The sequence below is a fragment of the Psittacula echo genome (assembly GCF_963264785.1).
Source record: "Psittacula echo genome assembly, chromosome: 24".
NCBI classification, from domain to species: domain Eukaryota; kingdom Metazoa; phylum Chordata; class Aves; order Psittaciformes; family Psittacidae; genus Psittacula; species Psittacula echo.
In genome coordinates, this window is record NC_137759.1 from 6055160 (window position 1) to 6329240 (window position 274081).

At 53.1% G+C, this 274081-nt stretch overlaps 17 protein-coding genes and 1 long non-coding RNA gene across 36 annotated transcripts; 11 read left to right on the forward strand and 7 right to left on the reverse strand.

The window, feature by feature from the left end:
* Window positions 1-11295: 11295 nt before the first annotated feature.
* Window positions 11296-19552, forward strand: LOC308229659 (calcium/calmodulin-dependent protein kinase type IV-like; the record flags this gene model as incomplete). The annotated part of the gene is made up of 11 exons (XM_080633827.1): window positions 11296-11393; window positions 14378-14456; window positions 14719-14781; window positions 17186-17268; window positions 17440-17512; window positions 17942-18032; window positions 18120-18194; window positions 18365-18440; window positions 18587-18713; window positions 18831-18983; window positions 19325-19552. The coding sequence occupies 11 exons, from the start codon at window positions 11296-11298 to the stop codon at window positions 19550-19552; spliced, it is 1146 nt and encodes a 381-aa protein (XP_080489953.1).
* A 1028-nt stretch (window positions 19553-20580) lies between these two features.
* On the reverse strand, window positions 20581-22301 carry LOC308229759. The gene is made up of 3 exons (XR_013958459.1): window positions 22218-22301; window positions 21768-22030; window positions 20581-21452 (listed from the first exon to the last, which is right to left on the reverse strand). It is a non-coding gene; the product is annotated as an uncharacterized lncRNA (long non-coding RNA).
* A 212-nt stretch (window positions 22302-22513) lies between these two features.
* On the forward strand, window positions 22514-32850 carry PWWP3A (PWWP domain containing 3A, DNA repair factor). Its single transcript, XM_080634323.1, has 14 exons — window positions 22514-22638; window positions 23346-23441; window positions 23692-23759; window positions 24111-24181; window positions 24595-25605; window positions 26195-26314; window positions 26712-26782; window positions 27275-27351; window positions 27855-27915; window positions 28414-28489; window positions 28605-28655; window positions 29089-29519; window positions 30249-30337; window positions 30572-32850. Exons 2-14 carry the CDS (start codon window positions 23385-23387, stop codon window positions 30648-30650), a joined length of 2262 nt encoding a protein of 753 aa, XP_080490449.1. The 5' UTR covers window positions 22514-22638; window positions 23346-23384; the 3' UTR covers window positions 30651-32850.
* Window positions 32851-32887: 37 nt separating this feature from the next.
* Window positions 32888-36684, forward strand: NDUFS7 (NADH:ubiquinone oxidoreductase core subunit S7). 2 transcript variants are annotated; one of them, XM_080634324.1, is made up of 8 exons: window positions 32889-33008; window positions 33193-33229; window positions 33394-33462; window positions 33871-33988; window positions 34615-34794; window positions 34869-34915; window positions 35954-36042; window positions 36501-36684. In XM_080634324.1, the coding sequence occupies exons 1-8, from the start codon at window positions 32993-32995 to the stop codon at window positions 36596-36598; spliced, it is 654 nt and encodes a 217-aa protein (XP_080490450.1). In that variant the 5' UTR covers window positions 32889-32992; the 3' UTR covers window positions 36599-36684. The 2 variants fall into 2 exon arrangements, with proteins under 2 accessions (XP_080490451.1, XP_080490450.1); XM_080634325.1 differs by lacking the exons at window positions 35954-36042; window positions 36501-36684 and adding an exon at window positions 35721-35947 and having other exon boundaries at window positions 32888-33008.
* A 535-nt stretch (window positions 36685-37219) lies between these two features.
* On the reverse strand, window positions 37220-41311 carry GAMT (guanidinoacetate N-methyltransferase). Of its 4 annotated transcripts, XM_080633800.1 has the most exons (6): window positions 40628-41311; window positions 39904-40049; window positions 39761-39824; window positions 38827-38894; window positions 38409-38519; window positions 37220-38057 (listed from the first exon to the last, which is right to left on the reverse strand). In XM_080633800.1, the coding sequence occupies exons 1-6, from the start codon at window positions 40809-40811 to the stop codon at window positions 37917-37919; spliced, it is 714 nt and encodes a 237-aa protein (XP_080489926.1). In that variant the 5' UTR covers window positions 40812-41311; the 3' UTR covers window positions 37220-37916. The 4 variants fall into 4 exon arrangements, 3 of the variants coding, with proteins under 3 accessions (XP_080489926.1, XP_080489925.1, XP_080489924.1); XM_080633799.1 differs by lacking the exon at window positions 40628-41311 and having other exon boundaries at window positions 38827-39824; window positions 39904-39988; XR_013958443.1 differs by having other exon boundaries at window positions 37914-38519; window positions 38827-39824.
* Window positions 41312-41487: 176 nt separating this feature from the next.
* DAZAP1 (DAZ associated protein 1) lies at window positions 41488-67144 on the forward strand. 6 transcript variants are annotated; one of them, XM_080633802.1, is made up of 12 exons: window positions 41489-41660; window positions 47054-47094; window positions 47532-47698; window positions 47995-48060; window positions 48687-48794; window positions 50646-50694; window positions 55234-55316; window positions 58697-58850; window positions 60348-60377; window positions 60807-60947; window positions 61802-61984; window positions 66154-67138. In XM_080633802.1, exons 1-12 carry the CDS (start codon window positions 41629-41631, stop codon window positions 66324-66326), a joined length of 1227 nt encoding a protein of 408 aa, XP_080489928.1. In that variant the 5' UTR covers window positions 41489-41628; the 3' UTR covers window positions 66327-67138. The 6 variants fall into 6 exon arrangements, with proteins under 6 accessions (XP_080489929.1, XP_080489928.1, XP_080489927.1 ...); XM_080633801.1 differs by having other exon boundaries at window positions 41490-41660; window positions 48684-48794; window positions 66154-67136; XM_080633803.1 differs by lacking the exon at window positions 60348-60377 and having other exon boundaries at window positions 41488-41660; window positions 48684-48794; window positions 66154-67144.
* A 1357-nt stretch (window positions 67145-68501) lies between these two features.
* Window positions 68502-70150, forward strand: RPS15 (ribosomal protein S15). Its single transcript, XM_080633807.1, has 4 exons — window positions 68502-68578; window positions 68908-68993; window positions 69148-69382; window positions 69987-70150. Exons 1-4 carry the CDS (start codon window positions 68576-68578, stop codon window positions 70098-70100), a joined length of 438 nt encoding a protein of 145 aa, XP_080489933.1. The 5' UTR covers window positions 68502-68575; the 3' UTR covers window positions 70101-70150.
* Window positions 70151-75554: 5404 nt separating this feature from the next.
* On the forward strand, window positions 75555-85547 carry APC2 (APC regulator of WNT signaling pathway 2; the record flags this gene model as incomplete). Its single annotated transcript, XM_080634130.1, has 14 exons — window positions 75555-75704; window positions 75820-75910; window positions 75980-76148; window positions 76228-76336; window positions 76423-76536; window positions 76863-76940; window positions 77720-77800; window positions 77883-78267; window positions 78408-78503; window positions 78592-78731; window positions 78812-78889; window positions 79605-79721; window positions 79802-80016; window positions 80105-85547. Exons 1-14 carry the CDS (start codon window positions 75564-75566, stop codon window positions 85545-85547), a joined length of 7257 nt encoding a protein of 2418 aa, XP_080490256.1. The 5' UTR covers window positions 75555-75563.
* Window positions 85548-88366: 2819 nt separating this feature from the next.
* On the reverse strand, window positions 88367-89156 carry LOC308229661 (UPF0449 protein C19orf25 homolog; the record flags this gene model as incomplete). Its single annotated transcript, XM_080633829.1, has 3 exons — window positions 89072-89156; window positions 88624-88796; window positions 88367-88539 (listed from the first exon to the last, which is right to left on the reverse strand). Exons 2-3 carry the CDS (start codon window positions 88769-88771, stop codon window positions 88367-88369), a joined length of 321 nt encoding a protein of 106 aa, XP_080489955.1. The 5' UTR covers window positions 88772-88796; window positions 89072-89156.
* Window positions 89157-89461: 305 nt separating this feature from the next.
* REEP6 (receptor accessory protein 6) lies at window positions 89462-93270 on the reverse strand (the record flags this gene model as incomplete). The annotated part of the gene is made up of 6 exons (XM_080633830.1): window positions 89462-89619; window positions 89730-89906; window positions 90138-90306; window positions 90607-90745; window positions 90992-91085; window positions 93156-93270. 6 exons carry the CDS (start codon window positions 93268-93270, stop codon window positions 89462-89464), a joined length of 852 nt encoding a protein of 283 aa, XP_080489956.1.
* A 132-nt stretch (window positions 93271-93402) lies between these two features.
* Window positions 93403-100610, forward strand: PCSK4 (proprotein convertase subtilisin/kexin type 4; the record flags this gene model as incomplete). Its single annotated transcript, XM_080633831.1, has 16 exons — window positions 93403-93579; window positions 94033-94137; window positions 94221-94316; window positions 94455-94583; window positions 95181-95257; window positions 95371-95459; window positions 96224-96396; window positions 96475-96687; window positions 96907-97007; window positions 97367-97470; window positions 97646-97763; window positions 97980-98156; window positions 98456-98580; window positions 98902-99021; window positions 99084-99419; window positions 100468-100610. The coding sequence occupies 16 exons, from the start codon at window positions 93403-93405 to the stop codon at window positions 100608-100610; spliced, it is 2283 nt and encodes a 760-aa protein (XP_080489957.1).
* A 593-nt stretch (window positions 100611-101203) lies between these two features.
* ADAMTSL5 (ADAMTS like 5) lies at window positions 101204-105158 on the reverse strand (the record flags this gene model as incomplete). Its single annotated transcript, XM_080633832.1, has 12 exons — window positions 101204-101517; window positions 101605-101676; window positions 101899-102130; window positions 102214-102377; window positions 102902-102985; window positions 103616-103739; window positions 103812-103939; window positions 104036-104144; window positions 104225-104285; window positions 104688-104848; window positions 104932-104983; window positions 105142-105158. The coding sequence occupies 12 exons, from the start codon at window positions 105156-105158 to the stop codon at window positions 101204-101206; spliced, it is 1518 nt and encodes a 505-aa protein (XP_080489958.1).
* A 3168-nt stretch (window positions 105159-108326) lies between these two features.
* Window positions 108327-116998, reverse strand: THOP1 (thimet oligopeptidase 1). The gene is given in 14 exon segments (XM_080634205.1): window positions 108327-110677; window positions 110802-110938; window positions 111235-111363; window positions 111697-111883; window positions 111991-112192; window positions 112432-112798; window positions 112900-113035; window positions 113153-113313; window positions 113471-113573; window positions 114267-114374; window positions 114841-114989; window positions 116172-116375; window positions 116897-116939; window positions 116942-116998. Coding segments are annotated over 14 exon segments (2121 nt in total). The 5' UTR covers window positions 116978-116998; the 3' UTR covers window positions 108327-110518.
* Window positions 116999-117281: 283 nt separating this feature from the next.
* Window positions 117282-129377, forward strand: SGTA (small glutamine rich tetratricopeptide repeat co-chaperone alpha). Of its 4 annotated transcripts, XR_013958480.1 has the most exons (13): window positions 117282-117415; window positions 118638-118765; window positions 119877-119980; window positions 120191-120275; window positions 120868-120967; window positions 122081-122185; window positions 122368-122506; window positions 123236-123298; window positions 123702-123739; window positions 124532-124621; window positions 125172-125295; window positions 128437-128529; window positions 129332-129377. XR_013958480.1 is itself a non-coding variant. In XM_080634206.1 (12 exons), the coding sequence occupies exons 1-11, from the start codon at window positions 117303-117305 to the stop codon at window positions 125284-125286; spliced, it is 1080 nt and encodes a 359-aa protein (XP_080490332.1). In that variant the 5' UTR covers window positions 117282-117302; the 3' UTR covers window positions 125287-125295; window positions 125617-127118. The 4 variants fall into 4 exon arrangements, 3 of the variants coding, with proteins under 3 accessions (XP_080490332.1, XP_080490333.1, XP_080490334.1); XM_080634206.1 differs by lacking the exons at window positions 128437-128529; window positions 129332-129377 and adding an exon at window positions 125617-127118; XM_080634207.1 differs by lacking the exons at window positions 128437-128529; window positions 129332-129377 and adding an exon at window positions 125782-127118.
* Window positions 129378-130181: 804 nt separating this feature from the next.
* SLC39A3 (solute carrier family 39 member 3) lies at window positions 130182-133625 on the forward strand. 2 transcript variants are annotated; one of them, XR_013958481.1, is made up of 3 exons: window positions 130182-130402; window positions 130939-132101; window positions 132704-133625. XR_013958481.1 is itself a non-coding variant. In XM_080634209.1 (2 exons), exons 1-2 carry the CDS (start codon window positions 130196-130198, stop codon window positions 131671-131673), a joined length of 942 nt encoding a protein of 313 aa, XP_080490335.1. In that variant the 5' UTR covers window positions 130182-130195; the 3' UTR covers window positions 131674-133625. The 2 variants fall into 2 exon arrangements, 1 of the variants encoding a protein (XP_080490335.1); XM_080634209.1 differs by having other exon boundaries at window positions 130939-133625.
* Window positions 133626-137356: 3731 nt separating this feature from the next.
* Window positions 137357-137953, forward strand: DIRAS1 (DIRAS family GTPase 1; the record flags this gene model as incomplete). Its single annotated transcript, XM_080633988.1, has 1 exon — window positions 137357-137953. One exon carries the CDS (start codon window positions 137357-137359, stop codon window positions 137951-137953), a length of 597 nt encoding a protein of 198 aa, XP_080490114.1.
* A 3823-nt stretch (window positions 137954-141776) lies between these two features.
* Window positions 141777-212054, forward strand: GNG7 (G protein subunit gamma 7). 6 transcript variants are annotated; one of them, XM_080634016.1, is made up of 7 exons: window positions 141777-141895; window positions 156776-156839; window positions 159682-159762; window positions 163994-164072; window positions 203892-204010; window positions 207445-207661; window positions 211750-212054. In XM_080634016.1, the coding sequence occupies exons 5-6, from the start codon at window positions 203930-203932 to the stop codon at window positions 207568-207570; spliced, it is 207 nt and encodes a 68-aa protein (XP_080490142.1). In that variant the 5' UTR covers window positions 141777-141895; window positions 156776-156839; window positions 159682-159762; window positions 163994-164072; window positions 203892-203929; the 3' UTR covers window positions 207571-207661; window positions 211750-212054. The 6 variants fall into 6 exon arrangements, 5 of the variants coding, with proteins under 5 accessions (XP_080490142.1, XP_080490140.1, XP_080490143.1 ...); XM_080634014.1 differs by lacking the exon at window positions 159682-159762; XM_080634017.1 differs by lacking the exons at window positions 159682-159762; window positions 163994-164072.
* Window positions 212055-215117: 3063 nt separating this feature from the next.
* Window positions 215118-217099, reverse strand: GADD45B (growth arrest and DNA damage inducible beta). Its single transcript, XM_080634077.1, has 4 exons — window positions 216543-217099; window positions 216339-216440; window positions 215950-216163; window positions 215118-215817 (listed from the first exon to the last, which is right to left on the reverse strand). Exons 1-4 carry the CDS (start codon window positions 216578-216580, stop codon window positions 215704-215706), a joined length of 468 nt encoding a protein of 155 aa, XP_080490203.1. The 5' UTR covers window positions 216581-217099; the 3' UTR covers window positions 215118-215703.
* Between the last annotated feature and the right edge of the window lie 56982 nt (window positions 217100-274081).

Consider the following 274081-nt stretch of genomic DNA (forward strand, 5'->3'; position numbering starts at 1 on the left):
TTTGCCAGGGAGTGATTTCTCCCCCAGGCACGGAGTGAGCATCCATTCCCCTCGGCGAGCTGCTCTCTCGCAAGGTAACCGGCATTATATTCGGACCAATTGCTCCAGCATGATCCTCCTGAATGTTGCACAGCATGTACACGGCGTCTTATGTAAAATACATGCCCCTGGGTGAGCCTTTTAATAGCAATGGCTCCTGCCTGGGGGGTGGGGGGGCCGCTCTCTGCCACGGCGGTGCCAAGAAATGATTGAAAAGTTGGGGCTAGCCGTAGGAAACACCCCGCTGGGGGGAACAACGTGTTTTCATTCCCCTGCCAGGTAACAAATGAAAAGAATTGCAATGAATGCTAATGGGGTGCGGAGCGGATGCTGCGGAGGCTGCCAGGGCTGGAGCTGGGGCTGGGCAGGAGCTGGGGAGAGTGGGGACAACGGGGTTCAACCCTAGGGACTCAGGAGCCGCTGGGGAACCCCGGGCTTGCAGACTGGAGCTGGCCCCTGGCACAGAGCATGCCTCAAGAGCAGGGCTGGTGCGCGCTGCAGGGACGATGCTCTGGGATGCTGTACCAAAATCTTTTATTTCCACAGTAAAATGCAGCTGCAGGAACGCATCACACCACAGAATTCCCCTTGGCAGGAATTCTCATCCCTATGGAGCCTGTCCCGGCTGTTGCCCTCCCTGTGCCAGGGCTGAGCTGCTGCTGAACAGGCTCCTCGTAGGCAGCCGGTGACCGGCTGTGCCGAGCTGAGCTGCTTGTAAATGCAGCGGGTCTGGGAAGCGGGAGGGTAAACACGGATGAATAGCCTTCACCCACTCCAGTAAATATTTTATATCACACACCAAGAAAAGACACTCCTATTTAAATGATTTATAAAGGAAGATCATGTAGAGGTTTCCATAAAATATGTAGGGCTCCTAATCCCGACATCATCAAGCAAAGAGGACTGAAATCATATATTACCTTTTCAACAGCCTCGCCGGCTGCAGGGATACAACTGACAAATAAAAGTGTGTTTACAGCTTTTGGGCTCCTCTGGGGAGAGGTAAATCACGGCAGGGGTGGGAAGGGGAAAGGAAGCCGGAAATTAAGTGGCAATTTCTGTCCATCACGGCAGCGCGGGGCAGGGGGATGCCGAAATCGGGGGGCCCCGGTGTCCCCGTCAGTCACCCTCTGAGTGCAGAGATGCTCATCCCCCGGTGGGACCCCGGGGTGTGGGCACAGGGCCCAAGCCCTGCTGGTGTGCAGTGGGTCGATGCACATCGATGCTGTGCCCTGCTCTGCTCCTCAGCGGGGCTGGACTGAGAGAAGCCGTCAAAGATGGGTTTTCCATGGGCACCAGCGGTGTCAGGATCAGACACATGGACTTTTCAACCTTGGGGCTGGCATCTGTCCCCTCCACACTGCCACCTGATGCTCCCATTGCCCCGCATCCTTTTGGGTCCAACCAAAAGCCAAGAAACCACTGAGGTTTCTTGCCCCCACCCCGACCCATCTGAGGTCACCACCTCCCCACGGGGTGCTGGGAGGGGGGGCACCCACGGCCCCGGCATTCGGCACGCACCGCGGCGAGGGGCACGGCGGCCTCTGGCAGCGGCGGCGGCGATTTGGCATGCGGGAGCCACCAGCCGATGGGGCCCCGGCTGCCGCGTTATTAAGGGATTAGCAAGTTGTCTTGGCGCTCAATTGTAGATAAGTGCCGCATTTTGTATTATCTTTTCACGCTGCACCGCGAAGGATGACAAAGAGACAACATGGGTGTCATGGCCTTCAGCATATCATTAAGGGTAATTTGTCTTGCGAGGAGGGGGAGGGCGAAGGGAGAGAGGGAAGGGAGAGGGAGGAGAGGGAAAAGCAGCCCGGGAGGAGAGAGGGGATTAAAAACTAAGGAGGGGAGATTAGGAGTGAAATGTGAACTGTATTCAGAGTCAGCCAGGCAGGGAGAAGCAAACAGCCGAGGAGGGGACCGTGCCGCAGGGGCTCAGCCCCGCGTCCCACGCTGGAGCTGCCGGCAGGAGGAAGCCCAGGGCTGGGGTAAAGGAAGCAAAAGGCGGGCATCATGTGCCGGGGGCTTTGGAGACCCCCCTTTTCCTGCACAGAGGAGCCCCAGATCCATCCGCAGCCTCAATCCTTTGCATTAGTCTAGAACAATAACCAGCCATCCAGCCCGGTGTCACAGGCAAGAAGATGCACACAGGAGGACTCAAATCCATTTCCCCCCTTCATGACTGAATAACCATTGCCATCAACCTGGGGCTGAGGGTTCCCAGGGGATTGGGTGCACAGCAGCAGCTTCCTTGTGCAACCTGCTCCTCAGTGCAAGCAGCTCCTTGGTGCAAACCTGTTTCTTATAGGCTTTGCAGCATCCCCAGCCCCGCTCAGCCCCATCCTTGTGTGGCACATGGCAGCCAGCCCTGTTAGGAGCTGGCACCGCACAGCAGGGTCTGCTCCCCCCTTGCTGGGCAGCGAAGGGTAAAAGAAAGAGTAATAGCAAGAGGAAAATGTGGCAGAAATCCAGCAAAGCCCCCCAGGCCTGGGGCTGAGCCGGCGGTGGTTTGCTCTATCGGTCAATCAATCAATCAGGAATAAAGGTGCAGGTATTGATCGGGGAAGATGGCTTTTCAGGGGCTGGGTAATGGAAATATGCATCTGGAGACAGTCAAATGGAACCGCTAATGCAGCGGTCATTGCTACGAGGAGATGCTGGCCCGATTTGTAAGAGGAGAAACCCTGTGATGACAGCTCCCCTTCACCCAAACACCACTTTGGCCCCTTCCCGTAGAGCCTGGGGTGGCCGAATCCACATGGGGCAGCCAGGGGCTGATGCTGGCTGGGAGGGGGACGCAGCCACCCTAGGGCGAGGAGCATCCAGGTACCACCGTGTCGCCCAGCCCCGTCCTCCACTGCAGGGACCGGGTCTGCTGGGGACAGGGACGGGGCATCCTCCCGCACCCCCTCCCTCCCCTCCCCTTCTGATAATCCTATTTTTGAACCAGGGGATTAGGATCAATACTTCACTCCTAATGCTGTGGTAATACAGTGTTACACTGCCAGCGCCAGTTCCCTGCTGAAACACTTAAGGTAGTTTAAACCCATTTGCGCCGGGGAGTGCGGTGAATCCACAACGAGCTGGTCGTGCTGCCGCGGCGCGCTGGCACAGAGGGCACTGCCAGCCCTCGGAGCCACAGCCGGCGAGGGGACAGTGGCCCTTTGAGCCAAGGGTGCTGCTGGACCCTGGCACAAGCAAGCATCCCTCGTGCAAGCAACCGAGCCCTCGCGGTCCCTGGGTTTGGGTTCACCCTGGGTGATCCGGTGGATGGCCCCAGTGTGATGCCGGGGGAAACCCGTCCATCTTTCACCGCAAATTGGCTGAGGAGTTTGGAGGCAAACTCCCAGGGAATAGAAACACAAATATTTCCATCCAGTGCTATAATTATGAATTAGAGCAAAGCTCTGTCTTTATTAGGTGCTAATAGAGATAAAGGGGGTTTTGAAATGCAAGGCACAGCTATGTATATGCTAATTCACCCGGAGACCTTCCTCTTTCCCCAGACCGAAGGTTTCAAGGCAACTTCTCTCAAAAAAAATCCCAACCCCAAACCCCAAAAACCCCGAAATTCATCTCAGCAACTCAATTATATCTAGTTAGGGACGCAGCAGCTCTGGCACCAGCGATGCCCCAGCGAGCACCAGTTATATCCCTACAGAGTGTGAACGCTGAGGCAGGCAGAGGACCGTGTCCCCAGCACACATGGATGTTGCGACGCACACACACACATGTTGCAGCACACGTGTGTGCACGCACAGCGGTGCTGCTCGAGGCTCTGAGCTGGAGGAAGGTGAATCACTGCCCGCAGGCAGGGCCAGGCAGGCTCTCAGTGAGGGGGCACAGCCACAACCACCGGTTATTGGAGCTTTTGGATCTGCAACACCACAGGGATGGCCTCACCTCCCCTCGCCCACCTCGTTCCCCCCCCTTGAAGACACCAACCCCACTGTGAAGGAGCCAGAGCCCGGTCAGCCCCGAGATGACCGGAGAGTGACAGAGCAGAGCCCAGCTCAGGCCTTCAGCAGGGCTGTGAGTGTTCAGAGGCTTCCGAGGAAGGATATGAAGGAAATGAGTGGCACGGATCCATTTTCCAGGGATGCCGAGCTCCCCGGTTGGGCTGAAGGATGCTCATGACATGCTCTGAGGGGCCTTGCTGGGCTCTGGCATGGCCAAGCCCTGCACCAGCACCAATTTGTCTCATCCCTCCAAGGGTGCCGACTGCGCTGGGTTACACCGGTGAGGATCAGTCTTTCTGTGCTCAGAGTTTTCAATTATAACAAAAATATCCTGTAATAACCCACAGAGGGGTTTTATTCCTTCCCTTTCCCATTTATTTCTTTATTTTAAAATAAATCTATTATGAGAAGCTTAGAGATGTGTGTAAAAGCAGCAAGGGACGATTTGAGGATTAGGGATCGCTGCTGTCCTGGTGTGACGAGCAAAGACAAGAAAACTCTGCCGGGGCTGGGAAGGGGATGCTGTGTCCAGCCAGGGCGCGAGCAAGGAGAGTTACAGCGGTGCCAACGGTTCTGGAAGCAGCAGAGAGACCCCGGTGCCGGTGATCCCATGCTCCTGCCGCGTTCCCCACCCGCTCCCTGCCTGCCTGCATCCAGTTTAGCATAAAAGTCATTTTTGCTTTGGGCCCCCTGTCTGCTGCTCCCTCATTTCCAGGCAGCTGATAACTGTCCTGAGCACCAGGGAAACCCAAGGGCTGGGGACCGGGGTGAGGAGCGTTTAACCCCCTCCACCAAGGATAATTGGCTTGTTTACCATTTTCCTGACCCCAAAAAAGACAAAGAAATTGTGCACAAACCCAATAGATTGTAGCCACATGCCTGCAGAGAGAGAGGCGATAGAAATGAAATACAGATAGGGGCTTGCGTGGCAGGGATGGGTAATGGATTCAGAGCATGAGCAGGGACGTGCTGGGGATATACCCCGTGTGCACCTCACAGGGATGCTTGGGGTGGCATTTTGGGGACCAATTCTGGCTTTCCTGGAAACATGGAGCCTGGCAGGTGGTGATGAGCCTGCTTTGCAGCACTGCTTTGGGTGAAAAACGCGTGGTCTGAGCAAAACCTGATGCTGGGGGAGAACTGCAGGAGCAGGGGGCAGATATAAGGGTACCTGGAGCATCCTTGAGCTGGCCCCCTTGCAACCCCTGCTCATCCTCTTGCTTTAATGCACCACCTCTATTTATTCTGCTCCTGTAACTGTAAAATTGATTTTCTTGCAACAAGACACTTTTCTTTCACTACTGAACGCACCCAAATGCTCCAACATAAGACACTGGCAATTTTTAATTAGTTTCCTTTATACCTCTTGCCTCCCCAAGCAGGCAAGTGGAACGGAACAGGGGAGCCCGAAAAGGAGCAGGATCCAGAGGTGACAAAAAGCACTTTTTATTCTTGATATGATTATTAATGATACATGTCCTTTACCTAACGAGGCAGGAGCACAGGAGGGCGGGGGTAAGCAGCAACAGGCACCGAAAGGTGATCAGTGCATCTTTTAGCTGCAGGGATGGAGAAACATATTTAACTACTGTAATCTTTATATATTATCTCAGAGCAGCTCCTCGCCACATGGCCCTGTCCCCACAGGCACTCACCGGCACTCAAAGCAGCTCTGCTCTGCTTGGCCGTTTGCTGGTCCATGGGGGCAGGAAAGTGTTGGAAGCCCCTCAAAGGTGAGCTGCAAACGTGTAGGTGATACCGGTTATTGACAGCCCCACAGCGTGTCACACCCTTGATAGAGAGCCCGGGGTTATTAAAGGCTTAAGGCTGGTTTACCCCTATGAGCCCTCACTCTTGGAGGGCTCCTGCAGCTGCCCTGTGCCCCTGCCAGGGATGAGCCTTGATGGATGCTCCAGGGAAGCAGGTGAGGTGCTAGCACCGTGTGTCCTCCTCTACCAAAGCCCAAGGTGGGTGCTTGCTGCTGTTGCTCCTGTGGGATCGTGGTGCAAGAGCTGGGTACCCCCATCCCCTGTTCCCCCTGCGCTCTCCTTAGAGCCGTGGCCAGTCCTGTGGGTGGGAGAGGTGCCGGGGTTCCCAAGCATCCTTATTGCTGGGAAGGGCTGGGGGTGCCCAGGAGCGGGGCAAGCTCAAAGGGGTCTTTGGGGCTGCAAGGAGAGAGCAAAGCCCCTCTGGCAGCGCGGGCACGGGGAGCACACACGTGTGAGTGCAAAAGCACATGGATGCGTGAGCGCCCAAACCAGCGGCCCAGGAAAAGTTACTGGAAGGGGGATAAGGGGAGAGGGAAGAGAAAAAAGGAAGGCGGGGGGGGGGGAAAGGGAAGGAAAGTCCTGCAGTCTTTTGCCTTGTCAGTTCTGTGTCTGCTGTCACTCAGCCACCGAATTCTCCTTCAAGTTGTCATAGCGAGGCTGGCGGGGATTATGCCGAGGCTCTGTCCAGAATTGATTCATGTGGAACGCGTGCTTGACGAGCGGAACCGCTGGTGTGAGTGGGAGCCGCTGAGACCCCCTATTTTCCCACCTTCCTCACACAATCTGGTATTGTTTGGCCGCAGCCTCAGTGATCCCTGCGCCCGGGCTGTGACTGACACAGCTTTGAGGCTCTAAGGCGTATTTTGAATTTCTAAAACCTCTCAGGAAGTCCCCGGGGTGCCTTCTGCCATTGTCTTGTTTCTTCTTTCGCCTTTTTCCCTTTCCACCCCAACCTCTCCCTCCTCCCCTTTGCTTCCCCCCCCCCCTTTCCTCCCCCTAATTCCAGGCCCTACAATCCCTGTTTTCTCTGTTTCCCCATGTTCCGGCTCTGACTCTCTCGGGAGCTGCTCAGCCACTTTGCAAACATGATTTAGGAAAAAAAAAAAGAAAAAAGATAAAACCTAAAAGCTCTCCAAGTTCCCGAACCCTTGATCCACTGCAAAGGGCTTCACTTGTTTGCTTTTAATCAGCCGACACAAACCCCGAGATGTGTTGAAAAGTAATAATAGAAAGAAAGCTTTCACCTAACCCATCGCGTGCTCGCATCCGTCTCTGCCCGCTCCGGCTGTCGGTGCCATCCATCCCCACAGGATCTGCCCAAGGAGCTTGCATCTTGGTGAAGCGTTCCCATCAGGAAAACCGTGCCGAGCCCCTGGCAAAGGACCGGGCTGTCCCCGGCGCAGGGTCTGCGCTCTGCTACCTCTGCCTTGGGTTTTCATGCACTGGGACCACCGAGCCGGCGCTACCCTGTCCCCCCGCAGCCCCCAGCCTCTCCTGGGCTCGGCACTATATAACCATTTCCCATTTCCAGTCTTAATCTTATAAGAATGAATTGAGAATGACCAGTGTAAGTACACAGGTGCCACTGGGAGCAGAAAGCACTCTTTAATCTCAGATATGAAAACAATTCCCTGCTCCGCTCGCTAGCAATCAGCAAGTGCTATCAGTGCCGCGCTCTCCCCGGGAACAGGAGAGCTTATAAATATGAATTAGCGCAGAGAAAATCTACTCTCTTACCTAAAGCTAAATGTTATCTGGGTCCCTTTCGAGCAGTGGCTGACATTTCCAGAGTGCTTTTAGTCACATCTGCGGGAAGACAACTCATTTCTTGTGGCAAAAAAAAAAAAAAAAAAAACAAACCAAAAAACAGGAGAAAGGAAAGCAAGAGGAAGTGGAGGAGCAGGAGGAGGAAGGAGCAGCACAAGGAGACGCTGCCTTTGTTTAAAGAGGGAAATGCTGAATGCCTGAGCCTCCTCTGGGAGAGGGGAGATGCAGGGTGGGCTCTGCCCCCGGTCCCAGTGCTTGCCAGTGGATGGATGGGGAATGCAAAGGTCGGAGGCGTGAACGGACCAGCAAAAGCAGCAGGATCTGGCCCAAGAGCGGGAGTCGATGCTCGAGACAGAGCTGGGAGCACCCACAGGGACACCCTGATGATGGGGAGGTTCAGCACCCATGGCCTGTGCAAGGCTGGGCTGTGCTGCCCTGCCAGAGCTGGGGCGATGCTCCCACAGCCCCGGCTGACGACGGGGAAGGATGAGGCCCCGCAGCGGGTGTGCAAACCCTCTCCCTCCATCACCAGCTCTGATTCCACTCCCTGCGCTCGCCGGCCTCTCCCGTATCTGTGAGGGAAGGAAGGACAGACCAGAGAGTCTCTAATGGGACACTTAAACCGTCTTTTAGGGGTTTAATGAGCGGTTCCTGGCAGGAATGCTGAACACCACCAGGTAGCCAGGCGGGGGGATGCGTTTCTGCTTCCTTGTCTGGCTTAAGTGAGCTCTGACCTCATTTACTTCGTGCTATTCAATGAACAAGGCGAGCGGTGCTGGAGGAGTTTAACTTCTGTATTAATTTCCATTTCCTGTTCTGAACAATTGAGCATCACTCGGTGGCAAGAGGTGGCCCAGATGCTGCCGTGCCCAGGCCGTGCTTTGCCCAACGCTGGCAGCTTGTGGGGTTCAGGGAACCTCGGGGGTCCCCACTATGGCCTCATCTTCCTGCCCTCTGCCCAAGGAAGGCTCCGTGCCCCACGCAGCCCTTTTGCTGGAGTTAATGCCCCGCCATCCCGTGCTTCGTCCTGAACACTAGGGCCTGCACAGTGAGACAGAAATGACTTGGAAAAGGGCAAGAAGGGGAGAAAAATGTTTCCTGGGATGTTAAATAAAAAAAGGGGACTTCAGGCACCTAAATTTATGCTGCTCTAAAATGGATTTTATTCCAGTGTGATGAGAGAACAAAATAATTAATTCCTCTCCCGCAGACAAAAGGCTGGAGGCTTTCCTCTTCCCACTGAGCCATCAGGACGATGGGCAGGTTCCTGGGGCAGCTCATCTGGTGCCAGGGCTGAATCTGGGAGGTGCATTCCGGCCCCTTCCCACAGGCTGGAGGCCTGGGCTGCACCAGGGGGAGGTCCTGGCTCCTCTTGGTGCTGATGGGGTGTGCAGAGGAGCGGGGCTGCCCATCCACCATCACGCACCCATCCCCATCTGCCACTGCCCAGTGGATCCATGCTCCACCAGGTGCCCCCCCACGGGTGACAAAGTGGGTGTCTGGAGGCACCGCGGGTGGGATTGCAGCCCCTCTGCTAAGAGGTGAATTACTGAAGGGAAGGGGCTGCCTACGCTCTTCAGACACAGCCCCCACTGCTCTGATGGGGATGAATGGGGGGACTGTGCTTGTTCTGGGTGAAGTGATAAATATTAATTATCCGAACCAGCCTCTTCCAGCCCACCCTCGTCTCCACAACGTGTCAGAACAGGGAGAAATGGAGGCTGAGTCAATGTATTCACTTAGCAGGTCACTCCCTTTAAGAACATCCCTTTCAAAAGAGAGTTGCAACCAGACCAGCTCAAGCAGGGCTCAGTCTCCCTCCCACAGATGTGATTGAATATTCTAATAAATACTTGGGAAGCCCATTACAAAGAGAATGGTTCGTGCTGGTGAGACCTTTGCTGCTTTCCATGTGCGTCTCCCATTCATGCAGCAGCTTGGGGGAACTGTGCAGCATCCCCACAGCCTATGAGGGACATGGGTGTTGCTGCCCCACAGGATTCTCTCCCTGGTTCCAGTATTTGAGCTGCTCCTGGCTCACAGCTTTGGGGAGAAGCGTTGGGCAGGCCCCGCAGCAAGAGGAGCCCCATTCCTGGCCATGGCTGGCAAGGGGGGGGGAATGGAGCATGTCCCTGACATCCCCCCCCAGCCTCCTGGGTGTTCGCTGTCAGAGCTGACGGTGTTTCATTTCCTCCCTTTGTACCTACAGGAGGAACTTCCTGCTTGGGGAACACAAAACCCCTCGGGGCTCCCCCCAGCCATGGGGCCAACTGCACCCCAACCCCAAGTCAACCCCTATCCCCATTCCCACCCCTGGCCTCACACCCATCTCAGCCCATTCTCATCAGCAATCCTGCCTCCGTTCCCATCCTGTTCCTGGCCCTAGCAGAGCCCCAATCCCAATCCCACCTCAACCTCAACTTCAACCCCATCCCATCCCATCCCATCCCATCCCATCCCATCCCACCCCACCCCGTCTCCTGCCGTGCCCCCCTCCCATCCCCATTCCCACCCCCTCCTCTCAAACCAATCCCACCCCAATCCCAAATTGAGGCCAGCCCTTCCCCCCCCTTATCCCGCCCCCTCCCGCCCTCCCTTCTCCCCCCGTTCCCATCCGTCGGGCGACGGCGTCACCGTGCGGCCGCGTCCGGCAACGCCCGCGCCGGTCCGGGACCGGGACCCGCCGAGCTCCGGGCGCTCCCCGGGTGCCCCCGGCCTGGCTCTGGGCTGCAAGCGATGAGGAGCGCCTGCAGCGCGGGGCGGGGGACCGGGGCCGCCCTGCGCTCCCCCGGCGCCCACCACAGCCCGCGGCACCGGGGAACGGCGGAGCGCGGTGCAGTGGCGGCCTCGGGCCTCGGGGTGGCACGGCCGAGCCGAACGGGAGAGCGGTGATGCTGCTTGGGAGGGTCCCGGTGCACCCACCCCGGCCCCGCACCCCCACCTTCCTCCCTCCCTGCATCCCTGCGGTCCCGCTTCCCGGCATCCCTGCGTTCCTCCATAATCCCTGCACCCTCTCATCTTTGCATCCCTCCATCCTCGCGCTCCAGCGCTGCTCAGCGCCCTACGGAGCGCGGCCGAGGAGCTGAGCCCTAACACGGCCGCGGTGGAGAGCAGCGCGGGGCCCTGCCCGCCGCTTGGCAGCAACGGGCGCGGGGGGCTGCGGCCAGGCCCAGCGCCAGCACCGAGGTGCGCGAGGCTGAGCGGGCCCCGCACCCAGCACCCACCCCCCGCACAACCGCCCCGTGCCGGGGATGAAGCAGCGCTGGGGGGGACACGGCTCCGCTGCGCAGCGACCCCACAGCTAACGGTAAGTGCTGGGCCCCCAACCGGGGCTGCAAAGAGGTCTACGGCAGGGGGATGCTCGATGTTAGCGTGGGTTTGGGGGGGACTGCAGGAATTGGGGGGCAGCAAATACCCCACATGCCGGTCCCTGAGGCACAGCCTGGGCTCTGAGCACGGGGTCTGGCCCCCTGAAAAGGCGAGGTCGTCCCACAAAGGTGGGGATAGGGTGGGAAAGGGGGGAGGCTGGTGTGAAAAGCTGGAGGTGGCATGAAATAGATGGGGGGTATTAGCTCAGAAAAGGCAGCGTACGTGCCTGGGGGGAAGGAGATGTGTGGCTGCAGCTCTATCATACTCGATAATCCCAAGTGCTGGTTTTTGCTGGGCCATCTGGGCGCTCACATGGGGGGGGGGAACATGATGATGTCTGGGTCTCTTATTCCAAGTAGCTGGCAGGAGATTGCTGCCCCCAGCCCAACATGCCCTCCTCCGAGAGCAGCAGCGAGTACTGGATCGATGGCTCCCACCGCAAGACAGCCCTGGAAGATTTCTACGTCGTGGGCCCCGAGCTGGGAAGGTACCAGCCTGGGGAGGGGCGGGCAGGGAATGTCAGGGGCAGGAGCCCTCCTGGCATGGGAGTGTGTCCTGATCAGGGCAGGGACCGGCCTGGAGGGAGGAGGGATGTGGTGGGGATGGAAGGATGGATAAGAGGGGATGGAAGGCAGAAGACCCTGCACTCACGTTTAAGCTGGAGCTGGGTTGTGTCATGATGATGCAGCGATGGTTTCAGAAGCGCGCCCTGAGGGTTTGCAGGATGGGGCCCACTTTCCTGTGTCCGTGGTTCTCACCCCTGTGGGTGGGAAGTGGGCTCCTGGTGTGACTCGTCTGGCCTCTGGGCAGCCCAAGGCTTTGGGGAGGTGAGCAATGAGGCTGGCACAGTGTGGGGCCATGGTGGGTCCCTCCTGCAGCAGCCCCTGCAAATGGACATGGCCTCGTGGGGGATTTATTCCCAGATCTGGATTTATCCCACCTGGTCAGGAAGACCACCAATGTCCTCATCCCTGTGTGATGGCTCAGAGCAGAGCCACCTCAGCAGCCACCAACTGCTTGATGGAGGCTCTCGTGACTTATTTATTAGATGCCCTACCATAAATCCTTGTGGGCAGGGAACATCAGGGCTGACACGCGAGGTCCTGCGGGTGATGTGTGCCATTTGTACTGCGGTGGCCAGGAGAGGAGATGTGTTTTAAACCTGCCCACCTCTCCTTGCCTGCCGGGTTTGTCCTGCTCTTGGCACGCGTGGCTGCTTGGCCGCTTCCCAGCCCTTGCAGGGCCCCTCAGGATGCAGAGCCCAGGGCCGGTGCCAAGTGCCTGGGCCTGGAGGCTGCTGATGCCTCATGGCAAGGATGCATCCCCGGAGATGCCCAGGCCCAGCTCCTGCGCCCCTTTGAGGAGAGCAGTGGTGCCGGCAGCTCCCAACCATAGGACAGGTTTGTCACTGGTGTCCCAGCATGCCCAGGACAATGGGGATCCAAGGGGGTGCAGGGAACCCTTGTGTGGAAGGTCTGACAGTCCCATTTGTGGGGCAGCAGAGGCAGCGCCGCTGCCAAGCCCTTGCTCTGAAGCAGATGTTTGCAGTGGTGGTGGTTTAGGCTGGGTCAGCCCCAGCCCTCTGCAAGGAAGCCTTTGAGCCTTAAAACTGTCAGCTCTGGCAAAACCAGGCATTTAGGGCTTCTTACTGAGGTGTGGCCAGTGTCAGCTCAGGGCTCTGCACCACGCAGCCCTGCACAGATGGGGGTAGGACAGAGAGGCTCTGAGCAGTGCAGTTCCCACCGTCCTCTCCATGGGCTGGCCCTGGTTCTCCACAGGCTGCCCAAGCCCCCTGTCCATCCATCAGGCTCTTGAGGCAAATCCCATTGTTCAACATTTTCCAGTTCATCTGTAAAGCAAATGCAATTATCTCCTGTCGCAGTCAAGGTTGATTGCAGATATTTATTCAAGGCTTTAAGCAGCAGCGAGAGCAGCGGCTGCCGGGGCCAGCGGGGCAAGGGGCTGGGGTGTAGCGAATGCCGGCACGGATCCAGCCACTGCTGTAATTGGGAACGCATGAGGGGCAGCTGGTGCATCGCCATGGGCACAGCGGGTTGTGCCGCGTCTGAGGAGCAGCCCCAGCACCTCCTAAATGCAGAGCCGAGGGTTTCGAAATGATCCTGTCGGCAGCAGGAATCAGGCTGCAAATAGTCTGGGTGGAAAATATCTTGTGGGAAGGCGACAGGCGCCGGGTCTGGGCTGGGATTCAGCTGAGATGAGAGGGATGAGGAGCGCAGGCGGCTGCTGGGGTACTGCAAAACCCTGCTGCGTTTGGAAATGGTGCCTGAGGAGCTGAGCCGCTACAGGAGAGCTCTGGGTGGCTCCTTCTCCCACTGGGAATGAGTTAATGGGTGCTGCAGCAGCAATGCCATTTTGGGTTCAAATTGAAGGCTTCTCCTCACTTTCCTGAGCTGCAGAAGGCGGTGGCAGCTGCCTCTCCCCTTCCAAACCTGAGCGGTTTGTTTCCAAATTGCTTTTTATTTGCAAGATAAGATTTCATAGAAAATGTTGAGCAAAGGGAGAAAAATGTTTTGCAAATGGCCTAGAAGTGCCGGGTTTTGTTCATCCCACAGCATCCCTGTGGTACCCGATACCCAGCTCTGCCGTTGCCATGGGAACGTGATTCCCAAGTTCAGCCAGATGAGTTGCAAAATCCGCTCTTGTTTCTAAAGCAAATCTCTCTGTCATGAGAGCAGCCTGGGGACCGCATCCAGCACATGGGGCTGCAGCAAATGGGTCACTTCCAGCCACGCTCTGGGTTGGTCTTGGTCTCATGGGAAGTTTTGGTGTGAAAGGTGGTGTCTGGCTTTTCAGCGTGGGTGCTCGGGGATGCCACGCACCTTGAGCAGGGCCTGAACTTGGGTCCCAGAAGATGGTGAAGCCAAAGAGCAATAAAATGTGGCTGATTTTTGGGGGTGAGACTTAATCTGCTCCTAGGAGCCAGGCAGCAAAGATGAAATTGCAAATCAGCCCTGTAATGACCTGAGGCAATGGGTTGATTTCATTGTCCAGTGGCTAAAAAACTGTTATTCACTAGATCTAAAGATCACTGGCAGCTGGGTCACTGCTGGGGGTTCAACAGGAACAATCCCTCTTGTCACCTGGTGCAGTTTAACCTGGTGGGGAGGTTTTGCAGTGACACGGGATTGTCCTGTGTGCTGTGATCTTATCAGGGACACGGCTGGCACAGGGACCCTCACAGCATCCCCGTGGTCCCCATGGCCACAAGTGGGAAGAGGGAGGCTCTGTCCTGTCGGGAAAGCAGCCTAAGGATTTATATCCCATCTGGGACTTGGTTTAATTAAAATGGCTTTACCCAGAAAGCTGGAAACGATGCAGGGAGAGGGGTGCACAAGAAAGTGGATGTGCGCTGCACTCCCAGGGTGCTAGCAAAGGTCAGGGGGGCACACGGGGTGAGCAGAACCCCCCCCTCCATCCATACCACCTCATGCACCCCCAAACTTTCTGCAGGGGAGCTACCTCGGTGGTCTACAGCTGCCAGGAGAAGGGCACGGGCACCCCATACGCTGCCAAGATCCTGAAGAAGACGGTGAGTGTTGGCAGGGCAGGGGGCTGCGGGGTTGGAGGTGACTTTTGCTGCCAAAGCACATTGGTACTGGGACGGGGCTGTCATTCAGGCTACGGGTGCAGACGGGAGGTGGAATGGGTGCGTTCTGCCGCTGAAAACAGGCCCTGGGACAAACATGGGAACCTGCAGGGAGCAAAGGGGAGGGGGTGTCTGCATGGCAGGGGGCTGGAGCCAGCCCTGGCAGCGCAGGTAATGCCTCTTCTGCGTGGGCTCTGATTTCTAGATCGACAAGAAGATTGTGAGGACAGAGATTGGGGTCCTGCTGCGGCTCTCACACCCCAATATCGTGAGTACGGCCCTTGTGGCACAGCTCGCAGCTCCCTTTGGGTCGGGTCCCCTTAACGCTTCCCATGGGCAGCCCAGGAGCACAGTGGTGCTGATTTATGTCCTTGTCCTCATCCCATCCTGGTGCAGGATGAACCCACCACCCCTGCCTGCATCCTATGTCTGCTCCCTGCCTTGCAGATGGGCTCCTCATCATGGCATGAAAATCATGGTCCTTGCAGTGCCTTTGAGCTTCCCAGCTCTGACACCAAGGGCCAGGCTCCCCCCTCCACTTCCCCCCATCTCCTGGCCTGAGATTTCCATTTGGTAAGCAATTTCCATCGAGGAGATCAAATGAACACCACTGAAAATTGCCCATCTGTAATGAATCCTGCAAGGGGAGATAAAAGGGCTGTGGGTTCCATGTCCCAGCGCAGCCAGTGCTGTTTCTCTTGCTCAGCGCTCGGGGGATAACAGCAGCTTGGCTGGAATGATTTGCAACGCCCAGAGCGGATCTAATCACCACCGGTGTCAGCAGAGCCGGGGCCACTGTGTCGGCCCCTCTGCAATGGCAGGGACCTGGGGGCTCTGCTCCCTCCTCATCCTTCCACCAGCCAAAAAGGCTTATTCCCTGCTGCTTAGTTCCACTGGCAAATTGCAAAACCATCTTGGAGTTAAGAAAATAACACAAAACCCACCTGGCAGCTGAGTGCTGGTGCTGCAGGGGTGCAGCAGACCCCACTCCAACTGATTCTGTGGCCAGGACATCACTTTCCTGCTGGTGCTGCTGCCCAGGCTGCCATTTCTTTTGCGGTGTTGCTCAAAACACCCTCCATGGCAGGGGGTTGGAACTGGATGATCTAAAGGTCCTTTCCAACCCAAACCATTCTGTGATTCTATGATTCTAAAACCCTGGGCACGGCTGTTTCCAGCCCAGCTCATGTCAACCCTCCTTGGAGCAATGAAGCTTTGCCCCTGTGGGGATGTCCTGACCATCCCCAACAGTCCAAATCCTTGATGCAAAGGGGTGAAGCCAAGAGAAGTCCAAACCATCCTAAAAACAGCACCAATGGAGGCAAAAACGCTGAAACAAGGGCATCCCTGAGCCCCTTGGCCAGCTCGGCACAGGCCTGCCTTAGGGTGTTCCAGTGTTTTGGAGCTATCAGGCACTTCAGCCTTTTCCTCGGAGGCACTTTCCCACTCCCAGGACATTTGGGCAGACACAGGGATGGGGAGCACCACTCAGAGCAGGCGCTGGTGCGGGATCAGCCACGGATGGGGAGAGGCCTCTCTGATGCGTTATCAGAAACGCAACAGAAGATTCCATTTCTGCCTCCCCTCCTCCTTTCCTCCCCAGGCAGCAGCTCCACAGAGACGTGAGGAGGAACCAGCCGGGCAGTTTTCATATTTAAATCACTGCGTTTTCTGTAGGGTTCTGCTCACTCCCAGGTTCAAGTGGGTTTTTGAAGCAGAGCTGCTCTGTTTCATTATTTACGTCAGTGCTGCCTGTGCGCTCACTATCGTTCAGCACCAACCTCAAGAGCGGATGATAATAGGATTGTAAACTTTTGAAGTTAATAGGAAAATTATAGTGCTTCCGTGTATTATTATAATGCAATAAGCTGCCACATAGTGTCTCTCACCCTGCAGGGTATCACGGCTTGTCACCCAGCCTATGAAGGTAATGATTAAAGCCCCATGAAATTCGCAGTGTCACAAAAGTCTTAAGAAGCGTGACATTCTCAGTTTTCCATTAAAAAATAATAATAATAAAAAAAATTGCATTTTGACATAGTTTTAAGAGAGACCTGGGAATCCCAGATTTGCTGCAGTGGCACAAAGGTCTCATGCAGACAAGCTCACCTCGTGTGGGAGCTAAAACCTCCCAAAATCATGTGAAAACCAGTTCCTTTCATGCCTCTTCTGCTGAAAAATGGTCCAAGGGACATTTCCAAAAATGCCCATAGGGTCCCAGAGGTGGCTTTGGGCTCTTGGGGTTCCATGCATCAATCCCGCACCCTTGCAAGTGTAGCTGTGCAGAATGGGTCCCAGGAGGGATGAGGGCAGGGCTTTGCTACAGGGCTCGACAAGGTGCCAGCATGGCCAAGGAAGCTGTGAAATTAAAAAGCTTTTTGTGAGCTCCTCTTCTAACTAATGAGCTTGGAGACAGGAGGAGGATAAAGGCGCCACATGCCTGTATTCCCATTCCCAGCATCGCCTTTAATGCATGATTAAGTGAGCAGGACTGTTACAAGCGTTAGAACAAATCACGTTCAAACAAACACAAAGGCAAGGAGGGAAACATGCTGGTTGTCCCGATAAATCCCTCACACTCCAGTGGTCGAATGCTCCTCCTGGCACAGCCTCTGCATCCTGCATCCGCATCCCGCATCTGCATCCCACATCCCTGCTCTTGCCCCTTTCAGATCAAGCTGAAGGAGATTTTTGAGACGCTATCTGAGATCGTGCTCATCCTGGAGCTGGTCACTGGAGGAGAGCTTTTTGACAGGTACACCCGGCCCCACCATCCCCATCCTGGCTCCTAACGTTGAGGGGATGAATCCCACCCTGATAGCAGGAGGAAGATGAGGATGGAAGGGGCTGAGGCACACCATGGTTGTGGGACAGAGGGGGCTCCATGTGGGCAGGGTGCTGCTGTGCTGACCCAATGTGCCTGCAGGATCGTGGAGAGGGGCTTCTACAGCGAGCGGGATGCAGCCCACGTGGTCAAACAGATCCTGGAAGCCGTTTCGGTGAGGTGACCCTCGGTGGGTCAGGGTTGTCACTGTGGGGGCTGCATCCTCCCAAATACCCCCGGGGGGAGGTGTTTTGCCCTCTCACCCTTGGCCCTCCAAAGGTGTCGCTGGTGGAGGGGCCTCTTCCAATCCACATTTGGGGGGATGAAGGAGGAGGGAGGAAGGTCAGCGCTGCTCTGCATCACAGGGCTGCTGGAGATGGGGTTTCTATAGCAACAGGAGGGTTTAAAAATGGAAACTCACAATGGGAAATGTCCTTCCCATGCCCAGCAGCTGCTCTGACACCACAGGCACTGAGCGTTTCCAAAGGACAAGCTGGGCAAGTTGGTGCCATGTTTGTGCCGGGTCCCCCCTAGTCACTGTCTGAAGCAGATGGGGATTCCCTGCCCCTTCCCTCCCTTACCACGTCCGTTTTCCTCTCTATAGTACTTGCATGAGAACGGGGTCGTCCACCGTGACCTGAAGCCGGAGAACCTGCTCTACGCAGACCTGTCCCCTGATGCTCCCCTTAAAATCGGTGGGTTTGCCGGGGGGGGTTGTGGCACAAAGAGGACTTAACAGTGCCTCCCCTGACGGCAGCACTGCACTCTCTGTGTCCCTCAAGGTGACTTCGGGCTCTCCAAGATTGTGGATGAACAGGACACCATGAAAACCGTCTGCGGGACGCCGGGATACTGCGGTGAGCAGAAGGGAGGAGGGAGGGAGACCTGGGGGGCTGCTCCCTGCTGCTCAGTACAGAGCTGGCTGATGGCTGCGCCAGCATCAAGAGGTGCTAAGGTACCCAGGAGGTGTTTTCTCTGCGGGGAGCTCCCCACACCTGTGCATCTGAATCCTCAACTCTGCTTCCAGCCCCTGAAATCCTCCATGGGTGCCCGTATGGCCCTGAAGTGGATATGTGGTCTGTGGGTGTCATCACCTACATCCTGTGAGTAACCCAAGGGTGGTGAAACCGTGGCAGTGGAACCACCGGTTGCTCCACCTCAGCCCACTGCGAGCCGCTGGCAAACGCTGGCCTGGCTGTGCCATGGGGCCTGGGCAGCAGCGTGTAGCTCATCTCTCACGTGCTCACAGGCTTTGTGGCTTCGAGCCCTTCTTCGACCCAAGAGGGGACCAGTACATGTACAGCCGCATCCTCACCTGCGACTACGAGTTTGTGTCCCCATGGTGGGATGAGGTTTCCCTCAACGCCAAGGATTTGGTGAGTGAGGCAGTGCCGGGACTCAGGGCTGATGAATGTGAAGGCTTCAGATCAATGCTTGTGGAATAAAAAAACCAGGGGCTTTTGAGGCAAACGAGGCCTTTTTGTTGGTTACAGGTCAGAAAATTGATCGTCTTGGACCCCCGGAAGAGACTGACCGTCCACCAGGCTCTGGAGCATCCCTGGGTCACAGGGAAAGCAGCTAAATTCGCTCACATGGACAGCACGCAGAAGAAACTGCAGGAATTTAATGCCAGGAGAAAACTGAAGGTAAAGGTGAAAAAGCCCCATTAAACCCCTGGGGGTGGCTCATGTTCACATTCCCCTTGTGCAAACAACTGGGGCTATCAGAGCTGCTGCCTCTGAGTTTTAAAGATCCCCTGCCTTGGGCAGATAAATGCTCAGTGACACGTGGCAGCTCAGGGGATGAAGGATGACAGAGCAAAAAGGAAAAGCCTTGCCTGAAGTGAAGGGCAGGGTTGGAGAAGCGGGCGCCATTGCTCTCTCTGCATGCTCCTGTGGGGCTCGAGCATCTCGGGAAAGGCATGGAAGGGGAAAAGTCTACCTAAGACATGCTGCTAACTGCTCACACCACTGTGCCTTTGCAACAGGCTGCAATGAAAGCCGTGGTGGCTTCCAGCCGCTTGGGCAACCACGGTCACCATGACTGCTCCCGCAGCGGGCGCAGCCAGAAGGGTCCCCGGGGTGCCTGCCTACCCCAGGGCACAGGGATCACTGGCCACGAAGCCACTGCCACCACTGAGGACCTCGAAGCTTTCCAGAGCGACTGCCCCGCCGTGCCCAAGGTTCCTGTGAGCAGCGGCAGCTGCCAGAGCTAATGCACCCAGCCCTGGTGCTGGCTCACCATGGCCTCCACAAGCAGCACCCCACTGACCCTTGGAAGCTGGCACAGGGAAAGGTGGGGGAAGCCGTTGGGACAGGAGTGCCCTGAGTGTCAGTGTGTGTCGGGAGCCCATGGTCTGTGGTGTGGAGCGTCCTTATTTAGTGTCCTGTTGCCAGTGCAGTTGTAGCTGGTCGCTGTGAATGTGTGTCTGTACGGACCCGACTGAGGAAAACAAGGCTGGTGACTCTGTCTTCCAACAAATTAACAGTTTTGGCCACTGTGGCTTGAAAAGATCCCAAGTGGCTTAAAAACCAAGGAGCAAAACAGCAGAAAAAGGATTTCTTTCACCTTACCTACAAAGGCAGGAAGTTGTCTTTACAACAGAGTTTTGTAAGTTCCTGTAAATAGTCCTTAAGGGTTTCTTTAGGGAATGGGTGCATCTGGGTTATCACTGACCATCCATGTTCCATCTACAATCCCTGTTACCAGACGCAGCTGTAGGTTTACTGCTGTTATTAGACATGGTTTGTAGGAGCCTTTGGACCCAGCTGTTTGATCCTATCTGAAGAAAAAGTGTTTGTGAGTGGTTCCTTTATTATCTCTAGATGGTAGACAAAATGACTCGTGCTTTTGTTCCGCTCCAGCTCCATTTGTTCCCACCTTCAGCCTTGCTGTGGGTACATGATGGTGGTAGGATTGTCCCAGACTGGGAACGCGGCTTGTCTGGCCTCTTCCTTGGTGTTCCAGGTTACCATTCACATGAGTTTTAACCAAGAACAATGCAGCTCTTTCTACAGCACATCAAAAGACTTTGTAACCCATAACAGTGCTGTAGTTTCCTGAGGGAGGACAATGAGTTTATATGTATTGGGTTGTTTCTTTTTAAGTCTAATGAAATCAGTTGACAAACTTATTGAAAAGACTTTTTTCAGGCCATTATTGACCAAGCCACAGGATGAGCACTTGCAGATTTTAATACAGAACAAGTAATCAGACAGGAAAAGCCATATTGCACGTGGGAGAAGCCAAAAAGCCAACACGGGCTTTGCTGACCTGAGGTGCTGCCTCCACCCACACCCCCGGCCGTTTGGGCCACGCACTTAGAGCACATTCAAGCAAAAAAATCTCAGAGAACAAAATTTGTGCACAAAGTTCATTTTTCCAGCGTGGGGACATAGTAGGTGATGAAGGAGAGGGGGCAAACACAACCTGAGGCTTTGGTGATGCAGAACCCGGCCATCGGGACAGAGCTGCCAATGGCAGCAAAGGCAAATGTAACACAAAGACCTTCGTGTTGATGCAGAGCACAAGCAGAAACCATAAGGATTACGTGTAAGGGCTGATGATACCACATGACATTTCTGTTTAGGGTGCTTGTAAAGCCGAATACAGAGATTGGATGCTCAAAAGGGTTTTTAATTGGAGAAATATCAGGTCTCAACCAGAAATGTGCTTTCATTTTTATGAACTCCCAGTCATACCTTCAGTGGGGAAGCAGATGAACAGCAAGAGAGACAGTGATCACTGACAGCATGGGAGAGGGCTTCGGCAGGGCAAACATCCCATTTTTTTCTGTGTGTTTGGAGGGGGGCAGTGTTTTCTCTCTTTCATTTAATATAGAGGGCTGAACCTTGCAGCGCACTCAACTCCTCTCTTTATCCCATCCTTTGGGTGACACTGTCCTCTGAACTCCATCATGTGACCCCATTTACCTCAGTGGGGCCAGAACTCCACTTTTACCGTTTTGTTCACTAATGTGGGTCTTAAAATTTGACTGTTTGCTATCCTCTGACATGAAATCCACATTTAAACGCCTTGCAGGACCAGGCCAGAGAGCTCAGTGTGCCCACAGGGAGTGATGCTGGGAAACAAAGTAGTGTTGAGCACTCCTGATCCTGCAAAGTAATGGATGAAGGTATCAATTAGGTAACAGCAAGTAACAAGTGTCTTCAGTGATGGAAGCCACTGGAGGGAAAACTGTAAGCAAAGGAGTTTGCCTCTTCTGTTACACAGTAGTATTCCACAAGTATCAGTACTCAAAGGTATTAAGAAAATAAGAAGTACTCCAGGGAATAAAGCCAATTTTGGTCTGTAGCTGTTTTCAGGATGTGTTTTACTAACTGACTACTTCAGTGTAGTGGTGGTATTGCTGATACTGCAGGTATTTATAAAGAAGTAGAGAAAGCCAATAAAGTATCCAACATCATCACCTGGGCTCTGTGTTCACTGTTGTTCTCAGAAGGGCTCAGAGCTGACCGGGCCAAGCACCGACTCCCTGAAAGCCATTTGGGGTTTACTTTTTCCTGCCTTTTTTAACCCATTTCCATGTGACAATTGATTCTCCAGCTCCGGACACCTGAACTCCATGGCTCCAGCTGTGGATCTCCTCAGGGGGACTGTGGTCACTCGCACATCACTACGGGGCTGACACGACACTCTCAGTGTAGACACGCACCAGCCGCTGGGGCAGTGCCTGCAAAGTAACCGAAAACATCACAAAATAAGGCAAATCCTGATAATGTTCAATTAGAAAAGGCGGCTCACGCGTAGCCCCGAGGAAAGGGTCGGGCTAAGCGCCGTGGTCCCGGCGGCGGCTCCAGCCAAAAACCGGGCCGCACCGGAGCAGCTCCCACAGGCCTGACGAGCTGCGAAGCGCTCACCTGCCGCACCCTAACGTGATTACGTCACCATCACGTCCACAGACGCCCCGCGGCCTGACGTCACCGCCTCACCGGGGAGGGGGAGTAACGCCAGGGCAAGGAGGCTCCGCAGTAGGGCGGGGTGTGCCCCGAACCGTCCAATAGAAGGAGAGGGAGTGGGCGGAGCTAAGGGAGGAACGGAAGCTGTGATTGGCTGGAGGCTGTGTGTTTTGGCGGCGGGAGGGTGGTGACCTACGTGCTAGGAGGATTTGCTGATTGGCTGCCGCCTTCCCTCTGCGGGGCGGTGCATGCGCAGAGCCGGGCGGGCGAGGCCTGATATGGACGGAGGCGGTGCGCGGCCGGTGGCTGCGTTCCTATCGCGCACGGTAACGGCTTTCCTGCGCCGGTTTTCGCACCAGGCCGACCGTCTGCTTACGACGGGGTGAGGAGCAGCGGGAGCCCCTCTGGCCGGGCGCACCGGCCCCTTCTCCCTTACCTCACAGCGGGTCCTGGTGGGGCGGCGGGAAGCGGCGGTGGTGGAAGCCGGGGGGGAAGGGGGGGCAGGAGGTGGCGACTGAGGTGGGGCCGTTGGAGCCTCGTATGTGCCCCGAGTAGCGCAGCTCCAACGGGCCGGGCCCGTGGCGTTCGGTGCTGTGGTAACGGCTGCTTCCCGGCGGCAGAGCCGAGGTCTCGGCTTTGTATGCTTAGGACGCTGTCTCTTGTTCATAATGGGTCTTTCTTAAAGCTTTTCAAGGCGGAGAACCTCGGAAGGGCTCTGTAGTTGTTTCACTCAGGTTATAATCGTTAACTACATAAAAACCGGCACCGCGGACGTAGCTTGGGGATGGGAAAAGCGGCAGCTGTTGTTTGGCCCCGAGAAGCTGCAGAGTGTGCAGGCCCGCAGCAGTGTTTGTGAATCGATTTGTGGCACTATTTGTCCGTTTACACAGTAAAGCTATCTTATGTTGCATGGCTACAAAAAGACACACTGTTAGACCCTAACCTTAGAGGATGCATACAAAGTAATGATAGTAGGCAGACACGCATAACTGTAACAATGTGTTCTATGTAGGTCCTGTATCTCTTAAAAAAAGGGAAGAGAAAAATGGACCAAGTGATGGGTAACTCTTTTATTCCCTTTATCTTCAGAGCACACTGGAATTTTCCTTTACTACATGAAACGCAGTCATGACAGACCAAGAGTATATTCTTTGCACCTGGAAGAAGCGTTTATGGCCAGCAAAGGTAAAGCAGGTGTCTAAATGAGGAAAGGTTGGTGGATATAACTTAGAAATGGTTAAAACACAGTAGTTAGTGAGAGCTCCAAGTAAACACAGAATCACAGAATGGTTTGGGTTGGAAGGATGTTAAGATCATATAGCTCCAATCCCCTGCACTGCACCAGCTACTAGGAAGGAGAAAAATGACTGCTACAGCTGAACCCAGGACACTTGGTCAAGGACTTTTTAAATGCAGGTTTTTCTCTTTATTGTAGGTTTTATGCAAAACTGGAGTTGCGAAGGAGATTTCTTTGGAAGTTGAAATACTTGGTTTGAAAGAACAGTTAAGTATCGGTTTAACTGTTATATGGTTGTATGCTAACATTAAAAGCAAGTAATTCCTTTATCTAAAGATACCTGGGAACAGAGATTGTTGATTTACAGAGGCTAACCTCAAGCCCTATTGCCTTTGTAGAGCTGTCCATAGCGTCTCATGGAATGTCAGTGAACAACATACTGACTGTTAGCTCAGACATGCTTCATGTGTTTGTCTTTTTTGCCTTACTTCCCCTAGCAAGTGGGGGTTTTTTAGTGGGGGAAGATATTGTAAGTTTATTGCCAGGTGAAAGTAGTGTTGTGCTTTTAGTAGTGTTTAGTGCTGTGACATTTTTGGTCAGCTTTGTTGTGCTTTCAGGATCAGTGTGAGCTGTGCAGATGCTGAACCTCTGAAGGAAGAACATATCGTGAACATTGCCTCTAACTTAGGTGAGGAAATGTCACAATATTTGCTGCCTTGTATATACTCTGAATAGAATCATACACAGTAGGTCTGTATTACACTTATGTATTTATTGAGTGGGTTTGGGGGTTTTTTTTTTGCTTTTTTTTTTTCTCCTTTCCATTCCATCTGTAATGTCTGAAAACAGACAAAGCAGAATCACAGCTGCTTTTGCTCTTCCCTTGGGTAGCATGTTGGAAGGAACATTGAAGAAACTTGTATGTACTTCCCCTGAAGTAATGCACTGGAGGCTTGCTTGTTGTGTGTCTCTGCATACTTTGCCTTAAGAATCACAGGTGATTTGAGTGTCAAGTTGCATCTTAAACAAGAGATAGACTATAAATGAGACTTCTTGATTCTTAGATCTGAATTAAGGTTATTGCATGTTGTCCTTCATCAGATCAAAGGAATAATTTGAATGAGGCTGTGGAAGAACTGCAGTATCGCCGGTCTCTTAAAATTGCCCTGGATATTTTGAATCCAAATGGCTCACCCAAAGAAGTACCACCTTCAGAAAACAGGCCAAGTACTCAGTTCTTGCAGGAGAACCATTCAGGATCTCTCTCACTGACCCCTTTATGCAGCTTCTTTAAAGAAAAGTTGGGGCCTCAGGCTTCCAAGAGGAAAAGAGAAGAAAAAAAGAATCCCAGCCTGAAGACTGATTTAGAAAAAACAAACTGGAAAGGTCCTTTTGTTTTGGAGGAGAGTGCTGAAGCACATGGAAGTGGAACAAACCCTTCCAGATGTGGTACTGAGGACTTGTGTAATACACTGAACTCAGAGAGTCAGAACTGCAAAGTACCAGAATCGGAATCACTACCAAGACAGAAAAGCATCGAGCCCAGATTGTTGACAAAATCAAAAGCAGGAAATAAAGTCTCCCCTAAACCAAAGGAGGAAAAAAGTAAGCAAGGAAGAAAACGACCAAGCAGTGAGGGATTTCCTGTGTTGTGTAGGAATGATTTCCCCAAGGATCAAGTACAGCCCTTTGCTGAGGAGGAGTCTGCTCAGTCCATCCCCTGCACATCTGGCACAGTGGTACCTGTCAGAAGCGCAAAGACCAGAAGTCAGCTTAGAAGGACACTACTGGATTCCTCTTGTAAAAGTTCCTCGGATGACTTGGAAAAAAGCATCAGCAGTGAAAGAGAAAGTCTGGCAAGGCAATTAGATGGAAGAAAAAAGCCAAGGAGTTTGAAAAGGGTTAATGGAGACCGAAAGATCGGTGCAACTGCATCTTCGTATGGGAAAAGGAAATGCAGGAATTGCCCTGAATCTTCATCTGGGCCTTCTAATGAAGAGACACTTTATGATAGCATCCCCTCGCAGTGTGAAGAAGAGGAAAGTAAGAATACTACACATGTCATGAATAAAGTAAAGCCGTTTCAGCTGCCTGACTTTGAAGAAGATGAAGGTGGGTATGTCCCTTGTGGAAGGGAAAACTTCATCCTGCTTGATGCTTTGATCACTGTAACTCATCTTGGAGGGTGGCGTTGCTTTTGTGAATGCAGTTCTTGAATTGCTGGTTTTGGTTCCTTTTGGTGTAAGTTTTGGAGATGCAGAGAAAACACAGTCACTTTATCACTGGCCAAATACTGGTGTGGCATTGACGCTGTGTGGGGCTGTTTAAGGTTTGGCATTGGACACCTGTGTTTAGCAGTAATTCTCACCCTTCACTAGAGGACTTGCTGGTTTTGTGCTTAGTTTTTTCTTTGCTGCTGGCCATTTAGAGATAAAATGATGCTACATAAAGGAACAGGCTGGTGTAATGTCCTGAAACCAGCCTCTTCTTGTTCCTTCCCCTTTTTCGTCTTTTATTCAGATTATTAGGCCTTTATCTAGGCAGAGAATTGAGAATGGGAGTGGTGGGACAGGCCCTGGTGTGACAGTGACTCTCCTGGAGGCAGGGGCACTTACAGGGTTGTGTTTCACCTGGGCTGAAGCTGATACTTTTTAATCACTGTTCCATGCTTCTGAACACTGGTGCTTGCTGCTCTTGGCAGGACTGGAATCGTCTGACCTGTCTTCAAAGATACTTTCCTCAGAGAGTCTCTCTCACCTCTCACCTCTGGTAGATGAAGAGGAGGAGGATGAAGAACTTCCTAGTGTTTTATCACATCAAGGTGAGATGTCAGAGTACCTCTGTGAGACTTCTTCACCCGAGATTGGTGTGCTCTTTTTAGCATACATGTGCTTGTAGTTTGCTGATGAAAGCTAACCTTCCCAGAAATTCACTCCAGCTTTGTTCAAGCTTGGAATAAAATGCATTTATTTGATGCCCCAGAGAGGCTTTTTGAAACAGAATGAAATGCAAATTGTTGCGCTAACTGGGCAAGGGCTTAGGAGTGAAGTCTCCTACTTGCTGTATTCAGAACTACTTGGGCTGCATTTTTGGGGGTGATGGGGTTGAAACCTGTTAAAGCACTGCAGCCAAACTCCCTAAAGGAGGCTGATGAGAGTGGACAAGCTAACTGTCTTCTCTCATGTTTTAAAGAACTCTTTCTTTATTTTTCATTATAGAACCACAATCAATTGAAGAAGGGATTTTGGTCTGGTGCAGATTGCGAAGGTATCCGTATTGGCCAGCAGTGGTAAGAACAGCTCGCTGCCTCCTTGGAGGGATATTGCAGAGGGGCTAATACGGAGCTGCTTGCCAAGTTCTTGAGTGTCTTCTGCCCTTCTTGGCTTGTGTAGGGCTGGAAATGTTAAAGATCTTCCAGTAGAAGTGTTCAAAGAGAACAGAAGTAAATTTATGTATGACAAAAGCATGTAAAAAATAAATGTGGTTGATTCCCATCTGGGGCTATTAGAGCAGAGCAGTACTACTGAGCCTTTATATCTTGTGTCATTAGGTAGGGTGGTTGTACCCAGCTAAGGAAAGAAAGAGAACGGGTCCTTGTGCACTAATGAAAAATGCTTCACTAGGGTAACTTGCTATTCTTGCCACTTTAAAACTTCGTTTTTCAAGTTTGTGTCACTTCCTTTAAGTATGGGGTGTAGTGTAGAATGTGGATGGAAGATGTTCCTGCTTTGGAAGGGTTATAGGATTTTAGGATGCTAATGAGACTTCATCCTTTCAACAGGTAAAAACTGTGAAGCGGAAACACCGAAAGGCCTGTGTGCTGTTAATAGAAGGGAATACAAATGACAAGAAAAAAGGGTAAATGTTGTGGATTCTGAGCACATTCCAAACTTCCAGCTTCTTTTAGTGCCCTGTACTTTGTTTCCTGGCACAGGGCAATTGCACTGTTAGTTAAAACAAGGGTTGATCTTGGAGGGAGGGACCGAGTAAGGTGAGGATTTGCAGGTGTGGACTATGTCCTTTGCAGGCTGCTGGTTGAGAGATAAGCTGGCATCATGTGAGCAGCTGATGCTCATGTGAGGAGTAAAAGAAGGGCTGGGGACCCAGATAGTGTTTTTTACTTGTGATTCCCAAACTTTCTGGAGACACCAGCCTGCCTTTAGTTTTGTCTTAAAACCAGGTACTTCTCAGTTGTTAAAGATTCCATAGTTGTAGCTTATTATGAAAACCCTAACTAATAAAACCTGCATTTCTGAATTCCTCATGAGATCTAATTTTCAGGGAGGTATAGAATTGCAGTAAATACAGAGGTGCAACTCAATTGCCTCTTCTCCCTAACTGTGTTTCTTTGTTTCATCCAGTTTCTCAGTATCTCTTAGGAGTCTGAAGCACTTTGATTGTGAAGAAAAGCAGGACCTCATAGTAAGTACTACCAGTAACATGGAACTGCAAGTCTGTGCATGCTTTGGAAAATATAAAGTGGTATCACAGTGTGTAACTGACCCTGTGAGAGGAGTTTGGTGCAGCTGGCTGGTCTGTGGCTGTTCACGCTTCTGTCTTCTCTCTCGCTGTATTCAGTGATGTAATGAAATGTAATTAATGCTCCACAAGATGGAGACTAACACAGAAAGGGGATCCCCTGACACCCTTTTCCATCTCAGTGGGGCTGCTGTGCAGAATACCTGTGGAAGGCAGGCAGTTGCTTGGGACTCTTTTCACTTGCGGGTTTCCCGCTTACCACAAAGCCACTCACACTGGGTGACAAAGCACTGGCAGAAGTTGAATTTGAGGAGAATGCAGAAACTGCAAGTAAACTTTGATTCATTATCATTAGCCATTTCTGTTACCTGGTTAGTGTTCTAGACTGAAAGCTTCAGTAGGCTACTCCTTTTAGGGCTGTAAAGAGCTCTTGTTTTACAGGAACGAGCCAAAGAAGATTATCGCCAGGAAATTGAGTGGTGTATTCGACTGATTTCTGACTATCGAATTAGAGTAGGTAAGGAGATGTCATTCATTCTGATATACATCAGAAAAAAGGTAACACCAAAACCGTCAGCTTTGTTCCACAGGCTTAACTGAACTGATAAATAACTCTGGTTTGGGCTTTTTAGGTTGTCATTCTTTTACGGGATCCTTCTTGGAATATTTTGCTGATGATATCAGTAAGTGAACCTGTTATCTTTTGTAGTATTCTCTTGGGAGGCAAGTTTAGCTCTAGTGTCTACACATGTGTTGAGTTGAGGCTTCAGACCCAGTGAGGGAGTACTGGTAAAATACTTATGCCATTGTTGCACTTTAAGGGTTATCAGAGCCACAACAGAAGTTAAATATTAAGACAATTGGGGAAACCCCTTATTTCACCTTGTAGAGAGTTACTTTTAGAGCTCCTGTCAGAGCTTCAACTCCTTCATTTTTCTTAAGGCAAAATCTTAATTTTCTTTTTTTTGTGGTGTTTTTTTACTCTCTTTGGTAAGGGAGGGGAAAAAAAAACTTTTATCAAGCAAGTCCCTTATCTTAAATTTGTGTATGTAAGCATGTATGCATACACAAATGCTTTGTGTATTTAAGTATGAATGATTGTGGCTTTCCTTTCAGGCTACCCAGTTAGAAAGCAAAGTTATCAAGGTTTGGTCCAAATCACCTTTCCAAATGTGGCAGAGGAAGATACTGAAGAGTCTTTATCAGAAACATCACTTCAGAAGCCCTCCAGGAAACTTCTTCCTGACAGGACAAGAGCTGCTAGAGATAAAGCGAATAAGAAGATAGTGGAGTTTATAGTGAAGACTAAGGGGGCTGAAGAGCATCTTTTGGCTATTTTGAAAAGCAGAAAACAATCCCGGTGGCTGAAGGGATTCCTGAATTCGAGACAGTACGTGACCTGTGTTGAAACCTATTTGGAGGATGAAGAGCAACTGGACCTTGTAGTGAACTACTTGAAGGAAGTATATAATGAAATAGAGGCTAAACATCTGCATCACATAAATGGAGATGGAATCAAATTTATTTCAGATGTCCTTTTGCCTGAAGTAAGTAAACAAGAAACATGGAGAAACCACACCTTAAAGGAAGGAAATGACATTAGTGTTTCGTGATTTGAGTTCAGTGACTTGCAGAATGTTCCTTGTGAGCTGAGTGGTGATTGAGCTGAGCAGGTATGTTCACACCTGCATGGTCCCTGCAGCTCGAGGGGCATGAAACTACTTAGTTTTTCTCTATCTTGGGCAAAGACCATTCAACTCCGCACAATCCAAAGTTACATTTGTGGGCTGTTAAGCTGTCAGCACCAAATGGAGAAGCTTTAGGTGGTACAGTGTTTTTTAAAGGCAGAATTGTTGCTTTCAGGTCCATTTGATTCTTTCTGAAACTCTTCAAATCTTTGGGGTTGAGGTGGTTTTTATTAATTTGGCAAGTTATCCCTGGGGTTTCTTGGGTTCTTTGTGCTGGGAGGTGCTGGGTTGGTTTTTACAGTTACACTTTTAGATATTTAGTGTCCTTCCTAGGAATTTTCCCAGCACAACATTAGTAACCTCTGTAGAAACAAAATTACTAGGAAGAGTATCATCTTCTGCTTTTAAAATACTCTCCTGGGAATGATAAAGGACAAGTTTGTATTATTTAAGAGCTTCAGGTTTTATCCAACTTTCCTAAGTGATTGATTTTAGAATAAGGTTCCTCACTGACTGAGACAGTTCATTTATACTCATGAAATAAAAGCTAAGTTACAAACAGTGATTTGGAACCAATTATTTTTCTAGGCCATAATTTACGCCATTTCTGTTGTGGATGATATAGATTACAAGAAGGCAGAAGAGAAGTACATCAAAGGACCATCTGTGAGCAAGAGGTATCTTTTATTTTTAGTATGCTCTGACTTTTTCTTACTACTTTACTGTTTATATGGAAAACAGTATAAGGGCAGGAGAGTCCAGAATCCTCCCTCCTGTATGGCAATTTTTCATTGTCTTAAGTAACCAAATGATTATACGTGGGACATGTCTTGCTGTGTTACAGTACACCCTGCAAACAGTTTCATATGGTGAGGTTATTTTTACTACAGAAAGGTTGTGTTTCTTTTCAGGGAGAGAGAAATCTTTGACGAAGAAATCCTAGAAAGAAAGAAGTGGAAGACCAAACCAGCACTTGCAGATGGTGTCTGAACAGCAGCACAACCTTTCCACAGCTCCCCTGGCACTAAGTGTATGTCATGAAGCGCTTTTTTGTATAAAATGTGTAATTCTTACTTCTCAAAGCCTTTTTGTGTATCTCTGAAAGAGGTAGCCATTGCACTGCTCTCGGATGCAGTCCTGTCTTCAGCCCTTGCTCCCCATTCTGTGCCCTGGAGCTGTTCTTGTGGTGTTGACCTGGCTGTGAAAGACGATGCAATGGGCGTTGGGAGCACTGTGGGTGTGTGGCTGCCTCAATCCTCATCCATTCAGCATCCTTAACACGGAACTGCAGGTGTTTTGCAGAGCTTCTTGATAGAATGCTGAGTTTTGTAGGAATTATTTTGGCCAAATAGCTGACAACGGGAGGGCTGTTGTCTTTGATGAACACAGACTGGTGGAGGATATAGCCATGTGTTGCCGGGTGACTTTACATTACTGAATGTCTGTGGGTTTCCTGTATAAAAACATTCCCACCGGATTGACTGTTCCTGCTTTACATGTCTCAAAGTGTGGGGAAATAAAATTGGTAGCTAGTGATGCAAGCAGAATAACAAAGGCTTTGTTTTTATTGATGGGATAGCTGTAAAATCCAGTGGGAAAGGAATCCAGTGTTTGCTTAAAAGAACAAACCCCACTCCCTTTTCCATGTGGAAGTGAAGCTATTTTGAATGCTGGTTCATTGCTTTTTGAGGCCATAATTTTATGAGCAGTTATTTGTCTTTATCTGCTTTAAATACCAAATTCCATTGTATAGTTCCAGCTTTTTGCAGGTTGGGCACATTGCAAATTGCCTTTGACTTGCAGTGTTATTGACAACTACTTAATGATAAAACCCCAGTGACTCGTTTTTTATCTTAGGATGAAAACATGATCTGCTTCTTCAAAAGAAACCAAGACAGTTTGAAATTCAGAAGTTTAAATGTAAATTGAGATACAGATGTGTATTCTGGCTACAGTTACTGTCTTTAACATATGTTTTAATTATACTTTTAATTACTTTATAATGAGTTTTAATATGCATTTGGAATCCTTATGTTATCAAAGTGTACCTAAACTATAGGTGACTTGGCTCTCAGTTTATCCTCAGGTTCCCTCTCCTTCAAAACATGATCCTGTGTGTACTTCCCAATTGAAATTCCTAAAGTACTGCTAAGCTCCATGCATGGCAGCAGAGCTCCCCATCCACCTTGCCTTCACCTCACCCCTTTTCATACCTTTCACTATCCCAGTTTGATTCAGTGTGGACAAAAGTCAAACTGTGCTGTGCCAAAGGCTGATGAAGAGTGTAAATGTGAGTTGTTTATATCTTTAAAACCCACCTTCAAACCAGGCATTACAGGTTCCTTACAGGGCTGTTTGCACCTCAGGACCAAACCCAGTCCTGAGACTGTGTTGTCAATCAATTAAAGGTTGATGAAGTGAATTGCTAAAGGCTTGTTACTCTTTGTGTGCTTCGGTTCTGCCAAGCAGGCTGCTGGGGCTGTGCTTGTCTGGCCAGATGCTTCCACCTCTATTTCACACTGCGTGGAGGTTATTTTTGTGTGTCAGATAAAGCTGCACTATTGTGCTGCAAGTGCCAGTTTCATGTTAAATACGTTGGGGTGAGTACAAGAAAGCAAATGTGCTCTTGTCTGATCCTGTGCGTTATTTGAAGTCCTCCTCTTTTGCTGAGACCAAGCTGCTTGTTGAACAGGACAAGCTCAACTAAAGCAGCTTCCTTTGCTCCTTACCTGGCCGTGATTGTTGCTAGGAGATTAAAATGACTCGGAGCCGGGTTTTGATGCCTTCTCCGGCTCTGGCTTTAGGGGCGTTTTAGCAACCCGAGGCCCGGCAGGAAAAGACGCGGTTGCCGAAACCCGGGATCGAACCAGGGACCTTTAGATCTTCAGTCTAACGCTCTCCCAACTGAGCTATTTCGGCTGCGCGGGAGCATTCCCCCCGCCCCTCCCGTCACCGCCGGCTGGGACTCGGGAGCGGCCAGGCCGTTCTGCCACAGCGGCGCGCGCGGCGGCGGCGGCGGCAGTGGGGTCTCTGTGGCGCAATCGGTTAGCGCGTTCGGCTGTTAACCGAAAGGTTGGTGGTTCGAGCCCACCCAGGGACGGCCGCTGCTTTTTTCTGCGCGGCCGCTCCTCCGCGGCCCAGCGGTACCGGTTGCGCCCGACTCCTCCCGCTTCGTTTTACCGAGGACGGCGACAGGGCCGGGACGCTGCCCGCGGAACTCCACGCGCAGCCCCGCGTTTCCCGCCGGCGCGCTGAGGCGGCGCACCGGGTCCGCGCCGGGCCGCTTAGCGGGTGCACCGCGCCCAGAGGTTGCCTGAAGGGCTGCTGGCGAGATGGCGGCGCTGCGCTGTGAGCGGGGCCTCTGCGGAGGGACGGGGCCGGGAGCGGGGCTCAGGGGGGACCCGGGGAGCGGGTGGGGGCCGTGGGGGGACCCTGTCCCCTCCGAGGCCGGCCCGGGCCGGGTTCGGGCCGTTCCCTTCTCGTCGGTGGCGGTGTCCGGCCGGCGCTGAGCTCTCCCGTCCTCTCGTTGCAGGTCTTCGCCTCCCTCGGCTCGGCGCCTTGGCCTGGCGGTGAGGGCCGGGGCTGGCGGGGGGAGCAGCCGCGGCCGCGTTGGGTGCTCGGTGGTTTCTGTTCCCCGAGCGCTTGGTTTCTCCCTGCCTGGGGCCGTTGTGCTCCCCGCAGGGGCCGGCCCCGGTGACCGTGGTCACGCAGCGAGGGTTCTTCTTCTTTCCAGGCCCGGTGCCGTGGCGCCTGTTCACACCCGGCTGCTCCATCAGACGCCGGTGGCTGAGCAGGCTGACAGGTACCGCTGGGTCCATCCTCCCTGGGGCGAGGGATCCCCAGTGGGACAGGGCAGGAAACCTCCTGTTCGCATCAGCTCTGCCTGTGCCTGACAGTCCCCTCCTCGCTTCACGTCTTCAGAGGCAGGATTAACAGCCAGGCTGCTGTCAGCCTGGAGATGAGCCCACCGGGCCCCTCTGTAATGTGGGTACAGCGAACACAGGGGCTCTGAGCAATAACCACAGCGCTCCCCACAGTGAGGGGAGGATCCCTCGCCCTGCTCTAACCCAGTCTGCAGTGGGTGTGAGATTGTCCATAAGCGATGTGCCATGGGTTCTTCATGGGACCAAAGCTCCTCGGGGCTGATGGTTGTACTCTGCAGTTACATTAAATAACTGGAGCCTGACACTCCTGTGCTCTTTGTCTTCAGCTCTGTCCAAATCCAGCAAAAGAGCTCAGCCATTGTGCAGAAGAAGTCCTACGTCCCCAGTAGCAGGGGTGAATACATTGTCACCAAACTCGATGACTTGGTCAACTGGGCAAGAAGGGTGAGTGTCTGAAACTGCCCTGCTCACTAGGGAGCAATGGTATCGAATGCTTGGAGGTGCTGGTGTGAAATGGGGTTGAGCCATCTCAGGATAAAAATAGGTTCAGAATTCTCCAGTTTCTTGGCCCAGAGGTTGGTGTTTGGGTGCTGTGTCAGAGCAGGAGGGTGGTGCAGAGCAGTGCCTGTCTGAGCAGAGCTGACCTTCAGACACGAGCAGAAGGTGCCTTCTGGTTTCCCATAATCCTCGTAACGAGTGGCTGCTCCGTGCCATGGAGAAGGCTGAAAACAGGGTGCTCTGGCTTAGCTGAATGTTGCCTTCTCCAGTCACCGCTGCCCTTGTGCAGGGCTTCTGAGGTGGCTGCTTTAGCAGTGTGACATACTAAGGGGAGCGTCTTCACCTCTGAGCACGTTCAGCATCTCTGAGGCTCCAAACACTCAGATCCCTACGCATCTGTTCCCCTGGAGCGGTGGGTTTTAGTCTCCTACATAATGGCAAACACTGTTTTCACTGAACAGACCTTGAACCTTCTCTTGTCCTGTTTCCTTCTCTATCTGATCACCTCTTGCCCTTTGAGTCAACCCTTGCAGGGGCTCGGCTCTCTCCACAACCTGCCTCTTCTGCTACAGAGCTCCCTGTGGCCGATGACGTTTGGCCTGGCGTGCTGCGCCGTGGAGATGATGCACATGGCGGCTCCTCGCTACGACATGGACCGCTTCGGGGTGGTGTTCCGAGCCAGTCCCCGGCAAGCTGATGTCATGATCGTGGCTGGCACCCTCACAAACAAGATGGCCCCGGCTCTCCGGAAGGTACTGGGGCTGCGGTGGGCACCTTGTGTGCTGGGAGGCAACGGGGACTGAGCTGAGCTGTCTCTGTCCTGCAGGTCTATGACCAGATGCCAGAACCTCGCTATGTGGTCTCCATGGGGAGGTAAGTGCCAGAACGTGCTTGGTGCCTCCTACTTGGTGGGAGAAACCTGCTCTTGCCTGCTTGAGCCAGGGAGATGAAGGGAGAGGAACCCATTTCTCATTTTGCTTCCAACCCCTGAAATTATATAAGGAGCCTTGTTACAAAGGAAACATAAAGGCTCCCTTTCATTAGGGTGAGGAGAATGATGTCTGTTAAATCACTGTGAACTGCAGAGTTTTCCCTGGGGGTTTGCAGCTCTCAGAGTCTGGCGACTTGCACGTGTCCAGAATATCACAATTTGTGTTTAGATGAAACCTTTCAAACAGCTTCTGCAGCCCAAGACAGAACCTCAGCTCCGTGCAGCCCTGGCACGATGGAGCTGACAACTTGTGTGTCTCCTGGGGCTGAGGGCAGTCGTTTCACCAGGGCCTGGAGCAGAGAGAGCAGCTCCAGAAATGCTCTGTACAGATGTGGTGAAATCAAAAAGAGTTTGCAGGATGGAGGAAGGACTGTTTAAAGATATGCTTCGTAGGAGTAATGAAAATGGTTTGGTTTGATTCATAGAATCATAGAATGGTTTGGGTTGGAAAGGACCTTAAGGTCATCCAGTTCTAAACGCCTGCCATGGGCAGGGACACCTCACACTAAACCATGCCAGCCAAGGCTCTGTCCAACCTGGCCTTCAACACTGCCAGGGATGGAGCATTCACCCCTTATCTGGGCACCCTGTGCCAGCGCCTCCTCACCCTCTCTTCTTCCTTACATCTATCCTTATATTTATCTTTATATCTATCCTTATATCTAACCTGAGCTTCCCCTATTTAAGTTTAAAATTCAGCTTGAAATGTAACAGCCTCTGCCAGCCGGGGCTTCTGAGGAGGCTGAATGGCCACGGTGTGAACCTTGGCATCATGCTGTAAAACCTGTGAGGGATACTCCTTGCCTGCGGCACTCGGATGAGGTGCTGGCCTCGTGTTATCCTCTGCCTCCTGCTCCCCTTTGCCTCCTGTCTCCACTAAGCCGTGTTTAACCAAGCTGAAACCTGCCCGTCTCTCGCAGCTGTGCCAATGGAGGAGGTTACTATCACTACTCCTACTCCGTGGTGAGGGGCTGCGACCGCATCGTGCCGGTGGACATCTATGTGCCAGGTAGGAAGGGTGGCTCCATGTGCCATGGCACCAGCTCGGAGCAGCATGGCAGGGAAGTGAATTTTGCCCCTTTGGACAGTGCTCAGTGTAGTTTCTCAAGATCTTTCTGTTTCAAACTGGGGTGTTGAAGTTGCAGATGCTTCACTAAGATCCAGTAAGCGAGTGGGGTGGTTCTGGTGATGCTACTCACCAGTAACCATTGTGTAAAGTATGGGCTATAGTTTAGTTGACCACATACTGTTGTGAGGTATCACTTTATTGAAAAGTGAAGCGTTTCTATGGTTTAAAAAGACCTTTCCAGAAAAACACTTCAGTTTCTTTAAACTACAGAAAGCCAGTGGCAAAGGCAGGAGGTGGAAGCTGCTTCCAGGCAAAGCCTGGGGTTTGCCACTTCTCCATCTGCTGGCTACATTTCAGTGCAGCAAGCAGCCCTGTGGCTTCCTTTTTGTCTCTCTCAGGTTGCCCACCTACAGCTGAAGCTTTGCTGTATGGAATCCTGCAGCTTCAGAAGAAAATCAAACGGGAGAAGAAGATCCAGATCTGGTACAGGAAATAGCCTCTTATTTATGACCTCCCCTCTTGCTTGCCTTCATACGCACAATCAACCCGTGTCCTCACACGCCTTCTAATAAAAGTCTACCTGGTTAAGACAGTCTTCTGTCATTAATGCATCCTTCCTATCTGAAGTGTTCTAACTCATTTAAAACACAGATTAAAAAGCAGGAGTTGGATCTGGTAACATTCACTGTGGTGGTTTCTGATCTGAATGGCTCTGAAGGAGGATGTTTGAAGTTACCTATCGTGACATAAAGGCTTTGCCTGAAATCTGGGACTTGCTCTTTGGCTTTGTTGGGAAGTTTTGAGACCAGTGCAGGTCCAGGCCAACCCTGAGGTGTCCCCGAGCTCATCTCTTACTACCTGCTGTTTGCTTATAATTCCTACAAAGGATCTTATATCTGTGTGCACAGCAGCCAGAAAGCAATTCTATTTCTGTAACGTTAAGCAAAATATTAATGCTAAAAATGTGACTGCAGCACTCCTTGGCACAGGAGGAATGGAGGTAAAACCTGGCAGGTTTTGGTGCTGGATGTGGCCTGGGACAAGGAGCAGTCACAGCAGAATTACACACACGCTTTTGAAAGACAAATAATTCGCTCTGAATCAGCAGTGGTGGATTTCAGTTGGGTTCTTTAATGGATTTTATCCCTTCTGGGTAGAGAGAGGAGACGTCATTCACGCACTGTTGAACTGCAAGGAGGTTGTGGGGATCAGAACTCGCTGCAGTGGGCTTCAGCCAGAAGTACTGGGAAAACCAGCAGGGAGCTGCTGCAGGAGCAGCCAAAGCACCCCTGGCCACCCCAGATTCCTGCTTCTGCCTGGTTCAGGTCGTTTGGCCACCAGGGATTTCTAAAAATGATCCAGGTTTCAGAGGATGAACGTCTTGTCCTTGAAGCCCTTTGGCCAAAGGCTCTGCACCACGCTCTGGGATTACAGCTTCATTGAGGTATTCATCAAGGAGGTCTGAGTCTTGAGTGGCAAACCCCAGCCCTTGGGATGGATGCCTGGATACTGGGTGGGACTTCGCTCTGCAGAGCCCAGAGGCCCCTCCAGGGCAAGGGCTTCACGCTGGGTGACATCCACGGTGGGGCAGGGAGCCTTTTTTTCCAGAAGGTTCCCTAGAGACCCAGGACTTCCATCCTAAGCCTCCAGCCACCTCCTGCCTCCACATAAATCAGCTTCAATCTTCTCAGCATCAAAGGAGGTAAGAGCTTCTTTCCTCCTCGGAAGTGTGCATCATCAGTCTCCTTTCCTCAGTGTTTGCTTCCTGTGGCTTCAGGGCAGCCCCAAGGGATGGTGCCACGCTGGCAGCACCCTCAGTGCTTAACAATGGTGGGGGTGATCATCTTGTGGAAGGAGTAGTACCTGCAGTCCTTGGGGGAGACCAGGTCCATCACTGTTGTGCTGATGTTCTCCTTCTTGAACCCGGCCTCCAACAGGTGCCCTAATTGGGTCTCCTGTGAGAGAGGAGGGTGGGAAGGAGCAGGCAATGGTTTGAGCTGCCCAGATGCACGTGGAGATGCTACTGAGCCCCAGCCTGTGCGGACACAGGACAGTACAAGCAGTCAGTGCAGGGAGCCCCATCTTGGGCTGCTGTGGGCAAAAAACTGCTGACCTTCCCTCAATGTTCCCTGCTAAGCCCTGGCTGGAGGAGCTAAGCGGCTGGAGGGCTCTTGTGCTGCTCCATGTCCACAGTGTCAGCCATGTGCTCGGGGATGCAGGAGGTGCACAGCCTGATAGGGCAGCTTTGGGACCCTGGGTTGGGCTGGGGGTGCCAGGCCCTCCCCAGCCCAAGGAACAACACTCACCTCAAACATCATCTCAATGTTGGTGTACTTGGTCTTCAGCAGCTCCCCCCAGGAGGTCAGGTTGCAGTAGGTGAGGACCCCTCCAGGCTGCAGCAAGCGGAAGGCATGGTCCTGCAGTGGGGATGGAGAGGTGCTGGCTCAGCACTCAGCTCCCACCTTACACCCCTCCAAGCTCTCTTCTCCCTGCAGAGCCAGACACTGCCCCAGCCCTCTGCACCCTCCTGCTGCTCCCCCACAAAAGTGCTGCCAATGCCACCATCGTGTTGGGGCCTTTGAGGTTTTCCCAGAGGGTAGGGAGGGGGCTGCGGACCAAAACCCGGCTCTGACTTTGGCTCCTGAGCTCACAAATCTCCCTCAGACCCAGCCATGCCGGGAACTCTGGCCCCTTGCACAGGGCAGCTGCACCCCACCGCGTTACCTTGATGAAGGTGAACTGATGCGTGTGCCAGGTCTCCTCCGACAGTGGGTAGGTGTCATACAGGATCCCTGCCCGGAAACACCGGAGACCGTCCATTAGCCAGGAGAGGCCAGCAAGGCGCCGGTGAGGCTCATGCCGGGGAGAAGATTCCCCCTTCCTGGCCTGTTCTTTTTTCTTATTTAAATTTGCACCCCTACCTCTGGCCCCCCCAAGGCAGTGACAAGGGACACCCATGCAGCCCATGGTGGGAGCGAGCCGGGATGGGTGCTCACCCTGCCTCCCCCTGCCCATGGTGCAGCAATGTGCAGGGACCCTTCTGCCTTGGGGCCCTGTCTCACTGCTCCCAGGCTCTGCTGCGGGGTCCAAGGAGGGGATCCTGCCCCTCTGCTCTGCTCTTGTGAGACCCCCCTGCAGCCTGTATGCAGTGCTGGTGTCTTCAACATAAGGACATGGAGCTGTTGGAGCAAGTCCAGAGGAGGCCATGAGGATGGTCAGGGATTGGAGCATCTCCTGTATGGAGCCAGGCTGAGAACATTGGGGCTGTTCAGCCTCGAGAAGAGAAGCTGCATGGAGAGCTCAGAGCAGCTTCCAGTGTCTGAAGGGCGCTACAAGGATGCTGGAGAGGAACTCTTCATTAGGGATTGTAGTGATAGGACAAGGGGTGATGGGTTCGAACTGGAACAGGGGAAGTTCAGGTTAGATTTTAGGCAGAAGTTCTTTACTGTGAGGGTACTGAGGCGCTGGCACAGGCTGCCCCATCCCTGGCAGTGTTCAGGTTGGACAGAGCCTTGGGTGCCATGGTTTAGTGTGAGGCATCCTTGCCCATGGCAGGGAGAGTTGGACCTGGATGATCTTAAGGTCCTTTCCAACCCAAACCATTCTATGTTTCTATGACCTCCCTCCAGTCCCACAGGCCCGGCTTCGGGTGTCTCACCACTGAAGTGCCCATCTGGCAGTGTTGGTGCCACGTCCTCCCACAGCCCCTTCATGGGTACAACCTGCAGGTGGGAGGGCAGCGCAGTGAGGCCCAGCGCCTGGCACCCACCAGCACCGTGCACTGGCACAGCCCCCCCAGACCTTGTGGGGCTGCATCCGGGCCCATTCCTCCAGCCGTCGGAAAACCCCCTCATTGCACTCGATGATCCAGTGCTCCTCGATGTTGAACTCCTGCACCTTGGTGGCAGCGATGGCCATGCCGAAGCCCACTTCCAGCACGCGGCCGCCTGGGGATAAGATCGTTGGACTTTGGGATCTTGAAGGTCTTTTTCAACCCAGTTGGTTCTGTGATTCTATGGTTCTAAGAGGGCTGTGCCTGCACAGGGACACTGGGCGGTCAGCACAGGCCCAGTGAACACAGTGCTGCCTGCACCGGGGTGAGAAGCCAGGAGCAGCCCCATGCCCACATCACCCACTGCCTCTCCAGCTACACCCTGCAGCAACCCTTTGCCCCCACTGAACCCCCCCGAGTGGCTGCAGTGGGGACAAGCAACCCCTTGTCAAAGCCTTCCCTAGACCAGCAGAAGAGCAGCCCAAAAAGCAGCAGGACAGAGCAGGGCTGTGCTGCGCCCGCACCCCCAGACCCATCCCCGTTCGGGAATGTGTCATCCTGACACGAGAGCACAAGTGCCACCGTGGCCCGGCTCCTGCTGTCACTGCATGGGGAGCACCGGCGGCAAGCGGGGTGCACGCAGTGGGGTCCTCCGGCAGCAACACACCCCCCCCATTGTTCACTCACGGGGAGGCTGCCCCATTCCCCACGCCCGAGCTCCACCCCATGGCATGACCCTGAGCCCCCCATTACCCCTCGACGCAGCCACGGCCGCCAGCGAGTGCATGTAGGGGGTCTCCCAGCGCTCCATCACCGGCTTCCCCAGGATCTCTAGGTGAGCATCGGGCGCATCGTAGCCGGCCACCGCGTCCCGCCAGGCTGCCCGGCAGTCCTCGCCCTCCGTGAAGATCGGTCCCGCCGCTGCCCGGGCGCTCATGGCCGTGCCGTTACCGCTGCGGGGACGAAAAGCCGCTCGCTGGACTCAGCGGTGCTGGGGGAGGGAAAGGGGCCGCTGGCTCCCGGCCGGCTTTAAATAGCCAGGGCTGGAGAAGTGCTGAGTGTGCACAGCGGGCTGGGGCCCTCCCGGGGGAAACGGTTCCCTTATCGAGAGCTGGGGGCCAGGCGGCCGGTGGGGCGGGCAGGGGCACGGCCCCGCTCCTGGTGGCACCGCACTGTGCATGGCCGGAGCGGAACGGCCCAGCACCGCTACGTGACAGGGCTGGGCTGGACCCGTGCAGCCGGGGGACACGGAGGAACGGCTTTTCCCTGCGGGAGGTGCAGGGGGCCGCGCTCCACGCTCCTCCATGCCCCACGCGGGGTGACCCCGAGCCCCGCCTGCACCGCATGGGGAGGAAGGGCCGGTCCCGGAGGGCTGGAGGCGGGCGCCAGGACCCTGCGGAGCGCCGCGGCCCGCACGTCCTGCGGGGCGGACTGCCCTTCCCGTCGGTCCCCGCGCGTCCCGCTCAGCCCCGCCCTTCCCTGGGCGCGGCCCCGGAGACCCCGTAGCGAGGGGGCAGGTGCGCGCGCAGCGGCGGTTGGCGGCGCTGAGGGAGCGCGAGCGCGCAGTGGGGGGGGGCCCGGCCGGGGGCGGCCGTTGCGCAGCTCGGGAGCGCGCGCGGGGGGGGGGGGGGGGAAACGGGGGTAAACGGCGAGGAGCGAGTGCCCGGAGCCCGCGAGCTGCTGCTGGTGCCGCCGCCACCGCCGCCGGAGGGAAGAGCCGGGCGCGGCCCCGGATACCGCGAGGAGCCGCCGCCATGAACAGCGTGGGAGGCGCCGACGAGATCGGGTGAGGGGGGGGAGGGGGGGCGGCCGCCTGAGGAGGCGGCGGGGCGGGGTGGGGAGCGAGGGGGCCCGTGCTCCTTCCCGTGTCCCTTCCCGTGCGCCCCGAGGCCAGGGCCGCACCGGGACTTCCGCTGCCGGTGAGGCACCCGCCGCTACTGGGCCCGTCCGCCATGCTGGGCCCTGCGGGCGGGAGCGCGCCCCCCACGTGACCGGCCCGCGCCGGGCTGCGGCGGCAGGTGCGCGCGGCCCAAGGTCACCGTGGCGCTTCCCGCGCCGGTACCGGGAGCAGCGGGGGAGGGAGCCGCCGGGCGGTGCTCCGGTGGCTCCCCGGGGCTCCTCGGTTGCGCCCGCAGGGGCCGAGCGGGCCTTGGGTCAGGGACCTGGGCTCTGCGCTGCTGGAGGTGGGGGGGGCACACACGGCAGGACAAAGGCGGCCTTCGGCAGCTTCCCCTCGCTCCGTGCTGCAGAGGAGCCCCGGCGCTGCGCGTAGGTGCCCTTCCAAACTTCCCCTCTGCTGGCAGAGGCTTCCCGCTACCTGTCCTGTGCCAGGTGGTGCGGACACAAAACCGCCGCTTTTTCTTCAAAGGCTTCCTAGAGATTCTGTGGCTTCTGCAGGCCGATAGCTTGACATACCTGGTTCTTGTGCGATGTATCTAGCGTTATTGTACTTCAGTGATGTGTATTCTAAAGCCTGGTGACATTTGAATTATGAGACTGTAGATTTGGCACATTAGAACTAAAAAATAGACAAAATAATAATAAAGATTGGTTGCTGAGCTTCCACAAGTTTTGGCTCAGAATATGCACGTCTTAACTGGTCACTTTCGGAACTAGAGTGGACACTTCCTGTCTTATCTTCAGTGCTTAGTGAGCTGCTTATTTACTTTGCATGTTCTTAATTGGTATAGTTTTAGGTATACAAGCGGTAGGGTAACTGTTGAATACAGCACGTTGCTGTGAACCAGGCATACTGCACGAAGCATGTTTAGATATGTAGGGTTTGCTCTGAAAGTATTTGGTCCTGGGCCTTAATCTCTGCCTGCTGCATTATGAGAGACCTGATGAGCAAACTCCTGTGCGCTGCTGCTGTTCTGGACCCGTAGGTGAGCACTGCCTGCACATTCTCAGTGAAATACTGTCAGTTGTCACTGTGATCAGGCCCAGCTGTCACAGAGCTCATTCCCGGTTGCAGGCTACTTAGGTTTGATCCTTTTGAGTTGTAATCAGATTGGAAAGGGTTGGATTTTAATCGGAAAGGATAATTTGGGGTGTTTTTTCTTGTTCACCCCCCCCAACAGTGCTCAAATACAAAGATGAAAGCATAGAACAAACTGCAGTTGTAGTTAGCTGCCTGCAGTTGGGTAAAGGAAGTTGTATTTTGAAAAAGCTGTTGTGAGATGCAACTTTTATTAGGAAGTTAAGAATTTACCTGCTTTTCTAGATAGAGATTTTAAGAAAAAATACTTAGCAAGGCTGTAGGCCTTGTGTGGATGTATTTTTTTGAGTTTAGTACTTGGAGCTATTTTGGATGAAAGAAAGCACCGATCTTGAGATTCTTCTGTTCCAGGATGTAGCTGTGATAGATGTTAACCGAACTGCAGGGTTGTTTTACGTAGGCAAAGAGTTCGTGCTTTTGTTGAGTTTTAGGCACTTTTTCAATGCATGCTTTGCTTTCTTACTAGTTCTGGGATTATCTCCCTCAGTGACAGAAAAGAATAAATTAGCAAGTAAAAATCAGTCAGAAAATAATTGAAAGAGAACACATGAAACTGGATTAAAACCTCTTGTACATTCTGTAACTTCTGAAGAGTTTCCAAACTGAGCCCTGTGCAGGATGCTGCTGCTTCAAGTGTGCCGAGTCCATTGGTGTCTTGCTGGTGCACGGTGCACACTGTTGTACATTCACAGTGGGGAGACAAACCTGCTCCAGGAAGCAGAGAGCGTTTTGTGTTTTTATCAGGCTGGTGCTGCTTTCCATCCCATTGGGAATCGGCTATAGCATCCTTCTGGCACTACAGTCTGTATTTGAAGGTGATGTAGGTAGGTGTGAGGACAGCGATGTCAGCAGCCTCAAACTGATAGCATAATCCTAATAACTACCAGTCTAGAAACTGTTTGAACAAGGAGTCTTGCAGGAGGCCCTGTATGTAAGACCTTAGGAGCAGGCTGAGCTTGGGGAACCTGATATTACTTCACACAACTGTCCTGTATAGTACCGGGTCTAGATTTTTGTGTTAGGCAGGGATTAGTTAACTCTTGCATTTGCTCAGCATATTCAAAGCAATCCACTGAGGAGTTGAAGAGTGGGTAGTCCTGGCTTTTGGCATTCTATGGGTGCATATAAATAGAAGCCCTGTATTTACATACAGCTGCTGTATTTGACCTTAGGCAACCCAGCTTGTTTCGGTTGTTTAAATGTATGTAGGGTGATTACAGATAATTCATAATGGAGTTGGAAGGTTTCAGTGACTGTTACCTGCAGGGAGCCCTCTGTCCCTGGAGACAGCTTGATGCTCTGTCAGAATGCACCTGGTATTTTTCAATTGATTTTGCATAGACTGATCTTATATACCAAACTATAAAATTTAGTTAAGGGGGGGGGGACACCAAAAAGCCTAAACAAACAAACCCCAAACCAACAACCAATCCCAAAATGTGGTTGGTTGAGAAAATGTCACATAGTCATGGGCTACATCAAAACTTTACTCTGGTATATGATACAGCATTATATCAGTTACCCTTTTTGTTGCTATTAGGAAGTAAAGTTATTTCTTTGTAGAACTTACTTTTCCTAAAAATGACACAAAAAAGAGCCCAGAGATGTGTGTGTGTGTGTGTGACATGGAGAGGAAATGCAGTCAAGGGGCAGTTGTGGAAGGTACTGGGAGGTCTGAGCGTGGTGACCGCTGGTTGGTCAAGTTCAGCTTGTGTGGAACAAGCTCTTTGAACTGATGCCAGGAGGGAGCATGCTGCCAGTGGAGGGAGGTGGGGGAAGAAGCTTTCCATCCTTGAGGAAAACTTCAGCATCCTGAAATGTGCAAGTAGGAACCAGGCAGCTTTCAGGGAGGGTAATGGGTGAAATGTCCTTCTTGTGACATTACCGAGTGCATTATAGTCTGTCTGTGGCAACACTGTGAAGACTCTGCTTTCCTTGCGTATTAGCCGTTCAGTTATTTTCTGGCCTGCTTAAGAAGATGCTTTGATCTGTGCCTAGCAGGCATTTTTTTGAAGGACAAGACTTCTGTCACCTCTCACTACTTGTAAGTACTGTGTAACTCTGAATGCACTCACCCCTTGTTCTCATGTGCACTCTTGAGACATTGGTTTTGTCACTATTGGCTGCTGCGTAGTGGTCACAAAATGATGCCATGTCACAGAGAAATGAATCAAAGCAAAAAGGAACTGCTGTTTGGTCTGCAAGCCACCCTGCTACACAGGACCTTCTGGCTCTTGACTGGGGGTGGATCTTTTCTTACTGCAGTTGGTTGCTCCTGAAGAAAGCAGGTGAGGGGAAGTTTAACGTTTGTTAGAAGAAGTTCAGCTTTCCCCATGTAAGTGAAGGTGCTCTGGTTCCCAGCCTCAACACAGATATGGGTGTACTTGGATGTATCTGAGGGTGAGTAGCAGGCAAAGCAGAATATGGCTCCTCTTTTTGAGGACTCATAAGAGAAATAGAGGGCATCCTTTGAAAAAAACCAACCCCTGAACCCAAACTATGCCAGCACTTGTCTGTGCAGACCCATAAAACTATTAACAGAAGAGATTCTGAGTTGGTGCCTCTTACTAAAAAGGGCCTTCTTACTGAGTTGTGAGGTGCCTTTGAACTAACCTTTAATTATGGAGTAAATTACTTTGCATGGAAGTTCTGTCACACCCTACAGTTGATAAAGAGTTGCAAAGCAGGCAGTCTGGCTTCTTGCTGCTCTGCTTGTGCATTCACCCAAGTACCTTGGCGTGCTCTGACATGAAATTGCACAGATTTGATGCTCTTTTCAGAAGATGAGTAGATTTGGATTGGCCTTAAATTTTAAGCATGGAGCTTATTTTGGGTGTTGGCCATGACTTTCTCATATATTTGGTGATATCTCTGAATTAGATTGTAAAATGGTTTCACAACTAATTGCTGAATTAGTGCTACCCTGTTCAGTACTTGCCTCACAAGTTTGCCCTCTGTCTTAGACTTGAACTTGGTAGTTCTACTTTTGCTTTCATTTAACAGGAAGATAATAGTAGGCAAAAGTGATTTTGACTGGTCTTTCAGGGTGAGCAGGGAGTAGAACATTAAAGGGATGGATGAAAGCCTTTTGTTTGTTTTAATATAGGCAGTTTCAGGACTTTTCTCTACCAAAAGAGTACCTGGAGAACACAGGGGCAGGAAGCCTGAGGGCTGACTTAAGCTTTTTCTGATCTGATGGTGGAAAACACTCATATGCTTTGTGGTTTACCCAATCACACAGCCAGAGAGCAAGTTTAGGAGATGGTAACATCAAGTGTGTAAACTTCAGAGTCTGGTGTTATTTTTGCTACAGTGCTCATTACTAGTGAGTTTTTGTAGAATCTTTTTTTTGTTGTTTTACCCTATTTTGGTTGTCATTTATCTTTCTGGTAATGTTCTGTGTTAGGCAGCAAATGGATGTGGAGAGCCCATTCTTCACACAGTTGGAGGCCTAATGTAAGCTGCACACCTCTTGATCCTGAGCCTGGGACTAAAGCTGTTAATGAAATGGACTTGGGTATTTAAAGTAGGATGCCTGGGTTTTGGTCAGTTTGCTTTAGCTCAGAAGTTCTGGATTTTGTTTTCATCCTTAAATTTGAACTGCATGGACCCTTGGCTGTGCTAAGAGAAGTTCTGTAAGTAGCTCAGAGCCTATGATCCAGGAATCCAAACATCCTATTTGCATTAGGGGGTGAGGATTAACCAGGTTTTATAACAGTGTTCTTGGACCACTTCCCAAGTTTCAGTGAAGCTTTATATGAAGTGTTCCATGCTGGAACTCGTTTCTGCCCCAGAAGAGCAGGTAAAGGTTTTTTCCTTCTGGGTAATGATTTCTCAAAGTACCACTGCCTTCTCCAGCACCTGCAAATAAGAGGTTTGGAGCAACTGATACTTGTTGTATTCTCTTTGTGTAAAAGAATAAAATATATTCCTGTAATAAGCTTACCATCTCCGTTCATGTTTTTGGCACACAAACCAGATGCTTCAATTTTATGTGGGTCTTCATGAAACACAAGGTAGTTGTCCCAAAGAACAGTGAATTGTAGTGAGGAACAAGATTTGTAGTGTGTTTTGAAGGCCTCGGTACCACCAGACCTCATCAGGATAGCTGACTTCTGCACTGAATAATGTGAAGCATTTGTCATGTAGCACCCTAAAACTGCTCTGTGCTTCATTTGCAGAAAACTGTTTGTGGGTGGCTTGGACTGGAGTACAACACAAGGTAAGTGATGGATATTCTACACTGGTTCAGCAAGGAAAACAATGTACAGAGATGTAGCTTTTTAAAGACAAGACTGTGGTAGGAAGATTTTGATGAGATTCTACTGCTCTCATCTGTTAATAGAATTTTCTGCAGAGAGTTCAGATGAGTGTTAATCACTTTGGGGTTTATATTTTCTACCACTGTTTGGAACTGAAGTTTTTGTTAGCTCAGATGATGACAATTTTTTATCATTGCTTTACGACGACACTACTCTCCTTTTGTATGAGTGGAAATCATTACATACCATTTGCTTAGAGGAAGTAAAATCTAATCCTTCTCAGAAGATGAGTTTGAATTTGTTTAGTGATTTGTTTATCTCTTGTCTCATAACTACAAACACAGCCTGGTTAAAGTTAATATCTGGTTCTGTTTAATATATGCTTTTGTTTTAACAGAAACTCTTCGTAGCTACTTCTCCCAGTATGGAGAAGTTGTAGACTGTGTCATAATGAAAGACAAAACAACAAACCAGTCTAGAGGATTTGGATTTGTCAAATTCAAAGATCCCAACTGTGTGGGAACAGTACTGGCCAGTAGACCTCACACGTTAGATGGCCGAAATGTAAGTTACTTCTGTGTTCTGGGTTTGTTTCTGCTCCACACTGCTTCAAAGATCTGGTTTCGGTTCTGGTGGCTTGTTTGTAGATAGTGTAAAAGTTACCTGATTGCTGGGGTCGGTTATTTATTGTAAGACAGCTTTAACTCAATGATTTGTGTCACATTGTAGAAGCGATGTATTGATGAGAGCTGTGATCTGAGGAGCTGGATTTCAGCAGTGCTGTGTTCAGCTGCCCTAAATGTAACTTTTAGAACAGTATTCTGCACGCTGAGATCTGACCAAACTGGAACTTCTTCCAGATTGATCCAAAGCCATGTACACCTAGGGGGATGCAACCAGAAAGGACACGACCGAAGGAAGGATGGGTAAGGAAAGATACTTGGTGTATGCTGCCTCTTTTCCAAGCTTTGGCTTACCTTGTAGCAGTTAAATTGAGTTCACTTAGATTATATCCATGTTTTAAAATCAGGAGTCAGTATGCAGGCCTCAAGAATAAATCTGATTGCTGAAAAATGTCTTTTACTTAGATTTTCTTGGTAGGGCTCCAAGTACAACAGTGCGTTAATGAACATCATGTGTTTGCATCAGACTCGGTTTGGGTGTGGTATATTCTTAAGCTCTTAGCAGTGCTTTTAGATGAGTTCTTCAGATCTTGAAACAAGTGTCTGGAAGTGCACTCACAGGACTGATGCTCCTTTTCCAGCCTACTTCACACCCTGCAGGTTTATATGATTCATTAGAAAATGGGTAAATGGCCTCAGAACACAGTCCCTGGTTTTCTGATCTTCCGAAGAACAGAGACTGGGTTATAGCTGCAAACACTAAATGGCTTGAGCTCTGAACATGCAGTTCCTTTCCCTGGGAGACTTTGAGCCTGGAGATGGCTTCTCCTCAACCTGCAAGTTCATGTTTCACTATAAAATGCTAGAAGCAGCCAACTTTATTGTCCTTCTGACTGATTTTTTTTTTTTTTTTCTCCTTGATTTAGCAGAAAGGATCCAGGAGCGATAACAATAAATCAAATAAAATTTTTGTTGGTGGGATTCCTCATAACTGTGGCGAGACAGAGCTCAGGGAATACTTCAAGAAATTCGGAGTGGTGAGTCATTCAGCATGATGGTGGTTCTCAGTCGGTTGCAAGATCCTCCCCACTGCTTTTTCTCAGTTTTCATCAAGCTGTCGAATTTTGGGTTAATTTATACAAACTGCTGTGGGGACATACTGAACCATTTGTAAATGTTCATCATCTTGAAATGTATCTTGCTGTTTGCCAAAATCTATTGCTCCAACATGTACTTCCTCTGCTGCTTCTGTCTCCTCTTGTTTAATCCTACCTGATGCTTTATTTCATTCCCTTGCAAAAACTGAGTTGAGTTGGTTTTAGATACTTTTTTTTCTCTTTTCAATTGATAACTTGAGGCCTAATGATTAAACTGGGGAGGGGGGGAGGGAAGGGGCACAGCAAATACTTCATTGAGTTTGTCTGAGATCCTTCTCTTTGACTACGTGTACGGGTAGGTTTGCAGTCTCCTGACAGTGTTTTGGTAACAGCAGTTGCTTTTAAATCATCATCTGGAAACATCTGAGTTCTGTTGCCAGCACCTCCATTCTAGAGACAAACTACTACTTATGTTATGCACTTGGTTTTAATTCTGTCGCTAACCTCAGATTGAAATGACTTATATTCTTAATCTTTTATTTTCCTGTTTAATTGCGATGTATCCCGACTCTCACTGCCCCTTTAAGATGGTAAACTGTTGAACTAAATTACTAAGTTCTGCTGTAAATAAGCTTTAGAAACTTAATGATTGCCTGAGTTAAATTCAAGACTCTACTGGTGAACATGAACTTGCCATTTTTGAGTGGCATTTAATGTGTTCTCTTGATACTTCTTTTTAATCACCTTTCTCCAAGATCTCTTCTTCGTGGCAGCAAAGGATCTATTGGTTCTTTCTCAAGTGGCTTAGTTTATCAACAGTACTGTATTGAAAATTTGATTTAAGATCATTTGAAAAAGAAAAACCCAGGGCAATCGCTAACAACTGTTTCTTTAGTTTGAAAGGCTGCAGTAAACTCAATAATTCAAAATGGGGGAGCATGCTCCACAGCTGTGGAGTGTAATTTCTAAAGGCTCTTCCTCACAGACTTTTGGCTTTCCAGTTCTGACCTCTGGATGGCTTGGGAGATACAGGGTTATGTTCCACCAAATGTAGAAGGCAACAGCCATTAAGTGTAAGTGCCTTTGAAAGTAAGTAGTAGAACTTTTAACAGTAGTGTAGAAACTGGAGAGTCTGTGTAGTGTTCTTAAGAGTTAGCTTTGGAGAATTAGAGGCTCTTACGCATTTTGTGGCCACAGAGTTGTTTGGGCATTTTTCCTAAGTTAAAATCACACTGATCCTGATCATCCATAATTTAGGGGGGGGTGGGTGTGTAACGCTATTTAAAGCATCAGTTTATACTGTTACTCTGTGCCACATTGATATTCAAGTAAGTAAATCAGAGAAGCTGTGCAGATTCTTCAATGTGGCTGGAGTTAAAGCTGCTTTTCATGGTGAGAGTGAAAATGTTTAAAAATGGACAAAGTAATCTTTTAAGAAGCTACACTGATGAATAAAACCAGAAACCTTGGGGGAGTGTTTATGGGCTGTAGTGTGGGTATAGACAGTGTGAAGACCTTAATGCCAGATTAAAATCTTAAGTGTGATGAGACCGTATAAAGCCACAGTGTATCAGCAGCTTTCTGGAATAAATAAACTCATGCTTTTCTTAAAATCACATCAAGAGCAGCATTCCCCATTTGTCTGCACTGTGCTGGGACAGCCTGGTATGGATGGCTACATCAAGCATTTAATTGTGCTTTGTGGATAGAGGGCGGGAAAGAAGCCTGTGGTAACTGTTTATAACACTCCCCTGGTAGCACAGTTAGTAGAATTTCCCTTCTCTCTTCCAGGTCACTGAAGTTGTAATGATCTATGACGCAGAGAAACAGAGGCCCCGAGGTAAAGGCTGATCTAGTTTGTCCTTGAAATTTCTTCATGCTCTCCTATAGTCAGATGGCAAACTATTTCACACCATCAGAAAAGGTAGCCTTTTTTTTTTTCCCTATGTTGCCTCAGGAAAAAGAATAATTCACTGGGCAAATATCACTTCAAGTCTAAACTCTTCATCTACAGCTTAGTTGGTATCTGTGCATTTAAAGTCAGATGTTTCATGTTCATTTCTGAGGTTTTGGGTAGTTTTTTTAGTTGAATGAAATTTGGTTCTTGAGCCTCTCCTGTGGCTTAAGGTACTATTGGGGGGTGGGATGAGGGGAAGTGCAGGTTTTCCTCCTTTTCCACATGAAAGGTATGTTGATGTCTGTAATTGCATGGGGGGGATACTCCAGTTCAGAGTATTTCTGAACACCAGATTAGAACAGAATGCATCCATTATATGCTTTTTGTTTTGGTTAAATGGCTTCACTTCAAACTAAAGAAAACCACTCCCTAAACTACACCAAATAATTCTGAAATCTGTGTCAATATTTTGATTGGGGTGTACAATCTTGTATTCTAGACTGCTTTTTTAAAGGGGGGGGGGGAAGAGACAAAACCAACACCACAACCAAAACAAACCCAAACCTAACAAAACCAACCAACAACAAAAAAACAAAAAAACAAAAAAACCCAAAACCAACAAAACCTGAGAATTTAATCAACTTGGTAACCTTTGGTCAAAATATGAAGCAAGATTCATATCATTCACCTTCCATTGCATCTGTCATCGGTTGGACAATGAAGAGGCAATATTTTAAATCTGTGAAGCTTAGTTGCACTGACCACCTTGTAGCATGTTCTACATGCTAGAGAATAGTTTGCCATCTGAACTTGCATTTCTCTTCTGACTCATTAATAAGAAATATATTCTTCACTTCATATTTATTAAGCTGTTAAGTCTTAGTTTTATTTTTAATTTAGACATCCTTAGTGACATATTTAAGTGTTTCATAGTAAAGTATGGTAATGTTAAGTAAGTTATTTTGTTTTCTTTTCTCTCTGTGAATTGTTTGACTGTGATTAACGATTTCTCTTTAGATTTCCTCTCTCTAGGTGATAATTTATCACAGAGGTACAGGCCAGTTCCACAGTCAGAGGAGGGACGGGCTTTGTCTTTTATTGGAGTGTAAACGAAGTTTCAATATATTTGTTTTTTTGTTTTCTTGCTTTAGCTATCTTAATCTTCTTTGAACAGATACTTTTCATTTACACAGAACATACATTCATCTATTCAAGTGCTCTAAAACATCTGGTTTTAGAGGAGGCAGTGGAGACAAAGATGCGGGCATCTGAATATAAGCTGTGGCTGCAGTTCTGCGATATTTAAGTAACTATTGTATCAGCTCAGTCTTTGTCATATTTAATCCCAGCTTTTCAGCATCTGAGCAAAAGGTACTAAAACATCACACCTCATCTGGATTAATCCTCATCTGAATGGCTTTTCTGCTTAAAGCTATACTAAACCAAACCAAAAGAAGGTTTTGGGTCCAGTTAGTAGGTGGTAGCTTAAAGCAGAAGTGACAGATGAGTGCAGGTTTGGAAGCCTGCCTGTCTCCATCCTGCGTGCTGTCGGGTACATTCTTCCTTAATTCAGCTGATTTCTGAAACACTGTTCTTGAATGCTGTTGCTCTGGCTTTCATTTTTGTGCTTTTGCATTCTTTTATGTAGTGTGGCAACTGTCATCTCCAGAAATGGCCTTGTTAGTCCCTGGGGGTGTGTTGGGAACAGCTCATTGTTTGTATTCAGTACTCCTGGTTGTGCATCCCAGAACACTTTTTCTCTTGCCTCCTCTTTCTGATCCGTGTTCTGTTGCAGAAAGTACTACTCAGTAATAAAAAAGTACACTTTTTCTTTTAACACGATACCTGAGTAAGTATATATTTATAAAATTTAAAAAGCTGATTCCCTGCCATCTTCTACTCGCACCACTCTGCACTTTGCCTTCTTCCTTTACCTATCCTTGCACTTTGAACTGCGTTTGGTGGTAGGAAGAGGGGAACATCATCCGTGTTACTGATCCCTGTAGCATTCATCTACCTTCAGCTTCTCACAAGAGCACTGGGAACCAGATTCTTGATTAGTGTCAGAGCTATGGCTTTGCCCTTGAGAAGCCAGGTGTGTCTCAAGTCTTTGCTTACTCGCTACTTCCGTTAGCACTCCTGCAAGCAGTGCTTTCATGAGAACTCTCAATCCCAAGTATAAGCACAGCAGCCTTATTGCATCTTAAAAGAAACTGTGGCTTTGTTGCAGTCTCTACTCCTCAGGCTTTCGATTCTTGGCTAAACCAACAGCTGTGAAGCAAGTTACGGGTTCTTGCTGTGTTTCTTCTTCCCCTTGGCTGCAAACCAGTGGCATTGCTCTGGTCTGTAGTCCACTCAGATTCCTGCTATTAGTTCCTCTAGTCTTCAATCAAGTCCTGTCCTTCCAAAAATAAAGCTACTGGATGTTAGACTTCCTCACTTTGATAGTATTTAAAATTGCATTGTTGGAATTTTGCTGTGTATTGTACTGATTTCTTCACTGTTCCTTATCTTGTGGGGTTTGACCCTTTTAAATGTTTTGTTTTTCTTTACTGACTTCCTCAATGACCCCTTATTCTCTTTTATTCTTTTTCCCTTCCTTCTGCCCTTTCATACCCTGTCTCCATCCCACAAGCGATTTTCCTCCTTCAGTCTTACGGAATCAAGTTAAATGAGCAACCTTCCTATGTAGATGCTATCCATCATTTTCCTTTCCATGTCTTTTGAGATAAAGGCTGTAATATTAAACATGTGATTTAAATACAAATACTTTTCTTTTGGCTCTAATACCTTAGGTTTCTAGTTAACCTCAGACAAATATATTGTGATGAAATGCTGCTCTCAGTTTTGAGGCTGCTTTCATCACAGATCAGCAAAACTTCGTTTATACTGCCAGTCTCTTGTGTGTGGGAAATGCTAAGTTTTTTTCTTTTTATTTTATTTTAGTGATGTCTTTTGCTCTTGTTGCTGACAGCAGAATTTGACCTGCTGGAATCTATTTTGGCCTGTATCTTTGTGTATTTTTTTATATATATATATAAACTTTTCTCTACAATAGGCCTCTTTGGGCTTACCCAACCCAGTTGGATAAGCTCAGAGAGACACTAACTGTTATAGATACTGTATTTCTGTTTAACGCTTTAGAGCAATATATGGCTGCTGTCAGCACTAGCTGCAAAGCAAAATGCAAACCAAGGGGGAAATCTTGGGTTTCAGAAAAGCAGAAATGCATCCATGTTCCATATGCTTTTGATGCTGCACCTCGTTTTTCTTTCTAATTTTTATTGCTCTACCCTTAGCTAATCTAAAGACTGGCACAATTTATGTACTGCATGTTTCTTCCCTTTCCTGGGGTTGGTTGTTACACCAGCAGCAAGTGGTTGATGGCATGAACCAGCCTCTTGTGTTCTGTGAAATTAACCACTATTTTGCCACTCTCTCGGCAGTAGCAGCAGCTACAACCTAAGTGCAGTGGTTCTCAAAGTGTGCCTTCAAAAACAGATGTAGTCCTGGGGCTTTGCCTCTTTCCCAGCATCTTCTGCAGGCATCAGACATTCCCCTGGGACCTTTTAAAAAGCTGCTGGATTTGGCTGAGGTGCCACCATCAGGGGCTATGGTCCAATGAAAGGGTATGAGCCCCCCTTGGGGATCTGGAGCAGTTGGTAGCAATGCTTTGGGCAAAAAGAGGGACTGAAAAGGGTTGCTTTTTATTTATTTATGTATTTTTCCAAGAGAAAAGCAGCAGGAAATAGAAGAAATAAATTAGATTAAAGGATGTGATGGCAAGTACCATGTTCTTTATAAGCAGCACTTCTTCAGTTGGCAGGGGGGTGTGTTTGGAAGGTGTGATGTCTATTACGTGCTTTTTCTAAGGTGTGGAAAACTTGAGAACCTCTGCTCTAGGCTGTTAGCTTCTGAAGCTTCTCATTCATCCATGGAGTGGTAAAATTTTTCATGCTTTAACAGCTACATTTCAAAAACAACTTTATTATTTTTAACAGAAAATGTTCCCTAAGCAGAAGATGGGATGAGGGATGGGAGGAAGTTGCTTTGCGGAACAGGGACAGAATAGGTTTTCCTTGGGAACCTAGTCTGAATCAAAGATAGGAGCAGCGAAGTTGCTTGACTTGAATCTGCTGTCACACAAGTTTGGTTTTAATCATGTGGCACAGTTATATTTGTGACTATATTCACACTTTTTCCCCCTCCTGGTAGGCAGGCTTAGGAGTAAAATCAAACTCAAAGATAGTGACCAAGTTCAGTTTAAGTTGCATGTGTGAAACCAGGCTGAGGCATTAAAAATTGCCTGATTACAGGAAGTATCCATTGCAATTTTCTCAGGTTGACTTTTTTTGACAATTTAACACAAGTCTGTTATCTGAAACCCCTGCTTGAACCCTTGGTCCGCCCCTAATACTGTTCATCATCCTGTTTTGTGTCACAACACCCTGCTACCTTGATTCACTCTTCGTCGTTGGCTAGGTTTTGGATTTATTACTTTCGAGGACGAACAATCAGTGGACCAGGCTGTCAACATGCATTTTCACGACATCATGGGCAAAAAAGTGTGTAGTTGTAGTTTTATTTTACCTTAAGAAAGAACCAAGTCTTGGGCAACTAGCAATTTCACTGGTGAATAAAACTTAGTCGTGGATTCAGTTAGGCGGGAGAGCACCTAAGTCCAAATACGAGGCTTTGCCCATGAAGGTGGGGGAAGATTGTCCCCTAGAAGAGACAGATCTTGAGAGCCAAAGAACTTAGGTTGTGGGCTGTTGTGGCTGGGGTAAGGCCTTGTGCGTACAGACCTGGGGGGTTGCTCTGGCTGAGCATAGCTCACATTGGAATGAGTTGATGGTAACTACCTCTGGTTTGAGCATTGCTTAGATGCAAGGAGAGAAGGTAGTTGTTTCCACCTGTTTGAAAATCAGAATCCCAATGAAATCTGAGTTGTTCAAGGCTTGGTTTAAGATACCACTCCTTCAGATGTGTATTTGATGCTCAAATTTTGAGGTGGTGTGAGGCAATGTACTTTATACAATCTTAAACTTAAAAGAAAAGAGGAAGAAAAACATCATGAAGGATTGGTTTTTTACAAAAAATTGGGTCACTTACTGTGAAACTTTGATACAAACCCACGTACTCTATGTAGTATTTAACCACAATGCAGTTAAGTGACCTCTGGTTGTTTCATCTTCATACTGTGTTGTCAGGATGTTGGCTAGAGAGGAATTTTTTAGGCTTGCTTTGATGTTACTCAACAAGGAACATGCTTGGACCTGTGGAAAAAAAAAGAAAAGCAGAGTAAATTGGTGCAGGACACCCAGGTTTTCTAGAGAAAAAACTAACTTCTTAAACTAAAAGTAACCACAGGAAATTCTGGTGAACTTAAAAGTCCTTTACAGCATATCCACAGTTTTTAAAGCCAGTGTTAAAACTGCTGGCTGCAGAGTGAATAGATTTCAAGGGGACACATGAAAACTGTTGTTTTCCTTAAATTATTGCACTGTGTAATTTTGCATTGTCTTTTGAAGTCTTTCTGTGTGCTGATAGTCCATAAGTATTTATGTAGCCAACAAGGGGTATATTCTTGCCCATCAGTGAAATTATGGTTCCTCAGTAGTTAGTTATGCAGTATATAATGCTTTTTATTCCTATGAACTTGTTTTGGGGTTAAGGGGTGGGCTGATTTCCTAGTAATAGAAATGAAAAAAATATGCTTGTGCAATTACTAGTGTTCTCCTCTTGTTGAGCCACTCCCATTTGTGAGCAGATGCACTGACAGCACTAGAGTTACATTGGTTTGTGTAAGAATTACCTGTATCCTTACTTGCACATTCAGATCTTCCCTTGGAATTGCCTTAAACTTATATAAACCACTTAAATGAGAGGTCCTATCACAAAGCTGCACGATGGAGATGTAGAGAGGAACAAAGGAGAGTACCTCTGCTGGAATGGTTCTGGGAATGTATGGAGAACCCTGTGTGAGCCTTCAGAGTGTCAGCTCTTACGCTGTGGCTTTCAGCATTTCAGTGCTAATTCAGAGTTCCCCATTGTTTCCCAAACAATCTCAGAACCAGAAGGAAAGAACCCCTTTCCTGTCCTCTTTTTTTCCTTTCAGTGACATATAGAACAGAGCCCTGCAGTGTTACACAGTGGTTTCTCAGCCAGGAGCAATGGAGATGCCTCATTTGTGGGTGCAAACTGGACTTTAGGTAGAATTTTAACCTCGGTTTGAAGAATATTGCACAGGGATTATTTTCAGTCCTCGGTTTGGCAGTTCAGCACTTCCACATGTGCACGGAAAAATGAATGGACTGCTTCTACATAGGTTAATGAACTCCAAATATTCTGCTCTCCTTCGCTGGCGAATAATGCCTGCTTTAAAAATGGTATCTTTTTGGTAATTATAAAGGTATTGCTGAAATGAATCCATATGTTGTTGAAAGGGAAAAAAAAAAAGGAAATTAAAATTGCAAGGAGAACTTGCTTTTGTAAGCAATAACTGAATTCCCTCGAGGCAACTGTGTTAAGACTCATTAATTTGAGTCCTTTGAAAAATTCCCTTGGATCCTCTCTGGAAGGGCCTTCAGCTGACTGAGATTTGGTTAATGTCATGTCTAATGTCCTTGGGGCATCTGCAGTGGGGTGGGGGCAGGGGGCTTTGTCCTTGCCTCGTGCCTGTTTCCTGTTTGTTCTCTGACATGAATGGGTTTTAAGACATGGCAGGAAGAATTCTGAATACTTTCTTTTCCATACAACTCAGGCCCATTGATGATTGAGATTTATTTTCTTTGTACTCTGGCACCCATTAAAATTAATCATAAAATAAAAAAGCCTTGAATTCAGCATGCAGGAATGCTGAGAGTGTTTCATTAAATCAGAAACTGGGATTTTTTTTTGAGAGAGAGAGGTTTATATTGAGTGTGCAGCTTATTTTAAGTAGGTCAAATGCACTTATTCCATGGCTTGGAACACTAGGACATTTTATCTTTGACTAAAATAAGTTAAGCATTGTGGCTTACTCATTTGGAAAACAGGAGGGCTTTTGTCACTGACTTAACACAGTATGAAGATTTGCTTCTTATTGACTCAACTGTCCATTTTTATTACTTGCATGTTTGTTTACTTTTTTGTTAGATGTAATGTAAGATTCTCTTATCACATCCATTCCCTCTGACATTGTTTGAGTTAATTGAGATTCTTTAAGCGTTAGCCTGGGGAAGGTAAGTCTTTATCTTCCATTAGACATTTAAATAAAATCTTTTAAGTTTTTAAAACAAAACAAACCAAAACCACAACAACAACCACCAAAAAAAAAAAAAAAAAAAAAAAAAAAAAGAAAACCACCAAAACCCAACAAAACTGAACCCAAACCAACCAATCAAATGTGTGTTTCTCAGGTATGAGCAGAGCTGAAATTGTAGTTAGGTGGGGTGGGTTTAAACTGTAACTTCCAAATGAACCCCAAACATGTTGGAATGATTAAAGCATTAGTACCCTTTTTCAGAGCGTCCTCTTTGCTCAAAGTTGGTTTGGGTTTTTTTTGGCTGAAAATGTCATCTTTGTAACTCCTGCTGAAGTGCTAAATTAGTCCATAAATAATGTAAAAGATCATGCTTTTTTTGAAGTGAAGAGCCGTTGTAAGAGGGTACTGCTGTTTTAAGATTAAAGCAAATGAATACTGTACTATGATGAAACAGAAGTGATTTGTAGGATGTGTTTTTCTCAAGACCTCAATGGTAGAACTTGTAATGTCTTACCATCATATATATTGTACCTGAGAAACATTTTAAATTACTGGCCTTAAGTTTAATAATTAAGTATTTAGACATAAGTCATAAGATGCTAAGTGTAGTCTTAAGTGTAACTAAGGGTGTGTGTGAAGGGAAGGGGGGTATACATTAACCTGTGCCATCTCTTCTAAGTGGTGACTCTGTTTGTTTAGGTGGAGGTGAAACGTGCAGAACCTCGTGATAGCAAAAGCCAAACTCCAGGTCCCCCCGGCACCAGTCAGTGGGGAAGCAGGATCATGCCAAGTGCTGCCAATGGCTGGGCAGGGCAGCCTCCTCCAACCTGGCAACAGGGTTATGGCCCTCAAGGTACCACTTTACTCATCTTGGCATCACTGTTGCAGGAGTCTTTCCTTTACAGCTTACTGACTGTTTGGGTTTCTGGCAAATGATGGTATTCCCAGGCTTATCAATGCGATGGTTCTGCTGGGTTCGCATCAGCACAACTAAAATTCCACACATCAGTCCTTCACAAGTCTGCTGAGATTGTTCCTTCATTCCTTTTCCCAAAACCCTTGGTTTTGTAGGGCAGAAGTCAGTGAGTAGTGCCGTGCCTAGCATGTGTCTTAGGCAGTGTTTCACCTCTGCTGTTTGGTTCTGCCTCTCCCTGAGTGGAATGGGCATGGTTTTGGGTAATGTGGAGAAGGTATTGAGAAAGCTCAGCAGCTCACCTTGTGACTCCAGCTCGGGGCCTGCCTCAGACCCCTACAAAAAATCCTGTTGAAAATCCAGGTTTCCAAGGTTGAGGCAGTTTCAGAGGAAGTGATAAGTAAAATTTGAAAGGGAAAAGAGAAAAAACAGATGGTCTTGTCTTTTGGATTTTACTGCTTAATGTATCTTGGAACAATAACAAGCAGCCGTGGGGCTGGCAGTGGTGCAGGGGAGCACTTACTGCCTGGAATCTTCGTGAGTTAGCTTGAACCCTTTGGGGCTAAAAGGAGCAGCTGTGTGGTTTGGGCTTGATGGCTTTAACCCCCCCCAAGATTTTGAAGACAGGATAAATATGCTGAGTTCATCCAGAGACAGTTTTGATAGCTTATGCAGAAATCCAGTGGTATAATTGAGTTGCATTTGACAGAACAGAATTTGCTTGCTCTGATATATGAGAAACTTTCACCTGGGGGGCTAAAGGGAGTGTCACTGCTTCATCTATTGCTAGAATAGATGGTACCTCAGTGGAGGGATTGCTAGTTTCCCCATGGTGCTTATTAACTTGAAAGCTGCAGCTGAGGCTTTCACATTCACACGGATGTGCTAATCTGCAACTGTGCAAATTGAGAAACTAGATTATTTTCAATGTGGTTATTGTAGAGAAAATGATACCTTATCTACTGGAAAGATTACGGTGAAACAAATGCTTTATCTTTCAGTCTTAATGTGGGGACAGATGCAGAAGGTGATGTTTTTATGGTTCAATACCTTCAGAAATAACTAGAATAAACCTGGGAGTGTACTAGAACCACTTTGGATGAGTAGTCTGCTGTGATTCTCAGTGGTATTGTTCTTTATACTAGTACAGTTACCTGCACTTGGTGTGCTTGCACCTCTTGAATGCTTCATCTGATTGGAGTCTGGGGATTGCTGTCTCCTCTGTGCATTATCTGCTGAATGATTCACAGTCTTTTCAGAATTGCATATGCAGAAATAGTCCTGGACTGTTTCTCGGACCATAAAACTAGAACTGTAAGGGACTCTCGAGGATCCCCCCAGTCTATTCCAGGGCCGTGCGCAAGATCAGCTTTCTTTTAAATCATTCCTCTTTCATAGTACACAGCTTCAGTGCACACTGTTTTTGTTCTGTTTTAGGGATGTGGGTGCCAGCTGGACAGGCAATTGGTGAGTACATTACATGGGACCGATTGTAAAAGAGATTCTACTGAGTGAGGGTGCAGTTTCTTTAAGAATTCACAGTGATTTGTGGATTTCTGTAGTATTTAACCTACATTTAAAAGCTTGATTGAATTTGTCCTGAAAGAACGAAGAAGATACTGTGTTCTTAAAAAACGAGTAATGGGAGCTGACATACATCCTGCTCTTGCCAGCCACACTAATTTGTTACAAAGGAATTACATTCTAAATGGCAAATATTTACAGTAGGGATACTTGGAGGACAAATATTTCCCAAAGTAAGAATTCATGGAAGGGCTGAGACCTGAAATGTCTGAAATCTGTCAAACAGCTTTACCCCATCTAGAGAACGCTGACTTAAGCGGAAGCTCTGCATTATTCAGCTGCTTTAGTTATTGGTTTCTCTTAATTTTCTAGGTGGATATGGACCACCTCCTCCAGGAAGAGGAGCTCCTCCACCACCACCACCATTTACCTCATACATAGTCTCTACACCTCCTGGAGGATTCCCACCTCCACAAGGATTTCCACAGGGCTATGGCACCCCTCCACCGTTTAGTAAGTGACCTGCAGGAGTTACTCCTCTTTCTCTGGACTTAGATTTTTTCACCCCACATTTCATTAATCCTCACATGTTTTGTCCATATCATGTATTTCTGAGCTATAATTAAATACTGAATATTTTTGTCAGTGAGTTGGGTTACTTTTTTATGTGGATGCAGTGATCGTCTATGTTCTCAAGCTTAAAACTGTGTTGCTAAATGAATTTAGATTGATTCTGTACTCTTATTACTACATCCAAGAGGGAAGTTAGAAATTACTGCATGGTGACCTGGGATAGACACAGGCTGGATGTTTTGGAGGAGCTTAGGGAATTAAGGTCACAAGTGGCATTGGAAATACAAATAGGATTTTAGCACCTACCCCCTCAGGCCACCTCTTGAAAAGTGTATTCACAAGCCCGGCTTAAAATAAGGTGATGGCAAATAGCACCCAGTTATCCAGAGTTATTTGTTCTGCTACCAACCATTTGCTTGGCATAGCTTAGTTTTCCTCCTATGATCTGGAATAATATGCCTTCTCCTCATGTTTCTTGCATGTGTGTGTGAGTGTACAGACTTTGGGCCCTAGTTCTCCTTGGTTGCTTTCTCTTGCTGATTGCTGCTGTGGCCGCAGTCTTCCTTTGGGGTGAGATTTTTCATGTCAGAAGGTGTCTTGTTGGGTCTTTCAGCCACATTGTTTGCCAGAGTGTAGGAGTGAATTGCTGTATGGCCCACAGTAGGTAGCAGACACTTTGGGTTTAAGACTTGTGTTTTTAAAGAAGAATGTATCATACTCCAAAGGCAGCCAAGAAGCCCGGGTGCTGTTCACCTATGTCTTTTCACATGCATTGTGCTTTCCTTGCCTTTCAGGTTTTGGTTATGGTGCTCCACCTCCTCCACCTGACCAGTTTGCCCCACCTGGAGTACCCCCTCCACCTGCCACTCCAGGAGCAGCACCACTAGCTTTTCCACCACCACCACCACCATCTCAGGCAACTCAGGACATGAGCAAACCCCCAACTGCTCCACCAGAATTCCCTTATAGTCAGTTTGGTAAGTAACTGCATGTAAAATAAACTCTGCTTCATCTTCCTCTCCTTCCTGTTTTTTTTTACTACTTGGGCAGAAAACCAGTGTTCAGAAACAGTTTGCTACCAGGCACTTCAGGACACAAATGCCAGCCACCGGCTCTCAAGAGATCTTTAAATCATGCAGTATTCTAGCCAGAGGGTATTTTCTTAATCCACTCTAAAATATTGCTTGTGTGCTGTGAAATAGTCTTCAGAGACTAGTGCGCTGCTAGGCTAAGTTACTGCTTTGCACTCTCCCTGAACATGTAGTTAAAACTTTTTGTCTCCAAAAGCTTCCCAGAGCTTGCAGTCAGGTTTTTTTGTGTAACTGACTTTGATCAGATTGGAGAATAGTCTTCAAGAGTAAGAACAGCAGCAAGAGGCAAACAGTGCAGGGTATCAGAATCCAAGCTGCAGGCCTTATTTCTTCCCCCATTCCTTTCCTGTCTAGCTCAAGTTACAGTTCCATCAGAAGTGTGTAAAGCTTCGCTGTTCTACGTGCAGAACTGTTTCAGAGAGCCACTGGAAGACACTGATGTAACAGTACTACCAAAACCAAACTAAAATTGCTAGAGAAATACTTGTGCTCCTGAGTACAATATCTGCTCCTCCCTGTGGATGCTCAGAGGGAGCTCTTGCTCTTCCTTCAGCCCTGGTTTTGAGGAGAGTTCTCCAAAGAGCTGTTTGTGCCATACTGCATTTTAATACTGTTTTTTGAAGGGGTTGTAATTTGTCATTTTTTACTTCAGGTGAACTTTTTGCATGCAGTATGCCTTGCATCAAGACTATTCTCTACGTGAACATGTTCTTCATGGGTGTTAGTTTGCCTGCTTCCTTTGAAGTGCCTGCAGAAACTGTTAGGAAATGAACACTTCAGAGAGTTATTTAAAAGTACAGTATTCGAAGTTCCAAAAGTGTGAAACAGACTGAAGGAAGATGAGCCTCTCATGTGTTTGTAAAGCAAGCAATATGTTCCTGTCCGTGAACTTGAAATGGTTTTCAATTTGTTTGTTACACACATGGTTGCTTTCATAGATAGCTTTGCCCTTGTGACTCAAGAGGAAGTTTTTCTTGTCTTGCCAGAACTTGTCTCTTTGCAGACTCTTTTTTTGAAGGAGGGTGGGTCCTTCTAAATAAAGTATAAATCCATGCACAAAATCGGGAGCGGGGAGCCAATATTTGTGATGTATTAGGAGTTTAGGAAGAATCTGGTTTACAACCTTGTGAAAAACTGGGAGGGGGAATTCTGGTATTTGGTGTGTATGGTACCACTTGCCTCTTGTGTGTTTCAGGAAGCCTCTTTGCCAGGGAAATACTTCAGGTGTTCTTTAGCCTCCTAAGAGGGCTGGATATGGAGGGAGGAGGGAGGAAGAGGTGTGTAGTACTGCATTCTGAGGAGGAGGGCTGAGAATGTCAGTTGTTTAAACCACAACTGCAGTGAGTGTTTTTACCTCGAGTGCTTTTCTAGGCTGAAAGCTGTGCTGAGTATAAGGGATAGATGTATTTCATGTGCTGCAGTACCCAAAGAGTCATCCACCTGTTCATAAAGCTATGTATAAAACCTGTTAAACTTTTTAAAGAGCTTCAGCACTTCCTGTGATTGCAGATTTGTTAGCAGCATTGGCAGGGTAGTTGACCTTCATGTATGTACATAAATGCATAGAGCTTACGGGCTTTAAAGGGGCACTGAGTTATCTGATCATTGTGGCATTAAGTTTTGTCCTGGCTTGACAGCATCTTAAATGCTGCTATGTTTACAGCTAGGACGAATGTAAGCACTAGTACATGAAACACTAACATGGGGGTGTCTCCCTCACCCTGAACAATTATCTCTGTACAGGGCTCTCTTGGGGTTCGTCACCCTGGTCTCCTCATTTCTTACTAGGGCTGGGTACCTATTCTCAAGACCCTTCAGGCTACGCGCCAATACTTTGTTTACACTCTTATGGTCAGGCTGAGCAGTGAGGAGCATAGGTAGGTGGTGCCTATTTACAACCAATGCTCTTGATATATCTGCCTTCGGGAAATTAACTTGTGTTTCTTACAGGGTCTCTTTTAAGAGGGTGGGGGGGAACGAAGTGGCTCAAATGTTTCCTCTTGGGAGTAAGGGCAATACAGTTCTTGCTGTTCATGAGCTGGCTGAAATGAAAGCTCCTGACGGAAGCATGACTGAGGCTGCTGTTGGCTCCCCAGGCTGCTGCATTGGAGAGGCTTTATGCTATGTAATGGAACTGAGCTTGGGTTCTTGAGCAAAACCGTACTGGTGAGCACAGCTTACTTGAAGAGTGGAGGTGCTGGTGCAAGCTGAGATTCCTGGTGCACCAGGAATGAAGAAAGCAGGGGGAAGATGAGATGTACTGAAATGTCTGGCTGTTCAGGTTTATGCTGGAGGTTTTCTTTGTGATAAAAAATTGAGAACTGAGGTTTCCAACACTTAATGCTGAAACACTGCAGTGTACAGTGAGAACAACTTGATTTCTTTTTTTTTCCTCTTCCTACCCTGAGCCTCACACCCTTTGGCAAACAATTAAACTGTATTTTTGGTTGCCTGCTTATCTCTGTCTGAAAAAATGACTGGATTAGCATTTTGAGCTAATAGGGGCTTGTGATAGATGTGCTTTTAATGCTCATTAGTGGCAGTAAGTTCTGAGAGACAGGCAGAGCTTGAAATTGAAACAGTGAAGACATGCAAAGAGATTTGATTTTAAATTAAGAGAGTTAAACCTGCTTTTAGGCCTGCATAGAGAGAAACAGAACTGCAGAAATGTACTTGGCGATTAGGATTCTTAATGTCATCTTCCATAGCAGAGGCTTGCACTGATGCCACTGTTACGATTAAGAGTCATATTTAATTACGGGAACACTTATTAAATTTCTCAGTGTTCTTAATTTGCATCAAGTTGTCTTTCTTACTGGCAGCAAGAACTGCAGCAAGCCTTTTGTCTTCACCCATTCTCTCTGTCCCCAGATCCTGCTTACTCTAAGCTTGGTTGGAATCAGGTCTTTGCACGGATTATGTTGCAGAGCAGTGGTTGCAGCCTCACTCAGTGGCAGAAGGACAATGTGGCCCTAGAAGTGTTTAGTTCCCCAGACTGAGGAAGAACAAGATAAATGTTAACTTGTGGCATACATTAACCTAAACTTTAGTTGAGATGCTGTACCTGTTCAGGCTTAAAACTAACTGAACTCGGATGCAGTGTTGGGGACGTGGGAAAAGGGCTGTGTAATGGGTGACTGCTGCTTCTCTTAGCTGGGTTGGGAGTATTTGCCACCATCTGCAGTAGCTGTAAGGTGTCAGGTTTTGAAATGGAGCTTTGTTTTTTGAATGTGCAGCACACACCCTCCAGCCCACCCATCCACTGGCTTTTGAGGGAAGGATGTTAGTTATTCCTGCAGGCAGCTTTTGACCAAGGGCTCCATTATCAAGTGTATAATGGGGGCAGTAGTTGCAACCTTCTGGATTCCACTTTTTCAACTTTGATACCTCACATTTCAATTTACATTTTCTGAATTTAGTATTTCTTGAATGAGAGGGTGGTTAGTGGTTAGTTAATGAAAATAAATACTCGTGCAGCAGGACTCTGTGTTTTTGAAAGGGACTTTAAGATTGTCTTCTCCAATGTGTCTTCAGCAATAAAGCTTACTGCCTGTCCAGGGAAGATGGTGAAGCTGAGTGTACAAAGCCAGAATCTAACTGAGGTGCTGCAGGCCCAATAGGTTTCAGGAAGAACTTCCTTGCTATACCTTCATCTGTGCTGAACCTGACAGTACTAGTTTTTAGGCAATTAAAAACCCAACCCAAAACAAAATACAAGTATTGAGAATGAGCTGACAGCAAACTTGCAAGCCGCTTCAAGCTTTTGAACAGCCAAAACACGATACTTGAGCTGCCAGCCTGGGCAGGATTACCCCAGAAGTGAAAAACGACCATTTCTGCATACCTGTTGAGCTCTGCTTTTTGCCTGTTTTCTTCTGTATAGAAGATAAATAATTGCAAGAACTGAAAGCAGCTGCTTACTGTAATGTTAGAGGCGTGTGAGGCCATGCGTGGGGATTGGGTGGGATCAGGTCCTGGATTTGCACCTCTGCTGTTGTATGTGTGTATGGATGAGGCTGGAAGCTGACTCTGCTGCCTCTTTCCCTTCTCCCCAGGGTATGGACAAGACTTGAGTGGTTTTGGACAAGGCTTCTCTGATCCCAGCCAGCAACCCCCTCCCTATGGAGGCCCCTCAGTTCAACCATCAAGTGGCCCACCTGCAGGAGGAAGTGGTTTTGGACGAGGACAGAACCATAACGTGCAAGGATTTCACCCCTACAGGCGCTAGCATGGGCTGGCAATCAGGGAATTCTGTCCGCACTGGGATGTCTGGTACCAGCTGAACCCGGGAATCCCAGACTTACGAACTTGTGACAATCACATACTTGATGGAAGAAAAACCTAACAACATTTTTTTTGGGGGGGTGGGGGAAGGTGGCTTCTGAAGGCAGAGCTGTGGGTGTTTGGACTGCAGTTTTTAAACATTTTCCTTTCTCTAACCCATCAGCACAAATAAAGAAAACGTCACTGGTTCAAACTACAGGGTTTTAAAAATGTCTTCAGCTTTAATTCAAAACTTCAGGTTTCTTTTTGTTTCTTTTTTATTTCTTTTTATTTCTTTTTTTTTTTTTTTTTGAAATTATTTTTCCTGAGCCTTTGTTTTACCGTATATTGTAAACTTTTATGTTTAAGAGAAAAAAAAAATATATGCATTTACAGATTGTGAAATTTTTAAGAGAAATTTTCTACTATGTATGCTGGCTTATTTTTTAATTTAAAACAGGGTTTCCGTTAGCACTGTTGGAAGTGAGGGTAAGCTGCAACCCCCTTACTCCTAATGTGAGCAGTGGGGCGGATGGTTCCAAAACTCTGGGAGTTAAAAGAAATCTACTGAGTGTATTTTGCTGTTGTTACCTGATGGTATAGAGCTGGTAACAAGGCAGGTGCAGACTTGCTGGCGCACAGAGTCACTTAGGAAGCGCAGTGTTAGATCTGCGCTTCAAACGCTTTCCAATCCTCTGTGGATTTCATTAGGGGTTAACGGAGGCCTTGTTAAGATGTAGATTTCCCTCAGGCAAAAGGTTTAGGTGCATTTTGCACTAACCAGTGATTACCCCTGGTTTGAATAAAGAGAAGTACATTTGGATTAGAAACACAAGCCTGTCTCCATTTTATTTTTATTTTTTTTCCTCCTCTTTTGACAAAAAAGTTTCACGTGAGTTTGTGGTTTTGTGAGGAAATCAATTGACAGCCTTGAAAACTCACCTCTTGACAGCAGCGTGAAGGCTTAGGCTGTGCCTCAGTGGGCTGTGAACTGCTGGCATTGAAGCTCAGGCAGCAGTTCTCCTCCTGCCCTTGTCAAGAAAGCCCCCACTGGATTTGCTTCTAGAGGCTGAAGCTGCTGCTGGCTCTGACCTGGAGCGGACCTGAGGTGCTGAAGGGCTCTCGCACCGCATCTCAGCCCATCGCTGTGCTTGTCCTGTTGCGTGCTGGGCCACTCGTGCTGCTCTTCCTCTGACCTTGGCACTTCAAGGCACTGTGGGTAAAACATGGAGTTGTGTTTTCTGGGTCTTCTAGAATACTGCTCCAGTGCTTGTCTTGTGTAAACGCAGGGTCAAGCCCAGGGAACACAAACTGTCCCAGTGTGATAAAGGAGCTGCTGACTCAACAGCAGCGCTCTGTTGCAGGTTGTCTGTCCTGTAGCTGCAAGAATGTGTTGAAACATATCCATGGCATTGGAAGTCAATCACTCTCAGAAGGACTTTGATCAATCCAAAGAGGGTTCTGTTTGTCTGGCCCTTTTTGGCTTGTTTGTCTGGATCATGCCAGCTGCACTTGCTCCAAGTCCTCTTGTCTCTGCTCCTTGCTTACTCACTGCCATGAGCACAAAGAGCACGGTGCTGGAACAGGAGCTGCTCCTGTCCTACTCTGTGTAACTTCCATGTGCTGTACCCAGCTTCACTTCCTCATTGAGGTTTGGTTTGTAGTTCATTGCTCCCCGAAATACACCATGGAAGATGGCATCATGCACTTCAGACGTGTGGAATGAAAGGAGACCTCGAGGCTTTGCTGCTGTTCAGCCTCATCTTGGATAGAAGGTTTTGGGGATGGATCCCTTCTGCACAGAACCAGCTCCTGGCGGTTACTGTTACACCCACCGAGGCTCATCTCTGCCCAGGGACAAACACAACCAACTGGAGCTGGAAACGCTGCCTGGCTCTGCGGGAAGCAGGAAGGCAGCAGCAGAGCAAAGTCCACTGCTGACAGATGAAGGCTGCTGCTCTGCGGGTGTTGCCTGAGCAGGGCTGGGAGGAGATGCTCGGCTCCAGCCTGGTGCGGTCCGGACGGGGATGGTGCGAAGCACCCCAACCGCCCACCCTCGCTCTGAGGGCTGCGGGCCCTTTAAGGGAATGAGGGCGGAAGCGTTGCTGGAGCCTGCTGGGGGCGGGGCCTCTCGCCCCTTCCGCCCCGTCGCTGCTCTCGCGAGATCTGCCGCTTCCGGCCGCAGCGCGGCCTTTCCGTGGATACGCGGCCAAGATGGTGAGCTCGGGGGGGGTAGCGGCGGTTGTCATCGGGCTCCATCCTCCGCGGTGGCGGCCACCCCGGGCCCGGCAGCGCCGCCGCTGCTGCTGCGAGCGGCCCGGCCTCTTTCCTGTGGGGCGGGGGATTGGCCTCTCCTGGGCTCTGCCGGGGCCGTGGCTGCCCCGGCCGCGCTAGGCCTCAGCGGGGCGGGAGCCCGGTTCCCCAGCGCTGTGCCTGACATTGAGGCGCTGGCAGTGGGGGGGTCGGGGCGCCCTGCGGAGCTCGGTGTGTGCGGGGGGTGAGCAGGGGGCTGCGCGGCCCTGACTCCCGCTCCCTGCCGGCTGCAGGCGGAGGTGGAGCAGAAGAAGAAGCGAACCTTCCGTAAATTCACCTACAGAGGGGTGGACCTGGACCAGCTCCTCGACATGTCTTAGTAAGCTCTCTCGGTGAGGGGCTGGCGCGGAGCCTGGCACCCGTGCTCAGGCTGCGGGATTGGCGCGGTTCTGTTGGGAGCGCCCGAGTGGGTGACGCTGCTAGCGCCGCGTCCCCCGCGGAGCTCCCGGGCTCAGCGTGTCCATCCCTTGCAGCGAGCAGCTGATGCAGTTGTACAGTGCCCGCCAGCGCCGGCGCCTCAACCGAGGGCTGCGCCGCAAGCAGCATTCCCTGCTGAAGCGCCTGCGTAAGGCCAAGAAGGAGGCACCACCCATGGAGAAGCCAGAGGTGGTGAAGACCCACTTGAGGGACATGATCATCCTTCCTGAGATGGTGGGCAGCATGGTTGGCGTGTACAATGGCAAGACCTTCAACCAGGTGGAGATTAAGGTGAGGTGTTGCTGCAGGCCCCTTGCGGCTGGGTCACAGTCCAAGCTCAGCATTCCCGGTGTTAAATTTTTCACCCTGTGTACTCCTGCCCTGTGCCAAAGGATGGAGGCTCCTGCATGGGGCAAAACTGGCATGGAAGGATACTGAAAAGTGTCTGCCCTGTGCGGGCTGCTCACAGAAGGGTCTCAAGGCCTCGTAAGGCTTCAGTGCAGCTTTGGAGTAAGGGGGTGAGGTTAAAGCACGCATCTGCTGGTGGGGCAGGGCCATGCGCTGCCTGCTTCCTCCCTTCCCATCGGCGCTGAGTGAAACAGATCCTGGAGGTTTCCTGGGAGTGGAATAACCTGTGGGGTGCTGTGACCTGACACTGCCAGCAGGGTTAAGTGACATTAAATCCAGCCTGAAAGCACACCAGAAAGCCTCTGAATGTTGTGTGGTCCGCTCTTGGGGGAACACAGGGACTCCCTCGTCCCGCTGAACCCCTCTGGCTGCACATCAGGCTGGCAGTGGCTGATGCCCTGCCTGCTGCAGGGAGGGCTTTGGGGCGACTGTGGTGTGTGCCCCAGCCCAGGTCGCTGTCAACACCAATCTCTCTCTTCTCTTCCAGCCCGAAATGATCGGTCACTACCTGGGGGAGTTCTCCATCACATATAAGCCGGTGAAGCACGGGCGCCCGGGCATTGGAGCCACTCATTCCTCCAGGTTCATTCCTCTGAAGTAACAAAGTGGGAGCCTTTTCCATGTGTAAATAAAAGATGTTTCTCCCAAGTATTTATCTCCTGGACTCAGAGTTCCTGGGGCTGTAGGGGAGCAAAACTCCCTCATCTCAGCCATGGTTTGATGTTTTCCCCAAAATTTACCTGGTTTCGGTCAGTGTGTGCAGCAAACACAAGTGGGTTTAGTAGATGAGTTAAATCCCTTGTTCTTTGCTGGGAAGTGATGGATGCCACTTCTGTCTACTTTGTGGCATTTCCATTTATCTGACGTTACTTGTGGCGTTCCAAGTGATGCTCTGGTCACACTGGGAATGCTGGAAGTCCTGCTCCACGCCTGAAGCATGAGCTTGACCATGGAAGTAAAGCAGATTGAGGGGTAGTTGGTTGCCTGTGGCTTTAGAACCAGCCGATCTGCAGGGAAGGTGCCAAGGACACATTGTGGGGCACTGAAATCCTAAGCTACTCTTTTCTCATCTTAAATGTCGGATTCCAAAGGGTTTTGGTGTCTGCTCAGAGCAGGGGGGTGAACTGCTGGTTCCCTGCTCAGGCTGAGGTGGGGGGGAAATGGTTTTCCTTCATGGCTCCAGGGGCGATGTGGATGATCTGATCTGGCCCTGGAGCCACCCCAAGGTGAGGGGGGCTGTGACAGCTGCTGGAGGTGTGGTGGTGGCCCCAGCTCTGAGGAGCCTTTCCAGGGGGTTCTCTGCAGAAGGCGCTGGTGTGAAGGGTCTGCTTTGTCACTGTCCCCACTGCTCCCGGCACGCTTGTCCTCCAGTGTGCCACCCAAGTCAGCACCGACACTGTCGCCCTGCCCTGGCACATCTCGGGTGTCGTGGTGGTGGGTGTTGGGTTGGCACAAGTTGGGCTGGGAAAACCTCTCGGAGCCGCACATGGCTGTGGCCAGAGATAGTGACAAACACACTGATGGTCTCATCCAGCGTTACCAGGATCCAATGGCCAGGCCTTTGCCCCACAAGGGCTCAGTGCTGGTTTGAGGGGTGATCCCATCTGCCCAGGCTGCTCAGGGGTCCGGCGGGGGTCACACTGGGGACTTTGGTTCGTGCCATGCTGGGGTGGTCCCTGCTGCGGGCACTGAGGGGTCTCTTGGGACCCTTTGGTTCTTTTAAACACCCACCAGACCTTTCCTCCTCTCTGGTGATGCTGAGGCCATTTGTCCTTCAGGGAAGATCTCCTGTCACCAGGCTCCAGGTCTCTTTTGTTCAGGTGATGGGGACGAGGCCGTGTTTGGCCCCTCAGCCCAGCTCCCCTGCCCACAGCCAGCCTCAGCCCAGGACACCCCGGGCAGGAGGTGGATGACGGTGTCCTTGGCGTGAGTGGAGCATCCATGTGAGGCCCTGCTGCGAGGCGCAGGTCACGGCCACAGGCAGGGGGGTGCGAAAGGCCCCAGTTGGGTCCGGCGGGGCCCTGCTCCGTGCTTCTACCTGAGGGGATCTGCCGCGGGGGGCTGGTGGCTGCGGGTCCTGCTTGCACCGGGCAGGGGAGGCTGATCCCCAGCGCACGGTGACAGCGCTTGGGGGGGGGCAGATTCAGCCCCAAGGTAGGGGCAAATCCCGCAAACCCCAGCGGTTGGGGGGGGCTGGAGCCCCGCAAGGTCCCGGTTCCCCCCGCACGGTCCCGGCTTCCCCCGCACGGGCACAGCCGCGGCGGCGCGGGGAGGGGGCGGGGGGGGCCCGGCTGCCGCCCTCTAACGGCGGAAAATCCCGACCGGGAGCGGCGGGGGGGGGCGGGGGCGGGATGCGGCTGCTCGGGGCCGCGCCGGAGCCTCGCCCAGCTCCGCATCGCCGCCGCCGCCGCCGGGAATGAGGTAACGGCCGCACCTGCCCCGCACCACCCGCACCCTCCGAGGGTCCCGGCGGCTCCGGCCCCTGCAGCCGCCGGCGAGGGGGGGATCGGGGAGCGCTGCGCGGGGAGATCCCGGGTTGGGGGGGATCGGGGTGCGGGGTGCGCCCGGGGGGGCTCTGATCTGCATCACCCCCTCCATGTGCAGGGTGCCCCCGGCCCTGGCTGCTCCGGTCTCCCGTTGCGGCGGGCGCGGCTCCATCCTGGGCACATCGGGGAGGTCCGGGGGGGGGCTGTCGGCAGCTTTAGCCCCCGCGTCCCGCATCCCCGGCTGCGGGGACAAAGGCTGGACAATGCCGGGGCCCCCGGGCGCGGGGGGCAGCAGAGACCGTCCCCATTTTCATCCCCATCCCCAGCCTGCGGGCAGGGCAAGGGGGGCAGCAGGGTCCGCGTCTGGGGGGGTGCCCGCTGGAGCAGCAGCGACTCGCCCCGGCCCGATGCGGGCTCGGATCCCCGCGGAGCGCCCCCCACCCCCGCGATGCTCCTTGCTTCCCCCATGGCGGGGCCGGGCCAGGAGCTCGGGGCTGAGCCCCGGACCTGAAGCCCCAAACCTGCCCCTCAAAAATCTCGGCCTCTAAAGTAGCACCTAAATCCCACCCAGGGGAGGGGGATCCCGCGGGTCCCAGTGCCGTGCCCCCGGGGAAGGAGGTGTCCCCAGCCAGCCCTGGATGCCGCTGTGAGGTAGGTGCTGCCCTGGGCACGGGCTGGCAACGTCCCTGCCCTCCGGCTCCCGTGCCCATGGGCTGGGGTGTGGGGCTGGCCCCAGGAGTCCCTGCATGGGGACGTCTCCGCTTTGGGGGTGCAGGGACCCAGCACTCGCCCCACATTTGCCCAAAGGCTGTGAAGTGCGTGTGCATGCGTGTGCATGTAGCAGACGTGTGCGTGCGCATGTGTGTGGGAGCAGCCGCTGTGTGCGGGTGTGGGTGCTGCAGGGGGTCGGATGCTGCATGTGGGGAGGGAGCAGGTCCCATGTGCCAGCATCCCTGTGTGTGCCCCAGCGTGTGCATGTGCTGCCCGGGAGCCGTGCATGGGGCTGTCTGTGCAGGGCTGGCCTGGGGCTCCCTGGGGGCAGTTTGCTGTGGTCGGGCGTCCCCGGGGCCGCCGCATGTGGCCGGGTCGATCAGCGGGAGCTGGTGACAACACAAGTGTTTGTTTAACGTCCCTGGGGGGGCTCTGGGAGCCGCAGCCGGATGGGGGCTCAGATGTGGCTTCTGTCGGAGGCGGCTGCGCTCAGCTGATGCTGCACTGCTGGGGCCGTCCCTGTCCCCATCCCCAGTCCTGCTGCTGGGCTGGTACGGAGAGCACGGGGTACAGGGGGTGGGGGGCTCCCCCAGCCCTGCCCTGGGGCAGCGCGCTGCAGGAGGCTGCTGCAGTGGGTTGGACAGTGCAGGGGAGGCCAGGGCAGCACAGGGGGTGGAGGCAGCTGTGGGCAGCTCGGTGCAGTGGGCAGCGCATTGTGCCGGGTACCGCAGATGCTGCCTTGCACCCACTGGTCTGCTGCAGCATCCGCCCTGCAGGGACCTTGCCGGATGAATCCCGGCCCTGCTGGTGGCCTTGGCCGGTCCAGGGGTGCCTTGAGCAGAGAGGGGCACTGCTGGGTGTTGGAGGAGCTGGGTCCCAGTGTCCTGAGCAGTCACATCTCCCCGTGGTGCGCCCATGGCCCCGCACCACCGAGCCCCCGGCAGCCTGTGCGGATGCGCTGGGTCCTATGGCACAGGGACGGTCACGGTGCCTGAGCTTGTGCTGCGGGAGCAGCGCGGCAGCCCCGGCCCCTGCCCTCCCCGCTGTGCCTAAGGCGCTTCGCAAATGCCGGTGCCGCGCCAGCCCCTCCCCGCAGGCTGCAGATCCCGGCGTGGCTGCGGCTGAGGCGGATCCGGGCCCAGGGCTCAGACGCTGCTCATCCCCCCCACCAGACCCCCGGGCAAGGCAGGGAAGGGGCAGGAGCTGGGGCAAGGCCGGTGGTGGGGGTGCCCCATCCCTGCAGCAGCACTGGCAGCACCCCCCGGAGCTGGGGGGACCTCACAGACCGGCCACCGCCCCACTGAGGGTCTGCAGTGGCCCCCAGGCTCCTCCAGCAGCATCCCATCCCCTGCAAACAAAGCTGTCACCACAGAGCTGAGAGGTTTGTGGTGCCGGGGGGGAGGAGAGGGGGGACCTGTTCCCCTGCATCATCCCAATGCTGTGTCCTCAGTGCTGACCCCCCCCGCCCTATATCTGGTGGGTGCTCTGGAAGGGCCATGGACCCTCCTGTTCTGCCCTATCACTGTCGCCATAGCAATGGGAGGCTCTGCTCAGCCTGCATCCCGCATCCCTAATCCTGCATCCCTGCATCATCCTGCATCCCTCACCCATCCTCCCGCAGCAGGTATCCTCCTTCCTGCATCCCTCATTGTTCATCCTCCATCCCTGATCTGCAGCCTGTGTCTTGATTGCCTTGATCCCACATCCCTCATCCCATCCCCCCCTGTCCTTCTGCCACCTCCCACAGCCTTGTTCCCCCAACCCTTCCCTCTACACCCAACCCCCCCGGGGGTTGTTTCATTCGGGGGGGGGGGCAGCGATTTGGGGAGGGGAATCTGCCCCGTGGGGTCTTTGTTTACCTCAGGAAGCGTGGCTGGCCCTGGCGCAGCGTGGTCAGAGCCAGGCAGCGGGGAGGGGGGGTACACCCAATCTGGAGCAGGATGGAGGCCCCCATGTGGTGTGGGGCGCAGGGATGAGGAGCAGTGTGGGGCGGGGGCCGGGATGGCTCCTGCGGTGGGAAGGACACAGGTGGGGGCTTGGGATGGTGCTGATCCCACCTCTGCCTGGTGCTGGAGCCCCCGCAAAGGGATCCCAGGGCATCCGCGGCAGACACCAGCGGTCCCAGGGATCGATCTGTGCCGCTGCCTCGGGCAGCTGCGGGGTGGGGGGGACGGACGGGGGAAGGGCCCGATCCTGCCCCAGCGGTGGGGGGGCGACACGGGGAGAGATGAGCTGGGTGTGCAATGCGGGACCCGCTGTGCATCCCCCCACCTTCCCGCACCGCTTGCACACACACACCCGTGTGGCACGGACGAAGGCAGCTCGGGGCTGTCGAGCCGGACCCGCCGGTGTGGTGATGAGGGGTCCCCATCCCTGAGCCCACCATGCCCCTTGTGTGTTCCCCCCGTCCGGTGCGGGGGACAGCCGTGGGCACTGCGCAAGGAGGAGGTTTGGGGGGGAGCCGGGGTTGGCTGCAGTGGGACAAGGGGGGGGGGCATGGTGGGGGCAGAGAGGGCTGGGGGTGCTGCGGAGGGGCCGGGGCTGGTTCCGCTGCGGGAGGGCGCGGAGCGGGAGATGGTTCAGGAAAGACAAAAGCGAGACAAAGGGGGACGGGAGCGGGGAGCTGCGGAGCTGGAAATCGGGCAGGGACTGGCAGGGGGCTGCCTGCGGGCGGAGTGAGGGGCTGGGCACCCCCCACACCCCCCCCGTGCTGGGGCTGTCCCTTTGGGAGGCTTGGGCCGGGGGGGGCCGCACCAGCTCTTGCCAGGGCAGCTTTGTGCGAGCGGCAGGGCTCCCCTCTCGGGGTCTGTGAGGTGCCGGGGGGTGCTGCCATGTTGTCCCCCCCGCAGGAGCTGGAGGCGCTGAAGATGTCCGGCTCCATCGCCTCGTACGACCAATTGGTGCGGCAAGTGGAGGCGCTGAAGAAGGAGAACAGCCACCTCCGGCGGGAGCTGGAGGACAACTCCAACCACCTCTCCAAGCTGGAGAATGAGACCTCGGACATGAAGGTGAGGGCAAGCCCAGGGAGGGCAGACACGGACCCCGTGCAGGGAAGGACACACGGAACGGGGGGATGCTCCCTCCACGGTACCCACCTCCCTAATGGCTCTGTCCCTGTTTCAGGAGGTCCTGAAGCACCTCCAGGGCAAGCTGGAGCAGGAGGCGCGGGTCATGGTGTCCTCGGGACAAACGGAGGTCCTGGACCAGCTGAAAGGTGCGTGCCCAGGCTGGGGTGGGGGTGTCTCAGCCAGGCCCCCCCTTACGCTGCTGCCCCTGTCCCCAGCCCTGCAGATGGACATCACCAGCCTCTACAACCTCAAGTTCCCTCCGGAGGTGTCTGGAAGCGGGCGCAGCGCCGAGGACAACCCATTGCCACCCGCACCGCAGCGGGACAGCAGCGGGGACCTGGGCAGAGCCACCTTCCGGATGCTGGAGGAGCTTGACCGGGAGAGGTGAGGGCCGGGATGGGAGGAGATGCAGGGGGCCGGGATGGGGCTGAGGGCTGACAGGGCTCCCCCCTCCCTTCCTCAGGTGCTTCCTGCTGGGTGAGATTGAGAAGGAGGAGAAGGAGAAGGTTTGGTACTACACCCAGCTGCAGAGCCTGGCCACGCGCCTGGAGGAGCTGCCCCATGTGGAGACGGTGAGCAGGGGGTCCCGGCACCCCGGAGGCACAGGCAGGACCCTGCATCCCCCTCACGCCATCCCCTATCTTTGCCCACCCCCCAGTTCTCCATGCAGATGGATCTCATCCGGCAGCAGCTGGAGTTCGAGGCCCAGCACATCCGGTCGCTGATGGAGGAGCGCTTTGGGACGGCAGACGAGATGGTGCAGCGGGCACAGGTCAGGGTGGGCAGGATCTGTCCCCCCTCCTCCTCCTCACACCTCCTGTGCTGTGCCTGGGGCGCTCCAGCTGCCCCATCCCAACAGCCTCAGAGCCCTGGGCACCCTCACGCTCAGCATCAAGGTCTGTGCAACCTCGCACCCAGCTCTTTGCATCCGCACCCAGCTCTTTGCATCCACACCCAGCTCCTTGCAGCCTTGCACCAGCTCCGTGCACACTGACACAAGCTCCGTGCACCCCAGCACCCACCCTTGTGCACCCATTGCACCCTCATGCCTGGCTGTGGGGGGGTCCCAGCCCTCGCTGACCCCCGCTCTTCCTCCAGATCCGGGCATCGCGGCTGGAACAGATAGACAAAGAGCTCATGGAGGCACAGGACAAGGTGCAGCAGCCGGAGCCGCAGGTAATGGGACGGGGCTGAGCCCAGCCGGGGTCTGTCCCAGTGCCCATGGGATGCTGGAGCCGGGGCCGGGCTCCGCGTTCAACTCCATTATCCCAACCGTCCCCGCCGGCGCCAGGGCTTTGTGTGGCTGCCGGCACCGTGGGACGGGCAGTTGCCATGGAGACGAGAAGTAGGCCATGGCGCAGCGGGCGGCGCGGAGGCTCCCGCAGCATCTGCCGGATGGTGCCCACCATCGCCACAGCCACCATTGCTTGCTCCTCCGTGATCCCACAGCCACTCTGTTACCCTCAGCCCCTCCACCACCCCATGGCCCCCCCATGACCCCCAGCCCCTCCATCACCCCCAGCCCCTCCATCACCCCATGGCCCCTCCATCACCCCCAGCCCCTCCATCACCCCCACCCCCTCCATCACCCCATGGCCCCTCCATCTCCCATGGCCCCCCATCACCCGCAGCCCTGCACACCCCAGCTAGTCCCACTTCTCTTGCAGCCCTTCCATTGCCATGCAAGCAGCTCTGTGGGCTTGTCCCCAGCAGCCCTCACTGCCCCCCCCACTCGCTTCACCCACACTTTTCCTTTTGTGAGCCTGCTGCTGTGGCAGCCCCCTCCCAGTCAGCCCCGATTCCAGCTTAAAATACAGCCTTGGCACTGATGAAAGCAGCTGGGAAACGCTGCTATTTAATGGCACCCGTGGGTTGCTGAAAAGCGAGGAGAGGCTGGGCACGGGGAGCAAGGGCACCGCATTGCAACCCACCCCCATCCGCCCCCTTCTCTGCAGCTCTGTGGGAAGGTGCCGGGCATGGAGGGCGATGGCAGCCTGGACCCCCCAACCCACCCCGAGGAGGGGGGCAACAGCAAGGTGAGGGGCACCAGCACCAGAGCCTGGCTGGGGTGGGCTGGAGGGAGGGGGCAGCCATGTGTAACCCTGACCTCCCCCGCAGGTGGAGGTGGTGTTCTGGCTCCTGTCCATGCTGGCCACGCGGGACAAGGACGACATGTCCCGCACGCTGCTGGCCATGTCCAGCTCGCAGGAGAGCTGCCTGGCCATGCGCAAGTCGGGCTGCCTGCCCCTGCTCATCCAGATCCTGCACGACTCAGACGGCGAGCCGGGCCCCCCCGAGAGCCCCACCGGCACCAAGGATGCCCGCATGCGTGCCAATGCCGCCCTCCACAACATCGTCTTCTCCCAGCCTGACGAAGGCCAGGCCAAGAAGGAGATGCGGGTGCTGCATGTGCTGGAGCAGATCCGCTCCTACTCAGAGACCTGCTGGGACTGGCTGCAGATGCAGAGCAGGGATGGGGGCAGAGGCCTTGAGAATGGCACAGGTATGGGGCAAGGAGCGGTGCCAGCGTGTGCATGGGCACACAAGCATGGTGGTGCACGTGGCTGTGAGCATCTGAGTGTGACGGAGGTGGCAGTGATGGGAGGAGACCCCCAAGGCTGACCCCCCTTTTTCTCCCTGCAGCACCAGTGCCCATCGAGCCCCAGATCTGCCAGGCCACCTGCGCCATCATGAAGCTCTCCTTTGACGAGGAGTACCGGCGGGCCATGAATGAGCTGGGTGAGATGGGGTGGGCGCTGGGAGCAGGCTCCATCCCTTTTGCACCCTCCTCCCTGGTGCCTTGAGTCACCCCCATCTTGTCCTGCAGGAGGGCTGCAGGCGGTGGCTGAGCTGCTGCAAGTGGACTATGAGATGCACAAGATGACAAACGACCCCCTCAACCTGGCGCTGCGGCGCTACGCGGGGATGGCCCTCACCAACCTCACCTTTGGCGACGTGGTCAACAAGGTTGGGGGGTCTGGGAGAGTGGGGGTTTGCAGGGCTGGGGGAGCCACAGCATCACCTCTGCACCCTCATCCTCCCTGCAGGCAACGCTGTGCTCCCGTCGGGGCTGCATGGAAGCCATCGTGGCTCAGCTGGGCTCTGACAGCGAGGAGCTGCATCAGGTGAGTGCTGGCTTTCTGTGCGCTCACAGCCCAGAAATGAACCTTGTGCTGGGCTGCATTGAAAGGAGCATGAGCGACAGGTTAAAGAAGGGGATCCTGCCCCTCTGCTCTGCTCTCGTGAGACCCCCCTGCAGCACTGTGTGCAGTGCTGGTGTCCTCAACATAAGGACATGGAGCTGCTGGAGCAAGTCCAGAGGAGGCCACGAGGATGCTCAGGGGCTGGAGCATCTCTTGTATGGAGCCAGGCTGAGAACATTGGGGCTGTTCAGCCTGGAGAAGAGAAGCTGCGTGGAGACCTCAGAGCAGCTTCCAGTGTCTGAAGGGGCCTACAAGAATGCTGGAGAGGGGCTCTTCATCAGGGACTGTAGTGATAGGACAAGGGGTGATGGGTTCAAACTGAAACAGGGGAAGCTCAGGTTAGCTCTTAAGCAGAAGTTCTTTACTGTGAGGGTGCTGAGGTGCTGGCACAGGGTGCCCAGAGAAGTGGTGAATGCTCCATCCCTGGCAGTGTTCAAGGCCAGGTTGGACAGAGCCTTGGGTGACAAGGTCTAGTGTGAGGCATCCCTGCCCATGGCAGGGGGTTGGACCTGGACGATCTTAAGGTCCTTTCCAACCCAAACCATTCTATGGTTCTATGGCAGTGTGGGGGCTCCCCTGGGTGGTGGGACAGGCAGGGGCACTCCCTTTGCCCACCTCCCTCGCTCTGCCCTCCCAGGTGGTCTCCAGCATCCTGAGGAACCTCTCCTGGCGGGCTGACATCAACAGCAAGAAGGTGCTGCGGGAGGTGGGCAGCGTGACCGGGCTGATGCGGTGTGCACTGCACGCGGGCAAGGTGAGCACCGGAGCGGGCAGGAGCGGGCACCGGGGTGGCCGGACTTGGGGCTGATGGATCCCTCTCCCCTCCTGCATCAGGAGTCTACTCTGAAGAGCGTCCTGAGCGCGCTGTGGAACCTGTCGGCACACAGCACAGAGAACAAAGCTGCCATCTGCGGGGTGGAGGGGGCCCTGGGCTTCCTGGTGAGCACCCTCACGTACAAGTGCCAGAGCAATTCGCTGGCCATTATCGAGAGCGGCGGCGGCATCCTCAGGAACGTCTCCAGCCTCATCGCCACGCGGGAGGACTACAGGTGAGGGTCACCGCAGGCTGGGCTGGTGGCAGAGGGGGGGTGTCGGGGACCTGATGTCCTGATGGCCGGGAGTCCCCCTGTCTCGCAGGCAAGTGCTCCGGGACCACAACTGCCTGCAGACGCTGCTGCAGCACCTGCGCTCGCACAGCCTCACCATCGTCAGCAACGCCTGTGGCACGCTCTGGAACCTGTCTGCTCGCAGCCCCCGCGACCAGGAGCTGCTCTGGGACCTGGGGGCAGTCAGCATGCTGCGCAACCTCATCCACTCCAAGCACAAGATGATCGCCATGGGCAGTGCAGCCGCTCTGCGCAACCTCCTCACCAACCGGCCCCCCAAATACAAGGACACGGCTGTGGTGTCGCCGGGCTCCTGCATGCCCTCGCTCTACATGCGCAAGCAGAAGGCACTGGAGGCTGAGCTGGATGCCAAACACTTGGCTGAGACCTTTGACACCATGGAGAAGCAGAGCCTGAAAAGCCAGAGTGTGAAGAAGCCGGCGCGGCACGTGGAGAGCTTGGTGAAGGACTACGCGTCCGACTCCGGCTGCTTCGACGATGACGAGGTGCCCAACATCTCCACTGGTGTGGAGAGTGCCAGCGCTTCAGTCCTTTCCATGTTCCTCAATTCCTCCTTCCTGCAGGGGCAGGCGCTGCCCCGGACGCTGGCACAGAGGCGATGCCCGGAGCTGGAGAAGGACAGCAGCAGCAAACCAGCCGAGCCCAAGAAGCTGCCGCTGCCGGAGGACGATGTCTCGCTGGCTGCTGAGAAGTTGGCCAACAAGATCTCCAGCACGGTGGCCAAGATCGACAAGCTGGTGGAGGACATCTCTACCATGCACACGTCCTCAGACGACAGCTTCAGCCTCAGCTCGGAGGACCACTGCCTGGAATGGCAGTATGGCCCCGAGGAGGTGCACGAGGCGCGTGCCCAGTCCTGCTCACCGTGCCGCCTCTTGGATGCCGGCGGCTTCACCAAGCGGGAGAGCCTGAGCCGGGCGCACACGCTGCTGCGGCTGAAGACTGCCTACACCAGCCTGTCCAACGACAGCCTCAACAGTGGCAGCACCAGCGATGGCTACTGCACCAAGGAGCACATGAAGCCTTGCACCAGGGCCTCCTTCCTCGACTACCGGGAGGAGCTGCAGCGGTACCAGAAGCGGCCAAGCCGGCTTGACCTCAAGAGCATCCTGAGCAGCAAGCCGGAGCGGGTTGAACCCCCCACGCTCAAGGGCAGAGACCCGGCTGAGCCAGACAAGCCAGAGCAGCGAGACCTTCCTGAACGGGCCAAGAAGATGGTGACTTTCCCCAGCCCAAAGGCACTGGAGAAAGAGGCTGAGTGGAAGAAGGAGGCAGGCAGCAAGCTATCCCCTGACTCCCAGGTCCGCACCATCAAACTCTCCCCATCCTACCAGCACATCCCCCTGCTTGAGAGCCTGGCGAAGAGTGGCATGGCCACTGGCACCGGCCACCACTCCTCTCTCCTGGGCAGAAAGCAAGCCTGGCTTCCCCCCATGCTGCTGCAGACAGCCGAGACCTTGAGCAAGATTCCGGAGAAGCTGCCTGCCCACCCGCCGGCCACAGTGGAGCAGGAATCAGTGCAGAAGTACTCAGTGGAGGACACCCCGATCTGCTTCTCAAGGTGCAGCTCCCTTTCCTCCCTCTCCTCGGCAGATAATGTGCTTGATGGGCAAAGCCACAGTGAGAATGAATTGGACAGTGACTCCTCCCTGGAGATCCTGGAGATGGAGGAAGAGGATGCAGAAGGAGAGGATGGGGGGCAGGAGAAGGAGAAGGCAGTAGATACGGGTCTAGCCATGCCGGTGGGAATTTCCCAGCCCATCAGCATCCCCTTCCCAAAGAGTGACAGGGTCTTCCTGCGCGAGTCATCCCCATCGCACCAGGAGGACCTCACGCCCTCGAGCTCCTCAGAGAACTACATCCAGGAGACACCCCTGGTGATGAGCCGCTGCAGCTCCGTCAGCTCCCTGGGCAGCTTCGAGAGCCCCTCCATCGCCAGCTCCATCCAGAGCGACCCTTGCAGTGAGATGATCAGCGGCACCATCAGCCCCAGCGAGCTGCCCGACAGCCCCGGGCAGACCATGCCACCCAGCCGCAGCAAGACCCCCCTCTTCGAGCTGGGCTGCCAGCCGGAGAAGGAGACCAGCCAGTTCAACATCCAGTGGGAAAACAACGTCAAGAAGTTCATGGAGATCACTGATTTCAAGGAACGCTTCCAGCTGCCCCAGGACCTGGACTCCATGGTCTATTTCACAGTGGAGAAGCCCAATGAGAACTTCTCCTGCGCCTCCAGCCTAAGCGCGCTGCCCCTGCACGAGCACTATGTGCAGAAGGATGTGGAGCTCAAGCTGATGCCCACCTTCCCGGAGAAGAACAGCCTGAATTTTGTGGCTCATGAGAAGAGGGAGGAGCGGCGGGAGGAGCGGTACCTGGACAGCTGGCGACGAGCTGACCGAGCTGAGCCCCCCGACGACGACGACATCGAGATCCTGAAGGAGTGCATCAGCTCCGCCATGCCCTCCCGCTTCCGCAAAGTGAAGACCTCCCTGCTGTCCGGCCAGGTCCTGCACCCCCAGACAAAGAAGCCGGTGCACGTCCCTGTCTACATGCTGGTGCCAGCCCACACGCACCCTGGCATCCCCAAGCACCTGCGTGCCACTCCCCGCGACCTCTTCAAGGACGATGACTCCTTCACTGACTCGGCTGATGGGACCCCTGTCAACTTCTCCAGTGCTGCCTCGCTGAGCGATGAGACCCTGCGCTACCCGGCCACCGAGGAGGCTGAGCCCCCCCGTGGCCCAGGCACAGGGCACCCGGTTCTGCCCGATGGGCACCGCGAGGCTGGCACCATCCCAGCCAGGAGAGCCGCCTCTGGCAGCTCGGCGCCCACCCGGCTGAGCTCAGCCCGCAAAGGGAAAGCAGGGTCAAGCTGCGGCCAAGGTGCGGACGGGAAGTGGGGCCAGCCCCCTGCAAAGGGTGGACCCAACCTGGACCTGGAGGTGGGGAGGACCAATGGTCCCCCTGGGAGGAAGGATGCTCCCCAGGAGGACGGGATGGCCTTCCAGTCACTGTGCCACACCACACCAACCGAAGAAGCTGTCTACTGCTTCTATGAGCAGGACTCGGACGAGCCGCCCGAGGCAGGCAAGGGGGTGTCCAGCAGCAGAGCCCAATCCAGCCAAGCACCCAGGAAGGAGAACTGGGGCAGCTCTGGCCCCCGGAGGGAGCCTGAGCCTCGTCCCAGTCCCCGGCCAGTGAAGATGAAACCACAGAACAACCTCATTGCTGATGAGACACCACCGTGCTATTCCCTCAGCTCCTCCATGAGCTCACTGAGTGATGCCAACCTCTCCGACAGTGAGGAGCGGGGCCAGCCCTGTGGCAAAGCCCCTTGGTTGCGGTCAGCTGCAGCAGCAGGGCAGGCTCAGGGGGGCTCCCCCAGCTCCCCCAGCCTCAACTCAGAGGATGATTTGCTGCAGAAGTGCATCGGCTCAGCCATGCCCAAGCACCGGCGGCCCTCAGCTCGCCGCAGGATGGCAGAGCGCAAGCAAAAGCCAGTGGGTGCCAGTGGGAGGGAGCGGAAAGCAGAGGGGAGGCATTGCCCCACCGAGGATGCCAGCTCCGACCGGGGCTCAGACCTGGACAGTGTGGAGTGGCAAGCCATCCAGGAGGGTGCCAACTCCATAGTCACCTGGCTGCACCAGGCTGCTGCTTCCCTGTCGCGGGAGCCTTCCTCTGAGTCTGACTCCATCCTCTCCTTCATGTCGGGGCTCTCGGTTGGGTCCACCCTGCAGCTCTCCTTGGGCAGGCAGGAGAAGAAGCGGGCTGGCAGCGTGGCCAGCCGGGATGCAGCGAGGAGGGAACACAGCAAGAGCCGCCCAGAGAGAAAGGATGTGCCCGGTGCCCGTTCTGCCGGACGTGGAAGTGCCAGGGCAGAGCGGAGCCCAGCTCCCACCAAGCCGGTACCGAACCTGCCCGTGGTCTTCCGTGGCAGGACCGTCATCTACATGCCCAGCCTGGCCAAGGACACCGCCAGCCCGAGGGCCACACCAAAGAAAAGCCCTGCAGCGAAGCCCGAGGCACCGCCAGCCAAGAACCTCTCCCTGAGCCAGCAGCGCTCTCGGAGCCTGCACCGGCTGGGTAAGCCCCCCGAAACCGGGGACCTGGCGCTGCCCAAGAGGAGCACAACGCCACCCGCCCGCATTGGCAAGGGCCCCCCTTCCTCGGGCTCCTCTCGCACCTCCACCCCGTCCCAGCATGCCCCCAAGAAGCTGCCGTCTCCCTCCCAGCACACCAAGCAGGGTCCTGCAGCCACGGGCAAGGTGGGCAGCTCCTCCTCCCCACCCGGCCCGCCGGCTAAAGCCCCGGCGCCCAGGCCCTCGGCTCCCAAGCCGTCCAAAACACAGAAGTCACCCGTCCGCATCCCCTTCATGCAGAAGCCCAGCAGGAAGGTGCTGCCGGGCCGCGGGGCCATGCCGGTGCTGGAGGAGCAGGCTGACGGTGGAAAGGCGCGGGGCAGCAGACCGGCGGGGCCGGCGGGGGGCCGGCTCAACCTGGTGCGGATGTCGTCCACCCGTTCCAGCGGCAGCGACTCAGACCGCTCCGGCTTCCTGCGCCAGCTCACCTTCATCAAGGAATCCTCCAGCCTGCTGCTGCGGCACCGCGCCGAGCTCTCTCCGGCGCAGCCCCGCGGTGCCTCCCCGCAGCGCAGCCGGGACACGCTCCCGGCCGTCTTCCTCTGCTCCTCCCGCTGTGACGAGCTCAAGGCAGCCAAGCCGGCGGCCTCCAGCCCGCGGTCCCCTGTCCCCAGAGCCCAGCTCGGCAGCAAAGTCTCCACCGGGGTAAAGCCACCGCGGAGGACCAGCTCCGAGAGCCCATCCCGGCTGCCGGTGAAAACCAGCATCCCTGCGCCCGAGCCCTTCAAGAGGTACTCGTCCTCGCCCAACATCAGCGTGGCGCGGAGGACGGGCAGCCCTTCCTCCGTCCTCTCCGCCCGCTCCGAGGCTTCAGCGCGGCAGCGGCGGCAGCCTGAGGCAGCCCCCGGTGAGCAGCCCGCGAAGCCGCCGGTGGTGGTGATGAAGGGCACGTGGCGGAGAATTCGGGATGAGGACATCCCGCACATTCTCAAGAGCACGCTGCCCTCCTCGGCCCTGCCATTGGCGAGTGCTGGAGAGGAGGGGTGCCCCAGCAGCCCCAGCCCCAGGAAGACCAGTGATGCCGTGGTGCAAACTGAGGACTTCTCCACCACCAAAACCAACTCCAGCACCTCTCCCACCCTGGAGACCCGTGAGGGGGCCCCGCACACCCGTGCCACCTGTGATGGCAAAGCTCTGGTCCCAGCCAAGGCCATGCTGCCCATCTCCTTCAGCCACGAGGCACCCGCAGGTACCTTCCCCACCAGCCGACACGGCTCCCCAAGCAAAGCTGCCCGTGTCACCCCCTTCAACTACGTCCCCAGCCCCATGGCAGTGACAGCAGTGGCTGACAAGGGGGTGGAGAAAATCCAGGCTTGAGCAGCCCCGGCGAGGGTCCCATGACACCCTGTGCCATGGGAGCCAGCCAGAACTGTGCTGGGGTGGGGATACAGCAGTGTGGGATGCTTGGGAACCAGAAGCCACCCCAATCTGCTGCCCGCCCCAGCTGGGGTCTTGCTGTACCAGAGCATCGCAGTTCTCGGTGCTGAGGACCAAGCAGAGCCAGGGGGACCTGCTGGGTGCTGGAATGGGGCTGATGCCTCAACCCAGGGTGAGTCTCAGTGGCCACCTCCTCCCACTGTTGGACACCCTGGAACAAGCTGAGGGAGAAGCCGTGCCCTCATCCTGCTAACCTGCCTTGGGCAGAGGCTGACCCAGGACCTGAGCCCACACACCAGGAGGGTGGCACACCATGCTGCTGCTTGTATTGCCACCACCACCCTGCTCTGCCAGCAATCAGCTCATTTATTACCCAGTGGGGAGGGAACACGTGGCTGGATCAATGCAGGGAGAGGCTTCACAGGGGAAGAGCTCATGGCTGTGGGGAGATGGGGGCCAAAGCCCCCCAGTTTGTGCTCCTGGAGGGTCCTAAATAAGAGCCATGGCTGATTGGTAATGGGTAACCTGCAGCCATGGTGCTTGCACTTGTTCACAGCAGTGCTGGATGGAAGAGGCACAGGAGGAGCCAGGAAGGGGCTTACTGGTGGATAACGCGGTCTTGATGGGCTCGTCCCTGGAGGCTGCTTGCAGGGTTGCTTGTAGGCTGGGAGCTGCCCTGGAAGGGGAAGTGGTGCTGAACTGGTGCCAGGGTGCCCAACCCCTAGGGAAGGGTCCAGGGCCCCTCACCCCCATCCACAGCCCCCCAGTCTCATCGCAGCCCTCATCCAGGGTGTCCCCATGTGCCGTGGACACGAGTCCATCTGGGAGTGGATCATGCCCATGAGCATCGGGGCTCCCAGCCCCAAAGCAGCGGGGAACCCCCCGGCTCCTGCTGTCAGCCTCATGTGCCGAGACTGGGATATGGAGGAAGCACCTTGACCCCAGGGAGTGGATGGGATGGGGCTGAGCTGCTGGTGAACACACCACCCACCCTGGGTGCTCCCTGTAGCTTGATGCCTGCTGCGGATGACTGATGGCATCCCCACATAGCAGTGCCAGAGAGGGCAGACACAGGACTATGGGGACATGTGCAGAGGACACAGGAATCACCCCAAGGGTCGTGGGGGACATAGTGAGGGGCTCTCGGGACTTGCACAGGGGTTGTGGGGACATAGGGATATGCACTGAGCCCAGGGAGACACCAGGGCTGTGGGGACAAGCAAGGGCTCCCCAGGGATGCGCACCAGGCTCACGGGGATGTGCACACCTTGGTGCTGGCTGGAGACCTCTGTTCCAGCACTCACTGGGAGGCTGCAGCCACTGGGACCCACGGCTGGCACTAAAGAAAAGGAGACAAAGTCCCCTGGGCACACCTGAGTGCCATAACCGAGCATCGGATGTGCTGGGAGGACCAACATCGCCTCATGTACTTGACAGCAGCCCTAGATTCAAGCCCCACCACCCAGCCCCACTCTTGCCCATCTCTGCTCCACATGTGCGCATTGACTTCAGCCCTCTGTGGACAATCCCACCAGGTTCTGCGGTGCCCTGCTCCCTCCTTTGCTGTATGTATGTACTAAGGATGTTATCTTACTGGGACTCTGGACAGTATTAAGAATTAAAAGCCAACCTGTGTAAATAGGAAGGGCTGGTTTGTCTGTTCCACACACTTGGGCTGGGGAGAAGCGCAGCCTCCCCACAGCGTTTTCTGGATCCATTTCTTGTGCAGGGTGGTAGCAGGACACAGACTCCTGCTAAGGCAGACAGCCACGCTGTGGGGTGTTGCGGTGACTTTACCCCCCAGCCACCAAGTAAAACAAGGCAGGCAGAAAGTCAGTCCTTGGAGAAGGGTTTTTAATGAGATCTGTGACAATCCCTGTTGCCACCACCTTTACTATCAGTACAGGATAACCCTGCTTCTACCACCGTCGCTGCACGGCCATCAGCTCCCAAACAGGCTGCAAAACCAGCCCTCAGCCACCCATGGTCCTTCACCTCTTGTCTTTGGAGGACAGGGCTCGCCGGGCTCTTTGTGCTGCCAAGCGGGATGTTCTCAGGCTGCTCACAAGCCTGTCAAAGAAGAACTCGTTCTGGTACTCGAGCTCAGTGAGGTGCTGCAGGAAGAGGGGCATCTCGGCTTTCTTCACACCCACACACACGGGGATCACTTTGGTCCCGTGGCAGTGAATGATGTGACACAGGTTCCACTGGGAAACCCGCTGGCACCACGGGTCACCCAGGGACTTGGCAGAGAGGAGGAGGATGGCCACCCGGCTGGCCTCGATGACTTGCGTGGCAGTCAGGATGACAGGCTTCCCGGCCACGTGGTCCTGGTGCTCTGCATAGCCCCGAAACCCCTCTTTCTTCAAGCGCTCAGAGATGCGGGAGGCGATGTGGTCATCTTCAGGGCAGTACCAGAGGGAAAAGTCATAGGTGAAGCCACAGCAGGAGGGCGCAGAGGATATGCCACCCTCTGGGGACAAAGGCATTGAGCTCATGGGCAGCAGGGACAACACAAGGTCTGAGCCTTTCCTCCTGCGCCAGGAACTGGCAGGTGCAGCAGGTCCCACTGCTCCCTGGGGAAAGGGTCAGGCTGCCAAGGGGGCAAAGCTCCTGCCCTTTGTGCACAGTGATGCCAGATCCCGTAAACCAAACACAATCCCCTTCTCCCCTATTAGGCAGACAGAAACTGCAAGGATGCGATGTGCCGAGGCTCAGGGCGATGCTCCAGCACTGGCAGCGCCTGGAGCAGCAGCCCCTCAGCACGCTTTCTGCCTCATGTCGCCAATGCCGCGCTCCAGCGCCGCGCCCGCCCGCTGCAGCTCCTGGCGCTGCTCCTGCAGCCGCTCCCGGGACTCCTGCAGCCACTGGTTCATCTCCACGTAGGAGCGGCTCTGCCGGTACAGCCGCTCCCTCTCCTCCGCAGCGGGGCCTGACGGGGCGCAGAGCAGGGACGCTCAGCAGCGGTTGGCGAGTCCCGTCCCCCCCTCCCCTCGCTGTCTCTCTCCGGGCTCACCTGGGCACAGGCCCTGCTCCCGCTGAGGCTCCGCGGGGAGCAGGAAGACGGGGTCGGCCGGGTGGGTGCCCCGCACGTCGGCCAGGATCTGCTCCACGGGGGGGGGCTCAGGCCGGGTGGGTAGCACGCGCTTGGCCTTAGCGCTCATCACGAGGCCGCTTCATGCGCGGGGACTGGTGTTGAGGGAGGGGAGGCGGGATGAGGGGACAGACAGACCCCCCCCCCGCGCTGCGCTATGGACGGACACACAGACCGCCCCCCACGACAGGCGGAGCACCCGCACTGCCTCCTCCGGGCAGACACCCAGACCCCTCCGGACAGACCGACTTCCCCTCCAGGCACACAGACCTGCTCGGTGCCCGCTTGTTAGACAGACAGACCGGCCTCCCCGCTCCCTGCCCCGGGACAGACAGACCTCGCCTTGCCCCCGGAACGGAGAGACACGGACATGGACACGGACACACCGACCCCTCCGCCGCTCGTTCCCGCCGCGGATCGACCCCGTCACCCTCCTCCCGGCCACCGTAGCGCCACCGCCCGCTCCCTCATCCCGCGACGCCCCCGGAGTGACGTCACACTCCCGCGCAGTCCCCGCGTTGGCTCTTAAAGAGGCCGCGCCGCCGCCCGCGGGGAGCACAGGGCAGAGGCGGTTTGGGGAGCACCGGGGACCCCCGGCGGTTTATTGGGGAGGCGGCAACAGCCGTGGGGCCTGGGGCTCGGTCGGGGTCGTGGTGCCTCTCATTGTCTCTTCTCCGCCTCCCGCGCCAGGGTCAGGGCTGCTCCGGAGGCTGCCGGGGACACAGGCACCGTGTCAGGGCCACCAACCGGTGCCCCGGGACTAGCCCACCCGGGACACGCGGTGCCACCCCATTCCCTCCCGCTCCTGCTGCAGCTCCTGCCCTCGCCGGGGTTGGTCGGGGGGAGGTTTGAATGGGAGCCTCAGGTTGTCACCAGCACGGTGGGGCCAAGCAGGGTACACGCGGCTTGGGGGGCTGGCTACGGAGAAGCAGGAGGGAAAGCGCCTGCTCTACACAAGCTGAGGAAGAAGGGGACGGTTGTGTCAGCCACACCACAGCCGGGCAGCGCTGGAGCTGCGTTTGGCCAACACCACCGTGGCTGCAGCAGTCCACAGGATGCGGCCGAGCGGCCAGGAGGGCTGCACAGAACGGCCCCTTCTCCCTGCAGCGGCAGCGGGAGCTGCGGCTCTTTACATACAGACAAACTGAGCTGTGGAGCCACCTCGGCCGCCAGCCGGGCTCTGCTGCTGATCAGAGTCTGCAGGACTGGATCATGAGGCACGGAGAGAAGAGAGAGAATTACAGCGAGAGGAGAGCTCAACCCCTGCTTGGCTCCTGACGCCACGGGAGGACAGGGCTGTGAGCCCAGCATCACGGAGAGAGGGCTGCTTGCCAGTCATGCAGACAAGAGCTGCTCACATCCCAGAGGAGCTGGGCCGTGCTCTGGGGGGAAATCGCCTGCCTCAGACACGGAGCAGGGAAACAAACCCCTGTTACCTTCTCTGGTGACACTGGAGGCTGCGTCCAGGGCTTTGGTGCTGAGGTTGCCTAGCACACTGTCCACGGTCCGGTGATGCCTGAGGAACCAGGGCCGGATGATGTTCTGGTAGAGCACCTGCGACCCGTTCCAGGGCACGGGAGCCATGCACCACAGCAGGAACAGGCACTGTGGGGAGGAGAGATGCTCTAGAGCTGGATGATGGCTGAGCAAGGCAGCCCCCAAGGATGGCAGCAGGGGCAGGCCAGCAGCTGAGCTGCTCCAGTTTCCCCCAGGCAGGCCAAAGGGCTCAATGGAGGTGCCAGGACCTCAGCTGGCTGCAGAGAGCTCTGTGCTGGACTGCAGCCCTGCTGTGGCCCCACCGTGGCCACCAGCACTGTCCTGCCAACAGGACAGAGCTCACCACGCTTGGTTCCTCCACGTTTAGCCATTGGGTGAGAGAACTCTGGCCCCAGCAGCACCCTGTACCTTTCCAGCATAGTAGAAGGGGAACCAGTAGAGGAAGATGTCAGAGAAGAACTCGGCTACGCTGAAGACGCCATACACCACCCAGTACGTCAGCCACGTGGTGTCATCCTCCTTGCTGGAGCTCTCGATGGCTTTGATGCTGTGGCAGGAGATGGGAAGGGCACTGCTGCTGCAGTCCTGCTGCCGGGGTAGGTGCTTCCTTCCCAAATCCTCTGAACTCTGGAGCAAACCTGCCTATGGGATGCTGCTGCCCCAAGCTGGGCTCATGCCAGTTCCTAGCACGTTCAGGAAGGTCTCAAGAGCTTCCCAGCTGTAAACACCTGCTCATTGATCAGGGAGACCCTCAGCTAAGGGCAGGGAAAGCTCTCCAGACTCTGGGACTTACGAGACGTATGCAGGGTAGGCGAAGCCAATGAGGTTGCAGAGCAGTGAAGCGCCGTAGCCAAACATGAGGTACAGCCCCAGGAACGCCGCAGAGCCTGCCAGGGCACAGAGAGGGTGGTCATGTACCTGCCAGCACCAGGATGGTGAGAGGAGACCCCAGCTCTGTCTGCAGAGCAGGTTTCTCATCCCAGGAGTGAGAAGAGGTGCATGCGGGACCCTCCAGCTGGGAATAACGACCACTCCCAGTTAATTCCAGTATGATGCTCTCCCTCAAGGGAGCCACAACCCGGAACCTGTCACTGCCTGTCCCCTCCCTGGCCTGGAAGGGACTTTGCTACATCAAACTCACAGCACCTTCAACCCATCACCAGCATGGACCTGAGCCAAGGCTGCAGAGATGTCAGGAGCAGAGACTTTAACACACAACTGCAGTCCAAAGTCAAAGCATGGAGCTGCTCCACCATGTGCCAGGGCTCAAACCACTCGGCATTTTGTAGGAACTGTTCAACTGGTCAGGGACAAGCCTTGCTGATGGGAGCCAAGTGCCCAGCAGCAGCCTTGCTGCCAGAGCCTGCGTCTCCTGCTCCCTGTGCGCATCTCCTGCACGTGTTTGTGCTGAGCAGCCCGTTTGTTGAGGATTCAGCCCCTGAGAAGCACCAATCCCATCCCACTTCCCTGTGATTAAATTCAGTTATCAAAGTTAAATGTAAGCCGAGGCTTTGGTCATTTGGAGCCTGCCCAGCACTCAGACCCTTGCCGAAGGCAGCTGGTGGATGGGGAGAGCTGGGGCAAGGAGCCCTTGCTGCTGAAATCATGGTGCTGTGAAGAGCCCCTTCTCACTTAGAAACACAGACCCTGAAAGGGCAGAGAGCAGGAAAGCAGCCTGGGGACACCGAGCCAGAGTCGAAGGCATTGACTGTCACAGCCCAGCAGTGTCTCCCCTGCCCTATGTACAGATTCCTCCACCAAAGTAAGCACCTTGCCCCAAAGCAGGCAGGAAAGCCTGGACTTAACCTGTCTGTGCTGTGACTTAGAGGAAAGCCCTTGCTCAGGCTTGCAGGATGGGTTATCCTCACTCTGCTCGCTGCAGCATTTCTGTGCCTTGCTCTGGCCCCTGCTGTGGAGTGGCTCCGGCTCTGGGCATGAATGGTGCTTTGGGTCTTTCCCAGGAGACAGGTAGGAGCAATGTGGCTTTTGGAAGGACTCACAAACCTCCCTTCAAATGAAAACCAACAGGAAGGTTCAGGCAGCACTGGGTTTCAATCCCTCAAGAGCCTTAGAAGGGGTTTCACGGGCTAAATTAGCCCCCAGATACATTTATATGAAAGCAAAAAACCAAGTGAAAGGCTTTGCTTACAAAGAAGAGCTGCTGAGTGGGGCGGCTGGAGTTGTCCCATGGTTCCTGTCCCAGCAAGGAGGGTGAGGGAAGGGAACACTGTCCTCCTCCGGGATCATTTTACCCAGCACTCTGGCTGTGCTGCTCAGAGATCATTCAAGATGGGCTCCAGACTGCAGTCCATGGGTGCTACAGGATTCCAAACACTACCATGGGTTCAAACACAAATCAGGCATTGCTGCGGAGTGGGGAAGGAGAAATCCGGTAGTTTGAGCTTAGCAGCAGCTTCTCCTTTCCAGGACAGGGACCGAGAACAAGGGACCATGTGGTGGAAGTGGTGCCTCTGCTCTTCCCCTACCCCTAAAAGCCCCTTGCACCCAAGCACAACCGAAGCCCTGGCACTGTTTGGCTCAGAAGATGCCTGTCCGCCACGCACTGCACCCAAGCACAGTCTGCCCACCGCAGCACATGGTCCATGGACCTCTTTCCCCCTCGGAGCAGGAACACAAGCGACGCGGCAGGTAAAGGGCCAGGAAACCGCACCAGGAGGCAGAAGGGCAAAGGAAGCACCCGGCGGGACGCAGGGGGGTTCCGGGGTGCGGGTTTGCACCCGCCGAAGGCAATGACGGACACGGGCACCCCCGGCCCCCTCCCAACGCGGCCCCGCAGCCCTTGTCCTTGCCCCCCGGAGTCCAGAGGCGCGGTGAGGGGCGCCCCAGGAAGGAGGAGGGACCCTCGGAGACCCCGCTACACGGGAGCGGCAGGAACAGAGCGGGCAGCCCCGGAGCGGAGCCGGGGAGAGGAGGGGGACGGGGATCCCCGGTCGCACCTGTGGCCAGGTAGAGCCGCCGGACGCCGGTGCGGGCCTCCAGGCGGCCCAGGAGGTCACCGAGGGGCCCGGGGCGATCGAGGAAGCGCTGCAGGCGCTGCGGCACCGTGCCCATGGTGGCTGCGGCGGCTCCGGTCAGACCGGACACCCCCCCCCCCCGCGCTGTCCCGAGGCCGCGGCGACGGCGGCAGGCGGGGCGGGGCGGCGCTGTCGCCATGACAACGCCCGCTTAACCCCTGCGGCCTCCATGGCGGCGGGGACGAGGCTGCTCCTGGCGCTGGTGGTGGCCGCGGTTGTGGCCGTCGCCCCGCTGGGCTCCGCCGAGCCCCACATCTACCTGAGCAGCTGGGCCGTGCGGGTGGCAGCGGGGCCGCGGGAGGCCCAGGGCCTGGCCCGCCGGCACGGGCTGCTTTGCCTGGGCCAGGTGGGGCCGCCGCGATGGGGCCGCGATGGGGCCGCGATGGCGCAGGCGGGGACCAGGGCAAGCCCGGCACCTCATGTGCACAGTGCCCCTTCTGCTTGTTCCCACCGCTTGTCCCCTCGGCTCATCCCCACCGTGTGTCCCAGGCGGGACGCTGGTTTAGTGTTAGAACACGGCATTTGATTGTGCCCTCGGGTGGTTTTAAGCCACTGGACACAGATTAAAGGATGAGTGCGGTAGGGGTGAACATTGCCCATGGCTTCTGTGTGTGCATCAGTGAGAGGGGAGACCCAAAGGGCACCCACAAACCTGCCTTGGTTCCAAGGGGTGCTCTCTGCTGGTCCTGCCACACACAACTCATTAAACGTCTCTTTACAGTCCTCACCGCCCATATAGAGCAAGCACACAGGTCCATATGTTGTCATGATCTCTTACCACAGCTCTTTTTGCCTGCAGGTGATGGAGGGAGAGCCTTATTATCATTTCAAACACCGAGGCACAAGGAAGAAAGCCTTAAGCAGGCACTGGGGCTGGAATATGCGCCTGGCAAAAGAGCCACAGGTAGGGAGGAGGCTGCGGCAGGAGCCCAGGCTCTGGTGCTGGGCAGGCTCTGGCTGACACCAGCGATGCCGCTTCCTGCCCAGGTCCTCTGGTTTGAGCAGCAAACCGTGAAGAAGCGCACAAAGAGAAGCATCAGTGTGGTGCCAACAGATCCCTGGTTCCATAAGCAGTGGTACATGGTGAGATTTCGCTGCTTTGCAAGCAAATCACCTCCCCGGCACATAAACAGGACTAATGCTGGCAGTGATGAGGCAGCAGAATTGTCCTTGAAGGTCACCCACAGCCCAGGGGCTGATCAGGTTTAATCCGTTTTCCAGAATAATGACGTTAATCCCGACCTAAACATCCTCACTGCTTGGAGCAAAGGGTACACAGGGCTGGGGGTCGTGCTGACCATCCTGGACGATGGCATTGAGAAGGATCATCCAGACCTGTCTGCCAACTATGTAACTATGTGGGGCTGAGCAGCGCAGGCTCCTTCGGGGCATGTGTTTCCAGGGGAGGGTGGGTGCTGGTGCCTTCATCCCTCCCATGGGACTCTGCAGTGGGAACTCAGCCTCTCCGTGGCTGGATCAAAAGGTTTGGCATCTCCCGCAGTGACTTTGCACATCAGGGAAACGCTAGAACTTGTACCTGTTGCCCCCAGTGCAAAGGCAGTAAAGCTGGTAAACCTTCACGTGCTCCGAGAGAGGACAGGTAAATCTTATCTGTCATTTATAACAACACCATTTCAGTGCCTTGTAGGTCCTCTCCTAACTGCATGGGCAGTAAGGCTCGCCCTCAGGTGAGTGGCCATGCCAGGCTTCCTCACCAAAGGTGAGCTTGGACATGATGAAGCAGTACAGCAATGTGCAAAGTTATGTTCCTTTAACAAAACCCTGTTTCCAACATCTCCAGGTTAACCCAGTGCAGTTGCTGGGTGCAAAGGGCCCAGGGTGATCCACACTGCCAGGCACTGGGCACAGCACCAGGCAGCTGTGTCAAGCTGTCACAGCCCATACAGAGAGGCAGTTTGCTCATGCCAGTCCCTCTTTCTGCAACAGGACCCTCTGGCAAGTTATGACTTCAACAGCAATGACCCTGATCCCCAGCCCAGGTACACCACCGGGGAAGAGAACTGGTGAGTTCTGCCCAGCACCCTGTGCTGGGTGCTTTATCTCTCCATGGCCAGGGCTGCCCCAGGTCCCTTTGCTCCTCACTGAGGAGGGCTCAGAGGCTAACTCTGCCCCTCAGGCATGGCACACGCTGTGCAGGAGAAGTGGCAGCTGCAGCCAACAACCAGATCTGTGGAGCAGGCGTTGCGTACAACGCCAACGTTGGAGGTGAGCCATTGATGCACAAAGGTTGCTCTGGCACTCGGGGAAAGGACACATGGCCCCAGGCAGAGCTGCTCTGTGGGGAGCCAGGTTCTCACTGGGAAGCAGAAGGTGCTGGGGTCTCTTCATCAGGGACTGTAGCAATAGGACAAGGGGTGATGGGTTTAGACTGAAACAAGAGGAGTTCAGATTAGATCTTAGGCAGAAGTTCTTTACTGTGAGGATGCTGAGGCGATGGCACAGGATGCCCAAAGAAGTGGTAAACGCTCCATCCCTGGCAGTGTTCAAGGCCAGGTTGGACAGAGTCTTAGGCAACATGGTGTAGGCTGAGGTGTCCCTGCCCATGGCAGAGGGGTTGGAACTGGATGGTCCTAAGGTCTTTTCCAACCCAAACCATTCTATGATTCTATGGTGCACTGCACACCCAGTCACAGCACAGGGCTCAGCTCCCAGGGGGTTTAACACCCACCACAAGCTCCCCTGTGGAAGCAAGTAGGGCAAATGGGATTATGAGCTGGGAGAACTCACAGAGCTTAATTCCAAAGGGCTTAACAAGGAGTTCTGGGAAACAGCTTCTGGGAACCTGATCTCCTTAGGGCAGCATCACAATAAAGGTGTTCAAGGCAACAGGGAGGTGGAGGAATGAAGTGGGGTTGGTGAGATGCCCCTCAACCCTTACATTGCTGTGGCATGTGCAAGCCTTCTGTCCACCCAGCCTCCCAACTGCTGCTGCCTCTTTGACACTGCTGCTCCTCACCCTGGCCCTGCAGGCGTGCGGATGCTGGATGGTCCCATCACAGACATGGTGGAGGCTCAGTCCCTCAGCCTGCGTCCCCAGCACATCCACATCTACAGTGCCAGCTGGGGCCCCAAGGATGACGGGAAGACTGTGGACGGGCCAGGCGTGCTGGCTGCAGCAGCCTTCCACAGAGGGGTCAGCAAAGTAAGCTTGGTGCTGGCCTTGGGAGCCTCACTCGTGTGAGGGCTCCCTGCTGATCCCCCTCTGTCTCCCCCCTGCCAGGGACGGGGTGGTCTCGGCTCCATCTTCATTTGGGCCTCTGGCAATGGTGGGATCAACTATGACAACTGCAACTGCGATGGGTACACCAACAGCATCTACACCCTGTCAGTGGGCAGCGTTCTGGCAGATGGACAGAGGCCCTGGTACAGTGAGGGCTGCTCTGCCATCCTCACCACCACCTACAGCAGTAGGACCACGAGCAAGGTGCAGATTGTGAGTGCCAGAGCAGTGACACTTGGCCAGACACCAGTTCCCAGCACAGAGAGGGCTCATCTGAGCCCTCCAGGGAGGGAGAGGGAGGAGCTTTATTAGGATGTCTGCATTAGACCCCAAATCCATGAAAGGACCCAGAGGGAGCATTTACTGAAGTTAACTCCATCCAGTCCTGTGCTCTGCTCCAGCAGCAGTGCTGAAACCCCTCTCTCTCCTCAGGTAACCACTGACCTGCACCACCGCTGCACCGACAAGCACACGGGCACCTCTGCCTCAGCCCCACTGGCTGCAGGAATCATTGCCCTCGCGCTGCAGGCCAAGTAGGTGAGGTCGTGGCAGTGGGACAGTTCCCAGGGAGAGCCTGGTGCCTCACCAGGACCCTGCAGGAACGAGGAAGGAGGGCTTCACTAGAGGGGAGGTTTGCGGGTGCAGAGCTGAGGTCTCCCCTGGCTCTGCTGGGACATCTTCCCATGGTGGGACACTGCTGGAGAGCAGGCAGAGGCAGGAGAAGAAGAGTCCTCTGGACTTTTGCTCCTATTTTGGCAGTGAAGGATTTTTGTGCAGGGGGGACCAGCTTGGACTCAGACAGCTAACTTATCCATGTCTGAAGAGCCAAATCTCACCCCTGAAAGCTAACCCAAAGCAGAGCCTTTGGTTCCTAAGTCTTCCTTGCTTCCAGCCCAGCACTGACCTGGCGTGACCTGCAGCATCTTGTCATCAGGACCTCCAATCCTGCTCACCTGCAGGCAGAAGACTGGGCTATGAACGGCGCCAGACGCAAGGGTGATTTGAGGGCTCAGCTGCTGCCTGCCCTACCTGCTCCTGCTTCCTTTGCCTGGCTGTGGCGAGGCACCCTGCCCCTCAAACCCCCACCAGTGGGCCTGGGGCAAGAGCCCCCAGGGCTCTCTCAGTGCAGAGGGGCTCATACATCCTCTCTTGGGTGGTATCTGCTCTTCAGTGAGCCACCACTATGGCTACGGGCTCCTGGATGCTGGTCTGCTGGTGGAGATGGCCAAGACATGGACAGGAACTCAGCCTCAGCAGAGGTGCTCTGTCAGGGCTCTTCACAGACCCTGGTAAGGGATGATATTCCCTGGGTCCAGCCTCATACAAACTCATACAGGGACATTCTTGTAGCAAAGTTGTGCCATGCCCGTTGCAGGAACAGGCATTGCTTCCCAGAAAGCAGTAGCTACAGCACTGCTTCTGCTGTAACCACGGGGCTGTGCTTAGAGGGCAGGATGGCCATGGAGGCAGAAGAGATGCCCTTACCTCCACCTTGTACTTGATAGGAACATTGGCTCCAAGCTCACCGTCTCTACAGATGTTTTCTGCTCTGGGAGAACCAAGCGCATCCGCTCCCTGGAGCACGTCCAGGTCCAGCTCTCTCTGAGCTACAGCCGCAGGGGGGACCTGGTGATCACCCTGACCAGCCCAATGGGGACCACGTCCACACTGGTGACCGTGCGGTAAGAGCACTCTGCAAGCTCACAGGGAGCATGCTGCACTAAGACTTGCCAGCTGCTGTGGGGCAGAGGGGGCTCCTCCTCTCACAGCCTCTCCTGGGGCCAGGAGATTCCCCTACACTGAAGTGGCCACTCCTGGCCCCCACAGGGAGCAGGCCTCTATGCTCAAAACCCTTCTGTGGTCCCCATGAAGTCTTGGCAATGCCCTTAATACCAAGAAGAGGGTGACTGCAGGGTCCCCTTGGGCTGCATTCCTCCCCTGCAGCCCCTGGGCTGTTACTCCTGGGTCTCCTCTCCTCCAGCCCATATGACACCAGCCAGCAGGGCTACAAGGACTGGACCTTCATGTCCACACATTTCTGGGATGAGAACCCAAACGGGACCTGGACACTTCAGCTCGAGAACAAGGGCGATGCCTATAACACAGGTGGGTGCCCAGCAAGAGTGAACCCCGCTTTCCAGGGTCCTGCAGTGCTTGGTCATTGTTTCTTCTTCCTTCTTCCTCTTCAGCAACTTGTTGACTCATCTTCTTCCTGCTCTTCCTGGGCACCTGAGCCCTCTTTTTCTGCAGGACTATGTTTGTTTTGAGAGCCACTGGCCACCACACAGCCAGGAAGGGAGCATAGCTTGCTCTCCCTCACATAGCTCCAAAGCTTCCAGTCCCACATCCACCAGCTTGCAGATCCCAAAGGCTAGAGGGTGGCGACAGGCCACCGGCAGCACAGAGTCCTGTCCCTCCTGCCCACAGGTCTGCTGACCAGCTTCATCCTGCACCTCTATGGCACAAATGAGGACATGTCAGCCCGGCGCTTTGCAGCATCCACCATGGACAAGTGCATCAGGCGGGATGCACAGGGAGCATGCAAAGGTGAGCATGGAGGGGATGGGGCTCTTGCCCCACAGCCCGGTTCACCCACCTTCCCTCCACAGATTGTGGCAGCTCCTTGTTCGCCCACCAGCACTCCTGCCTCTCCTACTGTCCCCCACGCTACTACAGCCAGAGCACAGCCACCACAAACACAGCCCGTGTGTGTGCCAGCTGCCACCCCTCCTGCTACACATGCCAGGGGGCATCTGCCAACAACTGCACGGCCTGTCCCTCTGCCAGCACGTTCAATGAGCTCGCACGTTCCTGCTCCTCTCCTCCAGGCCTGCCCTCCGAGCAGGGGCTGCAGAGCGACCTGCTCCCTGTCCTCATCTGCAGCAGCCTGGTCCTCTCAGCCATCCTCTATGGCACGTACCGTGTGGCCTTTTGCATTGTGAAAGGTAGCTCCTGCTGTCCCTGGGTTGGAAGGACAGCATGACACCAGCCTGGGCTGCGTGGACACAAGCAGCCAGATCCCAGCCTGAGACAGAGCTGCCCTCGCCTGGCTTCTGAAATACACTGGTTGTTGCCTTTCTGAACAACTCTGTCCCCACAGTGACCTTCCTGTGCTTGGGCTGATCCCTTCCCGTGTCTAGCTCCATCCATCGGCACACACAGAGGTGGCAGGTTCCCTCCCTGCCTGGCTCATCCGCCCCAGGGACCAGACCCATCCGGAGGGCCCTGGCCTGGCACGCTGCTGCTCGGGAGCTATTTCCAGTGAGGCTGGGAGCCCTGTGCCCTTTCCCAGGCACAGAGGGCCATGGGGAGGAGGAGATGTGACTGCTCTCCAAGCAGCTGCACCCGAGTGACTGCAGCCAGCTCCTCCAGCACAAAGCCAGCCATGAGCTCATGCAGCTTCTGTCAGATCGGAGGCAGCCAGAGGCCAAACCCTTGCTTGCGGAGGACAGCCTGGACCTACAATGCAGAGCACGGTACACCCCGGTTCTTGGTTACCAAGAGCCTCTAGTACTTAAACAGGGTCTCAGGAGCCTGGCGCTCATCCACAGGGAGCCCTGAGAAGCAGGCACCCTTGTAGCAGGACTGCAAGAGAAGGCTTGCAGGCTCTGTGGGACACAGGGATTCTGTCAGCACAACCCAGGGCAGCTCCCCCCTTCCCTAGATGGGGACACACACTCACCCCTTTCCCCAAGACAGGGGGGAGCAGACACTGGCCCCTCAATGACCCCCTCAAGATGCAGCTTCCCAGGGGTCACAGACACCAAGGGGGCACATGAGACACTCCTGGTCCTCTTGTCTGTGCCACACTTTGGCCCAACAGAGGCCAAGATTCTAGATCCCTGCAGATGCTCGTTGCACATGGAGCAACAGTCCCCAAACCCATCACAGCTGGAACAACCAAAGAGAACCCAAACCAACCATAGAGCTTTTATAGCGTGAAGGCACCTTTCTGGCCTTAACCACCCCGAGACGCTTCCACCTGAATTCCAGAGCACTTACATCACTCAGGCTTTACTGGGACTAGCTGGGGAGCCCAGTACAGAGCCTTGGCTGATCACAGGCAGTCTCTGTCTCTTGATGGTCAATTACCCGATGTGCCAAGCACCCTCCTGGCCTGGCAGCTGCCACTTTAGGGCACCGCAGAGCACCCACCCTGGGATACCCCCGAGGCCCATGCCCAGCACAACCATTCCCACAGCATCCCCAGCGCTTCCCATCCCTGCGTGGGCCCCATGGGAGCACCCGCCAGGCTGTGGGTTGGGTTACGGGCGAGGGGGCTCTGGCACAGGGAGGGACCCGCTCGCCTCCTCCGGAAGAGAGATAAGCAGCAGGGCCCGACCTCGGGGAGGCAGAGCCTGGCTGGTGTCCATCGCGGCACCAGGGACATGGTGCTGAGCGGGTGCACGGGAACACGGGACGGGGGTGGCACAGGACACCCTGGGCCAGCTTCCAGGAAGGGGCAAGCAGCGAACGAGGAGACTCAGACGTTTATTTTCTGCATAAAAAATAAATTACCACCCTCCTCCATCCCCCCCCCGCCAAATCCACCCCAAGGACAGCGGCGCGCCCGGCACAGGGCAGCGAGCAGGAGCCGGGGGGGGGATGTCCCTGCAGACCCCTCCGCAGCCATGGGAAGGGTTTGGTGCACGGCAGCAGCATCCCCAGCCCCCGGGGTCCTGCCGGCTGCCCCTTCCCCAAGGCGCTGGGGCCGGGCGCGGGGGGATGCTCAGGGCGGCCGGGGCTGGGGGCAGTGCCGGGCTGCCTCCCGCACCAGGCGGTCCTCGCGGGGTGTCCATGGCCGGGCGTAGCCGCCGTCCTGCAGCAGGATGCGGTTGAGGGTGCGCTCGTAGTTGACGTGCCGCCTCGCCATCAGCACGTACTCGGCCCCTTCCCGCAGCGGGGGGCAGCCGCAGGTGTTGGGCACCCACAGGTACTCCCGGCGCAGCAGCGGGGAGCGGTGCCGGTACGGAGCCATCACCTCCACCTCATAGCGCGTCTCCTGCCCCACCAAGCGCCGAGCCAGGATCCGGCCCTGGAACACTGCGGGGCGAGGTGCGGAGCACCCTGAGCCGGGCATGGCCCTCACCGGTGTCCTGTCCCCAGGCCCTCCACATCCCTGGCGCTCACCAAAGTCGCTCTGGCAGAAGTGGTGGATGCGTTGGGAGCGGCCCTTTGGGGTTCGGCACCTCCCGCATCGCCCTGCAGGGGCAAAGCTGCAGCGGTTTAGAGGGGAAAGGGGACGCAGAGGCCACAAAACCCCCTCCTGCGGTGTTGGGAGGGAGCATTGAGGGCTCCATAAGGCAAGAGGGGTCTGAGAGGGGGGAGAGTTAAGCCGGGGGCCCCCATCTCATTTCTATCCTTGGGGCTCCCCGGGATGCTCTGCACATCAGAGAGCCCCGGAGCATGGGGGGCTGCAGGCACCTGCGGGGACCCCGGCCCAGCCAGGGGGGCTCCTCGGTGGCAGCTCCGTGGCAGAGCTCTGGGGCTGGGGCGGCGGAGCTGGGGGTCCCGGGGGTTCCTGGGGTGGGGGGGTGCCAGCCCCTCGGGGCTGGGGCTGCCGCAGGGGGCTGGAGTTGCCATGGCCAGGATGCGGGTGCCCACGGAGCAGCCAGAACTCGTACTCGATGACAGGGTTGGGCTCCTGCAGTAGGACCTGCATAGGCAGGGGCAGAGCTAAGCGGAGCAACGGGGAACCGGGGATGGCTGCCCCTGTCCCTGCACCAGCCCTGCCCTCACCATCACTTGCAGATCCTCATCCGTGGGGCCTTGGGCCTCCAGGCTCTCAGTGCCATCGGGGGTCCGGGTGTAGCGTAGCCAGGTGCCGGCTGCTTCATACTGCCCCGGCCAGGCGATGGACCAGTCCCCATTGAGTACATAGCGCCCATCACTCGTCATCAGGGCTGCGGGAGGGGACATGTCTGAGGCCCAAGCACTGCATGGGCCCTGGGACCCCTGCACTGGGCAATGGCTGGGTCCTCACCGAAGGCCTCTCCCCACGCGGGGAGGGCAGCGTGGGCTGGGAGAGCTGCAGTCAGGGCTGACGAGAAATCTGCTTTCTTGTGAGATCTTGGCTTTCATCCCAAGCCAAACCCTGGTGTGCAAACTGCCCCCAAGTCCCGGGTCCTGGTCCCAGGGGTGGACAAGGACCCAACTGCACTGAGAGGGGGACCGGGGGGTCTGGGGATCCCAGTGCTGGCCCTGCTCCAGCTCAGCCCTTCCCAAAAACCACAGCTGCAGCCCCTGGAAAGTTGCCCCAAGTGTTCATTGGAATGTTCCTTGAACCTGCATCTGAGCGGGGGAACCGCAGGGAACAGCACGGAACGGCCACCCGCTGCCCTGCCATCACTGCACCCATGGGTAGCACCAACCAGGGCTGACTGGGACGAACTGGGACTGACTGGGACAGAGACAGGACATGTCCTACCGAGGTAGTTGCGGCTCTTGTCCGTCACCTTGATGTGGCTGGCCCCAGCTGGGATCCTGGTCACATTCATGTAGCCAAAATAACCTGGGCAGATGGGGCAGAGTCAGGGCAGAGCTGGGACATGGCCTGAGGGGACAGCCCAGGGATGGGGCAGGAGGGGACTGGGCACAGAGCAGCTCTGGGACTGGGGCAGCCCCAGCCCTGTTCCAGGCACCAGAGCATTAACCCAGTGGGGCCTCACATGCTGGGACATTTGGAGCACCCAGCAATGGCCCTGGGGAAGCCTAAGTGCCATACAGGGCTGTCTGCCCTCATGGGCATCATCATCCCTGCAGCCTGGCCAGGCACCCCATGGACCCTGGAGATGGACACATGGATCCTGGGTGCCCCCTGGGACCCCCAAATATCCCTGGGGGACCCCATGGACCACAGAGGTGCCCCAAAGATCTGCCCTCAGAGGAGCAATACCCCCTGCAATGAGGCAAAATCACCCCAGTAAGGAGTCTCCTTCAAGCCAACTGCCCCTGTGCCCACATGTTGGGGACAGGAAGGGATTGGGGACAATGCCCCCATGGTGACTGCGGAGATGGAGAGGGGATGGGGGTGATGGGACCCAGGCAATGCCTTGGGGACACAGGCAGGGGACAGGAGGACAGGAGAGCCAAGAATGAAAGCATTCACCCATGAAGGGGGCCGGGGCAATGGTTCATTCACCGGAGGAAGCGTCCTCGCCCTGGAAGAGCCGGTGCACGAAGAGACACGCGTCGTGGCCTCCGCTGCACGGCCCGCAGGAATCCGGCCGCACGCCCGAACCCAGGATCCCGTCACAGCCCACACTCTGCAAGGAGCCAAGATACGTCCTCAAGGAGGGGACTCTGGGTCCCCAGGGGTCCTGGCCCCATGAACCCACCAGGCAGCGCCCGCTGACACAGAGGTCCGGAGAGCCAGGGCCACAGCGGGTGCCATCCAGCACCCGGCCGAAGGTGTAGTAGAAGTTGTGCCCCACAGCCAAGCAGTTCAGGTCACAGACGTTGGGGGCTGATGGAGGAGGGTGGGAAGAGAAGAGGGTGATGCTGGTGGCAGCCGTGGCCCCTGGTCAACCTGGTGATGCTGCCCCCCGGCCTCGGGACTCACCTCCATGGAAGGGCACCCACTGGTACCGGGCTGATGTGCCCAGGACGGGCTTGTTGTCGTAGAGAGAGCACTGCATGGCACGGAAGGGCACCGAGCCGCTGGGGCAGCCCTATGGGAGCAACAGGATGGAGCCCCACCGGCCCAGAACTGGGGCTGGCCATGCCGGTGCGCAGCCCTCACAAGGCTCACCTGGAGCTGGCAGAGCCGGTACTGCCGCGGGTCGCCCGTGCACGGCTCCTCCTCGGTGGACCTGTGGCCACAGCATCAGCAAGGCAGGGCCCGGGCACGGGCTCCCTGAGCCCCGCCGCACCCCGCGTCCCCCTCAGGGCCTCCCCCTTTCTCCGGGATCCAGGATGCCACTGAGCCACAGCAGGACCGGGAGGGATGCGTCCCCATGGGGGAGCGGGAACAGGGACCACCACATCCCGCATGGAGCCCGCATCCTGCCGGAGCTGCACCAGGAAGGAGGCACCAGGGTCTGGCTCCGCCCGGCTCCTCCAGAATCAGGCTCAGATTTGGCCGGGGTGCAGCGTGGTGCCGGGGACCTGCAGGGACGTGTGCGGAGCAGTGGCGGAGGTTTTGGGTGCCGTGCGGGGTTTGGCTGCTGCGCGGGATGCCCCGGAGGGACCCTGCTGCCCCGTTCCCCACTCACCGCAGGCACCTCCGAGTACGGAGGGCGACGCCGTCCCCGCAGGAGCTGGAGCAGGAGCTCCAGGGTCCCCAGGGCCCCCAGGCACGGGGGTCCAGCTGCCAATGGGACCAAGCAGGTGCTGGGGGCTTGGAGACCTGCGCCGGCATCCCCAGGGCTGGGCGCTGGGGGGAGGAAGGTGACGATGAGCGCCGGGGCCGCGATCGAGCGGCCTGGGGGCTGCTGCCGCGCACCCCTCGCCCCTCACCTGCGCGGTGCCGACGCCGCTGAGCCAGGCCAGGAGCAGCAGCCACCAGCATCTGCGGGAGCATCAGGGAGACCCTGAGCCCACCGTGCCCCGGGACCAGCGCAGCGGGGCCGCGTTTGTGCTGCGGAGAGGGGCACCCCCAGGCTTATCCTCCCCCCCCCCAAGGGGGACCCCAGCGAGGGGAAAGGATGCGGCGAAACAAGACCAGACACAGCGGGAGGGCCCATGCGGGACCGTGAGGGACATGCGGGGCCCGGGGCCAGGCGGGTGAGCAGCGCCGCGTCCCGCACACGTGCCCTGCGTGACGACTGGAACGGCGGAGTCGGGACAGGACCAGACCTGCGCGGCGGGGCCGGGGCTCCGTCGCTCCCTGATCCGGATCCGGCCCCGCCATGGGGAGAGCACCGTGGGAGGTCAGCGCTGGGCCCCCTCCGCGCCCCAAAGCGCCTTGCCCTGGAGCACCCCCAACCCGCCCAGCCCCGGGGTGCGGGGGGTGCCGGCTGCGCCCGTTTCCTCCCTCCCTCAGGAATCCCGCACGCTGGGTCCCCCCCGGCAGGGCAAGGGTCGGGGAATCGCGGTGCCGCCGCCCCGAGGCGATGTCCGGGTGATGTCCAGACCCCGGCAGTGGTCGGGAGGCTCCGAGTGCCTCAGTTTCCCCACCGGAGCGGAGCTGACCCAGGGCGGGGCGGGGAAGGGGGTGCGGGGGGTCCCTTGGGGGTCCAAGGAGGGGTTAAGCAGGAATCGGGACCTTACCCGGCACCGTGGCGGCCCCGCCAGCCCCGCCCGGCCATGCCGCCCCTCGTCCGGGGCGTCCCGGCGCTCGGTCCCATCCCGGAGGCGGGGAGGGGGGACCCGGGACGATCGGGCATCTCCTGCACAGCTCGGGGGAACGGAGGGTGGCGGGCGAAGCTTCCCCCCCGCCCCGTTCGCCTCCCGTCCCTCCCTGCTGCGTTATTAATATCCAGCCCCAAAAGGTGCGCCGAGCCCTCCCCGGCTGCCCGTTAACCCTTCGGGGCCCGGAGCTCCGGCGGTCGAGGGGGGCTGGTGGGGTCTCGAGGGGTGCAGATTCTCCTCTGTACCGTCTGCTCCCCCAAGGAACGCCACCACCCACAGCTGCAGAGGGGAAGGGGCAGACGGGAGCTTCCAACGGGCCTCATCCTGATCCAGGACCCTCCGAGTATCCCCTGATACTGAGCATCCCGGGGAGGGGTTTGGAACCCACCGGAGGTCCCTGCTTAGTGCTGGGTAGATGCAGCTGGGCTGTGCAGGGGCCTGGCAGAGCTCGGGTTGCTGAATGCCCCCCCCCCCATCACCCTTTGGGCCCAAAGGGCAGCCCCAGGCAACCGCAGCTCAGAGCCGAAGGGGTTACGGTGCTGGGGTGCAGAAGTCCCTTGGGGTTTCCCTACTGCAGAGCAGAGCAAAGAGAGCTGGATGATGGCTTCGGGGTGTGCAGGGAATGAGCTCCCTGGATGGTGCATTCAGGATGCCAGCAGCGGGATGCTCTACAAGAGGGGACGGCTCCTGGGAGAGGTAAATTCCTTATGACCCCTGCTCCAGCCCTGACCCTGCACCCCCAGACAGCCCCTTACCCTGGCCAGAACCCCTACATCATGTGGTCAGGGACATCTCCAGGATGTCCTGCTCCGAGGGGGACCCATCACTTCCCCTCTGGGGAAGGGGGAACTGAGGCAGCAGGGAGAGGCTGGGACCAAGCTATTGCCAGTCAAGTGCCTGGGGTCCGCATTGCTTCTGCCTTGGCTCACCCCGGGGTGCTGAGCTGCTCACTCCTGTGGGACTGTCCTTGCAGGGCGCCTTTGGGCGCTGCTATGAGCTGACGGAGGTGGCCAGTGGCAGGGTCTATGCAGCGAAGGTCATCCCGCGAGCCCATTTCACTGCAGTGGGCATCAGAGAGAGGGTGAGTCCATGGAGAGGGGAGAGAAATGTCCCAAAGGAGGGAGGGCAGTGCCCAGAGGGACCCTGCAGAGCCCCATGGCCCTGTCCTTGCTCCTTCTCCCTTGGTCCCGGTTGCTGGGTGGGTCCCCATCCCCATTTCCCAAGGATGCTTGCTGGGGATCCGGGATCCAGAGGCTCCCCGGGGGGCTGCTGGGCTCCTGCTAATGCAGGTGGAGCGGGAGCAGGAACTGCATGGCCGCCTGCACCACCGGCACATTGTCTGCCTCCATGGGCACTTCGCTGACCACCGCCATGTCTACCTGCTGCTGGAGTACTGCAGCCGGAGGGTGAGCAAGCACCAGCATCCCAAAACAGAGCATCCCCATGCCAGGGCTTTACCAGGCCCCACACTGGCACCTTGGTCTGTCCCCAGTCCCTCGCCGACATCCTGTGGGCCCGAGGGAGGCTGACGGAGCCGGAGGTGCGATACTACCTGCTGCAGGTCATCTCAGGGCTGCGCTACCTCCACGGACAGGGCATCGTCCACCGGGACCTCAAGCTAAGTGCGTGAGGCAGCGCTGCGGTGGTGGTGGGGGACCCACACCAGTGCTGCCCGGGCTCACCTCCCTCTGCAGGCAACTTCTTGGTGACCAAGAAGATGCAGGTGAAGATCGGGGACCTGGGGCTGGCGCGGCTGAAGGCTCCGGCTGGTCAGCGCTGGGGGTGAGTGGGGCTATGGTGCTGCTGTGGGGGGGTCACTGCCAGGCTGGGGTTTACCTTGCTTGCTCCCCAGGGCGCTCTGTGGGACACCCAGCTTCCTGGCCCCAGAGGTGTTGGACCGCAAGGGACATGGGGTGCCCTCAGATGTGTGGGCCCTGGGCTGTGCCATGTAAGCAGGGACCTGGAGGGTGGGTGATGGGTGCTCCCAGCCGCACTGAGCAGCCTGACCCCCCCCCAGGTACATGGCACTGACAGGCAGCCCCCCCTTTGAGGCAGCTCAGCGGCAGGAGCTGTACTGGCACATCCGGGTGGCCTGGTACCCGCAGCCGCGCCAGCTCTCAGTCCATGCCCAGGCCCTCATCGCCCGTCTGCTGGCCCCCGAGCCCACAGCACGGCCCAGTCTGCAGGATGTGCTGGATCACAGCTTCTTCACCCAGGTGCGGGGCCGGTGCAGGGCACGGCCACGGTGGGGATGGGCCAGGGGGTCACTGCCTCTCGCTCCCCAGGGCTTCACACCACACAGGCTGCCACCCCGCGCCTGCCACTCGGTGCCCATCTTCCTGGCACAGGCCCTGCTGTGCAGACTGCGGCGGCGGCTGTGCCAGGAGCACCTGGGAGCACCGGGATCACCCTGCTGCCACCGTGGAACATCGCCGCCTCCACACCACGAAGGAGCAGGACCTGAGCCATGCAAACATCCGCTGAGGAAAACCTTTATTAGTGCTAGGAACTGTCTAAAATCCAGTCATTGACACAAGCAGGGTGGGACGTGACCCTTACGGACGGCGCACACACACACACACCAGTCTGCCCTTAGAACAGGTTAACAAAAAGAAAGAAATGAAAGAATCAAACCTGAACGAGACCTCTCTTCCCCGGGATGGGATAAAGAGCTGGGGAGGGAGAAGGAGCAGCTCCAAGGAGCCTGGTGCCTGGGGATCACCCATGCAGGGGGAATGCTTGGAGCAGCATCTCATCCCCCTGCTCTGCCTGGCTGCAGGCTCCTGCAGCACCTCTAACCGCACCGCACACAGCAGGGCTTACTGGAAGGAGGAACTGAGTTATTTGTGGCCTAGGAAGGAGGGAGGGAAGTGCATGGCTTCCCTGTCCATCTTCAGTTCTGTCCTTCAAGAGAAGAGGTCTGAAAGAAAACACTGAAAGCTTGGTAAAACGTGACATTAAAACACCCACAGCATTAACTCGAGTGGCCCCGGCACCGGTGACAGACACTCGCCTATGCCTAGAACAGAGGGTGGGGACAAAGACAAGATGCTCAGCGTGGCCCCAGCAAGCACCAAGGAACTGCTTTGCTGCTTACAGACCTGTCCACATCAGCGCAAGAGGGGACTGGTGAGGGAGGGCGTCACCAGGGGGTGTGGGGCCGGGAGGGGAGGTGACAGCAACAACTTTGTCTGCACTTGGGATGAGTTTCTTCCTACGCTGTCAGTCACTGCGGGGAACAAGCCAGAGCTGCTCAGTGACAGCCCAGACAAGAGGAGAAGCAAAGGAACACCCTGGTTGGGGAGGGAGATGCAGCACAAGTCCCTGGGTGGGGGGACCCATGTGCAGCCCTGGCTGGGATGCTGGGTGCAAGCGCAGCACTCGGCACTCTCCATGTGCCAGACCAATCCCGCAGCCCTCATACGGCATCAGCCGAGGCTGGAGGTGGGTCAGGACACCAGAGACTGAGATCTGCTCTCCAGGACCATCACCATGCATCCCTCATGCCGGCAGGAGCTCACAGCTCCCCTCTGCTCCCTTCTACCTACCCTGCACACTCACTGCTAAAAACCTTTCCCGGTCCATGCGTGATTCCTACAGGAGCAAACCCAGAAATCAGGTTCTGACCTTGAGGGCAGCGCTCCTCTCCACCAGCTCTGACCCATAGCCAGAGCAGAGCTGCCCTCCTGCCTGCTTGGGCTAGGAGAACAGCATGGCAGAGGGGGGCACACGATGCTATGCAACCCCACACCCCATGGGCACCAGCTTCAGGGTTCCTGGGGACAGGGGAAGAGCTGGGGGAAGCAGAGTGTGGCTGCTCCCAAGGCCGGGCAAAGGGCTGCTGCTGTCCCCCAGCTCGGCGCCTGGCACAAAGCCACACGGTATTTTTATCCTAGCATCTGTGTTGTTTGAAGCTGTCAGCTTCTCTTGCTTTAAACACAGCCCTGCCCTGTCCCACCCTGGCTCATAGGACAGCAACACACCCTGAAGCTGGCCCCTGGCACAGGGTCCCAGCACCTCCAATATAGCCTAGGGGAAGCCTGGCAGTGTGCGAGGCCCAGGCCACACTCCCCAGATCCACTATTGCTCTGGGAATAGCTGCACTGGCCCCCTTTGCCCCACTCCCAGGCCTGCTGCCCAAGCAGGGGTGTCTGAGGGATTCAGGGCAGGACATTCCAGTAATTGCAATGGGATCTGGGATCTGCCCATCTTTATTCCACAGCTGCCCTAAGACAGGGAGAACGTGGCTCCCAACAAGCTCCTCAGCCCACTTGCTTGGTGCTCGGAACAGTTAAGTCTGCCCCAAGGCACAAAACAAGCCACGCCTGGTGGGAAGTCTCATTCCTTAAAAAGAAGGGATTAGAACAATGACCCAAGCTTGGTAACTGCTCTCACCTTCTCTGGCTACAAACGAGGCCAAAACTCACCCTCGTGCAGAAATCAGGTTTGAAGTTCAGCCAATTTGTGTGGCTAATGACAGCCCCAACCCCTTTGTGCAGAGGTGTGTGCAACAAAGGCAGCTCAGCTCCCTTGGCAGAGCTGTCACTGCAGAGCCCTGTGACAGCTCTGCAGGGCTGAACCTGGCTCCTGAAGGCCAGGGTGAGCTTGGAGCAGGATCCTGGAGGAACAGCTCCAGGTAGGGGCTGCCCCAGGATGCATTTGGTGACAGAAGTAGGGGGCATTGCTTGGCCTGAGAGGACTGGAGTGTAGACAAAAGGAGCTGGCTTGACTCAGAACAGGCTGGAGCAGCTTCTCAGCAGGCTGAAGGCAGTGAGTTGCTCTCTACCTTCAGTCCTTTGCTGGCCAGGAAGGCATCCTGCTTAGGCTCACGGCCCAGGAACTTCTTCAACATGTCAGAAGCATCCAGGGAACCGCCAGGATGCAGGATGCAATTCCTGTAATCCATGCCCACCTGCAAGCAGAGAGAAACAGGAGGATGCGTTAAGCCACCCGCTGATGCTGCCACTTCCCTCCACCTCTGGCAGGGGAGGCATCCCCTGCCACTCACTGGGAGCCTGTGTGGGATATACTCCTACCTTACAGTTCATGATCCCCTCCTGCTTGAAGCGTGTGTGGAACATATCCATGGAGTACACTTCACTCCAGAGGTAGCCGTAGTACTGGGCGTCGTAGCCTCCGGCCAGGTGGCCAAACGTAGCAGGCATGTTTGTACCTTTGTGCAAAGGATGGGAAAGGGAGTTAACAGAAAAGGCTACTGGAATTGCTCACAGCATGGAAAAGTCCTTCCATAGTGTAAATATGTCAGAGCAGACACTGGGTCAGCTTGTTGACAATCCCAGGGGAAACAGAGAAGAACTTTGCAGCTATTTTTGTACTGTTTCAGCCCTGCTTTTCCTGGAGCCAGCAGCAGCTGTCTCTACTGAGCCAGCCTGAAGCCCAAGCCTTGAACACCTGATGAGCCAAGCTTGCAGGTGGGCATGGATTACAGGACCCCAAGCCCTTGCGTACCTGGGGTAGCAGGGACGCCCAGCACCTCTTCACATAGCCCAGCAAACACCTCCACGGGGTCAGCCTTCGTCTGGGTGTGCAGTGCCTGGTCCACCTTGGCCAGCACGATCTGACGCAAGTTGAAGAGCCCTGTTTCCAGAAGGAGGAGGCAAAATGAGCTGCTTCCTGCAGGCAGGAGCATTTCCAAGGCTGGGTCTCAGCCGTGCAGGCTGGGGGCCTCCCATAGTTCTCCTCACACCCAACTTCTGACCCCTTTCCCCCATCCTGGTTCAGCAGCACCTGATCCTCATCCCCTCGGTCCCCAGGGCACCATGGAGAGCAAAGCAAAGCCTTTCCTCCACCTGGCCAGCTCACTAAGGGTCTCCTCCTCCCCACACTCAAGGGAACACCACAGCAAGGCTCTGCCCTTGCTGGGAGCAGCACAGGGCCCTTGTTCCCTCCAGCCTCTCTGCAGGGACCAACCTGTGTTTGCCTGCCGGGATTTAATGAGCTTCTCCAGCAACTCATCAGGGATGGGGCTTCCAGTTTTGTAGTGCCTGGACATACGCAGCAGTGGCTCCTTCTCCCACACCCAGTTCTCCAGCATCTGTGACGGTGCCTCAACAAAGTCCCGCTCCACGTGTGTCCCACTGAACATGGCAAACTCCGCCTAGGAGACGCAGCAAGCTGAATAGGATGTCATTTAACCCCCCCAGGAGAGCATGACAGGAGGAAAGGTAACAAACCAGTCCCTCTGCCAGCCCAGCCAGGCCTCACCTGAGAGCACAGCTGGTGCATGACATGCCCGAATTCATGGAAGTATGTCTCCACTTCATCGTGCTGCAGCAGGGAAGGTGCATCCGGTGTGGGCTTGGTGAAATTAGCCACCATGGCAGCCACTGAGATCTGCCGGCTGGAGTCTGGCAGGAGGCAGCCTGGCTGCAGGCCGAAGCAGGCTGCGTGCCCATACTTGCCTTCCCTAGGCCAGGAAGAGGAGCCTGTTACACAGATCACCCCTAAGGCCACCCACGAACCACCACCACCCAGCTCAGAGCAAAAGCCCCCTGGTAACCCCATGTTCTGCCCTGCCTGAGCAGACACCGCTCCCACCGCACAGCCCCACATCTGGCAGTGGGACAGCCTCTTCCCCAGGTGCATGGCAGGCCCTCTTCCCCATGCCCTATCCCTCCTCTTGCTTCACCTTGCCCAAGGCCCCACCTTGGGTACAGGTCCAGGTAGAATTTGCCAATCATCTCCCCAGAGGAGGCATCTTTCACCGTGTAGAGCTGGACATCTTCATGCCAGACCTGAGCTTTCTCTTCCAGATGGAAGCTGAGGCCCAGCAGCTCCTGGTAAATGGCCAGCAGGCCTGTGGTGACCACCTGCATGGGGAAGTACTCCTTCAGCAGATTCTGGTCCACACTGTACTTGGTCTCCTCCACCTGGTTCATGTAATAGCGCATGTCCCAGGCATTGATGCGGTTGTCAAACTCCAGGCCGCGCTTCTCGCACTCTTTCTTTTTCAGGTCCAAGATCACAGCCCTCTCCTTCTCCCCAAGGGGTTTCAGCTTCTGAGCCAGCTCATCTAGGAAAACCAAGGCAGGCAGGGTTAGTGCCCAGGGCCGAGAGCAGCAGACCTGGCTCAACACATGCCCCAGCTCTTGGCTCCACAGCCAAGTGCCATACCCAGGAACGAAGCCACTATCTTGCTGCTTTTAGCCATGTTCATCTCCAGCACAAAGTCTGCGTGCGTGTTGAAGCCCAGCAGACTGGCTTTCTGAGCCCGCAAATCCACCAGCTCCTTGAGGATCAAGCAATTCTCCTGCATGGTAGAGTCAGAGTAAAGTGAAGCACGAGCCCCAGTGTTGAAAGAAGCACGAATGTCACACAAGACCCCTTTAGTGTCTGGCCCTGCTGGCAAGCAGCAAGGTCCACCTACCTCCTTGCACCTGGAGTTGAACATCTCCTCCACCTTCCTCCTTGTCTCCGGCACGTAGCACTTCTTAAGGAGAGGGAAATAGTGTGGGTATTTCAAGGTGACTTTCAGCTTGCCATCCTCTGTTTTCTCCAGGGAGTTCAGGAAGTCCTCAGGGAGCCCTCCTGAGAAAAGAGCAGACAAGACTGACGGAGAGCGCAGGCCTCTCCAGAAACACCAGCTCTGGAACCAAGGACAGGAACAGGCTCTTGGCTCCTTAGCCAGAGGAATTCAGGCACTCAGGGCCACAGTAGCAGAGAAATAAGCCCGAGTACTCCATACCTAGCTCTTCCTTTGAGAAGGGTAAGTAGGTGGTGTCTTCATTGAGGTTCTTGTTGAAGTCTATGCAAAGGACACTCAGCTTTTTCTTAATAGCTTTGATTTTCTTTAAAATACAGATGAACAGAGAAAAGCTAGTCAAAAGGGGGAAGTCAAACAGCACCATTCACTGTCTGCAGGCAGCAGCTTGCTGAGCTGCCCAGTGGTGAGTCTGTACTTGGCTTGAATTCAAAGACAACACAGCAGAATTAATTGGATGAAGGTGCTGAGCATTCAGGCTAGTACAGGCTCCCTTGGATCACACCTGGTAGGAAAGCAGCCACCTCAGCAAGGTCCCGACTGTCTCTCCTGTCAGTTCAGGAGGTGCAGGTGTTTAAGCAACAGCCTCCTCTACCTTCATTTCACTTCACCTTCTCTTCTATTTTTAATCCTGCTTCAATCTCCTTCACTGAGCCACCGGTGCATGGTAAAAGAAGGAGATGCCGAGCAGCTCAGCCCCCCTCGCCCGGTCACCCCTTTGCATGCAAGTGCTGCTTCCAATTGACTTGCACAGCACCATCTGCAATTTCAGCTCCCCAGGAGCCCCTCAACAATCAGTGTTGACCCCACTTTGTAAATGTCATCCCCTTCAATGGAAAGGAAAAAGAGGGGCATAGAGGCATCACCAGTGTGCCCAAAATCATGTGAATCAAGGGCAAAACTTGAGTCTAAGCCTCAGTCCTCTACTCTAGTGCTACAGTGTCCTCTTAGCCTTGCAAGGCTCCCATGCGTGTGCTTACTTTAAGCTCTGTGATCTCACCTCCTGCGTTTCCTCAGGGAGATGGAGACCGTTTCTTTTACCCAGTTTGATCAGCCTCTCTAGATATCTCTTTGCTTCAGGCTTCAGTGCAGCACTCTCTGCTTTCTCCTGTAAAACAAAACCCAGAGGCACAGGGATCAGGTGTCACAGAAAGCCAGTTCCTGGTGGGAGTTGGGGGTTATTGTAACACCAGTGACTCAGAAGCAGATGGAAACACCCCACAAGAGGGCTTTGGTTTGGTGCGTCAGCTACTACCAGACTGCTTTAAGCACATCACCTTTATGCCATATTACAGCACGCTCCAGGCCATTACCCTGCCCTGTCACCATAGAAGGCAGGCTGGGTTTACTAACACCACCTTATCAAAGGGGTAACTGAGGCCCTGAGGGAAGGAAAAGCCCTCAAAGCCCAAGTTTCTAGTTCCCCAAAACAGCTGGACCATTCTGCCATGATCACACAGCGATTCAGCTCCAGACCTGACTCATCATCATTCACTTCTAAGTTCTGGGGCGAGGAAAAAGGGTTTGTTGTAATTCCAGGAGGTTTCAGTGCCCTGCTCGGGCACATCACTGACCTGGAGCCAAACAATCCTCTGGTACACGTCCTGCCTCATGCTCATCTCCACGTCGAACTCTGAGAGCTTCTTGTCAGCCTCAGTGCTCGCTGCACGGATGTCTTTGCAAGGAGAGACGTGCTGGGGAAAGTCCAGCATGTTCCGATGGACTGCATGAGAGAAGAGGGACTGTGGTAAAGGCAATGGCTTCATGTCCCAGAACTGCTCGTGAGTGGGAGTATACACAGAGAGCCTGTGTTAACTGGGAGCCAGTTTGACAGCCCCGGCGCCCGACCTGCCTGCCCACACAAGGGAAGAGTGAGGCAAGTGGCTGCCATCAGACAAACCCAGCGCTGTCCTCTGCAAGCAGCACACTGTCACTCACAGCACCCGGTCACCCTTCCCCACTGCCATCCACCGATTTCCCTCCACAATCCCTCTTTCTCACAAACCCCTCACAGATTTCATGCCTGTGAGTTCCCAAAGCCTTTTCCTCATTTACAGCTGGTATCAGAAAGAATCACAGGATTTCTATGCTGGCAGACACAGGGCAGCATCATTTTATGGCTCCTCTCCTTATAGGACCAGGCTAAAAGTGACACGCCTTTACTGCAGACACTCCTCAAAAGCCACCACACCCCAGGCGTGCTCTGGCCTAAAGTGTTTCCATTTTAGAAGTGAAAACAAGCTGACACCATCTCTGAAATAACACAGCTCCAGCAGGAAGGCGCTGCCCTCCATGCACAAGGACTCTCCACCCAGCAGAAAGGGAGCAGAAAGCTACTCTCTGTTGGCCAGGGAAAGTGCTGACAGTTCTGCTGAAGTTAACATTACCCCTCCTTAGTAAGGGCTTTTCCTCTTATTTTAGGAAGAAGAAATCAGAGGGAAGAAAGAAAAGGCCTGCAAGCTGGCTTCTGCTCCGCACAGAAGCCCTACAATGATAGCACTGTTTGAACAAGGCACACAGAGAGACATTTATCTGCTGCCTTAAGGAAAAAGTTAGCAAAGAGCTGAAGGTTTTTTAGATGATCTGAACCATTTCTGCCAACACACAATTTGTTCCCACTAATGCACCTTAAAAGCAGGAGACAACCTGGCTACTCCTGCCACAGACCATGCTGCTGCCAAAGCACTGTCCTCGTTTTAGACCCGCTCTTCTATTCCAAATCTCTACTCTTTGTACTCATATCTAAGCTGTATAAACATTAACTGAGAAAAAAACCCAACAGACTGCTGAGGGAGCCAAGGGAAGGAAAAAGGAGGTAAAAGTCCAGAGGGAAAAAGCAAACACCAAAAAACCTTCATAAGATGTGGATGTCCAGACCTCCAGGCCTCCTTCTCCATGTACATACCTGTATATTCAACTTCCACATCTGCCAGCGCCTTGAGAGTGTTTTCATAGGACACCTCACCCTGCTCCTGGGAGCCCACCCGGTCGTACACAAGCTTGGTCCTCTCTGTCAGATCTGCAGCCATGGTTTCGATCTGTTCGGCCGTCAGGTCCCATCTTAGCTGGTTTGCCAGCAGCCTGGGGGACTGGCTATCCACAACGTTACCTGGAGACATGAGGGAGGAAACGCTCTGCGAGCCTTACGCAGGCTGGGAGGAAAACCGCAGCCGCATAGCTAAGGATCGATAAAAAGCACTTAAAACTTAAAGGAGAGGCCCAGCAAACAAACCACGCCGATGGACAACCAGGCTCCGAAGGAACCCGGGCGCTAGCGGCAGCCGGGTTACGTCCCGGGCGCTGTTTGCCCTCTCAGTCACCACCAGCCCTCCCCAGAAACCCGACTCCCCGCCGTGCCCCCGGCAGGTGCCTCTGCCGCGGGAGGGGGGTGACTCTCGCAGCCCTGGACCGGAGCTGTAGGGCACAGCGGTGACAGCGGGGGGGCAGGAGACCAGGGGCTCCCTACGGCAACCCTTGAAGGGGAGGGGGCAGCCCCGGCTCCTTCCTCCTACCCCATCCCTCTCTCCTCCGCCTCGCCCCTTCACGGCCTTCACCTCCTTCCCCCTATCGCCCCCAGCGCCCGTCCCAGCGCCCTCGCTGCCGCCAGCCCCGTCCCGCCGCCGCCCGTACCTGCGGGGGGCGCCATGCCGGGAGGCACCGCTCTGCGGACGAGGCCCGGAGGAGACCGTGCCGGCCCCGCGCACGCAGCATGTGCCCCAACCATAGAGGCAGACAGAGAGAGCGGCCGCGCAGAGGGATTCTGGGAGCGTGGAGGACTCAGCGCCGCTCTCCCCTTCCTCTCACCGCATCCGGGCCGGGGAGCAGCGACCCATACTCCCCCGGACGTAGAGCCCCGTCCCTGCCGCGATCCTCACCCTCGGCGGCGGCGGGGCAGAACCACAGGCCCGGGAGCTGGAGCGGAGGCCGCCGGGAGCAGCACCGCGGCCCGGTGCTCCAGCCCGCCGGTTTCCATAGTAACGGCCCCTCTCGATGGTAAAAATCTAGGAGGAGCGACGAGAGACCTCCAGCCCCGCGCATGCGCTGTCGCCTCCTGCAGGAGAGTGCGAGCACGGGGGGTGACGGGAGCACTGCACACGCGCAGCGGGAGGGGCGCAGCGCGTGCGCAGTGCTGAGCCCGCCCCGGCTGAGGCGAGTGTTGGGGCGTTGGGTGAGCGGGACGGGGGGGGCCGGGCCAGGCCGCGCTTCCCGCTGAGGCGCCGGTTGCATCCGGCCCCCATGCGGCAGTGACCGGACCGGGGTCCGCTTGCGGCGGGGCCCGGCGTTTCTGTCCACCGGGGTCCCGTGTGGGCCGGGCCGGGGGCTGTGGCGCGGTGTCCCCTCGCGGTGCTGGTGCGTTCCGTTATGGGAGCCATGAGCCGTGCTGCGCTCACGTCTCCTCCCCGAGCGGGGCGGGAGTGGGGCTCGGGCCTGCCGCGCCCCTCAGGCCTGCCCAGGGCGGCGGTGGGTGCTGCGGGCAGGGCCTCGGGGTACGGGGCAGGAGAGGGGTCTAACCCCTCTTGCCTCCGGGTTCCGGAAGGGTCTGTGAGGCTCCAGCCTCGTTCGTCACTGGGGCCATGAGCCCAGCACAGGCAGCGGTACCTGTGGCTGTGACTGTGTGTATCTCTGGTGTCTGTCAGTTGGTTGGGGCCAGCTGAACTCTGTTGGTGTCTCTTTCACAGAGTTTGCGTTTAAACAGTGTAATTTCTATAATAAATCCCCTTGAAGGGGTTTTGGGTCTATAAACCCAGTGCAGTGTTCTGGAGAGGCAGTGCTTCAGCTCAGCAGCAGTGCTGTTCAAGGAGCTGGGGCTGTTGAACTTCCAGGACCTGCCTTGGGATCTCTGGATCTGCTTATGGGGGTTGTTTTGCTTTAGCTCCTCTACTATCTATGTGCTGGTATGGCAGGCTGGGGAACAGTGCAGAGGACTGGCACTCTGAGCCCCAGCTCTGCCAACAGTGGCAAACTGCTTCAGCCCTTGGTTTGGTTTCAGAACCAGATCATGATCTGGAAGCAGAAGACTCTGGTTTCTTAGGTGTGAACTGCTCAGTTTGTCTAGTCCTAGTCAGTCAGAGCTGTTTTGGTGGCCTGAATGCCTGCAACACCTTTGGTGTATTCTTCTTGGCAGGAGCCTTGCATGGCACTATTGTGCTGTGCAGCTTATGCGGAATAGGGTGGATTGAGGCCTGGAGAATTCATGGAAATGGGGTTGTTTTTACAGCAGAGAGTTCAGTGAAGGTTCTGGAAGCTTCAGCCAGTCCTGAACAACTCCTTTATGCTTACATTCATACTTGGGGAGAGTGGCAGTAAAATTATGTGCTTTCTTGTCCATCAAGTCCTCTAACTTTTCTTTCTGGGGCTATTTTTGTTAAAGTTCCAAGAAGTTGGAGCGAGCTGCAGGAATGGCAGACCAGAAGCGCCTTGCCTACTCCATCATCCAGTTCCTACATGACCAACTACAGAATGGGGGTCTGTCACCAGATGCTCAGGAGAGTTTGGAAGGTAGGTGGCTTTGTGTGCTTCCCTGTTGATGCATCCAGATCTGTCAGCCCAACACTTAAGACACTGTTAGTCTCTTCTGCCCCTTCTTTGCTGTTCCTAACATCAAACCTTGGTCAAGATTGGAAATGAATTTGTCTTCTTGGGGAGGTATGAGAAATGCAGATTGCTCATCTGATTTTCTGTTATCTCTTTCAAAAACAGATTAGTTGGAGGGAGGGATATACCTGAGATTAAAAACCTCTCTGACCCTGGCTTTGAGACTTACAAGTTTTATCTTGAATGAGGTAGAGTCAGGAGGGTTGTAGTGTAGTGTAAAATCACAACTCTGTTGTTCACAGGTGTTTCATGCTTGCAGAGGGCTTTTCCCCTTTGCTGTCACAATGCTTTTCCACAGCACACCCTGGAGTATTACAGGGTTTTTTTTACAGAAGGCTTTACTGGTAACAAGAGTGCACTGACCTTAAAAGAGCTGCTTAAGGAGCTTATGCTTTGGTCTTTAGCTTTGTACATTTGTCCCACTAAAGGAGAGCACAGGCATGTCTGCAGAGTGCTGGGTGCATTCCTGGGTGAGGCAGGAACAAAGGAGGGTGTTGGCTGGAAAGAAGGGGTTTAGTCCTGGTGCTTTTGGACTATAAAACATGGCATGAGAGTTCTGTTGTGTCACTGGAGTGCTCCTCTGTACTGGAAACAGCTTCCCCACCGAGCTCCAGATGAGGGAGGAGGTGGTGGTTCAGTGTCTTTTGCACGGCCACAGTGACAGCCACCCTCTAGCAAGTGAAACGTACAACTCCCTCCTTGCTTTTTGTTACCCACAGCTATGGGAATGCCGGTAAAACCCCAGCTTGGTTAACTTGTACCCCCAGCACCTGCTGTGCAATCACCTGAGGCGAATAGGAGTTGAGTGACTCCATTCAGGAGCTTGAGCTCCAGAGCCCAGTTTGCCCAGCGCTGAGGATTTGGTAAAATTTGAGGCTATGTCCCAAATATCCTGGTGTGTGATTTGTTTTCTTGGTTCTGGTATGTTCTACAGTAAGAAATTCAGCTGTTGTGGAAAAGGGTTAAAGACTTACATGGAGTAGGGAAAGCTAATTACATGACTCTTCTTGTCTAGTTGCCATCCAGTGCCTGGAGACAGCATTTGGGGTCTCGATGGAAGACCAAGGCCTAGCTGTGTCTCAGACTCTTCCTGAAATATTTGAAGCTGCTGCAGGAAAGGTTAGCAAGTGCCCTAAAATATGTGCTGGGTTTTCCATTTAAGCAGCCAAAGCAATGAGCTCTACTTGATTCCTCTGAGGAGAAATGCTGCCCCCTCAGTGGTGTGTGGGAGGGAAATGTTTTGGGCTTTATGAACCAGTGCTTGGGAAGGGGGAGGTGTAATTTCTTCTCAGTGGGAGTCTAGCAAAGCCTTCTCCCTCTGCTTGTAAGGAGCCTGAACACATCAGAACAAACTCGGAGCCCATCACTCCCTCTGAAGATGACATAGCTGAGGCTGAAAGACTCAAGACTGAAGGTAATCTCCTCTGGAGCTGGTGTATAATGAGGTTTAGATGGTATTGAGGCACCTGGGGAATGCTTGGAAAAGGTGTGTGGGGGGGAAGACAAACGGGATCAACCCTTCTATTTCTTGTCTCTTTGCTGGTGCTGCAGTAGGTTGACATAATTTGGATGTATGGGACAGGCGTCTTTCCTTTAGAGCTCTCCTCTGTGTGTTGCCTTTTTGCTGCTGTGCAAGAGAGCACAGTTAGTTCTGCAATTTGATGGAGATGGTCCTCTGAGCCAACACACTGTGGTGCTCCTCAGGATGTGGTGCTGCTCTGGGGAGGCCTCAGGTGGGCCTGAAGTGGGGGGAACAGCTGAAGGTGCTAAGGGGGGCTTGCAGGATCAGGCAACCTGGAATTGCCAAGACACAGCTCCCCACCTCGTTGCTGAATGTGCCTTGCACTGCCAAAGCAGTTTGACCAGCAGCAGTTGCAAGTGGTTTGTTTCTCTCTTGTCCTATTTTCTTAAGTAGAACATAGATCCAGGCCTGTTGCTTCTGTTTGACCCTGTTTCCCCTCACACCCCCCTCCCTTTGTTAATGAGCCTTTCCGCTATCTTTTTAGGAAATGAACAAATGAAAGCAGAAAACTTTGAAGCTGCAGTGTCTTTCTATGGGAAAGCAATTGAATTAAATCCATCCAATGCTGTGTATTTCTGCAACAGGTACTGGTTATTTTTCTCTATCCTTGTACACCTGTGGTTTTGTTATGTAGATTTAAAAGTTTTGAATGGTTAAAATCTCGTTTTTGGGGTTTTTGTATGATTCTGTAGACTGCTTGTTCTGTTCCTTGCTCTTTGTGTAGTTTTTTGGGTTGGGTTTTTTTATAAGCTCGTAGCGACATATACTTTCTTGTGCCCTGGCATCTTTAGGTAGGATGTGGGTGTGGAAACAAACTCTTAGGCATTTGAGGAGATGTAAGGATGCTAAGAAACACTGTCTGCTTTCATGCAGTTAACTCTTAAGTGGGATAGAGGGCCCAGGTTTCAGAGGCTGTGTTGATAATAAAAGCAAAGGAGTGAAATGAGACAAGCTGAAGGCTTGTTACTGAGAATAAGTTGATGTGTGTGTAAAATAGGGTATGCAAGCAAATTCCCTGCCTTTCAGTTCTAAGCAAAAGTGTTTGGAAGTTGGTGGGAAGGCAGTTGGTGAATAAAGCAGGCTTTGAATGGGGATTTGGTTTAGCTGCCTGCTTATTGTGAGTACGTACCCACAGCTGGCTACAATGAAGAATGTGTCTGCACATATGTTGATGATGTGGTGAGGTGTTTCTTGGAGCAAGGAGTGCACCTGGTGCCTTTAGCTGTATGTGGATCAGTCCCATGGGGTTTTGGGTAAATGCCCCTCAGTGAGAGTTGTGAGATTGAGGATTAAATGAGCACATTATGGCTTTATATCAGAGGGGAATACTCTTTTTGGAGTGTGTGGGGGGAAGTGGGTAAAACAGTTGTTATGACTAAGAAATCGAGGCATAAGAGAAGCTGGGAGAGATGATCTGAGCTTGCAAGTGTGATAGTACATGCCTCTCTGGAGGCCAGGCTCTTCTTGGAAAGTCCGTAAGGAGAAGCAAGCTTAGATCTATTTGCCATAGGAGTAGAACGTGGAGCTGGGTGTTTGGATAGCAGCCTGCTTGCTTAGATATGACCTGGATTTATGTCAAGTTCACACTTGACTTTGCCTTGTACAATAGGAGACTACAGAGATTAAACAGGGGTGACCTTGATCAGCATATTGAAGCTGTTAAGTGTTTTCTGTACATCTTTCTCTGTTCCCTCCAGAGCTGCTGCATACAGTAAACTAGGAAACTATGCTGGAGCAGTGAGAGACTGTGAAAGAGCTATAGGCATTGATCCAAACTACAGCAAAGCTTATGGCAGAATGGGGTAAGAGCATTATGGTGTTTTGTAGCAAAATTTTAAGCTCAATGCCTTGTGGCAGTGATGCTATTTGGGGTGTTCTGTCCTCGAATGCCATGCAAAAATACATGGTGTTTCTCCTTTGCTGGGGCTGGAGGAAGATTGCAAGTGCTTATCTGTGACCTTTCATTTTATTTCTGCTTTCATAGCTTGGCCCTCTCCAGCTTAAACAAACACACAGAAGCTGTAGTTTACTACAAAAAAGCCCTGGAGCTGGATCCAGACAATGACACGTACAAATCCAACCTTAAAATAGCTGAACAGAAAATGAAGGAGACTCCAAGTCCAGTAAGTTCTGAAACTAATGTTTGTTATCTGTGGATAACATTAAAAGGAGGCTGCTTCATTGTAAATGAAGCCGCTTTCTGCTGAGCCTTGATGGCCTTGGTTGTGTTTAGAATACAAGTCTTGTGTGCAGACAGAGAGGGGAGGCAAGTATTGTGACCATTCTGGAGCACAGTCACCTCAGGCTTACTTGAAAGAGCTGGAAAATGAGATTATTTAGAAAGGAGTGTTTTGAAACAGACAAGTCGCTGCTCCTAAAATCCAGCTTTTTTTTTTCCCTAGTGACCTGTTGGCAATACCAAAAGGGCATTTTTTAGGTGGCTTTTTTTCCTTACAAAGATTATTTCCTTAAGAAAAGAAACCTAGAGGTTTCCTAGCCAGAAAGCTGCACTGCAGCCCTGTTCCATGCAGGAAGATGTTCATAATTGTGAAGGGTTTCTAGTTTTCTAAAGACTTCTCCAGTGCAAAGGTGGCCAAGTGGATGTGTTTCGTTTGGCAGTTGTAATGGTTTCTAGCTGTACATTGTAATGTGGCTGTGAGGGGGGTGAAGCTGCCCTTTGACTCCTTTAGTGAGCCTAATCTCCCAGGCTGGCTGTGACCTGGAGCTTTACAGCAAGGGTATGGACAGAGCCTCTTCTCTTTGTTTTGTAACACTGGGAGTAAAGTATTAATGTTCATTGTCAGGAAGTGAGAAGGTGTCATCATCTGCATGTGGTTTCTTTATGCTTACAGACTGGAGGTCCAGGAGGATTCGATTTAGCTGGCTTGCTGAACAACCCTGGCTTCATGAGTATGGTAAATGTGGACACAGATCAGGGTGTATGGTCTGGATGTTGGTCTGTTCAGGATGAAATGTAGCAGTACGTGGCCTGGGAAGCTCCTGTGTCTCTTTAGCAGATTTGTTTTCATTTCATCCAGTGTGGAAACTGGGCTTGTATTTCGTGAAGTCACTGCTCTTCATTTGACCTCATTCTCCAGCTTCTCCTTGCAACATGCTGGCTGTAGGAAGGGTGCCTGTTTTGCATTACCAGCCTTGTCTTGTGTGTTGTACTGTGGCTCCTCTTATCTATTTTTGTCCTACTGATCTGTTTCAAAGTATTTCTGCTTTTCCTTTGTAGCTGAATGGCACAACGTCTGCATATCCACCCAGTAATTTCTGACTAAATAGGGTGTCATTTTTTCTCCCTTCTTTAAATAGGCATCTAACCTAATGAACAATCCACAAGTACAACAGCTGTAAGTTTGATCCCATCTTGTATTTCCTTTTCGAATCGTTCATTTGAGGCTGTGTATGTGTTTGGCATTTGCAGTAGGTCTGAGCTGGTGGGAGCAGGAGGGTGCTTGGACCAAAACTAGGAAGGGCAGCTTTAAACCCATCCAGTTGCCTTGGCTTGTGTATTTTGAGTACTCCAGACTGTGCTGAAGAGGTATCTTGGTATAAACATTTGCAGAAGGCAAGCAGGGTAGATTATGGCACTGGAATTGGGTTTGGGAAGCTTGGGCTCAGTCTGGCTCTGCTGCTTAGTGTTTATGTGACCTGGAGATGGTTTCACAGCTCCGTCTTGGTTAGAATGAGAATATTTCCATTCTTTGTGCTACAGGATTATGAGGATCAACTTAAAATGTTTGTGAGATGCTTAGAATTCATCAAAATAATAAGGCATGCATGCCACTAGTGAATATATTTAGGCAGACCTGTCAGTAGGTCTCTTTTGATGCAGAGCAAGCTAACAGCTTGCGTAAGGAAGGGCAGTGTTTTAATTAAACCAAACACACAACTTGCACACAAAAGGGGGTATCTCTGGGAATACAGGAACTGACATTCTTATAAGTATTGTGCAGTTTAATGTTACAGTTCCTCTTCTGCAGTTGAAGAAAGAAAAGTTGTTGCAGAAGATTCCCTTGCAGATAACTTCATACTCTGTGTGCGAAGGTGCTCCCATTATGCCGACACTCCCCTTCCACTGTAAGCTAAATCATTTCTGTGGGGATTTTTCCTGCTCTGAGCAATGACTCTTATTTCCTCAGCATGTCCGGGATGATTTCTGGTGGCCACAATCCCATGGGAGCAGCAGGTACCAGCCCATCCACAAATGATCTTGCCAGCCTCATACAAGCGTGAGTAGAGAGCTGGGAGTTTCCGTTGCCTTGGTCAATAAATTGATTTGGAATTTTTTTAACCAGAAGCAGAATCTTAATTCAACAGTTCAGAAAGGCTTAAATACTGGGTGAAGCATCATGGAATGGTCTGAGTTGGAAGGGATCTTAAAGCTCATCCAGTGCCAGCCCCCTGCTGCAGGCAGGGACACCTTCCACTCGAGCAGCTTGCTCCAAGCCCCTGTGTCCAACCTGGCCTTGAACACTGCCAGGGATGGGGCAGCCACAGCTTCTCTGGGCATCCTGTGCCAGCGCCTCAGCACCCTCACAGGGAAGAGCTTCTGCCTAAGAGCTCATCTCAGTCTCCCCTCTGGCAGGTGAAAGCCATTCCCCTTGTCCTGTCCCTGCAGGCCCTTGTCCAAAGCCCCTCTTCAGGTTTCCTGTAGCCCTTTTAGGCACTGGGATCTGCTCTAAGGTTTCCCTGGAGCCTTCTCTTCTCCAGGCTGAACAAGCACCAGACTCTGTAGAGTGTGTGAGAACATAAAGAGGACTCTTGCTTTTTCTCCTTCAGGGGACAGCAGTTTGCTCAGCAGATGCAGCAGCAGAATCCTGAACTAATAGAGCAGCTACGAAGCCAGATCAGGAGTCGAACTCCAAGTGCCAGTAATGAAGATCAGCAGGAATGAGCCCTCCAGGTGAGGCTGTAGCCAGGAGTGCTGCTGGACTGTGACCAGCTGAATGGGAATTTTATGTATTTGGCTGCAATATCAGTTTTGTGCCTTAATTTAGCAGTTTGATGTGCTTCCCCTCCACAGAGACTGGGTTATCTGCATCAGTACTGCTAGTACTGTGCCTCATGCAAGGCTCAGCCCAGAGGAGCAGTGAATAAGAACTTCCCTCACATATTGTGTGACTGACAAAGAGAGTTTCATTATATAGTGCTCACAGTGGTTAAAGGGACACTTTATTTGCTCAAAGATTGAATTTGCAAATGTCTTGTCTTCCTGTCTCTGCAGCGCAGTCCGTGGGAACTATGTTCTTTGCTTTAAAAACTGGAAGCCATGTGTGTGTTGCCATTTCTTGAGTTGGAAGTGTCCAAGAGGGGGAAAAAAAATAATGGAAAACCAAAATACTTTCTATGATCTGCATGTTAAAGACAGATTCATGCTTTCTTTCCCTAGTCTTCATCCCTGCTCCTCTCCCTCAGCCTTTCCATTAGTCTCTTTGTTTTCTTCTGGAAGATCCAGCAAGCTGACCACAAACAAGCAGCAGCAGCAGTCTTTCTAAAGACACTCGGAACAATTAACTACACTGTTGCATTTCTGTTATTTGCTACATGGGAATTTTTTAACCCATTTTGGAAGATTGATGCACTCTTCACTACAGGATGTCTTCACTTTCCTGCCCATGTGCCACTTCAAAGAAGTGTTCAAGTCCTACCTTAGCCCAGTTTAATCCTCCTGCCAGTTATGAGATGGTGGTGTTTGAACACTGCAGACTGCAGGATCTACAGGGTTGCTGTTGATTAGATTGACTGCATTTCTCATTCAGGTCTGCAGCAACATGGCCATGGTGTTAATGCATGGGAGTTTGGTGCTCACCTCTCAAAGGATGGTGTAAATGTGGGGGATTTGTGACTGGACAGGAAGAACCTGCCTACATGCAACAGTGTTTCCTGGTGCACTGCTTGGGGTTCTTCCCAAGTCCTGACAAAATTTGTCTAGTGTTTAGTAATTATGGCTCTGTTGTTGGAATGATCCAATCTGTGAACTAGTCAGGTGGACAGTAAGGATGTTTTTGGTGTTTAAAAGGGTTTTTTTCCTGCTTTTTTAAATCTTATATGCATGTAAGTAATCAACCTGTTTGACCGTGCTAATGGTAGGAGTAGCGGGTGCCTGAGTGGAGACCAGATGGAGTAACAGTGCTGCTTGAATTCTAGGTGATGAAGTGGCTGCAGGTTTGGTGTTGGGGATTGGCAGTTACACCTCAGTGTTTGGTGTGTGAGAAAAGGGAAAAGCTCTTGTAGCCACCTCGAGCCACCCGCAGCCTTCCACCCCTTTAGTTACCTGTGTCACTCCTTGGGCTGATGGAAAGCTCTGGCCCCATCCGCTAAAGTCACCAGTTGAGGCCAGAGGCTTACATCGGCCACAGAATGGGTTTTAAAGTACTTATTTGCCTGTGGTGGGATAGGTGTGTTCACAGCCTAACTGCTGGGCAAAAGGCACCCCCTCTGAAGGTGGGTAGGTGTGAGATGGAAAACACCATTTCGGGAGGCCTGGTGCTGTGAGTGAGTAGGTATATTTGCAGATTAATATCAAGGGAAAACAAAACAAAAACCGACCTGTAAATGCTCCATAAAGTAATATGTGGTCAATGTAACTTGTGAAGAATAAACTATTTGGACACTTTCTTTGTTATCCCTCTTGCCCAGGTGACTGAAGCAAGATGTGGTGCTGTGGGATCAGGGCTGTGCTCCTTTGAGGTCAAACCTACACATGGGGTTTATCTGCCTTTTCCCATTTTTCATTATTCCCTGCTGGAATGCTGCTCCTTCCCATTTCTGCTTCCCCTATGCTCTTTAAGTTCTCTCCAGCTGGTTTTTGGTGGAGGATGCGACGCTCTTCGTCGGCTCCTCCAACGGTTGGGCCGGTCCCAAACCCTGTGCTTTGGCCCGGTCAGCACTGCCCTCCGCGGACAGCTCCGCGGCCTTGTGCTGCCCCGGAACCCTTCTCCGCGCTCCGCGTTTCCCCTCCGGAGCGGCTTGAACCGTGCCCTAGGGCGGGCAACTGGCAGGGCGGGGGCGGGCTGACGGATGGCCCTCTCAGCCAATGGGCGATGGGATCTTCCCGCCGGTGGCCAATGGGAGGGCGCCGTGGGCGGGGCGCCGTGCGGGGGCCGCTCGGACGGTGCGGGAGCCGGGCGCGTGAGTGGGGGTCGGGGGGGGGGGGGGCCGTTGCCGGGGTAACCGGGGGTGGCGGTTGGGGGGGGCTTCGTGAGGTAACGGCGGGCGCGGGGGTGCGGGAGGGCTGAGGTTGGGCCCCGCCGCAGCGAGTCCCAGCCGAGCCGCTGAGCCTCTCTCCCGGTGACCCTCGGGGTGTCCCCCCCGCATCTCTGCGCCCTTGCGGGATGCCCCAGGCGCTGGTGGCCTGGGAGGAGCCCCGGCAACGCCGTTCTTCAGGGTGACCGGGGCGGTTTTAAGCGGTTTCGAGGCGCTGGGCCAAGAGTAGCTCTGGGGGAATCCCGCCTGGTTTCAGCTTCGCGGTTTCGCTGTGCTTTTTGACGGGAAAACCGGGCTTTAAAGGATCGTACGGATGGCCTGGAGCCCAAGTGTGATGGGGAACGGCTGAGGGACTGGGGGGGGGTCAGTCTGGAGAAGAGAAGGCTCGGGAGGGACCTGATCGCTCCCTACAAGTGCCTGACAGGAGGATGGAGCCAGGAGGGGCTGGGCTCTGCTCCCAGGGAACAAGGGATGGGACTAGAGGAAACGGCCTCAAGCTGCACCAGGGCAGGTTTAGATGGAGCTGAGGAACAATTCCTGCCCCAGAGGCTGCTCAGGCATTGGAACAGGCTGCCCAGGGCAGGGCTGCAGTCACCGTCCCTGCAAGTGCTCACCCTCAGTGCCATGGGTTAGTGGTGGCCTTGGCAGTGCTGGGATTGGTTGGATTGGATGAGCTTAAAGGTCTTTTCCAGCCCAGTTGATTCTATGAATATACATACATATATTTTTTCCTCTATATAGGTTCCTCTGCTTTATATCGTATCTCTCTTTGCTGGCATGGTTCATTATGGGCAGCTAAGCCAAGCAGTACGTGTCCTAAGTTAATTCTTTATTATAGAAAGCTTTCAGGCTGGTGAAGCAGTCCAGACGTTGGCAGTGCTGGGTCCTGAACACTGGGCTGCTGGCAAGAGCAGGCAAGGAGAAACACAAGGTATTTCTTGTACTTACTGCTCCCTTCTTCACTAAGCTGCTTTGGCCTCAGATCAGGGGGAGAACGGCTGCTCTCAGCTGCTGCGGGGACCTGGAGGCTTTATGCTTTGTTGGGGGCTGTTGCTGGCTTAGAAAAAGAAAGATGAAAGCCTTGTGAGCTGTGTCAGCGCAGCACTGAGGAGCGTTGGCAGTCCTGGGGTCAGTGTCCCTGGAGAAGGGAGCCGGCTCTCAGCTGCATCGATGGGCTGCCGGCTGCGGAAGCCCTGTCCATGCACACTGAGCTTTCAGGCTCTGGAGTGACTTGTTCAGACCTGGCTTGGCTGCTGGGTTCTCCCCAGCGCAAGTCAATCAGTGGCATCTGAGCAGGGTTTTCTTGGGATGAGCATCACTTCCCGTGGGTGCTGAGAACCCATGGCCTGACCACCGTGACCTCCCTCTGTTTGCTTCTGCTTAAGCTGCAAACTTGGAGAAGATAGAAAAAAGCTTTAACCCCCCCCCCCCCCAAGTACAGAATCATTCAGGCTCCCACTTTCCTTTTAATAAAAGCCACCATTTCTGCCCTGTGCATCACGGGTGACAGCGTTAACATGGCTGGGAGTGTTCAGTGTTAGTGTTACCCCAATGCACTCTGGCTGGCAGCCTTTACCTGGTGACCTGCAAGAGAACCTTCACAAGGTGCCGTTGCTTTAACTTTACAAGGCAATTCTGTGTAAGTGGTGAGAGCAGCAGTGGAGGGACCTGTTCACATTTATGTATTTAAAAAAAATAGATTTAACAATGTTATTTTGTGAAATGATTTTTAGGAAAACAAGTTTCACTGCATGGAAGTGGCAACTCAAATCTTCAGTCTTTCTCGTGTATGAAGCAACCTCTGCCTCTTCTTTTGTCGCGCCCTATGGACAATAGAGAACCTTGCAGGTAATTTCTCTGTAGGGTTTCCGTTTAGAGATATGGGTATTGATCAGCAATCAACACTCCTACTGCCTCCTGCTAGAGCACGTACAGCCGGTAGAGGCTCTGACCTACTCCAGCAAGCTGGTGATGGTGGCTCAGGAAACTGAGCAGGAATTAATCCAACAGTCTAGTTTCAATTATATTAGTACCCAAAAATCCCCTGTGTGAATGTGGAAGGAAGATCTTCATTTCTGTGTGACAGATCCCACCAGCCCAAGTCCATATTCTTTTCTCATTGTTAAAAAACAAAGACTTGATCCTCTGGTTGGACTGTACTGCAGGATCAGGTGGTTTGTGTCTGTCCTGGTGTAGGGGTTTGAAGTGAAACCTCTACAACCTGAGGCTGTGCCAGTTTGCTGTGGCTGCTGCAGTTCTCACAAGGTTGTTAAGTTACTGTTCGCTGCAGTTACGTTTTTCTCTTCTGGTTTCTCTACTTGCTGTGTGCAGAGCTCTGCTGCTGTCAACTCCTCCCGCTGCCTCTGGGGAGTTACAGGGGTTGCTATGCAGAGGCTGGCTGTGTTTTGGGATGCTTCTATAGGAAAATCTCTCATGTTTTACTCCTGTCCACAGGGGCTGAGTCCAGGAGCACTTTCCCCTTGAGGTCTGCCTGTGCCATTGCCTGCTGATGTGCCTGCTCTAAGGGCAGCTGGAGGGACCCCCACTAACTGCTGTCCACAGGGCCATTGACCGGGGAGTGTTCACCAGGAAGCACAATGAAGATTGTGGTGGCCAAAGTGCTGTGTCTCCTAGGCATCTGTGTCCTCATGCTGGTGGGATCCCTCCTTCCTGTCAAGATAATCGAGGCTGATTATGAGAAAGCTCATCGCTCCAAGAAGGTTCTTGCCCTGTGCAATTCTTTTGGAGGAGGAGTCTTCCTGGCCACGTGCTTCAATGCTTTGCTGCCTGCTGTGAGAGAAAAGGTAACTGCTTCTGAGCCTCTCTCCTATGAGCATTTTCAGTCAACTGGTGCCACTGTGTTCAGGACCCCTGTGCAGGGGAAGCAGCCTCCCTGCTCCTGCCCTGCAGGCCACCAGACCTCTGAGCTGGTGGGAATAGGAGTAAAGGGTCTCTGTCCAGCCAGAGCGGCTCATAAAGCCTCCTCAGAAATGGCTGTGCCTGGTGCCCAAGAGCTGTGCCCATCTCCCATTCAGCTAATGCTCCTGTCCAGATGGAGCTCTATTTAGTTTTTAATGCAGAAGGAGGCTGAGCATCATCTGGGTGTGAGGCTCAGAACTCCTCCTGTTTAGCGTGTGTTGAAAGCATTGACAGCCGCAAACCTTGCCCTGGAAGGCAAATAGGTTCCTTATCTCCCGTGCTGAGGCCTGTATACAAGGGTACAGGAAACATCATGGATTAATTTTATTTCCATTTAGAGTTGTGTGAGCACACCAGGAATGTTTCACTTTTTGAGGGACAAAGGTGATTGATTCACTGTGGATTGTTTGCTTCCTTCCAGCTCAATGAAGTTCTTAGGCAGGGGAATGTGACCACTGACTACCCAGTGGCTGAGACCATCATGATGGTTGGCTTCTTTGTGACGGTCTTTGTGGAGCAGCTCATCTTGACTTTCCAGAAGGAAAAACCTTCCTTCATTGACTTGGAGACCTTCAATGCTGGTTCAGATGTCGGGAGTGACTCTGAATACGAGAGTCCTTTCATCGCGTCTTCCCACGGGCGCCCGTTGTACAGTGAACACAGTCACCACTCGCATGGCCTGAACATCCGGGAGCTTTCCCGCTCCAGCCCCATACGGCTCATTGGGCTGGGCTTTGCTTTGTGTACACACTCCATCTTCGAAGGACTGGCCCTGGGCTTGCAGGAGGAGGGTGGCAAACTCATGAGCTTGTTCATAGGAGTTGCCATTCATGAGACGCTGGTGGCAGTGGCATTGGGCATCAGCATGGCTAAGACCTCGTTGCCACTGAAGGATGCTGTGAAGATGGCTGTGACAGTGAGCCTGATGATTCCTCTGGGCATTAGTATTGGGATGGGGATTGAGAGCACCCAAAATGCGGCCAGCAACATTACTTCCCTGCTCCTGCAAGGCATCTCAGGGGGCACTTTCTTGTTCATCACCTTCTTTGAGATCCTTGCAAAGGAGTTGGAAGAGAAGAACAACCGTATCTTGAAGGTTCTGTTCCTTGTGCTGGGCTATGCAGCTCTGGCTGGGCTGGTCTTCTTCAAGTGGTGAACACAGGAGCAATGGGAAGCAAACCTCACCTCCTTCCCTTGCAAAGAGCACCAGAAATGAGCTTCTCTGTAGCCAAGGGGGATGCTGAAGCTCAGTGGCTCAGTGAAACATCACAGTCCAGGTGGTATTACCATATTGACCTAAAGAAGGAGAATTTCTTACTGTGTGCTCAGAGGGAGATGAAGATAAGGAGTGTCCCAGTGTAGGTGCCACAGGTATTGTCCCTCCTCCCCAGCTCTGCAGGCACAGCAGCTTGTGAAGAGATTAGTTGAGACAAACATTAAGAATCTAAGGCTGCCTTCAAGGAGCTCATCAAGCATGTGGTTTCCTGTTAATCTGCACAGCCAGCCCCCTCCCTCCTTCCCCTCATACACATTACACGATCTGGGGCTGAGACTCTGCTCCCTTCACTCTTGGGCTCTGAGAAGGTGAGAAACAATAACAGAAATACAGTCAAAAGCAAGTGTGGTCATGGATTGCACAGCTGCACTAAGCTGCTTTTGCTAGCTCAGTTTTGAGCAATGCCTGGTTGTGAGAGCTGCCAAAAATCATCCCTTTGGGCCCGTGGTGTGCCTGGTGCCACAGCTCCCCCCAGCAGAGCTTCCATCCTAATCCATGACGACTCAGGAGCTTTTGTTTTGAACTCTTTAATGGACAAAATGAGCCCAAGTCCCTGTCCCGTGTTTCATTGTCCACATCTTACCCATATGTTGAGCATTCCATAAGGAAAATCTCCAGCAGAGTGCTAATGTACCATTTGGAAATCTTCATACCCCTGTCCGAAGGCCTTTCTACAGCATTCGTCCAGCCTGGAATCCACTAGTTTGTAAGGAATGAGCAACAGCAATTTCCAGCAATAATATTTTAAGGGCAAGTGCTTGTGGTGAAATGGGTTTAGCAGCTGCCCTCAGATGTGGGTTTGTGCTCCCTGCTCTCGCTGCTGGCAGGCTCACATGGCTGCTGCATTACAGAGGCTTTGCAGGGCAGCTTGTTGGAGTATTCAAAAGAAATCTCTTCCCTTGGGCTTTAGGAGGTTGTGGAAGGGCTGACCAGAGGCGCTGCGCAGGAGCCGCTCTCCCATGGCTCCAGAGCACGGCTCCAGGGAAGCTCAGCATGCTGCGCATCCTGTCGTGATCATTGGATTTACACTCCTGGCTGAAGAGCTCAGATCAGAGCCTGGAGCTGGGAACCTGGCCTCCCCGCTGCCTCCTGCTGCTGTGACGTGAATGAGCCTTTGCTTCTGCAGCAGCTTCCGCAGGCAGAGCAAAGCCTGTTGGAAGTGCTGATGGGATTATAACGGGCTTAGCTGTGAAGCAGTCCCTGTTAGTGTGATCCAAAGTGGGAAGAAGGATGGGTGAGACTGTGAAACAGCATCTTGGAGGCAGTGGTTGGCACAGCTGCAGCATATGGAGGCTGATGAGACTCATCTGACACTTCCTGGTGCTAGCTATTTTAATTGCTACAACATACCAAAGTCAATTAATCTTGCTTTGAAAAACCTGGAGTACCAGGGGGAAGGGAGAGTTATTTTAGGCCTCAGATGGCATAAATGAGCAGGGCCTGAGGAGAATGTAATAGGCCTGGATGTGATAAAGCTCTATGTTATTTCACTTCTGTAGCCACCTCATGTGGGCAGCCTGGCTCCTTTTGGAGGTCTCTCAGTGCTGGTGGCTGTCCTGGGACACTTGCTGTGGGAGCACAATGCTGACTGTCCCTGCCTGGGCACAGCCCCTGTGGCTCTTAGTTGCTTGTAGGTGCTTTTCCCTATACCTGAGTAAATGGATGAAGGCTAGAAGGCAGGTGTACCCCAGCCCCCCATTTCCCCTCCTCATCTTCCTCATCCTTCCTTCGGCCCGGCCCCATCTGCATTCGAGGGCTGAGGTACTAAAGCCAAGCCAAGCTGTTGACGAGAGATTTCTTAACCTGTGCCCAAGAGATCAGTAGAGATCCACTACTTGGAGCGTGAATCCCCCCAGCCCTCTCTGGGTCTGGGGTCGGTGTGACAGAGGTGCCAGGCTGGAACCTCTGGTTCACACCCTTCTTCAGGTAGAGCTGGCAGGGGGGCTGAGCTGTCCCCCCTCTTCCTGCTACCCTGGAGGGGTTTATTCACCTGTGAGTAGCAGAGTCCAGCGTTCCTGGGTTGGTTTAGGGGCAGAGGAGGACGAGCCCTATCTGCTGCTCCCAATAAAGCCTCTGGCCTCCATCCCTTTGTTATCACTTGTTCATTTGAAGTCACCATTGTTCCACTGCGTCTGCTGGTCATGCAACAGGGGCATGTGCAGATCCTCTGGCAGGCAAACCCCAGCCTGAGCTCAGAGGGGGAGCGCAGGGTTAGAACGCTCCTGTTCCCCCCCTTCTCCCATCCCGCTCTGCATCGCAGTGATTCAGCCCTGCGTGTGCAGCCAGCAGCAGCGCCATTGCGTAAGGCTTGGTGGGGAGCTGGGGACTGAATGAAGCAGAGGAGGAGCCGCAGCTAAAATGATCAAGGAAACTCATTCATTGCCTCTAACGAGTAGTATCAGTCCAGCTCCTAACACTGCGGGGGACTGCGGGCGGGGAGGGCACGGTGGGGTGCCTTTTCATTGTGGGGTGCCAGGCAGGGGCCTGTCCTCATTCCCAAGAGGGGAGGCTGGTGGTGTGTGTGTCTCCCCCCCCCCCCCCCCCGGCCTCTTGCTTCCTGCTGTGCCCATCAGTGCTCCTCAAGGGACACGTGCTGGTGGCTGCTATTAATAGGAGCTGCGGATTTTAATTGCTGCCGTGGGGGAGCGAGCACAAGTGAGGTGGCTCCGGTGCTGGTAACTCCCCACCTCCGCAGTGACCTCCCAACCCTTGGGGCCTGTGGTCACCTCAAGCTCCAGCCCCACTGTCCCCATGGTGGGGCAGAGCACCCCGCAGCTCCTGGAGCTGTGCCCTGGCTGCAGGCCCCTTGCTCTGAGCAGTTCAGGCCCCAGTCCTGCTTGGCTGCACTGGGGAGGTGGTGGTGGGGGTCCCACAGCCCCAGCAGATGCCACCCGAGAACCCCAATGTGTCATTTGATGGGGGCTGTGGCCAGGGAGCAGCTCTGCCCCTGGCTGGGGCCTCTCCAGGGTTTTGGGGCTCCTGATCCTGCTCTGCCATGGCACCTGCAGAGGGGACACGGCCACTGGTGACAGAGCCCCTGTGCTGGGTCCCTGCAGCCCAGTGTCACTGCCTAAGCCGCCACAGCGGCCATGGGGGCTCACAGCACCCTGCCAGCCCGGGGTGTCAGCACCTCTCCATCCTGCTGTGTGTCCCTGTATCCCTGCCACCACCAGCAGGGCCCGTCCCCACGCTGGGCTGTGCATCCCTGTCTCTGCATCCCTATTCCTCCTCATGTGTGTCTGTGTCCGCATGTTCATGGGTGGCCCCATCCACGTGTCTCCCCATCCGCCTCCGTCTGTCCTCGGCCGGGAGCCGCTCGGGGCTGGGCCCGGGGGTCCGGCGGCCCCGGGCGGGGCGGGCGCGGCGGGCGGGGCCGGCGGCGGGGCGGGATCGGCTCTGCAGCGGCCGCACCGCACCGAGCCGTGCCGCGCCGCACCACGCCGAGCCCCCGCCGGGCCGGGCCGAGCCCCGCCGCACCGAGCCGAGCCCCGCCGCGCTGGGCGGACCGGAGCCACCGCTCCGGGGCCGCCCCGGGCCGGGCCATGCGCTGAGGCCGCCTCGCAGCTCGCAGCCAAGGGCGGATCCCGGGCAGGACACGGTGAGGCGCGGGCACCGCAATGCGACCGGCGCGGCGGGGAGGCGGGGGGGGGAGGCGGGGGGTGCCCTGGCCGATGACACGGAGGGGGAGCGGAGCCGAGACCCCGGCCCGGTGCAGCGGGACCCGGGTCCTTGCCCGCCATCCTGCCCCTGCCATCTGCATCCTGCCCCTTCTCCTGCCCGCCATCTCCATCCTGCCCTCCATCCATCCATCCCTCCTGCCTCTGCCCTCCATCACGATCACCAGACACCCCCCCCCCAGCTGTTTGTCTCCTCCAGCGCTGGTGTCCAAGTGGGAGGATGCTGAGGGGTGCTGGTGGGGTGAAGAGCCCCCCGGCAGGACCATGCCTGGGCTGCACCCCGAGGCTGGCTGGCGACCCCATCCCCGGCAGCCGTGGGGAGGCCGTGGCCTGGGTGGGCAGACGCTGAGGGCAGTGTGGGGTTGTGGCAGTGCCCATGAAGGCCCCTCCAGCCCAGCCCCCTGGTCCCAGTGCCCCGCGCTGTGGCCCCGAGGCCGGGGGCACTTTGGTCTGCGGGACCCTCACCATCCCCGGCCAGGATCTGATGTTCCCCTGCTCCAGCCCTGGCCCCATGAGCCAGTGATGTTTGTTACATGGTAGAATCCAAGGGGTGTTTTTCTGCCCTGTGTGCAGGGAGCCCTCGATGGGGCAAGCTTCTTGGGTGCCCAAGGCCACAGTGATGGGCTCCCTCTCTATACCTCAACTGCTCGCTCCCCGGATTTTCCAGGCACCAGACCCTGCCTGGGTGTTTGGGAACGAGCTGGGGTTTTGGAGCTGCTCGTGGGATCTGGTGCTGTAGGGTGGGGATGCCACGGCCATGGGAAGGAGCTGGTTCCCCTGGAGGTGCCTGGGGATGGAGGAGCCGTGGTGCCCAGCGCAGGGCTGCCCGAGGGGCTTTGCTGTGCCCCTCTTCCAGGTCCCTGGATTGAGGTGGAGGTGGTGGGAGTGGGGCTGGCTGGGGACAGACTTGACTCCCTTCAGCATCTGCCCGAAGCGGTGTCACTGCCCTCCCACCCCGCTTGTTGCTGTCGGTGGGGGGCACCTCCAGACCCCCTGCCCCATGGCCAAGGCTCTGTGGTGCCCTGTGTGTGCTGGGGACATCACACAGGGCAGACCTGACGCTACCCTTCCTGTGCTGCAGCAGGGAAACTGAGGCAGGGTCTGGCTGAGGCAAGGCTCAGCCTGGGGCTTGGCATCAGCACCTCGTTGTGCCTCCTTGTTCCACATCCTGCGACTGCATCACTTGGGGGGGGGGGTAGCAGTGGGGACCCCGTCAGCCCCATGTGAGGGGTTTGGCAGCCACAGGGGTCTCGGAGCCTGCAGGCCACAAGCCCACAGCCGTGCCCGTGTCTCATTGCCCCTGCCGCATCACTAGGGTGTGAGTGGAGCGGAGGGATGGCAGAGCACAGGACATGGCACGGGGCGCAGCGCGCGGTGGCACTGGGTGCAATGGCACCTCTGCACTCGGCAGCCACAGCAGCCGTGCGAGGCAGAGCTGGAGGGGCTTTGGGGGGCCACCGAGTCCTCCCTGGGCCGGCAGCTGCCCCATGGGGTTGTTCCTGCTGCCGGGGGGCTCTGGGGGGTCCCGGGGCTCTCAGTGTTTGTGTGCCCCCCTCGCAGTGCCATGGCTGTGGCTCTGCCATATGGCTGCAGCGGGCGGCTGGTAAAAATAACCAAAGCTGCTGCACCCCAGGCGGTCTGGGAGCACCCCGCAAGGGCACCTCAAGGGCATGGGGGGGGGCCGGGACCCCCCAGTGCATTGGCCTGGTTGAGCAGGGGGGCTGCATCTCTAAGGGGTCTTCTACTGGGGTTGGAGGGGGGAGGCTGCCCTATTCTCCCCCCCCCAAAGTGGTGCCTGGGGGGGTTCCATCCCGAAGCCCCTGCTGCCGCTGTGACACCTCCCTGTGCCCTCTCCCTCGCAGCAGCGGCAGCATCTGCAGGGCAAGATGCCGGAGCAGAGCAATGATTACCGGGTGGTGGTGTTCGGCGCTGGCGGCGTGGGCAAGAGCTCACTGGTGCTGCGCTTCGTGAAGGGGACCTTCCGGGACACGTATATCCCCACCATCGAGGACACCTACCGCCAGGTCATCAGCTGCGACAAGAGCGTCTGCACCCTTCAGATCACCGACACCACGGGCAGCCACCAGTTCCCAGCCATGCAGCGCCTCTCCATCTCCAAGGGCCATGCCTTCATCCTGGTCTTCTCTGTCACCAGCAAGCAGTCCCTGGAGGAGCTGAAGCCCATCTACCAGCAGATCGTGCAGATCAAGGGCAGCGTGGAGAGCATCCCCATCATGCTGGTGGGCAACAAGTGCGACGAGACCCAGCGGGAGGTGGAAAGCAGGGAGGGGGAGGCCATGGCCAAGGAGTGGAAATGCGCCTTCATGGAGACCTCGGCCAAGATGAACTACAATGTCAAGGAGCTCTTCCAGGAGCTGCTGAACCTGGAGAAGAGGAGGAACGTGAGCCTCACCATTGACGGGAAGCGCTCCAGCAAGCAGAAGAGGACAGACAAAATCAAGGGGAAGTGCAGCATCATGTAGAGCCCCAGACTGGCCTGCACCCCCCCTCCGGTTCACCTCCTTCTCCCCCATGGCTGGACATGGCATCGCAGTGGGGCCATCCCCTCGTCCTCTGTGCCATCACTGTGACTGTGTGGGGACGCTGTGGCGCGCTGGCGGCATGGGCTGCGCTCGCCTCAGGTCTTGGGGTGAAGATGGGGCATCCCAATGAGCTGAGGGATGCTCGACTGCCCCGCGCTCGGCACAACGGGACCAGGGACACGCAGCCAGGCACCACTGGGGAGCACATGGATGCACACACCCCCCCGTTCCACGTTCTCTGCAGCACAACCGGCAGCACCGGCTGGTCCCGTTCCTGTCCCCTCCCTGGTGGGAGTCCCCACACTGGTCCTCGTGGTGGGAAGGACGGTGCAGGATGAGGGTGTCGGTGTCACCCCTGGGGACAGTCGCTCACATCCTTGTTGCTCCGCACACCCCGTCCGCATGCAGGCAGAGACCGGGGGTAGGAGCAGCCCCTGCTCGGTGCCCACTTACCCCTTGCCCCCAGCCCTCTCCCGGCACCGTGGCTCCTCCTGGCCCCTCCGCAGCCCCTTGCCCCCTGCCCAGTTCTGGTGCCGCAGCCGGGAGCCACCAGTCCAAGCACAAAGCATCGGGTCCGAAGGAGGTCCTGACCCAGCACAATCCTGGTGAGCTCCGGTGGGAGACCCCCGGCCCCCCTCTGCCGCTGCTCCGTGAGCCCCACAGCCTGGCTCGGCCGCGATGCCGCGGTGATGGGCGCTGCTGCTCCCTGCGCAGTGCCCTGTGGTGGGCAGCGTGTCCCCCCTCCCTGCAGTCCCCGCTGCAGGCCGGCCTCTGGCCCCACACCCCGAGGACCCCCAACACCCCCCCCCCCAGGTCTGGTGCAGCCCTGCTTGTTTCCCCGTGGCCGGAGTGGGGTCCCCGCTCTGTCACCAGCCCCTCATCCCAGCGAGGTTTGTCCCCTTGCTCCGGCCCTGCTCACCCTGCACCAGGGCCTCTGGGGCTGTCCCCAAGTGGGTGTCCCTGGACAGGCTGGGTCCCCCCCACCCCGCACCGCTGTGCCCAGCTCTCCGCACCCTTGGCTTTTTACAACAGGACCCGAGCACCAGGGGACGAGGTGACGTGATGATGTAGCCTTTATTCTAGAAATAGTCTTCCTTCAATAAAGAGATGAGAAATGCTCCTGCGTCACCGCGGAGCAGCACCCGGCCAGGACCACGCTGGGGAAGGAGGCGGGGGGGTGGCACGGCTTGGCACAAAGCGGGTGCGAGGAGGGCTAGGGGTGCATGTGTGTGCATGCGTGTGCATCTCTCTGCATGCTTGACTATGCATGCTGCGGGCGCGTGCACGCGCGTGCAAGCACGCACACGCATGTAGGAGCATCCGTGCTGGTGCATGTGGGCATAGCGGGTGCACACGCGTGTGCGCACCCTACACACCCCCCCCCCCCACCGGTCCGTGCCCCCCGCCCCTCGCTGCCGGTGCAGGCTGATGTGGGAGCTCGGTGCGTGCGTCATCATGCCTGTTGCCATGGAAACCATCTGCTCCCCGGGCACGGGAGCCGTGTGGGCATGTGTGCGCGGGCGGGGGGCGGCGGGGGAGCGGGGCTGCCGCGGGCTGCGGGGCCTTGGCATGGGAATGGCCCCACCGCGGTGTCGCGGCTCCGTGGGCACGGACACGGCTCCGCGGGCATGGTCACGGCTCCATGGGGATGCTCAGAGCTCCATGGGGACAGCCACAGCTCTGCAAGGATGTCACGGCTTCCTGGCGCTGGCCATGGGAACCACTCCTGGCTCCTTGTCCCTCCTTCCTGAGGGCTGCAAGGGGCCAGGACCTTCAGGCAGGAGAACAGGATGGGCACAGACAGGCACTGGGGACATTTGGTGCTGGTCCCCATCTGCTGGGACCCCAGGATCCCCAGGCAAGGCTCAGGGGCTCGCAGGTTTCTTTTGGGGGGAAGAGGGGGCAAAAGAAACCTGTGTGGGGACTCCTGTGCTGAGAACCCCCAGTGCCCACAGCGGCTCTGCAGCGCTTTCAGCTGGCGAACGGAACATCTCCGCCTCCGCGTTCCTGGGTCTCTCATCCCACATCTTTGCTCCCCTCCTCCTGTCTCCCACTGTCCCCCCACCCCGGCTGGTGCAGATGGAGACCTGGGTCAGTCGAGTCACCACGGAGCAGGAGCTCGATCCTGCTGCCTCTTGGGATGCTCCAAGGGATGTCCCTCAGGATGTTATCACTCAGCGAAAGCCACTTTCTCCAAGGAGGGTCTGGGTAGCTCTGGCCACTGCAACCCCCCATGCCCAAGCCTGGCACTCAGCATCCATTGAACCACCCAGGCCAGGGGCACCTTGGGCCCGAAAACTGCACTCAGGAGCTTGGCTGGGCAGAGCACAAGATTGGGATGGGCAATCCTTGCAGGGCACCCAGTGCCTCCCCTAGAACAGGGTTTAAACAAGATGTGCCTGAGCGTTAATTAGTGGAATGAGCCATGCTCCAGCCCTTTCTCATTGCTCCCCCCGATGATGAGGAGCTGTTGCTGCAGCCTGCAGCCATAAAATGCACAAATCCAGCAGCTGGGACCCAAATCAGCTTCTGGCACCATGAATCATGGCAGGCCCTGGTGACTGCACAGGACATAGTCCCTCATGTCCCCCAAAGGGAGGGGTGGCAGGGAAGACTCCTGGAAGTGCTCATGGTCCTTGTGGTGCTGGCCTGAAGCCGAAGAGTTCCCCCTGTGCTCCGGCCTATGCCTGGTGCACCCCTGTCTGCAGCCAAAGCGGCTTAAAACACTGCGGGTGAGGACATATGGGAGGAAACTGGATTAAGGGTAAAAATCAGCCTTCTTCCCACTAACAGGATTATTGGGTTTTCAGCCCAATCTCAGTGAGCACTGGCATGTGCCCGGCAGCAGGGCCAGGGGGAGCCAGTGGGAGCAGCTCAGACCCAGCCTTTCTCCATCTCAGCTCATGCTGGGGTTGGAGCTGCAGCTGGTACATTGTGGTGTGGCCTGGCCACAGGAGTGATGTTTGCAGTCCCTCCTGCTCCGGGGTCGTGGCTCTGTCCCCCCACTGGCACTGCAGCCAGGAGCCAGGCACCAGTGGGACCCGGCCGGCTGCACTCACCCTGTGCCAGTGGCAGCTGGGGGAATCAAAGCCTTGATTCATGGTGAGGGTGATTTCCTGCTCTCTCGGTGCTGCCGGCATGACTACTGCCCGCTGCTGATTCATCCCCCTGGATTTTCCCCTCACTGAACAGGGAGAGCAGCTCTGCCAGCATTCCGGCAGTGGGAGGCTGAGGCCACGGCCCCCTGGCACGCGAGGACCACTGCCAGTCAGCCAGATGGATGGGGCCAGAGCACTGGGGGACCTGGACGGGGCACAGTGGAGTGGGGGGCTCTGCTCAGGGGCATGGGGCCATCCTCTCACTGCACCCTACGGGTGCCAGGCACCCAGGAAAGGCTCTGCCCTGGGCACTGGGGCGGTTTGGGGTGCGCTGGGTCCCGTGTGAGACCCCTGCACACCGAGGGGTCCCGGTGCCTCGCATCCCGAGCACCACGTGCTGCCGCGCCATGGCCCGCCCCTCCGTGCCTCTCATTAATATTAATGAGATATTTACCTACGGCCGCCCCGCCCCCGCAGCTGATTGGCTGTTCGTCCCGCCGCTCCGCAGCCGGCCCCGCCCCTTCACCGCCCTCCCTCCGCACCGCAGTCGCAACCGAACCTGGCGGACTCTCCCGGACCCACCTCCTCGCCGGGCTGCGATTGGCTCTCCCCGCGACACGAGCTCCTATTGGTTGGATGAGCCGCCAGTCAGGCGGCGGGGTGGGGCCAACTCTGCCCGCGCCCGGCCGGGGCTGGGCAGCAGGGTGCGTTGCGCGGCGGCGCTGGTGTCTGAGGCGGTGGCTTCGCTCTTCCGCCCCTCCGCGCCCCGGCCCCGCCGATACCGGTGAGGAGCCGCCCGCGCCGCGGGGACCGGGGAGGGGGTCGGCGTCTGGCGAGCGGGGCGGGGACGGCCGGCACAGGCCGCGGCCTGGCGGAGGTTCTGGCCCGGCCTGGTCCGGCCCGGCCCTGCCCTGCCCTGCCCGGGGCCCCTCGCGGCCCGCTGCGGCCCGGACGGCGGGACATGGAAGGGGTTGGTGGGACTGGGTGAGGGGAGCTCGTGCGGGGCCTTGAGGGGACGCTGGGCAGAGCGAGAGGGATGGTGGGACCAAGGCGGGGGGCTGAAGATGGGGGTGAGGGAGCGGAGGGCCTGGGGGTGCTCTGGGGCTCCAAGTGAAGGAGGTGGAGGCTGAGAGTGCCCGGGGCAGGGGCCTAAAGCGGGGCTGGTGTTGGAGATGCTGGGGTCTGGGGGGTTGCTGGGGTCTTGAGGGTTTTGGGCTGTCTGTGAGGGGTGCCAGGGTGGATGGAGGGGAGTGCTGGGAGCTGTGGGGGGTGCTGGCCCCCGAGGTGGAGGCGTTGGGGGGCCCTGGGGTGTTGGTTGCCCCCTGGGTTGCAAGGGGTGAGTTGGGCTGGAGTGATGGGGTTAGGAGGGTGCTGGGGTCCTGGGGTACAGGACTGGGTGGAGGGGGCTCCCTGGGCAGGTCAGAGGCTGGGGGCAGTGGGGTGGGCTGGTCTGGGGTTAAGGGGCCCTGGGGGTGCTGGAGCTTGGGATAGACGGGTGAAGGGTAGGGATGAGCAGCTGAGAGGGTGTCTGATGGGGATCTCGGGGTGCTGGTGAGCTGGGAGGGGGTAATTTCTGCATGAGGATCACTGCTAGGAGACACTATGGGGCTGTGTTTGGGGTGCGTGTAGAGAGGGGCTGTGCTGTATTGTGTGGGGACCCCCGAGGTCCTTGGGTGAGCTGCAGCAGGAGGGTGTTGGAAAGGGGCTGTTGTGATGGAGGTGGTGGGAGCAGGGTGTGTGACTGGAGCTGGAATGGCGAAGAGCATCTCCAGCTTTTGGGTGGATGAGGCAATGAAGGGGCAGTTGGAGCTGATGAAAGACACAGTTCAGCGCCAGCTCTCTTTGGAAGTTGCGTGACTTAATGGGGAATGGGTCCAGGCTATCTTTCGGGGTATGAAGGGAGGTTGGGAATCTTGTCAGAAGGTCTAATATCATGTAATCTACTTGGGGGTTTTTGTGTGTGAGTTAACGGTGGCTTGGCATAGAGAAGTTATGGAGACAAGGGGAAAATAGCTGGAGGAGTTGATGGCTGGTAAAGGATAGTAATGGTAGGCTTCCTGTGCTGGGCAGTGCTTTGGAAGCATTAGTGAATTGTAGTGCACGGGTTATATAAAGGAGGGGTAGCTGCAGTATCTGGATTTTCTGTGTTACTGAGGTAGAGCAGAACAGAGGAGGTAAGTGGGTGCCACAGACACAGAGAAAAACCTGTTCCCTCTTCATTTCCAAACAGAGGTGTGCAATGAGAGGGCAGATGCTGATGGGTGTCCTTTAGGAGGGGAAGCGTGTGCTGTGTAAATGAACAGGGACGGGAACCACGGTGTGTGGTTTGGGAGCTGGGTCCCTGACCTCGGCAGCTCGTTGTCTTCAACAGTGCTGGAGCAGGTGAATGGGATTTACCTCTGTACTGAGCCATTGCCATCAGGTGTGGCCTTAAATGAAAGCCAAATGGACTGTGCTAGAGCTGCATTCTGCTCTAAGGCATATTCTCTGGTACTTGTAAATGAGACACGAAGTTATTGTGGCTTTTAAGTTGCTGAGCTATGTTTAATGTGTGGGGTGGGTTCTGTTTTGAGGGAGGGAACTGACAACCTTCAGCTTTGTTTATAGCTGGGGGCTTCTTGTAAAACTGACCTGGGCAAGTACAACTGTGGGGATTACTACCAGGAGAAACGCTGGCTTGTGGCAGACCACAGAAATTGGTAGCGTGCTATTTAGTCTGAGTAAGTAAACTTGAAGCTTTTTAGGTAGTTGCTTGGTTTTCTCAACATACCGCTTTTCAGACACTACTTGCTTCTCAAGCATGTGTTACTGAAGTCAGACCTTCATCCTTTGGTGGCTTTCTTTATGCTCTATGGAACATCTTGTGTGTGCAGGCAGATGATCACTGCTGGTTTGGGTTCGAAGTCAGCTGTGTGATTGTAAAACAAAGGCGCAGGAGCTCTGTGACAATGTAGCACCATTTATCGTATTCTGGTTATAGCCAGTATGGAGAAGGATGCACCAAAAACCCTGGATCAATATGTTTAAATAGAGCTTATTGTTTGAGAGGTTTTCTTCTGCCATCCATAGCTGTGAAACGAATGGAAATGGCTCTCACATGTGGCTGAAGTGTTGTTGTGGATTTTGATCACAGGAGGCACGTTTCAATATACCTACCAGTTTTATTTCTGCATCCATCTTATCCCTGGCTATGGTGTATAACTGGTATTTCGTAAGATAATTTGTGCTTTTTGACATCATGAGCTACCTTAGGAAGGCGTTATCCCCCTTTGAAGGTAGTGGAATGGCAGCCTACCAGGAGGCTGACTTCTGTTGGTTCAAACAGGCAAGAATAATAACTCAGTGGCTGGGAGAGGAGCGTGTGACTCGGGAGACGTAGATTTGTCCTCTGCTCATCACACTTCCCCTGTGGCTGGCCCAGCTTCTGCCTTCCTGCCTCATTTCCTTATCTGCAAACCAGAGATAACTGATCTGCCCTGCCTCATGTGCTGGGAGGTTGTCACGCTCTGAAGTTCGTTAATGGAACAAGGTGAGTGCCTGGCTCCTTGTCCCTGAACTTGGCTCCAGAGGAGCTAGACACTGCCCTTCAGAAACCCCTGATTCTCATTGCTGGTAACTGCTATTCACTTCCTGGCATGCAAGTGAGGCAGTGGAAGTTGTTGCCGTCAGTGGCAGGGAATCATGGTTCTCCCTGCCAGAAACTGTCCTGTTAGTGCAGGGGTGAGTCTGTGGAGCCATGGGGCTGGCTGAGCACCAGCACCTACCTTATTGCCCTTAGATCTGTTTTCTGTAGGGCTTGAAGTAGCTGCTTGTCCACTTGCCAGTGGCAGGGAGAAGTTTTCTTTGACATCTTTGGGGGGTGAATGGCAGAACTCACTTAAAAACCCCTCCACCTTCTTGCCTTTTTGGCTGTGAAGATGAGCTCAGGAGGGAAAGATCATCTAGTTCAGTTGTCTTGGCTTTGTAGACCCCAGCACAGCCCTGAATTCATGAGAGTTCCAAATGCTGTGAGTAACAGCAAAGCCGGTGAGAGGGATGTCAGTGCTGTTGTGCTGTAGAAAGGCTGTGGGTGGATGACCCAAAAATGATGGCTGCATAAAAAGCAGGGTAAAAGTTTGTAATTGTTTGGGGAGGGTAGAGCAAGAGGAAAAAGGGGTTTATAAAATACCACGTCTCTACCAGTGTAATGGTGGGTATGGCTTGAGGTAAGGTACCTGCTGTGACTGCAATCCTGGCTTGCTCCTGTTTCTGGTAGACCCAGTATTGGTTTCCCCTTATGTATAAGAAATCAAAGGAATTGAGATGCAGAGGTCCAGTAGTTGAAAGCTCTCTAATTGCTCAAATATCACTCATTTAATGGTTTAGCCCCAGACCAGAAGCCTTCCAGTGGGATTCTGTGTATACAGCGAGTTTCAGAATTGCCCAATTCAGCATCTCTGACTTCTTTGGACAGTGTGTGTCTCCTCTTCTCACCTGTTGCCAGATAAAGGGATAGATTTTCTTTCTCTCTTATGGGTTTTCTAGCTTGACGTGCGGAATGGCAGAAGAAATGAACTGGGGAAGGGACCAAAACTAAAAGAAAATGTAAACCCAGTTTCCTCCTGCTGTGTGGTCCGACTGTCGTCGCAATAAGGACAAACCAGCAAAACTGGATTAGTTTGGTTTGGGTTTTGTGGGTTTTTTTCAATTCATTTGTCTTCTATTTATCCACTTACTTTGCATTTAAAAATAAGCTGCTGGAACTTAAGAGCAGGAGAGCTGGAAGAGTCGGACCTTGCTTCTGGGTACCAGCTGGAAGCACCTGGTTTTGATGGCCATGTACGCGGGCAGTTTGCTTCAGCTCCCTCTGCTCCATCCCTTGGCGTTAGTTCCAGCCATACAGATTTTACTGCTGTCACGTATAAGAGTCCCCTGTTATCAGCTGCTTCAGCTTTGTTCTGCTAAAAGGCCCTTTATTAAAATACCAGAACAAATGGGCCATTGTGCAGTACAACCACGTTTTTATGTTAAATGCTGCTTCTGAAAGTTGCTCCCAACAGTCGCAAGTTTCTTGTACATAAATTTTCTCTCCAGCGAACCCATCAATTGGATAAAAATGTTCCTTGTATTGCACAATTTTACTGCTTTTGTCCTTCCTTCTGCTCCTCCAAAATACCTGAAAAGCCACAAACTAACTTAAAAAAACCCCAACTGAAAGTGGTTGAGACAACAAAGCTGTTTGTAAAGGCTGAGTAGAGCAATGCACAGTTAATTCTTAATGCTGGTGGTGTTTAGCTGGTGTGTGAGAGGAGCAGTTCTTCAGCTTAAGTGGGTTTAATCTTTGTTTTAAGGGGTGTAGGAGAGGGATTTTCTTCCTTGAGAGTGAATTATGAATTCAGCTGATGTTTCAAACTCAAACATGCTTGAAACTTCCCATAGTTTTGGATCAGTTTTGTGTTAAATGGGTGGGGAGGGATTGACTGTGATGTTAAAAAGAGGGAGGGAAAAAAAAAAAGGGAGGAAATTCAGGCACACCGTTAATGCTAAGACAGAAAACAGGAAATTTAGTTAAGGATTATGCTTTTCCATAATTTATTGTGTGTTTTTCCCCCTTCCTTCTAACAGACAAGAAAAAGCTTTAACTACTCCAGCCTATGTTGGTTCTTATAACTGAAAATGTTTCCAAATGTACAGTTAAAGCTATATATGTTTATTTAATGGACTTTTAAGAAGCTGTAAAAGCTGAGAAACTTCAGTAACTTCTGCTTTGATTTATCTTAATTCTACAGAAAGAGGGGGGGGAAAAGGCTACAGAATGGACTGCGTAAGAGTCTCACATTATCATGCTCTCCAAAAGCTTTATTTTTTATTTTATCAACTTATCCCTTTCAGAAAAGAATAAACCTATTTTTAATTCTATAGTTTGGGGTTTTTTGAACCCTGAAGGCTTTTTGTCCATTTCTGCCTCATCTGCTGTTAGAAAAATGCACAAGGTCTGAATGTTTCTCTTGTATTTTAAACCTTTGCAGCTCGTCCTCAGATTTTTCTGCTTCAGTTATGAAACTACAGAAGCATTTCTCTGTAGGCTTACTGCAGAAACTGCTTTTAGGAGGGATTCCTGCTGTAGTCTTCCAGCCTAAGGGTAACTTCTTTCTTTCTGGGAAAGAATCAGTGTTTATGCTCAATAAATCATGATATATCATGCCTGCCCTTTCCAGTTCCTTGCTAGGGATTATAGTATGATTCCCTAACACAAATGTGAATGTAATGTTACCGTGCAACTTTTCTACTGGGGGTAATAAAAAGGCCTGAGATGCTCTTTAACTTCTTAAAAGAAAGATCTTTAGTTAAGAATATGAAATGAATAAGAATATAAGAAATATGACCTTTCTGCTTGTAACTTCAGAATGGTGTCCATAAACATAATCTTAGATGTGGATGGGCTTTTGGCCCCTGTGGGAATGAAGCGTGTGCACATAGAGGTGCTGAGAATCCGAGTGGATGGCTCCGGGTAATGCATTTCCAATGATCAAAAGGATCTGGTGAGCATTATACATTGTGTCTTGGGCAGAGTGCTGGGAAACCACAAGTGGAGCGAGCATCCAATGGAAAGCTTGTGTTAGGCTCCTGCCAGGCAGGTTTCATTGCAGCTAATTGCCATTAAATGTTGCTGTCACTTGTATTGTGAGTTGCATGTGGAGTTATGCTGTTGATCTTGACCCATTGGCTTCCATCCTTGTAAGATCCTGCCTGGTAAATCTTGAGACAAAAGTGGTGCTGATCATCTGGATGGATATAAAGTGAGTTTTTGCAAAGAATATGTCAAAGTTAGCAAATGGAATATCCCTGCTGGTACCAGCATGTTTTCTGCTTAGGTACTGGCACTGTAGCTTTGAGATGGGGAAATAAATACTCATAAATCATATGCTTTAGATGAGATTTTTGAAGGTATCAGCTTTGAAAAGCAGGGAAGGTTGAGGTGAATGTACTAAAATAAGAAATATCATCTAGCAGTTGAGAGTGGGTTGGTGTCCTGTAAGACATGCATTGAAATGAAGTTTGGAGACAAAAGTCTGCAAGAATAGAAATTCAGGTGCTGACAGTCTTCAAACTATATTTTCTTTCACATGGTCAGGGAATCACTAAGTTTAATTTCCTTGGTTTGGCTTGTTGGTTTCTTGAGTGTTTGCTGGTAAAGAAGGGTCACAGGAAGTCTATAAAGGATGAGGACAATTCACCTTGTGCTTCAGTCAGGTGAAGACAGCTGCAGGTACGATGGGATTAGGTGCTGGTTAGTACAGAGATTTAGTATTGTGGTTGCTTGGTTTGTGGTTTGCTTTTCTTTCCCCTCACAAACAGGACCTGGAGATGTTTTCAGGTGAATGTGTAAGAAAAGCTCTCAAAAAGGAATGCAAACCTAACCTCTCATCATGTCTTTCAATTGGAAACCTCATGCTGCCTTGCCTACAGGTGGTTTCCAGAACATGGGACCTGTAAGTGCTGTCAGTTTGGGTCAGGTGTGTTTTATTTGAGGTGGGACTGTGCAGCATGCCCAACCAACCAGTCAGCAGTGTGAATACACATAGCTTTTTCTCTCTGAAGTTTCTCCTTGCAGCCTTACTGAGTGAAGTTTGGCTCCTAGCACTCCAGCATCCATCTAAAGAGCTGCTTCAGGCTGCACTGTGCGTTTCCTGCTCATTTGAATGCATTCTTGTTTCCTGGTGCTCTGGTGCTGGCTGTGTTGGGAACCAAGCTATAGAAAGTGTATCCCCAGGAAGAGATGTGAGAACAACGGGTGTGTTCCTCTTAATTCCATTTTGGTGAGTCAGCAGACTAGACAAAGCATAAATCCCACCCTGTGCTCTGAAGGGGCTTCCTGGGAAAGGTAACAAAAGCCCATCTTTCCTGCTGGTTTCCACTGCAGAGGTACAATGCCAAATTCATTTGTCAGTTGCTCAAGTATATGGTGCTATGGTCCCTGGTAGAAAACCATCAGGTTTAGAGCAATTGTTTTAAAGACTGATACAGTAGTGCCTGTGAGATGTAGCAGATACACTTTGTAAAGATACCATCAGAAATATATGCAGCCTTTTTAACACTGGGCGCTGGGGTGAAAGAAAGGGCTTCACTTTTGTTAGTATAGCTATAAGAGGAGCTGTAGCAAGTGACAGCAGTAGCTCTGTGCTCCCAGCATACCAATGCAGATGGAACTGGTTGCTTGCCAGGTATTAGTCATGGGGCACACCTACTTTGGAAGAGTAGCCTGTGGGTTTAGAGGAGTAATTATTTTCTAGCAGCCCTGTGGGGCACAAGCAATTGAGCTTATGGAGGACAAGGAAGGGCTTGCTCCAGGATGTTACTTAAAAAACTGTGTGCGTATGAACAGCAGCTGGTGACGACTTGACTGGAATTTAATTTGTCCAGGCATTGTTCATTACAGGCATCGTGGAAGACACAAGCTTCTGAAGGCTGAAACAATTGCTGGACTGATACATCTTTTGTGGCTAATTGCAGTGGAAGCTGGATCACCAGAGCTGCAGTGGGCAGCCTTTCAACTTGGGCAGGGAAGAAGCTGAGCTGCTCTCATTTCAGGCCTTCTGGTAGACTGGCCAGCTTAGCCCTTCATGTTGCAGAGCTCTTGTAGCAATTAGAGGCTCTCTGTGTCAGGGACCTTGGGGTGAGCGACCAAGAACCTCTCCAGCTGAACTGCAGTGCTCTTGTGGGTCAATATTAAGCTTAAAGAAGTCAGTGCTTCTGACTGATCACAGAATTCTTCTTCTCTGATTGCTAATTAGATGGGTAACATTCTTCGCCTTATTATCCCACCCTCAGCTCTTCTTTCCGGGGATTTAGGTTGACGGTTTCTAGAATGCAGTTAACTCTTCAATTTCTGGAGTGGTTTAAGAACAGCCTGCTCTTTTGGTGTGTGCTTGTGAAAAGTGTTTGCGGTACATATGTGTGAAAGCCAAAACTATATGCTCTAGATCTAACGTTTCTGTTAGAAGTACATATGATATTGACTCAATGTTACATCTCATTTTCCTGTTTCTTTTGGTTTATGGATATTTCTGGAGGCAAGTCCAGCACAGAGTGCCTGTAGCTGTGACTTCTGGAGGACTGTATTGTCAATCTGTTTGTCAGAAGGCAGGGTTCTTGTCAGAGTAGAGGGAACAGCAGCTTTCCTACTTGCTGGTGAAGAATATCTTTGTGATAGCCCAGGTAAGACTATTTTACCCAGTCCAGCAGGGCAGTGACTTTAATAGTCTCAGCAGCTGCATGGGTTATGTATAAGAAAGCCTGTTAATGCAGGTCAGCCCTGTCTTTGGTGGAGAAGGTTCTTCACTCTCTTGCAAAACTTCTTAAACAGCCATGATTATTTTTTTTTAATAGTTTTTTAAGTGTGGAAAATACTGTTCTTGTGTTATCTGGAAATAGTTCTCACCTTTGGAATAATCTTGTGCAGCAGCACTGGAGAGGCATAGTGCTCAAAATAGCAGCAGCTGCCATAAGCCAGGATGGAGCAGAGTCGAGTGAGTTGTGTTGTCAGTCGTGGGAACATAAATCCCATTCCACCTGCAGATGAGCATCCCCAAAATAGAAGAGGGTTGTCAACTACCAGAGGAGATGTATTGTGTGCATCTCTTTGGTGCACTGTTACTGCGCTCCCTTTGTGCTGCATGAAGACGAGGAGAATTAAAGAGTTGCTGTGGTTTAGCTGTAGCTCGAGAGAGTAACCACTTCCTACTCTCTTCAGTAAATAACAGCTGGGAGAGGTTGTTTGGCTAGTAACTGTGCACACTGTTATGTTGTAAGGGAAATACAGTCTGTCTGCAAGCAAACCACCCTGCTTAAAAAGTGTGCTGCTCCCTCATTTTTCCTGTAGTTTGAGAAGCCAGAGAGTCTCTGCTGCAGCTGTTTTAAGAGCTTCCTGAATCTGCTGGCTTTCTGCATTGAACCATTTCTCCTTGATTTAATCATGTAATCCCTGAAACTCCTGTCCCCTGCATAAATAAAGCCTTTCTCCTTTATATTCCCATGTGCACACTGCTGTGCTATGCTGTAATTATGGGTTCAAATTCCTGCAGGGACTCATTGTATCAAGCTAACCCAAGTGCTAGCCTCTGGATCGGGTTTGGGCTGTCAAGAGTTGTGTGGCTGGCTTCTTTTAAGCAGTTGTCCAAATGCTGTTTGAATTTTTAATGCATACAAGGTAAAAATTAATCAAATGCAGGATTTTTAAATTACTGCCAAAGGGCTCTGTGTTGGCTCTGGGTTTCTCTCCACCTTTCTCTTGTTGGCTTGTAAATTCCCATTCCTTCAATCTCAATGAGGGACCTGCTGGCTTAACCTGTAGCTTTTATGCTGATTGAAAATGAAATGTAATGGCTGGGTGGGAAGATGAATGGTTTTGGACTCTTTTCACTTAATCCTGTAAGAGTATTTGAGAGGCTTTTGTCCACATCTTCTGTATTGCTTTGCTTAATGTTCTTCCACTTGCTAGCAGGCTGCAGCTGACCTGGAGTAGTTCCTCTTGCAGGTGTTGGAAGCACTGGGCATTAGTAAATTGTAGAATTCTGAAAACTCTTTAATTTCACACAGTAAACACTTTATCCTGGGGCCTTTAGGTGGAATTTGAGTGAAATTGTCGAAGTAAAAGGCCATTTTCACTTGCAGTGTTTAATTTTGTCTAAGAAAAAGAAAAGATGATGCAAGTTGACAGTGCTCTTGCTTCCTGTACCTTCCTTCCAGGATAATGTTGTTGTTAATTCTAATTTAAAAGGTTGTTGTGGAAGTAGTTGTTGGAGTAGAACGTTAAGGAGCAGGTGAGCCCATTACATGATGTAATACTTGTCCCTCATGCCTGCATGCGTTTCTGCTCATTTCCTACAGGCTAACAGAGTTTGCTGGCAGGCTTGTTGCCAAGTGCTCTTTGCAAGGTTTTGCAAGCTGTACAAATGTGCTGGAAAAGAACAGATTTGTAAGTGAGAGCTCATCAATCTGTGACCTCTTCCACCCTTGCACCCAGAGCTGGCAAGTACCTCTCCGTGAATTTGCTTGCATGACCAGGTTTACATAAGATTCAGCTCTACTCCATTTCTATAAATATTATTACTCTGCTTTCCTGGTTTATGTGACACCAAAACAGATTTTATTAGGGGTGGGCTTTCTGTAGCATTTGAAGGCTGCTTCAGTTTTCTCCCAGTAGTGGTTGCTGCTAAGACCTTACAGGGTTTGTTCATAGAATCATAAAATAGTTAGTGTTGGAAAGGACCTTCCTATTCATGCATGAACTATTTGTTCATGCAGTTCAGACTTCATTAGCTGGTCTGAGTGAGGATAACTGTGTTACTGCACACCGATGCTAAGAGGAGGGTTGAAATGGCATTGCCCCAAGTCAGCCTGGCTCTGGGATGCTGTAGATTCCTGCTGTCATCTTCAGTATGACATGAACCACACTTGATGTTTTGGCAATGGAAGGAGCTTTGGTGTTGGTCTGTTGTGCAGGATGCAGGTTCATCAGATGGTCTTCGTTTATCCCAGTGGCTGAGTAACCATTTGCTTTGTGACACACTCAGCAGGCTCATAGGGACACTATAGATCTGTATGGTTTTGGCTTTGTGTTGTGACTGTTGGTGAAGGGGGTGATGTTCCTTGTGGGTGCAAAGGGAGAGCAGTAGTGATGCTCTGTCTTGGGGACAACAGGCTTCAAGAGCTTCTCAGGTCTCTGCAGATTTTGAGGACCATCGACATGATTATAATGAAGCAGTTGAGCTTTTTCTTTCCAACACCACATTAGTAGGGAAACAAACTATAGTTGCTTAAGAAGCCTTTGAGAGCTTTTGATACAAGATACTGAAGAAGTGTGGTTTGGATACCCCTATTTAAATACATTGTTTGAAAAAAGGCCTATTTCTGTGATGCTTTCAAGCACAGCTCTGCCTTGCATTATGTGAGTAGTTTATACATAAATACAGGGGTCAGTGATGAAGAACAAATGGTAACAGGCTCTGTTAGAACCCAGTGAATGTACTTTTGGGTTGGTGCTGCTGTCTGGTAACCCTAAGTAATTCAGTATTTCAGTGTGCAGCTGCGTGTTGAAAGCGTTGGGGTTTGTTGTTCTCTGCTTCGCTCAGCTGGGCAGGGGTAGTGCTGTGCTGTGTCACAGGGGCTTTGTCCTTGTGTTCATGGAATGACAACGAGCCCTGCGTGGCCAGCAGGAGATGGAGGATGTTCCTGCTGGAGGCATCTTCTGGCAGAGAGCAGCACAGGGCCCGGGGTTATTGTGGGATGGGCAGAGCAAGGTTTTGTCTTCGGGAAGTGAAGACAAATAGGTTTGCTGATGTGCTGCTGCCTTTTTCATAGAGCTTTGGACTCTTTTTTTGCACTTGTTTAGAGCCCATCTTTGAACATCAGCTCTGTTTTAACAGGTTTTGGGTTTGTTTGTTAAGTGATAAAGGTACTCAATGGGAAGGGTTTAGCGAGGATGATGCAGATGGCACTTCTGATGCGGGCTTTCTCCTTGCTCATCCATGGAGTTTTACATACCTCTGGTAGTGAAGAAAACAATTCATATCAATTTCAAAGGGCCTTGCTTAGTTCTCTTTCCCATGTTACCAGTCTCCAGCTGCAGCAACCTCCCCTGTGCTTGCTTACAGCCACAGCTTTGGAGATTTTGTGGGGACAGGGCTTAGGTGGACATCCCTCCTGGACAGAGGTGCATGGAGGAGAGGGCCTGGGAGCCTTGTGCCTGCTTTGCAGCTGAGGGGTTTTGCTCTCAGCAGTCGTCTCCAGGTTTTAGTCAAGGGAGTGGGGTTGATTCAGAAGGGAATAAATGCCTCTCTGTTCCAGTTTGTGGTAGATACTGATGCTTCATGGGCTGGGCTGGAGTGAGTCTGAGTGGGTGTTTTGATCCAGCAAATTTCATGGAAGGGTGACAGGACTTGATGTTGTACATGTTGTCTGATAGAATCATAGAATGGTTTGGGTTGGAAAGAACCTTAAGATCATCCAGTTCCAGCCCCCTGCCATGGACAGGATTACCTCACACTAGACCGTGTCTCCCAAGGCTCTGTCCAGCCTGGCCTTGAACACTACCAGGGATGGAGCATTCACTACTTCCTGGGCACCCTGTGCCAGTGCCTCAGCACCCTCGCAGTAAAGAACTTCTTCCTTAGATCCAACCTGATAGCAGCCCCCATGTTCGTGTGGCAGCCACATCAGAGCTATCACAGCTGATGATGCTCTCAGGCTGCAGGTAGGAGATAGGTGCTGCTGTATGTGCTGTCATTGTGCTTAGTGCCTGCCTGTCCCCATCCTGGTGTGTGTAACATGGGACATGTAGCTTCTCTTCTATGGGGTCAATGTGCTGCAGAGGCAGTGGATGGTTAATGCACCTCCATTTCCATCTCGGGCTCTTAAGGTACTTCCACGCCTGCTGCTTTATCAGGGAATAGGGTCCTACAGGTGCAAGTTGGGCTTGGTTTGCCCTCACGGCCTTACCAGGCAAGTAATGGGTTGACACATTTGAGGTTTGCACTTTTCAGACCACGTAACTCTGCAGTATTTCTGGCAAGCAACCTCCCAACACTGCTGCTGCTTCTCATCTTTAATGGCAGCAGCAGCTTAAAATGCCCTCATGCATATGAGCATATCTGATCTTCTGCCTTCAGCACACTGCAGCAGATGCTCTTGCTGTTTGGCTGAGAGAGGTTTAAAGAACGAATAGATTATTACTTCTAATTTCTGTTGTTTCCTGCAAAGCTGTCCCTTCTGCAGGGAAACAGAGTAGAGCCATAACATGAACAAGCAGACATCCTGCGCTTCCTGGTGACTGTAATGACTCCACTGACATGAAATGCATCATTGCATTAGTCTCTCTGTAGCTGACTTTTATCTAGGGTGGTTTTTACTGTTAATGATTAGATATTAAACAGTTCCCTCTAGGAACAAGCTAGGCAGCTACTTGTCCTCGTAGAGCTTGCAGCATCTGTTTTGGTGCTGTTGCTATGAAAACAGGCTGGGCACCAGCAGCAGCCCTTTTACTGCCCTGTGGCCCTCGCAGCACCAGCTGTAGTTACCTGATTGCTTTTATCATGACTTTAAGGAAACCCAAGCTTTACCTAAAATAATAATGTTCATATTCTCTACTCCCTGTGTGCTTTCTTCTAATTCACACCAGCACATTTAATGGGTGTTTCTCTTCTAATAGCTAGAGAGGGTCAAGTCTTAGAGGGCTGTCTGTAGCTCTCTGTTTGCTGGGGGTTGGTTGGCTGTTGGAAATGCTGAGGTTGACTGCCTGTCACCATGAATTAAATACTAAAGTCAGTTTGGAGCTTCAGACATCATGCAGTGAAACAGAAATGCAACTAGGATATTTATCCTTAAGTCAGTGACAAATCTTGCCTGGTGTTGGTGGAGCCAGGGTTTTATCTGAGGTGTTTTCAAAGGTATAAATCAAACATGAAGGTTCCTGAAGAAAGGTTTATTATTAAATCACAGCTCTGTAGCTGGGTCCTGGGCACATGCCTATGCCAAGTTCTGGTTTTTATATTGTCTTATGTTGATGTCTTATACTTGTTGGCCTGAGTGTGTGAGGGTAGCATTATGGATGTAGCTGCAATGAGGACATGGGAGAAAGCACTGGGATCTTTGCACAGTTACTTGTGTGTCCTTTCATCATCCCTTATGCCCTGCTGGGTGGTATCTGCGGGGCCAGAGCTCCTTAGGTCCAGATCGGTAAACCCATACCTAAGATATCCTTGGTTTCCTTCTGGTTTTTGCATGATGGGTCCAAATTCTTCATTTTCTTTTGCTGATTTCATTATCTGCCGCTTGACAAAGGAAGATAATGCAGCAGTTTTCTGAAGCTAAACAGTGGTTCTGAATGACTGTATTTCTATCTCCCCTGTAACTTTCCTTACTTTAGGTGTGTGGGCTTTTTAATTTGATCATTGTGAGGAGGAATAGAAAAATGAAATGCTGCAGATCTGCCTTCCTCTTGCCTTTCTTTAGTTAAATCCTTGTCATTCTTTTTCTCTTTGACTCCCATGAGTTGCTCAGGCTATTTTTCTCTGGTTTCTTTTGTTGTAGGTTCTATATCGCAGTCTTACATCTTTAGAAATATATAATGCACATATGAGACTGCTTCCATGCCTTCTCAGCAGCATTGTTGTCAGCCTATGACAAATACCATGTGATTGATGGCTGACTAAGCATTCTGATTATTTCTTCATTCTCTGTGTGCCTAATGATACTTTTCTCTTGTTCTAGGGAGGCATAAGTGGATGGCATATCTTGTGCTGATGGAGCCATCTTCAGACTCAGATCTGAAATGCACAGAGTGCACATAGGTGCTCTGCCTCTGCGGCCAGAGTCAGCCTTAAAGCTTGGCTGACCATCAGCTGCTGATCACTGAATCCATGGGACATGTCCTTCATACTTGGTGACTTGAAATAGTTCTGTAACAGCCAAGTCCAGCCTGATTTCAAGCAGGGCAAAAATAACACCAGTGTCTGGCAGGATAAAAAGGATCTTTGTAGCCATATGGCTACTGTGTCTGCCTTCATAAACCCCAAAAGATGTGAAGTGCTTCAGCTGGTTGGATGAAGGGCTGATGTCCAGAGTAGTGGGCATTCCCTGCAGGAATGTTTTAATTGCTGAAAACTTTCTCCATTTCCTTTTTTAGGAGAGCTGTCCTCTTTTCATCTGCCTTTGTGCTGAAGAAGGTGGTGTGAACACTCTCTGACCAGGTATGTTTATGCAGCAGTACACCATCAAGGCATCCAAGTCATTGCTCCTCCCTCACAGTTAATTTTCCCTATCATTGTATCCTTGACTCCCCAAACCAGGGATATCTTATGAGGTGAGCAGTGTGGATATGGTAGCAGCATGCTCAGAGTCCACTTAGAGGCAGTTTGACCAAGATAGGGTGTTAAATGTCTAAAATTGCCCCAAGGTCACACAGAAAGCTCACGTGTAGCTGTTGCCTGTAAGCTGAAATGATTTTCCTGAATTATGTTCTTTTTTGTAATGACTGTTACCATATCACATTTTTACTGCTCTTTAGATGTTACAGTAGTCTCCAGGCTAGACACAGTTGTGCTGTGCATTATCTGCTATACAGTTCCAGGTGAAAAGACTAAAGTTTTGATAGGGTGATATAAAGGTACCTACAAAGTTATTAGTCAAAACTGACCTACCTTAAGAGTAGCTCTTCCAAAAGGCATTTACACATCCTTCCTCAAAGCGCTGTATCAGGCAGGGGAGTGTTACCAGAGTTGCTTGTTGCCTCTGACTTGCCTCTTGGGCAGAAAGGTGTTTTAGAGATGCCAGGAGCACAGTGATCTTCAGTGCCCTTCCATGAGGTTGGCTTTGGAGTCTCCAAGAGAGGGCAGTGTGTCCTTGGAGCTGGACCCCACATCATCAGCTGCCAGGCATGTGCTGCTTCCACTGTCATCTGAGCAACAGCCTGAGTCTCAAGAATGCTGAGAGAACACAAGTCCTTAAACCCATATGAAATGAGTAATTGACTGGCAGACTTGTTAGCAAATGCATTAGGAGCTGTACATCACCATGTGACTGTTGGCCCTTTCCCTAAAACTGTGGCAGGGATACGGCAGTGCTTCCTCCTGCCTCACTTTCTGAACAGAAGTGTCCCCTGTCTGTCCCAGTTGCGTCATTCTGCTCTACTTTTTGCACTTGGTGTCTCCTCCAAGAGGGGGAAGGATGTTCGTGGGATCAGCGCAGAGCTTTGCTGTGAGTCACAGTCAACTGAAGGCATAATTTAAAACATAAGGAATTGGGGAGGAAAAAAAACCCAGCAACAAAAGGAAAACTAACATGTTACATGGTAATATTTTGCCTCAGGGCATCAAACAGGAAATGCTTATGCCAGTCTCCATCTCCAAAGCAAATCTTTGTTCACTAAAGAGGCAGATATTTATTGAAGTATGGAAGCATGCATCTCTCCACAGCCCGGTGCGTTTTTTTTCCTTTCTAAGCTGTTCCTGCAGCAGGGCCTATGAATGAGTTGTCACTGCTGTTTGCCTTCAGTTTTCAGGACCTGTTTGTGAACCCTTTCATTTCATTCAGTTCTGCGTGGTGAATAACTCAGTTCTCTGCTGCCGGTCAGGACTCTCACAGCACCTATCTGTTAGTTAGGAAGTGGTTTTTAATACTGGCAATTGTTGCCCAGTTCACAAAGTTAGGGGAAGGCACCTTTATTGGTGACTTATATCTTGCAGAAATGATGCTGCCCTGGCCTAGTAATCAGTGATACATCAAGAACATCCCATTTCCCAGGGTTTATTAAGGAGTTCAGGTTTATAACTAATTGACAGTACAAAGGTGCTTGATAGTCCTTGGAAGACAGGGTGCTTTGTATAAGAGGAAAGCACATTGAAATAACCTCAAAAGTTGCTTTGAGAGAAAAAGGTATCCCAAGAGGAGCAACCACGTTAAAAATTATTAACCTTGCTTCTAAATCCTTCCTTGACACAGTTTTCTCTTCTTCTCACTTTCTGTAATGGCAGAATGAGGTGAAATTTGCCCATCTGGTAGGAAAAGGGTCGGATCCCCTCCCTGGGGGGTGCTGTATTGCTAGCTTGGATTTGAAGTTAGCAGCCTGTAGATGTTTAGTATTTGTTTTGCTGGAACAGTTCCTGAATTGTCAATGAACGCAGCTATAGTTTATGCCATTCGGCTGCTTGTCATAATATTTAAAAGCAAATGCCTGTGCACTTTTATAATGGCACTTGAAGAATGATAAACCACAGCATCCCATCTGTGTTTCGCTTTGGTATTTACAGGGTAATGAATTCTCCCTTGCTGCTTCAGCTGGATACGCTTTCACCTCCTCTTCCTGTTTCAAGCAGTTGTTCAGTTGGTGTACATTTTAAAATGCCTCCAATTTTTAGGAGGTTCTCAGTGACAGAAAAGAACTCTTACTGCTTTTTTTGCCTGGCAGAGGCATTGAGCTAATCTACTCATGTTAAATGTAAGCATCTCTAGAGGAAAGAAGTGTGTTGTCACTGATTTGATCTGGTAGAAGAGCTGGTGACATTTGCTAAAACTGGAAGATTTCTTTTTTTACAGAAATAAACTTTCCCTATAAACACGTTTTTTTTCTGCAGACATACAGAATTTTTTTGTTACTATTCTTAATCTGTCCTCTAAAAGGAGGAAAAGGTGATCTTTTTTCAGATAAAACTAAGTTCTGGAGTCCAGAAACCTATCTAATGGATCTCCTAGCAAAAGAAGGCTGTTGCTACAGCATGTTCTTGTTCCATTACTGTTTGTGCATTTTAGAACTGAATTTTCCAAACAGTTTCAGGAAACTGGCATCCCATAAGTAAAGTGTTTAAATATAGCTCAGTTACTGCTGAAATAAGTCAGTTATTTCCATGGACTGCTGCCCTGAGTGTAGTGCTCTAAAACCTTGGAAGTGTTTAGTGATATAGTGCAAAGCGGAGTCATAACCCCAGCTGTTTACTGAGGAATTGAGCATGTCCTGGTTCTTTAAAGAATGAACTCTTGCAAATGGAATGCTCCTGTCTGCCAGGTTTATTTTCAACTTTTTCCTCTTTTGCTTAGGGGAAAGCCAAAGCCTGAGTAGGAATGCAAGACTGTAGTAGCTGACCTTCTCAATACCCCATCTTGCTGCAGAGTGGCAGGGTAGGTAAATCCAGTGCTTGAGCACCACACTGTGCTGCTCTGTGCTCCTTTTCCTTAGATCACTGAGCCTTTAAGGCATTTTCGTATTCATTTCAGTTATGAATTACTTGTTTGTACAGGGCTGTGTGGTCTTGAGTTGCACCTTCCCACGTGGGAACCCACTCGTGCATAGATTCCTGTGCATGAAGCTGGGTGGGGTGCTGAGCTGCTTGGGATGTTTGCAAGCATCCTAGCAATGCTCTGCTCTGAGACCCCAAAGGAGCTGAGCTTCACAGGAGCAGCTGCTGGTCAAGCTTTGCTTTTGGAGGGACTTTAAAGTGACAAGTGTACTCTCATAGGTCCTGTCAAATCACTTCTGCAGCTTTTGAGCTTGAAGCATAGATCCCTTGAGGTGTGAAGCACTGCAGGACATAGGGAAGGCTGTTTCTGCTTGCCTCTCCTCTAACTCTTCCCTTTTTAGGACTTAAAAACTATTCCAGAGCAAGGTGCCACAACTTCCTAGCAACTTCACAACTAGTGATTTGCCTCCAAAAGCAAATGTGCACTGGCTGTGGTAGCTGTTCCTTAGCAAAAACTCCCTGCTGTGTGCTGGAAAACAGCAGGAGCTCTGTAGGCAAGGAAAGAACCTGCTCATCCCTTGGAGGGAATAATGCGAGAAAGTTAAACTTCACAAGCTCTCCCTTTACCAGGGATGTTTTGTATTGGTTGTCCAGATACAATTGTTTGATACTGATTTACTATTTATGGGTACATATTTTTAGAGACATGACAAAGTCTACTTCTGGGCCAAGATCTTTTGCCTATTATTGGAGTACTAAGCAGCAGAATTAAACTCAGCAGCGGAGTTGGTTATGCCATTAAGGTTACTTAATTTTGAGTATGATCTGAGCAACTTCACCTTTAGTAATGCATTTCTCAGCCTTTAACTTCACTACATGTCAGCACTGGGGGAACCTGAATTCCTGGTGCGGATCTGCACCTACTTGCCTGCAGTGAGATGTGCCATGCTGTCCAGCAGGTCATTATCTCAGAATTGCAGCACTGCTCTGAATCACAGTCTCGTGCTGATAAATCTCAGTGGTAGTTTGTTATCTGTCAGCCAGTAATGCTTTCATTTGGGCCTGTGGTACAACATGGAACAGTTCCTTGATTAGGGATCCATCAGGCATCTTAAAAGGAGTCTTTTGCTGGTTTACAGGTTGTTTCCATGAGCTGTTCTGCATTCCCTAATGGTGCTGAGTTCAGAGCATCCCCTGGGTTAGGGTGGCTAGAGCTCCAGATCAGCCCCATTGCTGAGTTGTCCGCAGCAGGCTTTTAGCAGAGCAGGGCTCCTTTCTGGAATAGGAATCTTGAGGCTCTTCTGCACAGATAGCATGCTGACAGGCTCTGTTTTTAAAACCCCAAGTGAGTTTGTCAGGAACATTGCATGTCAGCCTTCATTTGCAAAGGTGGTAGGGTTTGATGGCTTGTTCACCATATGAATGCAGCACCTTTGAGTTTACACTTTTTCATGTATTGAAGCATTCATTAAAAATCATAAAGACTAGTAGCACAATAGGATCATAGAATGGTTTGGTTTGGAAGGGACCTTAAAGCTCATCCAGTTCCAACCCCCTGCCACAGACAGGGACACCTTCCACTAGAGCAGCTGGCTCTAAGCCCTGTCCAACCTGGCCTGGAACACTGCCAGGGATCATCAGTCATTCGCTGCAGAAGGATAAGTCTTTGCATCTTGTATTTCTAAACTCTCTCCAACCTTTTCATTAATCACAGTTGGAATAGTTGATAGCTCCGTGATCTGCCAGATCTTGGAGTGTCCAAGGGAAGTATAGCAAGCTTTTCCTGCTGGTGAGCTGGAAGATCCTGGTGGAAAGAATTCCATAGACACTGCCTCCCATATTGTTCCTGGCACCGCAGGTTTTCTGGTGGGCTGGAATGGATGATCTGGTTTCCTTCGAGCCTTGCCCTGACTTTGAGGGAATGTTGGCAGCTGCAGGCTCCAGCCCTGGGAGATGCTTTGCATAACCAACTGTTGCTGCTTCCAGTTAGTTTGGAAAGGAATTTCCCTCCTTGCTGCCCACTCCCTCTTCAAGGTATCTCTTGAAATGCTGGTACTTGCGTTGCCAGCCATGTGCATGTTAGCAGAGCAGGCTTGAGAAGGGGGTTCTGGCCCACACTGTCAATAGGGCACAGGTCATGAACATCCAACTGTGACGAAGTTGGGTTGCTTTTTCCCCCAAAACCTGCTGTTGTGACAGATTTCCATGATGATTTCCATGTTTCTGATGAGAATGGTAGAGCCACTCCATTCAAGCCACTCCATTCAAGCCAGGTCTTGAATGACGACTCAGGTTCTCTGTTCAGGCTCTGTTGCCAGCAAGTGCTGGTGTGCAATATCCTCCTGGAGGAAACTGCAGCCTGCTTATCAACTGTGTAGGAAATGGTTCAAGTGGGAGATAGGGGAGTGTCTGCTGTGAGCATGGCTGTCCATGCAGGGAGAGGTTTGTGCTAGGTAAGTGAATGCTGTAATTAACATAGACCTCATAGACCTCCTAGCAGCCTTCCAGTATCTGAAGGGGGGCTATAAGGATGCTGGGGAGGGACTCTTCATTAGGGACTGTAGTGATAGGACAAGGGGTAATGAGTTCAAACTTAAACAGGGGAAGTTTAGATTGGATATAAGGAGGAAGTTCTTTACTGTGAGGGTGGTGAGGCACTGGAATGGGTTGCCCAAGGGAGGTTGTGAATGCTCCACCCCTGGCGGTGTGCAAGGCCAGGTTGGACAGAGCCTTGGGTGACATGGTTTAGTGTGAGGTGTCCCTGCCCGTGACAGGGGGGTTGGAACTGGATGATCTTAAGGTCCTTTCCAACCGTAACTACTCTATGATTCTATGATTCTAACATACAGGGGAGCAAGCTGACTTACTGAGGACCTTTTGCCAGCTGGGAAGTGCCTGATGAATGGCAGCAGGAGCATGTCCAGTCAGGTTACTTCCTTGGCTCTAACAGGCTTGGTTTTGATGTCAGTAAACGGGAGGCTGTGTGGTCACGCTCTGCTCGGTCACACTGCTGAATATCGTGTTCTTTACCTCTGTGCTGGGAGAATTGTAGAAGGAAAGAGGGGGCAGAGTTTATCCCAGCACACTGAGGTCAAGCTTGTTTTCCCTCTTTGAGCAAGACCAGACCAGCCCCCGGAGTCAGATTCTGCAAGCCTATAAACAAAAGGCTTGTTTCTGCCGAAAGCCAAAGATGGGATTGTGATCATCCAGAAAGTTGTTGGGGGGGGGTTGGAATTAAATGATCTTAAGGTCCTTTCCAACCCTCCCTATTCTGTGATTCTCTTGCTCTGGCCTTCATGTTTATGTGGATAGCTGGCATTTGACACTCTCGTTTGGAATGTTGTGTTTGTGGGAATTGCTATTAAAAAAAAAGGAAAAGGAATATTTTAAAATTCTTGGTTTTGGCTGATTTTACTGAAATCTGCAGGAGATGGAGGTGAAAGGGGCAAGGGCAGCCATGGCCTAAACCCCAGTGGAGAGTGAATGACGTGGGTTTTGCTCCTTTAAAAAAACCCCAACTGGATTGTTTGTGTTCAGGCAGCGAGTGGAGAAAACAAAGCAGGCTTGGATTTCAGCTCACATGGATTCTTGGAATTAAACCCTAGCTCTTGCTTACAACAGCTTTGACTTCAGTGTGGTAAATTGGGCTGACCTGAGGAGGGTTGAGCAATGGCTTACTGGTAAGCAGGAAGGAGGATGTCCCACGGAGCTGGGTAACGTGGTATAGCAGAGCAGCATCTTGACATGGGGGAAAGCCAACACGAGTTGGTTTCTCTCAGGCTGTTTTTAATGCTTTCCAAAGGCCACTTTATTTGTATCTCTTGTGTTGTCTCCAAACCAGAACTTGCTGGTTGGTGTTTAGTCAGAGGACTCTACTTCTTTCTTTGCTAAAACACTGCTCTACAGCATTCCCCTGCCCCAAAATGTGCAAACAACTCTCCCTGTCCCCCATGGGGGACTTAAGCTCAACATCTCGGGTCCCACACATAAGAAGGATGTGGACCTGTTGGAGTGGGTCCAGAAAAGGCCACAAAGATGCTCTGAGGGCTGGAGCAGCTCTGCTCTGGAGAAAGGCTGAGAGATGTGTTATTCCAAATTATAACTTCATTAATAGTGAACTGTCTGTTTAGTGTATCAGTGATGGATCTCCTGAATTCCTCTTTTCTTGCCAGGAGGAATCATAACCAGGATCCCCAGCAGCAAGCACGCCCTGCGAGGCAGTAGCTGGAACTGCTTCACTGCAGTCAGGAGGTGAGCAAGAACTTTAACCTTTTGCAACCTGTGGTATCATTTCATTATTCATTTGCCTTCCTCTGATGATGAAGTTTTACCTGCTGCAGTGGAAGATGGTACAGCAGATGGTACTGCTGTGGTGGTTGTGATTTGGAGGTGCTCTTCTGATTTGACTCTTCATGCTCCTGCTGGTCTGAGACAAAGGGTGGTGATTCCTCACTACCCATATGGAGCAGTGTCATGTAACAGTAATCCACCTCGTTAACTAGGGAAGAAGATCTGTAGATTCCAAAGACGACATGTCCCTCTGAGTCAGAAGGCATGAGGTGTTCGTGGGAGCCTTTGTTCTTGCTGGGTGACAAGGGAAGCTGTGGGCTTCAACTGCTGTAGCTGGATGATGAAGTTCAGGTTCCTTTTTTATCTAGCCTTTGCTGGTAAGCATTTACCTGTAGCACACGAACAGAAGATGCTACAAGTGATGGCTTCTTCATTCCATATAGTAGTGGTTTTGCTCTGTGCTGGAATATTAAATGCTTCAAATGACTTGTCTTCTCCTTGCCCTCTAAGCAGAATGGTCAAGGGTAGAGGCAGGAGATGCAACACATGATTTAAGGTGTGTACCTCACTTGTCCTGTGCTTTGTGACCTGTCATCTTTGGCTTCATGTTCATCCCACTGAAGCTGTTGCTTTTCTGAACTGCCAGAATGATTTTTGTCCATTCTGCTGAGGACAGCTCTTGCAAATAAACTTGTATTCCATTAAAATGAAATGATTTGTTCCAATCTTCCCTATACAAATGATCAACAGTAAAGCATTGTCTGGTAGTGCTGACTAACAAAGCCTGTAATTAGTAATCTCCAGTTAATGAAGCAGCGGGGTGATTAAAGCCTCATGACTTTTCTATAGAAGAAATAAGTTAAATATTAGTTGTGTTGCTTTAAATTGTCCATGAGCTTTGTATGATCTCTGAGCGCAGGAAAAATCAGTAGCACCTTTCTGAAAGTTTTAGACTTATTTTTGTCCATTTTGTTGATATTTTCCCTGTGTGTCCCCAATATAATATTGAAGTTTGATTTAAACTGCAGTGATGGCTATAGGTGGAGTTCACCTTATGGTAGGCTTCATTGGCCTCACTGCGTAAAGGAGATGGGCCACAGTGGATGGGTAGACTTTGGTGTCCTTGAAGGGAAGTGACGGTGAGGTTAAGCGTGGCATTTGATCTGCACCAGGTTCCTTCCCTTTCACCATTTCACCAACATGTTTCCACTGCTTCCTTTTCCAAACCTTGCAGTTTTACTCCCAACCTTGTCTTCACATATGGTTTTCCTTCAGAGGTCTTGAATCTCATGTTGCCATGCAAGATGGTGTTCTGTGGCACCACGCATGACATGATGCAGTTGGGTCTAACCACATCCCATTTGTCCATCATTGTCCTGCTGGTCACCAGATGCTGACTTTTAAGTGCAGCTGCTTCTATAAAATACGTAGAAATTGTTTTAGTAGTCTTTAAAGAAATTGTTGCTGCTTGGAACAATCAATAGCTGAAGATTTCGCAGTAAAAGATGGACTGCGGTATGTGAATATTGGTATCCCCTTCCTCTGGTTGCCTCCATCTTCATTGTGTAGTACTTGACATGAGTGCTTTCCATGGAGCTTCAGAAGTGCCTTTGTGCAGCAGTAGTCCTTTTGTGAAATCCTGTCTTTTCTGTCCCATGTGTGAAATACCAGCAAGGTAAAGGAACTTACGACAAGCCCATAGCTGAGAATAGAGTAACTTGCTCCCATAGTTCTGTTGTCCTAGAGATGGATTATCTTTAGATCAAGGGTGCTGTATTTCAAAGAGGAGAAGGAGTGTTGCTTGCTTCTATTAGTGTACCCATTGGAATTGATGGGGCAGGAGGCTGAGTGCATGTTTCAGTCCTCCTCATTTTCAGGAAGTGTTTGATATCCACACTGAGCATCTGAGGGGAGGATCTGATCTGGGTCAGGCTGGTGCTGCTTTGGGCAGGAAGACAGATGACAAACGGTTGCTGTTCTGCAGCAGAAGTTGCTGCAGCAACTCCAAAGAGCTAAGATCTGTGTGACTCCAAAGCCAGTGGGTTCTGTGTGTCACAGGATGGCTTTTGGAGGTAGAAATGGTGGCTAAATATGCCTTTTGGGTATCAATTCATCTATAAGCCCAGTTCAGTTGAGTGGGGAAAAACTGCATCTGGATTAACTGCCTGCATTGAACTGATCTGAACTGCAGAGGTCTCTGTTAAGCCACTTAAGCCGGTGGAGTATTTTAAACTGGAAAGCTCTTTGTTATGCTGTGGCCCTTAATATTAAATAACGCCTATACATTTGAATAAAGGAGACTGTCATGCAACCATCGCTTTAATCGCAGCTCCAGCTAACAGTGCAGTCCAGCCAGCACAGTGGAGCGAGGCACTGGAGCACTTGGAAGAGGCAGCTTAGCCTTTGCAAGGAGGAAGATGGTTTTTCTTGCTGCTCTGAGCACTGCAGGGCAGTCCCAACCCAGAGGTGCCTACGGAATGCCCGGGGTGTCGGCAGATGGCAGCACCTTGCCCTGTGCTGGGTGTTATTTCTGGCCGGGAGATTCCTTGGTCCCCTGGATTCAACACCACAGTCTAGACTTACTGACAGACAGGATTCTTCTCCTGTTAGGTAAGCAAGATGTAGACGCCCATTATGCAAATTCCCAGCCATAGTGTCCCTCTGTAACATATTTCAAATTGTCTAAATAAGGTGCTGTTTCATACAGAAACGTGTGGCCAGGCTTTTGGGCAGCTTTCAGCCCTCTCTGCGTGATGCTTTTTTTCCCTTGGAGATGGCTGATGGGTGCATACTGAGTGCTTTTTGCCTGCTGTCCAGATGTGGAACCACAGCAGGAGGCAGGCTACATAAAGAACTAATGTTTGTCCCAGAAAAAACTTAATGGCCAGTAGCTTGTCGCTGTCACTGCAGCACTGTTCATACAAGCATCCCCATGGGTATTACTACATAAAACATAGATTCAACAGGCGTTTTTTGGTGTCTGAGCGCTGTAAATGTGCATCCCTGGGAATAGAAGGGTTAGAGGGTTATTTTTTAGCTATTTTCAGGGGAAATAACACACTCTGCCCTGTGATGTCTGCAAAACGGTAGTGTTTGGATGCTCAAGCTCATGTTGACAGCCAGGAGTAAGACTTTGCCCTTTGCAGGGCTGGGTGGGACTCTCCCTTCCTCTTGTGTGGGCTGTAATCCCATCCCTTCCTGCATGGGAAGGCTGGCTGGCCTTCAGCCTCCTCCTGCATTAAGCCCTGAAATGTGTTCTGCATGTTAAGGACTTACTGCAGCCTGCAATTACTGACTCATGATCCGATCATCTGCAGCTTCCCAGTGCATCTGTGCTCTTGGTTACTTGCATGAGTTAAAATGTCTGTCTGCTTCCAGCAGCATTATATAAACCATCTCATTTTGAAGGTGTATTTTAACATTTCTGCTTTAAGATGTGAGATAATGAGAGGGGGTGAGCATTGCCGAGTCAGTTCTTACTGGCTCTGCTTTTTGTCCTTCCTGCCCTCCCACATGCTCCACCTGGGCATGGAGTTAACCTTCAGCAGTGACAGCCCCCATGGGCTTCCCTCTCAACACGTAGCAGTAAACAGAACCTGGTTTCCTATTCTCCTGTTCCTTGGCCTGAGATAACAATTGAGGCTTTTTGGAAGAGCCCTGGCTAAGGAGCATTGGAGATCTGGGAAGGAAGCTTGCCCTGAAGTTTGGGCAAGCTGCTGCTCTGTCCTGCCTTTGCCAAATGGGCAAAGAGCCAGGATAACTAAATCAGCCTTTGAAACACTGAAACTCAAAGTAAATGGGCATGTATTCTTATGGGTCAGCCCGGAGCAGAGAAGGCTGTGTGGTGACCTCATAGCAGCCTTCCAGTATCTGAAGGGGGCCTATGAGGATGCTGGAGAGGGACTCTTCATCTGGGACTGTAGCAATAAGACGAGGGGTGATGGGTTCAAACTGAAACAGGGGAAGTTCAGGTTAGATCTAAGGCAGAAGCTCTTCCCTGTGAGGGTGCTGAGGCGCTGGCACAGGGTACCCGGAGAAGCTGTGGCTGCCCCATCCCTGGCAGTGTTCAAGGCCAGGTTGGACACAGGGGCTTGGAGCAAGCCGCTCCAGTGGAAGGGGTCCCTGCCTGTGGCAGGGGGTTGGAACTGGATGAGCTTTAAGGTCCTTTCCAGCCCCAACCATTCTGTGTTGCTTCCAGCTGCAGAGCTGAGGTTTCATTGTTTGACAGTATTGTGTACAACCTAGAGGTGCTTGGTGCTGTTGTCTGCTGGCCTGGGAGCTGACAGAGTTAGTCACAAAGGACGGAGCAAACCTGACTCTTGTTTTGGTGTGTGAGATGCTGACAGACATGCAAAGCATTACCTGTCACTGTTAAAGAAGATGGTATGGTGGCATCTGTGGTGCAGGTCAGCAGGGTTTTTCTGCCTTGTGATCCTTTTGAAGTTTAGAGCTGCCTAAGCACTTTTCTGTTGGTGTGCAATAATGCTTGCTGTGGGTTTTAAACGAAACCTTTTCTTTCCTGGTGAGATGGGAAGCTCTGGTTGAACAGTTCCTCTTCTGTCAACATGGGGAAAGGGTCTGCCTGACTGGGAAATCTGGCTGAGAAGGTACAGGGGATTTAGGTGAATAATCCAACTGCCAGTTGTTTCTAGAATTGATTTCTGACTTCCTAGTGTGAAAGCCCTTAATCTCTTCTGTGAATCTCATTGAATTTATGCCTTCCGAATGCAGAACAGAGTTGCACAGGTATATTGTCATTAAACAGGTTTAGTTGGTTTTTCTAAGTATAGATTTATGTAAAAGTGACTAAACAGCACTAACTTTTTACCTCCTTCCAGCCAGTTTCCCATCCTAGTGCAGGGTGCATGTACAGCTGCTCTCGCTGTCTGGACAGGCTTGCATTCCTCAGCCCTGAGGCCAGCATTCCTCTGCTCCTCTGCCCCAGCTCATTTGCTTAGTGTTTGTTTCAGTTTTGACTCCTAGAACTGTCTCCAGATCACTTAAGCTGCCAGACACCTTTAATAGCTGTATGTACAGCCCCCACCCTCTGGCATTTTAATATCTTGTTCATACTTACTAAAATAAAATGGATATTTGGCAAATTTCAGTCACTTGTTGCTGTCGTTCACTGGAATTAATCTGGAATCCCCAAATGCCATTTGTTAAAGGCAGTTGCAGTTTGCTTAATAGACACTGAGCCATTTCAGTTAAAAATCTGAGAGGAAAGCTGCCTTTTTGGTTTTAAGTTTTGGTGGCAGCTTGGACTGAAGAAATCTCTGCTTTGGGTTTCTCCTTCTCTGCTCCATGTACACAGGAGCTCGTGCATGAGCTGTTCCTTCCTTAGAACTCGACCCAGGGTGACTCAGTTTTATTGTCATTTGCTCCCCGCCATCCAGTGCCACAGGGAAAAATGTGTGTGCAAAAGTGTCTAGGAAGAGCCAGCTGAGCCAACAATTAGTTTGGGTGCTACGCTTTAGGTTCGGAACAGCATTGCTGCTTCTTACCTGTTGCTTTCCTCAGCTTGGTTTATTACTGGCAGCTGTATCTTTGTCTGGGGAGAAAAATCCAAACCAGCCCCAAAACATAGACAACTCATTCTATGCCTCGATGGCTTTGATGTAATTCTGACCTCAGTGCCTCCAGCCTGAGGTGGAGTTGAGCTAAGACAGTGGTGTTGGAATTCTTCATTCTTTTGAAGTCTAGACCTAAGTAACAGACTTTCTGTGTAACCATGAGGACAAGGCCAGCACTGTGCCGGCTGCAGTTATAGTAAATCATTGCTCTGGAAGAAACAGTACAGACAAATGAAGAGCAACTTTCCTTGGAAGCCTCCCATTTGAATATTGCCCTAGTCTGATTATATGTAATTGATTCTTAGCATTTGGAAGCAAACTAGCAGGTCTCTGACTGTTCATAGCCAAAGGTTGGATGAAGTCTGATTAAACTGTATTATATCATCTGTACTCGAAGCTTCTTAAACCTGAATCTCTTGGGACTCATCTTTGCATCTTCTGGTCTGGGCTTTAGTAGCTCTGAACCAAAGGGATGCTTTATTTCCACAGCAGATCTCAAATCCGTTTTGGTGTTTCTATAGGTAGTCCCCAGCTTGGGGACAGCTTTGATTCTCTACAAGATACCTGCTATGAAGGACTTGTAAAGCATCTGCAAGAGAACACAAGAAAGCCTCAATACCATGAGGACAGGCAGTTTTGTCCAAGAGATTTCCTTATAAAGTATTGCTACAGCTGCAAAGCTCTGCCAACAGGAGCGGTCCATTTCTCTCCTTTTCCTTTCCTTGTTGCAGTGAAGACTCTGCTTCTGCCAGTCACACCCAGTGCACTGTGATCGATGCAGAGCATGGAAGTGGCTGAAGATCCACAACAGATGGATTTTTGTGCCTGACTTTGGAACCGGAGATGTGGAGAGGGTCGTTCTGCAGAACAGTTGGGAAAGGCACTTCCTGCTAATTTTAATATTAGTGCAGCCAGCTCCTGGAACAAAAGGAAGTGATTGATTCCTTAGTGTGTTGAGCAGCACTTGGTGCCACTTGTCAATGGTTTCAGTGGACTAACTGGCACAGAATATTTGCTAGGATGAACGCCTTCATCCTGACCTACTGATGATGGTAGGGTTAGCTTTGGTGACACATGCTTTGGGAAGCTCCGTTCTGTAAGAAATTCTGTAAGAAATGACCAAAACTTGTCATGCTTTGACACAAGGAATAATAGGAAGTATTTTGGGGCTGTCCCTGAGAAACCTGATTCCTTTTGAAAGCAAAGCAGATTAGTTCAGAAGACAGAACTTTGGCTTTGGAGCTTCCAGGGTTTGATTTGTCTGCAGCTGAAGGAGCTGCCCCTGTTCTTGTTTGGAGGGGCAGATGACTCTGATGCGGGGCCTGGGGCTTCTATAGCATGGCTGCATGTCAGAGTAGAGTGCAAGTTGTTCATCTTTTGTAGTAAACCCTTGTGTTCAGCAAAAATGGTTTCTCAGTCCATAAACACTTTGCTGTGAACTTTGGAGATAAGCTGTAATTCAAACCTTCAGGTTTTTTGTTAGCTCCCTACTACCGATAGATGCATCTTACAGAATATTTGGTGGGGGTTTTAATGGTTTGAAGTGATCTCAGTACTTTCTGCACCAGGTGATCCATAGGGGGCTAACAGTTAACTTCTGCATTGTGCAAAGGATTTCTTTTGGTTAGCTGCTGGTTGTTGGGCAAGCACATTTACAGCTTTATCAGCATCTCCTCTGTGACAAATGCTGTTTGCTAAGGGCTCTGTTAAGATTTACAGTGGCCTTGCAGGGAAGAGATCAGTTGTTTTCCCAAGGCCAGGCTGTGGCAAAGCTGGTGTAGGAAGCTGGGCTAATCTGCAGGACTGTGGTTTGGTCTCGAGGCTCCCACTGCACACCGTGTAGCTCTGAAACAGAGGGGCAGAGTGGCTTAGAGGACCCACTTCCTAACCATAGCATGTGCTGCTGCAGAGCTAGATGTGACTGTTCTCTGAGGCAACCTGTGCTCAGAAAGTGTGCTGGGAACTCTGGAATCTTGGAAGGTGGCTGGATAAACCCAGGCTGCCCTGCTTCCTTCCTGGGGGTGCTGCTGTCATGAGTCAAGCTGCCAAGTGAATGTGTGCTCCGTCTCTAGTGCTTGTTTGTTAAGGAAGCACCTTAAATGGAACAGCAACTGCTCAAAGTCAAATTGCATTTGAAACAGGATAGGACTTAGGACTTCTGCAGCATGTGCAGAACTCCCCTGTGTGTTTAATCGGACACAGTCAGCAGTGTGCAGATGGGCAAGGGAGATTCTGAGATTGTGACAATATAATATTTATATTATAACATAAAATCTATTGTAGTATAACTGAAATAATCCCAGTTTAATATGTCAAAAAAAGATCTGGGCAATGTTGTGATTCTCTCTTTGTTCAGGTTTTAGTCTCCTAAGAGACTAAAGATGTTGTGATTGGTGTTGAGGTGTTGTGAGGTTGTTTGTAACCTGGTTTAGTGTTTTTCATCAGTTTTTTTCCTTTCCTTGTACCTCTTGACACCTTTGGTGTGAAATGTGTTTTGCTAAAATCCAGCAATCTGAACCCATCTTTTGTCAGTTTTCCATGAACTCTCTATACAGAGGAGGGACTAGAAGAGACTTCACATTAAACATCTTTGCCTCAAAAACTCAGCGCTTAGCTAGATGCCTGGGTTCAGCAGAACAGATTTGCTTTACAGACCAATACCAAAGAACCCTTTGGTATCTGTCACAATCGTGACTCGCCCCTAAAACGTTCTTTGCAGCAAACTTATCAGCAGTGTAGGTCTCCAAATACATTCCTGGCTTCTGTGCTCCTGGCTGCCCTCCAGCCATGTCACGCTGCATGGCTTTACTGAGAGGAGCCTGTTTGTGTACCTGTCTGCTTTACTGCTCAGAGTCACCTTGATGTGCTGTAGTCCCTCCACTTACACAGATAGTTGATGCCTTGGGAGCTGGGGGCCTTTATAAAGGGCCATGAAGTTTTGGCTACCCTGATGTTTGCAGCCTTTCAATGGGTATGGTCACAGACCTGTGGGAGGCCAGAAAGATGAAGAGGGTGCACCCTGGGAGTACCCAGACCATTACTCCTGTTAATTGCACCCGCTTTTCCCACTTTCTCAAAGCTGCTGAATAGTGGAAAAAGGAGAGGGGAGAAATTATGCAGGGGTTCAGGTTCAGAGGTATGTCCAAGACAACAATAAGGGCTATCTACCCTCATCTCCCATGGTTAGCTTGAATAAGCATAAGGGTGTGAGAGTGCAGTTAACACCCAAAATCTGCGTTATAGCTGGAAGGGATGTGAAACACTTGAGGTGGGTATGACTGAAGTGCTGCACTTAGTGGAGGAGTCGCTGCATGCATCACATGGGGATACACAAAGTGTATTTATTTTTGCTGGTGGTAGCTCGTCTTCCCATTGCTCTTAGATCTGATGCTTCCTTTGGTCTGTGTGTCTTGGTACGGATGGCCTTCAAATGAGTTGACGCCTCTTGTTTTCAGTAGCTTTGGGGAAATGACCTCTCCTTTCCCACAGTCATGTGCTGGATTTCACAGCAAGAACATGTTTCTTGCTGGTTGCCATTTGAGCATCACACCTGGGAAATGCATTACTGGGAAAGAATGGCTTGAAACAAGGTTCACAGGCCCAACAAGTTCAGTTTAAGTGTAGTTGATTTTGGAAAGCTCGGGCAAAAAGGGTAGTCATGGTCCCTTAAGGACCCTGAAAGGCATCAGGAGGGGAGGTGAGCTCAGAGCTCGAGTTGGGTTGGATTGAACTGCCATAGCCGGAGAATGGGAACTGCTGCTCTGTTGTCTTTGTGCCAAAACAACGCTGGGAGTCTCCCTGAGAGAAATAAAATGGCTTTGGTCCAGTATTTAATGTAGGATGGGGAAGAGCAGTGATGTGCTTACAGGCCGTTCACACGGCTGGGGCTGTGTGAATCATCTTGCACAGTTACCCAGCTTGGGAGGTCGTCTGTCTGCCTTGGCCCTCCTTGACATCTCCCTTTCCCTTCCCACGATGGGAGGGCGAGAAGATGTGGTGATCTCCGGGGAGTTTCCTGTGGTTGGGTGACTCAAGCAGTACTCAGTTGTGTTACTAATGCTTCTCATGTGTCACTAGCCTGTGTGACCTGAGCACCCAAAAACCTGCTTGTGGGTAGTGCCTGCCTGGCACATGGTGGCAACCATCCCACCTCTGGAGCCTCTGCTTCAAAGGCCAAATCCTGCTTGTCTTTAGGATGCCTGGGAATATGCCATAACAGTTTTTATGAAACTGTACCAGACCCTCAGTTTTGCTTAATGGAAGCTGAATTTAACCTGCTTGATTTTGATGGAGCCTGGTGATAGTAGTGGGTTTCCTTCCCAGTACGCAGTGTCCCTGCACCTTAGTCTAAACACCCTGTTTCTTTCAACAGCTTTTGCCTGGAGGCTGTTCCTGCATCTTTTTCATAGGTTTGAAACTTGCACTTCAACAGCTGCATTTCTGCAGCTTGATTTCTCTCTTGGTATATCCAACTGCTTTGGTTTTCCTCCCTCGAACAAACAGCAGAATTAATGTGGGTTGTAGGTGATATGCAGCCAATGGTTTCTGTCAACCCTCACCGCTTTCTTTCTGTTGCTATCAGGGCTTTCTCCAGTCTCAGATGTTCAGAAACCAATTTGGCTCCTTCATACCATTGCTCGTTCTTAATATTACACTGAAATTAATAGAGGTATAGATGCCATTGTTCTAAGTGCTTTGCCTTAATACTTCACCTGGCAATGGAAGTGGTCAGTAAAGCATAAATTTGAGTTAGAACAACAATATTTCTTAATGCTTTCAGTGATTTCTGTACCCACTATAGAATATGAGTGGTGAATAGATTACTTTGGTCCTCTGGCTGAAGTCCCATGTGAAATTCCTATTGTTAACCATCTCTGGTTTGCAGAGGCTTCCCAGAAAAGCCTGTGGAATTTCTTCACAGTCATTAGCTTACAAACCTATGTCACAAAGTTGTGTTTGTGGAAGGATTATCCACATCCAGACACTGGCATCTTGCTCCTGATTTCTCTTGCGGATTCCTCTCTGTTCCCCACCATGGTAACATGTATGGTAACATGTATGGTAACATGTATGGTAACATGTATGGTAACATGTATGGTAACATGTATGGTAACATGTATGGTAACATGTATGGTAACATGTATGGTAACATGTATGGTAACATGTATGGTAACATGTATAACCATAACCACCATGCCTCTGCCTTGCTGGTTGTCCTGCCAGTCCCACCAGCACTGTTCTCTGCACTGGAGGGCTGTTTGCAGGTCCATGTGGCAGGGAAGCCCTAGGCATCTGAAGACACTCAGATCTGTTCCCAGCAGTGGTAACTCCGGGAATTGCAAGCATGGACAGATTAATGGCAAACAGAAATGCTGTTTACATGGTTCCAGGCAGAGAGAGAGAGAGGAAAAAGAGTATTCAGAACTGCAACTGCTGCTGAAGCTTGGTTCAGCGCCAGCGCTGTCTGGATTGGTGCCTGCCTAAATCAACAGGCCATTCAGTTTGAGGGAGTTCCAGGAAAGGCCTGAGAAATACCTTTTTACTGTGGTTGTGTATTGCTCTTGCTGCCCTGATGTGGAGCCTTAAGCTCATGGTATCTGGATCTTGGGTCTGAATAGGTGTGCAGCACAGGCTGAGTGCTCAAATCCTGCTCACGCTCTCTGAAGGGGAATGTGAGTGAGCAGCTTCATTCAGCAGATTGATACTTGTGTTTTGCTTTCCATGTTTTTCATATTCGGGCTGTTTATGTGGGTAATTTCAGGTGGAAAGCTTGTGAGTTGGTTGCATTTTAGGCAGCCTTTTCCTCTTTTGGAGCTGATAAATATGTTCTGATGTATGAAGAATTCAGAGCAGCTCTGCAGAAACCATGTGGTTCGGCTTATGTGCTCTTCAAATTGTCACAGCGTCTGCAGGTCATTTCACAAGAAACAGGGATATAATGATTTAAAGAGCCCTTGCAAACTGCTCTGTGCTCTGTTTGGTCTGCAAGCTGCTCCATCTGCAAGTTACATTTTGGGTTTGCAGGCTTTGCCCGCTGTCCTATTCATGCTTTATGGCTGGCTGAAATGAGACACAGTGTGACACTGCTGTGGGAACCAGGAGGGAAGCAGTTGGGAAGTAGCTTCAGAGGGTTTGTTGGGATAGGGGGGAGGTGGCAAGCAGCACCTCACTTGTTTCTCATAATGAGTTTCCCACGTTGGTAGCAAGGCCATAAGTTAGATGGGGAGCTCTGTTGTCCGGAAATATCTGATATTTTAAAGAGACTTATTTTGTTGCCAGAATATACCAAAGTATTTGTGTGTTGCTGTCAGGTCAGCAGGCCTGGGGCCCTACATCTTTGCAAAAGAGGTTGTTTGGTTTAATGTGCTGTTAAGGTAAATTCATAATTAGTTTGCCATTAAGAGCCTACCTCTAACACTTTTGTAGGCTCTTAGCTCTGCATGCTTTTCCAAGTGGCTGATTTAAAGACTTCTTCAACTGCTAACTTATTGAAGGTTCCGAAAGAGGTGACAGCGGGGGGTGGGATCTATCAGCAAGACTCAAGACCTGAAGCTGTTGTGCATGAAAGGGTGTCTGATATAGTCAGACACAGAAGTACCACTGAGCTTGAAGTGGAGGAGGGTAACTGAAGGGCTTCCATGTGTTCGACCCTATGTTCAGGTTGCATATAAGGAAGAAGCTCTTTACTCTGAGGGTGCTGAGGCACTGGCACAGGGTGCCCAGAGAAGTGGTGAATGCTCCATCCCTAGCAGTATTCAAGGCCAAGCTGGACAGAACCTTGAGTGACATGATCTAGTGTGAGGCATCCCTGCCCATGGCAGGGGGTTGGAACTGGATGATTTTAAGGTCCTTTCCAACCCAAACCATTCTATGATTCTATGACCTAATCTTGAACCAAGGGTTCAGCTGCCAAACAAGCCAAAAGCAGCTGATTCATTTATGATCAATATTATGTGAAAAGGAAAATGAGGAGAACTGTGGGGTTATGTTTGATGGTATGATGCTGTACAGCCTGCTGTGTGACTCAAGCAGGCTACATTCCTGCTTTTGCCTTCTTTAAAATGTGATGAAGAGTTAACTCCAGTGCTTTTAATTAAGTTGTTTGCATTCATCAGTGAGTGAAAATAGGTTGAGGGCAGATAGAAGCTTTCCTTTATGTACAAAAGCAAGTCCAACAGATTATATTTTGTCCCTACAAGACAAAGGTACAGTACAGTGAAGAGTAACCACATGGCTGTGCTGATGGTGAGTTTATTTTGCTCAAGTTGGTGGACGTGCTTAGCTTATCTTGCCTTTGGAGGCCTGTAATAGACCTGAAGAGGTGACAAACAAGTTCTTGGTGCAGACCTGTAATGCATTAACCTTTGTTTTGATTAACGTTTTATTTGCTGTACCTGCTGCGTTTGCATCTGCCTTATGGCTGATGCTGATTCCCAGATAGCACTGGTTTACCCCATATAAAAGCCACAGAACCATAGCCCGGTGCTCTGACAGCGATAGCAGTACACACTGATGGCCACAGGACCTTCTGTTGTTTATCTGGGTGACCACAGGGTCGTTTGTCACGCAGGAGCTGTTCAGTTAGGCTGTGCACAGGGGAAATAGCAAGCCACACTTCTCTTGGCAATACAGTGAGCCAAAGCTCACCCCAGTCTCCCCTCTGGCAGGTTAAAGCCATTCCCCTTGTCCTGTCCCTACAGGCCCTTGGCCAAAGCCCCTCTCCAGGTTTCCTGCAGCCCCTTTAGGCACTGGAGCTGTTCTAAGGTCTCCCCTTCAGGAGCCTTCTCTTCTCCAGGCTGACCCAGCCGAGCTCTCTCAGCCTGGCTCCAGAGCAGAGCTGCTCCAGCCCTCGCAGCATCTCCATGGCCTCCTCTGCACTCGCTCCAACAGCTCCACGTCCCTCTGGTGTGGGGGCCTCAGAGCTGGATGAGGGACTCCAGATGGGCTGAGGTGCTGCCATGCAGTGAGTGCTGTGTAACCTGCTTCTTGCATTGGAAGGAACAGGTGAGATACAGTGGTGATAGAGGATGACCCTCAAATCATTTCAAGTCCTGGAGCTTTAGAAATCATAAAACCAGTAGCTATGGACTGCTGGTTTCTTGCACATTTTCCTTCCTCTCCTCCTCGCTGCTATGCAGGGATGAGCAGCTTTGCACAGTGAACCCTGATGCAGCCTGAGCGCTATAGAAGCTGTATGTGTAGAGGCTGACCCTTTCTGTTGTAAACTTCTCCCTTCATTGAAGTTCACAGCTTCAAAACACTATACACAAATTAATCTGAACCTGGAAGATGAGCAGAGGAGCTCCTGACCCTTAACCTGTGCCGTTTGTAGAGTTTGTGCTGCTCTAACTGTGGGATTCTGCAGAACCACTTTGTGAGTGCTACAAAGAACAAATGGGTACACGCAGAACAGGCTGCTGCTGGAGGAGCAGCTTGTTCCAGAGAGGTCTGTGCTGTGTGCCGGCAGCAGAGGACTCCTGCTTCTGGTCAGGACAGGCTGCACTGCAGTTGGCTTTGTGCTCTAAAACAGAAAGTTGTACCCTTCAGGCTGGGTCACTGTGGGGTTTTTCTTTTGTTCTGGGGTATTTTTCCATGTGTGATTTTTGTGGGCTTTTTTGTTTGGTTGGTTTTCAGATAATAGGATAGCTCTCCTGAAAGCAGCATTACGATCTGCCTCGAGCTCTGGGGTCAAGCTTCCATCTGGCCGAGGCTTCAGCTGCTATGGCTGCTCCATGTGAATATTTGCTGCTCTGAAAAGTTATACATAGCAGAAGTTCACCCTGTGTAGGATTGCTGTGTGCAAGTAAGTTAATGTATCTCCTCTTTCCTCTTTGTGGTATTTCTTGGGACAGAGTGACAGTGAGCAGCACCGGGGCAGGCACAGGTTGTTCCATGCTCAAGGTGGAACCTGGCTGCTGACCTTCTGTAAAGTGTGTGCTTCTGATCGTGCAGGAGTCGAGGAGTTAATCTGGACCATCCGAAGACTGATGTTTATACAAAGTGTAAAGCTAGTGACATTTACCAGGCACTTACTGGCATGGCTGTTTTGGAGTCAGTAGATGGGGGTTTATTTTTTAGCTGCCTTTGTTCTGCAGGGTTGCTGATATTCCCGAATGGAGTGTGCTTTTATCAGCAGCATCTGTGGTGCACAGTCTGACTCATGTGCTCTTTGAGTGAGGATGACAAATGGAGAGTGGAGACAAACAACCCCACAGGATCAGTGTGCATCGGGAGGGGGGAAGGAGAGAATGGTCATATCCTAATCATGTCCTAATTGCTGCCCTCATGTGTTTGGCCTTCTGCTTCTGAAGAAGCCTCATTTATCTCATCAATTCCTTGGATGCAGAGGAGGGAAAACGAGCATCTCTGATAAGTGGATTGGAAAACTCTGCAGCTTCTCAATTTCCTCCAGAACTCTAGGAGCAGTGTGCCCCCAGTGCACCTCTAATGCCTTGTGTTTGATGGTTGAACCATCCCTGTGCATGCACCCAGGCTGGTTTGTTGTTGAAGACATCCTGCACATGCTTGTCTGACTGGCAGCACTGGATTGTAATCCACTCCATTAGAGCAGCGGCCTGTCCTGGTGCAGCCCCAGCAAAGGCATTGCATGTCCCTGGCAGCAGGATGGGGCAAACAGCCTGTGTTGGCTGCTGAAAGAGCTCAGTCACGCTCTTTCCTTTGGCTAATAATAGCTCAGAGGTGTTTACCATGCTGTGCACCGGATTTTAACCTCATTTAGTTATCAGGTGAAATTTCAGAGGTCACTTGTCATAGTGAACAATGAAATGCAGCTTAGCGTGTTAGCTCTGATCAATCCAGCGCTGGAAAGCTGTGTGTTACCCAGCTGAGGATAGAGGGGCAGGGAAAACAAAACAAAGCCCTTTCCTAGAATAACCTTCTGAGCAAGTGCCTCTTTTGTCTCCCTTTTCCTTGTGCCTCCGGGTGGGAACAGAGGAGAGATTTGCTTGTTGCTCTTGAGATCATTTTTGAAGAGGATTGGGGAGCAGGTAGAGGAGTTTCCATGCAGATTTCATGCTCTGATGTGAGGCTGGGGGTATCTGTGAGTGTGAAGGTAGGTGAGGCAGTGCTTTGAAATGCTCTGCTTGAAAAGCACAGTCCTCATTCTGGCCTTTGTTGAAAGGGGATTGCCTACAGTCATCCTTTTTAGGAATAGATGGTGTGAAATTAAGCTGCCTGATTTTCACTTTGATGTTCCTTTTAATTTTCACTAGAACATAAGCATTTTAACTTAATTTCCCCGATGAAAAAACACTTTTTTGTTACTACTCTTTAGAAGAGATCCTTAACTGAAGTTGAAATACAGTCTTCAAGAAATTGCACAACTTTGATCACTGAACTTAAAAGCTAGGAAGGAGATAGGATTAGTGCTATGACTTCTGTAGATAAATGTTTGTAGGCACTTGTGACTTGAACAGAAATTAAAGGGGGGAATAAACATCTGTCCTTTGAGCTCTCCAGCTCAAGGTTTGGACACTTCTGGAGCATGTTCAATTACTCCACATTTCCTCTGATCTTAACCCATCCGTAACTTCAGCCTGCTTAATGGTCTGAGATGCCTTGAGCTGTGACTCATTTTGAGTTCATCCACGAGTTACCTGCTCAAGTGCAGCAGGGCTTTTGAATTTACATTGACTGGTGCACCCGGACAGCTTGACAGGAGATTGAAATAGGTGCTGAGCTGCAGCCCAGCTCCTGGGCAGAGCGGATGGAAGCTGAGCGTGAACCACTGGTGTTTTCCAAACATCCATGGGTTTTGGACTCTTTCAGCATCCTGAGTGTTGTGTATAAACTAATACAGCACGTAGCTTTTCCCATGCAGAGCTACATCAGAGGTTTAAGTTCTACTTTTGTGATAGCTCTTCACTTAATACTGCTCCCAAGCTTTTAAAGCCAAGCCTTACTGGAGAAGACTACGAGCAGCACAGCCACAGGTTTACCCAAGTGTGGGCAATAGGCACAAGGGTATTGCAGGACAAACTTGGAGGCCCACTTGTTCTCTGAGCACCGAGTCCTGAATTCCTTCTTGAAGGAAGAGGGAAGACCGCCCCCTCCATCTGTTGAGGGCTGGAAATGTGAGTACCAGTGAAGACTGTTGCACCCTGCAGCTCGTTCACTTCTCTGCCTGTGGTGCCCCAGGCTGCTCTTCCAGGAGTTTGGGGTGGTTCTGCACAACTTCAGTAAAGAATTAATTTGTCTTGTTTTGGCACAGAACTTGTAGCTTAATTTGCCACCTCTTGCATAAAGCAGAGCCCTGAGAAGCTGGACTTGTTTACAATAAACTTGCAAATAGCTTTGGACAGCTGCTGTACCTCAGATTTAAACCCTTAGAAAGCAGTGCCTGCTACAGAGATACTGCTTGAGTGGGTTAAAGCACTTTAACCGGTCTCCACTCCTCCAGCACTTCTTCAAGGAACTCTAGTTCTTGCATTCAGTACATGCAGAACTGGGTTTGCCATGATCCAATGGTGCTTCCTTCCTGGCACTTTAAAGCATTTGTTCATTTGGATGGGAATCTGCTAGAAGGAGAGTGCAGCACATGGCCTTTAATTGCCTTAATGCTGTCAATGTACAGCCAGAGCAGTGCAAGAGGCAGCTGTATCATCACAGGCCATCCCCTAAGTGGTGGGGATGGCTCAGCAGAATGCTCAGATGGCTTTTATGGACTGTAGCAAGCCAAAACCCTGGTGAGAAGCTGTGTGGCACCTGAGCTCTGCCTCGCTTCTATGGCCTCAGTGATGGAGCTTTATTATCTGACGATTTATCTGAACCTCTGGGCTATACAGGAACCAAGAGGTTCATATAGAGCTATCTGTTGCTTTTAACTTTGGGACTATGTTGCCTTCAAATGTGCTTCCTCAGTTTCTACAGGTCTACTGACTTGGGCTTATTTACTCGAGGAGGGTATCAACTGAAAGCTGGTTGACTTTGCCACATTAATGTATTGCAGTTTCTCTACTTGTAATTCTGAGCCAGATGTCACCGCACTTGTCCATTGCTCATGGATTTGAGCAGGCATTTTGTCATCTTCCTATTGCTGTAAAATTGCCAACAATTTCAGGCTAGCAGCCAAATCTTCCTGTGATCCTGGTGGGAGTGAGGTGGTGATGTGCTGTTCTTCAGGGATGTTCTTTGAGGACCAAGGGATTTGGTGTTACAAGTGTGCAACATTGAGTCAAAGTGGCTTTTAAGGTGGTGTTTACTCTGATGCACTGACTTAGAGGAGCAGTTAGGGCTGATGTTGATGAAGTAGGTGGCTGGGGGGGAGTAAGAGAATTACAGTCTTCCTGCAAAGCTGGGAACCTGCTGTCCTGTCCTAAGTGTCACCAGTTGCTTCCCAAGTTGTGGAATATTAACCTGTTCAAAAACAGTTGCAGTTAATGGAGCGCTGATCTTCTGCTTCTCAATTTCTCTTGCCTTAAACAGCCTCTGGAAAACTTATCAATCAGTCATTTGAAGACACTCCTAACATGGTAGCAAATGCTGTGAAGGGAAGGCTCTGTCTTATTCCTACCATCTGTCTCACCACACATGCCAGATGATGCAATGTGCTGTATGCCACATGAAAATAAACCCTTTTATTTTTAACAAACTGCATTTAGGAACACATTAGCAGAATATTTAGCCAATCCCTAAATTTGGGACTGATCTTATTTAATTCCTCAAGGCAATGCTAGCACACTGCATCCTTCAGCGCTGGAGCTGGTACCGAATTGCTGCAAACTCCTACTCTGACATTAAGAGAAATGAGCCTGTTCCACTGCAGTGCTCAGAGCTGGGCTGACTTACACTGATTCACTGGGTGTAAGCGGTGTTTGTCTTCAAAGGACGTGTGTGCACATGTGTGCGTGCTCCCAAGGCTCAACTGTAGCGTGATCTGTAGGGGAAAGGGTGTTCGGAGCAGAGTCTGGGTGTGAGGCACCAAAGCTTTGGAGATTAAACTGGTAGAGGTGGAAGAGCTGGAGGTGCCTGGCCAGCACATTGAGTGCAGCTCAGCTCCTCTGTCTCCTGCAAGCTGTGGTTGGGTCACTGGAGCATCCGCTGTGGGTAGCAGCATGAGATGTGTCATGACTCTGAGTGCTTTAATGAGTGTTCTCTCTGCTTGCTTCTCCTTCTGCCAGTGCTCCCTGTTGTCCTGTAGTTATTGCCTTTGCTCTCCTGTGACCAGGCTGGTCTTACTGCAGCTGGGCTGGTTCATATGTACTTATGACCGCAGAGGTATGTGTCATGAGTCCCTCTTGAAGATCTGTGCATGAACTCGGAGTGCTCCCAGTGCAGGCTGGGGACTGTTTGCAAGCAGCAGACCTGCTGCTGTCAGACACATAAAGTTGTCAGGTCTAAGCTGTGGCTGGCAAGCATATTAGCTCTGGGTGTGCAAGCTGGCAATAACTTGAGTTAACTTTAAAGCTTTGCTGAAGAGAATGCTTGAGCCATAGATGTGCTGCCTTAACCCCTGATGGTCTTCAGGATAAGTAATGTCACCAGTCTCCAGCCTGCTCCAAACTGGCCTTTTAGTCCGTCTTTTTTGGCTCAGAAGCAAGCCAGGACCTCATGGGTGGGGCATTGCAGCCAAAACCAAGCTTGCTGCCGAGCAGGAAAAAGTTTGCAGTGCAAAGTATCCCAACAGGCTTTTTTTTAGCTGTAGTAGCAACTGATATCAAAGCAGCTTGTGGCCACCCCACCAAACCCAGGCAGGCATTTTCACATGATGCTAAATCCTGCCTTTCTTCCTTTTATTTTTAGTATGGGAGACTCCAAGTAGAATGCAGCACTATCAAATCAATCTTAGTGTGAATGTGCAACTTCAGGCAAATAGCAGGAGTCATTTGAGGCTCTTGTGTGGCACGAGGACTTTCTCTTTTACTTCAGCTAGCTGCTAGGAATAACCTTTGCCTTCCATTGATGAGGCAGCGTGGGCCTGATGTCCTTTCTTAATTCCTGGTTTTTTTTGCTGGAAGTGCTTTGGGAATGTTGTGTGCGGTGGGACAAGAACTGAGGAATGTGCAGGGCTTTCTCTTGGCTTGTCCAGGATGAGCCTGATACAAGTCGAATCTCTCAGTGATAACATCAGGCTTGTAGTGTCTGCAGGCGGGTTGAGTTGTGTTCCCTTTGTGCATGGTGCTGATGGAGTTAGTTGGCAGTTTATGCTTTAGAAAGGCTTGGTGTGCCCCCCGGTAACCTGCTGCATTGGCTTGAAAACCTGCTCAGAAAAAAGCCATAGTGCCATAAGCTTTAGGTGTGGGTCCTTTTGGATACAGCTAGATTAGTGCCAGGCTTGGAACACGTTAAACAGTGGGAAGTGAGAACGAAGCCCAGTTTTTAACTACTTGGAATCTGAGGAATTGACAAATAGCTCTCATAGGAAAACAAGGCTGCTAGAAACTGCACTTCTTGCTTAGTTAAGACCTGTCTCTTTTCATACATCTAAATTAAGCTCTGTAGACAGTCAGGAGCCAGTTGCAAAACAAGCCCAAAACATGTAGTTAATGGTCCTGTATTAAAATGCAATTGCATGAAAGCCTGGTGTTGCAGCATAAACGTGGCTCCTGTCATTGTGCCTGCCTGGCTTACTCTGGTTTTTAACTATGGGGTGTTTTATGGTGCCTGAGCAAGAGCAGGATTGTTGTGGCATCAGGACAACCTCTTCCGATGTATCTTTGAGAGAGATGAAATGAGACTCGTTGCATCCCCATTTCAAGCTCTTGCAGGGATGTCCTTGGTCCCCCTTGGCCAGGAGCAGCCTGGCAGTGTGTTGCCTCCTCCCAGCCCTGCCATGGGACAGCTCCAGACCTTGCCGTGTTACCTCTACACCTTACAAAGAGCTGCCTGTGCGTGAGCGTCTGACTCAGCTTTGTCCTTTTACTGTTGTGAAAAGCAATGTCTTGGTGGTTTGTGTTCCTCCCCCTCCTCTGGCTGAGCCCACAGCGCTGCAGAGGGGAGCGGTACATGGCGCTCGCTGCGTTGGCAGGGAGATGCTGTAGGAGGGTTCCCCGACCCTGAAGCCTCTGCAGTGATGCAGCTCATTGACGTACTTTGTCCTGCATCAAAGTGACGGTGGCCGGGCTGCCTGGCTGAGCCTGGCTTAGTTTTTTGGGTGTTTAATATTAAAGCATGAAGTTGCGCAGTAACCACATGTGTTTTTGTTCTTTGAAGTGGTGCTGGCTGAGTGCCTGAGAAACATTCTCCAGTGGTGGTGGAAAACAATCCCATTACGTTTTACAAATAGCTTTGTTTTACTTCACCCCTTTCTTTCAGAAGCTTGACAATAGTCCTCTGGAGGCTGTATCTTATGTTGCTGGCAGAGGCTGACCTATAGCTGACTGCAAACAGGACTTGCATTAGATGTTGAAGAAATAAAACTTGCCATTTAGGTGGCTGGATTTGTGGCTGTCTTTCCACATTGTACAATACGTGTTCCTAACCTTATTCAGTGTCTAGCTCTTGGCAAGCTAAGAGTTGAATGAGTAGCCTGGAGTTTTAAGCTTGGTGCTTCAGTCTAGAGGTTTTTAAGCAGCTTGAGTGTATTCATAGAATAGGGTTGGAAAGGACCTTAAGATCAGTATTGCTGCTGACCTGAATGCAGCAGGGTTTAACATGAAAAATACAATAAAATGGGTCGGGTTGTATTTTCAAAATTAACATAGTTCCTGAGCAAGAAGTACCGGACTAACCATTATTATTGGAATGGACAAGGAGGAGGGGAAATAGGATCAGCTGTAGGACCTGACAACGTGTGGCACTAATAGCATATGTGTGTAATCTGTATCTTAAAAGCACTGATGATGTGTTCCTCATAACTTCAGCTGCTAAATGAAGATGTTAATTAGCCAGGGATTAACAACTGTGCTTTATGTATTGCAATACCAGGTATACACACATCAGGTCAGTCTCTTCTGTGATTTTTACCCAGGCTTGGTCACTAAAAGGCAGCATTTCAGTGGTAAAAGCAGGCTTCTGTAGTTGGTTTGTAGTAGCACAGCTGGGCAGGATGGAAATATTTTGTCATTTTTCTAGCAAATGCAATTAGTATTAAATTGCAGGAATAAAACCTGGGATTTAAGGGCACACAGCTAGGCTGGACTTGGCTTCTGAGTCATTTTAAAGGTAAAATGGGGGTTTTTTTTAAACATGAAGGTCACTAGAAATCTTTCCACGCAACTTTTGATATCAGTGGTCATTCAGTTTTCTTAATTTCCTAAGTGACTAACTAATACCACCAAAATCAATTTCTTCTTTCAGTGGGAGATACCACTCATGGATGTAAGGGTGTGCTCTGCTTTGTTTGTTGTAAGTTAGGTCTGGGCGTGGGCTCTGATTTATTATTTCATGCAGGGGTGCAGCAAGGTGCTAAAAGGGTTTCCGCAGCCAAAAGCCCGGCCACAGAGAACTCAATGTCAGCATGGTTGGAACTAGACGATCTTAGGGTCCTTTCCAACCCTAACTATTCTAGGATTCCATGGTGGCTTGTGTATTGGTGTAATTTGCTTCGAAAACTGGTAGAATTCCACTCATCCCTCTGTAAGGGAGCTTATCATGGGATATGAATTTCCTGTTGCCTGTCCCCTACTGCTGAATGCAGTAAGATGGGCAGCCAGAAAATCACGTTGGTTCCTGTATTAGTGCCTGTCATTTGTTCCAGTTTGGGTTAATTTGCCCCTGCACAGAGGTTATGGTTTTCCAGTTTTCCTCTTGCTGTCAACTCTGTTTTGATATTTAGAGCTGAATCTTACAAATAGGTCCTTTTGAAATATAGGAGCATAATATAAACTATATGAACACGTGTACATGTGCTGAGGTATGTGAAGGGTGGGGTGCTGATAAGCAGATGTTTGAGTGATGCCTTTTTAACCTTAAATTCAGTGCAGTCCCATCCAGAGTCTCAAAAGCACACAGGGCGGCCGAGTGAATCATTGTACTCACTGTTGTAGCTCTAAGCTCGATTTGTTCTTTCTCCCTTTTATCATAGAATCATAGAATAATTTGTGTTGGAAAGGACCTTAAGATTATCCAGTTCCAACCCGCTGTCACGGGTAGGGACACCACCGACTAGACCGGGTTGCTCCAACCTGGTCTTGAACGCTGCCAGGGATGGGGCAGCCACAGCTTGTCTGGGCACCCTGTGCCAGCACCTCAGCACCCTCACAGTAAAGTACTTCTTCCTTACATCTAACCTGAACTTCCCCTGTTTCAGTTTGAACCCATCACCCCTTGTCCTAGCACTGCAGTCCTTGATGAAGAGCCCCTCTCCAGCATCCTTGTACCCCCGTTCAGACACTGGAAGCTGCTATGAGCTCTCCAGGCTGAGACAAGGGATTTCTGCAGCAGCGGCCTCCCCTAGGAATGCTGGCAATGTGAAAAATGCCCCCGTCCTTCAGTGTTGCTGCTCTCCCTTATCTGCCGGTGCCTCACTGCCTGCACCAGGCCATGGGCTCTGCTCAGCACACAGATACCCTCCTGTCCTGGGAAGTGTCACCGCTCCCGCTGCTGTTCAACACGGTGTCTGTCAGCTCCAGCCTGGGTAGGGTTGCATAAAGCCAGTGTTCACAGGAGGGTCACTGGTTTCCCCAGCCAGCCCCAGTGCCACTGAGTGCCGGTTGGCATGCTGAGTGTGCAAGACAGCCACTGGCGTGAGAATAGAGATCGCTGCTTGTTGTAAGCCTCCCCCATGCCTGGTATCAGAGGTGATGGGATTTCTTGGTTCCATCATTGCAAAGAGGCTGCATGTGTTAAATAGGACTTTTCCAATCACTTTGTGTTGAATGTTTATGTTTAATTCTTTCTTCTGTATTCCCAGGGACATTCCAGGAGTGGTGGGCAATGGTATATATGTCTTGTGGCCATTTAAGGCCATTTTGTCTTGGAAAAATCAAGAAGTGATGCTGGATTAAGTTTTTATTTTTTGTTACAGTTGTCCACAAAAAGCAGCTTTGGTCGCTTGTGCTCTTCCAGCCTTAGGCTGTCTCTACCCTCTGGAGTTGAATTGAACTTCACCTTCATCATGTGCCAGTTTGAATCAATCCATTTTGAAATGAGGGGAGGTTGTCCTGATGCACAACCTCAGCATTGCCAGCTAGATGGAGGCAGTAATGCCATAAGCTGGGGGCCAGGCCACTGCATGGGGTTTTAGTTTGGCTGGTGCTGCAGTTGGGAAGTGTGTGGACTTGCAGGCCTGTACCAGTGCATCTCCCCATCTGGAGAGAGAGCTTGCTCTGGAATAGAAGCACCTTACACTGATTTTAATTAAATCCAGCTGTAGCTGGGCATTTTGTGCTAGTTTTAAATGGGAAGATTGGGCTGACTGCTCCTTTTTCTAGATCACCATCGCTGTCAGTCATCACTCCCACAAAGGATTGATGGTGTGAGATCTGCTGGTTGCTTTTAGCATGAGGGTAGTGGAAGTCTCTCGCTGATTTTTTTTTTAGGCTCATCTGGTCTTAACTTTGCATGGAAATGTTTTAGGAGCCCTTCCTGTCTGAACTGGAGAATGATTTAGGAAGAAATAAAAGCAAGAAGCCTCAGACAGCTGCAGAAGGCAACTTTGAACCAGTTTTTGCTCTGTCTGCAAGGAGTTTGGGCCATCTCTTTCCGCCACAAACAAGCTTCTTGAATGCACATTAAAAGTTGGATGTGTTTGGGGCTTATTTGCAGTAAGTCAATGTATAGATAAGAGTGAGCACTTCTGGAGCTGGTGAGTTCTGTCTGTGTGAAAGCTTGGTCCTCCAGAGACAGGCTCTTCCCTCCCCAGGAGCTGTGGGGCTGATGCTGACTGGCTCAGACCTACTGAGACGCTGTCGGTTTTTGCACTGCTGCTTGTGCAAAAGGAAAGCTTCTCACCCTTCTCTTTCTTTGAAGTTTGCTGCCAGGCACATAATTCACTTGGCAAGGGAATTTATACAGAAATGGGGGGCTAAGGTAACCACAGGGCTGTGTTCCTTGTCCAGTGTGTGGATAAAAACTAGGGACAAAAAGTGCCGTTGGGTGATCCTGAGGATTTCGGTAGAGGGTTGACTTTGCAGTACCCTGGGACTTGGAGGTGCAGGTGAGCGGCCAGCGATGCTCAGGTATGTACAGTATAAGCACAGAAGGATGGCACCTGCGTAATAACAATTGCTTAATGCTGTGAATTCAGGGGTGTTTGAATGTTTTATGTGAATCTTGGTGTTTTTCTAACCTGTCGTATGTGTTTTTCTAAATATAAGCACCAACCCTATGGAAAAATAGTCAGTGAGCCAAAGGTCACCCATTACCTGAAGGCAGATCCTTCACGTGCCTCCTGGTACAACCCTTTCACACAATGTGCAAATTCCTTTTTTAGCCTCTCTGCTTTATTTGCAGCCCCAGCCTTTCCCCAGCAGTTCCCAGTCCCAGCCCTGAGCTCATTGCTGAACCGCTGCCAGCCCAACATGATTTTGCTTCCTGTAAAAGAGACAAAAGAACATGACCTGCTTCCTCTCCCTGCCTGCCCAGCGGATTCCAGCACTGATGTGGGAGTTGTTCCTTGTTGCAAACCCTCACATGATGTTGCAGTCATCAGGATTACCAAAAGACCTGGGTTTGCATGCAAACAGCCGCACAGGCACTGCAGTCACATGGAGATACTGGCCTTTTAGAGTCATTGCTTTGGTGGTTGAAACAAGTGCAAAAATAGTCAGCAGGCTGATCAGGCTGTGTCCTCATTTGCATTTGGAAGCAAGCCACTTGGATTTTGCTTGCCTGCAGTTGATTTAGGGAAGGACGGTGAGCCCTCATCCGTGACCTATTGTGAGTTTCTCCCAAGCCCTCTGTAGCTACATCAGTAATGAAAACAAGATGACTAGAGAAAGTCATAGGACTCCTCTCGTAGCAGTGTGTTTTGTGGGTGTCTGAAGAAAGCAGTTCTATTGACACTCATGTGATGTCTCTGCTGCTAAAGGTCACTCACATTTCTAGTGAAATTAGAAGGAACTGGCCCCCAAATACAAATGAATCCCCCCTGCAGGCAGTAGCTGCACTGAATAAGCATCCCTGAGCAGTTTGGCACTAGCAAGTGCCACACCAGCCCAGCTTCAGGATACCTTCAGGATACTGTTTTGAAGCACGCAGTTGAAGATGTTTTTGAGGCTTTGCTTCACATCGAGCTCTGGGGTGTGACTTTCAAGAGTACCAGTGTGAAATCGTGGCTCTGAACTTTCCCAGTGCAGATGAGGTGCTGCTGCATGAAAAAGGTTCTCGCTGTCGGTCTCAGAGGCTTCTGTAGCAATGGGGGTCAGAGGATTTGGGGTTTGTATTGGCAAAGAAGATATATGATTTAGTGTAGCCCATACCCAGACATGGCTGGCTCAAACCTTGCAGCTGTGGTGTGGTGCTGGACAGATGTTGGAATGTGGTGTTCGGTATGGGGCTAAAGCCACAATTCAGCGCTCAAGATGAGTCTTCCACGCGTGCCACGAGGATGTGCCTGTTTGCTTTAGCTCAGCCCCGCAGTGTGTTTGGGGCCCCAGCAGTTACAAGGTCGTAGCTGTTGCTTTACTTCATCCTGAATCGCTTTCCTCCTTGGCCATAGCTGTGAGCAGCTCTCTGTAATCAGGTGAGATACTAACGTGAGCAGGGATCACGTTTGTTTCGATTCAGGGTCACTGAAGGACTCTCAGGGGTTAGGCTGGTGGAAACTGCTCTTTTCTTACTGCTTGAGGTCTGTAGTCAGTGTCTGGACATATTGCCCATGGCTGTTGAGTCAATGTCTTACTTAATCTGTGTTGCTAAAGAAAGTTCAGTATTGCAGCCGCCTGTCTAGGTGCTGTGTTTTTCAGTGCATCGTTGCCTTGATTCATTGGTGGCACCATTACGTCTCGAGAGATTTTTGCATTCAGTGTCTTGCCCTTGAAGCACCCATTGCTCCACTCCACTGTTCACAGGCTTGCATCTTTCAGATGACCCACGGGAAAAGGAGTGTTTCATCCTTGAGCTTGACACTGATTGGAAAGGCTCTCACTGCATATATGGGGGCATCTGGTTTCTTCACTGACTCAAGATGCAACAGCTACAAACCCAATTTAGGATTTAAAAGCTATACTCTGCTATTTTGCTGCTCATATCCTTACCGCTACGAGTACTTGCAACAAGTAACCTCACCCACAGCTTTGGAGGCTCTTCACTACAGTAGTAGAAATCATTTGCAAGCAAGCTGTGACCCAGATGTGTCCATAGCAGATGCACAGAGTAAAGAGGTTTCCATGTGGCTGCTCCTTGGCAGTAATTGCAGTTCAAAGCAAAGGAGCATGAGCAGCTCATGCTAAAGATGTCATTTATGAACCTGGAAAACCAGCTCTTCTGTGTTCTTGACAACATCAAACATCAAACATCAGTCGATGTTTCAAGCTCTGCTAGTTGAAATGTGCTAGAAGTTCTGCTAAGAAATGGACTGTAAAGGCCTCTAGGGTCTATGAAATGGAATTTAAAGGCCTCTTTCTGTCTGGGTGCTCTAAGACAGAGTAACTGGGAATTTAGCACAGAAATACACAGTTCTATTTTAATCAACTGGGTAGTCGATTCTCCTTGCTTTGCAGACCAGAGTTAGCAGTTCCTAATATCCTTTAGACCATTCTTATTTTCACTTAAGGTAAAGATAGAATGATGTTTTGAAATGGGATGGACTGACAACAATTTCTACCTGCAGTGATTATGCAAACACCATCTGGCCCTTAGGACCAACCTTGTGGTCACTACTGATTGTGGCAGACACCATCAGCAGAAGCCAAGTATTGTGAATCCTCTGGGTTTGCTAATGTGGCTTCAAAAAGGCTTTGTGAATATACAGAGTGTAAAGCAGTGCTCTGACAGCTGAAAATACACTGTGATTTATGGGCTTTATTTGGAAGCTGGTTTGGGTGTGCAGTAGCCAGCCCTGTATCGGCCTCTTCAGTCACACAGAACAGGCTGAAATGCTTTTGGCTACCATTCCTAAAGGGGCTTCCTCGTGGCTCTGTGCTGCACCAAGGCTCACCAAGGAGCCGGTCAGCATTTTTCTTGTTTGCTCAGCATCAGCTGAATGCTGCTTCCCAATAGTGTGCAGCTTGTCTGGAGAACAGGCATACAAACAGGATTACTTATCGCTTATTATATAGGCGGGGGGATTAATTCCCCCAACATGGGCACCCATGTTGCTTATCTGTTTGATTTTTGACATTGCAGAGGGTGGGCTGAAGGGGGAGACTTAGAATCACAGAATGGTTTGGGTTGGAAAGGACCTTAAGATCATCCAGTTCCAATCCCCTGCCATGGGCAGGGATGCCTCACACTAGACCATGTCTCCCAAGGCTCTATCCAGCCTGGCCTTGAGTTCACCCTGAACTGCTTGGCTTCAGTTCAGACAAGGCCTAGAAGGAAAAAAAGTCAGCCTTGAATTCTGGTCTGATGGTCAATAATTGAGAGTGATGCTGGAGGAGATGGGCCAAGTTCCTCAGTGTGGGGTGTCTTGTCCTAAAGCATCAGATGACCTCATCTAAGCCTCCCAGATGACTTGTCTCTACAGTGACACCAGGGGTAACCAGAATGGCTTCAGACCATGCTGTCTTCCGCTCAGCCTGCAGAGGAGTAACAAAACATCTCTGTGTGTGCATATAGAAGTCATAAAAGGTTAAATTACAGTGAATTGTGCGTTCTGCTTCCAGGCTGATTCACATGTGTGGGACCCAATGTCTGGTCTCTATCTGCCACCTCCTCGCTGACTGCAGTGGTGTCAGTGCTGGTTCCAGGGGAAAACACCTTCTGTGGCAGCTCAAGAGATTGCTCATCGGGTTATTCATCTGGATCCTGCTGAGGCTGACAGTGTCACTGCAGAAAACAAAGGAACAAGGGTAAACTGCTGCTTGCTGTAACAGCGGTTGGAAGGCTATATTTAGCTTCTTTGAAATGCCATTTTAATGCACGTAGGTATAATAGCTACAGTAAATGTAATGAAGAAACCCTGTTTCTTTTTCCATAACACAAGAAAAGGTAGCTGAGGGGCATATTGTGCTGGGAAGGTTCATAACAGCCGTGTTACCCTGATTATTTAGCAGTTCCCTATCTTCCCAAGCAGTGTGGAGCAAGCTAGGCCCAGCCATACAATGACGATATTGTAGCTTGTGGTTCTGATGTAAGTCCCACCAAAGACTCTTTCCACAATGAAAACATGAAGTTAGTTGAAACCAAACTCCTCGCCCTTTTCATCCCCTGCAGACAGCGCTGTGTGAAGTGCAATAAACACTCTCTGCTGGGTTTGCTCAGCACAACAGCTCTCTGAAGCCCTGCAAAAGTCCCAATATCTTCTGCTGAATAGAGACTATAATTGGCACAATGCTCCTAAGTCTGGTTCTGCCAGGATTTGCCTTGGATTCTTATGTTAGGGATTTCTTGTAATCTTCATTAAATTCCATATGGCTAACTTTGGTGCTAAACGTGTGATCCTGTTGCGGGGACAAGCAGAGGGATGCCTTTGGATTTGTCTGAGTGCTCATGTGGCACAGGAAGATACTGGCTGTTTTGGAGTCTCAGGAAAGAGACTTATTCTTGTGATAAGATCATATTTTAAAGGACAGCATTTTGTCTGGGCATCATGCTTCAGTGTACATATGCCAGAGACTTGTTTCTTTGCATTACTGACAGGGAAATTCTCTGCTGCTTTCTCTACCAGAACAGCTCCGCTGGCTGATTCAGACCCATGCCCTCATCTCTGTTTTCTTTCCTTTTCCCTTGTAAAACAGTTTGGTGTCTCCTTTTACCAAGGCTGGTTTTGAGGCTCCCAGGCAGAAAGTGGAGGCTTGCTCTTTCAACTATGCGGAAAAGCTTGAGATAGGGCAGCAATAAAGGTAGTATTTAAAAGAGGTGGACACAAGCACTAGTGACCAAATGGCCTCCACTTTAAAACAGAGTGGGTTTTTTGGGTACCTGACAGTTCTCCCTTGCAGTGCTGAAGTTTTGGCATGCAGGTCCAGGTACATCGGCCTGTTCCTCTGCTTACAGCTGAATATGAGAGCATTGCATCTGCACAGTGTTTCAGTTGGTACTGTGTTTCAAACCGGGGGCAAGGTGGATGTGGCTGCTTTAGTCAGAGGGTTCTCCCTCTTTGGGCATTTGCTTATCTGTAGAAAGCTCAAGTCACTTTAAAAGCCTTTCCAGCCACTCAGCACCCAAGGAGCAGAGGGAAATGCCAGGCTGGCTGAGGGCTGCTCGCTCAGCAGTGTCATGGCTGATGCCCTTCAATCTGCTGATCTCAGGATGAAGTAACTTTTGCCTGTGGGACCGATAAATTCCTGTGGCCTCACGATGCACTCTTTGTACGCTCAGTAAAGAAGGGAATGGAACACTGTGCCGTGGTAAAACTTCCCCTGCCTACTTTAAATCTCTTGAGTGCTGATGCTTGCAGCATTTCCCGGCTCAGATCTCGGGAGTTATGGGAAATTCCCAGGAAGCTTTGTGATACTCAGCCTAAACTTCCCTTTCTTTTATCTCCTCCTATAACTTAATACTCCCGTGCCACGGCGCAGCCCAGCTTCCTGCTTAGTCTTTATACCCTCCTGTGGAATGTGGAACTGCTATCAAACCCTCCCAGACAAGGACAAACTCTGCAGTGGTCTAGCCAGGATATACACATTTAGTTCTCAATCTACCCACTGCAACCAGTAAGCCGGTACCTCTCTCTTTTCAGGCCACAACTGAAGACACAAGCCTTTGTGTCTTCAACTGTGCTTATAGCCAGGTCAATGTAGGACTCGAGGACCTGAGAAGTAGGAGAGGAAACTGCAGGTGACTGGAAAGGAGCAGATTCAAAGCAAGAACCTGTAGTGCTGTGCCAGGGGTGAGAGGTTTTGGGGTGCAGCAGTGGCTCCTGCCAGAGTGAGCTGCAGTTTTGCCTCTGCAGAAGCACTGGAGCTGCTCCTGCACAGATCACACCTACGTGGGCAACTGAAACCGGTGTTGGAGCTTGTTCTGCTTTCCTGCTTGTTTGTCCTTCCTGAATAGCTGCTGCTGGCTGAGAGCTCAAGGTTTCACAGCCGCTCCGGAGCACACGGGGAATGGGCAGCTCCTGTGAAATCCTGTGGCCTGATTCTCGTAACAGCGCTGGTGTGGGAGCTGTCGGAGCTCACTGCTTGTGTGCTGGTTTTCCCCTCTGACTGCACTGACCAGAAATGCGGGAAGGATGATGAGCAAACAGGCTTTGCAGTGCAAGTTTTGATTTATTTACTTGCACTCAGAAGCAGCCCTTAAGCACCTTCACTAAAGCCCAGCTTTAGTTCCTAGGTTAAATTATATGGTGGAGCATTTATTGTTTATCTGGCCACCTGTATTGTACTAATACAGTGGACTAACAGAAAGGCCCAGTTGTGGCTCCAGACCTGCAGGAGGGTAGCCAGATCCCTCCAGGGTCCCTACTGCTTGGCCACAAGCTGGTGTGGTTGCTGTTGGAGCTGCTTCTGTGCACCATGAATGCATCTTGCAGCTCCCACACACCCAAGCCAAGGAGAAAATGGCTTTGCATTTCAAACCCGGGGTCCAGCTGGTTGTGATACAGCTCCTGGGTGATGGCTCCAGGTAACAGCCTATGGAAGTGCCTTCGTGCTCTGTTGTCTGAACTTGGAATGTGCTGCAGTGACTCAGGATGCAGGATCTGCAGCACTGGGGTGGTGGTTGTGTGTAATGGCCATGGCAGTCCTGCCACAGGTCTCCACCCAGCTGTCACCAAAGCTGCTGCAGATAAACTGGAGGAGTTTAAAGCCAGACCTAATACAACAGTGTGAGTTAGCTGTGTGGGGCTCCTCTGGACACCACAAGGTCTCTTGGATGTTCTGCAGCTTAGCTGGCAGATGTGTCCTGCAGGATTTCACGCTCACTCAACCAGGTAGTCACTGCCTTTAATGGGAAGGAAATGGAGCTACTCGTCTCTAGGGATGTTTTCTCCTTCCAAAATCCTTGGACAGTTCGAAACTAGAGCAGTTCAAGAAACAAAATACTTGAGCAATTACTGGATCTTATGGTAAAGAGACAGCTGTATCTGAGGCACATGCCCCCTTTCCTGTATCTGTACTGCATGCTCGTTGCTGTTAACTTGTGACATGGGTATCCAGGAGGAGTATCAAGCAGCTGTGCTATCCTCTTTGGACAGCCATGCTGCTTGTAAAGCCTCCTCTGAACTTGGGGCATAAACCTGTTAAGGCACGAGGGCTGTACCCCGTGTCACCTCAGCTGGGTGGCTGCTGAGCCCACTGCCATGCTGCTCTGTGTGGCTTCATGCTTCAAGCCCTATTGTATGTCAAGGAGACATACCTTGCCATAGAAGTGCTTGGGAAAACCCCAGAGACTCGGAGCTCAGGGGTTTCAGTGCTGCAACACTGACAGAAAAGCAAACACGCTGTTTGCCCACCCAGGCTCTGCAAAAAAGCCAGTTTACTTCTGTGTGTCAAAAAACCCCAAGGCTCTGACACCTTGGCTTGGGTGGTTTCCATCTGGAAACAGACAGACAGAAAGACTGGAGCTGGGGGTGGAAATAAACCTGGAGGAGCAAATTGCTGTCTGTATGGCCCTGAAATTGAGGGTGAGACTTCTCTTGGCCCAGTAATGATGTGATTTTAAGCTGAAAGTGAGCTGAAGTGCAGGGCTCGGCCCCGGTGATGGTAGCTCCAAAGGGTCTGTTGCTGCCGTGCTGGAGCTGCTGGTGGCTGCAGGAGGGATGTGAAATGTCTTAACATACATGGCCTAGTTACAACCTGTTGTAAGGATGCTGTAATTTATTGAGGGAGGGACAGCATGAGGGGACATTTTGTAAATCCCAAGGCGCTTACAGGGCACTTTGGTAACTTGTTTACTGCTAATGTGAAATGCTTTGGCATCCCTCTCCGATATTGAGCATGCCAGTCAAGCTGCAGGTGATGCAGAGCAAAGTGTGGAAAATAAGATGGATCGTTTCGACGCTGAAAGGTGGCTAAACCCTCATCGTGAGCAAGAGGCAGAGCAAAGCCCAGTGCTTCTCATCACTGCTTCTCCATCCTGGGGTGGCTTCTGGCTGCAGTTTCCCCCGAGTACTGTCACACACCATAGAAATGTGGAGGTCTTAAAGGAGGGGAGGGTGAGAGAAAAAAGTGCTGCACTCGGGGGAAAAATTCAATAGCTCATTCAGCTGTTAAGCTACTGATGCAGGAAGTGTAAAAGAAAAATGGAGCCTCCTTTGTTCTGCCCAGACAAGGAGTAAATGCCATCACCCTAACAGCCTTTTTCTGTTCCAGAATAGCATGAGGTCATCTTTAAAAGCAGTAACTACCAAGCAGGTTTACACTGGGTTACCAGTCTCAGGCTTCCCCTTCATCCAGCCCCTTTCCTGGCACCAGCCTGTCTCAAGGCCGGCGCAGGATTGCTCCAGAGAGGTGTGTGTTGCTCCACTCCCATGCTGGGGCTGCCGCCAGGTGCCTGGCCTCACTCCAGGGCCGTGATGGAGGGATTGCAGGCTTTCTCCTAGGAGGGAGCTGCTTGATAACATGGGTCTCTGAGCATGGCAGGCTGTGTGCTGGAGGTTCTCGCCTCTCCAGCCAGGGTCGGATGCCCTTGGGCTGCCAGGACTGATCCTGCATTGCCTGTGATCACATGGGAGATGGTTTTATGCACGTTTGTGGCTCCAGACTTGGTGCTGCCTCAGTGGTGCGGGATGTTTCACCCTCCGGCAAATACACACTGTGCTGTACTGCAGTGAACACTCTTTAAAAGCTCAGTTTGGTTAAGGCTAAGATCCAGGAACAGCCTTAGTACCTTCCTAACCCTATCATCTCCCCACGTCCCTTCATCAGCACAGTGTACCCTGGTACCTCATCGCACTGGCCCCATGATGAGAGGATGTCCAGAAGATGATGATGCTCCAACCACGCCTGGCTGTGAGCTGCAGCTCATGAAGGCTACTGGAGGTGTGCTCTGCAGCAGGCAGCTCAGCACAGGAACAGCCATAAACACAAGTCTGACAGTTTTGGTTTTAATCTGCAGGGGGGAAGACAAGAGCAGCATAGCTGGCAGTTACTCTGCTGTTTGCTTGTTTATTTGCCCTGCTAGGAGTGGCTGCTTCCAGCTATGAGAAGTATGGGAAAAATCCAGAAACCAGAGGGATCGGTGCATATTTCTTTCCTAGTGTAATGCTTCCTGCAGTTGGGCTGACGAGGCTGTGGGTGGGAGCATGCAGGTGGCACCGATTGCATAAAAAGGAAAGGGTTTTGTGCCGAGTCAATGGTTGCCAGTTTTGGGTGTCAGCCTTGCAGCGCAGCACCGGGTCTCACAAGGTGCAGCTCAGAGGCGTGCTGAGGCAAGCCCAGTTTCTTGGCACACACCGCGATGCCGAGGGTGGCAGTTTCATCCTCATGACCTGGATCCTGTTGGAACGTTTCGATGCAGTGCTGAGGGCAGGGTGAGACAGGCCCCTCCATGCATGGAGCAAAGCGCAGGCTGCCAAACCCTGTCCCGCAGTGACCTTGCTCCGTGATGCCTCCGCTGGAGCAAGGTGAAGAAATGGATGAAAGGGCTTAAGTGGGCAAAGCCCTGCTCAGAGCCAGACCAAGATGCTCGACGGAGGAGGCGTCTGCTTTGACACAAGCTTGTGCTGAGTCATGGCTTGTCAGAGCCAGCGCTGCTGTCAGCGCTGTTGCTGCGCGCCTCTGACTCAAGAGCTGTGCTGATTTGGGGTGGTTGGGTTTTGTCCTTAGTGGGACAAAAAGGAACCGAATCATTACCTTTGCAATCTACCTGATAGGAGGAGAATTAGCTTATGAAAAAGAAAGCCTCTGTGAGAAATAGAGATGCCTGCTCCACTGTCTTAAGTCCATCTTGCTTGGATGTCAGAGGGCTGTGCAGTACAGATACTTGGTACTGACAGTGCAAAATAGTCCCATGTAAATGCCTTTCTCACACTTGTCTTGATGGAAACATTGGAATACCGATAGTAATACACTGCCTGAAGCACCCTGCTTTGTAAACACTGAAACACTGTTTTTGCTGAAGGTATATGAAGAACGTGAACACAAGAAAGCTGCTTTTGTAACGCTTACTGTGATCCTTCAAATTCTTTTGTTTAGTGATGCAACCTGATCTAGAAGGGGATATTTGTGATTGTTCTTGGGTCAGAGACTGAGCTGATGCAGGACACAATTACGAGCATCCAGACGTGCCTTCAGTTCATAATCCCAGAATCATTCGGGTTGGAAGGGACCTCTGGACATCATCCAGTCCAATCCCCTGCCAAGACAGGGCCACCCGGAGCAGGTTACACAGGAACACGTCCAGGCGGGCTGGGAACGTCTCCAGAGAGGGAGACTCCGCAATCGCCTTGGGCAGCCTGTTCCAGTGCTCTGCCACCTTCAGTGGAAAGTTTAAGGTGTTTTCCAGCCCTAACCGTTCTATGTTGAGGTGAAAGGCGCAACGCAGTTTAAACCAGCAAATCCCAATTGTTGCAGGATTTGTGCTAATTTAACTGCTGGGACTCTGTCTTCCAGTGCTTTTCCTAAAATAGGCACAAGTGCTCACCGTATGTTTGTGTTGTAGCCACATCAGAACTCTGGACTTGTTTCCTGCATTCTCCATTCTGCTCTGCCCCTCTCCTGCACTCCTGACTCCCTGTTTACTGCCCCTCGCCTGCACTCCTGACTCCCTGTTTACTGCCCCTCTCCTGCACTCCTGACTCCCTGTTTACTTGCTGGAACATTTCATAATCCTCCCTCACTGCTGCTTTTTTTGGCATTGACCTTGGAACACCGCTGATCTCTTCCACGCTTTTGTGTTCTCTCACTTTTCATTAATTTGGGGTGTTTCACTCCCTGCAGCAGTATTTTTGAACCTCCTAGGTGTGGAATCTTGCTGCAGCCCCAAGCCCTGTTCATACCTCCCCAGTCTAGGATCTGCAGCTGGAGGAACAGGGAAGCAGCCCAGACAGTTGCGGGGCCATCTGATGACTTCAGCCCTCCTGGAATTGCCTGCATGAAGAATGCACACCGACTTAGCATCGTGTTAACGCAATAGGAGTAGTTCCCAAAAATTGGGTTGTCCTTTCTAGGCAGGAATGCTGCTGGGCAGAAATGGAAGATGGATTAGCCGGGAGAGCACAAAGTGCTTTGGCAAAGATGCGATGAGATTTATTTCCTGCTGAATGATGTCCATGCGTGACTCGGCAGAACACGGGTGGCCTTCGCATTGTGCAGAGTCACGAGGCGATACCAGGAAGGGAAAAGCCTGCCCTGGCCAGGCGCTGGCCGCTCTCTGCAGGCGGGAGCAGGAGGAGGTCGGTCGTGGCTGAACACCAAAGGCTTGCAGGAAGGAAGCCGAGCTCTATGAGTTATTTCTCCGCAATCAAATGACAGAGTGGTGGCAGGAGGATGTGCATGAGACCTCAGTGTCCTGACCGTCCTATGTTGCTTCCCCAGGCCCAGCTGTAGACGCCACCTCCCTGTCCTTTTCTAATGCCGGTTTCTTTAAAACACACAGATTGGAGAAGGCACGAATTTGCTGCATCCTGCGTGTCATCTTGATTTGCATCACACACACTTTACTCCGCTTCTGCATGGCTTTTCTTCCGAATTCCTCTATCTCACGTTACTTACACACCCCTGTGAGTCTGCTGAATGCCATCTTTAAGGTTTGGCTTTTAAAACCCCCCAAGGACCCCCGTTTGTGCCATGCAGCAAAGCCACTGCATCTTTTGTATTGATGGTCTCCAGTTGGTGATGACATGCTTAGTTAATTATTCTCCAAGGTGACAGAAGCAGGTTTTAAACTGTGTGCAGACAGAGCAGTCCTGTTCCCTGACCTGTGCCAGCAGCCTGGACTCAAAAGTGATGCAGGTCCTGCTTCATCTCTCAGAGCATGGGAGCACGTGGCTGTGGTTCTGGTGCTGACCAAACCTGTGCCATCAGCGGGTCTGAACTTAGAGATGCTGAGGAGCCTTAGGGGTGCACAAGATGGGCAGCATCCGGCCAAACTCCCCTTGACATTTCTAAGAGCTCAGCCGCTGAAATTTGTACTTGGAAATGTAGAACACTGAAAGAGGAACTGTGCTGTCAGTGCGGTTGCAGGGAGCCCTGCGTCATGGTCGCTGGGTGAGGGCAGCTGAGGAGGAAGCAGAAGCTGCTGCTGCTGAAGCTGCTAAACCTGTCCTCATGGAGTTCGATGCTGCTCTTCGTGCTTGGGAGAGGCAAAGTGCATTGCTGCCCTAGGCAAAGCAGGGGCTGGCTGGCTGGCAGATGACAATGATGCTGGAAAGCAGTTGTTAGCAGAGGGTCAGGGGAGGACAGATACCTGCCTGCTTTGGTGCTGTAATGACTCAGGCAAAGTGTTATTTCTGATTTACAAGTGTTGCCTTTGCTTTGCAAAGACTCCATGAAACCCATAGCTTTCAATGGGTGATAGGCAGAGTAAGCAGAAAACTTCTCGCCCTTGGCAAGGACTTTTAAGACACTGGTTTGGTAATTCCTGCCACGCAGCAGGACTCCCCATGCTGTATGTAATAAAACACATTCTTCCTTCAGCCAGCCTGGAGGCCCCTGTGAGGCGCGAGCTGTGGGATGCTGCAGGGACCAGGACACGAGTGCTGTGGCAGAAGTTCCTTTGAGTAACTTGCCCTCTACTGATTCATCAGCCTTGTTCTATAAACAGGAAGCTGGGAAAGTACTAGCAGGTGATCTTGCTGCAAACAGAAGTTGGATCTGTTTGGGATTTTTCTCCAGCTGCTTGCTAACTCTTTGTGTAGGTGAGCAATTGTTTGGCAATGAGGAATGAACTTTTTGCAGTAGGGAGGTCTTTCAGGTTCACGGTCCAGATTTAGACAGAACTTGACTTTGAGACAGAGTTTATCCCCAGTCCTAATGGTGCCTGAGCTGTTTTGAAATGCTTCAGATCGGAGGGAAAGATCCTTCCCTAGAGGACCAGTCTGCTTCCCTCTCCCACTTTCCACAGTACCAGACTTTATTTCAGTAGCATGGCTTCCCACCTTGCCCTGACTAACATCTTCCAGGGCTGGAGAGGTGGAGATTTCCGAATAACCCTGTTAATTCAGGGAATGCTCCCATGGCAGAGTTGCTAATGCTGTCTGAAGCACCATTTGTTTTCTCCCACAGCATTCGGAAAGCAAACGAAGCTGAGTGCTGTTCAGGGATTGAAAGGTTCAGCACGCATTGCATGCTGCTGCCAAGCAAAATAATCCTTAAGAGGGCTGCTGTGGTCTGGAATAAACTCCCTTAATGTCTAAACATAGGCGAGACAGCTCAAGTCTGCTAGGATTTTAGATGGGGCAGACACTCCCCCCTTTCTTCCCTCCAGTAAAGGCAGCAGTTCAGCGTCTGCTTTGAAGCTGCTGGTCCTAGGGAGAAGACAGAGTGTCTCTAATTAAAGCTAGCACGGAAGGGCTGCAGTGGGCGTCTGACTGGAGCACTGGGACCACTCCAGTATCTGACCCCATGTTTGCTTTGGCTCTTTCCTCCTCCCTGCATCATCTCATGTTTGTCAGGTGGTGGGAGGTGGTACTTGGGTGCTCGCTTTCCCTCTCCCACTGTTCCCTGCCATTGCTGAATGATCAGGGGCTGAGTCACTGCCGGGCAGAGCAAGGAAGTGACTTTTCCTGACACCTCTGCAGCAGCCCCACAGAGATGATCCTAAAGAAATGACTCGAGAACAATGTCTGACCAAGGGAGTCTGATTTGGACGGTGTGGCTGGAGCTGCCCTCCGGTGTGCCACAGCCCTGTGTGCTGCTCCACTGTGACAGTAATGGATTACGTTGGTCTCATAGACAAACTTCTTTCAGTTGCTGCTTTGGAATGTCAAGGATGGTTGTTTAACCGCTTGCATTCTCCCTTCCATGAGAGATGAGCTATTGGTGCCTCAGTGCTTTCATATCCAGCCACATCTGTGCCTGTGCCTCACTGCTTGTCCCCTGCTTCCATCCTATGCATTGGCATCTCAGAAACCTCTGTCTCTTGCCTCAGCCCTGGCTTCCCACCCATGGGGCCATCCATCACTTTGACTTCATTTCTTACCCTTTTGAGGATCGTTGATTTGCAAAACAATGGATAAAGAGCTCAGGTCTGAGTTTGTACAGTATTTCTAGTTGCTGCTCAGAACCTCTTTGTGCAGAGGAAATCCTGACATGGGAGTCAAGGCAGAACAAAGGCAGTAGTGCCCCAAGTAGGTAAGAAGCAAGGGTGAACATCCAGGGACTGTGTGTGCTCACAGCCCAGCATCATTCCCATCTACCTTCCCCCTGCCTCGCTGCAAGCAGGTTACACAGGCTGGAAGATTCCTCTTTGCTTTTCCAGTCAGTTGAATGCATCTGGCAGGACTTTCTGCAGAAAAAGTGTCATTTTGAAGCAAGTTTCGGTTGGTTTTGGGTTGGTTGGCTGTTGTTTTGGTGGGGATTTGGTTGGTTGGTTTTTGGTTGGTTGGCTGTTGTTTTGGTGGGGATTTGGTTGGTTGGTTTTTGGTTGGTTGGCTGTTGTTTTGGTTGGTTGGTTTTTGGTTGGTTGGCTGTTGTTTTGGTGGGGATTTGTTTGGTTGGTTGGTTTTTGGTTGGTTGGCTGTTGTTTTGGTGGGGATTTGGTTGGTTGGATGGTTTTCGGTTGGTTGGCTGGTTTTTTGGTGGGTTTTTGGTTGGTTGGCTGTTGTTTTGGTGGGGATTTGGTTGCTTGGATGGTTTTCGGTTGGTTGGCTGTTGTTTTGGTGGGGATTTGTTTGGTTGGTTGTTTTTTGGTTGGTTGGCTGTTGTTTTGGTGGGGTTTTGGTTGTGGGTTTTTGGTTAGTTGGCTGTTGTTTTGGGGGGTTTTGGTTCATTGTTTTTTTGGTTATGTTTTTTAATTAATTTAAAAAATAATAATTTTAATTGATTTTAATTAATTTAATTTTAATTAATTTTATTTTATTTAAATTTTAATTTTCATTTATTTATTAATTAATTAATTTAAAAATAATTATTTTTAAAAAATTAACTAAAAAAAAAGCTGAAAAGAGTCCCCCAAGACCAAGAGAGCTGCTTAAAGGAAAGGAGAACCTGAAGCAGAATCAGGAAACGTGAAGTTGGTGTCATCAGTTTAGAGCTCGTGGAAGCTTTGCATGTGGGTGGCACTGAGGACAGCAGTGCACAGCCATGTTTGAGGTTGGTGCCTGTGGCACAGCAGCTTCACACCTGGTGTAAACCCTCATCTTCCCCTTGTTGTTCTGCAGTATTCTCGTGGGCTGGGGCCTGGAGCCAATGGCAGACAATGTCAACAACTAACAACATAGCGCAGGCCCGCAAGCTGGTTGAGCAGCTCCGCATAGAAGCTGGCATCGAGAGGATCAAGGTGAGCACGTGCGACACGCCGCATCTGGGGTGGCAGGGATGCACCCTCAGGCAAGTGCTTTGGGTTTTCCACACACGCTTTCATGCTGCTGCAGTGTCTCTGGCTTGGGTGCTGCAGCATTCCCAGGAGAGGTGATTCAGAGCAGCCTTGCGGAGAAAGGACTTGGGGGTGTTGGTTGATGAGAAACTGCACATGAGCCGGCTTCAGTGTGCGCTGGCAGCCCAGAAATGAGCCGTATCCTGAGCTGCATCAAAAGGAGCATGACCAGCAGGTCCAAGGAGGCGGTCCTGCCCCTCTGCTCTCTCTTGTGAGACCTCCCCTGCAGCCCTGTGTGCAGTGCTGGTGTCCTCAACATAAGAAGGACATAGAGCTGTTGGAACAAGTCCAGAGGAGGCCATGAGGATGATCAGGGGCTGGAGCATCTCTTGTATGGAGAAAGGCTGAGAACATTGGGGCTGTTCAGCCTCGAGAAGAGAAGCTGCATGGAGACCTCATAGCAACTTCCAGTGTCTGAATGGGGCTACGAGGATACTGGAGATGGACTCTTCATCAGGGACTGTAGTGCTAGGACAAGGGGTGATGGGCTCAAACTGAAAGAGGGGAAGCTCAGGTTAAACCTAAGGAAGAAGTTCTTTCCTGTGAGGGTGCTCAGGTGCTGGCACAGGGTGCCCAAAGAAATGGTAAATGCCCCATCCCTGGCAGTGTTCAAGGCCAGGTTGGACGGTCTTGGGTGATGTGGTCTAGTGTGAGGCATCCCTGCCCTTGGCAGGGGGGTTGGAACTGGATGATCTTAAGGTCCTTTCCAACCCAAAGCATTCTACGTTTCTGAGACCCTTTCCCACAGGCACTGGTAAGGTTGTAGCCTGGGCAGCTTCTCCCAGGTTTTAGAGGTGATCACACAACCCAAAAGCCAAGCAGCCCCTATCATTAGGTTCCTTGGGGCTCAGCTGGCCACATGCAACCTGTGAAGACAGTGAAGCTGCAGGGGATGGATGCAGCAAAGCTGTGCTGGCATGCTCACATACATTACAGTCTTCTTGCCCCATCTTTTTGCAGGATGGCCTCACTGCTCGTATGCAGTTTCTCTCAGAACGTTGCCGCTTGCACAGATATTTCTCAGCTGCTGCTGTTGCGAGTTCTTGTGAATGAAGATGGTGACATGCCTTCACTCTGGTTTGAGGCATGTTTGCAGTACAACTAGGGCCTTCATTTTGTGCTACAGTTGTCCAGGATAGCAAACCGGAGTCTATGCTCAGCTGTGTGCTCCCTTTGGCACTGGAAAGTTGGAGCAAGTAATGTGCTCACAGCCACAGCATCCCCTGAGCATCCCCAGTGGCCTGGTGGCTGGGGCAGGCTGCAGCCAAACTCCCTGGGAAGAAGGGAAGGAGGGAGCATGTTCATGGAAAGTCACTTGTCATGCAAAGGAAACCCTTGTGCATGGTGATGAAAGGCACAGTGAAACGAACACCGTAAAATATACAGGTGTTAAATCCACCTGAGAGATTTTAATATAGTTTTACTGGTCAAAGAGTATTTTCTTTGACTTTCGGTCCCTGCTAAGTCTGTAGCAGCAGATCCCGTGTCATCTCTGGTTTTGATGTGCCGGAGGAGCTGCTACTGCTTTGTGTGTATATATATATATATACACACATATATATATATTGAGGCATGAGGTTTTGTAGCTGTTTTTAGGGCCACCACTTTCCAGACTCCAGTGATGGTGCATCAACAAGGCAAATTTAGGGAAGAAAAACTAAATTACAGGTCTTCCCCCAGCACAGACATTGTTGACTCTGCTAAGAATTGCCGTGTTTCAGCTCCAAGATCCCAAATGGTGCACGCCAGGGAGGATGGAGGGTGTGTGTATACTTACCAACCTTTGTAGCTGCGACTGTCTTAAATGCTTTGCTGGGAAAGGGCAGTGGTGAGACCACGACATGCTGCTATTTAGGCTGAGTGGAGAAGATGTGCTATCTGGGTGAGTTGTGATCTGCACACCCAGCTCTCGGGTGAGTGTGCCAAGTCAGCCAGCTCCTGAGTGCAGTGTCAAATGAGTGTTTGCTCCTCCAGCTCCTGCTCTCCACACCTCGCAGCTGAGGTTGCTGAGATAGATAAGTCACTACACTTCTGAGCTGAGGGGAAGGGGCTGCCCCAGCAGCAATTACTTAGGAGCAATTGCTGTTTTACGTAATGAATTTAAGGTAGAGCCTTGACCTTGTCTCTGCCAAGCAGTTTTGCTGTTGGATCCCAATGTATAAGTATGTTGAAGTGCAGGCCAGCAGCAGTTTGTGATCATTAGAGGTGTTCATTACTGGTTAGGACTTCAGTACTTAATATTGCGGTAATACCTGGAGACTCCCCACAAAAGCACCTTGTCTGATGCAGTCTCTGGACCTGCAATTCTGGGAAACACCAGAAAAAAGGAGGAGGGTTCCTACCCTGTGGTGTGAAAGCACAGCTTAAATGGGTTTTGCCCAAAGCTGCAACAAACCAGGGTTTTGTTTGTTCTCTTTGCACTCTCAGTTGCTGCTGAGGGGTTTAAGAATGACAACACGCATCTGCAGGTTCCTGCTGGCTGTGTGCTGCAGCATCCTCTGCAAGGCTTCAGAGCACAGTGACCCTTGGATAGTGCTGCAGTGAGGGTAGCAGAGCTGAGGGAGCAGGAGGTGGCATGTAAGTGCTTTAGATCTAGGAGCCCCTCATCAAGGCTTAGCTCAGCTGAGAGGGACAAGTCATCCTGGAGCCAAGCAGCTGTGGAGATCCTTGGAAGGCAACCGCTGCCATAAGGCTCTGCAGCTCCAACAGGTCACATCTGGGTCTTCCAGATGTGGCCTGGTTGTGTCTGTGTTTTGGGTTTGCCATACGTTCGACTTGCTATTAAGTTAATGAAAATAAAAGCGGGCTGATGCTCGTCTCCAGCTGCCTGCATCTCCCTGCCTGAGCTCTCCCCATGCCTCCTGCCTTCCTCGCTGCCCACCACCACGGCCCCATCTCTGCCAGGCTGCTCTGGGCTCCCACTTCCCAGAAGACACCTTTGAACTAAAATAAGCAGAGCCTTAAGTATTAGTTTCTAGCTATTTCAAAACCCCCCTTTTTAACATCAGAGGATGGCCGCTCCGGCAGGCTTTTATTTCTCCTTTTTTATCCCAAACCCCTTAAAAATTAGGACAATAATATCTTCTTTTCAATCTCAGAGCATTTTTCATGTAGTCATTGCTTTATTTATATCAGACCTTACAAACGTTTTCTTTTCTTATGTCCATTTCCTCTCTTCTTTTGTTGCCATCTCCACAAAGTCTCTGTTACAAAAAGCAGAACATGTATTCTCTTCCTCCCCGCAGAGCCCAGGAAGGGGTCAGTGGTGCTGCATGGGCTGAGCTTTGCACCTTCACCTGGATGTTCTCACTAACCTTCTGCTTTTTGGCATCATTTAGGTCTCGAAAGCATCCTCTGAGCTAATGAATTACTGCGAGCAACACGCCAGGAATGACCCGCTGCTGGTTGGAGTGCCCGCTTCGGAGAATCCTTTTAAGGACAAAAAGCCTTGTATCATCCTATAGCTTTGCTCGCTCTGGCGTGTGCAATCTCTCAGGCAGGGCACTGTTCTCCACCAACTGAAACCAAGATACAAACTTATAACTGTGCCAAGGGGTAAATACTAAATGTTGGATTCAAATAGAGTTTAAATCAGGGGGGTGGGAGGGGAGGGTGGGGGGGTGTAAAAGATTGCAAGTGGTTTTAGGGACTGGTGCCTGCTCCAGGGCAGGTGCTGCTCTGAGAGGGGTCAGCATTTACAAAGAAGAAGGGAAAGAAAAAATCCAAAACCCAGGATTGAGGCGGGGGGGGGAGGTGGTGTATTTTTAATAGCGACATTTGTAATTGGTACTGGGGTGGTGGAGGCAGTGGGGGTTCTTATTGCATCTGCCAATGCAAGATCTAAGTAGTGGGACCTCCCCATAGAAGCTTTGAACAAAGCTCTGAGTGGGTCTCATCCAATTAGTTTCTAATTAGCACATTGGTGCAAGAATTTGCTCTGTTCCTTGAGGAGGGAACGAGGGAGAAGGGTCCAGGTGAGGAGTTATTCTGTAGAAAACCAGTGCTAAAAAGGAAAACCAACCAAACCAACCCAAACACAGCTTGGAAAACCGCTGTTGCAAATGGGTAAACTGAGGCTGGGGGGGAGGAGGAGGATGGAGGCCAGGAGGCTCCCTCCTTGTGCCGCAGAGCTCCGCTCAGAAGAGGGGATGGTACCACAGGAAAACGCTCTCTAGTGTCAGATCCATTGGCCAAGAGTTTCCATGAGCAATGTTAGGAAGCCCAAGGCATGGGAGAGGCTGGGCTTGAGCTGCTCTGATCGCTTCAGGGGTTTCTCTGTGCTGTTATCACCCGTTTTCCCAACCAGGACTGTACCAGGGGTGTGGGGGGGAGCTTTCCGTTGTGCCATATCACATGAAAAGTCTTTTTAAGTTTGTCTTTTGGTGAGTCTTCGTTCAAAACACTAAATTTGGCAGATCCATGAGCATTCCTCGTCTCCCTTTCTCTTACCAAGAGCGGCAAATGGGATTTGCTCCACAGAACCCAGTTAATTCGGGGAGGTGAGGGTAAGGCTGTAGAAGAAGTTAAGTTCATTTCCCATCCCTTGGAAATCTGGACATGCCATTTCAACGGGAGCGCTCTGTTCACCAGTGTTAAACATTGCATCGCTGGGGAGAAGGTGGCTGAGGAAGAGGGGACAAGCAGGCAAGCCTTCCTCCCGCTGACCACCACAGAGCCCTGATGGCAGCAACAGAGCCCATTGGCTCCGTGCTGGGGCAGATGGATGCTCAGGAGGAAATACCAGAGCTCAGGGAAGTCCCACTGTGTTTCCCCCTTGTCGCCGGAGCTGCTACCCCACGGTAGGCAGAGGCACGGTTCCATTTCCTAACCAGCATGCCTGTACCCGTTCCCAGTTATCCTGAACACAGACACCCCATGCCGGGGTCTGAATACAGGCGATGACAGGTTTCAGTTTTGGGAAGAGAAGGAGAAAAGGAGACAAACCAACACACCTGATGTGAAACCTTGGGAGTTTTCCCATTCCCTCAATGCTTTGGATTTGGTTTGAAATGCCCCGACCTCCCACTGGGATGGAAAGCACAGGCGGCTTATCCCTTCCTGGGACAGGGAGTGCTTCCTGTGGCTGCCGGGAGCCCCTGTGAGAGGGAGCCTGGAGGAGGCTCTGGTTCACCTTTTGGTATTGGACCGTGTTCACCCTTTCTGTCATGATCCAGTTGGAGGGAGGAAACCTCACGCAGCACATACTGCATAGTGCTCAGGCTGGTCGGACTTCATTGTCCAGGCAGGGTACTGGGAGGCTTCGCTGGCTGCTTTTCGGAGGCTGATGGTTTTCCAATGCCAGAGGCCGGCTCGAAGGCAGGGATTGGAGCAGAGCCTGCGGTTGCGTGGCTGGTACCCAGGGAGGGCGGGTTGTCATCAGGAAGAAGGGCAGCCTCAGAGGTTCTTCCTCCCCTGACACAGAGTTGGGCTGTGGAGTAGTGGCTGAGTGCAGCCAGCACCTCTCCAATACCAACCAGCCATGCAGCCAGCTCGGCAGTGTTGGCAGAGGCTGTGATTAGCAGAGCTGCTTCATTTACCCTTCTTGCTTGCAGGTATCTTTCCATCCCTTTCTTTAAGTACGTGGTCACTTGCCTTTTAAAACCAAGTTGGAAAACGCCCATACACACATTTTGAACACTAACACAAACCTTGGCACCTCCTATGTACGTCTTGCCGCTGCTCTCCTGGGGTCCTTCGCTGATCTGAGTGTTTGACACCTGTTTCCCCCCACCCCACTGTGCTGGGGGCTCCTGTCCTGGCACCAGCCTTGTGACAGGTTGCTTGTGATCACCCTGTCCCTGTGTGAGTGCTGGGGGCAGGTAGAGCAGAAGGAAGTGGATTTAGTTCCCTCTGCAGCCGAGCGTGTCCCCCAAGCTCTACTTGCACCCCGGCCTGACACCGCGCTAAGCATCGCCTGGCAGCCAAGGGCAGCAGCCCTGGCACAGCAATGGGCGATGTCTTTATGGTCTTGTGTATTTTTCTGTTAACTCTTTCCTCCAACAAAAGCTCTCAGACGCCGCATCTGTAGCGGGGAGCGAACTCAGTCCTGAGGTTCGCCGGGGTTTTGCCGCAGCAGGGCTTTCTCTTCTCCATGAGGGAATTTCCTCTGTCCTTAATCTAGTACAGTTCCAGCCTTATTTTTCTACTCCAGATTGCTGATTCTTCCTCTATGTTAGAGACCTGTGCATGGTGCTATAGCCGGTGACCCAGGCGGGTGCCCGAGCTGCAGGGCAGCCAGAAATACCTGCGCTCCGTGCGGCAGCGAGCAAGGGACTGAGGTTACCGCAGGAGCCATACACCGCTCCTCCGCTTGAGACCCGGCCAGGGGCTGCTGGCCCCCCCTCCATCACCGGCTCATGCTGCCCAGGGGGCTTCCCAGCACCCCCTGCCTGCACCCTGCCCTCCACAGTGCCCGGGACGGCAATGGGGCAGCTCAGACCCATGGTGGGGGGGGCTGCTGTGGGATGCTGACGCAGCCCAGTGATACAGGGTCCACCCCTTGTCCTCCCACCTGCATGGGCCACCACGCTCATCCCTGAGGTCTTGCTGGTGGGGGGGTGGCCAGTGAGGGGCAGGTTTAGGTCCAAAGCGTGGCTGGAGACGGGAGCAGGGGACAGGGAGCATCTGCTTGGAGTCCCTTAGGAAGGTGGGGACAGGGCTGGGGGCTCCCAGCACGGGGCTGCAGGTGGGCAGGGGGCTGCCGGTGGGTGCTGGTGTCTCTCAGCGGGTGGCTCGTTCGGTGGAAAAATCCTCGAGTTTGTGGGGTTTCTGTTTTCTTTTCTGTTGGAGTTTTTCTCCTTGTCTGAGTAAATCAGTGCTCATTCTGTAGGTGTTTTTGTAGAGCATAAATAGAAGCGCAGATTCCGGTAGCTGCTTGCATCTGTTCGTGCATTTGCTGGGCAAAAAAAGAGGAAAAAAGACAAAAAAAAAAAAAAGACACTTTTCAGGACTTTTTAAGTGCTCCAAATGGCAAAGGGGGAGCGGGGACCCCTGGTGAGGCACGGGCAGGCAGTGCTGTCAGCTCCAGCCTCACAAAGGCCTTGGTTTTGGATGTAACCATGTGCCCAAATCCGCCTGGCGTTTCCTTTTAGCATGTGGCAAAGCTGGTGCCAAAAGAAAGGAGGGAGACTGCGAAGAGGAAGGGAGAAGAGGAAACACTGCTCCTGTTTAGTTTGCCTTGTCCTCCCCTCCCCATCTCCGGGACCATCCCAGTGATGGGAGATGCCTGGCACCTGCATGGCACCGGCTAATGAAGCCTGGAGCCGATTCCCCTTCCTCTGAGTGCTTAAAAAGTCAACTTTAACCAAGTCAAAGTCATGCATTTCCTTCATTGAGCAGAAGCCACTTGTCTGATACTTTGCGCTCTTAATTTCTTCTCTCTTGCCTATTATAATTATTATTATTATTTGCCAAACTCTGATCTTGTTGCCAAACACAAATCAAGGTTTGTAAAGACTGTACTTAGGAAGTAATCGGTGTCTGTAACGTAGGCTCCTCATAACGTCTGCAGTTTTGGATCTCTTTGATTTTTATTTCTGGTGTGCCATAGCCCAATTCCTTGCACAGTGTTTAATATTTTGTGGACTTGTTGTTAAGAAGTGAAATTGATAATACAATAAAAGGCTCACTTTTCATTTTGCCAGATTTCCTGCCCAGCCTTGTCCTGCATCCTGCATCCCACATCCCGCATCCTGCATCCCGCATCCCGCCCAGCCTGTCCTGCAGCAACTTGAGTTCCTGCTCACGTCCTCATAGTGCTGCCAGCTTGAGGGCACCGCATGAGCTTCCTCCAGAGCTGGGATCAGTGAAGACCTTCCCACCCCTTGGGGTGTCTCAGCCATCTCCTCCTGCCCAAGGACACCTTGCTCATCCCAACCGGTTGGGATGGGGCCGAGCAGGATCCCCACCACCTCACTGGGTGTCACAGCCTTGCAGGCTGAGCTGGTGCAGCCCCTTCAGAGCCCCCTTCTCCCACACACGGGGGCTGCTCCCACCAACCTGATGCTCCCCACCTGCCCCAGCAGCATCAGGGCTGATGTTTATGGGGCCCTCTTGTCTATGGAGCTACAGCAGAACAAAACCAGGTGAAAAGGGAATAAACCCTTTACAGAAGGAGGGGGCCTCTGCCTGCAGCACCGTCTCTTCCCTTGGCTTCCCAGCAGCTCCCATCTCAAAGCAGCACCAGGGTCCGGTGCTGGAGCTGGCTGACGGCAGCGTTGCGCCACAGGGATTGCTTTCCTGGAAGGCAGAGGCCTCCAGGCAAGCAGCTTTGGCCCTGCAGTAACGCGTGCTGCTGCCATGGGCAGGCTGGAGCCACACTTCCCCTGCGTGCCTGGAATAGTTGGGATGTTTCAGTGTCTGACCTGAAAGGCTGAGCTGGGACAGGCAGCAGCAGCTTCGGTCTGTACAGCCCATGGTCCTTGGGCTGTATCACCCTGCACAGTGGATACCTGACTGCAGGGCTGGGTCTCGGGGGGACTGGTGCTGATCTTACGGGAGGCACAGGCATGTCCATGCCCTCCAGAGCCCATGGGGATGCAGGGGAGCAAAGGGGATGCGATTTCCAGCAGCATCAAGGGGAGACGTGGCCTTGCTGGGGTTGTTCCCCCCCACAGCCAGAGCTCCTGCGTCAGATCCCTGCACCCCTCATGTCACAGACCCCCAAACGCCTCTCAAACACAGGGGCACACATCAGGGATGCTGCTGCTTCACTCTTGTTTTGCTGGAAACCCACTGCAAGGCGAACCCAAGCCTGGCAGCACATGAAAGGCCCCTGGACACTCCTGCAGCACAGAGCTGGGGCAAGGGCTATAAATAACCCCCCCTCCCTCACAGGGCTGTTTTTAGCTTCTCCACAGCTATAATTAACCCACCTTTGCTGCCAGGACTGGAGAAGCTGCTGGTACCATGGTCCAGGGTTGCAAGGACATGGCTGGGGTGGCCCTGTGGACAGTGTCACGTGTCCCACCAGGCCTGGGCACAGCAGTGTTGGGGTGCACTGGGCTGGTTGCAGCGCTGCAGCCGGGCTCCCTGCACTGGCAATGCATGGCCCTGGGTGCCTCCCCGCATCCCTGGAGACCCTGCTCCAGCCACAGGGATGCAGGAGCTCAGCCCACACTCGGCAGCCCAGGGGCTCTCCGGTGTCTCTGGGTGGATGCAGGGGCGGATGGGGACAGAGCCTGGGGACGGGGCCAGCCCAGCTGCCTTCTGCCAGCAGCTGCCCAGACCAGACTCATAAATCAGAGGCTGTGGCCTCCCCTGTGCTGGGCTCAGAGCAGGATCTGGCCCGGCCCTGTCTGGCTGCAGCCACTCCAGAGCCAGGAAGGGGCTCAGTTTGCCCCCCCCCCATCCAAAACAGCACCATCCCTGAGCCTCCTCTTGCATGCCCATCCCCTCCATGCATGGATGTGCAAGGTCCTGGGGACCCCAGGGAACGTGGGTGCATCTGTGGGCTTCCCCCCCCCACGTCACCGGGACCCCTGCACACCCCCTGCACCCACATCATGGATCCAGGCCCCCCCCGCATTGGCATCAACCCCAGCCCTGCTTGGGGCAAGGGTCAGGGATTTCCCATGGAAAATGGTGGCACTTGCCAGGATGGAACGGACTTGGGGAGGGGGCGGGGGGGGCTGCGAGCTCAGCACCGGTCCTGCAGACCCGGGCTCAGGATCACCCAGGGTCTGATTGCTGCCAGGTGCTAATGCTGCTGGCGTCAGGCTGGCCCTGCCCGGCTCCGCAGCGCTGGGGAGAGGTTTTGTGGCCTCACTCTGCGGTGATGCTGGGGGGGGGTCACAGTAGTCGGGGGCCCCCGCTCTTGCCGGCCGAGCCAAACCAGCCCCGGAGCCCCATTCCCAGCCCGGAGCCCCCCTCCTCGGTGCTGCGGCGCCGGAGGAGGGTCCGGCGCTGGATCAGCCCCTCCCCACCCCTCCCCAGGCCCTGCAGCCGGTTGGAAAGCGCAGCTCCGAGCCCAGCCGGGATCCCCGGCCCCCCCTGCGCTGAGTCAGGCCCGACGGGGACACCGGGGCGCGTGGGGGGCTGCAAGGAGAGAGCTGCGGCTACGGCTACGCGGGGAGCGGGTCCCGCTGCCCGCGGGGTCCCATTGACCCCCTATTGCCGGGGGCAGGGGGAAGCATTGTCTCTGGGTTCCATATGGGGGGATCTGCGTGCCTGGGGGTTCCTGCACCCCCAGCGGGGCCTCTCCTGCCTGTATCAAGCCCCTGCGGTGCTGCCGTGGTAGGGTCCGGGTCAGGGACAACGCGTGTGTGAGGACGGCGGGTGCGTGATGCTGCTCACGTGTGGGCCCGTCCATGTGCGCCCCGGGGTGGGCTGCGGTTTGGGGCTGCTCCCGCCCCGACGGGGTGGGAGGGACCGCGGCCGCCACCACCCAGCGTCTCCCCGCGTTGTGCCGGGAGCCGCAGCCCTGGCCCTGGGCTCACTCCGCGCTGGTCCCTGCCGGGGATGCACAAGCGGAGCCGCCGTTCTCCCCAAACCTGCCCCCCCATCCCACGAGAGCGGCTCCGCTCCTCTGCAGATGGGGCACGGGAGGATCCTGCAGCCGGGTTGGGTGAGGAGGGGTCAGAGCTGTGACTCACCCCATGGACCAGCAGCTCCCCGGGGGTGCCGCTGCCCTCCCTCCCTCCCTCCCTCCCACCACAGCTCAGGGCCTGCTCCCATGTGCCCCTGGGAGGACGCCGCAGCCCTGGCACAGCCACAGGCACCAGGAGCATGCATTACCCTGGGGGTACCTGCACCATGGCTGGGGGGTTCTGACCCTGGTTCCCAAGAAGGGTACTCTGCAGTGTTCCAGGGGCAGTTACCCTGTTCTCAGCTTCTCACAATGCTCTGGGGCTGCACCGTGGGACTGGTTCTCATGCACAGACCCAGATGCTGTCACTTGCAGAAAAAGCCTCAGGCGCACACCAGGGCCCCCCCGGCACACGCTGCATTGTGTGTGCAGAACCCCCCTCCCCGTGGGCCCAGCTCCAGCAGCCCCCAGGAACGCAGACAGCCCTGGCTTCAGATAGTTTATTGCAAATAACTCAGGGAATTTTTGCCTTAAATCAGTATAAGAATAGACTCTGGAATGGATTCAACTCCGGGTCTCCAAGTGGTTTAGAGTGCAAAAAACTCGACACGGATTTCAGGTCCATCGGTACAGACAATGACCTGTCCCTTGCAGAAAGCAGTTCCCCTGCAGTCCTCACCTCCATCCAGTCACAGCTGCCAAACCGAGAACATCGCACGCGCTCCATCTCCTCACAGCTCCTGGCCCGGGGCTCCTGAGCGCAGTCCCCAAGCTCCTTGCAGCCAAGCACAACTCCTTGGCATGGATGAGCTCCGGTACACTCCGGCCAGCGTCCGCCCGGCTGCCGGCACAGCAGGGCTCTGGCTGCCTCCTTCCCGTGCCCACCGGTGCTGCCCTGCTCCTTCCTCCGCTCCAGGTATAAATTAAAATGAAATCGGTGGCTGTTTGCGTTGGGGTTATTTTGTGTGGGTTGGTTGGTTTGTAACCGGCCGTTCCGCCTTCCTTTTCCTGCCATTTTACTGTTTCCCCCCTCCTTTTTCAGGTACAGAGCTAGGCATTGGCCGGGGCTGGCTCAGCGTTCCTGCAGACACACTAACGGCACCCACTGGTTCCTGTCGCGGCTCTCGGTGCAGTATCTGGCCACCTCTGCCAACCCTTGGCTCTTCCAGGCGTCCGTGTGCGGGTTCTGAGGAGCAGAAACACGGGGTCAGTGCCACCGTCGCCCTCGCACATGGCCCCAAGCCCCCTCGCACCCTGGCCTTGGCACATGACTCACGGGGCCCCCAGCATCGTGACGTGCATCACCACCCCAACTCACCGTGACTAAGAGGCAGTGGAGGTCACGGGGCTCGGTGCCAGGCTCAGGCTCACCCAGGATGGTGGCCAGGCGCTGCATGCCCAGGACACGCAGGATGTGGATGTCGTTGTCACAGCAGAAGGCCTGGATGAGGGTGAAGTGGATTTGCAGGGCGATGTCACCTTCATCCTCCTCGTCAGTAGCCAACACGCACAGCACCACGCTGTCAGGGTCCCTGTGGGCACACGAGGCATTAGAGGGGCAACCAACCCCGGATAGTGCTGTTACCTCCCCCGCACCCATGGGACACCGATACCCCCCCATCACCTGCAGGTAAGGAACGGGGTCAGACCCGTGCTGGGTGGACTCCTCCCGTGCTGCACCTCCTCGGAAAGCCCCCCCGTACTCACACATTCATGAGCTTGGCGGACTCGTAGACACCCACTGTGAGCCGGTCCTGGCGCTGCGCTGCCACCAGCACCCGCTCCACGGCCTCGCTCACCGCCTGCATCCTACGCGGGGAAGGGGAGACGAGACCCGGTGAGCAACGGCGGCAACAACGACGAAACTCCCCCCTCCAACCCCGCACCTCCGGGCCTGGGTCCCGCACGTACCTGCTGCTGTCGCAAGGCACCAGCTCCTCCAAAGTCATGGCGCGATCGTAATCCAAGGGTGCCCGAAGCGTGCGGGCTCCGTACGGAGAAGGCAAATCCCAACCGCGATAAATCCGAGCGCGCTCCCGCGAGGTTCTCCCCGTCCCGTCCCGCACCGCGATCGGACTGAGCCGCACACCAGCCCCGAGCTGCCTTTTATACTCTCCAGCAGCGCGGGGGCGGCCCCGCTTCGCCCATTGGCTGGCTCCGCACACAGCGGAGGGAAGGTGCGGCGGGGATTGGACACCGCGGGCTGGTCCCACGTGGGGGTGAGGCGGGATGCGGGGGAACCCCCGCCCCGGAAGTGTCCCCGGGGCTGTGCGGGGCCGCGCAGGGTTTGCGGGGCGCTGGGGCTGGGGCCTGCACCGGGGGCTCCGGGCACGGGGCTTGGCCCGGGGGGGCCGATGAGGGAGAAGCCGGGGAACGCGGGGACGCGCGCTGGGCGCTCGGTGCGGGAGCGGGAACCGCGCTGCGGCGCCCCCTGGCGGGCTGCTTAGAGGAGCTCTGGGGCTTGAATGTGAGAGAATAAAAGCAATTAATGATTAAGGGTGATTAAGGAAATAAGGAAGAAATATGAAATATTTTAATATGTAAGAAATATTAATGAAATAAGGAAGAGTAAAGGGAATAAAAGCAGGCATAGAAAGAAAATTAAACAAGCATCAAGTCTGTGGGAAATAAAGGGAAAAGTTAAAATAGAGAGCAAAGTGACAGAGATGCAGGAAGAAGATTAAAAGCAAGGGCACTGAGATAAAACAAGGTATTGTTAAATAGCAGTGAGATAAAGACAGTGAACAGGGTAAAAGTAAAACACTAAAAGCAAAGGTGGTTAAAGAAATAATAAGAAATAGTGATGGTGCATTGGAATGGAGACATACAATGAACATTTTGAACGCAATAGTATTGCGGGGGGTGCGATTTAAAAATACAGACAGCAAAGGAGATAGAACTGGGAATATTGGAGGCTAAATGATTAAGAGAGGAAAGAATTGAAAGGCAGAAAGCCAAATAAAACTCAGACACAGACAGAACTCAGGGGCAGTACATTCAGAAAGGAGGGAATGACTGTTCTCTTAATGGCAGGCTGTATTCAGACTCTAGAGCCTGTAATTAAATGGGAACAAGAGCTTGGGAATTACTGAGCTATCACTCTCCATCTGGGTGACCTGTTGGATACGGCTTCTGCAGGTGCAGAAGGACCAGCTGTGTACTCCGATCAACGAATGGAAGGGGCGCAGGATCGGTGCTGTGACAGGGCCGGCGGGAGGAGGTGATGCCCAGTGGAGGTCGGGCCATGGTCCCTGCTCCTGCGGGGCAGCAGCTGCGGCCCAAGGCTGGAGGAGCCCCAGGGGATGGCCGGAGCCCGATGGAGCGTGCTGGGCTGCGCTTGGCGCGGCTTGCGGGGAGTGCGGAGAGGGAACAGGGACAACGGCGGCGTTCCGGCAGCGTCAGAGAGCCCGCAACGCTCCCACCGCGGAGGGCGGGTACGCACGGCACCAGGGCGCTGCGCTGCCGGTCGGCCATGTTGCTTCCCGAAGCATGCCGGGAGCTGTAGTCTCTCGGCGCTCGGACTGCGGTCAGCCATGTTGTTTCTGCAGGGCATGCCGGGAGCTGTAGTCCCTCGGCACAGATATTCCTGTCAGCCATGTTGTTTCCCCAAGGCATGCCGGGAGCTGTAGTCCCTCGGCGCTCGGATTCCGTCCCTTGTTAGGTTTAACCTCCCATCAGATTTAGAGTTTTGAGTAGAAAACCAATCAAATTTAGAATTTTTGGTGTGAATTTGGTCAGATTTAGAATTCTGAGTGTGGGCTCGGCCAACCCTTCGGGTGTGACCGGGGGAGGTGTCCGTGAATGAACCAACCAGCCCATGTGGGTCCTGTATTCCTGTTCAGCTCTGATTGCCTCGCTTCCTGGCTGTGGGAGCAGGTGCCGGACCTGCTGTGTGCGATGATTGCGAATGTCCGCATGGCAGAACTACACGGGCAGTGGCACTGACCTCACCGCTGCAAACACCTCTTTCATTGCAGGATTAGAAGCTGTCTTCAAGACAGGAAAAATAAAAGAACAACTATTTAGCTTTTATGTTTCGAGACAAATTATTCTGGTCAATGGTGTTAGTGACAAATGTGTATTTTGAAGAGGTCACTGCATTAAAGCAGTGTACTGGGTTCAGCAGTAGAAGTCATTTTTCTCCTTCTTAGTAGCTGGTGCAGAAGAGAGAGCAAGCGTGGCTGACTGGGTTTAAACCACGACAGTTCTTTTTGGTGCCTAACGTGGGGCACGAAAGGTTGAGATAATGACAGATCTGACTGGAGTGTGTCTAATCGTATTTGTGATAAGCATTTATTGTTTTGGATTTATAGTCACTCATCACAATGCTGACTTATTGGCTCCCAAAACTGTTGCTCTTGATCTCACAGTTTCAGCATGTCATACCTTACTTACAGCCGGCATTTGCTGTGTTAGTGTTTATTGGCTGGCGGCCTCAGCCTAAGGTTCTTGTTTCATTGCACTTTATGGTGATGACTTGTAATATAATGGAATCATTGATCATGAAAATGATCTACCTTATGTTCCCAGTGTGGTCACCACCTCTATACTTCGGGAGGTATATAATAGAAGTGTTTTCTGCACGAGCTACTAAGAAGGAGAAAAAGGGCTGCTACTGCTGAATCCAGGACAAGCAGACACGAAGTAAACAGCAATGAGTATTTTTAAGGCATTGCTTCTGCCAGGAAAAGTGAGAACCCGAAGTGAATCAAGGCTTCTTGTGAAAAAGCCGGGTTTAAGCGCTTGTGATGTGCTAAAATCAGACTGGACCACGTCTGTGCGCTCCTTTCTGCAGCCTCATCTCGCAGGTTTTGGTGTTGAGGCGTGCAGTGATTTCGGGAAGCAAAGTGCAGCCGGTGCCCCCGCGAGTGTTCTTTTACCGTGTGTGTTGCTGTTGTGTTCCGCTAGATGGGGCGTGAGCACAGCAACAGGGAAGAACCGTTTGTCCCCATTGAGTTCTTAGGAAAACCCATTCTAATGGAATTTGAGTCGGGAAATCGAAGAGCGACAGCAACGCAAATGGCACCGTTGCAAAGCTGACTGTCTGCAGAAGAGGCACAGGTCAAGTTTTTTGCCCTGGCTCTTCGGCTGTGGGAGCAGAGGCCAACCGTTCGTGCTCTACTCCCTGGGATGCTGGGCAGCCGAGAGGGTAGGCGTGGATGCTTGGATTCAAATGGACTTTGAGTTGGGAAATGGAGGAGCGACAGCAATGCGGATGGCACCGTTGCAAAGCTGACTTTCTGCAGAAGAGGCACAGGTCAAGTTTTTTGCCCTGGCTCTTCGGCTGTGGGAGCAGAGGCCAACCGTTCGTGCTCTACTCCCTGGGATGCTGGGCAGCCGAGCACGGGTGCCAAAGAGGTTCCAATGTAATGGACTTTGAGTTGGGAAATGGAGGAGCGACAGCAATGCGGATGGCACCGTTGCAAAGCTGACTTTCTGCAGAAGAGGCACAGCTCAAGTTTTTTGCCCTGGCTCTTCGGCTGTGGGAGCAGAGGCCAACCGTTCATGCTCTACTCCCTGGGATGCTGGGCAGCCGAGCACGGGTGCCGAAGAGGTTCCATTGTAATGGAGTTTGAGTTGGGAAATGGAGGAGCGACAGCAATGCGGATGGCACCGTTGCAAAGCTGACTTTCTGCAGAAGAGGCACAGCTCAAGTTTTTTGCCCTGGCTCTTCGGCTGTGGGAGCAGAGGCCAACCGTTCGTGCTCTACTCCCTGGGATGCTGGGCAGCCCAGCACGGGTGCCAAAGAGGTTCCATTGTAATGGACTTTGAGTTGGGAAATGGAGGAGCGACAGCAATGCGGATGGCAGCGTTGCAAAGCTGACTTTCTGCAGAAGAGGCACAGCTCAAGTTTTTTGCCCTGGCTCTTCGGCTGTGGGAGCAGAGGCCAACCGTTCGTGCTCTACTCCCTGGGATGCTGGGCAGCCCAGCACGGGTGCCAAAGAGGTTCCATTGTAATGGACTTTGAGTTGGGAAATGGAGGAGCGACAGCAATGCGGATGGCACCGTTGCAAAGCTGACTTTCTGCAGAAGAGGCACAGCTCAAGTTTTTTGCCCTGGCTCTTCGGCTGTGGGAGCAGAGGCCAACCGTTCGTGCTCTACTCCCTGGGATGCTGGGCAGCCGAGCACGGGTGCCAAAGAGGTTCCATTGTAATGGACTTTGAGTTGGGAAATGGAGGAGCGACAGCAATGCGGATGGCACCGCTGCAAAGCTGACTTTCTGCAGAAGAGGCACAGGTCAAGTTTTTTGCCCTGGCTCTTCAGCTGTGGGAGCAGAGGCCAACCGTTTGTGCTCTACTCCCTGGGATGCTGGGCAGCCGAGCACGGGTGCCAAAGAGGTTCCATTGTAATGGAGTTTGAGTTGGGAAATGGAGGAGCGACAGCAATGCGGATGGCACCGTTGCAAAGCTGACTTTCTGCAGAAGAGGCACAGCTCAAGTTTTTTGCCCTGGCTCTTCGGCTGTGGGAGCAGAGGCCAACCGTTCGTGCTCTCCTCCCTGGGATGCTGGGCAGCCGAGAGGGTAGGCGTGGATGCTTGGATTCAAATGGACTTTGAGTTGGGAAATGGAGGAGCGACAGCAATGCGGATGGCACCGTTGCAAAGCTGACTTTCTGCAGAAGAGGCACAGCTCAAGTTTTTTGCCCTGGCTCTTCGGCTGTGGGAGCAGAAGCCGAATGTTCGTGCTCTACTCCCTGGGATGCTGGGCAGCCGAGCACGGGTGCCAAAGAGGTTCCAATGTAATGGACTTTGAGTTGGGAAATGGAGGAGCGACAGCAATGCGGATGGCACCGTTGCAAAGCTGACTTTCTGCAGAAGAGGCACAGCTCAAGTTTTTTGCCCTGGCTCTTCGGCTGTGGGAGCAGAGGCCAACCGTTCGTGCTCTACTCCCTGGGATGCTGGGCAGCCGAGCACGGGTGCCGAAGAGGTTCCATTGTAATGGAGTTTGAGTTGGGAAATGGAGGAGCGACAGCAATGCGGATGGCACCGTTGCAAAGCTGACTTTCTGCAGAAGAGGCACAGCTCAAGTTTTTTGCCCTGGCTCTTCGGCTGTGGGAGCAGAGGCCAACCGTTCGTGCTCTACTCCCTGGGATGCTGGGCAGCCCAGCACGGGTGCCAAAGAGGTTCCATTTTAATGGACTTTGAGTTGGGAAATGGAGGAGCGACAGCAATGCGGATGGCAGCGTTGCAAAGCTGACTTTCTGCAGAAGAGGCACAGCTCAAGTTTTTTGCCCTGGCTCTTCGGCTGTGGGAGCAGAGGCCAACCGTTCGTGCTCTACTCCCTGGGATGCTGGGCAGCCGAGCACGGGTGCCAAAGAGGTTCCATTGTAATGGACTTTGAGTTGGGAAATGGAGGAGCGACAGCAATGCGGATGGCACCGTTGCAAAGCTGACTTTCTGCAGAAGAGGCACAGGTCAAGTTTTTTGCCCTGGCTCTTCGGCTGTGGGAGCAGAGGCCAACCGTTCGTGCTCTACTCCCTGGGATGCTGGGCAGCCGAGCACGGGTGCCAAAGAGGTTCCATTGTAATGGACTTTGAGTTGGGAAATGGAGGAGCGACAGCAATGTGGATGGCACCGCTGCAAAGCTGACTTTCTGCAGAAGAGGCACAGGTCAAGTTTTTTGCCCTGGCTCTTCAGCTGTGGGAGCAGAGGCCAACCGTTTGTGCTCTACTCCCTGGGATGCTGGGCAGCCGAGCACGGGTGCCAAAGAGGTTCCATTGTAATTTACTTTGAGTTGGGAAATGGAGGAGCGACAGCAATGCGGATGGCACCGTTGCAAAGCTGACTTTCTGCAGAAGAGGCACAGCTCAAGTTTTTTGCCCTGGCTCTTCGGCTGTGGGAGCAGAGGCCAACCGTTCGTGCTCTCCTCCCTGGGATGCTGGGCAGCCGAGCATGGGTTCCAAAGAGGTTCCATTGTAATGGACTTTGAGTTGGGAAATGGAGGATCGACAGCAATGCGGATGGCACCGTTGCAAAGCTGACTTTCTGCAGAAGAGGCCCAGATCGAGTTTTTTGCCCTGGCTCTTCGGCTGTGGGAGCAGAAGCCGAATGTTCGTGCTCTACTTCCTGGGATGCTGGGCAGCCGAGCACGGGTGCCAAAGAGGTTCCATTGTAATGGATTTTGAGTTGGGAAATGGAGGAGCGACAGCAATGCGGATGGCACCGTTGCAAAGCTGACTTTCTGCAGAAGAGGCACAGCTCAAGTTTTTTGCCCTGGCTCTTCGGCTGTGGGAGCAGAGGCCAACCGTTCGTGCTCTACTCCCTGGGATGCTGGGCAGCCGAGCACGGGTGCCAAAGAGGTTCCATTGTAATGGACTTTGAGTTGGGAAATGGAGGAGCGACAGCAATGCGGATGGCACCGTTGCAGAGCTGACTTTCTGCAGGAGAGGCACAGCTCAAGTTTTTTGCCCTGGCTCTTCGGCTGTGGGAGAAGAGGCCAACCGTTCGTGCTCTACTCCCTGGGATGCTGGGCAGCCCAGCACGGGTGCCAAAGAGGTTCCATTGTAATGGACTTTGAGTTGGGAAATGGAGGAGCGACAGCAATGCGGATGGCACCGTTGCAAAGCTGACTTTCTGCAGAAGAGGCACAGCTCAAGTTTTTTGCCCTGGCTCTTCGGCTGTGGGAGCAGAGGCCAACCGTTCGTGCTCTACTCCCTGGGATGCTGGGCAGCCCAGCACGGGTGCCAAAGAGGTTCCATTGTAATGGACTTTGAGTTGGGAAATGGAGGAGCGACAGCAATGCGGATGGCAGCGTTGCAAAGCTGACTTTCTGCAGAAGAGGTACAGCTCGAGTTTTTTGCCCTGGCTCTTCGGCTGTGGGAGCAGAGGCCAACCGTTCGTGCTCTACTCCCTGGGATGCTGGGCAGCCGAGCACGGGTGCCAAAGAGGTTCCATTGTAATGGACTTTGAGTTGGGAAATGGAGGAGCGACAGCAATGCGGATGGCACCGTTGCAAAGCTGACTTTCTGCAGAAGAGGCCCAGCTCAAGTTTTTTGCCCTGGCTCTTCGGCTGTGGGAGCAGTTGCCAACCGTTCGTGCTCTACTCCCTGGGATGCTGGGCAGCCGAGCACGGGAGCCAAAGAGGTTCCCTTGTAATGGACTTTGAGTTGGGAAATGGAGGAGCGACAGCAATGCGGATGGCACTGTTGCAAAGCTGACTTTCTGCAGAAGAGGCACAGCTCAAGTTTTTTGCCCTGGCTCTTCGGCTGTGGGAGCAGAGGCCAACCGTTCGTGCTCTACTCCCTGGGATGCTGGGCAGCCGAGCACGGGTGCCAAAGAGGTTCCATTGTAATGGACTTTGAGTTGGGAAATGGAGGAGCATCCCAGGGAGTAGAGCACGAATGTTTGGCCTCTGCTCCCACAGCTGAAGAGCCAAGGCAAAAAACTTGACCTGTGCCTCTTCTGCAGAAAGTCAGCTTTGCAACGGTGCCATCCGCATTGCTTTCGCTCCTCCATTTTCCAACTCAAAGTCCATTACAATGGAACCTCTTTGGCACCCGTGCTCGGCTGCCCAGCATCCCAGGGAGTAGAGCACGAACGGTTGGCCTCTGCTCCCACAGCCGAAGAGCCAGGGCAAAAAACTTGAGCTGTGCCTCTTCTGCAGAAAGTCAGCTTTGCAACGGTGCCATCTGCATTGCTGTCGCTCCTCCATTTCCCAACTCAAAGTCCATTACAATGGAACCTCTTTGGCACCCGTGCTCGGCTGCCCAGCATCCCAGGGAGTAGAGCACGAACGGTTGGCCTCTGCTCCCACAGCCGAAGAGCCAGGGCAAAAAACTTGAGCTGTGCCTCTTCTGCAGAAAGTCAGCTTTGCAACGGTGCCATCCGCATTGCTGTCGCTCCTCCATTTCCCAACTCAAAGTCCATTACAATGGAACCTCTTTGGCACCCGTGCTCGGCTGCCCAGCATCCCAGGGAGTAGAGCACAAACGGTTGGCCTCTGCTCCCACAGCTGAAGAGCCAGGGCAAAAAACTTGACCTGTGCCTCTTCTGCAGAAAGTCAGCTTTGCAGCGGTGCCATCCGCATTGCTGTCGCTCCTCCATTTCCCAACTCAAAGTCCATTACAATGGAACCTCTTTGGCACCCGTGCTCGGCTGCCCAGCATCCCAGGGAGTAGAGCACGAACGGTTGGCCTCTGCTCCCACAGCCGAAGAGCCAGGGCAAAAAACTTGAGCTGTGCCTCTTCTGCAGAAAGTCAGCTTTGCAACGGTGCCATCCGCATTGCTGTCGCTCCTCCATTTCCCAACTCAAAGTCCATTACAATGGAACCTCTTTGGCACCCGTGCTCGGCTGCCCAGCATCCCAGGGAGTAGAGCACGAACGGTTGGCCTCTGCTCCCACAGCCGAAGAGCCAGGGCAAAAAACTTGAGCTGTGCCTCTTCTGCAGAAAGTCAGCTTTGCAACGGTGCCATCCGCATTGCTGTCGCTCCTCCATTTCCCAACTCAAAGTCCATTACAATGGAACCTCTTTGGCACCCGTGCTGGGCTGCCCAGCATCCCAGGGAGTAGAGCACGAACGGTTGGCCTCTGCTCCCACAGCCGAAGAGCCAGGGCAAAAAACTTGAGCTGTGCCTCTTCTGCAGAAAGTCAGCTTTGCAACGGTGCCATCCGCATTGCTGTCGCTCCTCCATTTCCCAACTCAAACTCCATTACAATGGAACCTCTTTGGCACCCGTGCTCGGCTGCCCAGCATCCCAGGGAGTAGAGCACGAACGGTTGGCCTCTGCTCCCACAGCCGAAGAGCCAGGGCAAAAAACTTGAGCTGTGCCTCTTCTGCAGAAAGTCAGCTTTGCAACGGTGCCATCCGCATTGCTGTTGCTCCTCCATTTCCCAACTCAAAGTCCATTACAATGGAACCTCTTTGGCACCCATTCTCGGCTGCCCAGCATCCCAGGGAGTAGAGCACGAATGGTTGGCCTCTGCTTCCACAGCCGAAGAGCCAGGGCAAAAAACTTGAGCTGTGCCTCTTCTGCAGAAAGTCAGCTTTGCAACGGTGCCATCCGCATTGCTGTCGCTCCTCCATTTCCCAACTCAAAGTCCATTACAATGGAACCTCTTTGGCACCCGTGCTCGGCTGCCCAGCATCCCAGGGAGTAGAGCACGAACGGTTGGCCTCTGCTCCCACAGCCGAAGAGCCAGGGCAAAAAACTTGAGCTGTGCCTCTTCTGCAGAAAGTCAGCTTTGCAACGGTGCCATCCGCATTGCTGTCGCTCCTCCATTTCCCAACTCAAAGTCCATTACAATGGAACCTCTTTGGCACCCGTGCTCGGCTGCCCAGCATCCCAGGGAGTAGAGCACGAACGGTTGGCCTCTGCTCCCACAGCCGAAGAGCCAGGGCAAAAAACTTGAGCTGTGCCTCTTCTGCAGAAAGTCAGCTTTGCAACGCTGCCATCCGCATTGCTGTCGCTCCTCCATTTCCCAACTCAAAGTCCATTAAAATGGAACCTCTTTGGCACCCGTGCTCGGCTGCCCAGCATCCCAGGGAGTAGAGCACGAACGGTTGGCCTCTGCTCCCACAGCCGAAGAGCCAGGGCAAAAAACTTGACCTGTGCCTCTTCTGCAGAAAGTCAGCTTTGCAACGGTGCCATCCGCATTGCTGTCGCTCCTCCATTTCCCAACTCAAAGTCCATTACAATGGAACCTCTTTGGCACCCGTGCTCGGCTGCCCAGCATCCCAGGGAGTAGAGCACGAACGGTTGGCCTCTGCTCCCACAGCCGAAGAGCCAGGGCAAAAAACTTGAGCTGTGCCTCTTCTGCAGAAAGTCAGCTTTGCAACGGTGCCATCCGCATTGCTGTCGCTCCTCCATTTCCCAACTCAAAGTCCATTACAATGGAACCTCTTTGGCACCCGTGCTCTGCTGCCCAGCATCCCAGGGAGTAGAGCACGAACGGTTGGCCTCTGCTCCCACAGCCGAAGAGCCAGGGCAAAAAACTTGAGCTGTGCCTCTTCTGCAGAAAGTCAGCATTGCAACGGTGCCATCCGCATTGCTGTCGCTCCTCCATTTCCCAACTCAAAGTCCATTACAATGGAACCTCTTTGGCTCCCGTGCTCGGCTGCCCAGCATCCCAGGGCGTAGAGCACGAACATTCGGCTTCTGCTCCCACAGCCGAAGAGCCAGGGCAAAAAACTTGAGCTGTGCCTCTTCTGCAGAAAGTCAGCTTTGCAACGCTGCCATCCGCATTGCTGTCGCTCCTCCATATAACAACTCAAAGTCCATTACATTGGAACCTCTTTGGCACCCGTGCTCGGCTGCCCAGCATCCCAGGGAGTAGAGCACGAACGGTTGGCCTCTGCTCCCACAGCCGAAGAGCCAGGGCAAAAAACATGAGCTGTGCCTCTTCTGCAGAAAGTCAGCTTTGCAACGGTGCCATCCGCATTGCTGTCGCTCCTCCATTTCCCAACTCAAAGTCCATTACAATGGAACCTCTTTGGCACCCGTGCTCGGCTGCCCAGCATCCCAGGGAGTAGAGCACGAAGGGTTGGCCTCTGCTCCCACAGCCGAAGAGCCAGGGCAAAAAACTTGAGCTGTGCCTCTTCTGCAGAAAGTCAGCTTTGCAACGGTGCCATCCGCATTGCTGTCGCTCCTCCGTTTCCCAACTCAAAGTCCATTAAAATGGAACCTCTTTGGCACCCGTGCTCGGCTGCCCAGCATCCCAGGGAGTAGAGCACGAACGGTTGGCCTCTGCTCCCACAGCCGAAGAGCCAGGGCAAAAACTCGAGCTGGGCCTCTTCTGCAGAAAGTCAGCTTTGCAACGGTGCCATCCGCATTGCTGTCGCTCCTCCATTTCCCAACTCAAAGTCCATTACAATGGAACCTCTTTGGCACCCGTGCTCGGCTGCCCAGCATCCCAGGGAGTAGAGCACGAACGGTTGGCCTCTGCTCCCACAGCCGAAGAGCCAGGGCAAAAAACTTGAGCTGTGCCTCTTCTGCAGAAAGTCAGCATTGCAACGGTGCCATCCGCATTGCTGTCGCTCCTCCATTTCCCAACTCAAAGTCCATTACAATGGAACCTCTTTGGCTCCCGTGCTCGGCTGCCCAGCATCCCAGGGAGTAGAGCACGAACATTCGGCTTCTGCTCCCACAGCCGAAGAGCGAGGGCAAAAAACTCGAGCTGGGCCTCTTCTGCAGAAAGTCAGCTTTGCAACGCTGCCATCCGCATTGCTGTCGCTCCTCCATTTCCCAACTCAAAGTCCATTACAATGGAACCTCTTTGGCACCCGTGCTCGGCTGCCAAGCATCCCAGGGAGTAGAGCACGAACGGTTGGCCTCTGCTCCCACAGCCGAAGAGCCAGGGCAAAAAACTTGAGCTGTGCCTCTTCTGCAGAAAGTCAGCTTTGCAACGGTGCCATCCGCATTGCTGTCGCTCCTCCATTTCCCAACTCAAAGTCCATTACAATGGAACCTCTTTGGCACCCGTGCTCGGCTGCCAAGCATCCCAGGGAGTAGAGCACGAACGGTTGGCCTCTGCTCCCACAGCCGAAGAGCCAGGGCAAAAAACTTGAGCTGTGCCTCTTCTGCAGAAAGTCAGCTTTGCAACGGTGCCATTCGCATTGCTGTCGCTCCTCCATTTAACAACTCAAAGTCCATTACATTGGAACCTCTTTGGCACCCGTGCTGGGCTGCCCAGCATCCCAGGGAGTAGAGCACGAACGGTTGGCCTCTGCTCCCACAGCCGAAGAGCCAGGGCAAAAAACTTGAGCTGTGCCTCTTCTGCAGAAAGTCAGCTTTGCAACGGTGCCATCCGCATTGCTGTCGCTCCTCCATTTCCCAACTCAAAGTCCATTACAATGGAACCTCTTTGGCACCCGTGCTCGGCTGCCCAGCATCCCAGGGAGTAGAGCACGAACGGTTGGCCTCTGCTCCCACAGCCGAAGAGCCAGGGCAAAAAACTCGAGCTGGGCCTCTTCTGCAGAAAGTCAGCTTTGCAACAGTGCCATCCGCATTGCTGTCGCTCCTCCGTTTCCCAACTCAAAGTCCATTACAATGGAACCTCTTTGGCACCCGTGCTGGGCTGCCCAGCATCCCAGGGAGTAGAGCACGAACGGTTGGCCTCTGCTCCCACAGCCGAAGAGCCAGGGCAAAAAACTCGAGCTGGGCCTCTTCTGCAGAAAGTCAGCTTTGCAACGGTGCCATCCGCATTGCTGTCGCTCCTCCATTTCCCAACTCAAAGTCCATTACAATGGAACCTCTTTGGCACCCGTGCTGGGCTGCCCAGCATCCCAGGGAGTAGAGCACGAACGGTTGGCCTCTGCTCCCACAGCCGAAGAGCCAGGGCAAAAAACTTGAGCTGTGCCTCTTCTGCAGAAAGTCAGCATTGCAACGGTGCCATCCGCATTGCTGTCGCTCCTCCATTTCCCAACTCAAAGTCCATTACAATGGAACCTCTTTGGCTCCCGTGCTCGGCTGCCCAGCATCCCAGGTCGTAGAGCACGAACATTCGGCTTCTGCTCCCACAGCCGAAGAGCCAGGGCAAAAAACTCGAGCTGGGCCTCTTCTGCAGAAAGTCAGGTTTGCAACGCTGCCATCCGCATTGCTGTCGCTCCTCCGTTTCCCAACTCAAAGTCCATTACAATGGAACCTCTTTAGCACCCGTGCTTGGATACCCAGCATCCCAGGGAGTAGAGCACGAACGGTTGGCCTCTGCTCCCACAGCCGAAGAGCCAGGGCAAAAAACTTGAGCTGTGCCTCTTCTGCAGAAAGTCAGCTTTGCAACGCTGCCATCCGCATTGCTGTCGCTCCTCCATTTCCCAACTCAAAGTCCATTACAATGGAACCTCTTTGGCTCCCGTGCTCGGCTGCCCAGCATCCCAGGGCGTAGAGCACGAACATTCGGCTTCTACTCCCACAGCCGAAGAGCCAGGGCAAAAAACTCGAGCTGGGCCTCTTCTGCAGAAAGTCAGCTTTGCAACGCTGCCATCCGCATTGCTGTCGCTCCTCCGTTTCCCAACTCAAAGTCCATTACAATGGAACCTCTTTAGCACCCGTGCTGGGCTGCCCAGCATCCCAGGGAGTAGAGCACGAACGGTTGGCCTCTGCTCCCACAGACGAAGAGCCAGGGCAAAAAACTTGAGCTGTGCCTCTTCTGCAGAAAGTCAGCTTTGCAACGGTGCCATCCGCATTGCTGTCGCTCCTCCATTTCCCAACTCAAAGTCCATTACAATGGAACCTCTTTGGCACCCGTGCTCGGCTGCCCAGCATCCCAGGGAGTAGAGCACGAACGGTTGGCCTCTGCTCCCACAGCCGAAGAGCCAGGGCAAAAGACTTGACCTGTGCATCTTCTGCAGAAAGTCAGCTTTGCAACGGTGCCATCCGCATTGCTGTCGCTCCTCCATTTCCCAACTCAAAGTCCATTACAATGGAACCTCTTTGGCACCCGTGCTCGGCTGCCCAGCATCCCAGGGAGTAGAGCACGAACGGTTGGCCTCTGCTCCCACAGCCGAAGAGCCAGGGCAAAAAACTTGACCTGTGCCTCTTCTGCAGAAAGTCAGCTTTGCAACGGTGCCATTCGCATTGCTGTCGCTCCTCCATTTAACAACTCAAAGTCCATTACAATGGAACCTCTTTGGCACCCGTGCTCGGCTGCCCAGCATCCCAGGGAGTAGAGCACGAACGGTTGGCCTCTGCTCCCACAGCCGAAGAGCCAGGGCAAAAAACTTGAGCTGTGCCTCTTCTGCAGAAAGTCAGCTTTGCAACGGTGCCATCCGCATTGCTGTCGCTCCTCCATTTCCCAACTCAAAGTCCATTACAATGGAACCTCTTTGGCTCCCGTGCTCGGCTGCCCAGCATCCCAGGGCGTAGAGCACGAACATTCGGCTTCTGCTCCCACAGCCGAAGAGCCAGGGCAAAAAACTCGAGCTGGGCCTCTTCTGCAGAAAGTCAGCTTTGCAACGGTGCCATCCGCATTGCTGTCGCTCCTCCATTTCCCAACTCAAAGTCCATTACAATGGAACCTCTTTGGCTCCCGTGCTCGGCTGCCCAGCATCCCAGGGCGTAGAGCACGAACATTCGGCTTCTGCTCCCACAGACGAAGAGCCAGGGCAAAAAACTTGAGCTGTGCCTCTCCTGCAGAAAGTCAGCTTTGCAACGGTGCCATCCGCATTGCTGTCGCTCCTCCATTTCCCAACTCAAAGTCCATTACAATGGAACCTCTTTGGCACCCGTGCTCGGCTGCCCAGCATCCCAGGGAGTAGAGCACGAACGGTTGGCCTCTGCTCCCACAGCCGAAGAGCCAGGGCAAAAAACTTGAGCTGTGCCTCTTCTGCAGAAAGTCAGCTTTGCAACGGTGCCATCCGCATTGCTGTCGCTCCTCCATTTCCCAACTCAAAGTCCATTACAATGGAACCTCTTTGGCACCCGTGCTCGGCTGCCCAGCATCCCAGGGAGTAGAGCACGAACGGTTGGCCTCTGCTCCCACAGCCGAAGAGCCAGGGCAAAAAACATGAGCTGTGCCTCTTCTGCAGAAAGTCAGCTTTGCAACGGTGCCATCCGCATTGCTGTCGCTCCTCCATTTCCCAACTCAAAGTCCATTACAATGGAACCTCTTTGGCACGCGTGCTCGGCTGCCCAGCATCCCAGGGAGTAGAGCACGAACGGTTGGCCTCTGCTCCCACAGCCGAAGAGCCAGGGCAAAAAACTTGAGCTGTGCCTCTTCTGCAGAAAGTCAGCTTTGCAACGGTGCCATCCGCATTGCTGTCGCTCCTCCATTTCCCAACTCAAAGTCCATTACAATGGAACCTCTTTGGCACCCGTGCTCGGCTGCCCAGCATCCCAGGGAGTAGAGCACGAACGGTTGGCCTCTGCTCCCACAGCCGAAGAGCCAGGGCAAAAAACTTGAGCTGTGCCTCTTCTGCAGAAAGTCAGCTTTGCAACGGTGCCATCCGCATTGCTGTCGCTCCTCCATTTCCCAACTCAAAGTCCATTACAATGGAACCTCTTTGGCACCCGTGCTCGGCTGCCCAGCATCCCAGGGAGTAGATCACGAACGGTTGGCCTCTGCTCCCACAGCCGAAGAGCCAGGGCAAAAAACTTGACCTGTGCCTCTTCTGCAGAAAGTCAGCTTTGCAAGGGTGCCATCCGCATTGCTGTCGCTCCTCCATTTCCCAACTCAAAGTCCATTACAATGGAACCTCTTTGGCACCCGTGCTCGGCTGCCCAGCATCCCAGGGAGTAGAGCACGAACGGTTGGCCTCTGCTCCCACAGCCGAAGAGCCAGGGCAAAAAACTTGAGCTGTGCCTCTTCTGCAGAAAGTCAGCTTTGCAACGGTGCCATCCGCATTGCTGTCGCTCCTCCATTTCCCAACTCAAAGTCCATTACAATGGAACCTCTTTGGCACCCGTGCTGGGCTGCCCAGCATCCCAGGGAGTAGAGCACGAACGGTTGGCCTCTGCTCCCACAGCCGAAGAGCCAGGGCAAAAAACTTGAGCTGTGCATCTTCTGCAGAAACTCAGCTTTGCAACGGTGCCATCCGCATTGCTGTCGCTCCTCCATTTCCCAACTCAAAGTCCATTACAATGGAACCTCTTTGGCACCCGTGCTCGGCTGCCCAGCATCCCAGGGAGTAGAGCACAAACGGTTGGCCTCTGCTCCCACAGCCGAAGAGCCAGGGCAAAAAACTTGAGCTGTGCCTCTTCTGCAGAAAGTCAGCTTTGCAACGCTGCCATCCGCATTGCTGTCGCTCCTCCATTTCCCAACTCAAAGTCCATTAAAATGGAACCTCTTTGGCACCCGTGCTCGGCTGCCCAGCATCCCAGGGAGTAGAGCACGAACGGTTGGCCTCTGCTCCCACAGCCGAAGAGCCAGGGCAAAAAACTTGAGCTGTGCCTCTTCTGCAGAAAGTCAGCTTTGCAACGCTGCCATCCGCATTGCTGTCGCTCCTCCATTTCCCAACTCAAAGTCCATTACAATGGAACCTCTTTGGCACCCGTGCTCGGCTGCCCAGCATCCCAGGGAGTAGAGCACGAACGGTTGGCCTCTGCTCCCACAGCCGAAGAGCCAGGGCAAAAAACTTGAGCTGTGCCTCTTCTGCAGAAAGTCAGCTTTGCAACGGTGCCATCCGCATTGCTGTCGCTCCTCCATTTCCCAACTCAAAGTAAATTACAATGGAACCTCTTTGGCACCCGTGCTCGGCTGCCCAGCATCCCAGGGAGTAGAGCACGAACGGTTGGCCTCTGCTCCCACAGCCGAAGAGCCAGGGCAAAAAACTTGAGCTGTGCTTCTTCTGCAGAAAGTCAGCTTTGCAACGGTGCCATCCGCATTGCTGTCGCTCCTCCATTTCCCAACTCAAAGTCCATTACAATGGAACCTCTTTGGCACCCGTGCTCGGCTGCCCAGCATCCCAGGGAGTAGAGCACGAACGGTTGGCCTCTGCTCCCACAGCCGAAGAGCCAGGGCAAAAAACTTGAGCTGTGCCTCTTCTGCAGAAAGTCAGCTTTGCAACGGTGCCATCCGCATTGCTGTCGATCCTCGATTTCCCAACTCAAAGTCCATTACAATGGAACCTCTTTGGCACCCGTGCTCGGCTGCCCAGCATCCCAGGGAGTAGAGCACGAACGGTTGGCCTCTGCTCCCACAGCCGAAGAGCCAGGGCAAAAAACTTGAGCTGTGCATCTTCTGCAGAAAGTCAGCTTTGCAACGGTGCCATCCGCATTGCTGTCGCTCCTCCATTTCCCAACTCAAAGTCCATTACAATGGAACCTCTTTGGCACCCGTGCTGGGCTGCCCAGCATCCCAGGGAGTAGAGCACGAACGGTTGGCCTCTGCTCCCACAGCTGAAGAGCCAGGGCAAAAAACTTGACCTGTGCCTCTTCTGCAGAAAGTCAGCTTTGCAAGGGTGCCATCCGCATTGCTGTCGCTCCTCCATTTCCCAACTCAAAGTCCATTACAATGGAACCTCTTTGGCACCCGTGCTCGGCTGCCCAGCATCCCAGGGAGTAGAGCACGAACGGTTGGCCTCTGCTCCCACAGCCGAAGAGCCAGGGCAAAAAACTTGAGCTGTGCCTCTTCTGCAGAAAGTCAGCTTTGCAACGGTGCCATCCGCATTGCTGTCGCTCCTCCATTTCCCAACTCAAAGTCCATTACAATGGAACCTCTTTGGCACCCGTGCTCGGCTGCCCAGCATCCCAGGGAGTAGAGCACGAACGGTTGGCCTCTGCTCCCACAGCCGAAGAGCCAGGGCAAAAAACTTGAGCTGTGCCTCTTCTGCAGAAAGTCAGCTTTGCAACGGTGCCATCCGCATTGCTGTCGCTCCTCCGTTTCCCAACTCAAAGTCCATTACAATGGAACCTCTTTGGCACCCGTGCTCGGCTGCCCAGCATCCCAGGGAGTAGAGCACGAACGGTTGGCCTCTGCTCCCACAGCCGAAGAGCCAGGGCAAAAAACTTGAGCTGTGCCTCTTCTGCAGAAAGTCAGCTTTGCAACGGTGCCATCCGCATTGCTGTCGCTCCTCCATTTCCCAACTCAAAGTCCATTACAATGGAACCTCTTTGGCACCCGTGCTGGGCTGCCCAGCATCCCAGGGAGTAGAGCACGAAGGGTTGGCCTCTGCTCCCACAGCCGAAGAGCCAGGGCAAAAAACTTGACCTGTGCCTCTTCTGCAGAAAGTCAGCTTTGCAACGGTGCCATCCGCATTGCTGTCGCTCCTCTGTTTCCCAACTCAAAGTCCATTACAATGGAACCTCTTTGGCACCCGTGCTGGGCTGCCCAGCATCACAGGGAGTAGAGCACGAACGGTTGGCCTCTGCTCCCACAGCCGAAGAGCCAGGGCAAAAAACTTGAGCTGTGCCTCTTCTGCAGAAAGTCAGCTTTGCAACGGTGCCATCCGCATTGCTGTCGCTCCTCCATTTCCCAACTCAAAGTCCATTAAAATGGAACCTCTTTGGCACCCGTGCTGGGCTGCCCAGCATCCCAGGGAGTAGAGCACGAACGGTTGGCCTCTGCTCCCACAGCCGAAGAGCCAGGGCAAAAAACTTGACCTGTGCCTCTTCTGCAGAAAGTCAGCTTTGCAACGGTGCCATCCGCATTGCTGTCGCTCCTCCATTTCCCAACTCAAAGTCCATTACAATGGAACCTCTTTGGCACCCGTGCTCGGCTGCCCAGCATCCCAGGGAGTAGAGCACGAACGGTTGGCCTCTGCTCCCACAGCCGAAGAGCCAGGGCAAAAAACTTGAGCTGTGCATCTTCTGCAGAAAGTCAGCTTTGCAACGGTGCCATCCGCATTGCTGTCGCTCCTCCATTTCCCAACTCAAAGTCCATTACAATGGAACCTCTTTGGCACCCGTGCTGGGCTGCCCAGCATCCCAGGGAGTAGAGCACAAACGGTTGGCCTCTGCTCCCACAGCCGAAGAGCCAGGGCAAAAAACTTGAGCTGTGCCTCTTCTGCAGAAAGTCAGCTTTGCAACGGTGCCATCCGCATTGCTGTCGCTCCTCCATTTCCCAACTCAAAGTCCATTACAATGGAACCTCTTTGGCACCCGTGCTCGGCTGCCCAGCATCCCAGGGAGTAGAGCACGAACGGTTGGCCTCTGCTCCCACAGCCGAAGAGCCAGGGCAAAAAACTTGAGCTGTGCCTCTTCTGCAGAAAGTCAGCTTTGCAACGGTGCCATCCGCATTGCTGTCGCTCCTCCATTTCCCAACTCAAAGTCCATTACAATGGAACCTCTTTGGCACCCGTGCTCGGCTGCCCAGCATCCCAGGGAGTAGAGCACGAACGGTTGGCCTCTGCTCCCACAGCCGAAGAGCCAGGGCAAAAAACTTGAGCTGTGCCTCTTCTGCAGAAAGTCAGCTTTGCAACGGTGCCATCCGCATTGCTGTCGCTCCTCCATTTCCCAACTCAAAGTCCATTACAATGGAACCTCTTTGGCACCCGTGCTCTGCTGCCCAGCATCCCAGGGAGTAGAGCACGAACGGTTGGCCTCTGCTCCCACAGCCGAAGAGCCAGGGCAAAAAACTTGAGCTGTGCCTCTTCTGCAGAAAGTCAGCTTTGCAACGGTGCCATCGGCATTGCTGTCGCTCCTCGATTTCCCAAGTCAAAGTCCCTTTACAATGGAACCTCTTTGGCACCCGTGCTCGGCTGCCCAGCATCCCAGGGAGTAGAGCACGAACGGTTGGCCTCTGCTCCCACAGCCGAAGAGCCAGGGCAAAAAACTTGAGCTGTGCCTCTTCTGCAGAAAGTCAGCTTTGCAACGGTGCCATCCGCATTGCTGTCGCTCCTCCATTTCCCAACTCAAAGTCCATTACAATGGAACCTCTTTGGCACCCGTGCTGGGCTGCCCAGCATCCCAGGGAGTAGAGCACGAACGGTTGGCCTCTGCTCCCACAGCCGAAGAGCCAGGGCAAAAAACTTGAGCTGTGCCTCTTCTGCAGAAAGTCAGCTTTGCAACGCTGCCATCCGCATTGCTGTCGCTCCTCCATTTCCCAACTCAAAGTCCATTACAATGGAACCTCTTTGGCACCCGTGCTCGGCTGCCCAGCATCCCAGGGAGTAGAGCACGAACGGTTGGCCTCTGCTCCCACAGCCGAAGAGCCAGGGCAAAAAACTTGAGCTGTGCCTCTTCTGCAGAAAGTCAGCTTTGCAATGGTGCCATCCGCATTGCTGTCGCTCCTCCATTTCCCAACTCAAAGTCCATTACAATGGAACCTCTTTGGCTCCCGTGCTCGGCTGCCCAGCATCCCAGGGAGTAGAGCACGAACGGTTGGCCTCTGCTCCCACAGCCGAAGAGCCAGGGCAAAAAACTTGAGCTATGCCTCTTCTGCAGAAAGTCAGCTTTGCAACGGTGCCATCCGCATTGCTGTCGCTCCTCCGTTTCCCAACTCAAAGTCCATTACAATGGAACCTCTTTGGCACCCGTGCTCGGCTGCCCAGCATCCCAGGGAGTAGAGCACGAACGGTTGGCCTCTGCTCCCACAGCCGAAGAGCCAGGGCAAAAAACTTGAGCTGTGCCTCTTCTGCAGAAAGTCAGCTTTGCAAGGGTGCCATCCGCATTGCTGTCGCTCCTCCATTTCCCAACTCAAAGTCCATTACAATGGAACCTCTTTGGCACCCGTGCTCGGCTGCCCAGCATCCCAGGGAGTAGAGCACGAACGGTTGGCCTCTGCTCCCACAGCCGAAGAGCCAGGGCAAAAAACTTGAGCTGTGCCTCTTCTGCAGAAAGTCAGCTTTGCAACGGTGCCATCCGCATTGCTGTCGCTCCTCCATTTCCCAACTCAAAGTCCATTACAATGGAACCTCTTTGGCACCCGTGCTCGGCTGCCCAGCATCCCAGGGAGTAGAGCACGAACGGTTGGCCTCTGCTCCCACAGCCGAAGAGCCAGGGCAAAAAACTTGAGCTGTGCCTCTTCTGCAGAAAGTCAGCTTTGCAACGGTGCCATCCGCATTGCTGTCGCTCCTCCATTTCCCAACTCAAAGTCCATTACAATGGAACCTCTTTGGCACCCGTGCTCGGCTGCCCAGCATCCCAGGGAGTAGAGCACGAAGGGTTGGCCTCTGCTCCCACAGCCGAAGAGCCAGGGCAAAAAACTTGAGCTGTGCCTCTTCTGCAGAAAGTCAGCTTTGCAACGGTGCCATCCGCATTGCTGTCGCTCCTCCATTTCCCAACTCAAAATCCATTACAATGGAACCTCTTTGGCACCCGTGCTCGGCTGCCCAGCATCCCAGGGAGTAGAGCACGAACGGTTGGCCTCTGCTCCCACAGCCAAAGAGCCAGGGCAAAAAACTTGAGCTGTGCCTCTTCTGCAGAAAGTCAGCTTTGCAACGGTGCCATCCGCATTGCTGTCGCTCCTCCATTTCCCAACTCAAAGTCCATTACAATGGAACCTCTTTGGCACGCGTGCTCGGCTGCCCAGCATCCCAGGGAGTAGAGCACGAACGGTTGGCCTCTGCTCCCACAGCCGAAGAGCCAGGGCAAAAAACTTGAGCTGTGCCTCTTCTGCAGAAAGTCAGCTTTGCAACGCTGCCATCCGCATTGCTGTCGCTCCTCCATTTCCCAACTCAAACTCCATTACAATGGAACCTCTTTGGCACCCGTGCTCGGCTGCCCAGCATCCCAGGGAGTAGATCACGAACGGTTGGCCTCTGCTCCCACAGCCGAAGAGCCAGGGCAAAAAACTTGAGCTGTGCCTCTTCTGCAGAAAGTCAGCTTTGCAACGGTGCCATCCGCATTGCTGTCGCTCCTCCATTTCCCAACTCAAAGTCCATTACAATGGAACCTCTTTGGCACCCGTGCTCGGCTGCCCAGCATCCCAGGGAGTAGAGCACGAACGGTTGGCCTTTGCTCCCACAGCCGAAGAGCCAGGGCAAAAAACTTGAGCTGTGCCTCTTCTGCAGAAAGTCAGCTTTGCAACGGTGCCATCCGCATTGCTGTCGCTCCTCCATTTCCCAACTCAAAGTCCATTACAATGGAACCTCTTTGGCACGCGTGCTCGGCTGCCCAGCATCCCAGGGAGTAGAGCACGAACGGTTGGCCTCTGCTCCCACAGCCGAAGAGCCAGGGCAAAAAACTTGAGCTGTGCCTCTTCTGCAGAAAGTCAGCTTTGCAACGGTGCCATCCGCATTGCTGTCGCTCCTCCATTTCCCAACTCAAAGTCCATTACAATGGAACCTCTTTGGCACGCGTGCTCGGCTGCCCAGCATCCCAGGGAGTAGAGCACGAACGGTTGGCCTCTGCTCCCACAGCCGAAGAGCCAGGGCAAAAAACTTGACCTGTGCCTCTTCTGCAGAAAGTCAGCTTTGCAACGGTGCCATCCGCATTGCTGTCGCTCCTCCATTTCCCAACTCAAAGTCCATTACAATGGAACCTCTTTGGCACCCGTGCTGGGCTGCCCAGCATCCCAGGGAGTAGAGCACGAACGGTTGGCCTCTGCTCCCACAGCCGAAGAGCCAGGGCAAAAAACTTGAGCTGTGCCTCTCCTGCAGAAAGTCAGCTTTGCAACGCTGCCATCCGCATTGCTGTCGCTCCTCCATTTCCCAACTCAAAGTCCATTACAATGGAACCTCTTTGGCACCCGTGCTCGGCTGCCCAGCATCCCAGGGAGTAGAGCACGAACGGTTGGCCTCTGCTCCCACAGCCGAAGAGCCAGGGCAAAAAACTTGAGCTGTGCCTCTTCTGCAGAAAGTCAGCTTTGCAACGCTGCCATCCGTATTGCTGTCGCTCCTCCATTTCCCAACTCAAAGTCCATTACAATGGAACCTCTTTGGCACCCGTGCTGGGCTGCCCAGCATCCCAGGGAGTAGAGCACAAACGGTTGGCCTCTGCTCCCACAGCCGAAGAGCCAGGGCAAAAAACTTGAGCTGTGCCTCTTCTGCAGAAAGTCAGCTTTGCAACGGTGCCATCCGCATTGCTGTCGCTCCTCCATTTCCCAACTCAAAGTCCATTACAATGGAACCTCTTTGGCACCCGTGCTCGGCTGCCCAGCATCCCAGGGAGTAGAGCACGAACGGTTGGCCTCTGCTCCCACAGCCGAAGAGCCAGGGCAAAAAACATGAGCTGTGCCTCTTCTGCAGAAAGTCAGCTTTGCAACGGTGCCATCCGCATTGCTGTCGCTCCTCCATTTCCCAACTCAAAGTCCATTACAATGGAACCTCTTTGGCACGCGTGCTCGGCTGCCCAGCATCCCAGGGAGTAGAGCACGAACGGTTGGCCTCTGCTCCCACAGCCGAAGAGCCAGGGCAAAAAACTTGAGCTGTGCCTCTTCTGCAGAAAGTCAGCTTTGCAACGGTGCCATCCGCATTGCTGTCGCTCCTCCATTTCCCAACTCAAAGTCCATTACAATGGAACCTCTTTGGCACCCGTGCTCGGCTGCCCAGCATCCCAGGGAGTAGAGCACGAACGGTTGGCCTCTGCTCCCACAGCCGAAGAGCCAGGGCAAAAAACTTGAGCTGTGCCTCTTCTGCAGAAAGTCAGCTTTGCAACGGTGCCATCCGCATTGCTGTCGCTCCTCCATTTCCCAACTCAAAGTCCATTACAATGGAACCTCTTTGGCACCCGTGCTCGGCTGCCCAGCATCCCAGGGAGTAGAGCACGAACGGTTGGCCTCTGCTCCCACAGCCAAAGAGCCAGGGCAAAAAACTTGACCTGTGCCTCTTCTGCAGAAAGTCAGCTTTGCAACGGTGCCATCCGCATTGCTGTCGCTCCTCCATTTCCCAACTCAAAGTCCATTACAATGGAACCTCTTTGGCACCCGTGCTCGGCTGCCCAGCATCCCAGGGAGTAGAGCACAAACGGTTGGCCTCTGCTCCCACAGCCGAAGAGCCAGGGCAAAAAACTTGACCTGTGCCTCTTCTGCAGAAAGTCAGCTTTGCAACGGTGCCATCCGCATTGCTGTCGCTCCTCCATTTCCCAACTCAAAGTCCATTACAATGGAACCTCTTTGGCACCCGTGCTCGGCTGCCCAGCATCCCAGGGAGTAGAGCACGAACGGTTGGCCTCTGCTCCCACAGCCGAAGAGCCAGGGCAAAAAACTTGAGCTGTGCATCTTCTGCAGAAAGTCAGCTTTGCAACGGTGCCATCCGCATTGCTGTCGCTCCTCCATTTCCCAACTCAAAGTCCATTAAAATGGAACCTCTTTGGCACCCGTGCTCGGCTGCCCAGCATCCCAGGGAGTAGAGCACAAACGGTTGGCCTCTGCTCCCACAGCCGAAGAGCCAGGGCAAAAAACTTGAGCTGTGCCTCTTCTGCAGAAAGTCAGCTTTGCAACGCTGCCATCCGCATTGCTGTCGCTCCTCCATTTCCCAACTCAAAGTCCATTAAAATGGAACCTCTTTGGCACCCGTGCTGGGCTGCCCAGCATCCCAGGGAGTAGAGCACGAACGGTTGGCCTCTGCTCCCACAGCCGAAGAGCCAGGGCAAAAAACTTGAGCTGTGCCTCTTCTGCAGAAAGTCAGCTTTGCAACGGTGCCATCCGCATTGCTGTCGCTCCTCCATTTCCCAACTCAAAGTCCATTACAATGGAACCTCTTTGGCACCCGTGCTCGGCTGCCCAGCATCCCAGGGAGTAGAGCACGAACGGTTGGCCTCTGCTCCCACAGCCGAAGAGCCAGGGCAAAAAACTTGAGCTGTGCCTCTTCTGCAGAAAGTCAGCTTTGCAACGGTGCCATCCGCATTGCTGTCGCTCCTCCATTTCCCAACTCAAAGTAAATTACAATGGAACCTCTTTGGCACCCGTGCTCGGCTGCCCAGCATCCCAGGGAGTAGAGCACGAACGGTTGGCCTCTGCTCCCACAGCCGAAGAGCCAGGGCAAAAAACTTGAGCTGTGCCTCTTCTGCAGAAAGTCAGCTTTGCAACGGTGCCATCCGCATTGCTGTCGCTCCTCCATTTCCCAACTCAAAGTCCATTACAATGGAACCTCTTTGGCACCCGTGCTCGGCTGCCCAGCATCCCAGGGAGTAGAGCACGAACGGTTGGCCTCTGCTCCCACAGCTGAAGAGCCAGGGCAAAAAACTTGAGCTGTGCCTCTTCTGCAGAAAGTCAGCTTTGCAACGGTGCCATCCGCATTGCTGTCGCTCCTCCATTTCCCAACTCAAAGTCCATTACAATGGAACCTCTTTGGCACCCGTGCTCGGCTGCCCAGCATCCCAGGGAGTAGAGCACGAACGGTTGGCCTCTGCTCCCACAGCCGAAGAGCCAGGGCAAAAAACTTGAGCTGTGCCTCTTCTGCAGAAAGTCAGCTTTGCAACGGTGCCATCCGCATTGCTGTCGCTCCTCCATTTCCCAACTCAAAGTCCATTACAATGGAACCTCTTTGGCACCCGTGCTCGGCTGCCCAGCATCCCAGGGAGTAGAGCACGAACGGTTGGCCTCTGCTCCCACAGCCGAAGAGCCAGGGCAAAAAACTTGAGCTGTGCCTCTTCTGCAGAAAGTCAGCTTTGCAACGGTGCCATCCGCATTGCTGTCGCTCCTCCGTTTCCCAACTCAAAGTCCATTACAATGGAACCTCTTTGGCACCCGTGCTCGGCTGCCCAGCATCCCAGGGAGTAGAGCACGAACGGTTGGCCTCTGCTCCCACAGCCGAAGAGCCAGGGCAAAAAACTTGAGCTGTGCCTCTTCTGCAGAAAGTCAGCTTTGCAACGGTGCCATCCGCATTGCTGTCGCTCCTCCATTTCCCAACTCAAAGTCCATTACAATGGAACCTCTTTGGCACCCGTGCTCGGCTGCCCAGCATCCCAGGGAGTAGAGCACGAACGGTTGGCCTCTGCTCCCACAGCCGAAGAGCCAGGGCAAAAAACTTGAGCTGTGCCTCTTCTGCAGAAAGTCAGCTTTGCAACGCTGCCATCCGCATTGCTGTCGCTCCTCCATTTCCCAACTCAAAGTCCATTACAATGGAACCTCTTTGGCACCCGTGCTCGGCTGCCCAGCATCCCAGGGAGTAGAGCACGAAGGGTTGGCCTCTGCTCCCACAGCCGAAGAGCCAGGGCAAAAAACTTGAGCTGTGCCTCTTCTGCAGAAAGTCAGCTTTGCAATGGTGCCATCCGCATTGCTGTCGCTCCTCCATTTCCCAACTCAAAGTCCATTACAATGGAACCTCTTTGGCTCCCGTGCTCGGCTGCCCAGCATCCCAGGGAGTAGAGCACGAACGGTTGGCCTCTGCTCCCACAGCCGAAGAGCCAGGGCAAAAAACTTGAGCTATGCCTCTTCTGCAGAAAGTCAGCTTTGCAACGGTGCCATCCGCATTGCTGTCGCTCCTCCGTTTCCCAACTCAAAGTCCATTACAATGGAACCTCTTTGGCACCCGTGCTCGGCTGCCCAGCATCCCAGGGAGTAGAGCACGAACGGTTGGCCTCTGCTCCCACAGCCGAAGAGCCAGGGCAAAAAACTTGAGCTGTGCCTCTTCTGCAGAAAGTCAGCTTTGCAAGGGTGCCATCCGCATTGCTGTCGCTCCTCCATTTCCCAACTCAAAGTCCATTACAATGGAACCTCTTTGGCACCCGTGCTCGGCTGCCCAGCATCCCAGGGAGTAGAGCACGAACGGTTGGCCTCTGCTCCCACAGCCGAAGAGCCAGGGCAAAAAACTTGAGCTGTGCCTCTTCTGCAGAAAGTCAGCTTTGCAACGGTGCCATCCGCATTGCTGTCGCTCCTCCATTTCCCAACTCAAAGTCCATTACAATGGAACCTCTTTGGCACCCGTGCTCGGCTGCCCAGCATCCCAGGGAGTAGAGCACGAACGGTTGGCCTCTGCTCCCACAGCCGAAGAGCCAGGGCAAAAAACTTGAGCTGTGCCTCTTCTGCAGAAAGTCAGCTTTGCAACGGTGCCATCCGCATTGCTGTCGCTCCTCCATTTCCCAACTCAAAGTCCATTACAATGGAACCTCTTTGGCACCCGTGCTCGGCTGCCCAGCATCCCAGGGAGTAGAGCACGAAGGGTTGGCCTCTGCTCCCACAGCCGAAGAGCCAGGGCAAAAAACTTGAGCTGTGCCTCTTCTGCAGAAAGTCAGCTTTGCAACGGTGCCATCCGCATTGCTGTCGCTCCTCCATTTCCCAACTCAAAATCCATTACAATGGAACCTCTTTGGCACCCGTGCTCGGCTGCCCAGCATCCCAGGGAGTAGAGCACGAACGGTTGGCCTCTGCTCCCACAGCCAAAGAGCCAGGGCAAAAAACTTGAGCTGTGCCTCTTCTGCAGAAAGTCAGCTTTGCAACGGTGCCATCCGCATTGCTGTCGCTCCTCCATTTCCCAACTCAAAGTCCATTACAATGGAACCTCTTTGGCACGCGTGCTCGGCTGCCCAGCATCCCAGGGAGTAGAGCACGAACGGTTGGCCTCTGCTCCCACAGCCGAAGAGCCAGGGCAAAAAACTTGAGCTGTGCCTCTTCTGCAGAAAGTCAGCTTTGCAACGCTGCCATCCGCATTGCTGTCGCTCCTCCATTTCCCAACTCAAACTCCATTACAATGGAACCTCTTTGGCACCCGTGCTCGGCTGCCCAGCATCCCAGGGAGTAGATCACGAACGGTTGGCCTCTGCTCCCACAGCCGAAGAGCCAGGGCAAAAAACTTGAGCTGTGCCTCTTCTGCAGAAAGTCAGCTTTGCAACGGTGCCATCCGCATTGCTGTCGCTCCTCCATTTCCCAACTCAAAGTCCATTACAATGGAACCTCTTTGGCACCCGTGCTCGGCTGCCCAGCATCCCAGGGAGTAGAGCACGAACGGTTGGCCTTTGCTCCCACAGCCGAAGAGCCAGGGCAAAAAACTTGAGCTGTGCCTCTTCTGCAGAAAGTCAGCTTTGCAACGGTGCCATCCGCATTGCTGTCGCTCCTCCATTTCCCAACTCAAAGTCCATTACAATGGAACCTCTTTGGCACGCGTGCTCGGCTGCCCAGCATCCCAGGGAGTAGAGCACGAACGGTTGGCCTCTGCTCCCACAGCCGAAGAGCCAGGGCAAAAAACTTGAGCTGTGCCTCTTCTGCAGAAAGTCAGCTTTGCAACGGTGCCATCCGCATTGCTGTCGCTCCTCCATTTCCCAACTCAAAGTCCATTACAATGGAACCTCTTTGGCACGCGTGCTCGGCTGCCCAGCATCCCAGGGAGTAGAGCACGAACGGTTGGCCTCTGCTCCCACAGCCGAAGAGCCAGGGCAAAAAACTTGACCTGTGCCTCTTCTGCAGAAAGTCAGCTTTGCAACGGTGCCATCCGCATTGCTGTCGCTCCTCCATTTCCCAACTCAAAGTCCATTACAATGGAACCTCTTTGGCACCCGTGCTGGGCTGCCCAGCATCCCAGGGAGTAGAGCACGAACGGTTGGCCTCTGCTCCCACAGCCGAAGAGCCAGGGCAAAAAACTTGAGCTGTGCCTCTCCTGCAGAAAGTCAGCTTTGCAACGCTGCCATCCGCATTGCTGTCGCTCCTCCATTTCCCAACTCAAAGTCCATTACAATGGAACCTCTTTGGCACCCGTGCTCGGCTGCCCAGCATCCCAGGGAGTAGAGCACGAACGGTTGGCCTCTGCTCCCACAGCCGAAGAGCCAGGGCAAAAAACTTGAGCTGTGCCTCTTCTGCAGAAAGTCAGCTTTGCAACGCTGCCATCCGTATTGCTGTCGCTCCTCCATTTCCCAACTCAAAGTCCATTACAATGGAACCTCTTTGGCACCCGTGCTGGGCTGCCCAGCATCCCAGGGAGTAGAGCACAAACGGTTGGCCTCTGCTCCCACAGCCGAAGAGCCAGGGCAAAAAACTTGAGCTGTGCCTCTTCTGCAGAAAGTCAGCTTTGCAACGGTGCCATCCGCATTGCTGTCGCTCCTCCATTTCCCAACTCAAAGTCCATTACAATGGAACCTCTTTGGCACCCGTGCTCGGCTGCCCAGCATCCCAGGGAGTAGAGCACGAACGGTTGGCCTCTGCTCCCACAGCCGAAGAGCCAGGGCAAAAAACATGAGCTGTGCCTCTTCTGCAGAAAGTCAGCTTTGCAACGGTGCCATCCGCATTGCTGTCGCTCCTCCATTTCCCAACTCAAAGTCCATTACAATGGAACCTCTTTGGCACGCGTGCTCGGCTGCCCAGCATCCCAGGGAGTAGAGCACGAACGGTTGGCCTCTGCTCCCACAGCCGAAGAGCCAGGGCAAAAAACTTGAGCTGTGCCTCTTCTGCAGAAAGTCAGCTTTGCAACGGTGCCATCCGCATTGCTGTCGCTCCTCCATTTCCCAACTCAAAGTCCATTACAATGGAACCTCTTTGGCACCCGTGCTCGGCTGCCCAGCATCCCAGGGAGTAGAGCACGAACGGTTGGCCTCTGCTCCCACAGCCGAAGAGCCAGGGCAAAAAACTTGAGCTGTGCCTCTTCTGCAGAAAGTCAGCTTTGCAACGGTGCCATCCGCATTGCTGTCGCTCCTCCATTTCCCAACTCAAAGTCCATTACAATGGAACCTCTTTGGCACCCGTGCTCGGCTGCCCAGCATCCCAGGGAGTAGAGCACGAACGGTTGGCCTCTGCTCCCACAGCCAAAGAGCCAGGGCAAAAAACTTGACCTGTGCCTCTTCTGCAGAAAGTCAGCTTTGCAACGGTGCCATCCGCATTGCTGTCGCTCCTCCATTTCCCAACTCAAAGTCCATTACAATGGAACCTCTTTGGCACCCGTGCTCGGCTGCCCAGCATCCCAGGGAGTAGAGCACAAACGGTTGGCCTCTGCTCCCACAGCCGAAGAGCCAGGGCAAAAAACTTGACCTGTGCCTCTTCTGCAGAAAGTCAGCTTTGCAACGGTGCCATCCGCATTGCTGTCGCTCCTCCATTTCCCAACTCAAAGTCCATTACAATGGAACCTCTTTGGCACCCGTGCTCGGCTGCCCAGCATCCCAGGGAGTAGAGCACGAACGGTTGGCCTCTGCTCCCACAGCCGAAGAGCCAGGGCAAAAAACTTGAGCTGTGCATCTTCTGCAGAAAGTCAGCTTTGCAACGGTGCCATCCGCATTGCTGTCGCTCCTCCATTTCCCAACTCAAAGTCCATTAAAATGGAACCTCTTTGGCACCCGTGCTCGGCTGCCCAGCATCCCAGGGAGTAGAGCACAAACGGTTGGCCTCTGCTCCCACAGCCGAAGAGCCAGGGCAAAAAACTTGAGCTGTGCCTCTTCTGCAGAAAGTCAGCTTTGCAACGCTGCCATCCGCATTGCTGTCGCTCCTCCATTTCCCAACTCAAAGTCCATTAAAATGGAACCTCTTTGGCACCCGTGCTGGGCTGCCCAGCATCCCAGGGAGTAGAGCACGAACGGTTGGCCTCTGCTCCCACAGCCGAAGAGCCAGGGCAAAAAACTTGAGCTGTGCCTCTTCTGCAGAAAGTCAGCTTTGCAACGGTGCCATCCGCATTGCTGTCGCTCCTCCATTTCCCAACTCAAAGTCCATTACAATGGAACCTCTTTGGCACCCGTGCTCGGCTGCCCAGCATCCCAGGGAGTAGAGCACGAACGGTTGGCCTCTGCTCCCACAGCCGAAGAGCCAGGGCAAAAAACTTGAGCTGTGCCTCTTCTGCAGAAAGTCAGCTTTGCAACGGTGCCATCCGCATTGCTGTCGCTCCTCCATTTCCCAACTCAAAGTAAATTACAATGGAACCTCTTTGGCACCCGTGCTCGGCTGCCCAGCATCCCAGGGAGTAGAGCACGAACGGTTGGCCTCTGCTCCCACAGCCGAAGAGCCAGGGCAAAAAACTTGAGCTGTGCCTCTTCTGCAGAAAGTCAGCTTTGCAACGGTGCCATCCGCATTGCTGTCGCTCCTCCATTTCCCAACTCAAAGTCCATTACAATGGAACCTCTTTGGCACCCGTGCTCGGCTGCCCAGCATCCCAGGGAGTAGAGCACGAACGGTTGGCCTCTGCTCCCACAGCTGAAGAGCCAGGGCAAAAAACTTGAGCTGTGCCTCTTCTGCAGAAAGTCAGCTTTGCAACGGTGCCATCCGCATTGCTGTCGCTCCTCCATTTCCCAACTCAAAGTCCATTACAATGGAACCTCTTTGGCACCCGTGCTCGGCTGCCCAGCATCCCAGGGAGTAGAGCACGAACGGTTGGCCTCTGCTCCCACAGCCGAAGAGCCAGGGCAAAAAACTTGAGCTGTGCCTCTTCTGCAGAAAGTCAGCTTTGCAACGGTGCCATCCGCATTGCTGTCGCTCCTCCATTTCCCAACTCAAAGTCCATTACAATGGAACCTCTTTGGCACCCGTGCTCGGCTGCCCAGCATCCCAGGGAGTAGAGCACGAACGGTTGGCCTCTGCTCCCACAGCCGAAGAGCCAGGGCAAAAAACTTGAGCTGTGCCTCTTCTGCAGAAAGTCAGCTTTGCAACGGTGCCATCCGCATTGCTGTCGCTCCTCCGTTTCCCAACTCAAAGTCCATTACAATGGAACCTCTTTGGCACCCGTGCTCGGCTGCCCAGCATCCCAGGGAGTAGAGCACGAACGGTTGGCCTCTGCTCCCACAGCCGAAGAGCCAGGGCAAAAAACTTGAGCTGTGCCTCTTCTGCAGAAAGTCAGCTTTGCAACGGTGCCATCCGCATTGCTGTCGCTCCTCCATTTCCCAACTCAAAGTCCATTACAATGGAACCTCTTTGGCACCCGTGCTCGGCTGCCCAGCATCCCAGGGAGTAGAGCACGAACGGTTGGCCTCTGCTCCCACAGCCGAAGAGCCAGGGCAAAAAACTTGAGCTGTGCCTCTTCTGCAGAAAGTCAGCTTTGCAACGCTGCCATCCGCATTGCTGTCGCTCCTCCATTTCCCAACTCAAAGTCCATTACAATGGAACCTCTTTGGCACCCGTGCTCGGCTGCCCAGCATCACAGGGAGTAGAGCACGAACGGTTGGCCTCTGCTCCCACAGCCGAAGAGCCAGGGCAAAAAACTTGAGCTGTGCCTCTTCTGCAGAAAGTCAGCTTTGCAACGGTGCCATCCGCATTGCTGTCGCTCCTCCATTTCCCAACTCAAAGTCCATTACAATGGAACCTCTTTGGCACCCGTGCTCGGCTGCCCAGCATCCCAGGGAGTAGAGCACGAACGGTTGGCCTCTGCTCCCACAGCCGAAGAGCCAGGGCAAAAAACTTGAGCTGTGCCTCTTCTGCAGAAAGTCAGCTTTGCAACGCTGCCATCCGCATTGCTGTCGCTCCTCCATTTCCCAACTCAAAGTCCATTACAATGGAACCTCTTTGGCACCCGTGCTCGGCTGCCCAGCATCCCAGGGAGTAGAGCACGAACGGTTGGCCTCTGCTCCCACAGCCGAAGAGCCAGGGCAAAAAACTTGAGCTGTGCATCTTCTGCAGAAAGTCAGCTTTGCAACGGTGCCATCCGCATTGCTGTCGCTCCTCCATTTCCCAACTCAAAGTCCATTACAATGGAACCTCTTTGGCACCCGTGCTGGGCTGCCCAGCATCCCAGGGAGTAGAGCACAAACGGTTGGCCTCTGCTCCCACAGCCGAAGAGCCAGGGCAAAAAACTTGAGCTGTGCCTCTTCTGCAGAAAGTCAGCTTTGCAACGGTGCCATCCGCATTGCTGTCGCTCCTCCATTTCCCAACTCAAAGTCCATTACAATGGAACCTCTTTGGCACCCGTGCTCGGCTGCCCAGCATCCCAGGGAGTAGAGCACGAACGGTTGGCCTCTGCTCCCACAGCCGAAGAGCCAGGGCAAAAAACTTGGGCTGTGCCTCTTCTGCAGAAAGTCAGCTTTGCAACGGTGCCATCCGCGTTGCTGTCGCTCCTCCATTTCCCAACTCAAAGTCCATTACAATGGAACCTCTTTGGCACCCGTGCTCGGCTGCCCAGCATCCCAGGGAGTAGAGCACGAACGGTTGGCCTCTGCTCCCACAGCCGAAGAGCCAGGGCAAAAAACTTGAGCTGTGCCTCTTCTGCAGAAAGTCAGCTTTGCAACGGTGCCATCCGCATTGCTGTCGCTCCTCCATTTCCCAACTCAAAGTCCATTACAATGGAACCTCTTTGGCACCCGTGCTCGGCTGCCCAGCATCCCAGGGAGTAGAGCACGAACGGTTGGCCTCTGCTCCCACAGCCGAAGAGCCAGGGCAAAAAACTTGAGCTGTGCCTCTTCTGCAGAAAGTCAGCTTTGCAACGGTGCCATCCGCATTGCTGTCGATCCTCGATTTCCCAACTCAAAGTCCATTACAATGGAACCTCTTTGGCACCCGTGCTCGGCTGCCCAGCATCCCAGGGAGTAGAGCACGAACGGTTGGCCTCTGCTCCCACAGCCGAAGAGCCAGGGCAAAAAACTTGAGCTGTGCCTCTTCTGCAGAAAGTCAGCTTTGCAACGGTGCCATCCGCATTGCTGTCGCTCCTCCATTTCCCAACTCAAAGTCCATTACAATGGAACCTCTTTGGCACCCGTGCTGGGCTGCCCAGCATCCCAGGGAGTAGAGCACGAACGGTTGGCCTCTGCTCCCACAGCCGAAGAGCCAGGGCAAAAAACTTGAGCTGTGCCTCTTCTGCAGAAAGTCAGCTTTGCAACGGTGCCATCCGCATTGCTGTCGCTCCTCCATTTCCCAACTCAAAGTCCATTACAATGGAACCTCTTTGGCACCCGTGCTCGGCTGCCCAGCATCCCAGGGAGTAGAGCACGAACGGTTGGCCTCTGCTCCCACAGCCGAAGAGCCAGGGCAAAAAACTTGAGCTGTGCATCTTCTGCAGAAAGTCAGCTTTGCAATGGTGCCATCCGCATTGCTGTCGCTCCTCCATTTCCCAACTCAAAGTCCATTACAATGGAACCTCTTTGGCTCCCGTGCTCGGCTGCCCAGCATCCCAGGGAGTAGAGCACGAACGGTTGGCCTCTGCTCCCACAGCCGAAGAGCCAGGGCAAAAAACTTGAGCTATGCCTCTTCTGCAGATAGTCAGCTTTGCAACGGTGCCATCCGCATTGCTGTCGCTCCTCCGTTTCCCAACTCAAAGTCCATTACAATGGAACCTCTTTGGCACCCGTGCTCGGCTGCCCAGCATCCCAGGGAGTAGAGCACGAACGGTTGGCCTCTGCTCCCACAGCCGAAGAGCCAGGGCAAAAAACTTGAGCTGTGCCTCTTCTGCAGAAAGTCAGCTTTGCAACGGTGCCATCCGCATTGCTGTCGCTCCTCCATTTCCCAACTCAAAGTCCATTACAATGGAACCTCTTTGGCACCCGTGCTCGGCTGCCCAGCATCCCAGGGAGTAGAGCACGAACGGTTGGCCTCTGCTCCCACAGCCGAAGAGCCAGGGCAAAAAACTTGAGCTGTGCCTCTTCTGCAGAAAGTCAGCTTTGCAACGGTGCCATCCGCATTGCTGTCGCTCCTCCATTTCCCAACTCAAAGTCCATTACAATGGAACCTCTTTGGCACCCGTGCTCGGCTGCCCAGCATCCCAGGGAGTAGAGCACGAACGGTTGGCCTCTGCTCCCACAGCCGAAGAGCCAGGGCAAAAAACTTGAGCTGTGCCTCTTCTGCAGAAAGTCAGCTTTGCAAGGGTGCCATCCGCATTGCTGTCGCTCCTCCATTTCCCAACTCAAAGTCCATTACAATGGAACCTCTTTGGCACCCGTGCTCGGCTGCCCAGCATCCCAGGGAGTAGAGCACGAACGGTTGGCCTCTGCTCCCACAGCCGAAGAGCCAGGGCAAAAAACTTGAGCTGTGCCTCTTCTGCAGAAAGTCAGCTTTGCAACGGTGCCATCCGCATTGCTGTCGCTCCTCCATTTCCCAACTCAAAGTCCATTACAATGGAACCTCTTTGGCACCCGTGCTCGGCTGCCCAGCATCCCAGGGAGTAGAGCACGAACGGTTGGCCTCTGCTCCCACAGCCGAAGAGCCAGGGCAAAAAACTTGAGCTGTGCCTCTTCTGCAGAAAGTCAGCTTTGCAACGGTGCCATCCGCATTGCTGTCGCTCCTCCATTTCCCAACTCAAAGTCCATTACAATGGAACCTCTTTGGCACCCGTGCTCGGCTGCCCAGCATCCCAGGGAGTAGAGCACGAACGGTTGGCCTCTGCTCCCACAGCCGAAGAGCCAGGGCAAAAAACTTGAGCTGTGCCTCTTCTGCAGAAAGTCAGCTTTGCAACGGTGCCATCCGCATTGCTGTCGCTCCTCCATTTCCCAACTCAAAGTCCATTACAATGGAACCTCTTTGGCACCCGTGCTGGGCTGCCCAGCATCCCAGGGAGTAGAGCACGAACGGTTGGCCTCTGCTCCCACAGCCGAAGAGCCAGGGCAAAAAACTTGAGCTATGCCTCTTCTGCAGAAAGTCAGCTTTGCAACGGTGCCATCCGCATTGCTGTCGCTCCTCCATTTCCCAACTCAAAGTCCATTACAATGGAACCTCTTTGGCACCCGTGCTCGGCTGCCCAGCATCCCAGGGAGTAGAGCACGAACGGTTGGCCTCTGCTCCCACAGCCGAAGAGCCAGGGCAAAAAACTTGAGCTGTGCCTCTTCTGCAGAAAGTCAGCTTTGCAACGGTGCCATCCGCATTGCTGTCGCTCCTCCATTTCCCAACTCAAAGTCCATTACAATGGAACCTCTTTGGCACCCGTGCTCGGCTGCCCAGCATCCCAGGGAGTAGAGCACGAACGGTTGGCCTCTGCTCCCACAGCCGAAGAGCCAGGGCAAAAAACTTGAGCTGTGCCTCTTCTGCAGAAAGTCAGCTTTGCAACGGTGCCATCCGCATTGCTGTCGCTCCTCCATTTCCCAACTCAAACTCCATTACAATGGAACCTCTTTGGCACCCGTGCTCGGCTGCCCAGCATCCCAGGGAGTAGAGCACGAACGGTTGGCCTCTGCTCCCACAGCCGAAGAGCCAGGGCAAAAAACTTGACCTGTGCCTCTTCTGCAGAAAGTCAGCTTTGCAATGGTGCCATCCGCATTGCTGTCGCTCCTCCATTTCCCAACTCAAAGTCCATTACAATGGAACCTCTTTGGCTCCCGTGCTCGGCTGCCCAGCATCCCAGGGAGTAGAGCACGAACGGTTGGCCTCTGCTCCCACAGCCGAAGAGCCAGGGCAAAAAACTTGAGCTATGCCTCTTCTGCAGATAGTCAGCTTTGCAACGGTGCCATCCGCATTGCTGTCGCTCCTCCGTTTCCCAACTCAAAGTCCATTACAATGGAACCTCTTTGGCACCCGTGCTCGGCTGCCCAGCATCCCAGGGAGTAGAGCACGAACGGTTGGCCTCTGCTCCCACAGCCGAAGAGCCAGGGCAAAAAACTTGAGCTGTGCCTCTTCTGCAGAAAGTCAGCTTTGCAACGCTGCCATCCGCATTGCTGTCGCTCCTCCATTTCCCAACTCAAAGTCCATTACAATGGAACCTCTTTGGCACCCGTGCTCGGCTGCCCAGCATCCCAGGGAGTAGAGCACGAACGGTTGGCCTCTGCTCCCACAGCCGAAGAGCCAGGGCAAAAAACTTGAGCTGTGCCTCTTCTGCAGAAAGTCAGCTTTGCAACGGTGCCATCCGCATTGCTGTCGCTCCTCCATTTCCCAACTCAAAGTCCATTACAATGGAACCTCTTTGGCACCCGTGCTCGGCTGCCCAGCATCCCAGGGAGTAGAGCACGAACGGTTGGCCTCTGCTCCCACAGCCGAAGAGCCAGGGCAAAAAACTTGAGCTGTGCCTCTTCTGCAGAAAGTCAGCTTTGCAACGGTGCCATCCGCATTGCTGTCGCTCCTCCATTTCCCAACTCAAAGTCCATTACAATGGAACCTCTTTGGCACCCGTGCTCGGCTGCCCAGCATCCCAGGGAGTAGAGCACGAACGGTTGGCCTCTGCTCCCACAGCCGAAGAGCCAGGGCAAAAAACTTGAGCTGTGCCTCTTCTGCAGAAAGTCAGCTTTGCAACGGTGCCATCCGCATTGCTGTCGCTCCTCCATTTCCCAACTCAAAGTCCATTACAATGGAACCTCTTTGGCACCCGTGCTCGGCTGCCCAGCATCCCAGGGAGTAGAGCACGAACGGTTGGCCTCTGCTCCCACAGCCGAAGAGCCAGGGCAAAAAACTTGACCTGTGCCTCTTCTGCAGAAAGTCAGCTTTGCAACGGTGCCATCCGCATTGCTGTCGCTCCTCCATTTCCCAACTCAAAGTCCATTACAATGGAACCTCTTTGGCACCCGTGCTCGGCTGCCCAGCATCCCAGGGAGTAGAGCACGAACGGTTGGCCTCTGCTCCCACAGCCGAAGAGCCAGGGCAAAAAACTTGAGCTGTGCCTCTCCTGCAGAAAGTCAGCTTTGCAACGGTGCCATCCGCATTGCTGTCGCTCCTCCATTTCCCAACTCAAAGTCCATTACAATGGAACCTCTTTGGCACCCGTGCTGGGCTGCCCAGCATCCCAGGGAGTAGAGCACGAACGGTTGGCCTCTGCTCCCACAGCCGAAGAGCCAGGGCAAAAAACTTGAGCTATGCCTCTTCTGCAGAAAGTCAGCTTTGCAACGGTGCCATCCGCATTGCTGTCGCTCCTCCATTTCCCAACTCAAAGTCCATTACAATGGAACCTCTTTGGCACCCGTGCTCGGCTGCCCAGCATCCCAGGGAGTAGAGCACGAACGGTTGGCCTCTGCTCCCACAGCCGAAGAGCCAGGGCAAAAAACTTGAGCTGTGCCTCTTCTGCAGAAAGTCAGCTTTGCAACGCTGCCATCCGCATTGCTGTCGCTCCTCCATTTCCCAACTCAAAGTCCATTACAATGGAACCTCTTTGGCACGCGTGCTCGGCTGCCCAGCATCCCAGGGAGTAGAGCACGAACGGTTGGCCTCTGCTCCCACAGCCGAAGAGCCAGGGCAAAAAACTTGAGCTGTGCCTCTCCTGCAGAAAGTCAGCTTTGCAACGGTGCCATCCGCATTGCTGTCGCTCCTCCATTTCCCAACTCAAAGTCCATTACAATGGAACCTCTTTGGCACCCGTGCTCGGCTGCCCAGCATCCCAGGGAGTAGAGCACGAACGGTTGGCCTCTGCTCCCACAGCCGAAGAGCCAGGGCAAAAAACTTGAGCTGTGCCTCTTCTGCAGAAAGTCAGCTTTGCAACGGTGCCATCCGCATTGCTGTCGCTCCTCCATTTCCCAACTCAAAGTCCATTACAATGGAACCTCTTTGGCACCCGTGCTCGGCTGCCCAGCATCCCAGGGAGTAGAGCACGAACGGTTGGCCTCTGCTCCCACAGCCGAAGAGCCAGGGCAAAAAACTTGAGCTGTGCCTCTTCTGCAGAAAGTCAGCTTTGCAACGGTGCCATCCGCATTGCTGTCGCTCCTCCGTTTCCCAACTCAAAGTCCATTACAATGGAACCTCTTTGGCACCCGTGCTCGGCTGCCCAGCATCCCAGGGAGTAGAGCACGAACGGTTGGCCTCTGCTCCCACAGCCGAAGAGCCAGGGCAAAAAACTTGAGCTGTGCCTCTTCTGCAGAAAGTCAGCTTTGCAAGGGTGCCATCCGCATTGCTGTCGCTCCTCCATTTCCCAACTCAAAGTCCATTACAATGGAACCTCTTTGGCACCCGTGCTGGGCTGCCCAGCATCCCAGGGAGTAGAGCACGAACGGTTGGCCTCTGCTCCCACAGCCGAAGAGCCAGGGCAAAAAACTTGAGCTGTGCCTCTTCTGCAGAAAGTCAGCTTTGCAACGCTGCCATCCGCATTGCTGTCGCTCCTCCATTTCCCAACTCAAAGTCCATTACAATGGAACCTCTTTGGCACCCGTGCTGGGCTGCCCAGCATCCCAGGGAGTAGAGCACGAACGGTTGGCCTCTGCTCCCACAGCCGAAGAGCCAGGGCAAAAAACTTGAGCTGTGCCTCTTCTGCAGAAAGTCAGCTTTGCAACGGTGCCATCCGCATTGCTGTCGCTCCTCCATTTCCCAACTCAAAGTCCATTACAATGGAACCTCTTTGGCACCCGTGCTCGGCTGCCCAGCATCCCAGGGAGTAGAGCACGAACGGTTGGCCTCTGCTCCCACAGCCGAAGAGCCAGGGCAAAAAACTTGAGCTGTGCCTCTTCTGCAGAAAGTCAGCTTTGCAACGCTGCCATCCGCATTGCTGTCGCTCCTCCATTTCCCAACTCAAAGTCCATTACAATGGAACCTCTTTGGCACCCGTGCTCGGCTGCCCAGCATCCCAGGGAGTAGAGCACGAACGGTTGGCCTCTGCTCCCACACCCGAAGAGCCAGGGCAAAAAACTTGACCTGTGCCTCTCCTGCAGAAAGTCAGCTTTGCAACGGTGCCATCCGCATTGCTGTCGCTCCTCCGTTTCCCAACTCAAAGTCCATTACAATGGAACCTCTTTGGCACCCGTGCTCGGCTGCCCAGCATCCCAGGGAGTAGAGCACGAACGGTTGGCCTCTGCTCCCACAGCCGAAGAGCCAGGGCAAAAAACTTGAGCTGTGCCTCTTCTGCAGAAAGTCAGCTTTGCAACGCTGCCATCCGCATTGCTGTCGCTCCTCCATTTCCCAACTTAAAGTCCATTACAATGGAACCTCTTTGGCACCCGTGCTCGGCTGCCCAGCATCCCAGGGAGTAGAGCACGAACGGTTGGCCTCTGCTCCCACAGCCGAAGAGCCAGGGCAAAAAACTTGAGCTGTGCCTCTTCTGCAGAAACTCAGCTTTGCAACGGTGCCATCCGCATTGCTGTCACTCCTCCGTTTCCCAACTCAAAGTCCATTACAATGGAACCTCTTTGCCACCCGTGCTCGGCTGCCCAGCATCCCAGGGAGTAGAGCACGAACGGTTGGCCTCTGCTCCCACAGCCGAAGAGACAGGGCAAAAAACTTGAGCTGTGCCTCTTCTGCAGAAAGTCAGCTTTGCAAGGGTGCCATCCGCATTGCTGTCGCTCCTCCATTTCCCAACTCAAAGTCCATTACAATGGAACCTCTTTGGCACCCGTGCTCGGCTGCCCAGCATCCCAGGGAGTAGAGCACGAACGGTTGGCCTCTGCTCCCACAGCCGAAGAGCCAGGGCAAAAAACTTGAGCTGTGCCTCTTCTGCAGAAAGTCAGCTTTGCAACGGTGCCATCCGCATTGCTGTCGCTCCTCCGTTTCCCAACTCAAAGTCCATTACAATGGAACCTCTTTGGCACCCGTGCTCGGCTGCCCAGCATCACAGGGAGTAGAGCAAGAACGGTTGGCCTCTGCTCCCACAGCCGAAGAGCCAGGGCAAAAAACTTGAGCTGTGCCTCTTCTGCAGAAAGTCAGCTTTGCAACGGTGCCATCCGCATTGCTGTCGCTCCTCCATTTCCCAACTCAAAGTCCATTACAATGGAACCTCTTTGGCACCCGTGCTGGGCTGCCCAGCATCCCAGGGAGTAGAGCACGAACGGTTGGCCTCTGCTCCCACAGCCGAAGAGCCAGGGCAAAAAACTTGAGCTGTGCCTCTTCTGCAGAAAGTCAGCTTTGCAACGGTGCCATCCGCATTGCTGTCGCTCCTCCGTTTCCCAACTCAAAGTCCATTACAATGGAACCTCTTTGGCACCCGTGCTGGGCTGCCCAGCATCCCAGGGAGTAGAGCACGAACGGTTGGCCTCTGCTCCCACAGCCGAAGAGCCAGGGCAAAAAACTTGAGCTGTGCCTCTTCTGCAGAAAGTCAGCTTTGCAACGGTGCCATCCGCATTGCTGTCGCTCCTCCATTTCCCAACTCAAAGTCCATTACAATGGAACCTCTTTGGCACCCGTGCTCGGCTGCCCAGCATCCCAGGGAGTAGAGCACGAACGGTTGGCCTCTGCTCCCACAGCCGAAGAGCCAGGGCAAAAAACTTGAGCTGTGCCTCTTCTGCAGAAAGTCAGCTTTGCAACGCTGCCATCCGCATTGCTGTCGCTCCTCCATTTCCCAACTTAAAGTCCATTACAATGGAACCTCTTTGGCACCCGTGCTCGGCTGCCCAGCATCCCAGGGAGTAGAGCACGAACGGTTGGCCTCTGCTCCCACAGCCGAAGAGCCAGGGCAAAAAACTTGAGCTGTGCCTCTTCTGCAGAAAGTCAGCTTTGCAACGGTGCCATCCGCATTGCTGTCACTCCTCCGTTTCCCAACTCAAAGTCCATTACAATGGAACCTCTTTGGCACCCGTGCTCGGCTGCCCAGCATCCCAGGGAGTAGAGCACGAACGGTTGGCCTCTGCTCCCACAGCCGAAGAGACAGGGCAAAAAACTTGAGCTGTGCCTCTTCTGCAGAAAGTCAGCTTTGCAAGGGTGCCATCCGCATTGCTGTCGCTCCTCCATTTCCCAACTCAAAGTCCATTACAATGGAACCTCTTTGGCACCCGTGCTCGGCTGCCCAGCATCCCAGGGAGTAGAGCACGAACGGTTGGCCTCTGCTCCCACAGCCGAAGAGCCAGGGCAAAAAACTTGAGCTGTGCCTCTTCTGCAGAAAGTCAGCTTTGCAACGGTGCCATCCGCATTGCTGTCGCTCCTCCGTTTCCCAACTCAAAGTCCATTACAATGGAACCTCTTTGGCACCCGTGCTCGGCTGCCCAGCATCCCAGGGAGTAGAGCAAGAACGGTTGGCCTCTGCTCCCACAGCCGAAGAGCCAGGGCAAAAAACTTGAGCTGTGCCTCTTCTGCAGAAAGTCAGCTTTGCAACGGTGCCATCCGCATTGCTGTCGCTCCTCCATTTCCCAACTCAAAGTCCATTACAATGGAACCTCTTTGGCACCCGTGCTGGGCTGCCCAGCATCCCAGGGAGTAGAGCACGAACGGTTGGCCTCTGCTCCCACAGCCGAAGAGCCAGGGCAAAAAACTTGAGCTGTGCCTCTTCTGCAGAAAGTCAGCTTTGCAACGGTGCCATCCGCATTGCTGTCGCTCCTCCGTTTCCCAACTCAAAGTCCATTACAATGGAACCTCTTTGGCACCCGTGCTCGGCTGCCCAGCATCCCAGGGAGTAGAGCACGAACGGTTGGCCTCTGCTCCCACAGCCGAAGAGCCAGGGCAAAAAACTTGAGCTGTGCCTCTTCTGCAGAAAGTCAGCTTTGCAACGGTGCCATCCGCATTGCTGTCGCTCCTCCATTTCCCAACTCAAAGTCCATTACAATGGAACCTCTTTGGCACCCGTGCTCGGCTGCCCAGCATCCCAGGGAGTAGAGCACGAACGGTTGGCCTCTGCTCCCACAGCCGAAGAGCCAGGGCAAAAAACTTGAGCTGTGCCTCTTCTGCAGAAAGTCAGCTTTGCAACGGTGCCATCCGCATTGCTGTCGCTCCTCCGTTTCCCAACTCAAAGTCCATTACAATGGAACCTCTTTGGCACCCATTCTCGGCTGCCCAGCATCCCAGGGAGTAGAGCACGAACGGTTGGCCTCTGCTCCCACAGCCGAAGAGCCAGGGCAAAAAACTTGAGCTGTGCCTCTTCTGCAGAAAGTCAGCTTTGCAACGGTGCCATCCGCATTGCTGTCGCTCCTCCATTTCCCAACTCAAAGTCCATTACAATGGAACCTCTTTGGCACCCGTGCTGGGCTGCCCAGCATCCCAGGGAGTAGAGCACGAACGGTTGGCCTCTGCTCCCACAGCCGAAGAGCCAGGGCAAAAAACTTGGGCTGTGCCTCTTCTGCAGAAAGTCAGCTTTGCAACGGTGCCATCCGCATTGCTGTCGCTCCTCCATTTCCCAACTCAAAGTCCATTACAATGGAACCTCTTTGGCACCCGTGCTCGGCTGCCCAGCATCCCAGGGAGTAGAGCACGAACGGTTGGCCTCTGCTCCCACAGCCGAAGAGCCAGGGCAAAAAACTTGAGCTGTGCCTCTTCTGCAGAAAGTCAGCTTTGCAAGGGTGCCATCCGCATTGCTGTCGCTCCTCCATTTCCCAACTCAAAGTCCATTACAATGGAACCTCTTTGGCACCCGTGCTCGGCTGCCCAGCATCCCAGGGAGTAGAGCACGAACGGTTGGCCTCTGCTCCCACAGCCGAAGAGCCAGGGCAAAAAACTTGACCTGTGCATCTTCTGCAGAAAGTCAGCTTTGCAACGGTGCCATCCGCATTGCTGTCGCTCCTCCATTTCCCAACTCAAAGTCCATTACAATGGCACCTCTTTGGCACCCGTGCTCGGCTGCCCAGCATCCCAGGGAGTAGAGCACGAACGGTTGGCCTCTGCTCCCACAGCCGAAGAGCCAGGGCAAAAAACTTGAGCTGTGCCTCTTCTGCAGAAAGTCAGCTTTGCAACGCTGCCATCCGCATTGCTGTCGCTCCTCCATTTCCCAACTCAAAGTCCATTAAAATGGAACCTCTTTGGCACCCGTGCTCGGCTGCCCAGCATCCCAGGGAGTAGAGCACGAACGGTTGGCCTCTGCTCCCACAGCCGAAGAGCCAGGGCAAAAAACTTGAGCTGTGCCTCTTCTGCAGAAAGTCATCTTTGCAACGCTGCCATCCGCATTGCTGTCGCTCCTCCATTTCCCAACTCAAAGTCCATTACAATGGAACCTCTTTGGCACCCGTGCTGGGCTGCCCAGCATCCCAGGGAGTAGAGCACGAACGGTTGGCCTCTGCTCCCACAGCCGAAGAGCCAGGGCAAAAAACTTGACCTGTGCCTCTTCTGCAGAAAGTCAGCTTTGCAACGGTGCCATCCGCATTGCTGTCGCTCCTCCGTTTCCCAACTCAAAGTCCATTACAATGGAACCTCTTTGGCACCCGTGCTCGGTTGCCCAGCATCCCAGGGAGTAGAGCACGAACGGTTGGCCTCTGCTCCCACAGCCGAAGAGCCAGGGCAAAAAACTTGAGCTGTGCCTCTTCTGCAGAAAATCAGCTTTGCAACGGTGCCATCCGCATTGCTGTCGCTCCTCCATTTCCCAACTCAAAGTCCATTACAATGGAACCTCTTTGGCACCCGTGCTCGGCTGCCCAGCATCCCAGGGCGTAGAGCACGAACGGTTGGCCTCTGCTCCCACAGCCGAAGAGCCAGGGCAAAAAACTTGAGCTGTGCCTCTTCTGCAGAAAGTCAGCTTTGCAACGGTGCCATCCGCATTGCTGTCGCTCCTTCGTTTCCCAACTCAAAGTCCATTACAATGGAACCTCTTTGGCACCCGTGCTCGGCTGCCCAGCATCCCAGGGAGTAGAGCACGAACGGTTGGCCTCTGCTCCCACAGCCGAAGAGCCAGGGCAAAAAACTTGAGCTGTGCCTCTTCTGCAGAAAGTCAGCTTTGCAACGGTGCCATCCGCATTGCTGTCGCTCCTCCATTTCCCAACTCAAAGTCCATTACAATGGAACCTCTTTGGCACCCGTGCTCGGCTGCCCAGCATCCCAGGGAGTAGAGCACGAACGGTTGGCCTCTGCTCCCACAGCCGAAGAGCCAGGGCAAAAAACTTGAGCTGTGCCTCTTCTGCAGAAAGTCAGCTTTGCAACGGTGCCATCCGCATTGCTGTCGCTCCTCCATTTCCCAACTCAAAGTCCATTACAATGGAACCTCTTTGGCACCCGTGCTCGGCTGCCCAGCATCCCAGGGAGTAGAGCACGAACGGTTGGCCTCTGCTCCCACAGCCGAAGAGCCAGGGCAAAAAACTTGAGCTGTGCCTCTTCTGCAGAAAGTCAGCTTTGCAACGCTGCCATCCGCATTGCTGTCGCTCCTCCATTTCCCAACTCAAAGTCCATTACAATGGAACCTCTTTGGCACCCGTGCACGGCTGCCCAGCATCCCAGGGAGTAGAGCACGAACGGTTGGCCTCTGCTCCCACAGCCGAAGAGCAGGGGCAAAAAACTTGAGCTGTGCCTCTTCTGCAGAAAGTCAGCTTTGCAACGGTGCCATCCGCATTGCTGTCGCTCCTCCATTTCCCAACTCAAAGTCCATTACAATGGAACCTCTTTGGCACCCGTGCTGGGCTGCCCAGCATCCCAGGGAGTAGAGCACAAACGGTTGGCCTCTGCTCCCACAGCCGAAGAGCCAGGGCAAAAAACTTGAGCTGTGCATCTTCTGCAGAAAGTCAGCTTTGCAACGGTGCCATCCGCATTGCTGTCGCTCCTCCATTTCCCAACTCAAAGTCCATTACAATGGCACCTCTTTGGCACCCGTGCTCGGCTGCCCAGCATCCCAGGGAGTAGAGCACGAACGGTTGGCCTCTGCTCCCACAGCCGAAGAGCCAGGGCAAAAAACTTGAGCTGTGCCTCTTCTGCAGAAAGTCAGCTTTGCAACGGTGCCATCCGCATTGCTGTCGCTCCTCCATTTCCCAACTTAAAGTCCATTACAATGGAACCTCTTTGGCACCCGTGCTCGGCTGCCCAGCATCCCAGGGAGTAGAGCACGAACGGTTGGCCTCTGCTCCCACAGCCGAAGAGCCAGGGCAAAAAACTTGAGCTGTGCCTCTTCTGCAGAAAGTCAGCTTTGCAACGCTGCCATCCGCATTGCTGTCGCTCCTCCATTTCCCAACTCAAAGTCCATTACAATGGAACCTCTTTGGCACCCGTGCTCGGCTGCCCAGCATCCCAGGGAGTAGAGCACGAACGGTTGGCCTCTGCTCCCACAGCCGAAGAGCCAGGGCAAAAAACTTGAGCTGTGCCTCTTCTGCAGAAAGTCAGCTTTGCAACGGTGCCATCCGCATTGCTGTCGCTCCTCCGTTTCCCAACTCAAAGTCCATTACAATGGAACCTCTTTGGCACCCGTGCTCGGCTGCCCAGCATCCCAGGGAGTAGAGCACGAACGGTTGGCCTCTGCTCCCACAGCCGAAGAGCCAGGGCAAAAAACTTGAGCTGTGCCTCTTCTGCAGAAAGTCAGCTTTGCAACGCTGCCATCCGCATTGCTGTCGCTCCTCCATTTCCCAACTCAAAGTCCATTACAATGGAACCTCTTTGGCACCCGTGCTCGGCTGCCCAGCATCCCAGGGAGTAGAGCACGAACGGTTGGCCTCTGCTCCCACAGCCGAAGAGCCAGGGCAAAAAACTTGAGCTGTGCCTCTTCTGCAGAAAGTCAGCTTTGCAACGGTGCCATCCGCATTGCTGTCGCTCCTCCATTTCCCAACTCAAAGTCCATTACAATGGAACCTCTTTGGCACCCGTGCTGGGCTGCCCAGCATCCCAGGGAGTAGAGCACGAACGGTTGGCCTCTGCTCCCACAGCCGAAGAGCCAGGGCAAAAAACTTGAGCTGTGCCTCTTCTGCAGAAAGTCAGCTTTGCAACGGTGCCATCCGCATTGCTGTCGCTCCTCCGTTTCCCAACTCAAAGTCCATTACAATGGAACCTCTTTGGCACCCGTGCTCGGCTGCCCAGCATCCCAGGGAGTAGAGCACGAACGGTTGGCCTCTGCTCCCACAGCCGAAGAGCCAGGGCAAAAAACTTGAGCTGTGCCTCTTCTGCAGAAAGTCAGCTTTGCAAGGGTGCCATCCGCATTGCTGTCGCTCCTCCATTTCCCAACTCAAAGTCCATTACAATGGAACCTCTTTGGCACCCGTGCTCGGCTGCCCAGCATCCCAGGGAGTAGAGCACGAACGGTTGGCCTCTGCTCCCACAGCCGAAGAGCCAGGGCAAAAAACTTGAGCTGTGCCTCTTCTGCAGAAAGTCAGCTTTGCAACGGTGCCATCCGCATTGCTGTCGCTCCTCCGTTTCCCAACTCAAAGTCCATTACAATGGAACCTCTTTGGCACCCGTGCTCGGCTGCCCAGCATCCCAGGGAGTAGAGCACGAACGGTTGGCCTCTGCTCCCACAGCCGAAGAGCCAGGGCAAAAAACTTGAGCTGTGCCTCTTCTGCAGAAAGTCAGCTTTGCAACGCTGCCATCCGCATTGCTGTCGCTCCTCCATTTCCCAACTCAAAGTCCATTACAATGGAACCTCTTTGGCACCCGTGCTCGGCTGCCCAGCATCCCAGGGAGTAGAGCACGAACGGTTGGCCTCTGCTCCCACAGCCGAAGAGCCAGGGCAAAAAACTTGAGCTGTGCCTCTTCTGCAGAAAGTCAGCTTTGCAACGGTGCCATCCGCATTGCTGTCGCTCCTCCATTTCCCAACTCAAAGTCCATTACAATGGAACCTCTTTGGCACCCGTGCTGGGCTGCCCAGCATCCCAGGGAGTAGAGCACGAACGGTTGGCCTCTGCTCCCACAGCCGAAGAGCCAGGGCAAAAAACTTGAGCTGTGCCTCTTCTGCAGAAAGTCAGCTTTGCAACGGTGCCATCCGCATTGCTGTCGCTCCTCCGTTTCCCAACTCAAAGTCCATTACAATGGAACCTCTTTGGCACCCGTGCTCGGCTGCCCAGCATCCCAGGGAGTAGAGCACGAACGGTTGGCCTCTGCTCCCACAGCCGAAGAGCCAGGGCAAAAAACTTGAGCTGTGCCTCTTCTGCAGAAAGTCAGCTTTGCAACGGTGCCATCCGCATTGCTGTCGCTCCTCCATTTCCCAACTCAAAGTCCATTACAATGGAACCTCTTTGGCACCCGTGCTCGGCTGCCCAGCATCCCAGGGAGTAGAGCACGAACGGTTGGCCTCTGCTCCCACAGCCGAAGAGCCAGGGCAAAAAACTTGAGCTGTGCCTCTTCTGCAGAAAGTCAGCTTTGCAACGGTGCCATCCGCATTGCTGTCGCTCCTCCGTTTCCCAACTCAAAGTCCATTACAATGGAACCTCTTTGGCACCCGTGCTCGGCTGCCCAGCATCCCAGGGAGTAGAGCACGAACGGTTGGCCTCTGCTCCCACAGCTGAAGAGCCAGGGCAAAAAACTTGAGCTGTGCCTCTTCTGCAGAAAGTCAGCTTTGCAACGGTGCCATCCGCATTGCTGTCGCTCCTCCATTTCCCAACTCAAAGTCCATTACAATGGAACCTCTTTGGCACCCGTGCTGGGCTGCCCAGCATCCCAGGGAGTAGAGCACGAACGGTTGGCCTCTGCTCCCACAGCCGAAGAGCCAGGGCAAAAAACTTGACCTGTGCCTCTTCTGCAGAAAGTCAGCTTTGCAACGGTGCCATCCGCATTGCTGTCGCTCCTCCATTTCCCAACTCAAAGTAAATTACAATGGAACCTCTTTGGCACCCGTGCTCGGCTGCCCAGCATCCCAGGGAGTAGAGCACGAACGGTTGGCCTCTGCTCCCACAGCCGAAGAGCCAGGGCAAAAAACTTGAGCTGTGCCTCTTCTGCAGAAAGTCAGCTTTGCAACGGTGCCATCCGCATTGCCGTCGCTCCTCCATTTCCCAACTCAAAGTCCATTACAATGGAACCTCTTTGGCACCCGTGCTCGGCTGCCCAGCATCCCAGGGAGTAGAGCACGAACGGTTGGCCTCTGCTCCCACAGCCGAAGAGCCAGGGCAAAAAACTTGAGCTGTGCATCTTCTGCAGAAAGTCAGCTTTGCAACGGTGCCATCCGCATTGCTGTCGCTCCTCCATTTCCCAACTCAAAGTCCATTACAATGGAACCTCTTTGGCACCCGTGCTCGGCTGCCCAGCATCCCAGGGAGTAGAGCACGAACGGTTGGCCTCTGCTCCCACAGCCGAAGAGCCAGGGCAAAAAACTTGAGCTGTGCCTCTTCTGCAGAAAGTCAGCTTTGCAACGGTGCCATCCGCATTGCTGTCGCTCCTCCATTTCCCAACTCAAAATCCATTAAAATGGAACCTCTTTGGCACCCGTGCTCGGCTGCCCAGCATCCCAGGGAGTAGAGCACGAACGGTTGGCCTCTGCTCCCACAGCTGAAGAGCCAGGGCAAAAAACTTGAGCTGTGCCTCTTCTGCAGAAAGTCAGCTTTGCAACGGTGCCATCCGCATTGCTGTCGCTCCTCCATTTCCCAACTCAAAGTCCATTACAATGGAACCTCTTTGGCACCCGTGCTCGGCTGCCCAGCATCCCAGGGAGTAGAGCACGAACGGTTGGCCTCTGCTCCCACAGCCGAAGAGCCAGGGCAAAAAACTTGAGCTGTGCCTCTTCTGCAGAAAGTCAGCTTTGCAACGGTGCCATCCGCATTGCTGTCGCTCCTCCGTTTCCCAACTCAAAGTCCATTACAATGGAACCTCTTTGGCACCCGTGCTCGGTTGCCCAGCATCCCAGGGAGTAGAGCACGAACGGTTGGCCTCTGCTCCCACAGCCGAAGAGCCAGGGCAAAAAACTTGAGCTGTGCCTCTTCTGCAGAAAATCAGCTTTGCAACGGTGCCATCCGCATTGCTGTCGCTCCTCCATTTCCCAACTCAAAGTCCATTACAATGGAACCTCTTTGGCACCCGTGCTCGGCTGCCCAGCATCCCAGGGCGTAGAGCACGAACGGTTGGCCTCTGCTCCCACAGCCGAAGAGCCAGGGCAAAAAACTTGAGCTGTGCCTCTTCTGCAGAAAGTCAGCTTTGCAACGGTGCCATCCGCATTGCTGTCGCTCCTCCGTTTCCCAACTCAAAGTCCATTACAATGGAACCTCTTTGGCACCCGTGCTCGGCTGCCCAGCATCCCAGGGAGTAGAGCACGAACGGTTGGCCTCTGCTCCCACAGCCGAAGAGCCAGGGCAAAAAACTTGAGCTGTGCCTCTTCTGCAGAAAGTCAGCTTTGCAACGGTGCCATCCGCATTGCTGTCGCTCCTCCATTTCCCAACTCAAAGTCCATTACAATGGCACCTCTTTGGCACCCGTGCTCGGCTGCCCAGCATCCCAGGGAGTAGAGCACGAACGGTTGGCCTCTGCTCCCACAGCCGAAGAGCCAGGGCAAAAAACTTGAGCTGTGCCTCTTCTGCAGAAAGTCAGCTTTGCAACGGTGCCATCCGCATTGCTGTCGCTCCTCCATTTCCCAACTCAAAGTCCATTACAATGGAACCTCTTTGGCACCCGTGCTCGGCTGCCCAGCATCCCACGGAGTAGAGCACGAACGGTTGGCCTCTGCTCCCACAGCCGAAGAGCCAGGGCAAAAAACTTGAGCTGTGCCTCTTCTGCAGAAAGTCAGCTTTGCAACGGTGCCATCCGCATTGCTGTCGCTCCTCCATTTCCCAACTCAAAGTCCATTACAATGGAACCTCTTTGGCACCCGTGCTGGGCTGCCCAGCATCCCAGGGAGTAGAGCACGAATGGTTGGCCTCTGCTCCCACAGCCGAAGAGCCAGGGCAAAAAACTTGAGCTGTGCCTCTTCTGCAGAAAGTCAGCTTTGCAACGGTGCCATCCGCATTGCTGTCGCTCCTCCATTTCCCAACTCAAAGTCCATTACAATGGAACCTCTTCGGCACCCGTGCTCGGCTGCCCAGCATCCCAGGGAGTAGAGCACGAACGGTTGGCCTCTGCTCCCACAGCCGAAGAGCCAGGGCAAAAAACTTGAGCTGTGCCTCTTCTGCAGAAAGTCAGCTTTGCAACGCTGCCATCCGCATTGCTGTCGCTCCTCCATTTCCCAACTCAAAGTCCATTAAAATGGAACCTCTTTGGCACCCGTGCTCGGCTGCCCAGCATCCCAGGGAGTAGAGCACGAACGGTTGGCCTCTGCTCCCACAGCCGAAGAGCCAGGGCAAAAAACTTGAGCTGTGCCTCTTCTGCAGAAAGTCAGCTTTGCAACGGTGCCATCCGCATTGCTGTCGCTCCTCCGTTTCCCAACTCAAAGTCCATTACAATGGAACCTCTTTGGCACCCGTGCTCGGTTGCCCAGCATCCCAGGGAGTAGAGCACGAACGGTTGGCCTCTGCTCCCACAGCCGAAGAGCCAGGGCAAAAAACTTGAGCTGTGCCTCTTCTGCAGAAAGTCAGCTTTGCAACGCTGCCATCCGCATTGCTGTCGCTCCTCCATTTCCCAACTCAAAGTCCATTACAATGGAACCTCTTTGGCACCCGTGCTCGGCTGCCCAGCATCCCAGGGAGTAGAGCACGAACGGTTGGCCTCTGCTCCCACAGCCAAAGAGCCAGGGCAAAAAACTTGAGCTGTGCCTCTTCTGCAGAAAGTCAGCTTTGCAACGCTGCCATCCGCATTGCTGTCGCTCCTCCATTTCCCAACTCAAAGTCCATTACAATGGAACCTCTTCGGCACCCGTGCTCGGCTGCCCAGCATCCCAGGGAGTAGAGCACGAACGGTTGGCCTCTGCTCCCACAGCCGAAGAGCCAGGGCAAAAAACTTGAGCTGTGCCTCTTCTGCAGAAAGTCAGCTTTGCAACGGTGCCATCCGCATTGCTCTCGCTCCTCCATTTCCCAACTCAAAGTCCATTACAATGGAACCTCTTTGGCACCCGTGCTCGGCTGCCCAGCATCCCAGGGAGTAGAGCACGAACGGTTGGCCTCTGCTCCCACAGCCGAAGAGCCAGGGCAAAAAACTTGACCTGTGCCTCTTCTGCAGAAAGTCAGCTTTGCAACGGTGCCATCCGCATTGCTGTCGATCCTCGATTTCCCAACTCAAAGTCCATTACAATGGAACCTCTTTGGCACCCGTGCTCGGCTGCCCAGCATCCCAGGGAGTAGAGCACGAACGGTTGGCCTCTGCTCCCACAGCCGAAGAGCCAGGGCAAAAAACTTGAGCTGTGCCTCTTCTGCAGAAAGTCAGCTTTGCAAGGGTGCCATCCGCATTGCTGTCGCTCCTCCATTTCCCAACTCAAAGTCCATTACAATGGAACCTCTTTGGCACCCGTGCTCGGCTGCCCAGCATCCCAGGGAGTAGAGCACGAACGGTTGGCCTCTGCTCCCACAGCCGAAGAGCCAGGGCAAAAAACTTGAGCTGTGCCTCTTCTGCAGAAAGTCAGCTTTGCAACGCTGCCATCCGCATTGCTGTCGCTCCTCCATTTCCCAACTCAAAGTCCATTACAATGGAACCTCTTTGGCACCCGTGCTCGGCTGCCCAGCATCCCAGGGAGTAGAGCACGAAGGGTTGGCCTCTGCTCCCACAGCCGAAGAGCCAGGGCAAAAAACTTGAGCTGTGCCTCTTCTGCAGAAAGTCAGCTTTGCAACGCTGCCATCCGCATTGCTGTCGCTCCTCCATTTCCCAACTCAAAGTCCATTACAATGGAACCTCTTTGGCACCCGTGCTGGGCTGCCCAGCATCCCAGGGAGTAGAGCACGAACGGTTGGCCTCTGCTCCCACAGCCGAAGAGCCAGGGCAAAAAACTTGAGCTGTGCCTCTTCTGCAGAAAGTCAGCTTTGCAACGCTGCCATCCGCATTGCTGTCGCTCCTCCATTTCCCAACTCAAAGTCCATTACAATGGAACCTCTTTGGCACCCGTGCTCGGTTGCCCAGCATCCCAGCGAGTAGAGCACGAACGGTTGGCCTCTGCTCCCACAGCCGAAGAGCCAGGGCAAAAAACTTGAGCTGTGCCTCTTCTGCAGAAAGTCAGCTTTGCAACGCTGCCATCCGCATTGCTGTCGCTCCTCCGTTTCCCAACTCAAAGTCCATTACAATGGAACCTCTTTGGCACCCGTGCTCGGCTGCCCAGCATCCCAGGGAGTAGAGCACGAACGGTTGGCCTCTGCTCCCACAGCCGAAGAGCCAGGGCAAAAAACTTGAGCTGTGCCTCTTCTGCAGAAAGTCAGCTTTGCAACGGTGCCATCCGCATTGCTGTTGCTCCTCCATTTCCCAACTCAAAGTCCATTACAATGGAACCTCTTTGGCACCCGTGCTCGGCTGCCCAGCATCCCAGGGAGTAGAGCACGAACGGTTGGCCTCTGCTCCCACAGCCGAAGAGCCAGGGCAAAAAACTTGAGCTGTGCCTCTTCTGCAGAAAGTCAGCTTTGCAACGCTGCCATCCGCATTGCTGTCGCTCCTCCATTTCCCAACTCAAAGTCCATTACAATGGAACCTCTTTGGCACCCGTGCTGGGCTGCCCAGCATCCCAGGGAGTAGAGCACGAACGGTTGGCCTCTGCTCCCACAGCCGAAGAGCCAGGGCAAAAAACTTGAGCTGTGCCTCTTCTGCAGAAAGTCAGCTTTGCAACGCTGCCATCCGCATTGCTGTCGCTCCTCCATTTCCCAACTCAAAGTCCATTACAATGGAACCTCTTTGGCACCCGTGCTCGGCTGCCCAGCATCCCAGGGAGTAGAGCACGAACGGTTGGCCTCTGCTCCCACAGCCGAAGAGCCAGGGCAAAAAACTTGAGCTGGGCCTCTTCTGCAGAAAGTCAGCTTTGCAACGCTGCCATCCGCATTGCTGTAGCTCCTCCATTTCCCAACTCAAAGTCCATTACAATGGAACCTCTTTGGCACCCGTGCTCGGCTGCCCAGCATCCCAGGGAGTAGAGCACGAACGGTTGGCCTCTGCTCCCACAGCCGAAGAGCAGGGGCAAAAAACTTGAGCTGTGCCTCTTCTGCAGAAAGTCAGCTTTGCAACGGTGCCATCCGCATTGCTGTCGCTCCTCCGTTTCCCAACTCAAAGTCCATTACAATGGAACCTCTTTGGCACCCGTGCTCGGCTGCCCAGCATCCCAGGGAGTAGAGCACGAACGGTTGGCCTCTGCTCCCACAGCCGAAGAGCCAGGGCAAAAAACTTGAGCTGTGCCTCTTCTGCAGAAAGTCAGCTTTGCAACGGTGCCATCCGCATTGCTGTCGCTCCTCCATTTCCCAACTCAAAGTCCATTACAATGGAACCTCTTTGGCACCCGTGCTCTGCTGCCCAGCATCCCAGGGAGTAGAGCACGAACGGTTGGCCTCTGCTCCCACAGCCGAAGAGCCAGGGCAAAAAACTTGAGCTGTGCATCTTCTGCAGAAAGTCAGCTTTGCAACGGTGCCATCCGCATTGCTGTCGCTCCTCCATTTCCCAACTCAAAGTCCATTACAATGGAACCTCTTTGGCACCCGTGCTGAGCTGCCCAGCATCCCAGGGAGTAGAGCACGAACGGTTGGCCTCTGCTCCCACAGCCGAAGAGCCAGGGCTAAAAACTTGACCTGTGCCTCTTCTGCAGAAAGTCAGCTTTGCAACGGTGCCATCCGCATTGCTGTCGCTCCTCCATTTCCCAACTCAAAGTCCATTACAATGGAACCTCTTTGGCACCCGTGCTCGGCTGCCCAGCATCCCAGGGAGTAGAGCACGAACGGTTGGCCTCTGCTCCCACAGCCGAAGAGCCAGGGCAAAAAACTTGAGCTGGGCCTCTTCTGCAGAAAGTCAGCTTTGCAACGCTGCCATCCGCATTGCTGTCACTCCTCCATTTCCCAACTCAAAGTCCATTACAATGGAACCTCTTTGGCACCCGTGCTCGGCTGCCCAGCATCCCAGGGAGTAGAGCACGAACGGTTGGCCTCTGCTCCCACAGCCGAAGAGCCAGGGCAAAAAACTTGAGCTGTGCCTCTTCTGCAGAAAGTCAGCTTTGCAACGGTGCCATCCGCATTGCTGTCGCTCCTCCATTTCCCAACTCAAAGTCCATTACAATGGAACCTCTTTGGCACCCGTGCTCGGCTGCCCAGCATCCCAGGGAGTAGAGCACGAACGGTTGGCCTCTGCTCCCACAGCCGAAGAGCCAGGGCAAAAAACTTGAGCTGTGCCTCTTCTGCAGAAAGTCAGCTTTGCAACGGTGCCATCCGCATTGCTGTCGCTCCTCCATTTCCCAACTCAAAGTCCATTACAATGGAACCTCTTTGGCACCCGTGCTCGGCTGCCCAGCATCCCAGGGAGTAGAGCACGAACGGTTGGCCTCTGCTCCCACAGCCGAAGAGCCAGGGCAAAAAACTTGAGCTGTGCCTCTTCTGCAGAAAGTCAGCTTTGCAACGGTGCCATCCGCATTGCTGTCGCTCCTCCATTTCCCAACTCAAAGTCCATTACAATGGAACCTCTTTGGCACCCGTGCTCGGCTGCCCAGCATCCCAGGGAGTAGAGCACGAACGGTTGGCCTCTGCTCCCACAGCCGAAGAGCCAGGGCAAAAAACTTGAGCTGTGCCTCTTCTGCAGAAAGTCAGCTTTGCAACGGTGCCATCCGCATTGCTGTCGCTCCTCCATTTCCCAACTCAAAGTCCATTACAATGGAACCTCTTTGGCACCCGTGCTCGGCTGCCCAGCATCCCAGGGAGTAGAGCACGAACGGTTGGCCTCTGCTCCCACAGCCGAAGAGCCAGGGCAAAAAACTTGAGCTGTGCCTCTTCTGCAGAAAGTCAGCTTTGCAACGGTGCCATCCGCATTGCTGTCGCTCCTCCATTTCCCAACTCAAAATCCATTACAATGGAACCTCTTTGGCACCCGTGCTCGGCTGCCCAGCATCCCAGGGAGTAGAGCACGAACGGTTGGCCTCTGCTCCCACAGCCGAAGAGCCAGGGCAAAAAACTTGAGCTGGGCCTCTTCTGCAGAAAGTCAGCTTTGCAACGCTGCCATCCGCATTGCTGTAGCTCCTCCATTTCCCAACTCAAAGTCCATTACAATGGAACCTCTTTGGCACCCGTGCTCGGCTGCCCAGCATCCCAGGGAGTAGAGCACGAACGGTTGGCCTCTGCTCCCACAGCCGAAGAGCAGGGGCAAAAAACTTGAGCTGTGCCTCTTCTGCAGAAAGTCAGCTTTGCAACGGTGCCATCCGCATTGCTGTCGCTCCTCCGTTTCCCAACTCAAAGTCCATTACAATGGAACCTCTTTGGCACCCGTGCTCGGCTGCCCAGCATCCCAGGGAGTAGAGCACGAACGGTTGGCCTCTGCTCCCACAGCCGAAGAGCCAGGGCAAAAAACTTGAGCTGTGCCTCTTCTGCAGAAAGTCAGCTTTGCAACGGTGCCATCCGCATTGCTGTCGCTCCTCCATTTCCCAACTCAAAGTCCATTACAATGGAACCTCTTTGGCACCCGTGCTGGGCTGCCCAGCATCCCAGGGAGTAGAGCACGAACGGTTGGCCTCTGCTCCCACAGCCGAAGAGCCAGGGCAAAAAACTTGACCTGTGCCTCTTCTGCAGAAAGTCAGCTTTGCAACGGTGCCATCCGCATTGCTGTCGCTCCTCCATTTCCCAACTCAAACTCCATTACAATGGAACCTCTTCGGCACCCGTGCTCGGCTGCCCAGCATCCCAGGGAGTAGAGCACGAACGGTTGGCCTCTGCTCCCACAGCCGAAGAGCCAGGGCAAAAAACTTGAGCTGTGCCTCTTCTGCAGAAAGTCAGCTTTGCAACGGTGCCATCCGCATTGCTGTCGCTCCTCCATTTCCCAACTCAAAGTCCATTACAATGGAACCTCTTTGGCACCCGTGCTGGGCTGCCCAGCATCCCAGGGAGTAGAGCACGAACGGTTGGCCTCTGCTCCCACAGCCGAAGAGCCAGGGCAAAAAACTTGAGCTGTGCCTCTTCTGCAGAAAGTCAGCTTTGCAACGCTGCCATCCGCATTGCTGTCGCTCCTCCATTTCCCAACTCAAAGTCCATTACAATGGAACCTCTTTGGCACCCGTGCTCGGCTGCCCAGCATCCCAGCGAGTAGAGCACGAACGGTTGGCCTCTGCTCCCACAGCCGAAGAGCCAGGGCAAAAAACTTGAGCTGTGCCTCTTCTGCAGAAAGTCAGCTTTGCAACGGTGCCATCCGCATTGCTGTCGCTCCTCCATTTCCCAACTCAAAGTCCATTACAATGGAACCTCTTTGGCACCCGTGCTCGGCTGCCCAGCATCCCAGGGAGTAGAGCACGAACGGTTGGCCTCTGCTCCCACAGCCGAAGAGCCAGGGCAAAAAACTTGAGCTGTGCCTCTTCTGCAGAAAGTCAGCTTTGCAACGGTGCCATCCGCATTGCTGTCGCTCCTCCATTTCCCAACTCAAAATCCATTACAATGGAACCTCTTTGGCACCCGTGCTCGGCTGCCCAGCATCCCAGGGAGTAGAGCACGAACGGTTGGCCTCTGCTCCCACAGCCGAAGAGCCAGGGCAAAAAACTTGAGCTGGGCCTCTTCTGCAGAAAGTCAGCTTTGCAACGCTGCCATCCGCATTGCTGTAGCTCCTCCATTTCCCAACTCAAAGTCCATTACAATGGAACCTCTTTGGCACCCGTGCTCGGCTGCCCAGCATCCCAGGGAGTAGAGCACGAACGGTTGGCCTCTGCTCCCACAGCCGAAGAGCAGGGGCAAAAAACTTGAGCTGTGCCTCTTATGCAGAAAGTCAGCTTTGCAACGGTGCCATCCGCATTGCTGTCGCTCCTCCGTTTCCCAACTCAAAGTCCATTACAATGGAACCTCTTTGGCACCCGTGCTCGGCTGCCCAGCATCCCAGGGAGTAGAGCACGAACGGTTGGCCTCTGCTCCCACAGCCGAAGAGCCAGGGCAAAAAACTTGAGCTGTGCCTCTTCTGCAGAAAGTCAGCTTTGCAACGCTGCCATCCGCATTGCTGTCGCTCCTCCATTTCCCAACTCAAAGTCCATTACAATGGAACCTCTTTGGCACCCGTGCTGAGCTGCCCAGCATCCCAGGGAGTAGAGCACGAACGGTTGGCCTCTGCTCCCACAGCCGAAGAGCCAGGGCAAAAAACTTGAGCTGTGCCTCTTCTGCAGAAAGTCAGCTTTGCAACGGTGCCATCCGCATGGCTGTCGCTCCTCCATTTCCCAACTCAAAGTCCATTACAATGGAACCTCTTTGGCACCCGTGCTCGGCTGCCCAGCATCCCAGGGAGTAGAGCACGAACGGTTGGCCTCTGCTCCCACAGCCGAAGAGCCAGGGCAAAAAACTTGAGCTGTGCCTCTTCTGCAGAAAGTCAGCTTTGCAACGCTGCCATCCGCATTGCTGTCGCTCCTCCATTTCCCAACTCAAAGTCCATTACAATGGAACCTCTTTGGCACCCGTGCTCGGCTGCCCAGCATCCCAGGGAGTAGAGCACGAACGGTTGGCCTCTGCTCCCACAGCCGAAGAGCCAGGGCAAAAAACTTGAGCTGGGCCTCTTCTGCAGAAAGTCAGCTTTGCAACGCTGCCATCCGCATTGCTGTAGCTCCTCCATTTCCCAACTCAAAGTCCATTACAATGGAACCTCTTTGGCACCCGTGCTCGGCTGCCCAGCATCCCAGGGAGTAGAGCACGAACGGTTGGCCTCTGCTCCCACAGCCGAAGAGCCAGGGCAAAAAACTTGAGCTGTGCCTCTTCTGCAGAAAGTCAGCTTTGCAACGGTGCCATCCGCATTGCTGTCGCTCCTCCGTTTCCCAACTCAAAGTCCATTACAATGGAACCTCTTTGGCACCCGTGCTCGGCTGCCCAGCATCCCAGGGAGTAGAGCACGAACGGTTGGCCTCTGCTCCCACAGCCGAAGAGCCAGGGCAAAAAACTTGAGCTGTGCCTCTTCTGCAGAAAGTCAGCTTTGCAACGCTGCCATCCGCATTGCTGTCGCTCCTCCATTTCCCAACTCAAAGTC

Coding starts and splice junctions, on each gene's coding strand:
- PWWP3A (XM_080634323.1), top strand. CDS start 23,385: ATGACAGACCAAGAGTATATTCTTTGCACCTGGAAGAAGCGTTTATGG. Junction 28,490..28,604: donor TGACTATCGAATTAGAGTAG/GTAAGGAGATGT, acceptor TGGGCTTTTTAG/GTTGTCATTCTTTTACGGGA. Junction 29,520..30,248: donor CAGATGTCCTTTTGCCTGAA/GTAAGTAAACAA, acceptor TTATTTTTCTAG/GCCATAATTTACGCCATTTC.
- NDUFS7 (XM_080634324.1), top strand. Junction 33,989..34,614: donor TGGTCAACTGGGCAAGAAGG/GTGAGTGTCTGA, acceptor CTTCTGCTACAG/AGCTCCCTGTGGCCGATGAC. Junction 34,916..35,953: donor TATGTGGTCTCCATGGGGAG/GTAAGTGCCAGA, acceptor CGTCTCTCGCAG/CTGTGCCAATGGAGGAGGTT.
- GAMT (XM_080633798.1), bottom strand. CDS start 39,333: ATGCTCCAATCCCTGACCATCCTCATGGCCTCCTCTGGACTTGCTCCA. Junction 38,520..38,826: donor ATCAGTTCACCTTCATCAAG/GTAACGCGGTGG, acceptor TCCCCACTGCAG/GACCATGCCTTCCGCTTGCT. Junction 38,058..38,408: donor ACATTGAGATGATGTTTGAG/GTGAGTGTTGTT, acceptor CCTCTCTCACAG/GAGACCCAATTAGGGCACCT.
- DAZAP1 (XM_080633801.1), top strand. CDS start 41,629: ATGAACAGCGTGGGAGGCGCCGACGAGATCGG. Junction 41,661..47,053: donor GGAGGCGCCGACGAGATCGG/GTGAGGGGGGGG, acceptor CTTCATTTGCAG/AAAACTGTTTGTGGGTGGCT. Junction 48,061..48,683: donor CACGACCGAAGGAAGGATGG/GTAAGGAAAGAT, acceptor TCCTTGATTTAG/CAGAAAGGATCCAGGAGCGA.
- RPS15 (XM_080633807.1), top strand. Junction 68,994..69,147: donor CAGCTCCTCGACATGTCTTA/GTAAGCTCTCTC, acceptor CATCCCTTGCAG/CGAGCAGCTGATGCAGTTGT. Junction 69,383..69,986: donor TCAACCAGGTGGAGATTAAG/GTGAGGTGTTGC, acceptor CTTCTCTTCCAG/CCCGAAATGATCGGTCACTA.
- SGTA (XM_080634206.1), top strand. CDS start 117,303: ATGCGCTGTCGCCTCCTGCAGGAGAGTGCGAGCACGGGGGGTGACGGG. Junction 122,186..122,367: donor AAAGCTTATGGCAGAATGGG/GTAAGAGCATTA, acceptor CTGCTTTCATAG/CTTGGCCCTCTCCAGCTTAA. Junction 124,622..125,171: donor CTTGCCAGCCTCATACAAGC/GTGAGTAGAGAG, acceptor TTTCTCCTTCAG/GGGACAGCAGTTTGCTCAGC.
- SLC39A3 (XM_080634209.1), top strand. CDS start 130,196: ATGAAGATTGTGGTGGCCAAAGTGCTGTGTCTCCTAGGCATCTGTGTC. Junction 130,403..130,938: donor TGCCTGCTGTGAGAGAAAAG/GTAACTGCTTCT, acceptor GCTTCCTTCCAG/CTCAATGAAGTTCTTAGGCA.
- GNG7 (XM_080634016.1), top strand. CDS start 203,930: ATGTCAACAACTAACAACATAGCGCAGGCCCGCAAGCTGGTTGAGCAG. Junction 204,011..207,444: donor CTGGCATCGAGAGGATCAAG/GTGAGCACGTGC, acceptor GGCATCATTTAG/GTCTCGAAAGCATCCTCTGA.
- GADD45B (XM_080634077.1), bottom strand. CDS start 216,580: ATGACTTTGGAGGAGCTGGTGCCTTGCGACAGCAGCAG. Junction 216,441..216,542: donor GTGCCTTGCGACAGCAGCAG/GTACGTGCGGGA, acceptor TTCCCCGCGTAG/GATGCAGGCGGTGAGCGAGG. Junction 216,164..216,338: donor TCCGCCAAGCTCATGAATGT/GTGAGTACGGGG, acceptor GTGTGCCCACAG/GGACCCTGACAGCGTGGTGC.